Source organism: Parus major, chromosome 1 (assembly GCF_001522545.3).
Source record: "Parus major isolate Abel chromosome 1, Parus_major1.1, whole genome shotgun sequence".
Taxonomy (NCBI): Eukaryota; Metazoa; Chordata; class Aves; order Passeriformes; family Paridae; genus Parus; species Parus major.
Window position 1 is genome coordinate 75,125,093 of NC_031768.1, and position 288,358 is coordinate 75,413,450.

Below are 288,358 nucleotides of genomic sequence, written 5' to 3' on the forward strand. Positions count from 1 at the left end.
TGGAATAACTTCACTAAAATCAAAGTGGAGATTTTTTAATTGCATTGTTGCAGGAATGGATCATGAATTTTGTAATCTTTCAAGGCTTCTCTTTAAAAAGCAGCTTGAATTCACGTTTTCAGCAGCACAGTAGAAATGGAAGGGTAAACTTATTCATGATTGTATACAATTTTTTTGTATGTAAATTACATATAAAGTACATACAATACCATATTACAAAAAGTCTCCAAGTGCTCTTTCCTCATTTGTAAAACTGATCTAGCTCCATCCCCTTCCTGAAAGAATTTTCTGATCTACAGGACTCTTTCTTAGACAACTCAAACTCTTATAAACCTTTGCTCAGCTAATGCCTGAGATCTCCAGGTGCCTAAAACCACCAGATTGACTATTTGCTCTTCTGTCAGCAGCTGAGCATACCTGTGAAATTCATGCTAGACAGTAACAGCAGTGAAGCATTTAATGGAGTTTCCTGTTTAGATTGGAGTATTTTCTGCTGAGGTAAAGAGAAGAAAGCCTGTTTCCACTCCACAACTTTAGTGGTGCAGTGCAGACAGTCTCTCCTGTGTTTGCCTTCTCCTTTGGGTGATGAGCAAGGTGAGGATGCAGAAACAACTTGGAAGCCAAACCAGCTGCCACTGAGCCTCCTTTCCAGGCACTGCTGGTGACCATGAGGACTGATGGAGGTTTCCCTAGCACTGATGTCACCCATCAACTTCATTTGTTGTCTTTCTCAATATTCCCCCAGGTACTGGTACAGATGATTTCCTTCAAAATACATTTTGTAATCTTCTGCAGTATGGCCTAGCCTCTCCTTGAAGCTATATTTAGAGCCATTTATTCCATTGTGTTCTACACTTTTTCCCTGTGCCCTCCATTAATTTGACCTGAAAGGAGCCAACATAAGACACTTGTCTCTAACAGTACTTCTCAATAGCTTTGCCCTTCTCTGCACGCCAAATTGAGGCCAGCAGCCTTACAAAGTTGTTACAGCTCTAGCCTAGTTAGCTTTTTACAAATCCAGATAATTTCCTGGCAGAATAGACTATAGAAGTAGGGCCATAGAAAAGAACATGTAATTTAAGGCATGAGATCATTCAAGAAGAGCTAAATATAGCACAGTCTTGAGAAAGAAATCTTTGCAGCAAATCTGGTAGTTTTTTTCCCCTACAACCCAGCACTGAGGTTTCTTAATTTGGCAGCAGACTGTGATCTATTGTCTTTTTGTCTTTCTCTGAGCATCATGCACTGATTTCTTGGTGAATTTTTTTTATAATCTTTCTGAGGACTTGGGGAAGTGTTTTTCTCATAATCCCTCATGTTTTTTACGGGAAAAAAAAAACCGAAGTAAAAATAGCTCCATAGCTCACAGTTTTCCTTACCTGGTTGCATGGATATGTGATAGATTCATGCTGATTTATTAGTTATCTTTATCCATGTGAAATATAAAGCAGTGTCTCAGAAATATTTTAGGACTTTCATATTTTATTTTTTTGGGAGATGACCATGTTATTGGTGTGGATACCATGTGACCTCTGTGGCCTTCTGCTTTATTGGTTGACATGGCTGGGTCCTTCACAAGATCTGTATGTCATTTTTGGTGTGGGTTTTGTGTGATGTTGTTTGCTAGTTAAATGTAAGCTCTTCTACAGATTTTCTCCGCTTAATTTTATGAATGAGAACTAATTGAAATTCAACTGCCTCCTTGTTTTCAAAGCCTTTGGTAAATATTCAGGTTGTAAACTTATTTCTAAATTTTCTGTAACTATTAACAGGGTATAACATGTCCTAGCTGTTAATAAATTATTTGTTTAAGGGGCTTGATCAATGATTCCTCCAACAAATCATGATATTGATCTGTGAGTTGTAGGGTTAATTTAATTTTCTTATAAACAGACCAGAGAGTGAAAATGTTTGTGGCTGATTCCATGTCAATCTATAGAGAGGAGAAGTATAATTTTGGAGTTGTCTTGAAATGTGAGGGATGATATTGTCAAGGTTTTCTCTTCAGCTGCATACCTGAGAGCTATTGAGTAAAATGTCATGAACACAGATATAAATGTCTATTCTCATGTAAGAGCTGTATTATTTGCAGAAGAGGAAATTTGACATAACTGTCTGTGTTTCTATACTTTTATACCTTGTCTGACTTCAAAGAAACTAGAAAAAGATAGTTGGACATGTGCAATAAAAGAAAACATTATTCCGCTCTAGGAATTTTACTTGTGGTGTCAAGTAGCTCCTAGAAATCATGTATCTACTGGATACTGGCTGGTGGAAAAGGACTTGCTGGTTCAAAGTGGCTGAACATGATGCAGGGTGTGCCCAGGTGGCCAAGAAGGCCGATGGCATCCTGGCCTGGATCAGCAGTGGTGTGGCCAGCAGGAGCAGGGCAGTGACCGTCCCCCTGGACTCGGCACTGCTGAGGCCACACCTCAAATGCTGTGCTCAGTTCTGTGCCCCTCAGTGCAAGAAAGACATTGAGGGGCTGGAGCGTGTCCAGAGAAGGGCAGCGGAGCTGGGGAAGGCTCTGGGGCACAAGTGCTGTGAGGAGCAGCTGAGGGAGCTGGGGGTGTTTAGCCTGGAGAAAAGGAGCCTCAGGGGGGACCTCATCACTCTCTGGAACTGCCTGAAAGGAGGGTGCAGCCAGCTGGGTCAGTCTCTTCTGCCAGGGAACAAGTGACAGGACAAGAAGAAAAGGCCTTAAGTTGTGGTGGAGGAGCTTTAGACAGGGTATTAGGAAAAAAATTTTGTAAAAAGGGTTTTGAAGCATTGGAATACATTGCCCAAGGAAGCGGTTGAGTCATCATCCCTGGAAGTATATAAAAGATGTATAGTCAAGGTGCCAAGGCACAAGGTTTAGTAGTGAACTTGGAAGTTCTGAGTAACTGAGATATCAGTTCTGGATATCCTGATTTTAAAAGCATTTTCCAACCTGAATTATTTATATGAATATATGTTTCTGTGGAAGTGAATCAAGTTGGCCTTCTTAGGGAGAAATACCAGTCAAGTCCTACCATCACTCTACCTGCTTAAGGTCCCTGAGCACAGATTTAGCAGTGTATCCTAGTACACAGTAGATTTCTCCAAGGCAGAAGGATAACAAGACATTAGGAATCCAGTCTGTGCCAGCCGGTCCAGCCCTTCCAGCTGTTGTTCCTTCTTGGCCAGTTGGATACTAGATTGTACACAGTTTTACTCCACATAATCTACTTCAGATTTCTTAGTGTCAGTAGATTCTCTCCAGTAAATCAGTCTAAAGATATTTTAACCAGGAAGAGAAAACTGAAAATGTCTCTCTCTATTTCTGCTTTCTTAGGCATGGGTAATGGCAAGGATGATAGATTCAGAAGTGTTTAGTAAGGCAAAGACAGCTTTGGAAGCCATCCCTTCATAGAGCAGATATTAAAAGATTTGACTTGGATAACATAGTATGAATACTGAAAACCTGTAAATATGCCACCAAAAGCCTTGTGAATAACTTGCAGATAATTCACAGTATCAAATATATGTGTGAAAATTAATGGTTATTTTTTAAAAACCATGTCTCTAAAATAATATTTCATGATTAGGACGAAGTATTTTTGGTTTAAGGTTATGGAGCACATAGAAACATGTGATTTTTACAGAGGTATCAATACTATTCTCAGATTTCTGTCACATGTTTTAATGAAGAAAGACTCAACTGGAGACCATGGCTCCATCAGTTCACACCAATAAATACAAAGAAAGATATTCACAAGTTCAATCAAAACAGTATTCTCCTTTTTATGATCTCTACTGACACGGTTAATGAGGCAAATGCTCAAGAATAAGGTCATGTTAAAAAATAATGTGACACTAAGAAGATCTTGCTCCTGTAGACAAAGGACACCTGTTATCCCTTTTAATGTAACAAAGGACCCAGTCCAGTTAGGAGCCACAGATGATCTGAGGAAGAACTGGTTAGCCCCCCAACACCTGAGGTGTCTGAGAGTCCCATGTATCTAAGATTCTAGAAAGCTGTGCTAGAAGCAGTGATGTAATCCTACAGCCCATGAGCTGCTATGGGATTTAAGAAGTAATTAACCAGAAATCACATTAACTAGAACTACTAGACAATCACTGGGGAGAAACAAGGGCCTTCTTGTAGCTAGGGTAGAGCTGTGTGTAGTATGTAGGAAACCTGTTTTTATCCCTGTTCTGTCTAATTGAGTGCTTTCAACCCAGGTTTCCCCCTCCTATGCTGTCAGTATAGAATAACTTTTCAGGTATTTGAGACATATGCTGTCCAGTAACTTCTCTTATTTTTATCACATCAAGCATCGGTACTCACCAGAGCAGGAACCTGCAGGAGCATTTAAATTGTACCTCCTGCATCTGAAATCAAGTCTTTGATAGCTTCAGGGGTTTTTCAGGATCAGTTGCATGAGTGTCTAACTCTCCTCAGGGCTGACTGACCTGAAGATGAGAATACCCCAGGCTCAGTCTCCCTCTAAATGTTCATCTCAGTGTTGCAAGCCCAAAGGACCTTTAAGGTTTCGCCCTTAATTTGTCTTCTCCATTCATTCCCCACAGACTTGATGGAGTTGCTATTTCAAAGCCCCAGGGTGTTCTGAGGAACAATGGATTCTTCTATGCTTGTGAAGAGCTCAGCCACTGTAATAACAGAGATAACAGCACAGGGACCAGCAGATAGTGCATGACCTTTTACTCCAGTGGCACAGGGCACTGCAGACATGATAAAAAGCACTTCAGTTTATCTGAGGGCAAAAGAGGCTGAAACCATACCTATTGAAAATTCTAGCACACCTCCCTAACTATTTCAGAGCATCCAGTTTCATATCTGATCAGGTTAGCTTGACATGCCTTGTGGAAACCAGAGAAATACATATACTGATCAGCTACAATAAAAGTTACTTAAGAAGCTCTTAGAGTTACACTGACAAAAACATCAGCAGGAAGCTTGAAATCTCAGAAGTGGACTTTGAGGCATTACACCTGTCATGACTGTAAACTTGAGTTAGGAATTTGCAATGCTTAAAGTATGCTGGGCAAAAAAAGTTGAGTTTTTTTTTTATTTTATTTTAATGAATATAAAAATGTCCAAAGCATGGTTTTGGCACGGATCAGCCTCAGAAAAAATATAACTGTTTTTGAGTCTCTGAATAGAAGTACAGGATTCAAAAATTTAAGCTGCAGGCTATGAATATCTTTAGATAAAGATAAATGTCACATAACTTGTGCCTTACAGAGGTGAATCTACAAAACAATGATCCAAGAGAGTGACTTCATTCTTGATATTAGAGCAATAGACAGCAAAGCAACAACAATTAACCAACTTTATATTGCTTGTTTTGATATCAGTGCCTGAGACTGAAAAAAAAAGAATTCTGGGAATTGGAATGGCTCTGTTTTCATTCCTCATGTCTTTATAGTGTTTTGATGAAATGCAGATGAGTAATTTACATGTACCTCAATGTGATAAACTGTGATTAACCATGTCTTGCTGGCTTTCATTGAACAATATCCGTCTCCATCACCTCAGAAGGATGAGGCTGAGTACAAACAAGGATAATTTAGGTACCTCACAACTTTCATTGCAGCACTTTTAGGATTTCATAAACCTGCGGTGGCTCAAGAAGAAAAACATAGCTAAGGGTTAATGTTTGCTGTCCAAATGCATAACTAACCACAAAAAACAAATGGAAAATGAAAAACTAGCTTGTGACAAAGTCATTCATTGCTTCTTAGCTTATTTTATTTTAGTAATATAAATTATTGCTGGGCAATCATCTCTGAACTTACTGCCAAATGATCAAAGACCAAAGTGCCCAATGGATACCTCAGAAAGCTTATTCACAGGCTGACAGAGATGCACAGAGGCACAGTCAGGCAGAAAATTCAGAATGAGAGGAACATGTGCCTTTTAAAGGCAGTGGCATTTAATGAGCCACAAATCTAATTTGATTTCCACATTCTCCTTTTTATGTCTCATAAAGATTTCAAGCATTTTTCATAACCTTCAAATAATGCTTCCTCTGAAAGAGAAACTAGGAGAATGTCTCTGACAAACTGAAATTCACTGGAAGGTTTGTTATCACAGCATCCTGGCTTTGTTCCTATGTGCAGCTGGCCATGTCTTTACATGCTGAAATTGCAAGAGCCACCCTTGTGAGCACAGCTGCAAGTGTGTGCAGGCCAGTACCAGTCTGAGCAATACTTGATAAAGTACAGCCTGCTGGCCTCCAGAAACTGTGGAATTGCTTTGGTTATTAACTGCTTCTCACAACATATCTTCTGGGAATCCTACCTCAGTGGCATAATCCTAATAAATTTTTTATTTTATTGCCTAATAAAGGGGACTTGAAAGACCATGTGGATCTGTAATTGAAGATTCTAGGCTTAAAGAGAGAACAATTTTATAGGAGCACAAGGGACATGGTGTTTGTTATGAGAGCAGAGCCTACCCACATCATAATTTCTGCAGTGCAGATGTGGAACAAACAGATAGAGAGGAATGGCTGGAGACAGACCCCAGATCAGTGCTGAAGGAGTAGGAGCAAAAGCAAGTGAAAGGAGTCTTTTCCAAGTTTTGCCCTGTGTGAAGACAGCCTCCCTCCAGCCCCCACTAACCAGGGCCACCCTGGCTCGCCCACCCATGTGCTGCAGCCTGAACTCGGCTGTTTTGGGGCAGCACAGGCACCTCACAGACCAACAAGGGCCCCAAATGGTTCTTTTCAGCCTCAGCTCTGGCAAACTGAGCTGAGCAGTAGCTTAAAGCTGGGCCCTTTCCCACCATTGGCAGGTACACCTTCACTCCCTGACTCCAGCAGAGAGGGAAGGGTGGGATTCCCCACATTCCCTGCTGCTGGGCAGGGGCTTTGTTCCGACCTTCACCTGCCCAAGACAAATGCTTAAAATGGATAAATTTCATCATGGGCTGAAAGAACGTGGATTGCAGAGTTTGTGTGATATATTATTTTTAAAAATGCATCAAAATCAGCCCACCCTGGTTCTCTTAATTTGTAGGCTTTCACATTTAAAAGTCCTGCAAACCAGTTGAAGCTAGTTGTCAATGTTTAGTTGATTGATAAAGTATTCCTCAAAGTATTCCTCCTTCTCTCACTGAATATATAATTAAAATATACTGCACATGTTGGTGACTACTCTGAGGATGTGAGTTAATATTGTTTGTTTTTAAAAAAAATGGTTTCATTTATAATTTTTTTTAAAATAACATCACACTGTGCCATCCTATGTTTAAATAAAGAAATACGCGCACATGAGCATCAGAGAGAGGGTAGATTTATGCCCATGATCATGTATTTGAAATACATTTCTTATCAAATCATGCTTTGTTAGTTTGCACTTCTCCAAAAATACAATCTTTTCTTCATCAAAATCTGCTAACCTGCTGTTCTTATCTAAAATCAAGATGATAATATGCCACAAAGACAGACTACTCTGGAAAAGATGTAGATCAGATCACTGGTTAGAAAATTATCAAGAACTAAGTGAAGTGGAGATTTTAGGGACTGGGCATCATAGCTTGATTACAAGATTAGGAGTGGATAAAGACTAAATCCTTGAAGGAATTATTTTAGGGTCTTTTTTATCATAAACCTGAATTATTTTTTAATATACACAAGAAAAATATATGAAGGACAGGAAGAAATACTCTGAGAAGAGGAAGAAAATTTACCAGAAGAAAAATACAAACTTTGGCATGAAAAGGTCAAGCACATAAAAATTTGATGAAAATTAGGAATAAGTTGAGTAAAATAGAAGAGAATTTAGAATATTACACATATTCATTTTACTGAATCACTAGTGTGCTTTGATGACATAGAAATCAAAGGGTATTCTAGAACATATGAAAATTTGAAATTTTCAATATCTCAAAATGTGTGTGCCAGTGTAAAAGTCATAGCTGAGGAAAACTGAATCTTTATTAACTGGAAAGAAACACAAAGCTGATTTGGACAATGGAAAGTCTTTCACAAATCAGGAACTAGAAGGGATTAGTTTATTAATACAATTATTTAAGTACTGAGGGGACATGTTATTGTGTTTTACAAAATTGTTTGGAAACAAACAAAGCTAAATGGCAATATTGACACAAGAATGCATAGGTATGACTTCACAAAAAAAAAAGGTTTCAAGCTAAAAGAAGCTTTCTTATCGTAAGACTAGTGGGAATCTGGAATAACCTGCCATTTGGAGTAGTAGAGACAAAAAAGTATATACACCTAATCACCTGAATGCTATTTTAATAGATATTGTTTACTATCACCTTCACTAAGTGAAAGTACCTTTTCATCTAGAATGGCATACAGCTGCTTCTTCCCAGGACCACAGCAAGATTAATTACTGATTGTTTCCTCTTGGGTTTAGGCATTATTCATTACTGCCTTTTTCTGGCAAACATTAGCTTTATCATTTCTTCTGTGCCTCACACACTTAAAAAATGCTCTTAAGTTGTTTTCAGCCCTGCCAGCCTATTCTTCTAGTTGATGTCTTGTTCCCCTTCAAATTTTTAATTTAGAACAATCATGACTTTTTTATTGTGTCATTATATTTTATGGACTGGGTTCTCCTTTTCCTTTGCACTTGGCTGAAAGAAGGATCCCCAAACCTGTTTTGTGAATAAGTTTACTTTCTGAAAAAATAGACCAGCAAAACTGTAAAAGTGGGGTCAGGAGGAGGAACAAGCCTCCACTGAAGACTGGAACCTCTCTTACTAACATCATTTTGCATGTGGTATGCTATAAAACTACTTGTGGCTATTGGTTGCTTTCACCACGATTTTCACTCCTTCTATGCCATGGAGATGAATAAAGACAAAAAATTCTTCCCCCTTTGCCTGCCACTTTACAGCAAATCGTGATGGCTGCCTGAGCACTCAGGAAATTACTGTAATTCATCTCAAGTCAGAATAACTTTTCCAAACTGTGCTGGTATCAAAGTCACCCCTTCTCTTTCGGACCAGGTGGAGTCCTTGAGTGATGGCTTGTCTGTATTTACTGACTGTGAGAATTGCATGGTACAAGTATTAGCACTCTCTACAAGCCTGGTCTTTCTTAAAACTGTCCAAGGAAGCCTTAGGATTGAGAAGGCAGCTAAAGGGAGAAAAAATGCACTTTTGTGTGACTGTGCAAAGAAACCAGACAGGAATTAGTACTTAAATTATCACTGGCTACAACAGTTGGCTGGTTGTCCCACCTGCCCCCACCTCCCAAGGCTCTAATGGTGTTTAGAAGATCCCTGCTATTATTCCTTGCCATTTAGAGCAATGTGTCCACCTTCCTCCCTTCAAATGAGAGTAACCCAAGCCGCAAAAACAGTTCTGGGCCCAAACATGGTGCATAGGTGAGACCACAGCCTCACAATGAGTTCTGATAAAAGTCTTTTTTGAAGAACCAGAAGAATAGCATCACTCTCACACGTTTAGTGCAAGATGTCACCAGTGCTGGATTCACTTGTGCCTTCTCACTCAACGGTGCTATTCTTCATGCCTGTAGGAGCATTTGCAAAACAAGTTTGCTCAGTCTCACACATAAAGTGCCCGCTCCAACATCTCCTGGGGGTTACCCCTTTAAAAAGACTAAAGTTGTTCAGTCTGACATCATTAGAGTTTAGAGTCAAGTTACAAAATTATTCTTCTAACCCAGGAAACTTGAAATGGTGAACATGAAACAGAAAAGGCCTGAAGAAGTCCTCTTCAAGGAATCAAGCAGAACAAGATGCTGTGTCCATGTGCTGTAAAACGACTTGCCCTCAGAAAAGTAAATAATCCAGTGTTGCTTACATGACTGATTTTCCAGCAAGAATTCATTATTATCTCTGCCTAGTGAGCCGTGTGACATCAATATGGTGAGTCAAATGTGAGGTGCCCAGAAAAATGTAACCCCTTCGATTGAATAAGCCATGAAACTTGCCATTTGTTCATCTATATTTTCTGGCACATGCTGTAGCTATACCTTAAAGCCAATGATCTGTTTGAAGTTTTAAATTGTACATCCAGGTAATTTGCCATAATCCCCACTGACTGAAGTGCAGTACATTTCACAAGGAAAATATGGAACACAGTGACCTGTGAAGCTTTGTGTTGGTAGCCAGTAGATCCTCATGTCAAAACATTAGACAGAGTGGGTGTTGTTTTTTATCTCTGTATTGACAGTATTTTATTACCTCCTGCAGTTCCTTTCCCAAGCAATAACAGAGAGACAAAAATGATGAGTCTGGGCAATTTTGAAGTGGCACCCAATTGCTGTTTCTGCTACAACAGTTTTTATTAATCCTCTTTTTCATTATTTTTTCTTGTTAGAAGTTGTGTCCAAGTCACGTGCATGTGTTTGTTCTGGAGTTGGGGAAAGCACCGCACATCTATCTCCGCATAATCCTTCAAGGTTTATGAACTCCTTTGCCATGCCTTTCTCACCCCCAAACACACCCTAGACAGCAGCAATGCTGTTCAGTGTACCCACTGGTTAAGCCATGATACATCAGGGAATGAATGGAAATCAGCTGCCGCCCCCCTCCCCTTATGATCAAGTCCAGCAGAAAGAATATAATCACTGATGTGGATCTAGTCGCTAATTTATTGGTAGAGCATGTGGTGAGAGTTTTCTCATCCTCCTGGTCTCAGGTACAGCTGTGTTGTGTACATCATGCTTTAACCCTGAAGGATTAATCTCCTGCTTTGCAAAGGATGTTTGGGAAGTAAAAGCTGGCAAAGAGCAAATGTCAAATGAATTTATCTTACCTACTTACCAAAGCAAGGTCAGAGAAGGATGAGAAAGCGATTAATTTTATGGTTTCTGAAAACAGAGCTGCCACTGTAATTCATTGGTTTAATGTGTTATTTTTAATTATACAGCTATAACCACTATACTATGAAAGTAGAGGTTATAAATGCAGAGTCAGGGCACCCAAGGAGTCAAGTACCTTGATGTATTACAAGCAAAGTGCAATGCCTACATTTTGACATAAGTCTGTCAGTTTGCACAGAGCTAAGACCCATTCCTGGTCTCCTTTCCTATTCCTTTTCCAACCACATGATCTATGAAAAGCACATCATTTTGAAAATATCTTTTCATCTGAGCGCTGATATACTTTAAATGGATATTACTTACATACCGCTATTACAGCTTTATTTTTTCCCCAGTAAAAAAAGTCAGCCTTGACTCATCAGCCCCTGACTACTGACATGTACTTGTGTCTTCACTACCTTTCATGTAGCTATCATTGCTAGGCTAATGACCTTTAGGGGATCTAAATCTAATTTTTAAATGACTGCTCATTAGATGCTACTGCTCAGGTAGTTAACTGTATCAGCAACACAGGATTCATGGGGAATTCTCTTCTGGGAGGAATAACTAACTTCCAATTTTATAAAAAGATTTTTAAGCTTTTGAGCATTTAAAAAATTTGTGAAAAATGAAAAAAAACCCAAATTTATAAAGACTTGGAAGGATAAACTTAGTTTTCTGATTCTTTATATTTTTTTTCTATTTCTAGATTAGTTTCAGAACAGATAAATAACATAATTTACTTTTTATTAAAATAAAACAACCTCCAATGAAGGAAAAAATAGTCATTCATCATTTATCTCTTTAAAATTTTCCATTGTCTCTTGCAGATGCTTAAAAAATCTTTGAGATCATCCACACTGAGTTTAAGCACAAACATCCTGTTTCTGTTCATTCTACACAACGAAGATCTCTGAAAGCACTTCGTCCTTAGCTGCTGCTTATATTTATTTTGACGCCTCAGCAATTGGAAAATCAGTGTGTCATTTCACAAATAAAGCAACTTTGCGTACAGCACAACAATCTGAGACAATGCAGGTCTCTTATCTCTGACTGGGGAAATTGGGAAGTTAAGGAGGAATATCACTGCTACACTTAAGATGACAGTGCTTCAATGTAATTTAGATTTGTAGACTGTTATACCTAAGAAGTAAATGAACTTTTTCCTTGACTTCCACTGCTCTTAACCTCCAGGCTTTTGTATTTTATAACCACTTGAGCTATTCTCTTTCCCCATGGTCCTCCCTCAGCACTTTCTGGCTTCTGAACCCATCTGAATCCAGGACTTTGGGCACATCCCAAGAGAAATCAGCTTTAGATATTCATGATTAAGTCCTTTATATGAAAAACTATAAGATTTACCACCCCCAAAAATTCATTGTACATATGTTACCAAGGCATACACAACAGCAACATATATCAATAGATCCAAATGTTGAAAGGAGAAACTACACAGAAATGGATAATCATATTATCTTACTCGATAGCTACTTAGCAGCTGTCAGAATGGTTGATAGCCTGGGAATGACTACACAAGAGAGCTGATAACACCATTATGCCACTGTCTAAACAGTTACAATGCAAAAAAAATTGTGTTTCAGTGTGAGAGGTGTCTGCAACAAAACCATATATATCTCCAAGCTTTAAAAGAACTGGTTTTGGAAGGCAGAAATTTTGGGGGAAGCTGTATGTAGTGTTAGTGAGCCATCACTAGATGTCAGTCAGACTAGAAGGTCCCATAGCAGGACTTCATTCTAAAGTCCAACTCTTCTCAAAACACACAGCTGATAGCTGCCACACACGATGTATGTATGTCTTGCTATAATTTTCTAATTTATTTAGTAGTCTGCAAGAGGAAGAAGGTTTCTAAAGTATACTTTTTTATTTTTTTTTTTAATTGGTGAATTAGCTAAAGAAATAAAATAAGCCTCCTTGTTCTATCTCCCTTGTAGAAGGAATATACATTTCACATTAGAAAAAAAAAGAAAACTAATTACAGGTAATCACTTAAGAAACTCAAAGAAAAAAACAAGTTTAAATTGTATTTTTCCAATATAGCTTTATTGTGAATGCAAGAAATAAATAACACAAATGATAACAGGAGGATGTTTGAAAGCACACATTAAAGTGTCAGACCAAACTGAGGACACGTAGAAACTCCATTCTCTTGTTTTACAGATAAGATGTATAGCTCATCTGTAACCCATGATTTGTTTTCACTAAATTAAGTTTTAAAATAATTATTTTTTTTTTTTTTTATTTCCAGTAGGTGCAGGAAATCTTTTCAATGATCATAGGAAGATCATGAGGAAGATCATATAAACAATGTCCACGTGCTTCAGGGAGATCATGAAGAAGGCCATAAAACTAGGGTAGGGACTGAACAATGTAATACTATCTGATTTTTTGAAAAGAAGGTTGAGAAATAGCTTGGATCCTAGTCTATTAGTATTTTACCACAGATTATGTAGATTTTTCAACATAATTAATAGAGCATAATGAAAATCTGGTTTTACATATCAAAGACAGAAAATGCAGTCTAAAAATACAGAATAAGTCTGACGAATTAACCACCATTTAACCTTTAAAATAAGATTATATTTTCCTAGAGGACTTCTACTGGAGGAAACTCTGTGTCTAATATGTATCCACACAAGTGTGTGCACAGGCTACTTCTGAGGTATCACGATGCCTATTAAACTCTTAAAAACATGTTTTTAAGCTTTGGTCATCCATATGACACTTAAATTAGTTCTAAAGTTTGGGGGTTGGGAAAATTCCTTCTTCAGAGCTGAGATGTTGAGGTACTTTTGTTTTCCACTGTTCTTCAACTGCCATGAGCAAGGCAGAGTTTATCAGGTGTCCCCAGATCCCCCCGTGCCAGTAGCACACAGTTCTTCATCCTAGTGACTGCAATTTTACCCTGTGGAAACCCTTGCAAAAGAATATTTGCACAAAACGCAATGACTTAGAATGGTACAGGTCAGAGTAGAAGAGGCAGTACTCCCTCATGGATGTAAACTGTGTGTAGTGAAACATCTCTGTGTGTTGTACTGAACAAGTAGCATGTAGATTTGAGTAAAAAGGTTAAGAAACAGCTTATGGCATATTTTTAAGGGGCAGCATGACATTTGTAGTTAATGAAAGCCAGAACAAATAATTTTTAATCTGATGCACATTAAGAGAAAATACAAAAATAGATGAGGGTGTACTGACCCCACCACATACTGCTATTTTAGTTGAATGCACTGCCTTGAAAAAGAACTGGAAGATTTATGAAACCAGCAATACCCATACACAAGATAAATCTTAAAATAAGTAGGTATACATAATCAATAACCACTTCTTATCCTCGAAGTACAGTATTTGTGCCCTAGCTCTAGTAAAGCACATTTAGGCATCATCTACTCCTAACACATTATTATTTCCCCAAACAATTATGCTATCCTCTCTAATCAATAGTCCAGAGTCCTTGCTCTCAGTGCAAAGGAATGAACTAGAAATAAAAGGGCAAATTAGAAAGCTTTTTTAATCTTTTGTTATTATAAAGGATGAGATTTGCTTAAAGAGCTTACTTTTAAAACAGGCAAAGCATTTGTGTATGGCTGAAAAAAGCATTCAAACATTCCACTTGCAGAGTTTCATATTAACACAGGAAAAAAATCCTTGTCTAGAATCATCCAAGCACTGAATCTGCTGAACCCATCTGGCAGAAATAGCACATTTTGTAGCAAACACTGAAGAGCTGAGAAGCAATGTAACACCAGCAGGAACTGGGGATGGTGCTGTGACTAAACCACTGTCCAAAACGAGGCTGACAGAACACCATCAGAGTAATAACGTGTTTGACATAATCCCTATTGAAAAAAAGACAGGAAAGTTTAAGGCTGTCATGATCCTATTCAGACTCAGCATTACCTAGGGATGATACCAAGCTAATGGATTAACTTTATGAGCATTTTTTCTCCTGAGAGAACAGGTTATCTGCCCAGACGTAATGTGTCCATTGTAGAAACACCCAATGGGGAATTTTTCTTGGCAAACTGATTTTTGCCCATCTTACACTGACTGTTTGACTCTATCTCCACCTTTTGGGGGAGCTTAGCCATCTAATTAATCTGTAACCACCAACCTGCATATACCCGCACCATGGTATTTTGAGAGTGGAATGAACCCTGGCCAAGTGGTTCAGTTAAAGCAGAACGTGAATCTTATAACATGAGAAGACACCAAAACAGGTTTGGATAAATAGACAGTATAGAAGTTGTCTAAAGCCACTAGATTTCTGAAAGGTAAAAGAAGATGCACAGGGTGTGACTCAGGCAAGGACAGGGAAGAATTAATGAGCTGGTGAATGTATTAAACTGTCAGGCTCCAATAATTCAAGGGAAAAATAAGCAGTTACCAGCAGCAATTTGGAATTGATTGAACTGGGAGTAGACTATTCATCTGGAGGAAGAGAAATGAAATTTTACCTTCAGCAGTACCAGCAGTTTGAGTTGGGTCCTATGTAGAGCTGACAGCACCAGGCTGGTTTGAGAGCTGCTCAGCTCCTCTAATAACAAGAGTGACAAATAAACCTCCTGCTGATTTTAATACCATAGTTATAATAATGTAGGGACATTTTAATTAAGAAACCACTTAGCTTTACACAGTCTCAGCCTTTCACAACTCCATAATTTCTGTTTTCTTTCACCACCTTGACACCAGGGCAAGAATTACACCACCATTTGGGTTATCCTCATTACAGTAATTTAGAAATCTCATTAGCACAGGGACAACTGTTCCCTTTAGTTTTTCTCCCTGTGCTACACTAGCCCAGATTATTCAGTACAGTGTCCAGTGCAGCTTAACTGGACAACATAGCCCCACGTTTATAGGAATTTGTCTTTTGACCATTGGTTCCCCCCTTTGACTCTTGATACAGAGTGATAAATGACCAGCTTTGCTCACGTGTTCAGTCGCTTGCCAATCTCCCCCTCTTCTGTTCAGCTCCCACACTGAGAAAAGCTGTTAGTGATAATTCATGATGTTTTCCTGGTGATTGTTTAATGCTAACTACAAACACATGGCACTTTGCCCAGCATTTAAAATATTTTGCAGCTGAGCCACAGTCCACCGAGGGATCTTTGCCCTGCTCCTCAGAAAAAGCAGACAGAAAGACACAGAATTAATGCTCTGAACATGGGATCAGCAGGATAGCTTTGGCCTGTGATTTGCAGAAAGGATGTCCCTACGCTCCAGACAGCGTGTCCCCAGCTGATGCAGTGAACCTCACTGGGCAGAGGTTGCAGGAAATCCCAGCAGCTGCCTGGCTGCTTCTCCAGAAACACCGATATCCCACCCATGGGTGAGCTGAGCTGTCTACACCTCTTCTGTCAGCTCTCAGTCCCTGAAGGTGGGCTACTGTCCTGCAAGAAATACATGGCTTCTGCAACCTGTTGAGCACCTCTGAGTGCTCCTCACCTTTCCCTTTATCCAGCTGCTGTTTAGAAGTGCAGGTGTTCTCTCACTAACACAAAGCAACGTGGCTTTTTGTAAGGTGGTACACCCATTTTGAGATGAAATATGACAAAAAGGTTTTCTGGGTTTTCTTCTTCTATTTAATGAAACATTTCTTCAAGTTTATGGAGGGCTTCTGTTATAAACACTTCACAGGATGCTTTTTGTGCTGAAAATCCAGCAAATAATGACTATATGTCAAGTTGAAACAATCAAATCCTCCATTATGTAGCATTGGTTTCACATGGTTGAAATTAAACTGCAATCTTAGCTCACTTGTACTAATTTAACATTGATCTTAATCTACCCGCCTTGTAATTTTTATAACTATTGATGCTAGGAAGAATTAGAGAGAATAGCTTGTCCAACTGGTCTAATGAATTAATAATACAAATAAGATTGAATATAAATGATGCAACCAACAATTTAAATTTTATCAAGGCTGTAATAATGAGCCTGACAAACTTACATTTTTCGCAGTCACAAGAATGGGGCTTTTTGCAGGGCTACAACAATGTGAGTGAACAGAGTGAGATGACTTTAATGCAGTTTTAATGAACTCTTATTTATAATTCACTCATTTATTTCCTCCTGTTTGGAAACTTCTTTGATGTTGTGTAGATTATCTTTGTGTCTAAAATAATGAGCAGGTTTTGAAGCCACACACACAACTTTTTCTGGGCATCTTTTAGTATTGCCTTTTGGTAATGGGCCTATGTCCAGCCATCAGCACCAGACTCAGGAGTCTCAGTGGCTCGAGTGCTGATGCTCTTTTGGGTTAAAATTTAGGAAGGCTGCAAATAATTGTTATCTAAGGAAAAGTCTTAAAACTAAACCAGGATAGTGTAACACCAAGTATTTTTGTGATTTGAAAGAAAAAAAAAAAAGTCAATAAAAGCTGCTGAAAATTTTCCAGTACTATGATTATGAAACAGGATTATGAAACAGTAGAGAGATAGAGGGCATGGTGGAGATATACAAGTCACTGTGAAAACAGTGGATTATTCTACAAGTTTTTTCAGAACTGTGATCAAAACTATTCTGTGAAAGCTCAACCCATACTCTTATTTCCATTCAGGTCAATGGATGTCACCTCTGAAAAGTTTGAAAGAGGAATATGACTTAATAATAAAAAACCCTATTGTTCAGCAACACTCTTAAAGCCACACTTATTTCTCATCTAAGTCAACATAACTTAAATGCTTAGCTGAATGGGAACTTACACATTTGATTCTCCAATTCTCATTCTTTCACAGTAATACTTACAGGGTCAGAACAACTGAAATTATGTCAGCTCACCCTCAGCTGAATACAGCTCAGGAACAGATGTATGGGCTTGGAAAGATCTGAAACCTTGCTTGTGAGCTTCACATCTCCTGGGAAGCTGGCTGGGGTGATAGCTAAGATGGATAGAGTACCGGGCTTCCCAGAACACTTACAACATTTCCTGAAAACTAAAGATCCACATGTTTTTCCCAAGTGGACATTTGCAAAGCCCAGGGGTCACAAGTGGATTTAACACTGCAGTCTCCATTGCTGTAGAAGAACTGTTAGCGTACAGACCAATTTTGCTTTCCACTGAAATGTTATATGCTTGTCCCCACAAAACTGCTTTAAGAATTGGAGTAATGTAGATGGTAGAGTGAACTGATAGCAAATATTTAAATCAAATTTCTGGATCAGGCAGAGAAAATTTCAAGGTTATTGGGTAAAGATTTTTCCCCTGGAAAAAAGCTTTTTCTACTTTCCTTCTGAGATAGCATAGACCATTGTTAGAGACAGGATGCAGGGTTGGATGTATCTTTGACCTAGTACAATTGTTTTTGTGTCCTCATGACGTCCTTTGACTGCAGACAGAACTGAGCAGGTTCACACCAGCAGTCCCCAAATAAATGAAGGCCCCTCAACCATCTGTTGCTGGAACAGTTTCTGCTGTTTCTACAGGACTGAAGCCAACACTTGCAGCTGCTTTATAATTTTCAGTAAACTTGCTGTTGTAGTTTCATTACCCATGTCAGGTTCTCCTCGACTTCACATATTAAAAGACAAATTTGGAAATGTCCAGAAACAATAACTCAAGCACTTATCTAAACCTGAAAGCACAAACCACACGTTAAAAGTTGAAGTCAAACTAATTCACTTCCTGACATTTGTTCTTTAACTTTCATTGGTACTCATTAATAAATCATATACAGAACACAGAAGAGATTAATTCAAATCCCCTCCCTGCTAGGACTGTTCCCAGGATTTCAGTGCCCACAGTGTCATATAATCAGGAAGTCACACGTATTCCCTGTTTCCTTTTCTTTCCCTCTACCATGCAAAATCAGGAGAGTGCTAATCCTGCAGGTCACAGGGCAGACCAGAGGTGTGTGAGGTAGTCCTGAATAAACCAGCTGATGTACTGGAGGCATTCTCGCTACAGCAGCACTGAACTGTGCACAGTTTGATTTAGCTTTCTGGTTTTCAGTGGAAAGCCTGACAGAATTGTCCTCAGCAGCCAACAGAAAACACTTCACTGCTTCCTGAAAATGTCAAGTATTTGAGACAAACATTACATATACTTTGAAGACTCTGGTTCTCAGAATTTGACAAGCAGAGCTAGAGTTGTGGGTACAGCTCATGACAAAATTTCTACAGTCACACAGGAGCTGAAGATCTTCCATTGGACTTGAAAAGTGTATGGGGTTCAGTTGCTGCTTGAGCTTGTGTTGGTAGAAAGATGTAAAAGAGAATATTGATCATCAAAATAGAAAGTATTCTAACTACAGGAATTCAGTTTCATTAAAATAGTAATTCTATAAAAGGAGAAATTAATAAGTTCAATCTAAAAATAATTTGGTTTGAGACATGGTAAGTATTAATATGTGTCAGTAATCTATCCATAAAATACATTGTACACATATGTGTCAATTATTTTGTTATGCAGTAACCTCAATAAGACACAGATCAGTGTACAAGCACTTGCTTCAATTTAAATTAATTTTACACAGGGAAGAGCCACAGCAGTACACACAACATTATCATAAGCAGAAAAAGAATAAAATTGATGTTTCTAAATTTACCAACTAAGGTTAGAAGCTTTAATAAATTATGAGATTTTCAGAACTATTAGTGCCTTTTGGATTTCAGTGACTTAAATCTGCAGTCTAGGCACAGGTACTTAAAAATGGTAGCCCCTGATCTAAACAGGAACTAGCCTAAATTCTCAGAAAAGGCCTTTGAAATGGAAAGTGTTATTTTTTTTTATTCTATCTATCATTCTGAATGAAAGAGGAAATTAATGGCTGAGAAGAATATCCTTGTTTCATGAATCACTCTTCAGAAACAAAATGTAGATTCATTACGTAGTGTGTAGTATATGCTGGTATGTAATCCTGAGTGCTAAAATCCCTTACATAAACAATAGACTGCTGTAAACATTGATTCTTGAGAGTCTATCTATTTCTCTTATACCTTCGCTACAAATATAAAAAAATCTAACATAAGGACTTCCACATAGGAGCTGTGATTTTCAGATGTGCATAAAAGTTAAACTAAGACCAGTTCTTATGCAGAAATATTCAAGATGATGACGCAAATGTCCAAGTCAAGGGAAATTGTGTTTGATAGTATGATAATCAATGCATCTTCTCTCTCTGATCTCTTTTCCCACTTAAATAATTTCTTTCTGGCAATGTCATCACCATTTCTATCCCTGTCTCTATTTCTTATTCATTACTTGGTCCTGTGTAGTTAGATTATTCTGTCACCTGCCTACTGCCTTTACTACCCACTCCTTTACTACCTAGTCACTCTCCATTGTATTCCACTTCTTACTCTTCACTATGTTCTTTCCCCATCTTCTCTTTTTTTTTTAAAAAAAAAATTAATTAGTTTATTTATTTCCAGACAGTGAACTCACTTCTTTTAGTTCATTTACCACTTTGCTTTTCTGCCTCACTATTGGTTTGTTTTGGTTTTTTTTTCCTGCCTTGGTTCATATACGTTTTAAACTCAGCAGACTTGTTTACACATTGGCTATTCTTCTTCAAAATATTTCACTGGCACTTTTTCTGAAACACATGGCAAAAGTAAGGCATTACCCCCAGAAGTGTGAACAGGAGCACTCGGCCCCAGAGGTGATCATTTGTTTTCAAGGCAAAGCAAACGACTGAACCACGCAGACATACAGAAATATTTCCCTGTTCACTTGAAGAAATCAGAAAACAAGCAAAAAAGCATGGAGAAAAGAAATGTAACTGAATTATTAAAAGTGTTATCTCCTTGTCAAGAATTACCTAATTTAGATGAAAAACAATTATATCTGGATTCAGTACTTTCTGTAAGAGGAAATAAGAGTGCAATATGACTGCTCAGTGAAATGGTTCAGAGTCCATGACACTCACAGATTCTCTCTCTCCTGTGCAAACTCCCAAGCTCCTTTCATCCAAGGATTCTTCTATCTCCCCTTCCAGTTGATTCTCATCTTCCTAGACTCGCTCCAGCTGATGCAACCACTGTCTACTCCATCTGCCACAGCAGATTCATGCAGATTGAGTGTTCAGAGCAGCAGCAGCACCTTGAAGAGAGTAATAGCGTTTAAGAGGGATGGCTCAGATATGCTCACATTCTTCAAATTAAGAACACAAGTTGTGAAAGTGCTGCTAAGATTAAACATTTAAATATATCACAGTAAGGAAAATTAGCACAAGAGCTATCATTTGATTTACCTTTATGAGACTCTGTGAAACTGCCAACTGCTATGGAAATGTTATGTATTTTATTACTGTATTAGGCAAAAATTCACCAAAAAATTGCATCTTAACACCACTGGAATGCAGAGATCACAGACATTTTCAGACATACCTCATTTGTGCTCATCTTGGTGAGACATGCACAATGAAAATACTATGAATACCCTGAATATAATCTTCAGAAAATAGAAATACTGCTGCACAGCATTGCAGCATCCTCCAAAACATTCTTAAGCAGTGCCATGGCTGGGCAGCTTTGGCCTAGGCTCAGCCAAAGAGTAGTTAAGGTTAAAGTTAGTGAGAGACAGAACCCGAGGCTTCAGTGGGGGTAAGGCTGCCAAAGGCAGGGGAGGTGGGTCCAAAAGTAAAAATTTTCTGGGACATTTTTCAAGCCCAGTTTCAAATGGGTTATGGAGAAGTGCACAGTTGAGACCAGAGGCTTCTTGGTGCTGGCTGCAACTAACCCAAGGTGCTCAAGATTTGAACAAGAGGTCAGTGTTTAGGCTGTCTGTAGCCCATGCCCTTTCTCTGGAAAGCCTGCTGCAGCCCTCACCAGCAAGAGTTGTGGGCTCTGTCTCTGTGCTAAACATAGCCTTAACCTAAATCCTATCCCTAACCTAAACCCTGAGTCCTAAACACAAACCTCTGATATGTCAGTGACTGACCCTCAGTCAAATTTCTAAGAGTGATTTCTTTTTGAAGCCCCTACTTCTGGTAGCCTTTTATGGTCCTACTTCATCCATAGCCCTCCAGACATGAGCCCTAGGCTTTGGGTTTCTCCTAACTCCAACCCTGAACCAAACCCTAAACCAAACCTGGGCTTGGCTGAACTTTAGCTCAAGACCTCTTGAACTTGTTGGTTTAACAAAGTTCTAAGGGGAATTCTTTTCTTTTTCACTGCCCATCCCTTTTTCAGCCCAGCATCCCCTTTGCACTGACACTCCCTCTGGAGCCTGACACATGTTCTCTCTCTCAAACATGACAACAAATATCACCCTAAGTCTTGGACTTTGCTGATCCTTTGTCATAGCCTTCTTGACTGAGGTCTCAAAGGAGATTATCTGACATCTTTCTGTAGACCCCTCCTTCCTTTTCAGATCCCTTGAAGGTTCTGTTGCTGAACCTTGTTTGTAAACCTAACTTTTGACAACAGCAGTGTCTTAGCACCAATCCTCCAGCCACAGCCCTCATTAAGTAGTTCTTACAGGAGGAGACTTTTCACAGGTTAGAATCAGATCTGGATGAGTGTTACTGTCACAGTTGACACTGACAAATTGTAAGGCTCTAGTTGAAGTGAGATTTCAAAGGGGATGACAAAGATTGAGCTACAAGAAGAATTTTCCTCTGAAAATTCTTGAAGATTCTCATGGCTGGGAATATGGAGAAGGCTTAGCCAAGGTCAAGGCTTAGGAATACTTGTAATGTGCAAAGGTGGAAAAAAAGCAGACAGGAGTGGCAGTTCTGATGTGGGTTGAAAATCTTGGTCCACCAGGTTCCCAGTCAGGACTTGCTTCAGCCAGGTCTGTGCCCCACAGAAACAAAATCCATCAGATTCTGAATTTCAGCCAGTCAGGAATGCACACAGCGCCCCAGCTCACACTGATTTGAAAGAAATGGTCAGACATGGAGGGCTACAGACACAATTGTGGGGACAAAACAGGCTAAGGGGGAAGGGGGCTCTGACTGTGCTGACCCATGCTGGGTCTATGAGAGAGGCCACAGGTACCCATGCCAGGCAAAGACCTCCCTGAGGGACTGTGGCAAAGCACAGATACTCCTGAATCTGAATTGATTAAAAAGTCTTACAACTTCTAACCAAGAATCACAGCCAGCCTGTTTGTCTCTAAAAAGCACAGTTCCTTGATGAGAGCAATAATATGACCCATTTCTTGAGGGCAGAATTGCCACAACTTTGTTTCTCGAGAGCAAATGGTTTCAGATTCCTCATTAGGTGGCACTTGTGTTGCAAGTGTCACCATGACAACCCGAGGAAGTCAGCGTGACTGTCGCCAGGAGCAGGACACCCAGCAGGGTCCCCTCCCATCTCAGGTGCCCCCCTGGACCAGCTGCCTGGGATGCTCAGGCAGCTGCAGTGACTGTGCCTGTATGGAGGTGTCAGAACACAAGAAGAAAATCTGGATGGTGCATTTTTAGATAATTATTCAATAGCTCTGGCGGGTTTATGAGCTCTGAAGCTGACAGCAGTGTGAAATCGACCACTCGAGACGAACAATAATCTTATAAAGAAGGGCTGTGTGAAAAAAAACTGTTGCCCTTTCAAAATTGAATTTTCCCATTTGTATTTACGGACCATTATTAATATAGACAAGACTGAAATGGATTATATTAATATCTTTCAGCAAGTGGTGCGAGGGCTGGAAAATGAGTAAGTATTTGTGTGTAATTACAGCTCAGGCTGCCTGTAATATCATGAGCTGCCTGTAAGAGCAAGCAGCTGGCAGGCAGTGGAACAGGGCATTGCCAGCTGTTTCATCCCCTTATGAAATGCTCCACAACATCATTATGTTTCTTCCCAACCTCCATGGAACTTTGTACATGACACCTGTGGCAGTAAGTTAATGCAAGAATGTTGTAGTTGATAGCTTGAAATGTATCTTTTCCCATCTTTTAGCTGTGATTTCTCCCCCCAGCTTTTCTTTCTCCTAACTGTTTACCTGGTGTCAAGTTACCATGGTTACCGAAGTTTCTCTCCTCAGCCCCACGGCGAGAGGCCGGATGGAGTAAAGAGAAGACCCTGCTGGCATTTCCAGCTGCTTGAAGTTTCTTTAGCCCAGGAGACCCTTCTTTCCAACACGCAAGTTTATAACTTTGTTTTTCCTGTCCCAGAATGTCTCTAAACTATGGAAGCTGGGAGGGCATGCTTACCTTCCCTTCCCTTTCTTTCCCCCCTGTGTTGCCAGGAAACCAAGCCTCCCCTCTCTCCCCCTCTGCCCCTCTGTGGAGAATACTCCTACACCTTTGTGGGCATTTGAAGAAGTTGGTGTCTGTTATTTCTCATCTTGGTGTGTGTAACCTTGATTTGTAGAAAGTTTGTAAGATGTACTAACTGAGAAAATAATTGGTTCTTTCTCTGATGTTCCCTCCCTCTGAGAAACCCTGTTAAAAGAGATCCCCCAGACCCCAAATCCTTTGTCTCTCATCCTTTGGATTCCCCTTCACAGAAATAAACTGTGGAATGCAAACCAGAGAGAGAGTCCCCCCCGATTTCTTTACTCGCTCTATAGACTTGGATTCTTGAAGAAAATCAGTGAATCCCACAAACATATGCTGGCTTGAAACTCGAGTGAAGAGAAACCTCATCACTGAGCTAGCCGGGCCACACTCGAGAAGATCGAGTCACAAGAATATTCTGCCAAAAAGATTTTTTCCTTTCCCAGAGCTCCATCTTTAGGAGGCAATGCATGTTGCCACCCTGAGGAAGTCATCTCTTTGGATGAGTGGTACAGACAAAACCCATCTCACCATGTAATCAGCCCCTACCTGTAGAAATAGATGGAATATGAGGAACACCTCTGATAAACCCACTCCTAATATACCATGAGCCCAAGTTCCTGAGCAGTCCTCAGTGTTCCTCCATTGGGGAAAGCGGAGAAAGGACTGCAGAAAAAGAAAAATATTTTGCATTGTCTGTTAGCAGTGGCTGATGCCTGCGCCATCTCACTTTGTCTCAGATGAGGAATGTGCACTGGGACCTGTACCTTTGAGAGTTGCCAAACCAGGCAAAGACTGTTCTTCTTCAAAAGCTGATCCCAAGCCAAATTACTCTGTCATTCTATAATATTATGGTGTTATGATTCCTTCCCTTACCTTTGTACCCTTCCTCCAAATCATGCCACATGATCCCCCTCTCTCAAAGAACTGAGTATGACTAAGTCTTAAGGTGTTATGTTAACTTTGGAAAGTGACAAACCAACAGACAAGGCAGAACAAATATACTTTTAACAGTATCTGCTAAGGATGAAAATGAAAAACGAGAGTTAAAATAATTTCTGGGTGTTCTATAAGCAAAAAAATGAAATTGGTTTAGGACAAGTAATTTTATGTCCTTAGAGAGTATTTTCCCAAAACAATTCCTTACTTAAAACAATATAAATTGTAACAAAAATAATAATTTTCGACAAGAATTGTACTACTGACCTAATTCAAATCTCAGTGGTACTTAAACTATGAAGTAGTAAATTATAGAGTACACTTTTTCTGGTTTGTTGTTCTGCCCAACTGTACATTGTCAGCATTCCATCTGAAGACAAATATTTTAGTGTTATTTAGTATGTGGAATTAGGAGATGGCTCCAGATCAAATTAGGATTCTTTTTTTAAAGAATATTGCGGTAATATATATGTAAGGGAAATCAAGTTAACAAGATGACTCAGTTATATAAAATTTACAGGTACAAGAAATTAAATATACCCAGGTGCACTTGGATACATTAATCCTTATTTCAAACCTTCAGGTATATAAACTTCATTTTATATCTGAAGGAAAACAATTTAAAATAAAGTCTCAAATTATCTGAAGCTAAAGTATGGAAAGGTTCTTCTCAAAGACATTATTGATATTTGCAACATCTTCACTGGGAGGTAGTGCAAGACATAAAGCAGAGGGCTTTATTGGTGAGATTATACTGGATTATTCCAAGGCAAATAGAGGAGAAGATTAGTCAAAGGGGAAAAAAATGCAAATGGAGTAATATAGAAAATTATAACTAAATACTCTTAAGATTATATGTTTCTGCTTTATGCATACTCATGCAAATATCTTCTAGAATCCAAGGTGAAAATGAAAAATAACATGAAGAATATATCTGTAGATTTGTAGGTCAAAATCCTTGCAAATGAAGAATAAGAAATGACTCATGATCATGGTTTTAATGGTTTATTCACTGTCCATCTCCAACTATGTCTTAAAAAGCACTTGCAAGAAATGAGAAATAAATAGATCACCTGTTTACCAGAGGATTAAACAGAAGGTCAGCAAAGCTTGGTTTTCCATGAGTCTTTGGCTCCAACCTCAATGTTCCATGCCTTTGTGCACCTTCTCACACTTTGTGTGAAAGGGTCAGCTTTTAGTTTGGGGTGGATTCATCCCAGTTAACTTCAAATGGCACCAGTGGAAAAGTTTACACCTGAACATCACACCCCCAGCCTCCCCCATACTCAAAGGAGAGAAGTTGGCATCTTGGGGGGTGATTTGGTAAATCCTGTTTCACATTAGGACAAATCCTCTCATTATTAGGAGGATTAGGAGTGTTGTGCTCTAAAAATTAGTTATTACTCTCCTTATGTTTCAACAGATCAGATAAAGCTGCCTGCAATTCAAATCTGAGCAGGCTAACTCTACATGTTCTTGCAAGGTAGCTCCAGCCTCACTTCAGGATTCTAAGGCATTGTGGTTGGACAGTTAATATATAAAATTAAAATTAGGAAGTTTCCAGGCTTTCTTGTGCTTTTTCACTCTGACTTGGTCACTTGTACACTTGATCTTTTTTAAACAGAATTTGTCTTTATTCTCTGTCTTATAAAATCTTTAGCATATACTGATGACGTCTGTGAAATTACCTCCAAAAATACCTTTAAACTTTTGATGAATCATCCTAATCTTACATTTTCAGTACCTGGAAAATGCCATCAAAGAAAAGAGAGGTTAAATTTTCTAGAGTCATCTGCCAGCAACAATTATATTGACTAAATCTTAGAATCTTCTAATGGACAGGAAAAAATAAATGATCTTCAGAATTATTTGCCACTCATTGTCACTGTGAGGGAAAGTGAGCTCATCTCACAAACCCGCAGTACATGACAAAACAGAAGTCAAAATCCCTTTTAAGGATGAAAATTTTGTTAAAAGACAATAACCCTGGTAATGCTGAGATATGAGTAAGGGACTGAGATGGGAGGAAAAGGGAACCTGTGCTTGTGATCAAGCACAGGTTGATCACAATTTGATCACAGGTTGAATACAATTAAATTCCTGAGAAATAGATAAGGAGATAAATTGTAAGACTGATGGCCAGAACAACTTTTGGCCACTGAAGCTACAGTTCTATATTGGAACAGACAGACAGACAAACATATTTTCTTCCCCTTTGTCCTGTGCCTGCCTCTGTTGAATAGATAATTTACTTACAGTAATTTTGTGAACAAAAAGAGTGTCTCGTATTGCAGCTGAGCATTGTAAGATTACTGGTGGTAACAGTCAGCTGCATTTGTAGCCAAAATATGCCTTGGGAAAGTGAATATTACTGACACATAGATTTAAATATCATCATCAAAGTATTGTTATTTTGTAATATTATTTGGGAATTCAAGATGTATTCCATATCGGAAATACATACATTCTGTTATTAATTTCCTCTGAACTAATTAAAAGAGTAAAAAGAGGCCTTGATTTAAATTTCCAATCCTGACTCAAATTTGGATGATAAGCTTAAGATCTCAGTAATTGGATTTTGAAGTGAAAATGCCTTTGAGGATGGACTTCAATCTTGTATAGATTGATAGAGAATAATCAAATTTCAAAATAATACAAGTAATCAATTTTTGCTTTACCTTGACTCAGCCCAGGAAAGATTAGAGCCATCAATTTTCTTTTCATTTTTAATTGCAGACTCCCCTATAAAATATTTTAAGTCAAACCTTCTCCAGTGTTGTAGGGTTGGTAAGAAGCAATACAGCATGGAGATCAGTTTTGGACTGTAGCAAGGAAGGCATTTCCAGAAAAAAACACGACTTCAGAAGACCATGCCTGATTCCTATCTTTTCTATTAAGCACACAGTCTATCATTTTTGTCCACAGTTATCAAACATTGCCTGTAAAACTGAAATAGAAGGCATCTACATTATTAAAATTTCCAATTAAAAAGAAAATATATTTTACCCAGAATTCAGATTTTTCATTGTATCTGATTTACTCACCCTTTTTTAGCTAGAAGTAACATGAAGCAATGAACCCCATCCCTGTGTCTGCATCTGCACCAAGAAATCAAAAAATATTCCATTTTCTTCACAAATGGTCTGCAATTAAAAATGGCAGGGAAAAAAAGTGCTAGTGACTAGATAAGAGCAGCCATTTATACACCTCATTGTTTTTGCTACAGGCTGCCATGCAGAAATCAGTATGTGTATGGGCTTCATATCTGGAGATCAGCTGCATTGTTGATATATGTTTTAGATAAATGTTTTGGTTTGGGTTATGATTCCCAGTAGATGGTGTAACAAATACTGCCACTGCAGACTGCTGGAACATGTCTGTGATTTTTATTTTATTCAGCTGAATGTTTCAGAAGAGATTCAGATCTAGTTCATAGGTTTTGTTGCAAAGAGAGGATGGCAAAGCCCCAGGTTTCTGACTAGGATAAGGGCAGCTGGGCAGAAAGTAATTTAATTTGGCTAAGACTTCAGCAGCCTATAATACAAACATAAAATGCTGGAAGTCATGTAACCAGCAATCAATACTCTATGTAGCTGGACTACCCAATGAAGTATTCAGTCAAGGATCACCATCATCCTGCTGCATAAAGCTGTAACCACACTGTAGTCCTGACAAACAGCCTTGCTAGGCTCTGGAACTAGCAGTTGAAAGTGAAACCAGTGTGATTTTGAATTTGCTGCATGTTATAGGTGAACTGTTGGTGCACAGAAAAACTGACTGACAATCTGTACAGTGTCAGAAAATCCTCTGCCTCTAAGCACAGAACAGTGGGTTTTTTTTAACAGGTGGTGGAGTGGATAAAAAGAACAAGCTGGCATACTGAATAAAATCTCCCACATTCACTTTTAAAACACAGGGTTATATTGCAGGGAAATAAAAACCATGTTATGTCCATTGTTTCTGACTGCTATCAAGGCAGGTGAGTACACACTGATGTATTATTCTCCAGGTAGTACAGTATCACCGCCTACTACCTTTGTATCTTCCTATTCCAATGTGGATATGTCAAAATAATTTAAGATTGACTGTATTTTATCATTTTATTATTGTAATGCCTATTGGAATATGGAATAGATAGCACAAATAAAACAAGACTTTCCTTATTGGTTATCATACAAACTCAGAATAGACAAGGGACATTTAAAAAGCAATTTCATTCTAAAAATAAGGTCATGATTTAATCAACTTTAACTTAATGATTAATTCAGAAGGAAGTCTGATACTAATTCTTTCTGCCCAATCCTTATTATTTTGAGTAGATGCTCTTTTGGACAAAGTGATTCTTACACGATCACCATGGTAGGAAGATCAGAGCACAGCTAATTTGTGATTTTTTTTTTATATATATTTAGGAAAAACATATATTTATGAAAAAGAAAAAAGAAATTGAAAACATGAAAGAAAACTGTAATGTCATTTAATTCTTCTTCTTCTTCTTCTTCTTCTTCTTCTTCTTCTTCTTCTTCTTCTTCTTCTTCTTCTTCTTCTTCTTCTTCTTCTTCTTCTTCTTTCTTCTTCTTCTTCTTCTTTCGTCTTCTTCTTTCTTCTTTCTTCTTCTTCTTTCGTCTTCTTCTTTCTTCTTTCTTCTTCTTCTTCCTATTTAGTCTCGTGTGTTCTGTCCTGAGTGCTTCTTTGTCCCAGGTGCACTCAAATGCTTGATTTCTTGGTCTATTCTAATATGAAGAAGTAGCCAAAAGTTTGTATCAAGTAGAGTTATATCCAGCAAAGTCCACTGCAGTGGACACCTTGGATAGCCTCCCACAGGTGCCTCTCTCTTCTTCTGACACTGAACACAGTGTTAGTTTTCTCCTGGACATGAATTCTTCTTCAGGACCAGAGACCAAACTGTTTGGTGTTCAGATAATTGGAACATCCCTCTAACTTCAGTCATAAGTAACAAAAATCTCATCTTTAGGCCTCTGTCATTTCATGGTTTCATAGGTGGAGTGGATAATAACTGCATGTAATTGTTAGTAGCAATTATACTATCACTGTTAATCATAATCTGTCAGCATCAACAGTATTATGGGTCCAAAACATTGTCATAACTGAAAAGTGCAGTGGTTAGTCAGTGAAATATTCGCTGTTTCCTTAAAGCCATGGGAACAAGTTCTGTGTGATAGAACAAGTTTTATGTGAGAAGATGCATGAACAAAAAGCAAAAATGCATAACTCTGTGCTATTGTTTTTCTTTGCCACATCATTTCCTTTCTGACTCAGATGTGGCCTCTTGTCAATGCCTACCTTTTCCTGTGCTAGAGAGTTCACAGATGCCGTAGTTAAATTATCACACTAAATTCTGATTTCAAAGCAAAGGAAAGGAGAAGAGATATTATCTAAAAAGACTAATCAAATGAGATTAAAAAGGATGCTTCAGTGTACTCTAAACCCCAGAGGTCAAGAACATTTTCAGTGATACAGTGCTGTAAGAGCTCTGCTGCAGTAAAAATGTCTAAGCACAGCCCTGGGCCAGGATGGGAATTCTAGAACCATACATTAAGCTCAGCTCCATCCAGTGAATCTGAGGCATAAATGACCCTGTGGAAATCAACGCTGAATCATACAGTGTTTTTCAAGTTCTTCATTTAGCATTTGCAGAGCAGGCTAGAGATAAGTCAATGCAAAGTTGTATATCTAACACATAAATGGAATGTGGCTTCTGCAAACATCACAAGAAATCATCCCAATTCAAATCCAGGCTCACCAGCTGTTGGCTACTCTATTCAAGAACTTGGTTGCAGTTTGAAATATCAAAGGGCAAATACAAAATATGTATTTCCCTCTGATATATTCAAGATTTAAGCACTCTCTTATGATGACTGTTAATGTTGATTTCTAAATCACAAAAGGGAGAGACTTTTTACTGACATTGAAATTACATTTCTCAATGTAAGGACAGGGTTTGTGTCAGAAAACCTCCCAGAATAGACCTTCCCCTTTGTCATCATACTGATTTAGCTAAATAGCAGATTTGGAAGTAAAGAGTGCCATAGCAATAGTTATGGAGTTGATATTCTCTTGAGTTTGACAACTTCTGAATGTGTTTTTCTTCTTAGCATCTATGCTTCCTCAAATCTTCTGATGTCAATAGGAAAATTAGGTAGGAATAGACTGACATTTTGGAATGGAGATAGGCATATGAGAATTTTTAGATTCTGAGTTTATTGTTTGTTTTTATTTTGATTTATTGTTTATTCCATTTTTAATTCATGATAAAAAAAATCAAAGCTTATATAATGTTGACTGTTTGTTTTACTTTTATAAACAGAATACAACAGAATATATAAATATAAATAGTGAAATTTTCAGGAGCTGGTAAGAAGCAAAACAAAAACTGGAATGCAGGAATTCAGCATTCAAAGCTTTTATCAGGCTAACAAGTGAAAAAAATCATCAGTATAGAAAATACTACATTAACTGTTACCACAGATGTTTTTGTGAAGGGATCCTACAACTTATTTAATAGAATTACTAAAATCTGAAAAACTATATCCCAGGAACAGAGGTGTTTGATGGATGCCCATTAAACTATGACTGTGATTGAAAGAGAAGGAGATTCACTTGTTATTTTCTTCTGGCAGTATAAGGAGCATGAAATGAATCTTGAAGGATTCCCATTCAAAATGCACAGTAGTAGTTTGCAACCTGTGCCAGTGTCTTACCACACTCACAGTGAAGAATTCCTAATATCTAATCCAAATCTACTCTCTTTCAGTTTAAAGTCATTCCACCTTGTCCTATAACTACATGCCCTTGCAAAAACTCCCTCTTCAGCTTTCTTGTAGGTCCCTTTTATGTACTCTAGCACCCTATAAGGTGTCCCTGTAGCCTTCCCTTCTCTACACTGAAGAGCCGCAACTTTCTGAGCCTGTCTTTGTAGCAGAGATGTTCCAGCCTTCTGATTGTCTTTTTCACCCTCCTCTGGACTCATTCCAACAAGTCCATGTCCTTCTTATGCTAGCAGATCCAGGCTGGACACAGCCCTGCAGATGGGGTCTGAGCAGAGCAGAGCAGAGGGGCAGAATCCCCTCCCTGGCCCTGCTGCCCACGCTGCTCTGGATGCAGCCCAGGACACCTTTGGCTTTCTGGGCTGGGAGTGCACACTGACAGCTCATGGCCAGCCTCTTGCCCACCAGCACCACCAAGTCCTTCTCCTCAAAGGGTGCTCTTGATCCATTCCCTTCCAGTCCCTTATGCTTGGGACTGTCAAATAAATAGGCATGGGAGAGTTGTAAGTAGGATGTCGGAAAAGTTTTTAACACAAGCATAACTAAAGCAAAGAGGGAATTTGATGTACAAAGCACTGAATTTAATGACCTGGTAGCTTGTGATCATCAAGTGCTTGTGATCACTTCATGACCTGAAAAAGTCCCTCTGCTCCTGTGTTCTGATATTAGTGAAATATATACCAGGAATTGTAACCTACACTGTGTTGCTCAATCCTGTTCAGTCCTGAAGGTTTTAACTGTATACTTACCTGGCAGCACACATGAATTAGCTGATTCTCTTAGATGAAAAGAGAAGCTGATGATGAGAGAAAATTACTTGGTCTATTTGAAGAAAATAAAGCTGGATTCCAGACTGTCTGTAAATCTTTAATGATGCTTTTAGTAATTTCTGAAGTTTCATTTCTGAACCCATCTTGAAAAGATACTGTTTCCAGTGACTTTAATGTTCCATCTATAGGGCACGACTGTCCAATTGCTAGGTACAGCTCAATTTAAAAATGCCATTATCAATCACTTCTGGTTTCATGATGCAATTAGTTACTGCTAAGAACAAGAATTTCATAACATGGTTACAGTAAAGACTGCCACATTTTCAGAATTTCAATGTAATGGCAGTAAACTTCTCATAAATGATGTTTCAGCTGGTAACAGTAGAGCACTCTGCAGACTGAAGAACTACTCTAGTAATACGACTTTTGTGCTCATTGTTTTATTTCTTGAGCACAGATGTCAGCCTCTGTTACAGTCCCCAACAGAAAAAACATAATGAAAAAAAATTTGAGAAATCTGAAGTAGCTCTCAGAAATGCCAGCATGATCTCTACAAGGCAGGAAAAATGCTCAAAATAGAACTGTTCCTCATAACAACTGGAGAAAAATTCTAGTAATTTCCACTCCTCTAAAGTGATAAGATGGAATAGAGATGGGCTGGGTGTATTTATAAGGAATGCTTTGCAAAAGCTAATACTCTGAAATAATAAGAGGAAAGAAAACCTTTCTTGTTTCTTGCCTGTCAGGAGTACATTTTCATGTAGGTAGGTTTTAATTTGCTCAGAACCATGCATTCTCTTGATGTAGGACAAAAATGTTATTCTGGCTTACCACAGTGCCATCCAAGTCTTGCAACAGGAACATGACAAAAGAACACGGTATCTAATTCTGGCTAAAAATCCTGAAAAATAATCAGATATTTTACTACAATTTTTGGCTCAAATATTTTAACACAACTACCTCAGCTGGTAAAACCAGTAGGGTAGAACAGTATTAGAAACTGCCATGTGATGAGGAAGCATGGACTAGGAGAAGTCATTACAATTTGACTTGGGAGAATTGTACTGGAATGTTGTGTTAACGTCGTAACATGCAGCAAATCTATGGGATGACCAAAGCTGAGACTTTTGTTGTTTGGGATACCTGTGGAAGACCCTGTCTACAGACAGCTCTTGTAAGAGGGAGAGATATTCTTTGAATCCCTTAGTGACTGAAAACCTCTAAATCTGGGCTTCAGAATAAGAGTTAGAGAAGGTTGGATGCTTGGTTGGACATCCATTTGAGAGTCGCTTGACACCAACCTTGCCCTCCTGCAAAATGGAAAAGCCAAAATCATAGTTTCATGCTCTCTGTCCTGTCAAAGAAAAGCATCTTCACTCACACTCAGGAAAGGAAATAATTTTGATCAACTGTATATTTTGTAGCAAATGGTGTGCTTAAACAGTGTGTCTTTATACCAGCTGTGTCACTGTCACATCAGCCTGAATGTCCTCACAGTTCCCAAACACACTATGGGTCATCCAAAACTAAAATAACAAACAGAAATAATCCAACAAATGTAAACAAATAACAGTTATAACTTTCATCTCTGCATCTGACTCTGGTAAATGAAGTAACATATACCACAGCTTGATGCAGGACAGACATTAAGAGCAGGTAAGTAACAATAACATAATTCCCATGCTGTGTCTGAGGCTGGATCTCAAAAATAAAAATCATGTCTTAGACCCACGGGTATGTCACAGAAAGCCAGAGATGAAGGCCAAGTAGGATTCTATGTGTAAGTAAGATATATTATACATTTAAGTATAATTTCATTTCTGAAGGGACAAACTCAGCAGCAGTAATATTCCCCAGATGTCTCATTATCTGGGATAATATGGGCTGAATTTCATTGTCACATTGTATGTCTGTATAACCCCATTCCAGTAAAACTACTGAACAATCTAAAAATTTTAACTACAATTTCACGTATGTTACAAGGCCATTAAAATCTTCTCATTTCCATACAGCTCCTATTATATGCAGTTTTGCAATCAAAACAATATTTGATATTTTTTATAAAATACTTGACTTTGATTAATGAAATTGAATTTTTTCAGGGACTACCTGTCGGGTTAAAGGGAAAGGAGAGGTCAGGACCTAAAACATCACTTTCTTTTTTAAAAATTGTTTTTCAAAAATTAAAACTGAGTAATAATTTAAAAAATATATATATATGTTATGTAAAGAAATAAAATATGGCTCTCTTTAAGGCTTTGTCACTAATGTCAAGGTCAAACAAGGTACTTTTTGCTCCACTGATTCAGCGATTCACAGCCCAAGTGAGGTCACTGCTTATGCACAGAGTACAATTAAATCAAGGTTAAACAATCAGGATTCTGTAGTACAAGATAGTGTGCCAGCAGATTACACAGTACTAGGAAATTTACATTTGAAACATGCTTTATGAAGATTATTTATTCATTTTCATGAGTGTAAAAACCCTGTAATTTTATCACTATAACTAGTTCTGTTTATAGGAAACAAGTTAATAACCAAAATTTCTGCCTGAATTCGAAGAGAGGTTTTACATGTACTTCTATAAATATGGAAACAAATAAAAACTGCTTTTACACTATTTTGTGCATTGTTTACACACTCTCAAGATCACTTTTTTTGCAACAATGGAGTTGGAGTAAATTGACAAGTTACGTAAATATATTTTCTAATCAGAATTCAACCTAAAACTCAGAGGTTCCTTTGCACAGTAAGAATTTCTTATCGTAATCCTTCTATAAGCACACAGTGTGCAGTCCTTTGCATATATGCTTAAATAAAGGCAAGGCCTTATTTGAAGTATGACATTTAGAGAATGGAGTAAAATCATATCATCTGACATCAGAAAATTACTAATATGTGGCCTATTTTTTCCTAACCAAAACCAAATTGATTGCAATTCAAGGCTGATATTTCACTGAGTGTGATTGGAAGCTTTCCATCTGGATTATTTACTGAATGCTGCCAGCAAGTTAGTGTGTTTAAGCTTCCAGAGGACTACTCAGGCACAAGGTCCACAGATCAAAGGCATAGTATTCAAACAACTCATGTAGTTTCTTTCAAGTATATTTAAGGTTACTTGGTTTGGGAAAAGTCATCATGGAAAAAGGTAGTTTTGAGAAGTGACCTGGAAAAAAGGAGAAGTATCCATAAAGTACACAAGTGGGAAGTTCATAGGGAGGATGTAAAGATGTTAGAAATGTAGCTGATTTGGACAGAGTTGGCAAGACATGGGACAAGCATGTGGAAACCCAAGGCTAAACCATGAATGCAAACAGGACTTACTTCAAGAAGTCAGAAATTTACCTTTTTGAAAGATTTGTTAGAATTTCTGTAGTTTTTTTAGATGAACAAACCAAACTGAATGTATCAAAGTATTTTACAGATTAATGTCTGCATTACTGCCTGGACAAAAGGAACCTCAGGGGGGACATCATCACTCTCTACAACTGTCTGAAAGGAGGGTGCAGCCAGCTGGGGTCAGCCTCTTCTGCCAGGCCACCAGCCAGAGGACGAGAGGCCATAGCCTCAAGCTGTGCCAGTAGAGGTTCAGGTTGGACATCAGGAAGAATTTCTTCATGGAAAGGTTTGTCAGGCATTGGAACGGGCTGCCCACAAAAGTGGTGGACTCACTGTGCCTGGTTCAAGAAACAACTGGACGTGGCCCTATGGTCTAGTTGACAAGATGCTAATAGGACTTGATTATCTTGGATGGCTTATTTAACCTAAATAATTTTGTGATTCTGTGATTACCCTCCACTTGTACGTCATTTTTCTGCTTGTACAAATACACATATGTGCTTACCTAAAACTTCCTGTAGACCCTGTCAATCAATTTCTACCTCAAAAGGTCCAGTTCTAGTAGCCTGGTTATTCAGTTCAAATAGCCTTGTTAAATAATAAGCTATTTTAAATTGACTATGTGTTTTCCCCCAAAAAATTAAAATAATATTCTTTTATTTTTCTTCTTTCTTTTATTTTTATTTTTCCCCCTACTTATAAATCATACTAAAACTCTAGGATATGAACCAGAAAGAATAAGGAAAAGGAACTGGAAGTTTTTTGGACACCCTTGTAACCTGAATTTAATTGACTTGCTCTAAGATGCTCTTTTCTTTATGTAAAAAAGTCCTTTTATTTTATCCTTTGGCTTAATTCATGCTGTTTATTCACAAAACTGATCAGGACACATGATATGTTTCGTGATATGTATGTACAACTGCTGTACAACAAAACACATAAAATGACCATGTTGGTGCAGAACACTCAAAACTTTAAAACAGCAACAACAAAATATCAGTGTATTATGAATTCTTCCTAGGACCCTCTTTTATCTTGATAAATGAAAAAGAAAAATTGATAACCAATTTCAGTGTTACTTTCTCTGCTTAAACTTACAGAATATTTCCCTATCCTGCTGGCTGAAGACTGTTTTGCCACGTTCTTATTATATGTGCAATAAACAGCCTTGGTCAAGGTAATGAATGTGGGGGTGTAGATGCTAGTGTTCTATTAAAACATAAAGAAGACTATCATTAGAGGTCTAAGTAGACTATTCTTGTCACTCTTTACTGATACTGAAATATTATCTTGTAATTCAAGATATTTTTTACCACAAAACATATTTTTGTTTTCTTAACCACAAGATACTTTTTACCACAAACTCTTGCAATTGCAGAATGTGTATTCTTCTTTGGGCTGGAATGAGCAAACAGAACTGATGTTAACTGTATCTGGGTCAAAAATATCAATATATGAACTAGTCAGAGATTCAAAGATTCAAAGAGAATCTCAGCCCAGTTTTGACAATTAAACAAATCTACTTCAACACTGCTATAGTTTGGTGAGGAGTGTCCCTATTGTTAAACTGCTAGCACTCTGTTGCTAAATGAGGAAATAGAAGCTTATGAAATTGCTACAGTATTTATAACTCCTGTTACAGAGCCAGAACAAGTTAGCAAACACTGTTCTTAAAGCCCTGTTGACATTGTCAATGTTGTTTGTGCAGAAACAACCCCACAAAAGAAACAAAGCCAGCTTGGTCAGTGCTTTACCTCACTCTTCTGCCAAGCAGAACAGTACAGAAGCACAAGGAACCAAAACTTATATTCAGGCTTCTAAGCAGACAGCGGAGTACTCGTCATGGGAACAGTGTGGGTTTATATTTAATATTGTAATATTCCTGTTACCACTGATCTGTGAGCAAGGAAGAAGTCAAAAAGCAGGAAAAGACTTCTTAGAGTAATATTTGTTTCTGTACAAGCTTACCTATTTTTTTTTCTTGGTGATATGTATGTGGTGACTGTTATCAGCTTTTCCTCCATTCCTGGCAGGTGCCAGGAGCTAGGCCTTGCTTGGATCACACGACTTCTGCATGCGTTTACAAGACAGTTCCATTCATCTCAGCAGCCAGCAGCAGATGGGGTGTCTTTTTTGTGGCACTTTTTTTAATATGAGTAACAAAATATTATGTGTATTCGGACTAGATATAAAGATTTTTTTATTATTTTAATTTTTTTTTTTTTGCAATGAAGGTAATAAAATACTGGAACAGGTTACCCAGAGGAGGAAGCTCCCATCCCAGGAAATATTAGAGTTTGGATTAGATGAGATGCTGAGCAATCTGATCTAGTTGAAGATACCCCTGCTGAGGGCATGGGGGTTTAGGCTGGGTGACCTTTAAGGTTCCTTCAACCCAAATTATTCTATGATTCTGTGTTTGCAAGTAACATCCATGCTACCTACCTCTGTCTGCTTATGTTACAACACTAATACATAGAATAATATGTGGTTGCTGTTGTGAAATGGAGAAAACAGTGAATTGTGAGCAGCATGTGTAACTCATGTTTATGAATAGACACAGCCTCAAAAGGATGCATGCCAAGGGCTGACCTGGAAAGAAAAAAATATATAGAAGAGACAGAAAGCAACATACCTACTAACATTAAGTAACATAAACCTTGCAGCTTTTACTTTGGTGCCTAGTATTTCTCTTTCATCTCTCTGTTGTAAAAAGAAGAAAAAAAATAATATTCCCTGTCATTAAGAGAATCTGGAGCCCAGTGAGATTTATGATCCATTTTCTCAAACACTTCTCACATACTTTCCTTATCATTTCCTGCTCAGAATACCTGAGGTTTTGCAAATCACTGTTAGTGCCTGAAAATTCCACTGAAGTTAAGGCAGTCAGGGATAGCTGCTGAATGCTGATACAAAGGGCTGCGTGTCTGAGTGGAAAAACGCACCACCCAGAATATCAGGTAAGAGACAAAGAAGAAAAGGAAAAAAAAATTTCACCCACTCAGAAGAAGGTAGGAAAAGGAAAGAATTACAGCACCCACAGCAAACTTGCTCATAGCAGGAGTTTTCTATCTTTGGTAAGTACTAGTATTAATGCCAAAACACTCTCCAGTCCCTATTCTCCTTTCTACAAAATCCAGTCACGTTTTCACATTTTCCAGTCATGATACTGATGTTTTGGCAGACTTGTAGATGAAGGCATGACCTGGTTAACAGCACTCAGAATGCTTTGTGTCATTCTGCATCTCAAAATGGAGTGAAAATATAAGTGACCCGGACTGACTGGTATAAAAATAGGGAAGTGGGAATGGGTGATTTGATTTCTATCTGTGCAATGCTCCATTAAGAAAGCAGAATGTTTCATTGTATGCATACTGCCTACCCCACATCCACAGCAGTCAGCCTTGCTTTTACTTGCAAATATGTACCTTGAAAATGTTTATAAATTTATTTCTCATCTACTTGTCTTATTCAATCTCTGTTAGTGTTATTAGATCCAAAGGCTTTGGAAGACACAGCTGCCATCAAGAAACTCTGAAAACAGCGCCTCAAACACAGCAGTTGAACAAATACTCCATCTTTTGATTTAAGAAGTATCTCAGACATTTCAGTGAATGAAGGTTCCCCAGAAAAGTCCAGCCTCCTAAATGACCAAATACATCCTACCAAGTTCTCTAAATCAAAAACATAATGGTATCTGAACCTTTTTTTTTTCCTCCTATATGAATACGACAAAGGCATATCATTTTTCTAGTTGGTGAAAATGTACAAAGGCAGCATCCACTTTACATGTGTGTCCATATTGTGTATAAGCATACGGAGGTATCACTACAGCTTGTGCAGGTGTAATAACTACCTATCCAACTCATGCCAATAGTACTGAAGAGAAGACGGTGATGGCTGCCAAGATGACCCAAGTTAGTTTTTTCTGATTACGTTCTTCTGAGAACATCAGGACTTCACCTTAATATGATGTTTACACTGAAGAACACTAGATGAAGCCTCTTCTTTTAGAGTGTAGTACTATTTTGCAGACCCCCACATGGTCTGGCAGTGATCTAAAGAATTAAAACAGAAGGAGACAGGCCAAAGCTTTTCCAATTAATGCTGCTGACACCCAGGAGAGACAGGTGTCTATGTGTACTAAAACCCTAAGGCCTACTCCCTTGGCTCCATTACTTTCCCATCTTTTCTTCTCTGTTGACAAAGCTGTATGTAATTCCTCTGTGGGACCAGGCAAGTCTTGGGGGGCCTTATGGCCTTGGGCTTCATGATGATGGAACCAGTAGTATTTCTGAAGAGCCAGGCTGCTCCCAGAGGCAGAGAATTGCATTTGCCTGGTGTTACACCCCTGGCCATGTCCATAAATAACAAGTGAGCTGAGCATCCTGTCCTTGGATCTGATGGATGACTGTATAGTATTCCAGCTGCTGCTCACAGCACACTGCACAATATTCAAAGACTAATGATACATTTAAAAAGAAAGAAAGTAAAAGCAAAATATCAACCCTAAATAACTAATATAAATAAATATATTGAAAAATAAACACAAAATCAAAGTCATATCACAAACCCTGTGTCTTTTACTTGAATTTCCTACAACAAATGAGAGATGAGGAAAAGAACAGATATATTTGCTTTGCCACACATCAGTTTCTTTAACATTTGAACCTGTGCAATTACGGACTTACAACCAGGTCATGACACTTAGCAGATGAGAGGATATGAGTCATCTGAGACTTATGGAAAGGATGCTGAAAGCAGAAGATTTTGGTCAGATACACAAATGGAAAAAAAAATAAAAATAATGACTCCCAATCTAGCTTTCTCAGATTCGAAACCAGAAAATGTGACAGGCTCATTTTGTCTTATTAATATGTAAAACACCACCATACTCTCATAATTACATACACATGGACAGACTGCAAAACCAGCTATAGCTGATGTGAGCTGATGACTTCCACTGTTTCTACTGTGAGCATAATTTAATTTTTTTTGTTTTATGACTTTTTTCTACAGCTCTAACCACGTTATTTTTCAGGACTAACAAAATAAGGACTAAAAGCATTTAATCTGTAGGCTTTGGAAGGTCTCACAGTGTACAAGATATATATGTAAGTGAGGAATTTTGAAAGATGATGTGCATTACCTGATACTACACACTTTGGAATTTGGCATATTACTTTAATGTGTATTTTGACCAAATCTCTAGCAAGAAGAGGTCTTCATGGCTACATGGGAGCTGAGGCCCAGACAGTAGATCTCAGAACTAAGCTGTCTTATGGACACAACTGAGGTGAAGCAGTTTGCATAAAACTTAATACTGCCCTTATTTTTTCTTTACTGTCAGCAATAAAGTCTTTACAGGTAAGTTAAGATTTTATAAAGGAGAAAACACATCCAGTTCTGTAATATGTCTACCAACCTCCTATATGTGCTGTCTCAGTCTGTGAAAAAAATAGTTTTTTCTCAGTGGCTTCTGTCATGTGCCCTTGAAAGCTAAAAGCAGCTCAGCTCTCTAATGCAGAACTTGACTGAGCAAAGTGTGCAACAGCAAGATCAAGTCATCTGTACAAAGAAGAAACAAAAGAGGAAAAAAATTCTAACTATTTCCTTTAGCAAGGGAAGGGAAAGGGGAACTAAATTGCCTGTTAAGCCACAAAAGCTCTCTAATATTAGCATTAAAAAGGAAAACATTCATATAATATTTCTTCACTTTGTGAGCAATTTATAAAGATCAAATTTAAAAGGTAATAATAGTTTTAAAAGCCTGAGAATCTATTTATGAAAAAGTCTTATTATTCAGAAATAATATTCAGTTCACTGCCCAAACATCTGTTTCTCCATTGAATATTTCAATCTAATATTTAAGATACCTTTTTAGTAGATTTCTCAGAATTGTCAGTGTTAACTTTTAAAAAGAAAAATGAGGAAAAGAAAAAAGAAAAGGAGGAAAACCACCCTGGATAATTTATAGTCATAAATAATTCTGTAAACTCACAGATTCACCAATCACAATTTTATTAATTAATTTGGTGCCTAAATTCTTCCCATAATTACAGAATTTTAATTTGTTACTTTCCCGGCACTTTTCCATCCTGGAAAAGGAAAGAGGTGTGAACTTTCTTGCCACTCCTCTTTTCAGTCAAATTCTTATCATCTTTTTCTTATTCAGAAAGGCAGGAAAACCAGCTCCATTAATATTATCAGTAGGTCTCATTCTCCCAGAAAAAGAATCTTCAACATCTGGATGGCTCACAGAGTTTGGACAATAGTGAGTGCAACCACAGCTCTTGGGTTCAGCCAAATAGCCAGACACAGACAGAAGAATTTAACTGAGCAACATCCATTTTCATGTCATAAAGAGCAGGATCTTTCTGGTTTATATGGATGGATCTGTTTCCCTTTGACATCTTGAGTTCTGTCTTCCCTCCTCTCTTAGATATACCTCAACCCTTCTATAATATATTTTGACAGAAAATAGAATGCTGATTTTTTTCTAGAAAAGTAGTATATGACATGTATTATTGAAAATTTAGTTCTTATTTGATTTTTCACTTGGAAATATTTTTGAATGAAAAGAAGCACTCAGTTTTTCTTACTTTTTTGTGGATGATGGAATCAAAGGAGCAGTCATAATCTCCTATAGCCACTGACTAGTTTCAAAGACACAAAAGCAAACAAAAAATTAACATATTTACAAATATACAAATGTATATAAATGCTGCATCTTGCAGACGTGCTCAGGTGAGAATCATTGAATATAGACTCAATGAAGGAGGAACTAGACTAACTTGGGACATACAGAATGACAAATAATGAGGCTGAACCAGCAGATACTATTGGGAAAATATCAGGAACAGATTTCTACATCAGAACACTGCACCATTATTATTACATTTCCCCATGATTAAACATAACCACCTTGATAAAACTTTAACGTTAAATAATGTTTCTGTGGTTATTTTACAACTTTGCACACTGTCCTTAAATCCAAAAATCACCAGGAAGCCTAGGCATGACTTTAGTTTCTTGCACTGCATCAAAACCTGCCGTGGAATGTTTGCTAGTCCTGGTTTCTGAGTCTTACTGTGGTTCCCTCTCTGTCCACCCTGCTGTTGCTGTTTCTTGCAGCAAGAAGGGTACAGGTGAGTCATGCTACACAGTTTCATCTTGACATGACCTCAGGATGTTTTTAGAGTGCACAAAAAGCCTGGAAGATCATTCTGGGCCCCACAGGTTAGGTGTACCTTGGCTGATCAGGTGATCAATTTTTCACAATAGCATGATGCATTTCCCTCTGTCTGATAATTTGGACACTGTGGTCTGTGCTGTAGACTTGGCACAAAACGTGTCAGCTGAGGTAACACAAGTCTGATGGCATTACACAAATCTTATATAGTGAAGAGTAACAAATTCTCCATCAATGTGATGCTGTTGCACTTGGAATGTATTGCATTTTACTCATCCTAGATTATATAGCTGTATATGTGGCATAAATAATTGTATTAAATATACTCTATATACTCACACAATATAATCCCTTTAAATAAAAACGCACTTTAATTTAAACACATTTTAATTTAAATTTAGTTCAAGTGTATCATATAGGCATCTCCTTGTAGGTTCTCTGCTCCCTCAGTTAAGAACCACAGGATCACAGAATAATTTAGGAGGCTGCCTAATCCAAAGTCCTCAAGCTGTCCAGTTGAATTTTGAACACTTCTAAGGAAAAACACACTGGGTCTCAGAGAAAATATTCTGGTATTTAAAAAATACCAGAATCTAATTGGAATTTTTCAGGTTCCTCTCTTCCAAAAGGAGTCTAACTCTTTGACATCCTCTGATCAGGTAATTGTAGAAAGCAATAAGATTTACCCCTTGGATTCTCTTTTTCAGGCTGAACAGCCATGACTTGCTCAGTCTCTTCTTGTAAATTCAGTGCTCTGGCTCCCTGATTGCTGGTGACCTTCATGAGTCTCACTCCAGCATACCCATGTCTTACTTGTACTGGTGAGGCCAGACTGGGAACAGCATTCCAGATGTACTCCATGAGTGGAGATACAGGGAAGTGGAAGGGTGATTTCCTGTACCCACTGGCTGCACTCTCATACCGCCCAAGGTGATGTTGGCTTTCCTTGCTCCAGGGGCTCCATGAAGACCATGGCAGTCACAGGTTTTATTTTGTTTTGTGTAGCTTTGGGTTTGGTTTTAGTTAATCAAAGCATCTTCCTGTTTTTTATTAAATATTTATCCCTGCCCAGGTAAACTGGAACAAGAGTTGTGATGAGTCTTTTCACATGAAAAGGTCAAAGACATTTAAAAAGTTTTTCTAGTTTGTTCAGGACAGACAGACAGAGACATTTCTACTTATTGCTTCAATAGATAGATGTTTCTTATTGAATATTCCTGGTTCTGTAACTTGAGCAGGAATTTCCTCTATCTCAGTCTACACTCTCAACACTCAATATGTTATATTAAAATATTTCAGACCTGTTACCAGGGCTATTTTTTTCCCTTTTTTTGTTCTTCTTTTTCCCTTACGAGAAATAAAACATATAGGAATTTTTAGGATTAGAATAATACACTTGTACAATAATTCAAAAAGGAAGAAAAATTATTTCCATTCCAGTACGTCTATTTTTTCAACATGTATTGTGATCCCTGCCACATCATCACTTGTCTATGAGCTGTTTCCATAACCAGCAGGCTGCTTTCCCACCTCTCCTAATGAGGTAGGAATGTAAAGCTGTAACAAAGGCTTTACACTATGAAACACTTAAAATCAAAAGGCATATACAGCCACCAACCAAGGTTTGGGTGATTCTGTTCAGGTTAACTTTGAGATGATTGTCCTTGATAAGAAAGTTAAGTTTTAGTGAGATTAATTTCTTAACTTTTTAAAATGACATGTTCAGTCTAAGAAAAAACTATTGTCACTTCACAATTGTCACAGAATATTGTAAGTTCAAAACTCAAACTATAGTCTACACTGAGCCATCACTAGATTGGAAGAATAACAAGGAAAAACTTAGTCTGCTTCCTTTGTTGCATTTCCTTATTGGTATGGTAGGCTAAATTACATCTTGATGACATGCTTCTTGTCCTCATAATTCTTGCATTCTTGATTGTACAAGGCTTCAGAGTGATAAATATATAAAAATCAACTGTCAGAACTAATTAATATTTTTAATTCTTTCCTGAAAAATTACTTTTGATACTTCTGTTCAGGTGACTCCTGCACAGTCTAGATATCTACTGAGTCACTAAGTCATATCCTTAATATCAGTCATCATTTAAAAAAGATAACAACTGCTGCTTTTTTATGGGTCAGGGCAGCAGTTCTAGAATTGTGACCTGATTCTTATTTGGGTAATTGCATTCTGTTCTATTTGAAAGCTTTTAAATGTTCTGGTGAAATGGAACATTCTTCATATCCTTTCAGAGCAACTGCTAATGCTTTGGAACATTTACTGGCTGAGGCTTATACTAGAGACAGAAACCTTTCTGAGAGGTCCTGTATTAGTAACAGACATAACAGATACCATGATGAATTTATCAGTCTACAAGAGGCATCTAAATATGTCAGGATCACTTTCTGGTTTAAGATTGAACTTGCATTTATTATTTGCTTACTCAAAAACTGCTTTTGCTTTGATTTCATAATGATACCTAAAACACAGAGCTGTGGCTCCAATTCAGATTTCCTTGAGGATCAGGAGTGGTGGTTTTTGTCATATTCCTTTTCCCTATTGCTTTGTAAAAGGATGAATATAACAAGATATATGAAAAAATATACTATTTTGTAAACATTATGCATTAACCTGGAAATCACAACATTCATTTTCTTGAATACAGATAATTTCTGATAACTGTCATACAAAATTCATCAGTCTCTCATCAGGCTTTTTATTTTCCATTTCTTGTGATAGAGCACCTTCACCCAAATACACTGTTGATCATTTTTCATCACTTAAAAATCAGGACTAGAGCACTGTGTTTTGAAAGACCGGAGAAAGAGGATTAACTGAGAAAGCAAACACGCTAAAGGGATTGAACAAATACAGCTCCTGGCAGAATGTTCATGCAATAAAAGCTAGAGGTAAAAACCAAAAGAAAATCTGCCATTTCCTGATATAAGAAATATGCCATATACTGATATGAATTCAAATAAGAAAAGCTCGATATATAGTTTTAACCTGAAATGGTCTCTGTTTTGCTGGTAGATTTTAACAAACCCATTATCACTCATGTATATCACTCATATATTCTGTCTTTGGGCCAAAGAGAAAAATTTTCTCTTAGCACTGAGAGGAGTGATCGTTTGGACATCATTGGGTAGAATAAGGATATTAAAAATATTCCTTAAATCCATAGTAATAATTTGGGGGACTTTAGTCCATTAATATAATTTACTATTAATTGTATATTAACATTTATAATAGACATGTTTGTATAATATATAATTTATAAAACTATATAAAATTTTTATATCTAAATTATTTATTCTCCTCCAGTTTTTTGCTGGTGACTTCCAATAGCTCGGAACAAGTGTCCTACTCATTTATTGATTGTATTCTATTAAAAACTGGACTTACATGCTATTTCATACTGCATTTCTGTCTAATCTCTCTGTTCAGATTTCTAGGCTAACATTAGCAGATTTGTGGAAGTCTACTCGTCGGAAATATTGCAGAAGTCTAGATGTTCTGGTTTAACAGGAGCTTGGTTGAGAATAAGTTATGAAAAAGCATAGGATGAAGAGATTATGATAAAACAAAGCCAGCCAGGCTTCTGTCTCTGCAGGAGAGACTCCCACAAGTATCGAAAATGTAACCATGGCATTGGTGTTACCGCCAGATCTTCTCCTTCCCGTGCATGGCTTCACCCCTCCTGCCACCAGCTGCCACCACTTTGGTAACCTTGTTCCTACCTCACTGATCTACTTTTCCATGAGCGGTGATAGTATTTTTTTTTAATTTCATGGCATAGAGCCCCACAGTTAGCAGCACTGTATGCAATTTTTTTAGTTTGAGTTTTAGTTTTAGTTTTAGATTTCCCTAATCTAGGGGATTTTCCAGTGCATGCACTGGCCCTCCAAAGTGAAAATGTACCTATTATTTTCTAGCCTAAGGATAGCAGAAGTCAAGAGAAAATCACACCCTACAATATCCCTGTAAGATATGTTATGGTCAGAATTTCTAAGGCAGTTTATTTTGAGATTAATTTTAGAGGAGAGTGATTAACACTCTAACAGGCCTCTACCTTCCTCTAGGGTGGTATTAAGTGAACATCTTCCTGACATGAATGTCTATTTCTAGAACAAACTGCACTATGATCTTAATATCTGTCTTTTGTTTAGATGACTTTAACTTAATATCATTTTCTGTGAGAGGTTTTAAAGACACTGTTTTTTCTGTTAAATACTTAACATTGAACTGGAGCCTCTGATCAGTGACACACACCTTTAGGGATGAACACAGCACTATCAATCACCAGTAAAAACAGAACTAAAAAGACTGTTTGACAAAGGGATATTTTATCCAGAGCTTGTCAAAATCAGCACGAGAAAGTCTGTGCCCTTTACTGACATGAATAGATTTGCTTCTTTGGAGTTAGCAAAAAACACAAGGAACCATGTCTCTCTTACATCTTTCCACGTCTAGTTAAGGGACTCATCTGCAAATTGTCATTTTGAGTGAACATGAAAATATGTTGTATAACTTGAAACTTTTACTCTGCTTTAGTAATCAGCCCAGGATTTATTCAAATTTAGTTTAGTCAGCTTTCACACCTTATAGAAGATCCCATTTAATCAAAGCGGTGACATCTTATTTTTCATATTCCAGGCAAGTTTCACTATTGATTAATTTATAAATGGCATGTAATAATGTTAAATTTTAGTGATGAAATTTAATTTTCTCTGATTCATTTAAGAAATGGAGCAATCATGATCCTCCAGGGGTAGATCTTCACTTCCTGCTGTTTAACATTCCAAATCCAAATCAGTGCCTAGCAGGCTTGTGACTTAAATCTAGCTCTTTTTTTTCAATAATGAGTAATAAAATAAAATCTGGTGAGGTTTAAGTACAATGTTTTCATGACAAATCTCCACTTGTGGATTTATTGACAATACTTTTCTGCTCTTGATTCAGTCATGCTTCTTTTCCCATGAATTTGGAACAAGTTATCCGTTTTCAGTCAGTGAGATGTGAAGTACTGGATTTGTCTGACACTTTGACAGCAGTTTACTATTTAGACAAGTATCCAGACTCAAAAAATAACAGGCTTCTTAGGAAACAATGACTTGGTATTTATTACCCTCCAGTAACACACTTTAAGGGAACTTTTGAACTGGGAGAAATAAAGAATATTGGTCCCTTGACAGTTTTTAAGCTAGTTCCTTCACTGGATCTCTTTTTGCTGTGTTGATTGATAGCATTCAAGTATCTGATGCAAAATTCAGAGTCTAGTATTCCAGTTTTTTAATTCACAACATGGCTGATTCACAAACCATTGGAAATATTTCAAGTAGGTTTTGCTGTTACACAGCTTCAGGATAGAAATGAACCTTTCAAAAGGTGAAGGACTTCTGTCTTTCTTTTGCTTAATTCTTTTGCTTAATTTTAACATCACAGGGCACCTTCCTTTGCGTTTTAGCATTTCTACCCAGAATTGCCGAACAAGCGGACACCTTCACAGATAATCCTCATACATGGCATTTATTCTTCACCACGAAGTTACATTTTTCACAGAATAACAGAATGAGTCAAGTTGGAAAGGACCACAGTGGGGCATCCAACCTCCTTGCTCAAGCAGGGCCATCCTGGAGCACGTGGCACAGGATTGTATCCAGATGATTATTGATTATCTCATGAGGGAGACTTCACAACCTCTCTGGTCAAACTCCTCTAGGGCACAGTCATCTGCAGAGTACAGAAGTTCTTCCTCTTGTTCAGGTGGAACTTCAGTGCATCAGTTTCTGCCTGTTGCCTCTTGTCCTGTTGTTTGATACCACTGAAAACAGCCTGATCCATCCTCTTGGCACCCTCCCTTCAGATACTTGTATACATTGATGAGGTTCCTTCTCAAGTGTCTCTTCTTGAGGCCCAACAGGCCCAGCTCCCTCAGCCTGTCCTTGTAAGGGAGATGCTCTGGACCCCTCATCATCTTTTTCACTGTCCACTAGACCTGCTCCTGGAGCTCCATGTACTGAGGAGCCCAGACCTGGACACAGCACTCCAGATGTGCCCCACAAGGGCTGACCAGAGGGGCAGGATCACCTCCCCTCACCTGCTGGCTCTGCTCTTCCTAAGGCACCCCAGGATCCCACTGGCCTTCTCAGCCACGGGGACACTGCTGGCTCAGGGACAGCTTGTGGTTCACCAGGACCCCCAGGTCCTTCTCTGCAGAGCTGTTCCCCAGCAGGTCAGCCCCAGCCTGGGCTGGTGCCTGGGGTTATTCTTCTACAGCTGCAGGAACCTGCATTTGCCCTTGCTCTCTGCAAATTATGGAAAAATACTACATTGCCACACCTTGCCTTTAACAAGTGGTTATGAAAAACTGCTAATTCAGAGCAGGTTGTAAATATTTAAAGGCTGAAGAGTCAGTGCTGAAATTTCATGGGGCAACCAAGTTCCTGATTGACAATTAGACTGTAAACAGAAACAGGAAGAAAAGCTTGGAAATATAATAAGTTGATGGAAAATTAATCCTTGCTAAGATACCTTGAATTTACATAGGAAAGATGTCTCCTATGAAATTAAAGTTGGCAGCAAAGGCTGCACCAAAGTAAAAGAAAATTATTCCTGCTTCCACTTACAGTGTGACTCAACTTCAAGATCTCTTTTATTATATTCAGCTTTTGGACTCTGAAGAAAGTACCATAGTTATGTTCAACCCTCTTTTTTCTCTGTGTTAAAAAGCATTTTCACATAAATTTGGATCACCAAACAAGTACTTCCTAAGGTCTTATCCAGTTGTTACCTTCTTTTCTATGATTACTTAGGATGCACAATTCAATCAGGATATTAGTTTTAATACTTCTGAAGATCTACTGACTGCTTCTTTCTGAATTTCAGAGATGCTAACAGCTGTTTAATATCACTGGTTGAAGGTTCCTACTCTCCAGCCAGCAAACAAGACTTGCTGCAACATCCTGAATATTATACTGCTGGGAGTAGCATAATGTCATCTTGTTCCACCCAGCAGCACTGGGTTCAATCATCTTTATACAGCCACTTAACATGTTGATATAAAATATGTAGTTCATATATACAGAAAATTGAATATCATATTTTATGCAAAGCAGAATTTATTTCTTTTTTCTGAAGTTGGACCTGTTTTGGGTAAAAGTCCCCCAGCTAGGCCTTGAAGAAAGTATAGCATGTGCCCTTTGATACCTCAAGGTGATGCATTCATTGACAAAATACTTGAGAAAGTTTTTTAGAATGTCCTCCAGCAAGCAATAACGTTCTCTGTGAGACATAAAAGCAGAAAGCTTCTTTTCTCTTTTTTTCTTTTTTTTCACTTCTCATGCTCCTGCTTATTTGCTCAGCTACAAGTGTATTATATTTTGCATTTCAGTGAGCATTAGCCAAAACATAAACAGACACAGAACAATAAATAAAATATATGACTCCTGTAGCAGAACCAGCTACCACTTTCGTGACTGTAACTCAACACCGATCTGTTTCCTCCCTTTAGACAATTTATAAAGATAAAAGTGTCTCACAGCCCACTGCACCTCCCATATTGCTATTATCCCTGTGGGAACTTTAGCACCTGAGAGCAAAAAATTATGTAACATGCATTGTGATTAGCTTTCTCTCCCTCATCTCCTTTTACAACTCTATTGCTTACCTTCTTTGCCACATACCTTGCTGTTTGCCAATCCCTTTTGCACTTACAGTATGTTTCAATACACCCTTGCATTTAGTAAACCAATAGTTTTGATAGCTTTTAGTAAATCTGATGGTTTAGCTTAAGCTAACAAAGCACCTGATAGCAGACCACAGGGATTAATTACAGTGTGGCATGCCCTTGCTTAGAGGAAATGAAAGTATGCTTACAGCACAGTTTCTGAAACTATGATTTTAAACAATGTAGTAGAGCACATTAATACTGCACTTTAAGGATTTAGGACTCTATTCATACCTTTTCATTTAGGCATCGACACTGCACTGCCAAAAAATCATGGCTCTTTGAGTGCTTCAGATCAAAGAAGTCCTTTATGTCTTTAATAAGACAAAAAGTGACTGAAGAGCTCCAGAAAAATGGTCCCTACAGACATCTATGACTCTGACTGTAGAAGCCTAATCACCAGGTTCAGATGTGAACAGTTACCATCAAATCATATTCCTGATGCTGAGTGCTTCCATGACTTAGCTGCTACTCCTAAATCATGCTGCCACCCTAATGTAAGTGAAATTCAGCCTACTAACTGGGGGGTCTAAATTTTTAAAGAATAGGGATTCAACCATGGAAAGACATGTCTCCAAAAATTGTAACATTACAAGAATGTGCTGTTATTTGCATGACAATACTATGTTTTCATTGTCTACACTACATGCTGAAATGTGGGGCTTTTCAAGCAGCTACAGAGGTCTCTTTTTTCCTAAATAAAAATGTTACTTCTGTGATAGAAGCAAAACCCTCTAAGTCTCTCCTTATGGAAGCTGCTTTTTAGTTTTGACCATGAGTTCATAAACTGTTGGAAAGAGTCTCTGCTTCTCTCTGTTTATAAGTGAATCACATTTTTGGTTGTACTACATCCTAAATGATAATGATAGTAAAAAATTGTGACCCATTGATTAACTGGAAAGAAGAAAACCAGTATTTTTAACTTCTAGGTTCTCTTCTCCAACAGGCTCTGCAAAACAATGTTGTAGGAAAAGTCTCTATGGACTAAGACATTAATTCAGTGTAATCAATCTGTCTTTTTCTGGATTTAAACATTAGCTCACTCACTGTTTATATGGAGCAATCTTGACATACAAATGGAACACTTTGGTGTGAGTAAAGTAGCTTAGATATTTTTGAACTTTAGCCCATACTTCAAGATTTTTTAAAGAAGAAGTCATAATAGAAAAAGTCTGATTTTGATATTTGTACTGTTTGAGGAAGCTGTGTACTTGTCTTGCTTCTCACACAACACTGTCTTTTTATTTAAGCCAAAACCATTAGAAATATTTCAGAGGGTCTATCAAAAGTTTTTACTGCTTCAAAGTGTACAGTTGAATAGCTGAATGGCCAAACAAATGCTCAGGAACTACTTAAAAAATTAAGTACAAAGCTAGAGCATTACAGTGGGAGTTCTCAGTACAATTCTCTTGCTATTCTTGTTGACATTTTATACAAGAATTGTGCTGAAAAGCAAGACAGATGAGAAATTTTGTTCAGTGCAGCTTTTACTTGTCCACAGTTCTTGAACAGAGCAAGAAAATCGACAACTTATTTGAGCTCTCAGATATATTTTCACATTCAGACATAATTTTAAAAAATGCAATCAAACTCTTCAATGTTTTACTTTTGGGTTCAAAATAGGTCAAAATTGAAAATTAATGAAAAATGAAAATACAAGAATTTTCATAATGTTTGCTCTTTGAAAATTTTCTATTCAGTAAAGTATTACTGAATGTAAAAAATTGTCATTTTTAGGTCTGAATTGAAACCATCAGTTTCAATTTTAATGGCTTCCAAATTAAAAGTAGCTGTAGACACACCATATGAAACCTGTTTTTCTTTAATGTTGATTGATATAAAAACAAAGTGAAGAAATGAAAATTAAGGAATTACAAAAGTAGAGTAAAAAGAAATTGACAGGGCATACTTTGAAATGTTCTTATTGAAAAACTGGTGGTACCATAGCACTATCAGGGAAAGCTTCCAAATGATCTGAGAAAATCTAAGTGAAAAAGAAACGAATCGCAGAAAACCTTGGGCTGGAAGGGGCCTTAAAGACCACCTTAATCCTAATCCCCTCTTGAGGGCAGGGACACCTTTCACTAGATCACATTGCTCCAAGCCCCATTATTAATCTTGAACACTTCCAGGGATGGGCACAAGGGTTATGGAAAAATAATGTAAAGAAAATAGCTAGTTTCCAGTGAAAGTTCATAGAAATCATGTGAAGCCAATATAAATTCAAGTCAGTCACTGAGGTCCAATAAATGTATTAAAGATAAAGAACCCCATAATATTTTCCTTAAGCAATGACAACTCAGCACAATTACTGTTACCATTAAAATATCTGTCAGGTCATAAAAATGAAATTAGGAAGCACAGCAGAAAACCTCGACAATATTTAACTGCTAACATTTAGAAAAATAATGAAAGTAGTAAACATTTCTATTTCTGGTAAATATGTAAGTGTTTACAGTCTCTTGGCCTTGTTAGTGTAGAATTTTAATGGGCAAGTCATGAGCTGCAGTGAGTGGAAACTGCTCAGTGCTGCTTTCCTTTCAGGACCTTCTACCCAGGCCACCTGTGGCTCTTTGAGGTCTTCTTGACCTCTTCAAGTCAAGAAGCAGCAGGGGGGAAGTCACTGTAAGGAAACATGTCTTTGGAGCACGTTTTTGTAAAGATGCAGGCCATGAATGCTGTTTGCACATGGGGAAGTGGAAATGAGAAAGCAAGGCAATGACAATAAAAGGGCATGACAACCAGCTGACTAAACATGCAACATCAGGAGAAAACCAAAATGAGCATGGAAATGAACAGCACTGTAGATGAACTTCTCTCTCCTCTGAGAAAAGGCAGGGGTGGGAGAAGGGAGAAATTTTGTAGCATGAAAAACTGAAACTCATTTTGAATCACTTCAAGTTATTTTCATGTCATGTTATTACAGAACTGGATAGCACCTCTTAAATAATTCTAACATTGGTTCTACTGATAGGTTTTGTGAAAACATAACAGTTCTTTCCCATGCAACATCAACAGAGTGAAACACTGCTGTTCAAGAAAAATTCCTATACTCAGCAAGTATACTTGAAAGTGCATCATTCTGTTGAACTTCCTAAATGTTTATAGAGGGGCCCACAATAACATCTGAGTTTTAAAATGCTACTTATTATCACATTGCCACAATTCCTCTGAATAAAAGAAAAAATTAAAAAAAAAAGTTCCATTTATTCTTAAAGGAATAAAAAAGAAAAGCCCCAAAGCAGTCTATAAGCCACTAGCATTTTGACAAGAAAAATGTAGAAAATACACACACCACATTGAATAAGGGTATGTGAAACCACTGTTTCTATAAACTTGCCTTATATGATTTCATAAAACTGAAATGATTTCCAGCAGTTATGTTTCTCTCCCTGAGAAGTTGTCCTTTTCAATCTGAAGATGTTTGGAAAGTAAACCAACAAAAGCAACTATTTTGTGGTGATCACAGTTTTTTTGGAAAGAAAGCTGTTTTCTTTCCGAAAAGCATGTTACACCTACAGGGCATAACCAAACATTTAACTAACACTTTATTTATCAAAAAATATTCTTTGTGAAGTCAGGAGGACTGCTCATACACCAATTTATGCTCTGTATCTTTCAACTCAAGTTTCTTTTCTGTGGTTTCTGTATAATGAAATGTATACTAAAGGTTGCATTGATTTTCTGGTTTTCTTTTTCTTTCCTCACGTTAATAGCTGCCTTGTTGAGCTGAATGGGTTATACCCCAAAGCCAGCATTTTACACAAAATGCCAGCAATTAGCTGGTGACAGTTTCTTGGTCAGAACTAACCTGGGCTGAATTGCAACCTGCTATATGCAGGCTGGCCAGCCAATCCTTTTTAAATGTCCTCGCATTTCCCTGATAAAGTCAGTGAAAAGTAATTAAAATTTAGAAGCAACGAATGCCCCACTTTCCAAATCTTTTGCAGAAAAGACGTTGTGCTTTACGTTGGTGTAAAGGATGCTTTGATTTCCTGGAATGTCAGGTAAAGAGCTTTACAACGCCTTAGTTGCCTTGCTACTGGAAAACGGATCTTGTATCAGGAGGGGTTTTGGAACAGAGTTTAATCACGAAATATTTAACATCTGAAGGAGACAGTAAAAAACAGACAAAAGGGAGCCGTCACTTCAAATAGGTAAAGCTTGGCTTTCCTTCTGCTCTCCAAAGCAGCGACCTAACCAGAGGCTTGTGCCCTCTGCTCAGTGAAGAGCTGCGCTTCTTGGGATGGTGAAGCAAGAGGACGGAGCACCGGCACAAGAGGTGGGGGAAAGGCAAGAGAAGACAGGGACACGATCAGGGGAAGTCAAAATGCGCTGACTTAAGGCACGGGGTACCAGATGCTATGGGAAAGGGATGCGGGCACGGCGAGCGATGGGAGCGGGACAGGCGGAGCGGAGGAGGAGCCGATGGAAGTGCCGCTGGAGGAGCAGCGGTTCCCAGAGGCAGCGCGGAGCGGTGGGACCGGGAGGCGCCAGCCCTCGCCCCGCAGCGCAGACCCTCGGTAAGAGACGGGGCTGGAGGCGAGGAGGGGCGGGGAGGGAGGGGGGCGGGAGAGGAGGGAAGGAGGGGGAAGGGAAGGGGGGGGGAGGGGCGGGGAGGGAGGGACGGGCGAGGGGGCGTGGAGCGGTGGGAAGCAGTCGGGGGACGAGCGGAGCACGGTGTCAGCCTGTCCGCCGCCGCCGGAGCCCGGCAGCACCCTGCTTTCCTGCACGCCTCCCACATACGCTCCCATCGTTTCCCCCCATCCAGGCTGCACCGCCCCCGGCTCCGAGTCTCCCCCGTTCCGGCGGCGGGGAGAGCTGTCCCCAGGAGAGCAGCACCATGTGAGCAGGACCCGGGCCATCGTCACAGCGGGCACGTCCAGGATGTGAAGAGCCGTCCGGCTGCTCGCACCCCGTCGCTGCCCGGCTGCCCGCACTCTGTGGCTGCCAGAGACTCGCCGGCGTCCATCGCTGCCCCGGACCAGCATGACCGAGGTGAAAGCCAAGGAGCCCAGAGCGCCTCCGCCTGCCACAGACGGGGCGGTCCTGCTGCAGGGTCAGCCCGGCAGAGATCCCTTCCGCGAGGAAGCGGCGTCCATCGACATCTCCCTAGACGGGCTGCTTTACCCCAAGAGCAGCGACGAGGAGGAGGACGAAGAGGAGGAGGAGGAGGAGGAAGGGGAGGAGGAGGAGGAGGAAGAGCCGCAGCAGCAGCAGCATCTGGAGCAGGAGGACGGCCGGGACTCCCTCTCTTACCAGCCAGGGAGCGGCTCCCTCTCGGCCAAGGACTCCCTGGACACCGTCCTGGACACCTTCCTGGCGCCCGCGGCTCATGCCAGCTCCACCGTGCCCGCGGCACCCTGGTCCTTCTTCGAGCCGGAGGCGGCGCCCGACGGCCCGATGAGCAGCGGCCCCTCGCAGAAGTTGGCCGAAACCGCCCCGGGCCCCTCGCAGCCCCCGCCGCGGCCCGCCGTGCTCTGGCCGCCCGGCGACGCCCTGGTCCCCGCCTCAAAGCCGCGGCCGGCGGGGCCGGGGGCCGGCGCGGAGGGTCCCGCCGCGGCGCCCAAGGGCGATGCCCCCGGTGTCGGGGCGCTGCCCGGCGGGTCCCGGGCGGGGGACCCGGGGCAGGAATACCTGCACGTACCGCTGCTGCCGCTCAACTCGGCCTTCCTGGCCTCGCGCACGCGGCAGCTGCTGGACGGGGCGGAGTACGAGGGCGGCGCGGGGCCGCGCTGCTCGCCCCCCGGCCCGTACCTGCCGGCCTACGGCTTCCCGCCGCCCGACGCCAAGGACGGGCCCTTCGCCTACGGCGACGTCCAGCCCGTAATGAAGATCAAGGAGGAGGGTCTCGGTCTCGCCTCCCGCTACCCGGGCGGCAGGGCCAGCCCCGCGGCAAGCTGCCACGACTACCCGCAGGCTCCGCGGGCCGGGCAGGAGCCCTCGCTGGAGTGCGTCCTCTACAAGGCGGAGCCCACCCTGCTGGCCAGCGCCTTCGGGCCGGCGGCACCGCCCGACAGCCTGCCTTCCACCTCGGCCGCGCCGCCGGGGCTCTACCCGGCCCTGGGGCTGAACGGGCACCAGCCGCTGGGCTTCCCGGCCGCCGTGCTCAAGGAGGGCCTGCCCCAGCTCTGCCCGCCCTACCTCGGCTACGCGCGGTAAGGCGGGGGCGGCGCGGCGCTCGCTGAGGGACGGGACCGGGGGTCGCGCTGCGGGAGAGCTCCGCTCCTCATCCTCATCCTCCTCGTCCTCCTTCTCTGGAGGGGCGGGCGAGCCGAGCGGTGCGCACCTCGCGGGGATATTAAGGGGATGCTGAGGAAAGGACGAGCGAAGTTTCTCTCGGCGAGGGCCTTTTTGGGCTTTTAGGTAGTGCCCGCAGCCCCGCTGGCATTCCCTGCGCTACCCGAGCACGCCGCGGTGTCCCGGCTCCGCAGCTGGCACCTCGCGGCTTGGGGCTCCAGGGATGCTGGTTTGTTACCGCTGCGGGACTTGAGGGCCGGCCGGTGTCCGAACCACTGCCCTGCCCCGGGCAGGCCGTGCAGGTTTTCTAGCTTGTCCTCTCTCTCAGCGATACCGTATTCATCAATACCTAAATGTTTTCCAAAAATTTGTTGAAAAAAAACCCAGACCAACAAACAGCCCCCCAAAAAACCCCACCCACAAAAAGCGGTTGATTTCACGCGAAAACGGAAACTGAAACACTTGGATATTGATTTGCTAGAATGAAGTGGAGTACTGTCATGCCCAGCTGTGCATTACATAGAAATAAACGCAACAACAGGTGCATGCAATGTTACAGTTTCAATGGAAATCCTTTATTTTAGTAAATGCAGTGGTTACCTAGATTAGTCTGCCTTTTCTTGCAGACAAATAGGAACTATCCTTGATATCCCCATCAGACTTAGTTACTGCTGAGAACCATGCAGCTGAATGGGGGGTGGAAAACTGATTGTTAAAGATTTTTCTAGTTGAAATGAAATTTCCTATTTCCCATATGAAAGAACCCTTTGAAATTCAATTGACATATATCTGATTCTGTCTCTGTACAGGGAAAAGAAAATCATCACTATGACTCCAGTCACAAGAGTTGTTCTGAGGAAGATGAACATTTTAAGGGATTGTCTAGATGGTACCCTTTTTGCTAAATGGTTTAAAATATAACATTATGCTTTTTTTTTGCAATGCTTTCCTGTATTACCATAGTAGAGACAAACCATTAAGCAGAAAGGTAATCATGCTTTAGGTTTTTTCCTTCTGTATCTTGATTACTAATTTTAAAATTAAGTTTTTAATATAAAGCTTATTAATACAGGTAAGTAGTTAACTGTGCAAAACCAGATCTTTCATTTATTTTAATTCTTTTTCTTCTCAAGGCCAGATACAGAAACCAGCCAAAGTTCTCAGTTCAGTTTCGAATCACTACCCCAGAAGATTTGTCTCATTTGTGGTGATGAGGCTTCAGGTTGCCACTATGGAGTACTTACCTGTGGAAGTTGTAAAGTCTTCTTTAAAAGGGCAATGGAAGGTACTATATGATGCCATTGTTCCTAATTACCTGAAATATGTCTTCTAGACACTAGGTTTATGGTTTATTTATTGCTCATTTCTATAAATGTTATCACTGTAGTGATTTTTTCTTTTTTATCAACTCTGTTTAAATATTACAGTGGATACTGACAAAGTTCTTGCTTAACTGATTTTTCTAGTATTATTTGTTTTACTTTACTTTTTTGCTATTTAATATTTTCTGTTCATCAGTTAATCTTTCCAGGTAGGCAGAGTTAAATAAAAATTTTGTGCATTACACAACTTGTTTTAAAAAAGTATAAATGGTGTTCAAAGGAAAATATTATGGGTATCAACTAAAGATAGGCAGATAAAAAATTGTTTTGGCTTTGTTCTCTTTTTGAAGTCATGACATTTTTCTTGCTTTCAAGTTGCAGAGTTTTTGCTTCCTGGGAGTTATGGAAGTATTTAAAATTTCACTAAACTATTTCAAGTCATAATAATAACAGTGTTTGACTTGTTCCAAATAGTTGTTAGATTGCAAAGTCAAGCTGCAAGTTTAATGAAGCAGTAGCAGTACGTATGTTTATTTTTTCATTTTGGATTATATTATATACCTTATCCACTGAGATTTTGATTACAAATAAAAGAGCAGACTGTTTTATGTGGTTCAACAGATCGAGGAGTAAAACAAATTCTTCTTCTTTTTAGGCTTTGTCTCTTGTTTTGATTTTTATCTGATGCTGCCAGAACTAGGATATTCAAATTTCTGTTCCATATATTTAACAAAACCATTGTTCAAATGGATAGGATTCCTTAAAATAAAAAAAACCCTTCATCTTGTATTTTCTTCTTTTACATTGTTTTTTTCTGCTTTATAGAGTTTATCTCTCTCCAAATGAAAAGGGGAATATTAGTAAAGTAAAAGCTTAGCATAATAATATAATTAGATTTTTTATTTCACTGTGCTGTTACTTTCTACTTTAAGTATATGCTCATGTTCTTCCTTTAACATGAAATATTGCACCAGTGGTCCTGGTGGTCTAAGTGAACTATTGAACTTTTAACAAAATTTGTGCCACATTTTCTCTAATGCTATCAGGGGGTTTCCATGAGAAAACTACTAGAGATGTTTGTGTTAGGCTGCAAAACTCTTAAGTAACTTGCAGGAAAATATTTAAATTTCACTGATTGTTAGCTGGTTTCTCAGTTTGGCTTTACATTTTTTTGCTATCTTTTGCTAAATCAGCCAAATATTTTTTTAAAAAGGTCAGTGGGCTGAAGTTTTAATACTAAGTGTAGTGTAATTTATGAGTACCATATTTTAAAATAAATTTTACTTTTTGATTTCATCTCTTTTTTAATTTAGTTCCCAGTTCTCTTTGCAGTAGATGAACTTGCTCAAAAACATATATTACAGTTCAGCAGAATGATTTAAATGAAAAATGTTAAGAGAGAATGTAACAATAAAAGGAATATCTTAAAGCTGTTTTCAGATTGTTCAAAGTCTATATTTGCAGAGTCTTACCAGAGAATAAGAATAAGAATACAGACTTATTTAGGGACAAATGAGAGGTCAATGCTGTTGCATAAACAAAAGTCTTAGGTATTCCATAGAAACTTCATAATTTTAGTTTTTAAATTAATCCACAGGCTGAGAGTCTGTTGAGGAAGTGTGTTTGGGTTTTCTAGTAAGGATTTTCGAAAATATTCAAGAATGTACATCAGAAACCTCACTGTACCCAGAAAAGATACAGGTTATTTGATGTGATGAGAAGCAATGTCAGGCAATGAGCAGTGTGGCCATTGGCAAAATGAACAAATACAGTTGTACCTGATTTTGTGTAGAGAGTGCAAGACTGCAGGGGGTTCCTTAGAGATGGACCGATGGACTTCTTATTTTCACTGCCGTGTACTATAAAATTATCAGCACTGAAATAATCCAATATATTGATAGATATTTGATTTTATATGGACTTTAATTTTTTTTTATATTTTTTATTTTTATATGGACTTTTAAAAAAAAAATCGTATCAGAAATAACGGTGGAAAATTGCTCCTCTGTAAGAAGAAACAGAGTATTTGTATTTTAAATGCAATAGAAAATAGTGTTTAAAATTCACTGTCAATCATATAAATTTGAGACATATTTCTTCCATGTAATGACCCCCCTGCCCATCATTTCTCTGAGTGTAAAGGAATTATTTACCTTTTAAAATTTTTAGTTCTACTACAGAGATAGGGTTTTTTTTAATAATAATTCATACAAATACAGTGTTAAATTCTGTGAGTAAAATTTCCTGGTCAAAACTCTGCTTTTCATACATAACTGATCTTTATGAGAAATTAAAACATGATTTGAAATAGTTGACTTTTGCTATTTCATGGATTTGCTCTATCTTGAGATTTTTTTTTGTATGTTATGAGTTTTTTTACATACATAAAAAAGTACTTAATATAGTAGCATTACATTTGTTGGAAAATGTCTATTTTCTGTTTTATTTTTTTCTGTAATCTGAGATGTAGTTGCTGTTTTAAATCAAACAGCTTATGTATTTTTTGTCATTTTTTTCACAGAAATTGTGAAATTTCACAGAAATTCATACACCATTTATTTTACTTTCCCAGGTGTGAGGAAAATACTTTATTGGTTAAACACTTCCATTTTAATAAAATGTTATCCAGAAATTTAATTTTTTTTCCATATCCAATATTTTTAAAACAAAAACAGAGATTATTTACAATACCCAGCCTGAACAATCATTTAAAACTGTATATACTAATTATGATTTAATCATACATTTGAATGTAAGTACTTCATACCCATACAATTTAACAAGGAGTCGGAGTTGTGGGAGGGTCACAAAGTTTACATAAGAATGTCTCTTGGCACTGAATTGTAAGATAGGTATGACTTTGTAGATACTTTCTGTCTTTTGGGTTCTTGGTTCCCTATATGTGGCTATATGTATATTTATGAAGAAAAGGTTGGTGTTAATATAATAAACATTTTTTTTCTCTTGGCACCATCTTGAAGCAGGTTAAACAAAAATGCAAGTCCTTTCTTTGGGAACCTGTAGTATAGCAGATATGTAAAAAAGTTAGTACTGCAAGTGAGGAGGAGAGAAGGGACAAAGATATTGGGTTGTTTTTTTCCTAGTCATCATTTATTTGCATTTAGAAGTTTTCTATTGCAGCCTTGCTAATAGCTAGTAGTCTGTAGATTCTCTTAATGTACAACAAAATGACAAGGGTTTTAAAAAATGCTTTAAAGATCACCTTTGAGCATTATGAAAACAATGAAAGTTACTGCTATTTATATTCAGTAAAGAAATTTGAAATGACAAAATTGGACTCACTGTCCTGATGGGGTAATGCTGTTCCTGTCAGTGAGATGAGAGTGATGAGCATTTTGGAGATAGAAATCAAAAAAATTCAGAAATAATATGCAAAATGCTTTCAAATATGTAGAATTACTATATCTGCAAAGTAAATTGCTGTTGATGATCAGGCACTATTTAAGTGCTACCAGTATATCTCTATCATAATACCAAAACATGGAGGAGAATATTTCTAACAGGGCATGAGAAGAATGAAGATCAAGAAATGAACTTTTACTTCTCTAGGACTAAATTGCCAAACAGTCATTAGTGATGTCTTATTAAGAGTCCTTCATGTAAAACCATGCCGTGTAGATATGATAAAAATGCTTGTGGAACACCATGGTAAAATGTCTGTCTCTGAACAGGAACCCAGTGTTCAGTTTTGGGTTACACAGTCTGGAGTTACACTATTGCTAACATAAAATTTCTTGGTAGCCTGCATTATATTGCTTTCTTGTTGAAAGTGTCTCTTTTACAGTGGTTTTACTAATGAAAATTTTAAATTACCTAAATCCTGCAAAAAAATTCAAGTGCTGTTTTTCCTATAATAAAGCCTCATTTCTTATTTTTGTTCTCTGTTTATATTTGCACTTTATTTATATTATTGATATCTAAGGAAAAGTAGTTGCCTAAACCCAGAGTCTGAGACCAACATGAATACATATTACAGCAGATCGGTCAGAAGCTGACTCTTGGTTTGTTTAAATACCTGGGAATATGTTACAAACTTGACCAAATGATTGTATAACTTTTGTCTAGTTTTAATATGTGCTTTAAGGTCAGGGTAGCAACTCTGTTGCATCAGTTGCATCAGGGAACAAGCTCAAACATATTTAGCACATAACTTTTAACTGACCAAAGCTCAACTTTTCTACTCTCTGAGGCCTGAATTTGGTAAACTGGCAGAAAGTAGGATTTCCATGAGGGTTTTCACTGTCTGTATTTAGAGAGGGTCCATGGAATAATTGATGATGATCTGCACCTACACAGTAAGAAGGTTGATCACAACTTTAACCAAACTTTTTGATAAAGTTTATCTGACCTTATCAGAGTTATAAGATGTGATTCAGTTATGATGGCAGTGTGATTCACTGTGTATGTAGTGCAATATGTGCATAAGGAAGACTGCTTGTCTAAACAGTTGTGCTTTTCCATAGCTAAAGAACCTAAAATAAAGCATGCCAAGTATTTAAAAAAATGCCAACCACTAGCAGAAAATCCTCTTTGAAAACAGGCAGCAATAATACTCTAGAGACCCTTTTTAGCTGTGGGCTTGATGAAGCAGGTGTTAAAAGTTCCTTTTTCTCCTAACTCTGAAGGATTTTCTAATTTTCAATACGACTTTCCAGTCTGGATCTTGAGATCAGAATTTGGTACACATGTACTGTAAACCTGATGGTAATGAAATGTTCATGAAGTAGAAAACATGCAAACATGGAAAACATACACATGGCAAATTGAGAGATTAAAAAGGCTTTTCACTCAATATAACAGATTTGATGTTATTGAAGCTCTTTTGTTTTGCACATGGCCAAAATGTGTTAAAGTACAGTAAGCTTATTTTCAAATTCAAATGTAAAAAACTGCTTTAGTGAGGAGGAGCCTAAAATACAGATAGAAAATGTCACTTTTGTGAGTTCAAAGAATTTACATCATGAAAATGAGAAGAAAATCTGCATTGATACATAATGTTGTATCTTCATTGTACTTGTGACTTTAAAAGGATTTGTTGTCCAGCAGTTTGACAAACAGCAATGTGATGAATTGGTTTATATGAGGCACAGCAAGTGAAGTGAGCTGAGGTGTCATTTATTCTGGTGCTTTGGCTTTTTTGGTATGCTGATGCTGGGCTTCCTACTGCTCTAACTGTGACTTTACCACTGTTTTCCTAATAGACATGCTTTAGTACATAATCAGCTGCAGGAATGTCAGTTACTAAAATTTTTAGTTTAACTTTTACTTGGTGTTTTAGAAACAGCATCGTATATTATCTTAAACATCTTTTCAGGTGGTTTAGAAGCTATTTCAGGTAGTGCAAAACTGCTTGTTTTAAAGAGCACCAGCAACTGACTGCTCAGGCTTGCAATACCCTGTTCTAACTTCCTGTGTGCACAATTTGAGAAACTTGACCTGCTTAAGTTCATTTTATGGTGAATAGAGAGAAACAAGAAACTTTAGGAAGAAATTCACTGACATTTCTAATATGTAGTTGTGATGAGAATAGCAGTGCTATTTACTAGTACTACTAACAGTAACTATTTCTCAGCACTGAGGATAGAGGAGTGTCAGTGACCATGTGCACTGTCTGCATTTGGTGGTATGAATCCTACCCACATCACCAAGGTAGCTAATATAGGTCTGTAATATATAAAAGAAATATGATGTGTATAAAATATTAATTTCATATTTAAGTTTATATATATTTAAAAGGTATTATAGATATCATTAAATTATTTCACATATAAAAATTGTACTTATTTTAAGTATTAGATTATTTGTATATTATATCACAAAAGTATGTAAAGTGTAAGTATTTATAGTAAAACTGTTTTCTGTTAAAAGTAGATTTGGGTTTGATGGTGTCCCTCATCTTAAATTGTGTGTTTGTTCCACAGTATTCATGATGGACACACCAATACATCACTAGTGTTTTGATAGATGTCTACACTTTAGAATCTAATTAATCAAATAGAATCAAATAAATCTAAGGTGTTTCAATTAAGAGGCAGTAATATCTGGGGTTTTGCACATTGCTTTTTTTCTCCTGCCAATATTTCTAGGTTTTTTCCACCTTTATTGCTCATGTAGTGAATGAACCCGTCCCACTGGTTCAGTTGCAGGACAAGTCAAGGAATATAAGGAAAATATACATGAAAAAACTTATTATGGCAATATGCTATGATAATTCCACTAGAACCAGAGTGATAGGATGACTGAAATGCAAATAGAAAGAGTCTTATCTTGATAGAAGAATATAACACTCAAGAATTAAAAGGAGAACAACTGATACTTTAGTGCTATGCACCTCTGAGATAGTTGGTGTGTTTTTAAAGTAGGTTTTGTGTTCAAATCCCATGTTTTGTATTTGTAAGAAACAGACCCCCTGTTGACAAATATGCTGGGATTTCCATTATTTTACATGTTTATATCCCTGATGTAGTTAATTACTTAAAAATTGTGACCAAATACCATAAAAAGAACTGGAAATAGTGACTTGTAGAAGCTACCATATCCTCCTGAAAGAGTATTAGCTATGGAAAGCTTTTACTATTGTCAGTTCCTGTATTTAGACTCGAAGACTTTATACATTTCAAGGTGTTGCAGTGGTAAACAGTCTAGGCAAACCAACTGAAAATCAATATGAAACAGTATTCCTAATTTTGCAGTACATTATAGTTGCCATGAATTATGAGTTAATCTTGTTTCATTTTGGTTTTCTGTGGTTTTCATTTTGTTTTCTGTCTTTTTCTTGTTAGAAATGGTGGAACAGACAGGAAAATGTAAAAAAAGATTAAAAAGCAGTATTGTAACTTTTGACGCTGTCTAGAAGTGAGTGAAAACAAGATAACTACATTTAATTGTTCTGTTTTGTAGATATAATTTAAAAATAATATTCTCTTTGGCGGTTGCTCTTTGGGGGAGTGATTTTGGAAGGCAAAAAGACAATAGGGTTGCAGGATTCACAGCCAAAGATGGGAAGATTTTGAGATCAGTATGCAAGAGGAGGAAAGAGTCAGTCAAGGATGTTATAAACAATCATTTTTATTGCTTTCACTATGAAATATATTATTATGAAGAAAGAAATTCTTCATTATTTCAGTTAGATTCCAGGATGGAACATATTCACAAGTTCCTCTGCTTTCCACTCTTTGTCCTCTTTGGTCCACTGAATCCTTAATTCTTTGCTGAGGAGCAGACTTGCATCAATAGCAGGTCTTTCTTTATACTGATATAGGCTACACAACACCTACTTAAGAACTGGAAGTGAGAATTTTACTTCAGTGGCCCAAGTGGGAAATGTACATCTTTATCAAAAGATAATGAATGGTAAAGTCTGTGATGGATGTGGGTTCTGGGTAAGTAGTTAGAGTCAGAAGTCTCACTTCAGGGACTTTTTCGATTTTTAGAGAAAACACACAGAAATAAAACCAGATTTAAATGAAAAAAACAACAAACAACCCCAACAACATTATCTGAATTGTGTGGAATCTTGGAGACTAATAGCATGGGATGGCATACAGGGGCATGGAGGCTGTAGTGTAGATTCCTAGTTCTTCAAGACTTAAAAAAAACACATAATGAGAGGTAAATTCAACCCACATTCGCTGTTTTACAGTTTGAAAGTGTAAATAGAGGAGTGTTACATTTAGATCTGGGCTAAATTTGATAGAATTTTACTTCCCATTTTACTGAGGATTAACGAGGCCAGACTGTTTGCCGAGCTGTGGAAAACCTGTATTGTCAGAGCATGTTCGGGGTAAGGTTTACCCTGTATTTACTCTAATAAGTCAGGTTTTCCACAAGTTTGGGTCTAGCCTAGTCTGTTCTCTTAGCTTCCAGAAGTCAGGTTTTTGTCATGATATTGTATGTGCTACTTCCAGCATTGTTTGGATTAAAAACTTCCCAGTATAGCAATAGTCATTACAAGACTTGAAATTGTGTTTGCTGCTTACATTAGAACTTGCAGCTTTGCTAACACTAATGGATTTTGATGGAAGTTTAAAAAATACTATCCTATAAGAATCTCAAACATTTAAGTGGCAGATAAAATCATCTCTGTGTTTTCTCCATCAAGCTGGTCATGAGCCAATAAATTGAGAGTGACCCTCAACGTGCACTTTCAAAAAACAGTGAAAAGTAAACATGCATAGGAGTGTTAACAGTGGGTGAAGTTTTCTGAATATGGGCCAATTGCCAGAAAGTTCCCAGGTTCATATTTTTGTAAGAAATGTTAATAGCAACCTTAATTTCAAACTCATATTCTACCAACTAAAATACTGCTATCCTGTTTTTTTTCCTGAGTATTTTGTTTGCTTGTTTGTTTCGTTTTTTGTTTTCCTGATTATAATGACAGTTGTCATAGGAAAGATGCTGAATATCAAGCTACAAATTGAATGGTGATTTTATCGTGATGGGGGGTTTGGGTATTTCATTAGTACATGCATTTGGTATAATTGCAATGCTCAAGTATTGAAGACAATTAGTTCAAATCTAGGCAATCCTGAAGACTGAACTGTAGCAAATACATTTTCAGATACATATTTTATCATTCCAGGAAAACCTTCCAAACATCTTCATCTAACTGAATATTGCCCTGTAATTTTGAAATTAGGCAAATATCTAGCATGTGTTCATTTTTTTACACAATTTTTCTTTCAGATGGCTGCTGTCCATAAAATATTAATGTCAAGCAAATAACAGTTCCTCAGGACCCAGCTTTGCACAATGTTAGAAGTGATTTCAAATGGCAATGTACACTCAGATTTACCTATTGAGATTAAATCCACACAGATCACTTCAATTAAAAAAAATCCTTTGCTGATGAAACTGGAAAATACCAAAAATATGTGAAACTTACTTGAAATTTAAAAATGTTTTCTAAGTTCCAGCTGAATCAAAATGAGTGGAATATACTTTGGGACAGAAGGTCTTAGGGAGAGGTGGGGTAGAGATGAGTGCAATGGAAAAACTCACATGAAGGTATAAGTCAAGTGCAAGATATGACTGTAGTTTCTTAAAAGTCTTTAAAATAACAAAGTTGCTAGCAGGAAGCATCAAGATGTGCCTGAGTTTTTGTCACCATAATCCCCTGAGAGAATTGGGTTGGCAGGGTTTTGGCTTTTAAGCAAATTTTATTGTGCCTAGATTCTAGTAATATTTCATTTCTGGCAGAGTCTGTTTAATCCTGTCCAACCTGAAGCTTCAGAACATGTGAACATGGAAGTGTAGTTTACATGACTGTGATTCAATTATGATTTGTTTTGTAAATGTCAAAAATGTTCAGTCTTAGATTTCTAATAAGCAGGACAAGGTTTATATGTATTCAGACCATCTTGTGTAGACTTAGCAGATTCCCTGGAAAAGAGGTCCAGAAGAAATCTCAGGGGACCAAAGAAAACCCCAAAACAAGACAAACACAGAGAAAACTTTAACTATACTTCAGCATTCCTTTATAAATTAGCTGTGTTTTAAAACATTAGAATGCCAAAGAGCTGAGATAATACTCATGGATTTTAATTAAACTAACAGAATTCTAAATTTGTTGTTGCTAATCAAAAGACTGAATGCTTTTTGTAGCTTATAAAGACAAAGAAAGACGAGTTAAAAATGCAAGTAATCCCAGGGAAGAATTGTTCAAAGTAAGTCTTTTGCTTACTGGTCTGCTGCCAATAGCAAGACAGATTTTTATTCATTCATCTACTTTTGGTAATGTTCCCTGTATGGAGGAGTCCAGGCTTAGAATTACTGGTACAAAGTAACTGAGAATTTCTTCTGATTAGAACATTGCTAAGGACTTTTTTGTTGCCAGGCAATGTGTGAGGAAACCATTTTTGTCTACCTGTAGTTTTCTAAAAAAAAAAAAGAAAAGAAAAAGAAATTGTTATGAAAATTATTTTCCAACAATTGTGTTTCTGTCAGTAAAACCAAACAGGTTCTTTTAAAGTTATGGTTAAGAAGTAAATTATTTATCTCTAAAAATATTAGCACAGAAACAAATGCATTGTTTCACATGGTTCAGCACTAATTCTTTTCTAGATGTAGAAATCAGTGAAAATTTAAATGGTTTGGTACTGAGTTCTGTTATGTTTGGAGGTCCATATTCACAATATTCCGTTTGATCTTTTGCTTTGCTGAAAGCTAATTTAATTGAAAGGACTCTATTTCAATACGCTAATGACAGGCTCTTTCTAACAGTATCATTCAGAGTTAAACAATGAATTGAGCTAACCTAAACCACAAAGTTACAATCTCCTTCTATTTTTCCATTTTGGCTGTGTTGGCTGCACCTGGTCAGCAAGTTTAGTACAGAACTGCTTCTCCATCAGAGGTCATTTACTTTGCTTAAAAGACTTTCTTTCTGCACTACCCAAACTTCTTCATTCTGTTTGTTGTCAGAAACTCCACATCAATCCAAGCAAAATTTACTTAAGTTCTTTGCAAACAGGATGAATAACTTCAAAGAAAAGTAAGTTTTAAAGAAACAATTGGTTTGTCCTCATGCTTGATTTACTTAGGAAATATTGTTAAATTATTAAGCAGTTCGTGCTGCCTGCTAATAATTTTGGAATTTCATAAATGAGGAGTTTCGCCCTTAAACAGACCAAATAAAACATTATATTCAAATAATAACATGTTTGGTCAAAGGTTAGCATAAAATGAACGAGTTCTTTAATGGTTCAAGATTTTTGAATCTTCAGTTATTTTGAAACATTTATACACAGAAATAATTTTGTCATGTTAGAAAGCATAGTATTAATCCTGTTTTTCTCCTGCCTGCAGGTCAGCACAACTATTTATGTGCTGGAAGAAATGACTGCATCGTCGATAAAATCCGTAGGAAGAACTGCCCAGCGTGTCGCTTGAGGAAATGCTGTCAAGCTGGTATGGTTCTGGGAGGTGAGTTGTTTTTCAAGTGGATTTATAAATATAGGCAGTCAAGTACACTACCTTCAGTCTGTCGGGGTTAAACAACATTATTTTGGTACTGTAAAAGAAAAACCTCATTCAAAAGTTATTTTTGGAAGAATTACCTAATGTTTTATAATTTCTTAGAATTTTTCTTTAATGAATTTGTAAACCCTGACAAATTACCTTTCTGTAGGAATTACTGTGTACCCTTACATTCATTTTCTTGGAGGGAAGGAGAGCGGAATTGTGTTTTTGGTGTGCATTTATTAATAATTTTGGATCAGGTAATTTGATTTAGGTAAAAAATAAGCAAATTGAAATTGACACTAGAATCAGGAATCATTGCTGTCCCCTTCTAATTTCTGTTATACCCTTCATCATTGCTTTGAGTACATGTCAACAAAATTGTATCCTTCTGTTCCACCAGAGAGGGGCAGGCAGTGTTTGCACCAATACGGCAGGCTTTGCATGCTAGGTGCTGGGAAATCACATCTTTGCATTAGTTCTTCCTGTAACAGATTCACGGTTTTTTACGTACCATTACGTTAAATTGAGCACTGTGCCTTTGGAAACAGGTACAGATTTCAAGGTATAAAATCAGGTAGTCACATGGCAAGTTTTACTGTGCTTACAGGCAGGAATGATTATTACAGCTTATTTTTGCTCTCTTTTTTTTTTTTTTTTTCATATTTTGGATCAGCACAAAGCTTGAAAATATGTGGCTAAGATTATAAGAAAATGGCCATATAAAAATGATAGAAAGAATATGTTCCTAAAGGTAGTTTAAAAAAAGAAGGGGAAGGAGAAGAACCTGCTTTATTTCCAGTCTAGTCAATTTTATCCTATCAAATCCCTCTGTCTTTCTCCTCTGCTCAACCTTACATTCTTTCCCCCACATTTCAGTATTGTTTTTTATCCCTGAAGGAAGAGCTGGCACTATATACTGTGCATAATTTCATTATCCTGCTGATCAGCATTCATTGATAATTTAAAACGTATATAGTTTTCAGGCTGACAGTTTGATTGCACAGCTCTGTGTTTCCAGCTCCTTTAAGCTGAATGTGAGCTCCATGGAGCTGGAGCATTCTGCACACACACACGGCCATTGTGTCATTCTTACGTGGTCAGTCAGTGCCACCTCTCAGATAAAAAAATAAATGCAGCTGACAAGCACGTTGGTGCCTCTGGGCTGAGAGGAGAGGGACAAAAGGAGAACATGTCCTTTGGATCCTTCTCTGATTGAAGTGGTGTTTTAAAACTGGAGTAGCAGTGCAATAGGGAAACAGTATTACTACAAAGGCAGAATCTTGTTTGCCAAGTTTTGGAAGAGGAGAAAGCCAAGGTGGCAGAGGTCCTGAGCAGGCTGTGGAAAATACAGAGTAAGAATGAAGATTCAGGAAGAGGAGTTGGCAGATGTAGTGCCTGGCATTTAAAATTTGGGAGAACATGCAAGGTTTGATCAATTTTGACCTCTAAAATATATACCTGCCTAAGGCATGTGACTTAGACTAGATGATCTTTAGATCCCTTCCAATCCAAACCGTTTTATGATTCTAATGGGTGTAAATTAATACAGATAAAAATTCATTCCTGCCTGTGAATTTTGAACAACTAAGAGTTTGATGACGGTCTAGCCTGAATTTTCATTTGTGATACCCTGGGTAACACCAATAACTAAAGTCTGTGTTTCAACATCACAGGCAGCAGTTTCAACAAGCAGAAGAATGTGAGATGACTCACTATCATTGTTTAGTCCTTTTGTTTCAGCATTGTTCTGCATAGTAACAAGCTTATTGTTTCATGAAGGCTGAAATAGAATGCTTAGTTCTGAAAGAAAAGACAGATGTAGGCCAAAAATGAAGAAGACTGGGGTGGGACTATTTGTAAATAAGGATTTAAAATACAAACTGCAAATGAAATCTCAAGATAGGCTGTTAACCATAATCCTCTTTTTATGGTTATTGTTACCCTTCTTCCTTTTGCTTGTCTGCTATTTCTAACTCCTTTGTTGTATCATGTGAGCAAGATTTCCTAATCGTGACTTGATGTGCTGATCAAAACAGTATGATTCATATATGGAGTTTTACAGGGCTTAGATAATATTCCCAAAGACATCAGTGATCAAAGGGCTGGGAAGCCTGCTGTGTGAGGAAAGGCTAAACATGATGCAGGGTGTGCCCAGGTGGCCAAGAAGGCCGATGGCATCCTGGCCTGGATCAGCAGTGGTGTGGCCAGCAGGAGCAGGGCAGTGACCGTCCCCCTGGACTCGGCACTGCTGAGGCCACACCTCAAATGCTGTGCTCAGTTCTGGGCCCCTCAGTGCAAGAAAGACATTGAGGGGCTGGAGCGTGTCCAGAGAAGGGCAGCGGAGCTGGGGAAGGCTCTGGGGCACAAGTGCTGTGAGGAGCAGCTGAGGGAGCTGGGGGTGTTTAGCCTGGAGATAAGGAGCCTCAGGAGCAACCTTCTTACCCTCTACAACTCCCTGAAAGGAAGGTGTACGAAGATGGGGGTTGGCATCTTTTCTAGGGGACGACAGCTCCCTAAGATGAGAGGATGATAGGACATAGTCTCAAACTGTGCCAAGGGAATTTCCTGTGCCAAGGAAGAAATTCTTCACAGACAGAATTGCTAAATTTTGGAATGGGCTGCCCAGAGAGGTGATGGAGTCACCACCCCTGAAGGTGTTTAAAGAAAGGCTGGATGTGTCACTCAGTGCTCTAGTTGCCAAAGTGGTGATGCACCAAAGTTTGGACTCGATGGTCTTGGAGGTCTTTTCCAACCTAAATGATTCTGTGATTCTCTTACTGTGAACTGAGTTTGTTCAGCCTTGAGAAAAATAGGCCTAGGGGACACCTTATCACGTGTTCCACTATTTAAAGGGTGACTGCAAAGATGGAAATACCCTCTTTGCAAGCAGTCACATGGAAAAGACAAGGAATAATTAGTACAAGTTACTCCTAGAGAGATTCTGATTAGACAAAAGAGTAAAATATTTCACAGTGAGGAAAATAAGCCATTGGCATTATCCCCGAAGAGAACTGATGGACTCCCCACTGTTGAACACTTTTAAGATTCATCTGGACAAGGTGCTGGGTCATCTTGTCTAGACTGTGCTTTTTCCAAGGAAGATTGGATAGTCCTTGAGATTCATCTCATCCTGGAATTCTTTGATTCTCTGATGAATGTCCATACACAAATTTCCAGTTTTTGGAACAAATTACATACTTAGAGAAATCCTTGAGTATTTTAAATGAATGAGAATCAGCAATTCTTAAAATCTCTTCTTGTGTTTACAGCCTGTATAAGTCAAGACTTTTTTTGTGCGGTTTCTGATTTCTGCTGTTTAGAATTTACAGAGAGATATTTTTGTTCTTTTACCCCTGACACCTAGTTTCTTGATGCTGGCCTCGATTTAAATGAAGACCTACTATTTTGCTTAATTAACATGAGAAGCACTAAGATTTTACAGGATATTAATGATAAGATTCCAAAAAATACTATATTATTAAGTTAAACTTACTTCTTAGAGAAGTACACCTATTCAACCATATAGATAAGAATGTAATATTATATTACATGGACAATCGTTCTAGTTTTCAACCCTAAATTCAAAGCAATTTCAAACCCCTGAATATTTATAAAAGAAATTGTATATCAGTTGTAAGTAAATTATAGAATAGTAACAAATAGCATCAGTAATTTATTTCCCTATGTGGACTTTTTTCTTTCTTAATGTATAGAAGGAAAATATCAATAAAAACATGCATTTCATTGTACCATAATTGTCATTCCCTGTGAAAGTGTTAATTATCTTTGAGTTTTATAACCTCATAACCTCAGACATTAATCTACCCCTTTTCTAATCTTAAACATAATAGGATAGCAGGTAGCTGGATCAGGTCCTGGAATAAACAAGTACTCAACTCTCTTGTTTATTATGAGTGAATCTGTAATTTTCCCAGGTTGATTATCACAGATTCCTTGTTCAGCTGTATTGCTAAGCTACTGTGCTCTTCATTATATCAGTCGGCTTTCAGTCCACAGTGCAGTGATTACATGCAGAAAAAGGTGATTTAATTTACCAGGTAATATTTTCTGAGGTAGGATCAAAGGTTTTATTAAAACCAAGATGTGTTACTTCTGCTTTGCTGCTTTCTCTTTGTATACACCCCCCGAAGGTGTACATGGCTTGTTTTTCTACACAAAGAGCAAGAGCATAGTGACCTTAAAGTAAGAGCCATAGTGTTCTGTCAAGAATAATACATCATTGATGCTTTTCACCTCGTTAGGGTAAAGAGAAGGTAGTGAGATGTTAGACTTGTACTAGAAACCCAACCCTTTTAGTATAAAGTGTCTACCATCAGTAGCGTCTGATTGTCTATATGATTCTTTACACCTAGTTAAAAAATAGTAAAGTACATAATTAAGTAGTGAGGACAAAAATAATATATCTGATAGTGAGAATAAATATATTTTATATTTTTTATGTTTTCTAGGTACATGTAGAACACAAACACTATAAAGATGCTATTCATAGTAATCAAGGGTAGGGGTACAGTGAGTACTAAGAAACTGCTTGAATGGTTAGCTATCTTAAAAGAAAATTAAAATGTTACAGAAAAAGTGTGTGCTGTATAAATATGCACAGACGGGTTATAGGATTAAGAAAAGTAGTTGTCAGAGTGGATTGGTATTACTTACCCATTATGGGACTAAATGGAGACATTTATTTATCTTGCATTGCTAACTTACCTGTTTTGTAAACAGCATATGATAAACTAAGCTATTGTCAAATCTCTGTTGTTTTCCTTATGTCCTTAAGAATTTTTATTAATTTGACATGGTCTCCTTGTTGTAGATGTGAAAGTTTGCTGTGAGTTATTAATAGTCACCTCTCCAGTGGATAGGTAACAAGTGGAGTTATTTTACTGGTGACTGTTAAGCAACATAATTAGCAATAAACACATAAGAAGTTCTGCAAACCAGTGTGACATTAATTCTGATACATTTAGTCACTTGGAAACACGGGTACTTATTAACTACTAACATTTCCATGTGATAAGAATTCTGTTTGGTTTCTTTCTTTATTGTTCTCTGAACTGTAAAAGTATCTGAAGCCATTATTTGTGAAAATACCTGAAATCATTATTTATGAACTATCAAATGCATTGTTACTTCTGTTTTCCTTCCTACTTACACAATACTTAGTGGGAAACTCCCATAGTCATCTATGTATAGGTTTGTTATGATAAAAATTGGCTCTAGGTCTTTTGGAATAATAAATTGTCTATTCTTTTGTGGGCTCTTGTTTAACTTTTTTTTTCTTGGTTCAGCTGTAACATTATATGTAACTTTGTATTTGGTTCTTAACTAATAAATCTCTAATCAGAAATATTTTTATTCTTATCACAAGTGATAAAATGAGCATATGATTTTTGGCACACATGATACTAAACTAATTAAGCCTGCAGTTAAGTTAGTGGGAATATGACCCCTGAATGTCATTGCATGACAAGTGTTACTGTTTTTGCCATCTCCCCCTGTCATGTAAATCAGACCAAAAATATCAGTATGTTTATTGCATTTTTTGATCCTTTTTTCCCTAAGACAAACCTCTTTGGCAGAACTAAAGATCTAGAACACTACGGTTTTCATCATCTTTGTGGATCTATTTAAAGCAAATGTGTTCCATGTAGTCACCTCTGCGTGGATTTGCCTTTTTATTGAAACCAGTAATATGTCACTGAGTGTTATATATCTTTGAACCTCTGAAGGTTTGATTTTCTCTGTCTGTAGGGTGCACTGCTAGACTGTTTCCATGAAAGAAATTTGAAGAATTTCTACCTAAACTTGTATATTTCCATAGCCATACAACGTGTAGCTGTGCTTATTTTTGGAAGGCAGTTCAGCCATTAATTTGTTTTAGTTAGTATGGTTCATACCACTGCAGCGCAGAAATAACAATCAAAATACTGAAAAAGGGAAATTAGGCTTTAGGAAGTGAAATATTTTTTAAGCATTGATGTGGTTTTACAATATTTGTTGGTCTTTCACTCATCCCTTGGGCATCAAAATAGGATTCAGCCATGAGTCTGAAATGCTCTTAGGAAACTGGAGGAAAGAAGTTTCTGTGTGTAGTAATTACTTACTAATATTTTTGGTTTTGAATATTAGGGAGTTAAAGAAGCATTATCTTTAATTTACGTTAAATAGAAACTGAATTGTAGAGCCAGCTGGCTTAGCTGTTGGCATATGACAGAACAGTGGGAATTGAACCAGAAAACAGTTTATGAGGTTACTGTAACCTAGAATTTATGGCAATAATTTTAATGGGTGGGTGCTGTTCATCCTCTAGTGAAGGGAGTAGGATACAGAGGGAGAAGCTCTTAAGATTTTTTCCATTATTATTTTTCAATTAAATAATAATCAAAAAATAGAAAACTTATTCTGAAGACAGTTCTAGTTTCCTTGTATAGATTAAAAGTGTGATCCAACACTAGTGGAAAATAGTAATGTTGCTGGTTAATTCTTTGTAACAGATCAACAATTTTCTTTTTCAGGTCGAAAATTGAAAAAGTTTAACAAAATTAAGGTTGTGAGAACGTTAGATGTTGCACTCCAGCAGCCAGCAGCCCTTCAAGATGAAAGCCAGTCTCTAACCCAAAGGCTGTCCTTTTCTCCAAATCAAGAAATACAGTTTGTTCCCCCAATGATAAGTGTTTTACGAGGCATTGAGCCAGAGGTTGTCTATGCTGGTTATGACAATACAAAACCTGAAACACCAAGTTCCCTGCTGACCAGTCTGAATCATCTTTGTGAGAGGCAACTTCTTTGTGTAGTCAAGTGGTCTAAATTACTACCAGGTAATATCATTTCTTATATGAAGTGAATTGTAGTTAAGCAAATATTTCATGGGAGGAGCACTCTAAGGAGAATATTATTGACTACCTGTTAATTTTTACAAATTCCAAAATTATTAAGCTTTTGCTTATCAGATAATGAATTAAATATTTTAATAGGAAAGCACATTTGAAAGAATCCATCTAAGTATTTAGATTCACTCCAAGAAAGCACAGGAGCTCAGAGAATTCCTGTATGTGGTTGTTATAACAGCCTTTCTACCCCAGCCCCTCTTACTCTATTATTTATTCATTTGAAGTAAAAAGGTTGTATAACTGCTTATTCTTTATTCTTCTTATTACTAAAATGAATTTTTGAAAGCAACAAAGAAATTTTTTTATAAATAATACCAATTAGGACTAAGCAGCTCACAGACAGACTGGTAATGAGAATTAACTGTAGTTATGAGGATCCACTGCTGGATTTTAAAAAAAAATAAAAAATTTGTTTCTGTGTTTTGTATGGTGATAGAAATCATCATGGTCATCCTGGAATGTATGGAAATCAATATATTGAGCTGAAAGTCTGGAAAATACAGGTTAATGTGAGCTCAGTTTGACACTTTGCTGCTGCAGGAAGCAGTAGTCTCAGTCACTGCTCTTCTCATTGCAGTTGGCACTTACCAGACCTTTTGAGTGAATTGATTTATCTCACTAAATGAGAAGAATAGAAAGCATTTTTGTTAGCCCTCTGTGTTTTTCTGGTGTCTTCATGAGCTGAACCAGTTCATTGAGGAGGAGCATGAGTGCCAAAGCTTGTTTGAAGGTGGTAAGAGGAACATGTGAAGAACAGGAGCACTGCTTTCAGTGGCAGGAAGCTGTTCATTTCACTCAGATAATTTGTGGAAATCTTTAATTTTATCAAACAGCAAAAGTTATCAAACACAAGCACACAACTGAATACAGTTCTCTTTAGAGATAAGAAAGATACTCATATATAGATGCTTTTGTGTGACAGCAGCATCTTACGTTAAGAACACTGGTATTCAAGTTATCGACATTAAATGTGAGTTGGTTACAGTGATCACGTTACAAACTGTCATATTTTTACTGAAGGAAAAAGAGATGCATTCATATCCTCTGAAACAATAATTTTTGCTAAAATAAATTTCGGTGTGAACATTTTGAAATACTGGATGAGAACAAAAAGGCAAGAGGTTAATTATCAAGGTAAAACAGGCAGTTAATACCCAAGCATCAGAGAGCTACATCCCCAAAACTGCTTGTCTTTCTAGGTGTTCTGAATTTGATAGCTCAGATTTGTAATCTAAAAACACCTACTTAGCTGCTGTCTAAATGAGAATGATGAAGTATTTTATCTTTAATTTCATTTCCAGGTTTTCGGAATTTGCATATTGATGATCAGATAACCCTCATCCAGTATTCCTGGATGAGTCTGATGGTTTTTGCCATGGGGTGGAGATCATACAAACATGTCAGTGGTCAGATGTTGTATTTTGCACCAGATCTGATTCTAAATGAGTAAGTAGAACGCTCCTGTGTTATATGAATAACACTTTGAACTTCTTTGTGCCAGTGGGATTGTGACTCCATTAGGGCCAAGATTTCATTCATTACTTGTTCTGTTTCAAAACTAACAGCCAAGTCCTCCAACCATATCAAAGTTCAGTGACTTTGGGAGGAGTTTTGTGAGAACCCCAACAATTCTGTGTACGTGGTCAAGCAAAAGCAGTTCAAATAGTATTTTAATTATCTAAGAGAAAAAAAAGCAACAATAAATAATAATCATGTTGTCAGAAGATTTGCTTTAATTCCTCTGAATAACTCATGAGTGAATGTTTACAAAATGGAACTGAGTGTGGGTTTTTTCATTGTTTTTTTGTTTGGGTGGTTTTTGCAAACAGTTCACCTATCATCTAAAGGCTCAGTTTTGACATTTTCTGATAAAAAAGATTTTCTAATGCATTTCTTGTTAGAAAATTCCATTTGTTGTTAGAAAATTGCAAAAAAATATTCACCAAGTAGGAATTTCAGTATCAAAGAAAAATTATATGAGACTACTCTTTTCTGCTGGGGGAGGGGTCTTTTTGTCTTGGATTTTCCTTCACTATGCTGTTTAATTTAGAAAATTGTCATTTCAGTCTTTGTCAGTTTTCTAGCTCTGCAAATTAATATTGTCAGACTCGTAATTTTATGTTCTTTGGTTGTAGTACATGGGGGGTAGCCAGGAGCAGTAAAACATTATTTAATTCCTATATTTATTTTTCCGTAATACATTTTTCTCTGGTTTGTTTTTTTTTCTTAAAATACTAAAACAACTGCTATGAAGAAAACTAAAAGAAAAACAGGTGTGTAAGACATACTGTGTAATAATTTAGAGGTAGATTTGCAGTTCTAAACATCTGATTTTAAAATCTATAGATGTGCAAGATCCTCCCTGTTAAGTTCTTTATAGAAGATAGTAGAACTGACCTTATAGCTCCTGACCTTTTCTCTTCCAGATGATTGTAAATCACTGTGAAGTTGTTGCATAATGAATTCTTTCCTCTCCCTTTTTTATTAATTGTGCTGTACAAATTAAAGTACTTAGAAGTGATGAGGTTGAAAGAATTTCTAACTGGATTGTTGTCCCAGCATAGTCTGGTACATCTTATGGTTACATTTAGAAGAAACACAGAGTGAGATGGCTTTATGCAGTAATTTCATGTCTTGGAGTATCACTCCACTTCTGGACCACTGCTGGCACCTTATGAAGGAGACTTTAAGTACTTTCTTTGGGAATGGTGTTCGGATTTATGAACCCTGATTATAATACATCAGCTTCTTATTGCAACCTCAAGATCATCTATGCTGGGTGCTGACAACATATTTCTCACTTCAAAGTCATACTAGAGATGTTACAGACAAAGATATTAAAAGTAACTGATGCACTGAATCATTGCTGCAACTATTTATTGAAATAAGTTAGACTTTAGATCAGTAAAATGTAAACAACTTTGTTGTCTAAGATGATGTCTTAGCTTGTTCTTTCAGGTTCACTTTAAGCAAAGATAACTGCTGAGCACTGCCAATAAAGTTATCTGTCCTGGTCGTGCATCCTCATGACTTTAGCTAAACTGCACCAAACACTCTCTGGCTGCACTATCAAATGGATAAAGAGTTTATATGCCTGAGAGGTAACTAACCCATTCATTAGCAGGTAGAGGTGATCCCTGACATGACTCACCATGTGGCACTAATGCCAGAATCACAGGAGTGTGTGCCCAGAGGTAGAAAGAGATAATGGAAATTCCTTCTGCAGGGGCAACACACACCTTAGTTATTTCATAATTACCATGAAACCACAATCCAAAGCTTGTCACAGCCAGTCCATCATTTAGTGAACTGAGTTGTTACACTTCTCAGGAAGGACATGTTTGGTCGCATCAATTTCAAACCGAGAAAGCCAGTAGTGCTAGTTTGACAAAGATTTCTTAGTATTAACTCCCTACAAGGATTTACTTTTATTTTGCAGTGTCTGAAAATTTGAGTAAGAACAGCATTTAAACTGCTAACCCTGAAAGCTTCTATTGCTCTTAATAGATAATAAATAGGAAGAGATGCTACCAAAAAGGTAATAGAAAAAGAGATTTAAAGTAGATGTTGAAGCAAGTCCATTCATGTCTAAAAGATTAAATTTCTATGTTTATGTCATTTAAGAGCTGGTACAAGATATCAGACATTGAACAACATTGAAATAATTTTCATTCAAGATAACAGTAACACCTTAAATGACAAGAAAAAAAAACCTTCAATGCATTGAAAAAGTCTTTTTAAAATGGAAAATATCTTCTGTTTTGATTGCTGAGGTTACTGTCTGAAGTCAGGTTGGAATGCTGATCTGAACCCCCTAGCAGGCGGGGAAGCAAAATTTAATCTTCCTGTTATTGTACCGAATTCATCTGGATTGGGATGCAACCTTTTAAACAAGTTACTGGATCATCAGGTTAATGTGCAGTGAATTCAGTTTAGATTAGAAACTATGTAATGCTACCATTGCAGTAATTTCAGTTGAAAATTACTCTCCTAATAAGTATATGCATTAATATATACTCAATATAGCAAAATTGCAAAGGGAAAAGTGGTATAGAAGTGCTGAAAAAAACCCCACAGTTTTATGTATTTCCTGTGTAATTTGTTCTGGCTACTTCTGTGGGATTTTAGGAAATGTTGTATTAATGTCTCTGTTTATTCAGCATGTGAGATTTTTAATAGTTTCTTTAAAGACATAACATGCTACAAAATAATATCATTGCTCCTAGAAGTACTAGGCTAGAGTTGCTACAGATTATTTTGATACAAGTTTTCTACAGAGTTTCAGATTTATCTTCAGTTCTATGCTTTGAAATCTTTATGGAGATACAAGAATCTATGGTCTCCTAAAATAAGGTAGCATTTCACATTAATCACTAGGGTATTTTTAATTAATAAACTCCCCTTGTTTTTGGTGGTTAGCATTCATCTTTGATAGTTTGGGTATTTTTTCTGGACAGCAGTAACAGATTAAACATCCAAAATAGTAGCACATTCATTGCAATAAAAAACTAGCATAGGAGCAAAAAATCAGGAAATTGTTTATGTATATAAGCTTATCTTTAATTCTTGTAATGTGATAAACTGCTAACAAGAGCTTTCTTTCAAGGAGTTAGTACTGGAGCCATTCTTCATCTTTTTCATGTTTTTTAATTTATTTTTTTTTCCTTTTCTGGGTGTAAGACAGAGAATGAAAGAATCATCATTCTATTCCCTGTGTCTGTCCATGTGGCAACTCCCACAGGAATTTGTCAGACTTCAAGTTAGCCAAGAAGAGTTCCTATGTATGAAAGCACTGTTACTTCTCAACACAAGTAGGTTCTTTATTTCTTTGTAACTACTAAAAGAGTTTTGAACTGTGTTGTTTAACTTGACAATCACTTAGCTCTCTGGCTTAACAGATGGAAATGTCCTAGATGGAATGTTAGTATTCTAAGAACAAAATATTTTTTTTTCTAATGTTTATAAAGAACGAAGAATTTGTGATTCATTGTTGGTTTTATTGTGTATAAAGGTACTGGGAAATGTTGGATCCTTTTTGACATATGGGTATATTGAGTTACACATTTTCAAAACAACTGTGCAGTATTTCTGCCTGGAAACATCAGTTCAAGTGACTCTACACAGATTTAAAAAAAACTAACTAAACCAAAACAACTAAAAGTATTAGAATATATTTAAAAATATTTACCAAATTATCAGACCTGAGGGCTTTATCTCGACCAAGATCTTAAAGATGTTTGCTCTAAAGAATTAGGGAAGTGAACATGACAAACAATGCTTGCATTTATCCAACTTTTTATAGTTATAAATAGGTGAAGTTTAGCACAGATATAAACAAATGAAAATGTTTTTCTTTGATTTGTTTCTTTGGAAACAAAATCCATGGTCACTTAGTCATACACATCTTTTAAAGAATGCAGCTTACAGCTGCATTGCACTTTACATAGGAAATGGTGAACTTCCAGAATCTTCTCTGAAGTACTAAAATTTGCATCTGCTGAGTCCATAATTATTAGTTATGAATCCCCAGATAGAAAGTTTTAAAGTTATACAGATGCTGTTAGAAATGAGAATAAGCACTTTTGAAAAATACAGTTGAAAGAATGTAAAAGTTTGGTTCTCAACACACAGTGGAGTCAGAGGAGAGATGTGTAAATCCTGCATAACCTGCTTCTTGGTTTTACAAAGTTTAAGTAATTGATAAGGAATCAAAATTTAGTCACTCTCAATCTGCACTTGTCTGGTATTTGCATAAACCCATTCTCAGAAAAACCCCTGGTCTCAGCAGAGAAAAGTTGAAAAAGATTAAATTTAGCTCATATGAACATGGGAATTACTAAAAGAATAGTGAAATACAATTCACTCTGCAAAAGCAGTAAAGGTAATGTGGATAAAAATCCCTGTCTGATATAACTCCAGTTGCTTTGTTAGAATGTGAAAGTATTCCTATTTTAAATATTTTCCACCTTGTTTTCATCACAAATAAACTCCCTTGACTATATTCTGAAATTTCAGTTAGAGAAATTTGTGATATTTCAGCTATCTCTATTCCAGAAAGTTCATATCAAATTCAAAAAACATTATGATGGTTGGTCCAATCCCTCTCATTTCTGAGTGCATCAATCTAACAGAATTCATCCAGTTACCTTTCTTTATTATCTGCATTGCACTCAGAAGCTATTCTTTAAGATGATATGTTTATGTATATACAAGAAATTACTATTTTAAAAAAAGAAAGTATTTCTACCTGTTCTGATGAGTTTTGCTTTTTGTTCTCTCCTGCATTTATTGTCTTATAGGAAAAAACAATTTGTCTGATCTTTGGGAAAAGGAACACACCTAACAGTTGTTGCTGAGACATTTAGTAAACGTTTGGTACTGTATAATTATAATTTCACAAAAGTATTTTCAAAAAGCCATATAACCTCATTGTTGTTCTAAACAACATTGTTAATGTTTTAACCTCATTGTATTTTTTTAAGACTACTTTTATTTTAGTCATGATATTCATCTTAATCCTCTTCAAATGTGAAAGTACAGCCATTTCAGGCTTTTGTATACTAACAGTAAATCAAGTCTAATCCTTTAGTCTCTCATTGTGTCTTCGGTTCAATTTATTATTTAGATGAACTGGTTTTGACTTTTTTAGATAATTCCAAAGAAACGATAATTTGAATTAAACTGAGTGTCAGTCTCAATACATTTCTAATTCTGAATGAACCCCCAGCCTAAGTTTTAACATTATATTTGATTTTACAGTTTTTCCTTTGAGTTGGCTGAGGCTTAAATGTAGTGCTTTCCAGACTTCTGATTTAAAGGAATTTCTAAGTCTCTTTGCATAAGATTTTGGCTCAGTGTGTGCCACTGAATAAAAGCATCCTCATTCTTCAGATATGCTCAGGGGAAGGGAACAGCTTGAATAGATGAACTTATTGTCGTTAGGCAGGAATGTGACTGTGTTTTTGCAGAATTCAGAGGAAAAAGGCCGTTCATTGATGGAAGATACCTTTAAAATTAATTTGCAGGGGAAATATAAGGACTTCATTGCTGGTTTAGAGATGTGAGTCAAGGATAGCTTCCATCTAACCCTAAATTAGAGACACTTTATATGAAAACATTCCTTAGTTCCCTATAAACCTGCTGTAAGGAATGTTCAGGATAATCCAGGCTTTGAAAATTAAGGTATTCTTTTTCCATGACACTTATCACTAGCAGCCACTAACAGGTTCTTTCCTCAGTGTTCTCTCCATGTCCTCATTTTGATTCTCACACCTGACCTTTAAGAGAAGAGGGAGTTCAACCAATTTCTCCTCCTTGCTATTTTTTTTAAAAAAGCTGTTCACCTTTAAGACTCTGATCTGTTAAGTGAAAGAGATTCAAACAGGAGGCCCGAGCCCTGGCAGCTTTACTGTCTGCACTGCTTTAGTGCTCATTCCTTGACTTCTTTTTGAAGCACTCCAGCTAGATCTCTCTACCACAAATTTGCTGTGAAGACGGCAGACCCTCAGCAGTGTAAACATGAATCAGTAACGTATTTCCTCAAAGGCAGGAGAGATTCTTTTAACCCTGTTTTTTTTCCCAGCAAACACATGTAACAGAAGCTTAGGGATATTTCTAGATATAGGCAATTAGCAAAATGAACTGAACGCTCCTGGTGTATCCTTTTAACTAATTGTATCACTGTTTTTGGAGTAACTTGTGAATGGGAAGAAAAACCTGGCACATAATAATGCATTGCATTGTGCAGCATGAAATATTGTAAATTTTTCCGGTACTTTAAATTTCATTGCCTTCAGAGTAAATTGTAGCCCAACTGGTTCTTATTTATTTTTTTTAGTTCCTTTGGAAGGTCTAAGAAGTCAAAGCCAATTTGATGAGATGAGAACAAGTTACATCAGAGAACTGGTGAAGGCAATTGGTTTGCGCCAGAAAGGCGTTGTGGCCAACTCACAGCGTTTCTATCAACTTACAAAACTGATGGATTCCATGCATGATGTAAGTTTATTTGTTAATGGGTTCTGCTCTTTATGTAGAGAAGGAACTTCTTAAGGTATTTCTTAAAAGTCATTTTATGGAAAGGAGTAGTCAGCATTGCTAAACAACAGAAAAAAAACCAAAAAAAATTCCTTTATTGTGTATATTTGTATGAATAGATAGCTATATATTCAGCATCAGTATGTGTGTCATGCATATATTTTATGGTATACAATATTGAAGTATTTGTGAAACATGCTACCATTTTGTTTCATTTTCAGTGTAACATAACTGGTACAGTTGTGGGCTTTGGTAGGGGTGGTGTATATGTGTGTGTGAGCACGTGTGTACTTGTTCAGGAAAATGGCGTGAGGAATAGGCAGTTCAAGTTGCAAAGTCAGACTACTAAAAATTAGTGCTAGGCAACCAAGATTGGCTTTGCAACCTTAGTTCAACTGGTTTTATGTGTATATTTTATACCACTTTTTCAGTATCTGTCTGTGTTTGGGAATTGAGAAATCTTTGAGAATTCTGGATACCAAAGCCTGGGCACTTTTGAGCTCAATGTTGGTTGTAAGGATCTCCCAGGGAGTTCAAGGTGGACAGGATCTTTGCATCTTTGTATTCTTCAGAACTCAGCAAATCAGCATTTTATTTTAATTCAGTCTCTTCCTTTCAAATGCACACACAGAGTAAAACAATCTGTGAGGGAGAAAAAGAGGGAGAAAGAGGGAGAAAGAGGGAGAGAGGCTTGCTGCAAAGTAGCAAAGTGATGTTTAGTGCATGGAGTATCTTCATTCAGGTCCTGTTTCAGCTCAGGCTGATAAAGTGATGGGAGATACCAGGAAAAGAAAAATCATCACACTAGAGACATTGGTTGAAGTTAAAGCCTAGGGTAGCAGAAATTGTATGATATTTGACAATATAGTGGTCACTGGTCTGAAATAAAAATTGGAACCTCTCAGAGAGCCTAGAAGAGATTAATAGTCACATGTTGAGCAATTGCTTTCAAGGGATGAGAGTCTGTGGAGTTCAGTGTTTGCAGCATACACGGATATGGTCATCATGAAAATTGTGGCAAAGCTCGTAGGTAAGTAGTCAATGCTGTCTCTCAGAGCAGGGTTTAAATAGCAGGTAGTGACCAAAGCACACACTTGAATGTGAGAGTAAGATGAAACGTTGAAAGCTTGTCAAGTAGTTGTTGTTGTTGGTTGAGTATGTCATGAATGAGGGTGATACTTTGTAATATTAGTGAAGCAGTGGTTTTATTTGACATGCCATAGCTATATGTATGCTTTTTGCCATTAATAGGGTCTGACAAGTACCCTCATTACTGATTCAAGAAAGGACAGGGTAAGGTATAGAATGATGTCAGCTGATGAATGTATAAGAGATTGACAGCATGTTTATGTGGCTGCATTACTGTTAGCCTGATTGATCATGTTTGTATTTTATCAAATCCAGCTGGTGAAACAGCTCCATCTCTTCTGCTTGAACACATTTCTCCAGTCCCGTGCACTGAGTGTTGAATTCCCCGAGATGATGTCAGAGGTGATTGCTGCCCAGCTACCCAAGATTCTAGCAGGGATGGTGAAACCTCTTCTCTTTCACAAGAAGTGAAATGTCTTTTCTCTTATCACAGAGATGATACCTGGGTCATTTTTTGTTTGTGTATTTTAGTCAAGATTTTGCAATGTCAGGACTTCAGCATATTTGACATACTTGCCCTGCTGACTGCTTTATACCTGTAACATACACAAGCCATTCAAGCTTGATGTACATATTGTGAGTTCCTGATTCCTTAACTGCAAAAATCACAGCAGTCATGAGAAATGTTTTGTAAACTTGTCTAAGCTGCTTTTTAGATATGCATATGAATGACAATGAATAGACTTTCCAGATTTCTAACAACAGTTATACATTTTTCTTACACATTGCACACTCTTGAATTTCTGGTATGACACAGTGCAAAATTTTAATTTTAGTACATTGTGTGCGTGGGTACATGTGGGCATGTGCATAGTATAAGATTTTGGAGGAATTAAAATAAACATTGCCCACATTTTCTTATGGATATTTTACTTTTTATTACTGCAATGCCATCGTGAGTAACTAAAGTGCTAAGCACACAGTATACATTCAGACTCTCATCTGTGGTCATGTTGCATTGAAACTGTTAGGTCCAGCATACTGTTTTCTCCAGCACCCAGTGGAACTCTTCTTCAAAAATCAGAAAGTTTAGGAAAATTTCAGTGTGTATTACACCCGAAATAATGTGTATGCAAACACACTAAACTTTGGTTTGTGTTGTTTTTCCTTAAAAGTTCAGCACTTACTGAAGCTAAGTCACTTTGTTGTAATCTTAAATTCATCAACTCTTACATTCTGTATTTAAGAAGCTTTAAATAGAGATGTTTTCACTGGCTCCATCTCTTAATAATCTTAATGTTTTGAATTCCAATGCTGAACACTCAATCAGCCATTAGCATCAAATTATAGTGAGATTAGATGCAAAAAGAAATGGAAAATATGACTGCAAGCATTTTGATGCACATCAGACTCATTTCAGTACGATTTAATGGAGCTACATGTTTTCTATTTTAAAAGCATGGCATTATACATGGGGTAATTGTAAAAGAGAATTGGACTCAAATAGCTTTATACATTCAAGAAGAATGATGTGTTTTTACCATGAAAATGAATATTCAGCTGAAAATTTATAATGTGGTGTTATTTGTTCCTTTGATATGGTTATGAAACAACTCATGCATTTAAGGCAGTTAATTGTAGATTTATTCAAACAAAAGAGAAATAGAAAAACATTGAGAAGAATTTATGAGTCTATTAAAATATGACAAATTTTGCCAGTCATTAGAAATGATACATAAACATAGGAAATGGTGAGTCTTATTTGGGTACTTCTGGCCTTACGCTTTTGCTTTTGCCCATGACTTGCTAGATGCCCCCATTGTGTGACTGTGTCCTGCTGGTGGTGTGTAGCTTGTCTGTACAGACATATCCTTGTCACATGAACAAAGGCCCCTGGGATGCAGGCTCAGTTCCCCCAGCTAAATCAGGGTGCCCTTCATTAAAAGTGTAAGTGATGTAGCTTGTTGATAAAAATTACATCTTGGTTCTTGAAAAAACTGTGGAAATGTCTAAAAAAGGACAGGAATGTCTAAAGGTGTCCTTATTGGTGATAATTTCCTAAAGCCAATGAAGAAGAATCTATATTACAACTGGGAATAAAAGCATTTTTGAGATCCCCATATAGTAATGCAAAACCCACTAGAGCTGGTGCAAATGTGTGACCCTAGATAAAGTGGTATAGACAGACTTTTGTGTTAGTTGACTAGTTTGTCATTTCTAACTGCCCAGGAAAAGAATGTCTTTCATATTCAGTACAGTTTGACTTTTAACTGTGATCCTTAAAGCAATTATGTTTTAATAAATAGCACAAAATTCTTTATTTCTACTTCTTGAAGTTTTGTTTTCTTTATTTTGTGTTTGCATTCAGTAAATGTGATAGTAAAAAAAATTCCATTTCAACCATTCCATTTTCATGGAACAGCAGTATTTCCATGCATTCTTTTGGAACTGAAGTATTGCCACATGATTTACCACTGAGTAAGCAGACCATCTATTTTACTGTTTAGATTAAACTGATAACAGAAACTTCCCACACTAAAAATTACTCCTCATCACCCTAATTCTGAAATTAGAAGACAGAGCAGGCAGTATGTTTGCCTTAGGAATGCATGGATCTGCCTACATCTGCCTTTTACTCAATCCCTAAGTGGCTGACATGTCACCGTGTCCCATAAACATGGCAGATTAATCTGAAATGTGCTATATTTGCCTCAAAGGCATAATCAAAAAGGAAGAAAAGATACCTTTTGGGAATAGATAACAAAGATTAAAAACATTCTCAAATTGTATTTCTTAAAGACCTCTAACTCCCAGAAAAAAAACCCAAAAGTTCATGACCATGATGAATTCACTACACATGATAGAATGATTGAGTAATTGTGTCTACTATAAGAATCTGAAAGTCCTGTGATCATTATGTGATTGTCTGAAGTCCAAAAAATTTTCCAGCTATAAACCCAGATTATAAAATAGCCTTTGGTGTCCATTTTGATATTGTCATTTACTCTGGGTTACATAGACACAATGAACAGCAGAAAAGAACCTGGGGGTGCTGGTGACAGCAGCTGAACATGATCCAGCAGTGCCCAGGTGGCCAAGAAGGCCGATGGCATCCTGGCCTGGATCAGCAGTGGTGTGGCCAGCAGGAGCAGGGCAGTGACCGTCCCCCTGGACTCGGCACTGCTGAGGCCACACCTCAAATGCTGTGCTCAGTTCTGGGCCCCTCAGTGCCAGAAAGACATTGAGGGGCTGGAGCGTGTCCAGAGAAGGGCAGCGGAGCTGGGGAAGGCTCTGGGGCACAAGTGCTGTGAGGAGCAGCTGAGGGAGCTGGGGGTGTTTAGCCTGGAGAAAAGGAGCCTCAGGGGGGACCTCATCACTCTCTGGAACTGCCTGAAAGGAGGGTGCAGCTGGGCAGATGGGTGGGGATTGACCTCTTCTCCCAGGTGACAGCTGACAGGAGGAGAGGACATGACCTCAAGCTGTTCTAGAGGAAGTTCAAGTTGGGTATCAGGAAGAATTTCTCCATTGAAAGGGTGGTTAAGCGTTGCAAGGGGCTGTCCAGAGAAGAGATGAAGTCATCATCCCTGGAAGTGTTCAAGAAATGATTGGACTTACTTCTCTGGTTTAATTGACAGGGTGGAGACCAGTCAAAGCTTGGACTCAATGATCTTGGCAGGTCTTTTCCAAACGAAATGATTCTGATTCTGTGGACACCCATACATACACCTGATTTCTTCCTTCCACTGTCTACTATGACTTTTCAACCCTGCAGCAGTGTTCAGAGAGCCATTACTTGATTTTTTTTACTGAGTGCTAGGTTTTATAGTTGTTTGTGCTTCTGTCCTTTAATACGTTTTTAAAAAGCAAAGCATTTTTGACCTGAGCTTCACAAATAGGTCTAAAAAAGGTATGAAACCTGTTGTATTAATTAGAAAGCTTGCCAGTCATCTTCTACAGGCTTTTGTTTCGAGCTATCACTAAAAGTTCTTCATACACTGAATAATGCAGGCTGTGCCTGAAGCTAAGCCTCTCCTGTTCTGTACAGCTGAGGTAATTTTGACCAAAGCCCTTCATCATTACCTTCTATTGGTGCTTGAGTGAAGCAAACAAACTGACCCATGGAGTCACTGCTTTCTTTGAGCTCTGCTTGCTGTGATTCAGTTCTGCACAGGTATCATAGTTTTTAAATGTTTTGGAGGTTGAAGTGCCTGGCAGGGCAGCTCACCTGTATTTGGGGAGCTGAGACCTCCAACCCTGGCAAGCTATTCTCTTTGTCTACGAGCTGCTCCGCAGTTGTGCTCACTGTGGTCCTAGAAACACAAAAGATCAAACACTTGGTTCATGTTTTCAAAGATCTCAGCTGTATCTACAGCTGGGACCAGCCTTTAGGGATGGGGGGATGTGGGTTCCTTAATACCTAGTCCATGACAGAGGGACATGTGGTCTGAGAAGCTTTCAGTTGATTTCATAGCACTTTGGAATGGCCTGGTTATATGTGTGCATAACAAACACACATAACAATTTCTGATCTGCAGCTGTTTCCTCAGCTGCACTGCAGTTATGCTTTCTCATGCTATATGTGCAACAGTGAAAGTGAGACCTAGATTTGTATTTTCTGACAGTCAATGCTTTGTTAGTACCATTTTTTTCCTTTCTTTTCAAGTAGAGTATCTCTCTCCATTAGAGAGGTCTCTCTCCATTACCTTTATTGGGAAGGTGAGCTGCTTTCCTGTGTTGCTACCGACACTCAAATATTCATCTCAGATACCAGTGATGTGTTGGTAGCATGAACAGCAGGCACCCTGCAGGGATCCTTCCTCCCTGTCCTCTCCTCCCTGCACAAACTTAAGGCTGGTTTATCTGCAGAGCAGGAGAGGATGGGGCTGCACTCCACCCATGCAGTGCAACTCCAAGCCACATTTCTTGCCTTACATGCTGTTTGTGGCAGGATGACCTTTCTTTCCTTCCGAGAAGTCAGCTTGCAGCCACAAAACTAATATCCAAAGCCCTCCCAACTTTCCACAGCTCGGAAGCCTGTGAGCATACTGCCAGGCTGGACTGTCATCCTTGCTGGATTTATTGGTTTGTACTGCTTTGTGTCATGGTGACCTGACTTGAACAGAGATTTGCTTTTTGTTTAGTTCTCATTTTCCCTTGGAAGATGAAAAGGAAAAAAAAAAATACTTGAATATTCTAGGTATTTTTTGGTTTAAAATTTATGTGTTTTTTTCAATGAATGCTATTAATTTATAAGATTGATGTTATTTGCATAAAGAATGGTACTGCAGCTTCTCAAATGCTTGGACAGAAACATGCAGTAAAAAGTGACTGCATGGATATTAATAACTAAGGTAGAATTTATCAGTCTGTTTACCTTAAAGAGAAAATAAATAACCATCAGAAAATAGTCTTTAAGTGCTGTTGGAATTAATGCAGCAGTTGCATAACTTGAAATAAATGAGCAGTGTTGTTCCCTTGATGTATATTTTTGCTCACATTTAGAATTTTTTTTTCCCTGGATTGAGCCACAGTGCTCTGTATGAGGCAATTAAAGCATATATAGAGGACATCAAGCAGTGGTGAGCTTTCATTTAATTCCAGGATATCCTTTAAAACTGGCAACATTGCAATTTCTTACCAGTGTGGGGTGGGCTCATTATAAAAATACCATCATGAGCCTTTTAGTCATAGATCATGTTTTTCTGACCATGAAGACTAGGTTACCTTTTCACCTCTATGGGTACAATAGTTCCACCAATTTAGCATTCAGGTATATCAGTGAGGAAGTTCTCACAGTGTCATTTAAATAGTCTCACTCTATTGCATTTTCCCACACTCAATTCAAATACCTACCCTGCCAGTTCATGCCTAAAATCTCCTTTTGCTTTGTGAAGGAAGAAAAAAGAAATAAATCATTGTCAGGAAATAAGAACACTGCATCAGTGAGCCTCAAACAAGGGGCTAGATTGGATGAAAAGCCAGTAGTGACTATAAATAAGCACCTTTGACATCGCATCAGAAATAACTGGGCAGAGAAGTACAGAGACCTTTGTGTTATACAGGTGAGATTTATATGAACATCACCATAAGCTGCTCATTCCAGGGATGTACAGTTCTCTCAGAGGCCTCTTTTTCATATGCTGGATGGGAATATAGCAATGCTCTTACACTTCATACCTGTGTTGTAGAGTGATGTCCAGTCTGAGATTCTAATCTATGATATCTCCAGCTGAGAACAATGTTCTCATCGTGGTGCTGCTCAAAGAAACTGATTTATTCTGGCAGGCCTTTCTTGGCTATATGAAGCATGAATAAGGGAAGCACCAAACCAGCATGTGCATGGCAGTATGAATTCACAAAGGTGTGGATGTGACCTTACTGAGAGTATTTGAAAAAGAAACACCTGGCCACCTGCAATTAATATGTTCCCAATCATTTCTCCAGATTCCAGCAACATACCTAAGAATGAAACATGGATTTTGATGGCCCATGTAAGCTTACTCTGTTGTAGACAAAGAAAAATACACTTGACAAAAGATTTACCACTGCTAAATAGAAAAAACTCTGACATGATGCTGTCAGGACAAGCTCTCAGCCCAGCTGTGGGGCATTACACACAATGGATGAGAATATCATCCTTTGGGACTGTCATCACCTCACATCAAGCATTGGTCAGTGGAGAATGACATGGTTTTTCACTTAAAAATTTGGATGCTTTGTATCCTAAAGCTCAGCTTACAATACAGTCACACTGCACTGGCCAGTTTACTTCTTACAATTATTTTACACAATCCCACACACAGTTGCTGTTACAAGGAGTTCCTAGTGATGGCTACAGCCAACTTAGGTTTTACTGGGTAAAAACTGTACAGCAGACAGAAACTGCTCCCCTTTCTCAAGCTTCAAAATACAGGTCATGTGTCTATATTTTTATATGTGTTTACATGTGTATTTTTTGGCTGCCCACAGCAAAAAAGTTGCACAAATCTGACATTAAAAAAAAAAAAAAGGAAAAAAAAAGAAAACAAAAATGAAACTCCAAACATCTGAAATGTTGAAAATATTACTTGATGAAGTTTTTCACTTCAAGTATCCTTAAAGCCTTCCCTCAAGACAGACATTAATTTTAAGGAAAACTATACGACAGAAAAAAGCACAGCCCAAAGCTGGGCACTCCTGCAGTGCATGATCTGTTTAAGTTTCTGAATTTCTTACAGCCTCTAAATTCCAGTTCCCATATTTGTGAAACATTTATCCTCCCCTCATTCCTATAAGGAATACTTATTCCTTCAATACACCTTCTTTTCCCAATGGGTTACTTGGATGTGTAATATATTAACACTTTGTAGACTGTAATCCTCAATGGAAAAATTCTGTAGAAGGACAAATAATCCTTAACTTTGAGACATCTTTGGACTGATATTCATATTTCTCTGTATTTAACATTCAGGATCGTGATAGACATAATTTATGCTTTGTTACTATGGTTTTTGTTTTTGGAAAAAAAAAGGCTTGTATAAGATTTCTGTACTTTCCTCTTGAGAAGAAGAGCTTTCATCTCTATATTTGTATATCTGAAATAATAGCTTCAAGTATTTTTGCAAAGGTGTTGTTTAGCTACATTGTGCCATGTCCAATAAAATGGTGATGTACTTGCTTCTAGTAGTAAGAGAAGTGCCTAACTCTTCAGCTACCAGTAGAAGTACAAAAATCCACTAGCTTGAAGATAGAGCTGCAGAATGGCACTGCTGTCACTGGACACAGGGCTGCAGCTGCCAGCATGAGGCTGGTGGAGCCACTTGTGCTGCAGTCCTACAGAGCAGCTGCTGGGAGGCTGATTTTGGGGGGAGTACTTTGGCAGCTCCAGGTTAGAGATAATACACATTATTTTCTGAGTTCAAACCCATATGGCTGGGATGGGGTAGGGTAGGGGGGGCAGAACTGTTTCCCATTTTATTTAACAATTCAAACCCTCTACAAGACAGGACACAATACCTTACAAAACTTTATTTAGTTATTTATAGATATATATATTTATTCTTACATGGAAGGTCGTTACTTTAATCAAAACTGCAATGGTCAAACTGGCAGCCTATAGAAGCATCAAAATAAGTTACAATGCATTCCTGATCTGCTGGCATAAACACATACAAAGGTAAAGTTTATTAAAAAGCCTGGCCTGCAGTGCAGAAGGTCTGTGCATAGCAGCACTAGCAAGAGGTGCTGATGTGGGAGCAGAAGCCGTGGCACTCCCACAGTGCTGCTGGTCCACATCAGCAAGAATACACCTGAGACACCATTAACAGAGCAACCTACACTTTGGGTAATCATTTATTTGTAACTATTTAAAAGCCAGGGTTTCAGAATAAATTGTTCCCAGACTTCACAGAGGCGGTGGCTGCATTCATTACCGTGCCCACACCAAGATCTACCCTCTGAATTGCAAGATGCAGCACAGTGCAGGATGCATCCATCCACCATCCGTCCACCCTGGGATCCTCAATCATGGGGGAGAAGAACTTGTCACTGGTCATTGACCTGGACTGGTGCAGCTGTCCCTTGGCTGCACCAACAGGGCACATCACCTCTGGCTTTTAAGGAACTCTCTCTAGTGCTCAGGTGATCCTTTCCTCATCCTTAACATGTTCCACTTCCCACCCCATTGCCTTCTGACGTGGTGTGCAACAGGCAAGGAGTGGGACCCGCAGCCTGGTGAGAGGCACAGGCAGAATGGCTGGGAAACACCACGTGTCCTCCACCAACAGAGAGACCAGGCCTCTCCTTTCCTGTTCTGAGGAAATACTGACAAAAACCTGGAGTGCTAGTTTAAATGCCACCCCTTTCTAAGGACCTGCTGCAGTGCTAGTATGCCCTCAGAGAAGGATTAGTCATGCCAACAATGGCAATACTTTTGGACATTGTTTCCACATAATGCAGAACACCTTGAAGGTGATGTTGCAGTTTCATTTCTGAATGTCCTCGTTCTTGTGAATTGATATATTGGATGTTACCAATGCTCCACATACACGTCACAAGCAGTTTGACAGGCCTGGGACTTACCACACAGATGAATCATTCTCCTAATTAATTTAAAGCATTCCATGCAATATAAAACAACTGGGGAAGGCATTTAGTCAGTACAAAAGTACATTAATCTCTTTTAAGTGGAAATTCTATTAGCAGCTAGCACACAGAAGAAAATAATCTTTAAGTCTTTGAGACACTTGAACTTCAAGGTGTCAAAGTTAAAGAATGTGGTCCTACGTAAATATGCATTCAGTTGAGCACACCTGCATTGGTACCTTTATTTAGGCCCCAATTATTTATTTACAAAATGACGTTCCTCAGGGTTGAGTGGAATGGCTTTGTGTGTGCATATATGTATCTATATATATATATCTATATCTATATCTATGTATCTATCTATGTATCTATCTATGTATCGATGTATCTATCTCTGCTCTGTCCCAATTCAGTCTCAATGCACACCTCTTTTGCTCAAGGATAGCTTGAGGTTTTGTTCTTTTTTACAGACATAGAAGGGTATAAAGAATCAAATAAAGTCACTCATTATTTGACATAGGCTAAACCCTTTGAAGTAGAAGGTTTTGCTTTAACCTTTAGCACATAACAGTCCCCCTAAATGAGATAACTTTTTTTATTGTGACACCTCAGGCTCCATAATGGTGCAGATGCTCTTGAGCCTGACTCATCTCTGCACAGCACAGGTGAGCATCCTCTTAAACATACTAATGAATTAAGCAGTAATCACTGGCTGCTCACAGGGAAGGCAGCGCTGGTATTTTGTGATTATCTAAATGAAAGAAATAAGTGCTGTCAGAGACCCTGCCATGCAGGAATTCAGATAAAACCATCATTTGCTTTCCTGTGTGTTAGTAATGAAGGTGCTGCAACACTGGAGAAGGCACCAAGCTGAGCCAAGGCTGAGGTGATGCTCTGCGGAGATCCAGTCCTAAATCACCCCCTGTGAGCTGCACTGGGTTTGGTGTTACCACTGTTCCACTCAGATGTTCCTGCAGGGAAGGCTGACCCAGATGTGTGCCAGGGAAAGTGAAAAGTGAAGAGCTCTCTTTGTTCCTTCTACCATCAGGAGAGGCAGAAGAGATTCGCACAAATTTGTGAGAGATTCACACAAATGTCACCATGATAAACACTGTCTTGATTTTACCTCTGGATATAAGCTATCCAGCAAAGCTAATTAACTAAAACAAAGACACAATATTCACCTGAGTTTCTCATGCTGATGTACTTCCAGATATCATTATTATGATCATGCTTACATTTGGTTTCCCAGTTCATTCAGGAAATATTTCAAGGCATCATTTAAACAAAGATGAGGAAAAAAATATTAAAGCAAGGATTTGGCTGGGGCAGACTTGGTTCTGTGTTGCTCTGAGGGTAAAAATAGTTATGCTAGTTTGTTTTTTATGGTCTGAACTTCAGGGGGATAGGGAGGGAAGGGAGAAGGGCCCATCTGGAAACAAAACAATGTCACAAATCACAGCTGGAAGCCGGTGACACACTCCTATGGCATTCATTGTAGGTTTCCCAGGGAAGGTCTGAGGAGCAGGACATTGTGTGGAATGGCCATTTTTCCCACCCAAGGCAGGCAATTTTTCCTAATTACAGAAAAGAAACAGCACTTCACAGGACCAAACAAAAGCATTCCTTGACCAACAGCAACAGTAGGAAATAACAAACTTAAAATGACAATTTAAGATGAGGTTTTATGTAAGGCTATATTTGCATAGCAGCCACCCAGCACAATTTGTTTGCACCTAAATGTCTCTGAGATGTCTCCTATCTATCTGCTTCCTTTAGATTTGCCTGGAGGGTACCCCATGGCCCCCCAGTGTGGTTTATGTCTTTTCTTCTTGTGGATTTTCCCTGCTGAGAGGCATCCTGACTTTTTTGTGATAATTCAGGACTCACAGTTGTCACTGCTTTCACAGTCTCTGCTTCCAGCACTTTGTGCTCAGCCTCCCAGCTCAGGTGCACTGAAACCCTAACCCTTGTTACCTTCTTGTGAGGCCCTTGCAAACAGAATGTGCTGTATTCTAGGATCCAGTTGTATCCTGCATGCCAGTTAATTTATTTGGAGGAACACTCCATGGACTGGTCAATCTCAGGTTTCCTATCCTGCTTCTACCCGGGTTTGGGAATTGTCCTCTGAAAGGCTTCTCACGGCTCTTCCCTGTGTGCAGCTGTCTCACCTGCCTGTGCAGGGTGCCAGTGTTTCCCCAGGGCTGCCCTGAGTGTACAGAGTGCCATGAGTGCCATGAGTGCCATGAGTGCCATGGCTGGAACATGGAGATCCCCACTGAGCTTGGCTGGAGCCCATTGCTCCTGCTCCAAGCTCTGCTGTGCTGTGATGTGTTTGGCATCTCCCATACCCCACCCTGCCCCAAGCCCACCAAGGGCTGAGCCCCCACCCTCCCAGCCCCCCACCTGCTTCTGGGGATGGATCTCATGGCTGCTGTAGCCAAAGCACAGCACTGCAAACCTTGTTTTGAAAATACCCCAAATCCAGATGTGCTGCATGCTTCCCTTTGCATGTGTTTGGGGTTTTTTGTTGTTTTTTTGGTAGGAATACAAAAGCAATGACCATCAACAAAACTAAATCGCTGATTTTTTTCATTCAGATGGGACTCTAATCCCTACTAAGGGCACCCAAGAGCCATTAACAGTAATTTTAAATGAAATACACCCGTCCTGGGTCTAACTAATCAGTTCCTCAATTATACTGGCAGAAAGATGTATTCCAATTACCAAAGTACTTTCAAGTGAATTAAGACTCCTTTCTGTACCGGCTGTGGAGGTCACTCAATGTTCCCATGAATCCCTGCATGTTTACATTAAAAAAGCACACCATGATCTTTGGCAAAGGCACTTGCTCTAGGTTAGTTCAGCTTTTGAGCTTGTTGCCATAAATACAATAGAAAAGAAGCCAACCATTGCAAAAGAAGCCAAGAATATCTTTCAATACTTTGTTTCTGTATCAGCGATTAATCCAAGTGACATGGGAAAAGTTTTACAAACATGAAATAAAACTTTAAAACATGAAAATGCAGATACCTTTTTTACCATGTTTAGTAAGCAGTGTTTGTGTTAGAAAGGCTGGTTCTGAAGGAATCCATCATGCCAAACTAATGAGAAAATGTTCTGAACTGGCACCTGAACTGACGTTGCCACCTGCTCAGTTTACACCTACGCTGTTTCCTTGGGTCACTGAAGTTTCTCCTTTTTAGGCAGAAGGCTGTGGCCAGCCTGGCTCATCTCAGTACACATTCTATACCAAAGCAATTCCACACATCACTTTCTCCATAGTCAACATTGAAAAAGACAAATTTTTTCCAAACACATGAGAATCATGCCCTGTAAGGTGCTTTAATGCAACCAAATAATGAAATGTGTCTTCAGCCTTTTTGGCAAGAAGCACAGATGCCTCATCCCTTGGGAATTTTAAATTTGGAGTTAATCTGGAAATTCAACACCATTGTGTTGATTCAATGGCAATTTAAGTCTTTTTACATTTTAAATGCTCACTGAAATACCAAAATATGGCATGTCAGACAGAAGTTTCCCAGAAATACAAAAAAAAAAAAACCCTAAAAAAACCCCCCAAACAAACTTAGTTATTCCCTGATGCCAAGCAAAATGGGACACTGAAAATGAGTGATGAGAACTATTTTAGAGCTTAGTCTAGACCCCAAAGTAGTGCGCATTCACTCCTGCAGATCAGGGGATCTAAAGCCAAGAAGCCTTTATCCACATGGAAAAGAGCAGAAAACTCCAACAGAAAACACAACCATTTTATTTCATATTTTTAACATACAATCAGTAATGAGCTGTCATTTTTGATGAACTATCAAAATGCAGATATTCTCCATTTCCTCTTGTACCTACTCACAGAGAAGAGCCAAGCATTTGTGGCAGCTCCTACCACTCCTACTTTTGTGGTCTCCGGCAGGAGTGGAGGGGAATGCAGTCCCTAGTGCTGGTCCCAGAGGGAGCAGTGGCAGTGCTGATACAGGCACAGGCACAAAGAGCAGCAGGGCAGGGAAGGTGCCTCAGGGCTTCCCTTATTCCCGAAAGCCCCGCTGGCACCCGGGAGTGATGGTGACAGTTTCCACTGCTATTGTTCCACACCCCACCCCAGGGATGGCTCTCTACACCTACAGGACACAGCTCAGCTCTAACTCCTTGCTGCAGCCCCTCTACTTCTCAGGCTTTTCCAGCAGAATTAATACAGCAAGAAGGGGCTTTGCCAGCTCAACTGCATGCCTTGGTCCCAAGGGGAGCCTTGCCTTCTCCCTGGCCCCATCCTGCCCAGGACACCAGGATCACATCAAGATGCCAGACTCTTTGGTGACTGCAGGCTGCAGGTGATGTTTTGCTCAGCTCTGAAAGCAGAGTCCACATCTCTTAAATCCTCAAGCAGGCAGAGCTATTGAAATACGGGCTTCACCTCAGAGCAGTTGTTAGAAAGCATCAAAAGGGAAAGACTCTTTCTCCATCTGGTCCGTGCTGCTGAGCTTCTCAACAATCTCATTTTTACTTACAGCCGCGGTTTTGATGTTTTATTTGCCTGTCCCTGAGGTGCCCTGGGCAGAGCTGTGGGCACAGTGCCCACACAGAAGGAGGCTGCCAGGAGCTGCCCAGCCCAGGGCTGGCAGGCAGGAGCTACAGCAGCCTGAGTGTGCCCGGGGCAGGAGCTGGCAGCCTGCAGCGCTCTGCACTGTCCAAACCCAAGCACAGGGAACAGGGAAACTTTATCAGCTGCCTGGTTTGATCTTGTTTAAGAAACACGGGATTTTTAGTCTGCATCACAACAAAGCCTGATTGTTTCAGGGATATTAAAGTCTCCTGAGTTTCTGGTGAGTTCCTTCAGGTAAAAGGCAAGGCAGGCCACCTCACAGCTCCCTCTGCCTGGGGCACAGCTGTAACTCCAGCCTGAGGGCTGTAAAAACCGAGGCAAAAAGTCTTGGAGAGATGCTGGGGAGGGCATGCAAGGGGACTTGGAGAGATGCTGGGGAGGGCATGCAAGGGGACTTGCAGAGGCCACTGCACTCCCTTCTTGCCCCAGCTGGCAGTGCTGTTGGAATGGAGCTGTGGAAGGCCCTCCCATGAGCCCATCCACCTGCTGAATTCCAGAAGAAAAGACCTCATCAGCGAGATTCTGCCATACCAGGGTTCTGCTTCTTGCTACCTAACATCCAAAGCTGTCCTTTTCTTTTCCTCAAAAGCCACATCTTTGGAGACTTCCACGTAATCAGGACAGTGTATGACGGATTATTGTCTGGCATTCACATGCTCATCTACATAAAGCATCCTTAGGGGTGAAATGTTACTCTAAAATGCAGATATGGATAGAAGAACAACCAAAGTGTTATTAGTTGGAAAAAAGAAAAGGCTGAACAAGTGCCCAAATTTCAAACCAATAAAAAAACAGCTTGTGTATAAAGAATTTTATTTTGAAAGACATTTTTTCAAACTTTTGAAATACAGTGTAAAGTACAACATAGAATTATGTCTGCAAAGTCAACTTATGCATGTCATGCTGGTTATTTACATGTAGATATATACAGAGTGCAGATAATTATTGAAACCACACTACAAAATAAACAGAGAGTTCAATAAGATAATTTAGTAGGGATTTATTAAATAGATATAGTTATTGATTGTATATATTTTCCTATTAAAATACCATATAGTATCTAAAGTAACCCCTATAAACTCTAATACCTCCAAAACTGCCATAAATATGATTGAAAATTGAAACTATCCATGTGCCCTGTTCAGCTGTTCTGCCCTTTGCTCCAACAGAAACTCTTGCAGAGATAATGGTGCTGTCTTTAGTGCCAGAGCTTTGATGACAAGTCCCAATAAAACACTTGCAGAAACCTCAGATGCAAACCAGCTTTCAACTGAGGCATCCAAGGGTTGGAGCACTGTGCTCTCTACACTTAAAACAAGAATTATCCGATGGCTTATTAAATACTGCCACACACAGGACAATTAAAGAACTGATATGATCTTCAGTGACTGAATTAGTGTCTGGATACAAGCAGCTAAATAAAACAAAACAAAGCAAACTCCCAAAGCCCATGCAAAATCTTAAAAAAAGAAGAGACCTCCCAGCCACAGCCTGACTGACAGTGGACTTCAGCGTGAACAGGAGCTGGACAGGCTGCAGCAGCAGCACCATCTTCAGGGCTTTGTGACCAGCCAGAGAGAGACTAAAGCTGCCTATGGCTTTGATCTGTGGCCACTGAACAACTCATCCAGGCCTCTCTGCTGAAAGAAAGGACAATGCCAAGACAGATCATAGATTATACCATTAGCAGAATATTCTGTCTCCTTTCTGGGGGCTTCTGGCCAGCAAACCCTCACTATAAATTGCCAAAGGTCTGTCTTTGACTTAGAGTTTTGAGAATTTCCATCAGTGGAGAAGATCCATCCCAGTCTGGAGGATGTGCTCCCCAACTGGGATTTCTCTTCTTGCTGCTCAATCCAAAATTGCACAACCTTCTGACTTAGGAAAAGAAATATCAAGAACAATGTGTTTTTTAGTGACATTATTTATTCTGATGCAATCTTATTAAGTAGAAAATAGGCCAGGGGAGAAAAGTTAACAAAAAAAACCCAACAACAACCCACTAAAAACTCCAGCCAAAAAACCCAATTACTGCCACACAGTGCTTTTTTTTGTTCTTGTAATTACTGTTCTGAACTGCAGAATTTTACAGCTTTTCCCCTCCTAATGTCTTTCCTAAAGGCACACTACAATTCAATCCAATTGCAGGCAAAGAATAGAGATTAGCACCAGAAAATATATAAAAAGAAAATAAGTTACTATTACTATCATAGAATAGCGCTGTTCAGCAAATCTGTGCATCTTTTTTTTCCAGAATTAATTGTACAATGAACATTATAGGGGAGTTAGGAACATAAGTGATAACTACGGTTTAATTTAACAGTTTTGTTACATAGAACTCTAAAGCCAAAATATGGCAAGGACATTTTAATACTGAACTCATAGGAATTACACACAAAAAATGTAATCTTTATCATCATTAATAAAAAGTGTGAATATAGAATATTAATATACTTTACATATTTATCATACAATATATCACTCCTTCACACTATTAATTTGATTCATGCTGTGCTGCAACATGTATCAAAAGGTTTAACAAAGAAAAAACATGGCTAATTATATGCTGTGGGTATAGACATTATTTCCACAAGACAAACAACAACAACAACAATGTATCATCTACCTTGAGTTCTACAGTGCTATTTGGAACAAACCTGCTGCAAACCTTTGCTTGTAGAGTGAGTCTGATTTCCATAAAGAATAATAAATCACTACTATGAGCTACTTTAATTCAGATTGCCTAATTTTCTGCTAAGGCATTATCAGAATATTTTACCTCCATTTAAATGCTATATGGATTTCCGATTCTTTGCTGTTGCCAGAAAGGATTTTTGACCAGGCCTGAAAGCATCATCATTAGAGAAGCTTTGATGCTGCCCCCTCCCCCACTTCAGTGTTTGTACCCCTACTTACTCAACTTTCTGATTCACTCTACAGCTTCTTGTAGAGATCAACTCCCTCCTGAAAGGCAGGGAAGACCTGGGGCACCCAGAACCCAGCAGTGAGATCATACAGAAAGTGCTACTATGGGCTGCAGAGAGTACAAGAAACACAGAATTCCAAAAATGAAAACCCCTACTCCTGGAGAACAACTGGCTCACTGTAAGTAAGAATGGGCATAGCGTTTCTCAGATGGAAATTCCATTTTAAGCTAAATTACTTAAAAATTATTTATGGCTCGTTCAGAAGAGGGGCTTGACAAAGCTGCAGAGCATTACAGAGGAAAACACAGATTTGTTTTGTGAGCAGCAGATGAACGGAATTGTTTCTTATGAAGTTGCCTTCTCCAATCCTAATTATGCTCTAATGTGAGATGAATACATGGGAGCAGATGAAACACCTCTCCTCCACAGGGATTCCTCCAGGTCTTTCTACAACCTTTCCCTCAGCACTCACAGGCTCTGCTTGCTTAATCTGTAACTGAACTTGGCAGTTTTACAAAAATTTTAATGAACTTGGCATCTTTGACTTCTCTAGCTTGCACTCAGATCAGCTGCTTTCAAAACACAGTCCTTGAGAATTGTGAGACACACACAGGGGATGTGAAATTACCTAAGCTTCGGAGTTTTCCCCCCCACTTATTTTTAAATCAGACTAGAACAAAGCAAGTAAGAGCAAACATTTTCTACATTTTCTATTTCACAACTCCTCAAGAATTCACAACAATTAAATTGCCCTCGAGAGGTATAAGGAGTAATCAAAGGATATTCAATACAGGTTTGCTACTGACCCCATGCAACAGACAGAAACTGGAATTTTTTTCCATGATCACTACATTTTTCTGCCTGTGTGAGATGAGCTAGGTTACCAGCCTCTGCTCAGAGTTCTGCTTCCCTTTCTGCTCCTTTTTGCCTGCAGCAGCACTTTTTCTGGGAAGCAAACCTCTTGACAGCCTATAGTTTTTTGATTGTGAAATACAGCAAAAGCACAACCAAAACCATGTTGGTCTTCTCAGGGCAATGGCAGTCTCAGGCATAGCTTAGACTAAGAAAATTTGGCTTGCTTTAGAATGAAGAAAGATTCAACTGGCTGAGGAAAGACGTCCACTTCCTTTCACATCTGCTCTGGGCAAATTAGATGAGCACAGACGTGTCTGCTTTCACTGCCAGTGCCATCTGGAACAACCCTTCATCACAGTGCACTGGGCACAGTCTGGATTTAAGATGAAGTGAAACATGTTTTGAGATTAATGAAACTGTTTAGGGTGAAGAAACAACCCAGGTCACTCAGTCACTAACGCATGGGGTCTGTCCTCAGCTGCCTGCAGCCAGTCTTGATCAGACTCCCCTTATGAAAAGACCATTTTTGGAACAATGTTCCTCTCTGAGCTTCTCTCTTTCTCTGATCCTCACTCAATATTTGAATTCGTGAGGAGAAAGATCCTGCAGGATTCTGCCACCAGCCTGAAATCCAGCAATTGCTCTGAAGAATTCATGTACTACATATAAGTAAAGAATGTTCTGATGTGCTTGTGTTGGCAATGAGTCTTACTTTTCTATTTAAACAAGAAAAAGGCTATGGAAAGAAAAAAAGCAGCAGGTAAAAAATTACTGATGTTTTTAGCCCTAACAGCAGTTCTTCCTTAAACTTTCTTGAAGTAGTGTACAACTTAGAAATCAGATTGCTACTGAAGAAAAAATTGAGCCTCGACAGATTATGAAACTAAGTCTAGATAATTCTATGAAACACTGAATTCTTTTGGAAGGATTTTTGAAGAAATTCTGAGATGGAGGTTAAATGTCTCAGTTTTCAATCAGGAATGGTAAGTAGCCAAGCAAGCAGTGCATGTTTTCCCTCAAAGTGTACAAGAAAACTGCTGATTGAGAAAGTTATGATTTCTGGGGTTTTCTTTGACTTGGTTTTATTTTTGTTTTTATTTTATTTTTTCATTTCAGTCCTACCAGGAGCAATCAAAAGGTCTTTACAACACCTTTGAAAAGTAAGGATTTTTTATTCTGTGGAAGGAGACTCTTTGTCAAATATTATAGCAGGAGAAAAAACACTAAGTACTTTTATTGCTACATGGAGCTTTTAGCATTCATAGCTTATAAAATTGGCTAATTCACAGGTCATTTGTCTTGCAATGGAAAAAGAATGAGTTACAATTTATCTCAGGTTTCAAAACATACTGCTGTTTTTTACTGCTCACTTCACATGGCTACCAATCAGTCCAGATTCAGCATCTCCTTGTTTTCTACAGATGTTCTGGGACATCTGACAGAGAGAATATCTTCCAGATGACGGTTATCATTGAAATAGAAGTTGTTAACATTATCTATGCTGATACAGAAAGTAGGAAAGAAATCTAACAAGTATTTGAATGAAACATTCATTAAACATATCACATTCTGAATGAGCACTCACTGCACAGGCAGTGTATAAACTGATATTATCAGTTGCATAAATTCTATACCATATTGTAACTTAATGACTAACAGAAGTTCCAACTTCTGATTTACAGTAAAGTCATTTCTTATTTGAAATGATTAGGATCAATTTTAGAATCAAGTTTTCTAAGGGAGAATTCAGATCACAATAGAAGCAATACTTACATTATGAAAAAGTCCATGATTTTCCATATTAAAAACCACAGATTACAAGAAATGTCATAGAGTTCATTGCCTCTAAATTTCACATTTCTGTGAGCAACATCCTCGGACCTGAAAGTCTGTAGCTAAATAGCAATTTATTTTTTTTTTTTATTTTATTGCTCTAGAGTTCCTTACCCATAAAAGAAGAACAGAACAACCTTTTGCAAACAATGGAAGTTATTTAAACAGAGTACCGTCCTCAGCACAGAAACTGTTAACTGTTTCATCACATTCTGTTCCATTGGTAGGGAGCTCTGTAACCTGCAGCTGCAGCATCTGAAGGAAATCTACCACTCAGCTAAGGGGCTGATCCCATATCTGTGTCAGATAAAAATCATAGTGCTTATTATTTGTTACCATGGATACCATGAAGATATTGCTGTCCACTAAAGATTACTAGAGGAAGACAACGTAATTCTCAGGAACTAGTCCTGTTTTGCCTTCGTAAGTTGCCTTTAACCAGCCTGGTTCCACTGATGGATACACTGCAAAAAAACATATACACAACTTTTAACATTGTTAAAAATCCCATACATGCTAAATATATTTATTTAGATGCTATTTATTCAAGAGCAATTGAAAAAATCAGGGCAAAACCTGAGAGCTAAAAAGGGAATTACACCCCCATTTGTGATATGGTTCAGGTTTTTATAGGTTCTTTTTAATATATAAGTCAATGTAAAACAAATCTTACCATTGGAAAATATTGCTCCCTGTGGGAAAGACAGCTCATGACTATGCTCAGCCTTACAGGAATACATGGCTTTTGCTTGTCTGCAAGAAAAAAAATACAGGCTTGCAATAAATGAGATAGCAAGGAAAAAGGTATAAAGGAAATTAAAATCTGGGAAGTATAGGAATAAGCAGATATACAAATGCTATATTATAATAACTGGTTGCACAGCAGTTCAGAGGAGTAGAATTATAGCAGATAATAACTTCAAGCTTACTGGAGTTAACAAGCACATTATTGCAGAAAAGAGACTGACGTCCCACTTAGATATTCAAACAGGAATATAATTTGGAACTTTTAAAATGAAGTTGTCATTCAAATGAATACTGAAATGAGCACACTGTTTGAAGCAAGCCATGAATTGCCTGGAGAAAAATTCAAAAGTGATAATCAAGTCATCAAAGGTCTAAAACTTTGACCTGTGAGAAACTATTGTTAATGGGTTTACAGAGGAAAATAATACTTAGAAAGTAAACATGAGACAAAAAGGAGCAATGATTCTGTCCCAGAGAAGGAGGACAGAAAAACCTCCCAGGGTCTGGCACTATGATTCTCCAAAGTACAAAATGAGGGTTTGAACATGAAGATAAAAATTAGGAGTTCTCTTTAGATTCCTGCACTTTATCTAATACTTTTACTTGAACTTACACACTCAAAACAATTTTACATGAGCCACCAATTATTCTGAATCTCTTTAAACCCACACTACACTAAGTGAAGATGAACTTGTTGACTGTTTCATGTGATATGATGGGGAATTGCCAGCTGAGGTTTCCTTCTAGCCAGGATTTATCTCAATGACCCAATATGTGACCTGTGGAAAAGTTTAAAATTTTCTGCATACTTTTTGAAAGTGTGTATATGCAAGTGGCATGTAATCTAATATGTCTTTCTCCCAAAATAGTGAGATACGAGTTGCATGATAGATTAATTAACAGTGCCACATCATAAGCATTATCATCATTCATTTGAACTTTAAAAAGGATATGAGAGTGGATGGACATATTCTGAAGTTTTTATGTGAGAGCTTTCCAGAGACTATTTCTCCCTCTGAATAAAAAGCTTTGCTGTTGATTCTCTGACTTACGACTGGACTAAATGGCATGTTTTGCCTTCATCTTAAAGAGAACTAATGACCCCTCAAGGGTTACAATCTCAGGATGAGATTTTCAGAGGAGATTGGGAATTTTGAGTTGTATGATATCCAAGGGGCAGTTTGTTTTCAGGGCCCCGGGAACATCTCTGATTTTTAGTACTGTCATCCTGGTTACATCCCATCAGCTAACTAAAACAAGATGAGCACTGGATCCCTGTTTTTTCACTTTGCTTAAATGTTAGCTTTCCCTCTGGCTGGTGTAGACTGCTTTGAGTAAAGATTTTCCAAAAGAACTCCTTGGTGCCTCCTGCTGTGAAGAGTTTGCCATCTACACTCGACAAGACAGGTGTCTTAATTCATTACTCTATATAATCTGTACAAATTTTCACATAATAATTTACATAATGTATATACAGAGGGAGCTTAGATGACTTTGCTGAAGGTCACACATAAATGACAATTATTTAATCTCATTTTTTCCTCAAGGTCTACAGAGAGCTCTATAGATGTTCTAATTATCCTGGCCCAAATCAGTAGCACTATGACAGAACAGCCTGTTGGCATGGGTTGACCCTGGCATGACCCTTTGTTATGCAAACCCAATACACCTGTGTGGCATAAACATGGATTTTACACATATAAAACAGGAGAGTAACTGATAAAGATTGCTGCAGTTGTAATGAACACAAAGTAGTAGGCAATGAATTTACTAAAGCACAGGGATCATTTCAAATCTGAATAATTTGACTATCAAGCCAGGTGCCCATGTTAATAATGGGGCATCTCAGTAATGCTGTGACAAAAGACATTTAAGGCAATATTTAAATGTGAGGCACAATTTCTCAAGTCATTCTTGAAATATGACATGTTGTTTTTACTGCCCTTAGAAAAAGTTAAGAAATTAATGCAATTTTCTCCTGTATTCTCTAATGTCTAATAAGCTATTCTGTTTTCAACCTCCAATTTTATCTGATCCAAGTACGTTTACCTTAAAAATAAAAAAAAAGACAAGAAAACATAGACTTTGTTTTGGAATTACACAATCACAGAATTTCTAAGGTTGGAAAAGACCTCTAAAATCATCTCCTATGGAAAGAAAAAAGGTTCTCAGCACTTGACATTTACATAGACAGAGGAATACAAAAGTTTCCCAAAAGCTAATAAACGATAGGATTCTTCACCATACCCTTCTCCTGAGGCACAGCAATTACACCCCAAAGTTATCTACAAACCATCTGTGATGGCATAATGAATGACAGATTTAAGAATATTTACTCATAATTCTGGGGCAATTTTCAAACACCTGGTTTTTGCCTCCACACTTGATTTGATTATTTAGGTTCTCAGATTTGTTATTACTCACTTCAACCCTACCCATCTGGAGGCACTGCCCATGAAATGAGCTTGCAGGTTCTTGGGCATTTTGTTTGTGGTTATGAAAATGGACATTCTTACTGATGGTGTTAATGCTATTCTCCCTAAAGAAGGCCGTTAAAAATCACATGATAACATCACCATCATGTGTTAAAGTTCTTTTAGGATGACGCTAATAACCTGAGAGGAGTGTGATTCATGTTGTTTAGGGCAGAGGAAAAAGCAATTTCAGAAAATGTTACCCACATCTCCTAGAAGTCCCTTCTTTCCATGACCTTACTGGGTAGATTCCAGTTGAGAAAAATGCATTTCCATTTCCTTACTTCCTATTACAGTTGTTTTGAGCCCATAATGATAAATATACTAGCAGTCAAATCAGTGCTCATCAGATCATAAATTCTTTTCCTTGACCATGAAGAGTCAACAATACCAGAGGTTCTAATAATAATAGTAATAATAACTATTTTGAAAGATAAACCAACTTTAAAACTATACTCCTGCACTAATGACTTTTCAGTCTAGCAAGACAAAGCCAGAAGAGGAATGAATGAAGAAAAACATATGAATCTCTCTCAGATGACTCACCAGTTAATATTATCTTACAGGAAGAAGAAAGGTTTATAGAGCCCTGAGGATGGCAGACTCAAAACCAAGCCTGAGTAAAACACACATCCCTGGTCTGAGCAAGGCATTCCAGGTGTTTTAGGAAATGCAAAATATAGCATGAAAATAAAAACAGAAGAATGACTGGAAAAGAATACTTAATCATATGGCTGGGAAGGGAATATGGGTCTAGAGGGCTTCAAAACATCAGTCTGCTCCTATTGAAGTTCCAGCCTGGCACCTAGAGATCCTGCTGAAAGGCTGAGCCTTTTGCTGTCACCTACTCCTTCCCATTTTTCTAATGAAAATTCTTCTTCTAACGCAGTTTCTCACTTTGAGAAGGAGATTTGACTTTCTGTGTACCTCTAAATCAAAGGCAAGAATATGTAGAGTCAGGGATTATGTGTCAGTGTATTTCTGTAAAGAAGTTGAAATAAGCAGACCTCAGGCCTGACTGACTTATCTAACTGCAGTATTTGTGAAAACAGTAAGGAACTCCTTCACCTCCTTCAAATGTATACTAGATTAGCAACACAGGCTGGTCTCAGTGTACACAGTAGCTTAATATCACAGTGAGGGAGACTGATGAATAATAAACTTCAACTCAGGAAACAGGAAGACAGAAATCAAAGTAACTGTAATTCAAAAAAGAGACCACAGGCTGCACAGGGCATAAAATTTTGGTCTTCCCTGTCCAATCCTAACACATGTACTGTGGTCTGTCTTTCTGACTAGAAAAACCCTTTAGTGTTACAGGAGCATATACTCATGTATAAAAGGAGCAAAACCAGGTTAAATAATGCATTATAAAAGAGGACACACACACTCATTATAGACCTGTTGCATCATACAAAGTCAGAAAGCAGGGTAGCAAATGCTGTGTGGAAGATGGAATTAAGTAGGACCAGCCTACAAGGGAAGTAAAATATCAAGTGCAGAATTACCTGCTGGAATACAGAAAACAATGTGAGACTGTAAAGCCATACAGGTACTTTTGATCTGCCATCTGTACAAAAGATCACAACAGGCAACAGGTGCTTCAAGCAGGGATGAAGTTACTTACATTCTGCAATGCATAGGTAAGAAGTAGCTTAAAATTTATCTTAGCAGGGTAAATTCCCCATGTAGAGTCCAACTGTCTTGACTTGAGCATTTCTGGTATCAAACCAGGCCTTTTAAAAATAGTTTCTCTGCCTTACACTTGGCCCTGCATATATTCATTTGTTAGCAGACTTACGAACACAGGAGGCCTTTGTACTCCATGATCAAGTTATAATTACTATGATTTCTACATACTTCAGAGAAAAAAAAAAGAAAGCTATTCTACAGTTTTAAATCAGCCTTCATGTTCATAAAACGCAGCTAAGTAATAGCTGGCTCTGAATTGCAAATTGTACTCAGACTTAAGCCATACTATAAGAACAGCCAAGCTACTTCTGATTTCTTCCTCATTCTGCTTGCTAACCTCTCATTTTCCATTCTCCTTGCTCCTGTTGCTCTTCTGTCTTCTTATGAAGGCTGAAGTAGAGGAGCTATTCAGCCTTTCAGTGTTTTCGGCTTTGTTATCTGCTCTCCACATCCATTACCAAACTGCAACTTTTTCTTTTGTCAGATTTTTGATTCTTACATTCTTTTTATATACAGATTCAGGTGGCACAGGCTCTGAAGGAACAACAGGAGAGAGCTTGAAAGAAGGAAGTAATACAAAATAAGAAAAGGAACAGTGCTGAAGATGAAATGATGCAGGACTGGTGAAGCAGTCACTGCTTTCAACTTAGCACACTGGCTTAAGAACATTCCAGACCCTTCATTTACACTTTTCTTCTTTAAATTATTGCCCTGATCTTTTCAAACCCCTTTCTTCCTCTGCCACCCTCTTTTTTGTTCATCTTGTGTTTCATGTACTACACAAAACAAGATAAGCCTTGATTCCTGAAAGCTGCTTTTCTCACAAAATCAGTAGGCCTTTGCAGGAGAGCTTTTTCTTTCCCTCCCCTGCTAGATCTGCCAGAGAAAACAACCACATTCCATGGCCACACATTTCAGCATGTTGGCATCTTCCCTTACATCTGTGCTACTTTAGGCTACTACTTCTGGATCAATGGATTGACATATTTTTTTCATCCCACAACAGCTCTGGTAAGTTGTGGGTTATCGGTGAGTAAAGCAGTGATCTGTTCTGTACCTGGTTCTGTCTCAAAGAATTTGAAAAGTTGGGACAGTGAGAAGAGACACAGATGTTTTCCTACATCTATTTACTTACCTGCTTTGTCTATTAATTGTAAGGGGAGTAGTAATGTACAGAAAATACTGAGACAAACATTAGAACATTCTAAATTCATTTAATATAGAAATGAATCAAATTAATGAAATAAATGCAAACAATTGTGAAAAAAATGTCATTATTTCCTGTTGCACACTATCACGAAGAAAGGTCAGCAGTTTCTCCAGACAGACACTGAGGCATGGAAGGTGTGATGGTAAAGACAGAAAGCCTGATCAAGTTAGTCTTGAACTTTCTAAAGAAGATGTTATTCCAGACGTGCCTGTATGAACAGATTGCCATAAACCAGCAGGTTTGCTACACTGCTGAAGCCATTCCATTCAAACAGCTGTATGGAGAAAGTACAGCACCCTCATCCTAATTTAAATACTGTTAATTTTCTCTTGTATCTGTGTCCTTAAGCAGACAGCTGACCTGAGCCTCTCTCACTATTCCCCCGGGTGAAAGAACCAGACTGGCTGTTATTCACTATGAAATTCACCTTTCTTTTGAAGAAAGGATGAGCTTAATAAACCAAAAAAAATTCACATGCCACATGATGGTGTCCAAAAGACACAGAACAAAGCTTTAATGCTTCTCTTTCAATCTCTGAAGCCCGTAAAACAGAATATTAAACAGTTTGTAGCACTTACCGTCCTGAAGAAACTTGTTTAAGTGAGCCAGCACTTTCAAACAACTGCGCTCTTGCAGCAACTCTGAAAATAAATGTACCACCTTTCTTTATTACTACACACACTAGTTTCACTTTTAATCATCTATAAACATGGACACATTTTAATTTTTTTTTTTAAATTACTCACTTACATCCCTATTCACCAGACTTTTCAAGGCCATGACCTAACTGGGGCCACAGACTTCTACATGCTTCAATGCCTTGCTGAGTCACCAATGGAAACCTCAACATCTTGTGTTTAAAACTATATTCATGGATGGCCAACAGATATATTGGAAATGCTTTTACTGATAGTCTGTCACTATCATGCTGGAACTCTGAGCTGTGTGGAAGTTTGTTTAAGTACGACACAGGAGTCTGTGAAATGACTACAGAGATCTGTTCCAGATGACAAAGTGGAGAGGCTGAATGATATCCTGCAGTATTTGAAGAACTTCTTGATGCTCTGCAGATGTGGAAATCACTTGTTCATGGGGACAGAGATATTCTGGGTCAAAGTCAGACAGGAGAGATCTTCTGATAGCACTGAGAAACATTATTAACCCAAATCTCAACAGGCTAAATCACAATCTCTATTGCTTAGAATTATCTTCCTTTCAGCATTAAAGAAATAAAACTAAACCAAAACTAAACCAAAGCAAACCCCAGCTGTTAGAAACCAACTATTTATCATGCAGCAACAGAAGACACTTCAGAGCTGAAGGCTGGTTTTGTTTTCTTTTTCCTTCCTCCAATTTTGGACTTCTACAAATAAAATCTGATGATAAATCTTTCTGAGATAACAGCATAGACAGTAAATAGCATTTCTGCTCCTTGAAACATTAAATTCCAAAAGAACCAGAGACAATAATACTAATAATTTTTCTAGGAAATATTTCTACCTTGTTTCCTGTCTAATAAAGTCAACTATAGTCTTTCAACTGGCTTAAACAGACTTCATGTCATCTCCTTTATTTACAATTTTAACAAAACCAGATAAATAATTAATAGACACAGAAATATTAAAATCAAGTATTCATGCATGCTTTTTCAATTACTCATGTACATCTCTGGAATCATTCTAGAGTAGACAACACTGTAACAACACAAATCTCCAAAAGGGCCTTAATGACTTACACAGATCCTGGTCTTTGATAGCCATTACTTGATGCAGTATCTAATCTTAATCTCCTGCACATTTTGGGAGGCAAATCAGGGTTTGGTGGAGCCTTTAATGTATCTTTGGTATCTGCTGATGATAAGCTCTGTATAGATCCACTGCAGCTTTTGTTACCTAAGGAAAACACCAAATTATAGGAAACATTAAAGCTGATTTGAAGTTGTTTCACAACATGTATAACTGTGCAAAGCAAAGGTTGAGCCATTGTTGTTGAAGGTTTTTTTTCTTTTTTTTCAGTCAAAACAGGTAGAGAAACTACTTACTAAGAGTGAGAAGAAACAGCCTTTCAGGCAAAAAAGCCAGGAGAAAAGAATCAACAGAAGGAATGAGGAAATGACGTTAAAACTGCCAAGGCTAAAAAATTACATTGTAATTACATGGCTAGATAGTACAATCACTAAAAAGTGACAATAAAAGCATTTAAAGTAGCAGTTTGGATAAAAATGAAAACAATTCACAGGGAAATGGTTCTCAGGAAGTCAACTGATCAAAGAAGTGTGAAATCAGACCACAGTAATTTGTAAGAATTAACATTTCGATATCCACAAAAGCTTCATGCAGTTTAAAAAATATACTTTAGAATAAAAGACCATGATTTGCCTTAAATAATTGCCATTGTAATGTGATAAAGCAAACCTATATGTGTACAGGCTCTATAGACACAAAATAAGTCCTTTTAATAAATAAAAGCCTTGCCCACATGAGTCCTTTCAGGTGACTTATCAGTGAACTGCTGCATTGTTTCCATGGAGGTTCTGCAAGATGAAAACTGCATCTGCTTCTCTCCTTATGTCAAAGACCAACCAATGATTAATAATGCTTTAAAAGTTGTCATAATGCAGAGATCCCAAAATACAAGCACAATACCTCTATTAGTAATATTTCTAATCTATAGGATTATTCTGTATAATACATTTTAGATGAATTGTAGGAGGATAAAGAGTGATCTAAATTTGAGAAACATATCTTCCAACCTGTGTGAACTATGCAGGTTATAAGCAATGGAAATATGTCAGAAGCAGTTTGAAAACTGAAACAACATACCACAAAAATTAAAAACAAGCAAACAAACAAACCAACAAGACTAATGAATATCATGAGCTTTCAGACCCAGCTCTTGTTTTCTGCTGCATATGTAAACACTGATGTGATAAAAGACCTTGGGAATTACCTTCAGCTGATGGAATTGATCTAAGGGAAGATGCTGAAGACCTTTTCAGCCCAGACAGACTGTAGGAACTCTTTTTGGTCAGGTCTGTTGGTGGAGAGGCATTTTCTGGTCCAGTGACGGAAGTTACGCTTTGGCAGTCTGATTCCACGTCTGTTTTGGTTGCATCCTCCTTTGATGAAGATTCTGGACTTGTAGTCCACAGGCCTGAGCTTTTCTGGCCATTAGAAGAAGCAGGAGAGGCAATCCAAGGAATCCCTCCTGATTTCTCCCTTGGCTGTGAGGGTGTGCACTTGGTGGTGCTGTTCTGCTCAGAGGAGTGAGAAGACAGAGATTCGATGCTGCCCATGGGCGTGCTGTCGGGGCTACTGCTGTACGAGTCACCTTGGGAGGAGGCAGGGGAAGGGAGAGAGAGTGAACAAATAATCTGCTTTTTCTAATCCTGTGCCACTTTTAGCTCCTTTGTGCCTTACTTGTTACCAAATTCATTAATCTGTTGTTTCCTGCAGAAAGAACACAACTCTTTTTTTTTTTTATTTACAACTTGAAGACTCATCTTGCATCATATTTAGAGAGCATTAGTCCCTTGAAAGGAGCAAGATTGGCTGATGCATTTTTTGTCAGATGCATTTTCTGTAATTTTTTACCATTCCCTAAGATATGAAACTTGTATCTCTTTTCTCAAACCATATAGATTTCCTTTATTTACTGCAATATATTTGTGTCCGTGCTTCATTTAAATGATGACTTAAAGCCATCTATCACTCAGAAAATGTTACTGCCAGAAGCCTTGGCTCCCTCTTACCTGTCTCCTGTCACACCTAGAGTATTTGGTATGAAGAGTACCTCTGCTTCTACCTCAGCATTTTCAGGGCACAAGTGAGATAATAATTGTAACTTGTTTACACAAGTGCTGAGTTTTAGCTAATAAGCAAAACACAAGTGGAAATCTGTTGGATCAGACCTAGTGGCAAACTGCCACCAAACGTAGCATCATAGAAGTCATACAATCATTTAGGTTGGAAAAGACCTCTAAGATCATTGTATCCAACCTTTGACCAAACACCACCATGTCAACTAAAGCATGGCACTAAGTTAATTTCTTGAACACTTCCAGGGATGGAGACTTCACCATTTCCCTGGTAACTGTTCCATTGCTTGAAAAGCCTTTCAGTGAAGAAATCCTTCCAGATGTCCAGCCTGAACTTCCCCTGCCACATCCTGAAGAAGCATGATTTTGTCTACACTCCGCAAAATACTTGCACAAATTGTCCCTTTTTTATAGTGGTATTCATTCTTTGCAGTTACACAGTGAAAAACACCTGAAACTTGCCCAGTTTGTGCTCTGGTGAGTGTAACTGACTGCCCCTTTGTAACTTCTTACTCAGGATACCATGTCACTCACTCTGGCAATCTGTCTGCAGGGAGCTATTTTTATTTAGTATTTAAACTCTCCCTGCCAGGAAACAAGTAACATAGGTGTATGGAAAATGCAGAAGCTGTGCAAGAATATACTGAGGATAGATTTCTTAACATTACAGACTTCAGAATTACTATAGCTCCCCAAGAGCAGATGCACTTTAACTGTGGATCAACTCACTGACCCAGTCTCATATAAATCTTCTGAAGGAACAAAGGGACACAAATTTTTTAGGAAGCATGTTGCAGTAGTGGAATTCTTAATGACTTAAGCTTTTATAAAGTTTTAATACTCCTTACGGGTACAGCCAGTAAGTGAAAAAATGGATGAGAATAAATCAAGTGAAAGTTTTTAATTACATCTATATTAAAATAAGTAAGCATTCTAAAACAGCAATTAATTATAGATGTAACTCCCTGCTGTTAAACAGTAAGCCATATGATAAGTATACATATACTCAAATATTCCTGGAAGAATACTAACAATGGCCACAGCTTCATGCATGTGAAAAAAGCCAAGTGATGGTTTTGATCTCCTATCCTTGACTGAATTACATTTGTTATAGGACGAGAGAAAAGACTGCATTTACTGTTTCCAAACCTTACTAATCATCTTGCAAGCAAATGAGATGAACATCATATAATGAACTTTTGTGTTTCAAAGTAGTCTAAATTTAGATTAGAATATAAAGTCTACTTTAAATGATGTTGAAAACTGCATGCAATGCAAGACTGCCTATAGCCAAACATCCTTCCTCATCTGAGAAGTGAGGAATGCAGTTAACAGGGCTGCTGTGACTCAAGGAGGCTAAAAAGCTGATACTTATCATCACTGGAATACAGTATCTATAGGATATTATTCAGGCAAAGTTAAAAGATGACATAAGAAGCAAAACAACCAGTATGCAATGACAAACTTACTGTCAGGATCTGCTAGACATGGTGTGTATCTTCCTTTGGGTTTACGCGAACCTGTGGAGAGACAAATTGCTCTTGTTCTTCTTGAACTCGATCGGGACTGAGGCTGGGGAAGAGGGATATTGGGGTCTGGTGCAGTGTGAAATATCTGCATGATTAAAAAAATGGAAAAAATTACATTAAACAATAGAAGTACTCTTACACTTTCGGTAATAATCCATTCATTTTCCTCACCGCTAGGCTTGAAATTAACACTATCATAGTCTCATACATTACAAAAGAGTAAAGTCACAAAACAAAAGCTTTGCTTTGATCTCATTTTACAACTCAAGAACCACAATACTGAACAGTACTTTTTATCTGTATGAATTTGTTGAAATAGATTTATTTTCTAGCTCTTGTTAAGAAGGTCTTAACAGTTGAAATTGTAAAACAAATAGGTGCCTACTAATGACTCTTCTCCAAGAAGTAATATATTTAAAAAAATATCATGACAAAGTTGACTTTTATTTTCCTCTGTGTTCCAGCAAAAGTTTTTACATATCAAAGAAATATGTCACAGTCATAACTTATTAGAATCAAATTTGGATTTCAGAAAGCTTTATCTGGCCAAACAAGTCAAGTTAAATGAGGATCAACTTTATGTTTAAGGCATCTCCTGGTTCTTATCTTTTACACACCACTGCTACCATTGGTCAATTTTGCACTTCATTGCTGCAGAAAAAACACATTTTTTTACCATGCTATGTCAGAAGGCATCTCTGAAAGGATTTCTGGGCCCTTTAGCTATAGGGCGTTCCCAAAACATGAAGTGAACCATGAAAAGGCATCTTGGTGCCATTCATAGAAGTGGAAGAAAGCAAACGTACTTCCACAGTAGGAAATACTTTGGTGGACATCTTGAGATGTTCTCAAAGTACAATAAAACTACTATAACTAAACTACTGTATTAAGCACTAGTGAGTAGCATATCAATATAAAAACATGTCTGTAGACAGAGAAATAAAGCAAGAGTGACTTTGGTTGTACATAGTCTTTGTGCTGAATGAGCTCTGATTTTCTGGAGAAAAGATTCAGTGTTGGAAAAATGCAATATATATGTTTTTCAGTCAGAGCCAAGAAGGCTATCAGGATCATAGCCATTTTGGGGAGTCCCTATGAAATATAACTGATGATATCAAGCTGTACTGTCAGCAATTACTGATCAACCTGTGCAGGGAAACCTGGTATTTACTGGGAGCTGCCACTTAGCTGAGTAATGCGTAATGAAAGAAATTCAAAGCTTTTTCATTTTGTTTTGTCAGTCATGAGAGGAGATGACATAGCTCAACTAAGATCCCCAGAATAAAATTGCTTTTGACTGCTAAGTAAACGAGGTCTTGAATGTTTGTCTGAATTCTGAAATCAGGTGTGGACCTTCATAAAACGGTAGCAAGAAAGAGCTGGAGCAGCCAGGAGTGAAACTACGACCTTCTCTTTCTGTTTCTAGATTCAGGAAGCAATATTCAGAAAGCAGCTGAAGATTCAGAGCTATGCCTTCAAAGCATGGGAGATCATGTCTTGGATCTGAACTTGCACAGTCATGAAAGACTTGCTAGGAATACAGATCCATAGCAAGGAGTGAGAAGAAGCAATTATTTTTATTAATGACCTTCTACAAATTTTGGACTCTTTATTTTTAAGGACTGAATCATGGTAATGAAAATGAGATCTTAGTCCCACTTAATAACAGAACAGATAATTTCTTTCTACCTTTTCATAATGCTCTATCAGAATTTCAACGACGATATTCTGAAACTTAATGTTCATCATAGCAGCCACAGTTTCTTCTTGTGCTCTCATCAGAGTTGGTCCAAAGATAACACCAAGGTTGGACACAGTCATTAGATTTTGTTGACTGTGCAATGATACCCTTTAAATAAACACAAAGAATATGTGATTCAATTGCTCTGCTAAACTACAATTTTAACAGTAAAAACTTGCTAAGACCACTACTTTCACAAGATCCCAAGTTCATGCCTCTCTTTAAAAAACATTCTTAAAACTTCCACTTACACTATAATCAAAATACAATGTAGTAGAAGTTTTTCCATATATTTCCATTAAGGCTCCTATCATGCAGTAGTTTAATGGATGATGAGTATGTCTTCCTAGAGCAGTATTTCACTTCCTGATATACCTGACAGGGAAAGGCAACTGTATTTGGAGTTCTACACAGAGAAATTCAGAACACCTAAAGTTTAGAAGTCTTAGGGCAAGCACCATCTCTCTCCAAGGATTATACAGGTCCTTACATACTTTTGACTGGATTTATTGAAAATGCTGTGTGGTAACAGAGATCAACTATATCTTAGTTCTCATGTAAAGGAATGAAGCTTAGTTACTGAAAACACTTAATTTGCAATAGGAGCTCTTTATCAACTTGGTGAAAACACAGGATCAATGGATTCAGTGAAATTATTGTTTTTGTGTGATAGATAACATTAAGTGATCATAATGACATCTGGCTTTAAAATACATGAACCTCTTATTTCTGCATATTATCTTATCACATACCTTTTCTGCTCTTCTTTCTTCTTCTTAACATAGAATTTAAAAGCTTAGTTTTCCCAGTAATTTATCAGATAGTTAAATCTCAATCAGTAATAATCAATGCCCCATTTCTCTCCTTACACTACTAAGATGTGCCAAATAAAAACTGTGTCATCATAGATATTTTGAAACAATTGCCAGTGATTTCCCAGTCACAGCTGTCCTATTGCCTCATGTCTGAGGAATATTATGCCAAGTCAGGATTTTAAAATTACCTTAATGCTTAATTTTATTGAATCTGTTACTAAATAGAACTTATTAATGAGACCCTGGTTCACATTTTCCTCCTCACTGCCACCTGCTACAATTGTCAAGATAAGCATTTTTAGCCATTTTCTACACAATTAAAATAATTCTTGCAACTTTTAAAACTAAGAAATAGTAAAATCCATAAAACATTGCCTTTATATTTGGGCCAGGAAGATTTTAGCACCCATTTACATCAAGAAGCAGGAGAAATATGGGAAAGGGTTTTGTATAGGAGGCAGCATGATTATAAACTGCAGGAAGACAAATGCCTATCTTCTTACATATTTCTTACATTGCTCAAATAAGTTGTCTCAAAATTTTCCAAAATGTTACCTCAGACACACTGGCAGAGATCATTATTTAGAAGCCATATCATGAAAACGACTCCACTGCTAAAACATATTTTTAGCTTAATATAACTTTCTCTGAAACTGATCTTACGTTTATCTTAGATGACTAAGGGTCTTTTGGGAAGTCCACTAGTATTTTAATGAAAATGCTGAATAACTCAGCTTTAGATATGCTATAAAAAAACTTTAAAAAACCCCTCCCTTTTCAGTGTTACTCTGCTGTGTGCTGCACAGTAACAGCAGAGGTCTGTTACACAAACATAATCTTATAGCATAAGAGAGAAGGTAGTGTTTGTCTGGTGTTTGAGTTTCCTTGGTTACAAATTTGGGAGCTTGATTAATAAAAAAAATGGTGAATTTAATAACACTGTAGCCAGAAAGGGCTTTCTACAACGCATTTCAAAGGCTCAATTTCTTGCAGAAGAGAAAGAACCCAGGGCTGTAAATGGATCATTTTGATAGCCACTTTCCCCTGACCTACTCCTACTGGTGCTGAGCTACAGCACAGACACAAGCTGAGGTAATCATGCATTTCAGGTAGCTGTAGGGCATTCATTGAGATGTCATTGCTTTCTCCTCAGAATCTCTTCATTTGATGTATCACCAGCAAATCTGTGATACCCCCAGACTGCAGACTCCCAACTACTTACCACAGCAAAGCATTGTGTTGCTACATCATACCAAAAAAATGATTCATTCTTTAGAGTAGACATAATTTGACTAGGTAGGTTTAAAAACCAAAAAATGAGTTTCCCATTGAAAGTAACACCAAACTTGCATGTTTACCTAGCTACTGACTATGTATCTATGCAGTAGCACCTCTCTCCAGGGTGCTTCTCAGGATTTGCCAGTTTTGTTTGTTTCTAGTAGGATCAACATCCCACATCATCTGATCCTATTTAAATTTGCACAGTAACACAAAAGTCAAGCTAGGCAAAGACGTAAAGACCTCATGACTTAAATTAATTAAATTAAATTAAAAAAAAATTAAGAAAAAATAACATTATCCTTATTTTAAAACCCAGAACTGCAGTATTTTCACTTTTATGCAAAAGCATTTATAAATTAACTGAACAGCTAAAAGAAATACAGGGAAGGAAATATGCATTTTGAAACTGTATTTTCAATAAAAAAATGATGAAAATGGGAGGTTGAATTTTTTTTCCCCCCCAAATTTTCCCATTTTCATAAAATTAGGCACTTTACCTGCCATTTATCTCTTCCTTGAAAAATCTCCACACAATGGTAGGAATAAGATGAGGGAGGAAGATGGCTAATACACTCAAGAGACTGATTTTAAATTCAGTCTCATATTTGCTCAGAATTGCTAGCACAAACAACAGCTGGCAAATTATATGGAAATTAGAAGGGGTGAATTGAATGTTGGAAAGAAAAGTATTGAAGGCATTCAGTGTAAAACTAAGATTACATCTATATGAAATGAGAATCATGGCAAAGATGAGAAAAGCTAGAGCTGAAGAGAACAATTAAAGAAGGGAATACTACAGATATGTTTTTCTTTGGAATTGCATCTGAGATCACAGAGAATTAAGAGGCCAGGAAAAGAAGTCAAGAAAGTAATTCTTGCCTAACAGTAATTGCACTGACAAATAAGTTAGTTCCTATGCTTATTTATCTCTCTAATTTTGAAGCTTCCAGACCAGCAGCTTTTACAAAATTGTTAATCCTTCATTAAATAATTTCACTTTTTTGAGGGTTCCAAGGGAGTAGGTATTGTATTTTTTTAGTTAATTAAACAGTTTTGTGAGTAAAGTAACTTACAAAACTTTTTTCCACCTGGCTCAAGTATAGTGAAAGTCATGGTCTGCCTAATCAGGTTTTGCAATGAATGCATTTACAGCAGCTTGCTCTAATGCTAGTTCTCCAGGGACTAATGACATAATGAGCTAAAACCAATTGTTTTAGGGCTAAATTATCTCCTGTCAAAGAAATGTTCAAAGTTCTCATTTCTGTAACAGGAAGTAAAACTTCATTAGGCTCCATTGTAGAAAGCTTACTGCAGCCTGTAGCTCAAGCTGTGATCAAAAAAGCAAAACATCTGGGACGTAGTGAATTGAATGAAAACAAATGGATTCTCCTCATGTCTTCTAAATGTGTAAGTCATGTGAGCCTTATCTGAATAACCACTGTTTCACTTTTCACATTCCCTGATGACTGATAAAAACCAGCATCCTAAATCAGAAAGAATAATACATATTCAAAAGTATTGAGCAAATACCAGCAAAAACTAACCAAATATATACAGAAACTTAGAAGAATAAAAACTCTTTTTTTATTTCACAGCACATGTCAAGTGTAATTCTGTGAAGACAAAAGGTCACCAACTTAAAGAAATGCAAAATGTTTTCCATCTGACAACTAAAAATCAATGGAATATTAAAGGAGATTCAAAAGTTGGACATCTATGTAGATATCAAAACTACAAATTAAAATTCTTCAAATTAGCGCTTTCAAGTGATACTACACTTCAGACTTGCTAGAGAGAAAAATAAGATCAAGCATAAAAACTAGGAATTATCATATCATCTATCTCATTCCATCTCCTTTCTAATCTATCTCATTCCTGAAACACTCTGGGACTTTGAGACAGATCCAAACCAGAGTTTTCCATCAACCTTGGCATAGTGTTAGATGTTTCTTAAATTTAATTGGTTACAAGTCCTGTAGTAAGTAAGAACATGAATGAAAACATTGACTAGATTTATTTTATAAACATAGTTGGCCATCTCAGTGACACTTTATGATGTTTTTATTCTGTTTCTCCAGAGACCATTATTTCAGTTGAGAATAGCATTTTAGAAATCAAATGTAATTACAAGTGTCATTGTTTCAACACAGAGAACGGTTTAAGCAACACTGACAAATTTAAAGCAGAAATTATAACATCTTACAATATTACCAAAGAGAAAAATAAGAAATAATTACTTGACCAAGTGCTTAATAAGGATGTCCAGCATCTCTCTGTTCTTCTCTGGTAATTTATGCACAAGTGCATGCACTGCCTCAACTCTGTAGTTCTGATCATCTGACTCTATTAAACAGAAAACAAATTGTTGAGAAATCAGAACATGTGCTAAGAAGTGACTACAAATGACATCAGTGCCTGTATGCTAACACAAACATGCATTAAGAGGATCCAAACAAAATTAGCTTTCAAATGATGAGGAAAATTTGATTATATTTATTACACTGTGAAATCTGTATTTCAAGTAACTCGCCTAAAGCAATTACTATCAATACTGGAACCAACAAATTAATGACAGTATTGACTTGATGTGCTACTTCAGTGAAGTCTAAGATTTAATCTAATAAAATAGCTAAAATTATTTTGTGTCTTTTATTCTTATCAAGACAAGAGAAAATGGAGAAGTATCTTCGAATTCTACACTGAAGTCCTTAGAAAAATGATCTCCACTATCTTTGTATCCAATTACTGCTTTTGTGAAAAGGAGTTCACTTTTGCCCTTTCTGGTTTCTCAAGGCAAGCTAGGAAAATAAAGGTCCCTGGATGAGAGGGATGAATGTTACAAAAGAATTACCAGCCAATATAAAACAAACAAACAAACAAACAAACATCTAAATGAGGGTTCAAAACTTCATGCAGAAGGCAGTCACGCAGAACCACTAAAAAGATCAGAACAAACCACTGAACAGCTTCATCTAGTGTGACTTCTCTGTTTTGAGGGCTGGACCGCTGCATATTAGAGCAAGGAGAAAAGTAAAGATGGTGACTGAAGAGGTTAGAAGCTAGAAACAGTATTACTATCATGAAAGCATATTTTATCATTTTACTTTTTACTTACTAACAGCAACAATGAAATCTTTGTGCAGCTTGAAAGTCATCAGTGGTTCTGAAAGACACCTGGTTGTAAAAAAACAAAACCTTAAAATGTAAAAAGACTCAAAATGTAAGTTTTATGAGTGTGATTATGATAGCACCCTCAACATCTGCACTATTTTCTATTGGTCCTAGGAAATCCAATTCAGTGACGCCTGATTACAGGTAGTATACAACTCAGTCAAGTACACTGTCTGAAAATCAATTTGAGTTGAATCTGGTGTCACCATGTAAGTTAATAAGGAAAATGTTACTTCAGAACAGAGCCTCAATGCTTCCTGTCTTCCATATCCTAGGACAGGAATAAATACAGCTGCAGACACGGTATAGTGGGCTGCAGAAGCAACCTTTTGCCCAATAAACACAAAAATCTGATGAAATTTGGGACTGAAATTCTGATCTGAGAGATCTTAAAAGAGTAACCCTCTGAAAGGCAGACTGTGAGTTCCCTTACAGACACAAACACACAGCTCCTGCCTGCTTGCTGATGTCCTAATTTCACACAGTAGCTACAATGGCTTGTGTTTCTGAAGATGTATTATAAATTTCTTCAACCAAAGACAGTCTTTTCAATGAAATGTACATGAGCATTCTGCTGTAAATCCTAGGCATGTTTTCCAGGTTAACAGGGATTTCTGATGCTGCCCTTTGTTAGGTGACTTGTTTAGGAAATACAGGTTTTTAAAAGGCATAGAACACTTATCATCTGGGTTTGATTCTTTTTATTATATCTCTTTTGAACATTATGTATTGAGATGCAAAGGAGTTATCTCAGAAGTACTGTAATTTTTGATAATTCTGTCTCTTATCAGCAAAAATGACAGGAGGGATATTTTAATTGTGAAGATATTAAGAGCATAAGATAAAAACTTATGCTTTTGCTAGGATTTTCATTCAAGCATAATGTCATTAAATTTTATGGTACACAAGGGATTCACAAAGAAAAGACTGAGCACAACATGTTTTGTGGTTAACATAAATGAAAATAAAAACATGCAATTAATTAAATTTCGGGCTATATAAGGCAGGATTGTCTTAAAAAGGTCGAAGGTGTGTATTATGATACATAATCACAGGAACATTAAGCAGGATAATAAAATACTCATTTATTACCATGGCAATGGATACAAGAAACATAATATGATATTAACAAGGCAAAGATTAATGGGCCAGAAAAGGAATACTGAAACTGTGTGGGGTCCTACTTACCTGAGGTAGTTTTTTAGTCCACTTGTTATTGTTTTATTGTCCCAAATTTCCATATCAATATCCATATCAGGAGGCGATTTAGGGGCTGGTAGAAATTTGAATTAGGATTTTGTCACAGTTTGACTAACACATTAACCAGAAAAGTAGCAAAACAGAAGCTGCTAGATCAGCCATTTAGCTCAACTAAATATTTATTAGCTAGAATAACAACAAATCAGATCAATTCAAATCTTTTAATCTCTGCCAAATTATTAATTAAAAAAAATTCAGTGCTCATAGTTAGTAACCGTAAACATTATCTTAATGTTTATAATAATAATGATTAACTGTATCAAAGTGTTAAATAAGCCCAAGTCCATGGAGAATTACTAATTCATTTGTCTTAGACATGCAAAAACAAGCACCACAGAGATCAATCAGCAAGAAAAGTGAAAGACTGGAACAAGTGTTTATTAAGATGAGCATGATGTGTTATGGAACTAAGCTTTGGAGAACTTGTGGAACAAGCCAAGTGTATATCAATAAATAGAACTTTAAAGCTAGAAGAAGAAAAGCATTTTTATTAGTAATTTGCTCATGTGTAACATGCAGAATTGACTACTAATGTACACAAGAACCTACAGATGAATCACTCATTTTAACTCAATTTAGTGGCAGTAAATACACATACAAAATTGTGAATATTATGACACACTCTTCTCAGCACAGCAGCTAAGGCAAAAGGGACCACAGCATGCACACTGCACACTGACAAAAGTGCACTCCAGATACTTACAAAATATGGTATTCATCAGCTTTTGCACCTTGGAATTTACACCACCTATTCTGTACAGCCCCAGGATTGTAATACCTACATTGGGAAAACAAGTAAATGAAAATAATGAAAATAATATGGTTATTTCAATATATGCTGATGCATTCTTGATGTATGTTTTCAAAACTTCTAAATGTACCATTACATTCTTAAGTACTGCTTTATCCTGCTGCAATCTCTTGTGGGTATTAACAAATCCATTCCACTGAGTCCACACCATACTGTACACTAAGCACAATTTTACATTAACAGAACCCTTTTGCATAGAAATGACGTGTATTAGCACACAACAAAGTAATGGCTAGGAAAAGTGAAAAATAAGGTCTAAAAGCAGTCCTAAAACACGTTACACATCAAGAAGTTTATATTGCCTAGATGTCAGTGGAATTACTAAGCACCTGTGTTGGCTTAGACCATCGTCTCTTTCAAATAAGACGTGACTGACATTTGTATGAAAATAAAAATATATGCTATACACTGTTGTAACACATCTGTTGAGAATTTAAGCTGCCAGTTAAATTTGACAGGCCTTTTTTAATAGCACAGACAATAATAACAACAAATAATGTTTAAAGAGCGACATTCAAATACAGTATTAAATATTTCAGTCGTGATTATTTTATTATTTTAACTGCTTTTTAAAATCAGCAGGGCTTAAATGTCTTCCATTCTCCTCACTTCAAGCCTTAGAATTTAAAAATTGTCTACTTTTCCTTTGAAAACAATATTCCTAAATCTGATCTCAGATAACCTAGGTGTTTTGTTTTGAAACCCTCTTTTACCCTCCCTGCCCCAGAAAATAACGCAAGCTCTGAGTCAGCAGTGACTCAACAATGATAATATTGCTGGCTGAGAAACTGAATTCAAGTTGAGCTCAAAGCTGCACAGAGAGACCACATTTGGATTAGAAGAGATCTGCACACTGACAGCTCAAGAAAAGGCTGTCTCATTTTATAGGAGATGATATAGCCATAACTCTCCATTTAACACTTACTGTGAGTGGTTAGATACCACCTCATCAGCAGAGTAATTATTATTCCCTTTTATTACATTTTCACTAACAAAAATGAGTTGTTAAACATTAAATGCTGCTAAACATAAAAAAAAAAATGTACAACATTAGTGAATAAAATGATAGGAGTTATACTCTACAAAAAAACCCACAAATGTACCAGCAGAGAATGCTGATGCCACTTTTGGGTCTTCAGATTTCATACCTGAAATCAAAGCTGGGAGCTGAGACTCCCTAGAGCTGTATCACAAGTCAAGACAGTGAACACAAATAAAAGACTAAAGATGTGTGCAATTGTGTATTAAACTGTCTAATCAACAAAAAATTACAGAAAAAGTTTAAAAAACTCACTTAAATGGTATGTTAAGAATTGTTATTGGAACTGAAGACAATGATTTGGAGAGAAAAGCACCCAGATAAAATAGGAAAAGTTTAAACTAAATAATGGACGCACTTCAAAGCACAGACGTAAAACATGTAGAATTAAAAAAAAAGTCATATTTTAGAAAAAAAGACACAACCATCTAATACCTTATTTGTGGTTTAATACACACCTCTTGTTTCTACAGCATGAATACATTTCTTCACAAAGTTGAAACCTGCTTCATTTAAGAACACTATTAAAAAAAAAAGGGTCATTACTTTCCAACATCAATATACAGAATCTTCTGTTGAGCTACACTCACACACTAGTCAAGGAGGGCTAATACATGGTTATCCATAACATTATAATACTTGCTCTGTAATAGGCTCTTTGTAGACACATAGCATTCACAACCCAACTTTGTAATCATTCTGTACCATTAGAAGCTTAATATTCTACTGTCTTTCTCAGCAATCAGTAGCCTCTCTAAAGATACAGCTGAAAGCTGTCCAGGAGTCCAGGATCTACATTATGACCATCCATTGTTTTTGATACAACAATATTCTTTGTTCCTTTCATATGCTCAAAATCACTCATAAAATGGTGATGTAGGAGAACAATCCTTGTTGCTGAGTTTAATTAGTCATCTTATTTCAAGTGAATGTATTTCTCATTAATGTTGCATCTTCAACATCAAGTGCTCTAACTACCTAAATAAAGATCTTAAAATAGCATATTTGTCACCATTAAAACAAACACCATCATATAAAACAACAGATAGTGGCTAAAATTTCAGATTTTCAGTCTCAAATATACCTCCAGTGAGGATGTATATCCAAATTTTACAAATCTCTTTCTCTGAGATATATTATTTAAATTATTTTTACATATTTGTGTTAATATAATATGATAACCAATATGTTAATACAGTGTTAATACAAATAAGCACACAAATCTCATGCTATGTTTAAATATACTAACTTTGCTACTCAGTGTATGTCTAACAGGTGCATATACACCTAAAACTAAAAAAAAATGTGATGGATCAAGGCCAATTGTATGAGGTTCAACAAGGCCAAGTGCTGGGTCCTGCCCTTGGGGTCACAACAACCCCGGTCAGGACCGAGGGCAGTGGCTGGGAAGCTGCCCAGTTAAAAAAGGACCTGGGGGTGCTGGTGACAGCAGCTGAACATGATCCAGCAGTGCCCAGGTGGCCAAGAAGGCCGATGGCATCCTGGCCTGGATCAGCAGTGGTGTGGCCAGCAGGAGCAGGGCAGTGACCGTCCCCCTGGACTCGGCACTGCTGAGGCCACACCTCAAATGCTGTGCTCAGTTCTGGGCCCCTCAGTGCAAGAAAGACATTGAGGGGCTGGAGCGTGTCCAGAGAAGGGCAGTGGAGCTGGGGAAGGCTCTGGGGCACAAGTGCTGTGAGGAGCAGCTGAGGGAGCTGGGGGTGTTTAGCCTGAAGAAAAGGAGCCTCAGGGGGGACCTCATCACTCTCTGGAACTGCCTGAAAGGAGGGTGCAGCCAGCTGGGGTCAGCCTCTTCTCTTAAATAACAAGCAATAGGACAAGAGGAAACATCCTGAAGTTATGCCAGGCAAAGTATAAATATCCAAAAAAGTTATTTCACAGCAATAAAATATAAAATAATCTCTTTCTCCCACACATATATCAAGAAACTAACATTAAAAAAATCTTGCAAGATATGTATGTCAACATAAAGAGCTTACTTTCTTCTTTCTTGCTAATAATGGCTGGCAGGGTGTAGATCTGTAAGAAAAAAACAAATAAAAAAACCAAACAAACAACAACATTAGGACAATGTTTGTGCTTTAAATTCTTTATTGTTTGTGAATTGTTGAAAAATGCTGTGAACTAGACTGCTGCTAGGGAAATCCCTACCTTGCCTTTCATGATTTCTTGACATTTACTGCTCAGCATACAGACTGGTTTACAGCTCTGTGCTACCATAATGCAACTAATGCATTAGAAATCAGATTTACTGACTACAAATGGGTTAAATTTCAAAACATTTTGTGATTATAATTCCTGTACTGGTTCAGGCAAACAAGAAGCATGTAAAAACAATCACTGAGTTCATAAAACTGATCAACCATTCTTTTCCTATCAGATACAGGTCTGACATCACCCTCATTCAGTGACTACTGCAAAAGCAGACAAATAGTGTGAAGAAAACTCAGACAAACCTGTTTCTCTGTAGCTTTAAATGTTTTTCTGCTCTCTGCAATGCCTTTTGACATGGTACTAATTGTTTACTCCATGAAACTGGCCAAAAGATTTTCTTTACCATCGTAATAACAACCACTTCACATATGCTATCAGAACCATGAATCCTATTAGACAATATACTATCGTATTACTTAAAATATTATGACTTTATATATCCTAACGTAAAATAACTATATATATATATAAATGTAATAATAATAATAATATATATAAATATATATAAATAAATATATGTATATATATAAATGTCTACTTTTCTACTTTGTAGCTATCCTCACTATGTAATTGCATTTGTGTCTCACAAAGAAAAGAACTCTAATTGCTGGTATTGCAACAGAGTATCTGAAACTTACACTAGCTTCTTTATGTAATATGTGATCCAGAAAACTGTAAAATGAAAATTAGAAACAATCCTTACTGGTTCTTTTCCATCCATAGCTTCAAGCCAAAGTTTTCGGTTGGATTCAGAAAAAGCTTGTAGTGTGATGATTCCAGGTCTGTCAAAAACACACACATGCACTAAAGTTACTGGTTTTCTCAAACAGTATCCAAAGTCAGAATCCACATGCATAGTGATGTGAATATATAAAAGACAGAGAGAAGTTAGAGAGCCTCTGATAAAACAGAATAATTTTGAGTTAGGTATAAAACACATCTCTTTATTAAAAGTTTGCTAAAAGTCATAACAATTTTAGAGAACTGCTATACAAGTCATCTATTTATCATATTTTAACACAAAAATTAATTTAATATTTCTCTTTATTCCCACGATTGGAAAAAATATACTGAGTACCTATATCTTAAATACAGGAAATCTATTCTCATGTATCTGATATAATACCCAGGAGTAAGTGGAAAAAAGACTGTGGATGTAATTTTCAATAAAAAAAGAATACTACCATACATTTCTGAAAGTAATAGAGATTTAGATAATAATAGAGGTAATATGCGTATTAACAAGTATTTATAAAATATTTATAAAAATATTTATGATCTGTTTCTAAAAGAGGATAATGAGTTTTGCTACAAGTTCATAAGAATCCATGCTGTATCTGCATGCAAACACCATGCAGTAAAGACAACACATATGTTGTGTTGTGAATTTAATTAGAAAACTAGGTTTGAACAAAGAAGTACTAAGTCTTGAAAGCCTATTTGTCTGTATACAAATATATTGGTAAACATGTGTTCCTATTACAGGAATAATTATTGCCTATTGGTTGTAATTATTTTCAAATTGTTAACACAAGGGAAACAAACCTCTCAAATACTTCAATATCGAAGCAGAAACGTTTATCAATTGAATCTGTCTTTCTCCTGATGCAAGATTTTAGCTTGAACATTTCTGGTGAGCTTGTGACAAGGCCATTCTACAAAACAATGAAATGGAATTAGCACAGGCAGTATGCTTATACACCTTGGCTTCATCTTAAATTTAACTGCATGAACAGTCCAAAGAACATGTCTTAACATAGGGATTAAAATTATTTACGCACACAATTACATACAATATTTTTTCTGTATATTAAGACTACATTTAATAGTTTTCTGTCTTATATTTGTAACTTAATCATTATATCTCAGATAATTCCCTAAATTCAAATCTTAAAAATACCTGTGTATATAACTTGATTACATGCACTTAGGATGAAAATCATGTAATTCTGCCAACTCTCACTTGCAGATAAAAAGATTTCTGAAGAATAAAGCTGACTAACTCCCAGTTCTGGCCACCATGATCATGAGACCTCGCTATACTATTGGCGAGGCTGTCACAACTGGGGATTCTGAGAAATGTGAGGAAGAGCAAATGTCACTCCTGTCTTCAAAAAGAGGAAGGAAAAGGATAGAGAATCATAGGCCCATTCAGGTTGGAAAAGGTCACAACTAAACCATCTACTCATCTTTTAAATTCTCCCAGGGTTGGTGACTCAACCAAGTCCCTGGCAGACTGTTCCAATGCTTGACAACCCTTTTGGTGAAGAAATTTTTTGTAATACCTACCTCCCCTGATGCAATTTGAGACCTTACATCTTATGGGGAGCTATAGGCCAGTCTGCATCACCTTTATCCCTGGGAAGGTGACGAATAATCATGCAAAGCATTTCCAAACATATTAAGGACAGCAGTCAGCATGAATTTAATAAAGGAAAAATCATACAGGATCAACCTGATAGCCGTCTATAATGTGTTGGCTAGCTCAGTGTATGATGGAAGAACAATGAATATTGTTTATCTCAACTTTAGCCATGCTTTTGATACTACATCCTACCACATCCAAGTACAGGTGAAATATGGGTGAGATGGGGAGGTGGTGAGGTTCTGCCTGAACTGCTGAGCTCACAACAGAAGTCCCACTGCAGCCAGGCACTAGTGGTACACCCATGGGATCAATACTGCTCTGCATGAACAGCAATACTCCCAGGCACCATGACAGGATGAGGCTGACAGGACAGAGAGCAGCTTAGCAGAAAAGGAATTTCAGGTTGTGGTAGACAAGGTGACCATGAGCTAGGAATGTCATGTTGCTGCAAAGAAGGCCACCAGCCTCCTGGGATTCATCAGGCAGGGTGCTGCCTGCAAGTGGTGGAAATAAATCCTCACCCTCCATTCAGCACTGGCGAGGGACACCTGGAATGCTGTGTCCAGTGTTGGGCTCTCTAGTACAAGAGAGGCAGTGATGTGCTAGAACAAGTCCAGGTAAAGGATACCTGGTGATTAAGGTAAAGGTGATTAAGGATCTGAAACACAACTACCTGAAAGGAGGCTTTAGTGAGGTGGGGGTCAGTCTGTTCTGCCATGTCTTAAGTGAAAGAACATGAGGGAGAAGCCTTAAGTTGTGCCAGGGGAGGTTCAGGTTAGATACTAAAAATAAAATTTTCACTGCAAGAGTGGTTGGGCATTGAAATAAGTTAACCAGGTGGAGTCACCATCTCTGAAGGTGTACAAGAACAGCCTGGATGAGGCACTTGGGGATATGGTGTAGGGGTGATTATGGTGGTGCTACATTGATGGTTGGACTAGATGACTTTGAAGGTCTCTTCCAACCTTGTTGATCCTGTGATCTGTCGTATGAGGAGAAGCTGAGAGAGCTGGGACTGTTTGGACTGGAGAAGAGGGATCACATCAGTGACTGATCTACAAATGCCTCATGGGAAGGAAAGTAGACTGAGTCAGATTCTTCTCAGTAGTGCCCAGTGGAAGGGCAAGAGGTGATGGGCACAAATACAAATAAAAGTAATTCCATTTGAACTTTAAAAAAAGTTTTTTATGGTGGTTGAACACTGGAACAGGTTGCTCATATGGCTCCTTCCTTGGAGATATCTAAAACCTGACTGGACACAGACCTCACCAGCCTGTTCTTGTTGACCCTGAACTGAGTTTATATTAGAGATCTCCAGGGCCCCCTTCCAAACCTCATCCATTCTATGATTCTGTGCAAATGTGATAGATTTCATATGCATTTACAGCAACCACATCAGTTATTTAATATATGGTTTAAATATGTTTTAAAAGAAGCATTACTTATATATTTATCCATGCTATATGATACATGCACTGCCTCATCTATGAAAACAGCCTTATCTGTTTGTATTTTTTTCTTTTAGCAGTTCTTAAATGCTTAATTAAAAACATGGAATATACAGTTCACATATGTGTTCATGTCCATGTAACTCACCACTTTTCCACCAGACTTTGTTTCAGCTATACTCATTGTAAAAGTTTTTGTTCCTTTGTCGTAAGTGCAGTAATGTTTTACCCATGTAAATCCAAGGGGTCCTAGAGTAAAGAGAGATAGTATCAAAAGTAATTGTCATTTTACCACTACTGTAGTTGGAATTAGAGAAGAAAATGAAACAAAGTAGCATCCATATGCAATCTATTCCTTATTTTTAAATCTGAACATGTTGTTCACATATAATTTTCAAATATTGCAGCTTGATAAGGCTGTCCAACAAAGTTCCAGTAGACTGACTTTGGCAACTGGATGGGTAACGGCATTCTATTGTGGTAACAAGGCAGGAAAAGGGCAAGAACAGAGCTGAGGAGTTTTCTGCATAGAAAATACAGTTTTGATTTTATCAACCCAAGGGAAACACAACACAGACACAACACAGATCCTTTCTCTTAGGGAAACCTGGAAGTCTGGTATTAAACGCAGAAAAGTGGATGAAGTCAGAAAATTAGACTCCATTTTCCTTTACTTTCAGAGTTCTTGTCAAAGGTAACAAATGCTTTTGGTAGTATCACAGAAAGGCTATTCTTCCACCTGTTACCTTAAGGGAGTGGGTAATATGGCAACAGTTCAGAGAGAGATTTAATCTTACATAGCTGATCACTGACAGGAGATTTCTCTATATGCAAAAAAAAGCAAAGGAACTGTGCACTCTAAAATATATTGGTTTAGAAATGAGAGATAAAATGCTGTGTGCAAAGGCAGCACCTGCAGCAAGAAACATTGGCCTTGTATGCCTTGGAGGGAGTCCTGCTGGGGAAGAGGTGGCTGTAACAGTGGTGCACAACTGACCATGTCCACAAATTGACACGTTCACATGCTCACAATACCAAAGTATACTGTACAGTACTCAGAGATTCACTTCAATTTAGATAGTGATAGGTGATACCTTCAGCAATCCCCAAGTAAGTGAATGTGTGCCTTATCCTGGAGAGGTCACATCACACTACTTCTTAATCCTACTCCAAGTATAGGATCTCTCATGCAGATATTTTCACTGTTGGGCTGCCCAGAGCTTTGTTCAGGCACTGCTGTGAACCTTTTGGGAATCTAAACACAAAACCCTCTCAAGCTCAAGCTCAGTGGTGTTTTAAACTTGGTTCACACCAATGCAGTTTAGATATACAGGCATTTATAATGTGTTCTTTGCTGTGAGGACATGGAGTGAATTCTCCCACAATTTCCAGAATTATCTTCACATCCTAGAAGTACAGATAAGATCTCCCATATTTTCTGGAACTTCACTGTGGCAAAGAGACCAACACAAGCTCCCAGATTCTTCAATGAGAGTTACTCATGGGAAAAACATGATACTGATTTTTTCAAGCTACAGTATGTGCAGACCTATTAATTCTTAAAATGTGTTATGGTTAAGGAATGGTATTCCCCAATTTAGTGTTCCTAGCAAAAGACTCCAAACCATGCACTGCTCACTCCCTCCCCCATCCTTCTCCTCTCTCCCCTGCAGTGGGCTGGAGAGAAGAATTGGAGGCATAAAGGGTAAAGATCAGAGTTGAGATAAGAACAATTTACTGGAGACAGCAATGAAATAAGAAAAGAGGCAGCAGCAGCGGCAATATTAATAACAGAGTGTGTAAGAGGCAAATGATTCACACGTGAGCGCTCATCACGTGGAGACACCTGACCTGAGTGCTCCCTCTGCCACCTCTGGGACCCAGAAAGGATCCTTTCTCCTATCCCCAGAAAATGATAAGGTGGTATTGAGTAAGAACCTAGTCATGCCCTACTCCTGGCCACTGCAAAAATTAACCCTCTCCTGTCTAGAACCAAGACAAAAATGAAGAACCTAGACTTCAAAAAAAAAGTATTTTAATGCGTTTGTGTTTGGGGTTTTTTAAAATGTGAAGAATTAAATAAAAATGTTGAAAAAGGACCCTAGTATTTTTACTACAGATACAAAGATTTTGCCTTCTCAATGTACCCACAAAGGTGGTGGTTATATGAGAGACTGAATCAGTCATGAAAGTTGGATATCTGTCAATCCACAAACATAGCTGTGGAAATTTATGTGGTCTGTTATGCTGACTTTGAGAAAGCTCTCCTATTGCCTGTGTTCTGGTAGAAAGTAAAGTCATGAATCAAAAATTCAAATGGTTATATACCCTCAAAGTTAGCTGTTCTGCTCCTATATTTTAAGTTACTTTCACTTAGCATAACAAAATCAGTAATTTTTCAGAATAAATATTTCCTTTGCTGGCAATTCATTATCTCTTAGCATATTATAAGATGGATGAGCATTCTCAAAGCAGTTTAAGGTAAGTTAAGAAGTCAACTTTTTTCATTAGAAAATTGTATGCAGACACCTGTGTTGCAACTTTAAGCTTGTTATTCTTGGCCATCTATTTGAAAGAAAACAATTTATGGCCTAGCGTCATTTTTAAGAAAAACCTATATTTACCACCATGCATAGCAGTAATAAATATATACAGAATTTACTCTCAAGAACAGCAAACATTTAATACAGTAGCTCACAATTAGACAAGAACCCATAGGATAAGGGTTGTAGACAAGTAAACTTGCACAACAAGGAATTATACAACTAGCACCTTTCCCACTACACAATGATTACAGACCCTGTTACTCCAGAATAAAAATTTCTTTTCAGTAAGAAGATGTCAAGCTGGCCTCTCACTATTTAATGAAGCACAGCATGTGCCTGGTGCTTCACTCCTTTTCTCCCTCCCCCATTAGCACGGCTCAGTGTAATTTCCACTTAACACAGATTTCTTTTGTGTTTATTAATCAATTAAAAAATAGACTGTGTTCTTAAAACTTGCAGCACTACTGAGGATAAAACTAGCTATGGTTAGCTATGGTAAGACAGTACTTAGATGACCTTTTCTTGCATCTTTGACTTCCATTAAGCACATGTTCATTTAAGATGGCTGGGTCATTGGAGGTCTCTGGTACAGGGTGCTCCCGATGGCTGAACTGAAGGCCCTGTTCAGGCAGGGAAAGTACAGGAAACAGAAGGGAGCCAAAGCAGAGTGCTGGGAGTTTGCAGCAAGGTGCAGGTTCAGAGCTGAGCTTGCTACCAGTCAACCACTGGGGCAAACAATAGCACAGACCTTCCTTGCTGTACTTACGTTTCTCCTGCACATAGAGATAGCCTTCCATTGTCCATTGACTTGGTGGTCTGTAATCTTGGTTGGCTGATTTCATTCTTTGCATGAGTCTCTCCACTTCCTGCCTAGTGCTTTCAAAGTTATTCCGAGTCTAATATCCAGAAAAGGAAACAAACAAAACCCCACGTTATCTCATGCAAGTACTAAAATAACAATGAATGACTAATTACACATAATGCCAAGGACACTATTGGAGACCAACAAAAGCATTTGCGAGAGACATAAAAGGGGGAAAAGGAAAAAAAATGCAATAAAGAATAATACTCTTCACTGCTAGAAGCCTAGGAATAACATAGTAATGAAGAATTCAACTCAGGCACACAAATCTAAGGAAAACACAGCTGAGAATAGCACCATTCCTCTTTCTGCAGGTCAGTAACCTCAGACAGGAGGTAATTTCATATCTTTAGGTATGCTTACACAGTATTTTTCAGAGAAATATAGGCTTCCTCTTTGTACACTCTGGGATTCTCAGACAGATGCCTGGCTAAACTAGAAGCTGCTGACAGCTTAGCCCTAAACCTGAAGTAGTAAGACCAGTGAAGCACTTTAAGTACAGTGCAGAAAACACTAGTTTGGGTTAAAGCCAGGCTAATGAGTCCAGACAGCTGCAGTTTGTACACACATAGAAGAGACAAATTTTCTGTGTATCCATATCTGCAGTGATATCATAGGTGCTGCTGCTCAGAATAGTCAGGTTACTGGTACTGTCATGAACAAGGTTTGACCTGGCAAACACCACAGTTCAGTATTTAAAAAAAGGGAGGTAATAAACAGCTCACAAGAGGCAGAACTATGCCAAAAGCATGGAAGAAGTGTTTCTGTCTTAAATATCACATGTGTAACCAGACAAGTAACAAAGCAAACAACTATGGTACTAAGGTGGGTTTTTGATATTTTCTTATATCTTTAAGTATATAAATAGCTACTTCTTCTTAGTTAATTCAGTGAGGCTAGGGTTTCCTTCCACGTATCTAGCATGGGACAGCAGAAGAGAACTACTGGGAGATAGATGCCAGAGCTTTGACTAATTAAATATCAGATATTGAACACTCTGTTCCTATAGGTCAAAGAAAAGAATAAAGTTTTTTGTAATGTTCCTACAAAGTCATCTATGGACTGGAATCCCCCCTAGTCAGAAAGATACCCTCAGGACATTATACACCAGTGAATACTTCCCCTTTTTCATGGGCCATTTGTGTAGTTAGTTGCACAATGATATAAGAGTATACATGCTTAATCTTGGTCTTGAAGACAAACACTATTATTAAAGAGGGAGGTAAAATTCTAATCTGAACTTTTCAGATTACATCCTTCAGTATCAGTATCAGTTCAGACCAAATTTAAGAGAGGCCATTTTGAGACCTTCAAGAAGCACATGCCCTTGAAGGAATGTCCCCATTTTAAGAGTTTGTCTCCATCTATGAAGTTTTTAATTGCTACTTTTAAGCCAGATCTTTGAATGAAATTACAGAAACCAAATGGACACACAAAGCATGCCACTGGCTAGCTGAGACAGTTAAAATGACAACAGGTCATGTTAGAACACCGTGACCTGTTAAGAGCTGCTGGTCTGCTACTACTGTTCCTGCTCTAACATATAGGACATTTTTAAGAAGAGAAACAACAGTTCAGGTCAACTGTTCCTCAAAACCTGAACACACAGTGCAATGGAGAGGAGTACTTTTGACAGCTACAGACAGGCTGAATGAACTTCTCCCTGTCTTCAGTTTGTCTTTACCTATATAAATTATTTCACTTCAATCTGATTTTGGGTGATGCTCTGAATGACAAGTACATAGAGAACTCAGCTGGCTGTGTGAAGTTGTGGATGTAGATCTGGAGCCAGAATTTATACTGCTGTGTAACAAGAATGAGTGATGTACTTATCCCCACTATATCTTCATGTATGTTTTCTGATATATAATTTAAAAAAAGATCCTTCTGCCTAACTTCACATCTCCCTCTATCTCTGTAATCCATTTGCAACTTCAAGTCATGCTGATAAAATATTTAGAAAACATTAAATTTAACTATTTCTTAATACTAAAATTGAAAAAAATCCTTTAATAATTTTGCTTTTGTAGAGACATGCATAGAAGAAACATATGATTACTTAAAATGTCAGTTTTGGTCTGTGCAGTGAGCTCATGCTCTTCTCAGAACTTGCTGAATTAAAATAAGTAAATATCTGGACAGAAGCACATTTTTCACTCTTTCAGTGAAACTAGTGTGCAACAACACTGACCTCTTGTGTCTTTTTCTGAAAGTGTCTTAGTAGCAAACAATGTAGAAAACACGATATTTGAAAGGAAAAGTGGTTGGGATGCTCTGCAGACAGAGAGCATTTTGATCCAAAAGGAAGAAGTTAATCATCTATGAAGTTTTTTAGCCTTATTTGCTCAAGCAGAATTTTAAATGGGATCTATAAATACGAACAAGAGATGCAAAAGGGAAGATGAAGTTACAAAAAATTGTAAAGTGTGTCTTTTCTTGAAAGAATGAAATGGACTTCACTTTCTAAAAAAATTTTGTTCTGGACTTTGTTCTGGACTTCTTAGGAAATATGTTGGGCTTGTCCAATATTGACATGTTGAAGTTCACTTTTTGTTTTAAAAGCAAAGTGTGTATAGCATTTTGTACCTACTCATTTGTATGTCCTTGCAAGTGTAGTATCTGAATTACACAGTAAAACAAATATACACTTGTATACAGCACTTATATGAGTGGAAAAGTATGTTGAATAATTGCATTTTAGTTATCTTTGATAGCTATGACATATTTTGAGCCGTTTGTGCCCAAAATGTCATCTTTTATGGCTCTGGCTACCAAATCCAGACCAATCTACAGCAAAAGATCCATCTGCTCAGTTGAGTGCAACCCTCTAGACAAAAAAGAGATTCTCTCTTCTGGTGAGCCTTAATGCCCATGAGAGCTGCTCACCACAGAGGAAGGTCCCACCTGTTCTTTAACAGTATAAAGAACTGCCAGAGAATGGCTTCCCAAGTATGCTTTATTTACAGTGGGAAGTCGGCAGATAACAGGACAAACTGAATCATTCCATACCAGCTGGAATATTTTTGGTACCTCCACTTAGTACAGAAGTCAGGCGTCATTCTCAAGAAAGCTTTTATACAAGTTTAAATAAAAACTTGGCTGCTGTCCTGTTCTTCTTGTTCTTGCTCCCAAAGTTTTGATCTGGAAATCACAAATTTACTATCTAAAGTTATTTTTTGTCAGGAATCTTAATTACATTAACCTTATAAAAATAATTTTACCTATTTGCATATGAATTTGATTTCAGCTTAGTAAAACATTGCAAGATTTAGAATTTCAATAAAGTGCTATAAGTCTACTTTAATATCCTGAACTGAAATTATCAATTAAAAAAATTAAATTATGTAAATACAAATCATCCTTACATTCTGCAAATTGAACTGCAGTTGCTGCTTGTATGGTGCAAACTCCTGAGCCAGTTCATATCCTTCATGGTAAAATGTAAATAATCCTTGAAGAAACGCCAAGAGCTGAAAAGGTAAAATGAGAAGCATTATACATTTTTAACTCCTGGAACACTCTATGCTTTTACCGTCAAAGGCAAAGTTTTGCTGAGAAGGAATTAATGATAAGACCTTAAGAAAGAGAAAAGTTACACATGCTTTTGTGTCATAAAGTTGCAATTTCCATAATAATTTAATTCACTGTCCTAGTCATTTTATCCTGTATTGCAGCTAGAGTCTTTGCTGGTGTGCATTCTCCAAGTTTAAATTTCAGAGTTCAAGTGCTTTTTCTTCAATATATTTTTTCACTTTCTCCATAGTTGTTGCTTGGGCTATGACCTATTTTCCACAAATGAGACTGTAGAAAGTATGTTTTGGATAGGTTAGCACAACAGAAGAAAACCAGACTATTTCTTCCTGCTCTGAACAAAATGCAAACTCTATCTGGTATGTCTGTGATTGATTCCAACAGAACCACTGTAGCCTGCATATATCCAGTTGAAAAGTCCTTTTAAAGTTTGCTTTAAAACAATGTTCAAGTAGTAAAAGGTGCAACTAGATTTTAGCTCTTGAATTAATGCTTTCCAGTCATCTCTTAGTTTTAAAAGCCTAAAAGCCTTCTAACTTATTCTACTTTAAATTTTAAAAGCATTTTGACACTGCTATAAGTCACCCTACCTGCTGTTAAGTAACAAGCATTTAATTTCTTACCATGGACTGCTTTCTCTGTACATATAATTTAGTTTACAAAAAAAAAAAAAAACCCAGGAAAAATAAAAAAAGAGAAATTAATTTGGATTTACAATAACAGAAGTTTGAACAATAAAAAAGATTTGCCTTAGTATATTACACCATTATCATCTGGGCTAAGTAACTGGCTGTCCAGGCTGTCTTCTGACTCAGTAAAGAACCACAGGTATTCCAGAACATAATTCTTTTCCCTTTTTCAGACTTATTTCTCAGGATGGGTTGAATGATCCAATGGAAACATTTATCTCTCTTCACTGACTACTGAAGTAGTCTAGACTCAGGCAACAAAAATGCCATCATTCGTATTTAACGTGCTTGTTTTGTGTTAGCAGTACCATAGATTATTGGAAGTGGAATAGCATAAACATGTAGCTTTTACTGTGCTTATATTTCCTTTAAATTCACTTTCAGCCCTACTTGAAGAATTGCAGCTAAATTGTTCTGCCTCTTCTCTCCCATTACTCTCTATGAGATTACTGAGAGCCTGTTTACCTGCCTGCTCTTTTGCTGCATTAGTAAGTTAAAGCAGCTGGAGGTGAACAGACCATCCGTGTGCACACAAATAGAAGGTATGGCTGGGAGAAGGACTCTGCCTTGGTTTTTACTGGTACTGCAGGATCAGGTGAAACCCTGGCCTTGGGCAGAGGTGGTACTAGCCCACAGCTGCCCAGTAAGCCAGTCATAGAGCCTGAAGAACTGAGAAGATCCTTGGACATAAAAGCAAGTTTTTGTGGGGGCCTCTACAGCGGATGTGAATTCCTGAACCATATTCCACCATCAAACAATGAAGGCAATGCAGTCTCAAGTGGAGGGCTCCACATCTTGTATAAATCAATCTCAATATGATTCATCTATCCAGCTGAAATCATCACCTCAGCTAAGGACCGGACCTTGAAATTATTATCATTAAACTGATTATTCAAGTGTTTCTGAGGAAGGTCCAAATACAACAGTTTATCTTAAAAACCTCCAGTTGTGCAAATAGATAGAAAGGGTTCTATAATTTCCTGTAATTCTAGACTATAATTCTAGTTCTAAATCTGAATTCTGGAAATAACTACTTAAAGAAAAAAAAAAAAGAAAATTAATCTTCCTTTTTATGAATAAAGTACAAAGTACGCAAATTATAACTAAAGCTCTGCTTTGGCTCCAGTTATGTGAAGCCTGTTCTCACACTCTAGATTCAGTCACTCATCAGTGTCCCCAAGTACAACTCTTTCAGATGCCGCAGCACAACTACTCCTGTGCTTTCTTTGACTTGGCCCAGTCAAAAGAATGTGTAGATTAACATAATCTGCAAACAGGAGCCTGCTGCTGAAGATAGAGTAGGAGTAACACTTAGCAAAACTGCAGCCAGATCACCACACTAACACACACCGAAGTTACAACAAAGAAGTAGTGGGACAAAGTTTCAGTATGTCAGCTTATGCCTCACTTTTAAAGATCAGTTTAAAGAGCATTTCCGGAGAATAAACTGTATAAATTTCAGCTTCAATACTTGATGAAAAACATTTTATGTCAAACAAAACACTTTTACAGAATACACTGAGAAATACCAAGGAAAACATTTAACACAAGATGGCAGCAAAGCTGAATTTATCAGAAAGTAGAAATACAACAGCAGCAGCAAAAAAAGAAAAAACAACAAAAAAGCCACAAACTTAACCAGAAGAAAAAAAAAAAAAAGTCCTTGAGAAAAATCTGAATTCATTTTAGTTAAAGTACTTCTCAGGTATTCTGGCAGTTGTGCATTGCAGAGGATCTGGCCTTGAGGCTTTCCTGGTTAAACACTCTCTCAGCACTCAGAAAAACAGGAATAAAAGAAAAGTGTTATGCAAGTCCTAGATCAGCATATTTCAACTCTGTGCTAAGATATGACACTGAGGGTGGTATTCACGTCAATGTAGATGTCACTAGCAGTGGAAAAACAGGAATCACAAAATGCCCTGTGTCCAACTGGCCTGCACTGCTAAGGTACCTCCAGCATCAATTCCATTAAAACAGGTACAGCCATGGTACTGTGTGGAAGAGATTTAAAAGCCAAGGTCCTTTGCCCTAGGCTTATACTTATAATAGTGGGGTTTGCTTTTTGTTTGCATTAGAAGTAGCACTGCTGCTAGAGGCAGGCTCATAATTTTACAGCAATTAATATTAAATAGAACAAAAAAAAATAAATTAAATACAAGAATAGAAAATCAGTCCCTTTTCCTATCAAAGAAATTTTTCAGAATGTATTTTGAGGTGGTATTCACACATAAAGAGGTAGTTTATTTCATCAAACATCACAAACAGTGCTTGATGCTTCCCTATCAACAATTTTTCATTTTAGTAAGTGTCTTACAGTTACCTCGTTCTGAGTATCTAATCAGTCACCTCAGTAAAACTGAGGTCTGAACTCCACAATACAAAGCTATGCACCACACCAGAGCCATAAGGATTTCAACACAGAACTCGAAACAAAATCCAACTACTTCTTGAGACTTTATTTATTTTTATGTAGAGCTGCTGACCTCAAGACTGCTTGGTCGTTTCATTCTCACAGGAAGAAGACTGTACTTAGGTTTCGGATAGGGGAGGAATTTAACCTTTGGCCTGCAGCACATAAGCCAGAAGTCCCTGTCTCCCTGTTTTCATTTTATTTATAAGAAGATAGCACTTATTCTGCAGATTAAAGTGAACATAGTTAATAATGTAGAAAATGCAAGAAAGGGAAATGCAAATTTAACACCCACTGTGAAGTCTCATGGAAATGCATGCAATTGCAGGCAATGTTTTTCGGTTGGCTGTTCTTTTTTTCTTCTCTCTAAATAAACATTTAACTGACCACCCCTCACATTTCAGATAGTTTACTGCTTATGAAGTTTGTGCCCTGATTTCTACAAGACAAGGAAGTCCTGGCATCACCAAAGGACAAAGCAGAACTTTAGGAAGGTGTTTGCATTGTTTTAACAAGCGTAACACCCTCAGAAAGCACTGTTGGCTTGGACTAGCTTCTTTGAGATCAGATGAGAAAAGCTAGCAAGACAGATTATTGTCACTTATTTTGCTTTATTGTTTATCCAGCTGTAAATTTGAACACTAATTTGTCCTTCAGAAAAAGTTTAAATTCATTATCTTACAAAAACCTGAGGTATTTTCCCTTGGAAAAAAATCAAGATCTAGGAGGATTGCAAATAGGAATACGTCAGTTACACTAGCACACATTAGTAATCACTTTGATCAAGAAGCAGAGAACAAAGAGAAATTCAGGGCCCAAGAAACAGCTGCAAAAGTCTACTCTAAATATCATAATCTATTCACTGTATGAGTCATTAGCATCTGTACCTTAAAATCTTTCCAAGTCTCTTCCAGGAGAGAACACACTTCACTTCTACAGACTTTCCCTGTCCTAGCTGTAACCCACCTGGCAATATTTGCTAGGTTACTTCTCCCACTCTGGTTCTCCGATTGTCTTTATCCTTTGGCTTAGAGAAACTGAAGCTCTTGAAAGGATGTTCAACAGATCATCTGCTTTTCAAGTTCTATTCCCACATCATGAACTTATCCTTCTTTTGCATGGGCATCACAGTTTCCTCCTTCACTGCACTAACAGATTTATTTTGTTAAACTTTCCTTCAGTGAGTCTGTTAGCAAGATGTCAGACTGAGAGTTATTCCAAGAAGTGACACTGTGCTGATAAATGAGAGGCACAGGCAGCACATATGCTAGAATGACCCACAACTATCAGAGCTCCAGAGGAGGAATGTCCATGCAGACACACCACCAGGCATCCTCTGCCATATGCACATTCATAGAGCACACAGAGAAAAATTAATAATATGACAATTCCTTTGATACCCGATTTTAAAGATTGTTAGGTTTTGTCCGTATCTAGACCTTTCATCTAGGAACACACACTCATACTTCTAACATCACTCACATAAACATGAATTTTAGAAAGCCTATTTTGAAGTCTTTGTGGTTTTCTTGTTTGTTTAATTTGTTTTTTTGTCTTTTTTTTTAATCTCTCTTAGTACTGCTGATTTGTATTTTAACTTACTTTTCACATAAGGCATATTTTGCCTTATGGGTTTTAGCAAATGCTCTTATTTCAGCATGTTGTATGCAACAGACTACAAACAAAAATTATGAGTTTTGAAGACTCAAAATTTTATAACTGATCTTTTAATTTAAGCTCCATCTATATCCAGATTGATTATAAATAAATTCACACCCAAAGTCAGAAGACATTACCTGCAAGGCCTATCATTACTCAGTCACCAGAGTACTTCCTGTACCCTCCCCTGAAACATCATGTCATACTGGGCTGGAATGCCTACTGATCTGTGAGTGTGGAATGGATACACTTAAAAGTAATTTTTACCTATTTTAACTATATGTAGTTACATAGTACAAGGTCTTTTCAATACAGAAAGCTTCTATTACATTAAAGGAGCACAAAGTCTTCTGTACTAGGGTCAGAGCTAGGTCAAGATTGCTAGATTTTTCCAGGATGTGAGAGTTTTGCAGAAGGAGACAGAGAGACACACTCTGGATTAATCTGTGACAGGTAGAAAAATGTTCTTATTTAGGAATCCGAGCAAAGTTTTAGTCTCTAAGATTTGGCAGCTGTATGCCATAAAGATAGGATTTCTGTAAGTACTGCTTGCTGAATCCAGGTTCATTAGTTTGCATCAATGTCAAACATTCACTATACAATACACACTCATGGAAAGAAGGCATCTGAGCAGCTCTTCTTGGTGACACGGGGTGTTAGAGATGTAACTCAACCAATTTCACAGTCAAGAGTGCTGCTTCAGTAGTTACAAGGAAGCTGGGAGATGGTGTGGACAGAAAGTTACACTTGTCATGTTCCTCTTTGACAAGCAGAGCTCTGCTGTGCTCAGTGTGCCTAATGGGAAGGGACACATGGCACTGGAAGCTCTGTGTCAAGGGCTGTAGGTACTAACTACATCAGGCAACTGGCAAGCTAGGCCTGTCTGTTTGACATGAACACTAGCAATAGTGCTACTAGGCCACAGAAATATGCCAGCACATCATACCAAAGATGCTTTTGGACTGACTGCACAAGAGAGTTGGGAATGGGGGATGGAAACACAGCCCAGAAGGAAATCCCAGAGTTAAATATGGACATTGAAACACAACTTTATCTTTCTCTTTAATGGCATATCAACATATTCTTTTTTTTATGTGCAAAGTAAACTAAAGGCAAATGACACCACCAACAAAAAGATAAACTTACCTATCCTACAGAAAAATTGATTTTTCATTTTACTTCATGTGTAACTCAGAACAATGTCTGTGTATAGTGCCTACCCAAAATATTTAAATTTAAAAACTGGATCAGAATTTAAGCCATTAAATCATAGTATTAAGAAACATCGATTATGTGTTGCACAGACACAACATTACATGATGTCCCATTAAAATTTTATGCACACTTCAAGTCATCAGACATTTCACTTCACAGTAGATACTAAACTCTTACATAATCCTTCAATAAACATGGGAAGTGCCCAAGCCAAGATCTTAATGTCTATATACAAAGAACCTGCATTCAAAACTCAAAAAGGGAGCAAAAAAAATGATATTTTAAATTCAATTTTCAGCTTTAAATGCATACATTCTAAAGAAAACAAAAATTAAACTTACAGGTTCTACAAATTCGAATTTCTTTTTCTCTTGTACTTCTTGGATTTTAAAAACATATTCTAATGATGCTTCATAAAAGTTCTGATGTTCTCTGTCAATCTGTGTATCTGCCTAAAAGACAAAATTAAATACAGACAACATTAGTCTTGTTATTGCTTTAAAAACAGGTTACATCATTAAAAAACGTATCTTTCTTAAGATTAGTTTAAAAGTTTCAGAGTTCAGTTTTCTTTCTGAAAATTAGAATACCTACTTTAAAAAGCTAAACACAAGTTTAACAAGCTAACTTTACACATTTCAACTTATACCTTTTACCCCTTTTTATTTTTTTTTTCTTTTTGCACTTTAATGTTCTAGTTTTTAGGAGATCCTGGAGGGAAAGAAAGGTGGCAGCAAGTACTTGGTATATGTAAGTTCAGAAAAGGATAAGAAATGAGCAGGTTAGGAATCAAGGACAGAAAAAAAGATAATTATTTCTACTGAAATATTTAAGTATCATATGCACTGAAATTGCATCTATTTCTCAGGATCGACTATCTTCCCAAAAACATTTTCTTTCTTAAATAGGCCATCTTTAACAATGACATCTTATAACTTATTATTTTATAGTATGAGTCATATGTTCTTGGAATGTAAACATATTTAAGTCCCTAACCTCATAAATCAGATATATTTCAAGTTTTAATTTTCAAGTGACAGAACTACAAGGCAATACTTGTCAGAAATGCCTGACTAATACCACCCAACATGGAGATCCAGTATCAGAACAGTGTCTTCTGCCTAAACAGCTAAAGAATTAACTCTTATCAGCTGATAAAGAGTAATAGGCTTTTATCCTCAATTTAAACAAGCCACAGGAGAGGGAACTAACAGACAAGCAGTGCAGCACGTAGATAATGTTTAAAGAAGACATGCAGATTCTGTTTTAATACATCCTTCTTTGTAACAAATCATTTTGTCAAGCAAATCCCTTCTGGGCTGTATTAGTTAGATTTTGCTCTTTGGTCAAAATATTAGCACAGATTAACAACATGAATAAGATCACTCCACCTATTTTTTATGTATGTCAGTTAAAATATAGAAGGATACTTCTGTATATTCTCTAGTTCAATTCTGGCAATAAAAATAACAAATGTGGGGAAATTGGGAAAGCTTGATGTTGTCTTCCCTTGACGACAAACTATAAACCAGAAAACATATCATAAAAGAGATTTAGTACTTTTAACAGTACAAAAGGAAAAAGTCAGTGTTTTCCTTCAGGCAGGACTTGGTCATCAATAGCACCATATATAATTAAGATTGCTTCTCAACTCAAGGACAAGCTACTATTGTGATTTGGCTGTACTGGCTCTTAACAATATTGATCCACATCCCTAGCCCAGTATTCTAACACTACTTCAACACATGTGCCTCAAGGATATGTTTCAAATCATTCAGCGCCAGCATTTCCATCCCATGTCTATAAAAAAAATAAAAAAAAAAAAATCAGTAAATAATATAAAGCTGAAATCAAGCACTCAGAATTCCAATAATGAACTGCTCTACCTCAAAATTAACTCTGACATTTGCCATTCATATAGTGTGTCTGGCTACTGTTTTCCCTGATAGCCTGATAGTTTCATTTCACAAAAAATGATCTATCAGAAAGACAGCGCTACAAAGCTGAACAGAAGCAGTTGCCACCACTTTGGGACGTGATCCAGCTATGCCTTGCTCTCACAAATGCCATCAATAAGCACTTTAAACAGACCTCAGCTCTCTCATTTAATTGTACATAAATAATGCAACATAGTTTTAGAAATTGTCTCTTTTAGGCTTTGCCTCAGAAGTATTTAAACACCTAATTAAATCCATCCCTACTCTGAACAGCATTTAAGCAGGTTGTAGTTATAATGATACTTAAAACAATCAAGTGACATCTCAAATATGATTTAGGGTCATAATCACCACCAGTGAACAGGGATATTCCCCAAATATATATTCTGTAGAAGCTTCTGGATTTGTGTTAACACCAAAGGACTCCGATTTGTAAGAACTGCTTTGAAAGTGATCTTCAAGTTTCAAAAGCTGAAAGTATTTGCATGCTTTACTGGGACTTCAAACTGCATGTAAAAAATAAAGAGATCTGATGGATATGATTTTGAGTCTCTACCTGTATGATATATAGTTTAAGGGAGTAATATTTTCATTGATGTAGGCTATCACCTCAATATATACATACCGGAACTTCACATAAGCTGGGAGACTGATTCTGGAACAAATTTCAGAGAAATTAAATCAGAAGTTTAATAGATTTCTCACATCACTCAATTCTGTCCTTTTTCTCTTCCACTGTAGGCTTCCATAGGCAGTGAAAAAATGCTACTATAAAGTTTCTTTTTGATGCTGAAGGAAAAAAGCCAGTCACCTGTGTAAACTGGACCAGCAGTCTTGCAGGCCCTTAAAATATCCATATTTCTTTAGTTAGGTGAATATATGCAAACTACTCTCTACAAAATGTGTTTCAGCCATCAAACTTCAGATGCCAAATTAAGGTGGTCTCAATTGCACTCAAGTGAGGTATGTAAAAGAACCCAATAGATCACAAGATCTTTGCTCATCCCAGTACTCTTTAACCCACATAATGTGATGAGGTATTAAGAAACCTCATCAATTCAAGGAAACCGTATTTTTCCCATGTGACAGTCAAAAAATGGTATTTCCACCTCCCTGAATGCATGACGCTGGCTTGAGGCATGGACTTCCCATCTCCTGCTCCTGGGCACGAAAGCCCCAGCTGCCAGCACTGCTTGGTTCTTTGCTCATGCCCTGCTCTGCTGTGGGCTGCTCCAACCAACTCCATCCTGGACATACAAGCTATAAATGGGGCTCACCCAAACCACTCAACAGCTATCTTGGATTTCAGGTCACGAATGGAGCTTGGCCTCCTTTTATTTACAATATAGACCAAAAGTCTCCCAGGTTAACAACTCTGGTATGGATTTGCTATTGTACCTTCTACTTATGGTGAGTCTGTGCTGCTGATTCAGCTCATCTACAGCTGTAGAAAACTGGGGAAGACAGAAATGCCAAGTTATGCCCTTTATCCTTTACAAGGGAGGTGTCTAGAAATCAGAAAACCTCAGCCTCAGTTGAGATTTTAAGATTTTAAATCCAGATATGTCACTTAAGGACACACTGGAAAAAATTATTCTAGTTTTCCATTAGTTTATAGATGTGAGCCAAATCCATTGTTATTCTACCATAGTTTATTAGATTCACAGTTGTTACTTTGCACTTCAGTTGCTGCTTTTAGACTGTAATCATTCTCATGCCTCAAGAGTAAAATATTTTACTTATTTTATTTTGCTTCTATTCTAGAGCAAATTAGCGTTTAAGTTTACTTTTCCACAATTTGGTAAGAATTCTTTTTTTTTTTTTTTAAGCTGGGGCTTAGCCTCTAACAGAACTGCTTCTTCATCAATACATAAGATATTTGGGAAAAGTGAAAGCTCTGCCATACAAGTGGAACAATTAACCAATCCTACATAACTAATGTCTTACCTAGATTGATTATTATACAGACAGCAACAGCAATTCAGGCATATAGATTATTAGACATTATTAGAATTTTTAAATTTCTAAGCCTCATTTTATTTGAATTAAAATATTATTGGTAAACATGAAAAAACAAATTCTACAACCTGTAGTTGAGTGGTCACATCTGCAGTGAAAATTTCATTGGCAAACTAACCCTCATGATTTAAGAGCCACCACAGCTAGAGTAATCCTATAAAAATGATTTTTAACTATTTTTGTCACAATTCCCAAAGTGTCATCACTAGACTATTGCTGGGTTTATTGTAATTTGTTTCAAAGACAAGTCATATTCATTTCTACCAGCATACCAAAAAGCCCTGGAATCCTCCTTTTAAACTAGGAGTCTTCATGCTTTGGTGGTTTTTGGTTCTTGTTGTTTTTTTTTTAACAGAAAAGAATTAGCCGTACAGACTCAAAGCAGAAGTTATAGATGCAATTTCAGGTGCCACAGTCTCAGAATAAGAAGAAAAAAAGGAAAAAGAAGCAGAAAAGAGCATCGTTAAAGTGATCTCAGTTCAGTCTTCCAGATTAGAATATTTGTGAAACAGAAGTGCAATTTCATCAGTTAATATATGAAATAGCAAACTTAAAAGCAATTAATTAATTGGCTTGCCAATATTCACATATCTTATAAAACTCACACTTTTACTGTACTAATGTAATTCCATTGTTGCAACCAATAAACATTAGCTGTACTTGAAATAGATAAAGTTGCAAACATAAAATATTGCTTTTTTCAAATACATAACTTTTATTTGCGTATTATTCATCCCAGTCAAGAATTTATAGTCACAACAAGCACGATTACCAGAAACCATCAAAATTTCACATTAATAAAATACAGCATATATTGAAGAGAACCAATTTGTTATCATGACTTCTATGCAAATGTGAAATTAGGTAAGAGTGTTCAGTTCTTACATCTTGCAAATGAGATTCTTTTTTCTTGGCTGACAAATTTAAGTGCTTCTCTAGGATGGAATAATATTTCTCACTTTCCTTGTCAAACTTCTTCTTCCCATCCTGAAAAACAAAACATTCCCATGTAAAGTATTTGACTAAATATCACAACTAGCTTAAAAGAAATAACGGGTGCCAAAATATGTCTCATTATAAAACCACTTTTATTGGTTCCAGTATTTTTAGGATTCAATTCTGAATTGGACCTAAAGATGGGAGAACAGCTTAAATTATTAAAAGCAATAGTAAGCAGGATTTTTCCCATAAATAACAAATCCATACAACAGATTCTCATGGTTTCCCTTAGTAAATATACATGAGCTTTTATGTGAGTGGTGTCTTCTTAAGCAGATGCTTAAAAACAAAATAATCTTCCCCAAGTTTTCTAAGTGTACCTAACTGCCATACTGTTTCTAATAAAAGAAAACAACAAAACAACCAAAAAACCAAAACCATAAAAAACCACAAACAAACAGAACTCAAACAAACAACACTAACCCCCAAACACACAACCCCTCCCCAAAAAACCAAAATAAAACAAACAAACAAAAAACCAACGAAAAACCAACCCAAAAACCCCCACTGTGGAGGACATAGATGAGTATAAAAAATGTGATAAAGATATAGACCTATTCTTTGCATTTAAGACTAATACGCTTATTTTCCACCCACACTCCTAAAATACGAGGATGATGGAAAAGCATATGTGTGGTTGCAAAAGGAAATTGGTCCAAGTGTCTGTTTCCAATAATATTTCGATGTGTCTGAATATTTAAGCTTGTCTCATTTAAAAGTTATCCTGTCTTTTCCCTTTCCCACTCCTCTGTTTCTCCCATCATGTAGAGCCAATCCTCACATTTTTACTGTAAAACTATTTTGATACATAATACAAAAGAGAGCTACTACTTTGAGTAAATTAAGAAACATCTTATTTTCTGCAAACAAATTCAGAATTCTTACTTCAAAACTTTTATAAACCTGCTGTTCTGAAATTTACATCTGAATTTTAAGAAGAAGATAGGTTTCTCAAAAGCTTTTCCATCCTTCAAGGAGAGACAAATTTCAAGAAATAGGAGAACTGATTGAATTTGATATCCCATCAGAGCATTATTAATGATAAATCAATAACTTTTAATTATAAAATAATATATTCCCTAAATAAAAGTGACTTCTGCCAGTGATTTATATAATCTTAGTTAAGTCCTAATGATTAACAAGTTGAATGTTTTGAGAAAACAAAAAAAGTTTCAAGACAAACAGTCCTACTTACACATTTGCAAAATCTATTAATGATAGAAAAACTAATTACTGGCCATAATGAAGTAACATCAGGTAATTTTAAGAATTGTAGTGATTTCCTTCCTCACCCCTTTCTCCCTAGAAATTTTTATATACAGAAACAAATAACTAGCTTGCATTGTAGCACCACACCATTTTCCTTAGTTATATCATGGGAAAGTCAGGTCAGTCAGAGAAATAAGAAATAGGAGGAAGACTTTAATGACATGAATTAAAACTTATCAACCAGCTGTAACAACAAACCACTTACTGATTAGCTCCAGTGACTAACGCTTACAACAGTAATCATACTAGATTGTAAAACACATGATAAACTTTCTATCCTGAAAAAAGTTCAAATATATCTAGTATGAAAAATATGCACAATTTAATATTCTCACTATGTTCACAAGAGAGATATCTTCAAAAGATACCAGAAGGAAGACACTTCACCCAACAAAATATTAAATAACAATACAGAATAACTACTAATGCCTTCTATATTTAATTACAAGATAAACAGATACCAGGACAAAAAGGGAAAAAATGAAAAAGAAAAGATTGTGTTTTGTTTAGCAGGTGAAAAGAAGCTATAAGAATTATCTTCCAAAATCTTTCCCAAACACATTCTTCAAAGAGAGAAGGCAGAAGGCTGGAGTTGTGACAAATAACTTAAGTCAAGAAATCAATTTCTGTGGGACTGAAATCATAGGTCAGTTCCACTGCCACAGTTTTATTGGAGAATACTCAAGTGCCAGGTCTTCATGATGAAGCAAGAGCAACTTGTGTGTCTCAACAACACCTTTGGTCACAAACAGAAATTCTGTTCAGTTGATCATTGAATGAAAGGTGCAGTTAGTAACACACTGTTTTATCTTCTGAGACAATGATGTAATGTGCTGGACTAGAAATATGAACCAGATTAGTTTAAAATCCAAGAGACAAAGGTGTCAAAGTCATCAACTTCAGGAAATACTAGAGTTAAGGGCAAACTTGATCCTATGAAAAGTGTCGAAAGAATTACTTTTCAGGTGTTTTTTTCCCCATGTAATTGTAAAGTGGGAAAGGAGTCTGCCTGATTGCAGTATTTAAGCCTTTGGTCACAAGCTACTGGCGTTCAGTGGTGGATATCCTGTCCACTAGACCACCTACCTCAAAAGGTGACTTGACAGACTTTGACAATGAGGCCTGAGAGCTGATAGGACATACTGCACACTTGGACTTGATATTGTGCTTGCCTCTGGTGTCTCAGACATATTTGTCATACAAACAGTAAGTATTCATCTCGCCTTCTCAACTATTTGTCTCAGAACCAGGGTGATCAAGAGGTAATGAAAAACCCAAAGTCTGACTAGCCACTTGAGCTCATACTGACACTACCATAACTTTTACTAACTAGACCTGGAAAAGAGCCAGAAGTCTCAGCTTCCCAGTGAGAGTCAAAGAAAAAGGTGTGACAACAGGACTTTGCCATCTGAAATACCTACATACAGCATATTGAATACATGTTAATACCAAGAGAGGACCATTGATACACCTAATGTGGCTCCCACTGCACTGACTCCAAATCACTTTTATTTTCTGCTATGATCTATAAGAAAAATATCTCTTTATATGTAAAAAGGAAAACAAAAAAATTAAATGATCATATCTAAAAGATAAGCCTGCCCTGCCTGTCAAGAAAAAGAAAAAAAGAAGTTTAAATAAACTAATTGTGGTTTTAAGGCATATTGTATCTCATGTGAAGCTTCATAAAGATTTCCATGGCACCACCCATAAGGAAACACGGAATTTGAAGGCTCTCATGGTCTTCTGCCAGCCCTCTCCCAGACTGCACCTCTACACTGCCACAGATCTGCTCAGCCACTGCCTCTACAGTTTTTTATACCAGTTACATTAAAGAGAAAACTGGAAACTTGGAGTTTGCCTGTCACCAGGACAACTTCTGACCCAAGTGCAGCGTTGACAGAGACAGCACATCTGATAAACTTCTTCCTCCTTTTCCAGATTTTAACAAGACCTTCTTCCTTCAAAGGTAGAAGTTGACATAATAGAAAGACTAACAGAAGTCAATTGCGAATAGACATCTCTTGGCAATTTGGACTGCATTACTGTCTTTACCCAGTGATACTCCCAGGAATATGTTTACAGCAGGACAGTGTTTCTGGCATTGCTCTGATTACTCAGATATGTTTCTGGGAAAAGTATAAAAAATACTGGCCCCAACAGGTGACTGAGTATCTTTTGCTTGGAAGGTCCTCCACTGTGCCAGTAAAACCCACATATTTGGATGCATTGAACCCTCTGAAATCTGTTTACTTAATAAAAATTAACAACAAAAAAGATACACTCAGAAGCAGGTGATTCATGTTCTGGATGAGAAGAAACACTTCAGTTTATGCCAAAATAGCTCTTGTCTCACACACTCAGTCAGTGACTCACAGCACACAGGCGCATCCTAAGTGGAGTCACAAACTCAGCTTATTCCAGCTTTAGCCTGTTCTTCTGCAGCCTTCAAAACACTCTTAAACACAGCCACAGCCCAAATGAATTATCTGAATCCTGGTCCCAGCAATCTGTACCCATAAGACTGAGAAATCTATTTTTCCACAAACTACAAGGTTTTCAAAGAAAGTTTCCGTGCAAAACTGTCTCCTCAAAGTTTAGGAGACAGATGATTGCTTTTGCCTAGATTCCACATTGGATCAAACCCCAAGGAGAAGAGATGTGGTTGGATAAGAAAGCTTGTGCTGCACTGTTACCAGAACAGACTGCACCAGCCATGACACAAAGCTTAAGGCATGTGGCCATAAGGAAGATGCTAATTCCTGACCTCTTATTCCCTTCAGACTCCAGCTTTCTTCCATCCTTGCACATCTTTCCTACAAGTAAACCTCACCCTTTCTCTTTTCCCTGGAAAAAAAGTATAACCATTTCTTTCCAAATATCAGCTAGAACACATGAAAAACTCCCACCCAAAATCCATGTGAGATAACTAGGAGGGTGCAATAAAAAAAAAGCACAGAAAAAGAGAAATGACATAATATTAATCCTTGGATTGTTTTACACTGATGTATAAGTCATCAACACCTTTTGTCTAGACTAAGTCCTGCAGACCCTAAACACTGTAAATATCTCTGTATAGTTGTTTAACCATTCTCAGGTGTGTCAAGCCTTAAATCAGTTCAAAAATATTTACAGTTTGAAATGCTTCAAATTTCTAGGAACCCCATTAGGAAAGCCCTTAACCACACACCCGGCTTACAGCACTTAATGGAGCCTTACTAACTGCCAGCACTCTCTTGAGAGACTTAAGTCATATAATACTGGATGGTTTTATTCTCTCTGCTCAGATTTCCTGCATAGTTTTGTTTCAAAACTGATTAGACAACCTCCCAAAAAATCATCTTTTCTGAAATTAATTTTGCTTGAGACACATCTACTTATAGGCAAGCCAGGTATGCCAAGTTTCAAAAGATGTTCTTGCATTCCTCTTGCTTTATAAATATTTATGGCTCTGAGAAGTCCAGACATCAATTGCTGAGAAGTCCATTAAAAAGTTAACTCAAGTGAGTCAGATAGTTTTTCTCCTGTTCAGAAAGATTTTGATTGCATGCTATAACTAATCATATACCTGCTACAAATCATTAACATGATTCGCACAAATTTTACCCACTAGATGTATTTCTAGATATAAAGCAGAAATAGTTGCTATACTTTGAAATTGATTTTCCTTTTCCAGAGGAAATATCAATAAATCTGGTATTTTTATAATGGTTTACATCAACTTTGTGTGCAGTATTTAATGTCAAAATTGTTACGTGTATCTTGAGAACTATTACATAAATTATTCCTCTTTATTTTTCCAAATAAGAACCTCTGCCACCCTCCTCATTCACTTCCCATTTTTAGTTGCAATAATTTTTTTGTGTTATATTTAGCTATTAGCTACATCTTTTATCTGTCCATAAAGAAATTTTTTAACTCTTTGTTTGTTGCAAAACAATATTTTACACTTTAACACGCTAATCCTTAAAAAACCCTGCCAAAACATAATCTTTGTTGAAACCACAAAATAAACATGTTTTACAAGAAATTATTTTAAAAGGATCAAGAAAGGAAATTAAACCAGAAATTGTTGCAAAGAAACTATTTGGAAAAAAAGATGTCAATACATTGAAAAGAGGAGAATACCTTAATTAGAAAGCAAGTGAACACTGTGAAACATGGCCATGATGATTTCTTTCTTCTCCTCACCCAGAATTAGTACATATTTTTTTCAGCAATTCAAACTGAGGTGTGCAAACAGTAGAAACTGGCACAGAAATACAACAGTAAGACTTGCATATAGATCACGTCAGACACATTTGTCAGCTGAAGAACCTGAAGGCAACAGTGAACTCTGTGGAGATCAATAAAGCCACATCCCTTTTCTATCTCTTTGACAACAACTGCAAAAACGTTGATTTTTGCAACAACAGACTGGAGATGGTTCATTGCTAGAATGTTAGACTTCAAATATAGTTTTTTCAAAGCCACCTTTTTCATTATCTCCCAAACAAAAATTAAAATTGTATTTCTACAAAGTTACTGGGATTTTGTTTGGAGTAGTAAGTTTGGGGACCATGTCTTACTAAGTAGCAGGACAAACAAAAGTAGAGCTGCAGTCTAGAAAATAAACTAAATTTAGTTTTGGAAAGACTGACTTGATCTAAGATCCTATGGGCTTCTTGGAAAATGTAAAATCTCATGACTTCTCCTTTGAAGAGAAAAAAAGTAAATTCTTCCATTTTATGTTGCCTGAGGTTTTGTCAAGTATTCTCATGGAAGTAGTTGGTGAGTTACTGGGTTTTTGGTTGGTTTTAATGATATTGAAATTATTATTGGTATCTGAGATGAGAGGGTGTGTTTTGATACATGTTTGGATGGGAAGAATTTCTTTTTGGTAGAAATTTTGATTTCTTATGTGAACACTAAGGGTTCAAGATTAGGTTGAAAGAAGTCACAAGCTTTTTTCCCAGGAGAAAAAGTGAAAAGGTAATACAAAAATCCTTCCCTCCTCTTCTTCCTCCAAAACAGAATTTAATATATTGTTAGGTTATCAGATTTCCCCAAATCCATAAGGAAGTCAGAAAGGTTAATGGACATGGTTTATGTATTGTTAGCAAATAATGTGAAGTGAAGCAAATTTATATCATAGTTCATAAAGAAATCCTTGTTGATCGACATAAAATAGGGTTAATATAGCCATAAATCATGTCTTACGTTCCTCATAGCTGCTAGTGAAAACACTTCCAAATTGAAGCAGAATGCATCATGTAGAAAATTAAATGTCCAAATGACTATAAATCTTAAAACCAATTCTTTACTAAAAAGGAACAACCATATGCAAACCATGATGATCCAGAAAACAATATAGTGTAAAACACAAATAATTATAATAAAAAGAACATATTGCAACTATGAAGTATAACTAAGCAATAAACTGGGAATACAAGACTGTTTAGCAGCATTAAAACTATGAAGACAGATATTAGAAACTGGCAGTTTAAAAAATAACCTGAATTAAAATCAGGTAAGGAATACATAAAACTGAAATATATTTGAGACAACCCAAAACTAATTTAAGTTTAACTGGAGTTCACATCTGTGTAAAATACTGAATAACTTTGCAAGAGATAATTTACTTTCAGGTTCATAAACTTCTGAAGAAAATTTTCTTTTCCCTCTGTAATGCATTTAGAGAGCCAAGTATCAGGTACTTTCAAAAGTGTATCCTGGAAGAGGAGAATCCCACAGCCATTTCCTAATAATTCCCTATGTAATTCCATCAGATGTTTTCAAATTAAAAAGCAGATACTATTAAATGAGAAAATGTATTTGTAGGATGTAATTTCTCTCAAAAAAAACCCCTCTTGAAATGGAAACAAAAATATTAGAAGTTTCCAGCATTGCTGTGAAAAGACATGCAAACCTGCCAGTACTGTCAGGACACAAAGCAGGACATATTAGACTCCCTGTTATTCAGCTGCAGAGCTGTCTTGAGTTTATTTGGCATTTGCTGATTCCAGGAGTAGCTGCTCTGTGTCTGGGAATCTGCTAAATCCCTGCCCAAACAGCAGGACTGGTAAGTCTACACACGTAATCTAGTTTTATTACTTTACTGTCTATTAAAAATGAAGTATTTTTGCTGGAATAGCTTACTTAGGATATTATCAAATTACTGCTTAAATCATATGGAGAAGCCCCCTAGAACAGCAGAAACTGACTTACTTTTCTCTGCATCAGGTTTAGGATAGCTTTCTGAAGTTTAAATTATTTTATCATAACAGGAAGACTTTTGTTCCTCTACAAAAACATGTGACTTTAAAGGATTTCACAAATAAAGTTAGCCACACTCTTTAGGAACTCATGAAGAGGCCATTTCATCTGCACAGTTAGTAACATCCTTTCTTGGTGTACTTAGAGCAAAGATAGAGAAAAAAGCTGTGAAGAACAGAATGTCATTCAAATAAAGCAATTCCAGCAGACCAGCTTAAAACTTCACATACTCACTGCTTTATTTTAAAAGCTACAGATAAAAATATCTCTTTCTTAACTAGTAATTTCTTTTTTTAAACACTGTTTGGGGATCTCCCATCTATGCCAACCAATCAGCCAACATCTCTGATCTCAGCATACCAGCAGCACATCCAGCACCACTTGTGGTCCCAGGGCACATCTGACGCCATCACAACAGGACTGCAATGCTGACCTGAGGAAGAACTTGAGGCGTGTTATGTGAAATTTTTTAGATTAGTACACACAAATGGAAACTGTGCTGTTTACAGATATTTTGGGGAAAAAAAAAGAAAAAAAGAAAAAAAAGGAAACAGTCTGAGGTCAATGTCAGAAGTGATTTTGTTTTGTTTTGAAAGCATCTATTTTTAGAGTCCCTTTTACAACACTGATAAAAGAACACAAATTATCACTTTAGGGTGAAAAGTTATGCCCCCCCAGTGGCATTGTTAAGCTCACCCAGTGCTCTCAGATTACTTCTTGGGGATGCGTATTAAATCTTCTCATCAAGACAAGAATCTCAGACCACCCCTTCTTGGCAATCTCCACATGAACAAATGGCTCTGTGGTGGCTACTATAACCTGACAGGTCCCAAAATAACAAAACTGCTTTATTTGGTGGAAAGATGAAGCTCTTGATGCTCCCATATCTACCAAGACACAATAAAGTTTCAAGCAATGATGTCGACTTCTGTTACAGTACAGAAGAGATACTTCGCAGATACTATAGCCCACATCACTTTGGGATAGAGCTATTTCAGAATTTGCTTTACCAAAAGAAAAGTTGTTAAATTTGTATACTCCCAGGCCCCTGCAGAATCTGATGCATAGATAGAACAAGATACTGGATGATGGGAAACCTATGGCAATATGGCTGATCAAATGATTTTCTATTTAGAGTGGAAAAAGGCAACTCCACGATACATATGGAATAAAGACCCATAGACCCCACATCATCTGAGAAACGTACAAACAATGCTCAAACTGTAATTGTAACTGTAACTATTTCTGTGCTGTTAACTACACCATGAAACAAAGGGAAGCAATGCAGAAGGAGATCTTAGTTTTCTCTCAAACTGCTGAAAACCCTAACACGTAACAGTATAAGATTAACAGATGAATTCATAGCCATGTATAAAACCTCATGACTTAAGCATTAAAAGTTCAGTACAGCTGTGGAACTATACAAAAGCACCCAAAAGCACAATTCTTAAATAGTCCCTGCAGGATAAGAGAACACAGCTGCCTTTGTCAAAACATAATGAATTTGATTGGATAAAGGATGCTAAAACTCAGGATGGAGTCTAATTTTGAACAAGGGGTGGAAGGGCAGGAGACTAGGTGCCTTTGAGCTGATGAATGAAGATTGCTTGTGCAGGGAGCAAAATACCAAACTCCCTACTTCTTCAAGTCCTGTCCTGCTCTGCGCCTGGGCAATTGGCCACTTCCTGTATTTCTCTTACATCCTTCTTGAGACATTCAAAGTCTCATCAACAACCTTGAGACCCATTTTTCAGGTGTGGAACATGATCCTATCCACAGCCTTGCTGTGGCCAAGAGCAAGGCTAGAAAGAACATAACAGGTGAGTAGAGCTGCATTCTGCCAAATCCTCCAAATCCTTGCCCTCAAACATTCACTAAGAAGTTCAGCTCCTCTGTGAGCTGGAAATTAAGTCTGAAGGTCAATGTATTTGTTTGTACTTTTGATCACAGCTCAGGAGTCCAGTAGGATTCTAGCAGCTGTGCAGGGTCAAGATGCAACCTTCCTGAGCCCTTCCCATGACATACACTACAATAGGCTGCAGCAGATTAGCAATAAAAAACCCTTAATTTAATTAGAAGGTTTCTTCCTTCTTTATGTTCTATCGTCCTTTTCCAGTAAAAAGGCTGATACTACATAAGTTTTTATTTTTTTTTATTTTACTAGCTGTAGATTTCTAAAAAATAAATGGTTCTTTTTGTCAAGAAAGGTACACTGCATGGTCATTTAAACAATTCCACCAATTAACACATTTATTCTAAGCCTTAATTCTTAAATGTTATGGTGGAATAGTAAATTATTTTCCAATTTACTACTGGGGACTAATTTATTTATCCTTAATTTATATCTGTTTTCTTTACTATGCAAATTAGAATCTTAATAAACTGCAGAAAAAAAACACAGCTTCAGAAACCAATTTAAGCCAGTGATCCAATTAATCACACTCACTAATAACAGACAGACTGCATTTAACAGAACTTATTAAAACTGATTATGCACATAACATTAACTGTTTTCCTCACAAAACACTTGTAGTTAACAGATTGAAACACCAGTTTTTAATCACTGTGTCCATAGCCTTTTAGCTGGGAGATTTGAGTTTTAATTCTCATTTTTTAAAAGAATACACTAAAAGTGTATTTAGTTACACATTAAAAAAGCTTTTAGGATTGTTGTCCTTTTTTTGTTGTTTCTTTCTGTTAACTTCCTAAAAGTTTATCAGCTTTGAATGAAACAGTAATTGAACTGAAGCAAACTGTAACAAGAAAATAATTTTGTTTCATTTGCATAATGGCAAGAGCTGTCCCAAGAAGACCAGATGCTCATAAAAAACTCTGGGTCCAGGTGCTCAGCCAGTGTTATCTCCCAGTTTAAGGGTTTGGCTCTGCACAGAAGAAAGTAAGACTTTCTTAGATGAAATGTATGCATACTAGGCTCTTCACTACTGTTTTTGAAACTTCTCAAATATTTCACATACACAAGTGTAGAAGAAGCAGTGGCTAATCATATTACCATTACAATTATTTTGTTCATTGCAAATAAATGTCTTTTGCTGTTTGATATTTCTCTACATTTATTTGAATAAATAAGGGAAAATACATTTGATCTATTTTAAAAATAATTTTATAGTATACATTTTCTTTAAATGCAAGTTCTGATTTACTGGTTCTTGCATTTGTTAACACTAGTTTAAGTAAAATATCAGATTAGACAACATATATGGGATTATTTCTCAAATAAAAGTGTTCAAAACCTTGGAATGAAATGCATTTGTAAGCGCAATTAACAACTTTCACAATTCAGAAACTTTAAGCAAAACTTGAGGATTTATGTAAGTAAAATAAAAGCTGAAGAGAATTTGTACTTCTCTACCTACCAGAGATAGATGCTTATTAACCTCAAATACCTAAAGAGATTGCCACAAGTTATTTATCAGTACAGCAGATTTTTTTTATATGCAACTGTTTCATGAACTCAGTTCCTCATGCTCAGTTATTTCATGTTACACTTTATTCCCAATCCTCCAGTCCTCCTCCTCCACCTCAGCAACCTATGACAATACCACCAGATTTTTTCTACCTGGTCATTACCAAAAATAAAACAACAGACTGATCTCAATTTGCCCCATGGGATCTTTTAAGTGGTGACTTCTCTCTAACCAGACAGTCTCTCCCATAAACAAAAATCACTGTTCTTTTCTCATGAGCTAGTTCCTCCTTTAGTATGAGACTGAGCTTCTCATACTAAACCCCATCTAAACTACATTACAATGACTCATGTAGAGTGTTATAAAAGCCTGGCTGAAATAGAAATAGGTTTGATCCTCTCCATTTCCTTGCCTACAGAATAAGTTACCCAAAAAGGTATCAGGTGTCTGGTACTTACCATTATTGAGAAACTGTTGCATTTTAACTCGAAACATTTGACCATCAATAATCCTCTTTGCCTGTCCTCTCTGTGCTTGCTTCCCCTGGCCTCCTCCCTCCATGGTTCAGACTGACACTTAAGCACACCAAATCTAGTGGATGAAAATACCAAGCCTTGAGTGGCAGACACCATTTGTAATGAAACATCTCCTGCCTGCTACAGCAAGGTCACTCATCTTTCTCAGTTAAAGGACAACAAGTGCTAAGATCAGATCAGATATCGAGGAAACTGGCTCACCAAACGGGCATTCAGGTATTTCTACCCATCTTAGATACCTATCTAAAACTGTGCTTTGACAGCTTTCTGACAGACCTCAAAAAATGGAGTGTTTTGTTTGTTTCATGCTACTCAATTTCCAGACAATCCAAATTAAACACAGAGAGAACGTGCTACCTCCTGCATGCCTACATGTGAAGATAGATGTGAGCAAAGATGCAGGAAAATTAATCCCAGCAGTGAGTAAGGATTTGTTTCCCAAGTAGAAAGGAATTCACAACTTTGAATAAATGAATGAAATTAAATAACGATAAAAACTAATCCTCCTGGCCAAAATAAATGATTTTATGAAACAAAGAGATGGAATTGTAAGGAGGAAACAAAACTCTCCTTTTAAGTCTTAAAACCAAAATTGCTACTGTTGTCTTTGATCTGATTTAAGTTGTATTAAAGGTCAATGAACATTGGAACGAATATTGCTAAATACTGTACTCAATGGATAAAAAGAAAGAGGAAGGTTTGGCTTTACTGTCCATAACACATCACACAATGAGCTCACTAGAGTTACCAGCTGGGGCCTCGCAAACCACATTGACCAAATAAGGCAAAGGGATTCGTGCCTGGAATCCTTTCCCAGTTACCTCACCCGGCTTCTGCTCGCCTTGCTACAATAATTGGAGAGGTCATTTTTTTAAACTCAGATGGAGTAAATCAGCAGGCTGTCCAATGCAAAGCTGGGTTTGTGTAGTCTCTGGAGAGAACTCAGCTTTATTTAAACTGAGTGTGTACAGAAAAGGAGTAACTGAAATATGTGCAATAAAAACAGAAGAGCAAGTAGTATAAATCAAGAAGAGCAAGTGATGCAGATTTGTATATTGCTGGTTAGATTACAAACACTAATGCTTTATGGGGAAAGTATCTCAAATTTGTTGAGTACCTTCAGGTTTTTGAAGTGCGTGTGAAGAATTGGTCTTTAATGTTATTCTTGTGATGTTCTAAAAACACTTGAACCTTGCACCCTGAGTCCTTGTATTTAAAATATAGCTTTGTAACATCAACAGGATATATTTTATCCTCCATATTCTTTTTGATTTCTGTTACTATATTTTTGCCTAAACTCATTATAGTTTTGAAGAAAAAATTAAATATTCTCATGCTCTATATTAAAAACATCTGTAGAATATTCATCATGGTAGCAAAAATCTTGTGAACTTATTTATAAGTAAAATAAAACGGTGATTCTCATAACTTATAAAATTTTCCCCTTTTTTCCCTTGGGAGGGTAGGGTTTGCTTGTATTTATCTGCAACTAAACTTTTATCTGGTGTTTCATAAAGGAAAGAAAAAAAAGCCCAGAAATCACTTTTAAGTGCTCTCTCACATAATCTTCCCCCTAGCAAAATCTTACAGTAGTACCTAAAATAATTTCCTGTTTTGTATATTGGTAATGCAACTATCTAAAAAATATTTTTCTTCCACAAAATTTGGAACCACAGTTTAACAGGGTATTAAAATTTATAATGTCAAAGTCCAATTAGAAGACAGAACCCAACACCCAACAGCTGCTTGGATCTCTAGTTACTGCTAACACTGCCAATGCTAAAGGTGTACCAATCTCATGCTTCTATACCCAACCTCTTTAAATGTTTGTCCATAAGATATTATGATGCAAATTAATTGCAAAGTGACAGCTCTAGAAATGTGACATTACTAGCAGTTATACTGTGGAGTTTGCACCATCCACAAAATCACAAAATCAGAGAATATGCAAGTTGGAAGGGACCCAAAAAGATCATCAAGTCCAAATCGGGCCATGCACAGCACCATTCCCAAGAGTAACACCATGTACCCAAGAGTAATTTACAAAGAAGTTGAAGAGCACAGGGCAGAGGATGGAGACCTGTAGAACCCCAGCAATGACAGGTCACCAGTCTGATGCCACCCCACTCATTAAAACCCTTTGTGCTTGACCTGTGAGCCAATTCTCACCTACAGCATGATGTGGTTATTCTGCTGAATGCTGGACATTTTGTCCAGAAGGATCCTGTGACAGCATGGGAAGATTACATCAGCTGGCTTCTTTGATCAGCTGGGTAGGTTAGCTTGTCATTAATGGAAATCAGGTTTGACAATCAGGACTTTCCCCTTGTGAAGCCATGCCAGCTGTCACCAATTGTCTTCCAGGTGTTTTCCAATACCTTCCAGAATAATCTTCTCCATAACTTTACCAGGAAGTCAGACTAACAGGCCTGTGGTTTCTAGGGTGCTCCTTCTTGCACTTGTTGAAAGTTTTTGGCACAACTTTCACCAGCTTCCAGTCAGCTGGGACATCTCCAGTTTCTCTTGCAGAGAACATGTTTGCACAGAAATGTTCTGGGGTTTTGGGCAGGGATGGATGACAGAGAAACAGAAGCAAGTTTGGATTTGATATGAATACTGTTCTACACACTGTTGTAAACTAACACTACAGGATAAAAACAGGTCACACCTGCTGTGGACCTGGTAAAGGTCCACTCAATGGATATGTCTAGAAAAGACCACAAATAAAAAGTGACATTCTCAGTCTTCTGTGAAACCTGCTGCTAAAATCCAAACAACAAGAAAACATCTTTTGTTCCACTATCAGCACAGATCATCCCAGAAGAGTTCAAAGAGACAAATCTCAGTGCAAACCTTCATTAACTGCAGATAAATAACCAGCAAGATCAACTCATTCTGTATTTGTAAGAGCTCATAAATGCTCAAGGGCTGATCCCAGTGAACGAAAATAGGGGTAAGCAATCTGACCATGTTCTCCACTTTACCAATAATGGGTTTCACAAAGACCAAATTTCTACTCTGTTTCATATGGGTCTCATTATTCCTAGATCATACACTGCTATTTTGTAATTACTAGAAAAACAATACTGAGTGTAATTAAGCTCTGACTTGTTTGTGTTGATACCATTTAGTTAAAGGCCAACTGTAATTGCTTCCACTGATAAAAATCAATTCAAAGACAAATGTATCACACTTGGTTATGACGGCATTCTGAATCTCATTTCTGAGTTTGGCAGCTGAACTTCATGTGCAGTGCTAGAAAATACGTTTGTTTGACATTTTATAAAACAATGACCTGGGAGAGCTCTCTTTAGGGTATCCATGTGCCAAGTATCCTGGACTCTCCAAAACACACAGCACTGCATAATAAAGTGCATTAGACACTGGAATAAGAGTTAGGTGAGCCAGGCTTCCTCCTGAACTCATTCTGTATAGTGTAGTATGACCATAGACAAGTCAAAACAACTCTAAGAAGAGGAGCAGATGCCCATATTTTACATGGAAGAGATACAGAAAAGAAACCAGCCATTGTGATAAACCAAACAGGGAGGACTCAACCTGTCCTGTAGCGCCCTGCCTTTAATATCCTTGATGATACAAAAAAGAAAGGACTCATCTCCAATTAGATCATTATGTATGTGTTGACATCTACTGAGTGATATATTCAAAGGAAACCTGAGTGTCTGTATTACAGAGTTCTGCAGAGAGCCCTCTGAACCACCTATGGATTGTCATGCAGCAAGACAGTCAGCGGTATGGTGGGTTGAGCTTTCAAATAGGGTGCTCTGAAGAAGGATATCCCTTAAACTATGAGAATATGAAATGAAACAGTACTACAAAGAACTGGATGACACTACTAAAACCTACCGAAAACTAAAAATAATTTTGTGCTGGGATTAAATTCTGATTTGTGCAGTGTGGTAAATAAACTCCCAGCCCTGCATCTCACAGCAGCATAGGGGTGGGACAAGAGAAGAATGCAGTTGTACACAAAAACATATCAAGTGAAAGGGTAAAGAACACCCACTTCAGAGAAATCTGACCTCAAGTTCACGGTAAAAATTCTTCACAAACATCTACTGAGTTCCTGTGCGGAAGCAGTCCCATGTGTTTGCTACACATTCACAATAGCAGCACAAGAAGCATGAACCTTTGGTGCCTCTTCCCAATAGCTCTGTTCTTCTTCTGAGTTTCTGAGTACAGCACAAGCACAACCTCACCTGCAACATCAGAGAGCTTTTCCTTGTACTCATTTAACCTTACAAATGGAACGTTTCCCAGAAATTTTTATGAGCACTAATATAAGAAGCAAAATGCTTCAGAACTTATGTATTTATGCAGACAGAAGGAACTGTTACTAACCATAACCTCTAACTACCACAGCCTCCATATAGCCCAGAGACTGTGATCACAGCAGTCCCTGATAGTCACTCAAAAATTCAGGATCAGACTGAAAACAGCTCTTCTACACTAACAGTTAATTCTGATGTATTTTCCCCCAATATATCTGATTTCCTGAGCTGACTACTGAACCCTGGTATAGAGAACCTGTGCTGTCTCTCTCACACAGGTATAACACTTAACACCAAAGAACCATATAAAGTTACCAACTGCAGCACTTCCACCATGGGAAAATCCCTGGAGAAAATTAAGATGAATACTCTGGCAAATGAATGTGAACCACTGCACTGCATCAGCCATGTAAAGAGAAGTGGGAAAGCAGAGGCAGAGATCATGCTGTCTTTAACTTGATCTTCTGTCTTTAAACAATGTCCACTTGAGGGACTCATAACCGCTGTTTGAATCCTCCCTGTGGTTCTGGGTTAACCCAAGACACAGCATAATGTAAATGCAGACATCAGAAGATGAACACAATGCCAGATGGTAGGGATGTGCAACAGTAGCAAGAGCTGTGTTCTATGCATATTATCAGTCTTTAAGTTCCATTTCTAAATTGTCTCCTCCTCTGAAGTAAAGAATTTAGTATAATTCACTAACACATTAATGAGGATGGCAGCAAGTCTGTTTGAATACAAAATGCCTGTTTTCAGTCCAGCCTTCAAAACACACTGATAAACTCAAATAAACATGAAATTAAAAACAACCCCAGCCACTTACTTTTGCTGCTCCTATTTGCTCTTTTCGAAACTTCTCCAGCGGTGCTATTAGCACATCATTAGCATTCTGGATCTGCAAAGTTAAACATAAAAGATATCTTCTTAATACAGAGTATTTGCAGAAAGTGGAGTCACTCTAACTCTGCCAATGTGTAAGACTGAAAAACGAATGTCCAAAACATTCTTGTAAGAGCAGAAGGCAAGTAGTTATGTTTTCTTTACACAAAGGCTACAACACAAATGTACACTAGTTTACTATGGAACGTTTTTATGAATAACTAAAGCAATTGCAATGGAGGATGCAGTAATTTTCTCTCCAATATGTAGAAGATTTTCTGGTACTTCCATTTCTTGCATCTTGCCTAAAACAAGAATAGAAAATGAAAACTTTCAGGAACAAGTGTTGGCTGAACAAAGAAGACAAACGCATGAATACGGACAGTGACTAAAATTGTCTGTGTTTATGGAATCCGAAACTTTGACAGCTGAATCTTTTTGGCTATCCCTTTGGAGACCTAGGTACACTGAACAGAAGAAAGTGAGGCAGAGAACTCTAAAAAGATAAGTGGGAACTTAAAAAAAAATACTCTAGATTGGGTTCCTTCACTTTTCTAATTTTTAAACTGATTTGAGATGTCCTGCAGCTATTTTTATCCCTTTAACCTAAACCAGAGTTGGGAATGAAGCACAGTTTTTCCCTCATGGTCTCTGTTTATTTAGTGTAAATCCAGTCCTGGGAACTCCTTCCTGAAACCCATTCCCAGCAGTAATCACCCAAAGTAGTCTGTAGTCATTTGGGACTGGAAACACACATGCAGCAGAATACAAATGGCAGCCAAGCCATCATGCCACTCACCAAGGAAAAGTAGCATAATTTCCCCATGTGCCTTTTAGGAACAGGAAGAATAACCAATTAAATTGACTTTGCTGATGAAAATCAGAGAAACTAAAAATTGTCAGCATATCAGAAATAAAGTACAATAAAACATGTTACAATATTCTATTATACTGACTACAGGCAAAACTCTGGGTTTTCTGCAGAAATAGCTTTTTTTCTCCTCACCAGTACAGTCTTTACCAATACTTATCATTTGGGTTTTGGCAGGTTTAGTGGTCTGGGCAAAGCTAACATGTATCTAAGCCAAATATGAATGAATACAGTTCTTGAAGTTCTTCCATAATAGTAATTGATAAGTTACATTGTCAGTTGAGCATAAAAACTTCCCAAAAGGCTGTAATAAAAACCATATAGAATAAACCCATTGAAATACAAACACACTTTCTTCCCAAAACTAACATTACAATTTGAAAGACCACAGAATCACCACATCTCTTAGCAGGGCAAAGTTTTAGGAGAAGCCGAGACTCTTTGACACCCTTATGAAGTAAAGTCCAAGAAAGCAATGGCAACACTGGAATGCTCAGTGATACCATGATCAAACTGTGCTACATTTAAACACAAAAGTCAGGCACAGAGGATGAGGAGCAATGTTTTCATTGCATCCAACATCCTCCATCAGTTCCACTGGACCAGACTACAGCACTACATTACTCTCCAAGTGGATGCTTCCCAATAATATATAGATTTTTAGCAGATGTACAGCAATCTAACTGGGACTCAACACCTTTTACAAGGGAAAGTGCATGCACTTAGCAAAAGATAATTACAATCTCAAGGATCACTAAAGCAGATTACAACAGCAGTGCAAAACTTAAATGATTTGCCTACTATCAAGCAAAATTGCAGCACATATGCCTGGAAGCAGCAGCTGGAAGATTTGCTATCTTACAGAGCATGTACGTAGCTTTTATCAACAAACAGAGAAATGATTGCTGGAGTCACTGGTATGGGCATGTGGGTGCATTTTTTTTTTCACACCCCAAACTGAGTTTTTCTCTGCCCTTTAGTTTCATTGCTAAGTAAGTCACAGTTCAATTAAGGGAGACATATGTATGTTATTAAGTAGTTACTTCTGATACCAGATGACTACTAGTCCTGTTGCTAGCCATTGCCAGTTAAACTAATCCCATGTGGAGCTGTATGGCCTCTTCCCTGACTCTGTGCTACCATGGTCATACAGCCTCCATGCCACACCAGGAGGCCTCACTGCCTATATTGTCCTCTTGGCAGCATTCAAGTGACTGAAACACAACTCCTAGCCATCTCACTCAAAGCTTCTGCAAAGCAAATGAAAAGGAGAATGAATTCTGCTTCAAACACCATAGAAGAATATATACATAGGAAGCATGTGGAACTGAGAGGATTCATCTGAGAAGGGGCTTTGCTGGGCTGAAGCTCTATGTTATCACTCCCACAGTTATTCATGAAGTGGGAATGGACAGCAGGCATTGCCAGGCTTTTATCTAGATGGGGTCAGTGCCTCTGAGTAGATCTGCTAAACCACATCAACAGAACACATTGCAAGCTCACCCCTGGGCTGAAAGGTTCTACTGGCAAGAGCCCTGTTGTGACAATTCATGTCCCAGCAAAATTGGGAGCTAGGCAAGAAATAGGCTTTGGTTTTTGGGAGGGAGAATGTGGCAGCAATCCCAATCTAAGAAAATCCCAGCAGATGCATTTCAACAGCCACTATTACAGAATGCAGAATGCTCCACTGTGTAAAGACTTCCATCAATTTCCACCAGGTCGTGCCTAGCTTTTGGAAACGGAAAATTATAGAGAAAGAAGAAATCTTGCCTTACATATTCAGTTACTAATTTCCTTTCTTTGTCAATTATTATCACTGCAACTACCTTACAGTTTCATTCTTAAGAGTTAAAAATCAGTATATGCCTCCACTCCCTTTCTGAGACCCCTTTAAAGTAGCAATTCAGCACTCCCACAACCCTTTCTATAGAAATCTGATTGCTTTAGATAATCTGAGATTTTCACTGTGTGGTCCTAATAGAGTACCTTTTTTCCTGCCAAGATGATAATCCCTCTCCTATTCAGTTACTGTGCTAGGTTGAAACCAGGGACACTGGGAACAGGCAAACAATGTTAAAAAGACTGCAACGGTTTTTGTAAACAGCAATTTCAGAAATCCATGTTGTGTTTAAAATATGGATTTTACCCTTCCAAGCTTATTCAGATTAGTCACACCTTTAGAGAAGTTACACTTTCTTGATCTAACAGTTAATGAATGTTACGCAGTTCTAGTGCTCAGCATGGTTAATATGTGGCAGTAAATCAAATTATGTGATTGTTTCTCTTGTTTGGCAAAAGCAACGGTCTTTCTCCAGAAAAAGAAAAAAAAAAAAAGAATGACACAATTTTAATTTACTGACAGTTCATCAGTCTCTTTTTAATTAAGATGCTAGACAAGTATTAGCAGACATAATACAAGAATATTACTTTAACATTTGAGAGAACTACAGTAGATACAGTAATACAGTAATGAAGAAACAGATTTTTCTAAACTAAAAAACTTACTAAGATTTTTCTAAGGTTACTAAGGTTTTTAACTTTGGTATATATAATTTCACTTAGTTATAGTTAACTCTACTTGTTGATAAAAGTACCACTGAAATAAGCATCATTAAAACCACTCAGAGGTTGTAAATATATTTGAAAAAGAAGCACTTAAAAATTCAAAATACTTTTTCCAAGGCAATTTGGGCAACTTATGAGGTGGGTAATTATTTGCATAACTGCAACATTTCAATGCACTCTGACAGCCTGTGAGAAAATATGGTGAAGACACTTAAGTTGTTTTTTCTGATTCATGATCATCCACTTTTCCAACCTACCCTCCTTCTCTCCAGAAGTTAGCTGTGAAATCGAACTTATGCACCAATATTGAGATTAAACTGTGGTTTTTGCACATCACAGAGAAAGTCCACATATATACTTGAAGACTTTTTGGGCTAGAAATTTTTTCAACTTTTTTTTTAATAAAACTTTAAATCATTAGAACAAAGAACTTTAAGTGAATCATAATTATTATACAGTGTTAGAAAAGGAAGAATAAATTTCTTGCAAACATATATGAACATTTCCATTTCTAGATTTTCTTAAATTCAAATTAATTTTTTGAATGCAGTTTTCTGATTTTTCTGAATTTGGGAGAGTGAATGATATAAAGCCTGTACAGCAGCATTCTTCTTCTTTTACTTAAACTGAAAGAGGGTAGATAAAGATTTACATGGAAAGAGGGCAGGTTTAGATTACATATTGGAAAGAAATCCTTACTATGAGGGTGCAGAGACCCTGGCACAGGTTGCCCAGAGAAGTTCTGGATGCCCCATCCCTGGAAGTGTTCAAGGCCAGCTTCGATGGGGCTTTGAGCAACCTGGTCTAGAGAGTTGGATGATCTTTAAGGTCCTGTCCAACCAAGGGTATCAATAATTCTACTTTGGTAGAACTAGTGGATACAAACAGAAATTTACCTAAAAGCATTGATGTAGCTGCTATTTAATTTTCAAATACTAACAATACAGACACAGAAATCTTAAGCCCTGAATTGTTTTGTAGGCTTTTATCTTCACCTTAGTGTCTGCAGTGCTGAACTGCAGTAACAAGAACAGTGAATACCTTTTGAGCTTTGTATTTTCATTTGTAGGGATAAGAACAAGGTAGGTCACAGAAAGAACTGAGTTAACAGACTTCCCAATTGCCAGAAGACAGCAACAACTTGAGGCACATTTGCAGTAACAAAATTAGCAATTATATTAAACTTATCTGAATGACAACAAAACACTTTAACTATGAAAAACTTTTGGGTTTATGGAGTGTTTCCTGGAAAAACATTTTTTGTTTCAAAATCTGCTATGACTACTTTTTTTTTATTACTTTTCCAGAATGACCACACTTAGCACATGGTAAATAGAACTCATTTCCCTGAAATACTGAATGACTTGAAAATTCTGAAAGCTGACAAATACCAATTTTTTTCAAGTCATTATAAGACTTGTAGAAAACACAAATTAAATTCATTCAAAGTGGTCAACAAGTCTCATAGCAAATGAGTAATGCATTTCCAATTTAGAATAATATTTCTCTACTAGACAAAAAGACATAATTTAATTTAAAATCTTTCCTACAATTTCTAACGATTCCTAACATCTGATCAAAGTACCTCTTCTTTCAGTCTGAGGCCTGTATCAACAGCTCCTAATCAATGAAACTTCAAATACAACAGCTGAGACCAAATACAGACAAGCAGGCTTTTGTATAACTTATGGATCAAATTGCATGCTACAAAGAATATAAACATGCCATGATAAAACACTAGTCATGTATTTAAGTGCACAGTTTCTGTTTTAGAAGTTAAAAAATGTAAATATTACACCAAGTTAATATAGAGAATTTCAATGCCTGTAACTACTTGACCTTAGCAAGACAAATATTTTTACAGCTTTGTACAGAAAACTCTATACAGAGAAATCACATACTTAAAAACAAATAATATACTTGAAGTTTATCTTAATATATCTCACCATTTCTTTTTAAAAAAAGAAAGATTACATCAAACAATATCCAAGCTTGTGTTAATTTCCTAATAGCATCACTACCACTGCCACCTAGTTAAAGTAAAGCTGATATTAAAGGAGATTGAGAAGATGACGAAGTTTTAACTACAGATGATTAATAACATAGACTGGATACTTCCATGTACAATGTGCAATGCAGCATTCAGCTTCTTACCAAAACCCAAAGCTGTATCAAATAATATTAATACATTGCCACAAGGGGATGCTTATAAATCACATGCTAGTGAAGGCTGGGATCAAAGAATGGTTTGGGTTGGAAGGGAGCTTAAAGATCATCAGGTTCCACCCCCTGTCATGGCCAGCAATGCTTTCCACTAGATCAGGTTTTTTCACAAGTGTTTTCAATTTTCTATATTGCAAAGTTTATGTTTAAAAAACATTACTGTAGTGTTGAACCTGAAGTGATTGTTTGTTATTATAATAAAAAATGACACAATAGAATATGCACAAAGGCTGCCTTTAGCACAGAAAGGTCAGTCTCCTCATGGAGTCCTCACAAAACATTAGAGAAAGAACAGAGCTCATCTGAAGAACAACTGAAGAATTTCAGGTATTAGGTGTCCTCAGGAGCTTTTTCCTTTTTACTGATTACAGACCAAGCAGATAAAAAAGCAGCCAACCTTAAATAAAATCAGTCTTCTTGAAGAATCTGACTCAGATTTACCATCTGCTTTTAAAACATAACATTGATATTCGAAAAAGTATACACTGATATGTGGTGTAAATATACATAGAAAAATATTATATGTATATATAATATTTTAAAATTAACATTGCAAACATAATTTCAGATCACTGATATTCTGAGTTGGAAGGGAGCCACAAGGATCATCAAATCCAAATCTTAAGAGAATGGCTCATCCAGGGACTGAGCCCACAACCTTGGTGGTATCAGCACCAAGCTCTGACCAACTGAGCCAATCTTCAGCATCTTGTGTATCTTGACTTTGCAATTACTTGGCAGAGGTCTTGGTAAATGAAGGCTTCCTGATATATTTTTTCTATCAGAACATCTAATTACGTGTGAGTGGACAAACTAGATTTGAAAGCTTCATCTTCCAAGTATTTGCCATCAGATTATTTTTTTTCCTGCTTTCAGAAGGATTTACTATTCCAGAAATAGTAAATTACAGAGAAATTAAGTAAGATAGGGGTTTAATCTGAAGAACCCATAGTTCAGAGACAAATAAGGGTCTATCTTTTTATCTCTGTGTCCTCTAATGACAGCATAGTACCTTAATGTTTCAATAGTAACTCCAAGCCCCTTCCCATCAATGCTTCTTTCTATTTCCAGGCTATGGAAAACTGACAAAGTTAGACAAGTACAGATGCTAAATCAATCTCATTCAGCAGTGCTGAAACAGGTATGTAATCAAAGCTTCTCATCTGATCTAGGCTATTTTTTCTGTCAAAATCCAAATTAGTCATTGCATATCACTTCTGTTTGAGACGGAACATCATTCAGCCTCAGAAATAACCATTCTGCTGTCCATCCCCTGGCAGCATGCTCCCTCCACTACTCACACTTTCTGTCATTCACAGAATGACAGAATATTCTGTCTTCTGGTGTTAAGACACCAGATTCACCAGTTAACTCTGGAATGTGGCAGCTAATTGGTGTCTGACAGAGATAGGGCTCATACAGGGAGCTCACTGAAGCTGAGCATGGAAACCAACAGAAGAAACTGAATCATCAGAAACTAAAAGCTCCTACCGTCTGACTCTAGTCACCCAGGGCTGCTCCAGAATCATCTTATGCTACCCACTGGCAATCTTTTATAGAAGAACACCAGAAATTCCCAAGGGAACAAATCTTTAACAGAGCTATACAAGATGCAGTGTGTCATACAAATGACTTCAAGCATCTCACAATTATTTTTCTTAGTGGTTTGTTCATCTCTTCATGAACAGCTACCATAACAATTCTCAATGACTGCAAGACTGGACTCTATATATATTGCTCAGTGGGTAATAAGACATGTAAGGAAGGGTAAAAACAAACTTATATGAGAATACTTGCATCATGAATTTACAGCAGGAAGTTTCAAATGTGTCTCAATAGTTCTTGTTTTGCATAATAAATTAGTTCATTGATAACTGAACTTATCATTGCAGGCAAAATAAAGTAAAGGTTTAACAACATTTCCATAAAGGCAACAACATTTCCATACATTAAAAGTTTTTAAAGATGCAAAAATGGTGTTTGGCATATTTAGATAAAGTATATTATAAACACGCTCATTTAATATTTCTTTTTAATGCTACTTCGGTTTAATTATCTTGTTCACCTAATGTATTCATCGCCTGTTATTTCTCTGGAGGGAAAAGCTTAATATTCACTCCATCTGTTTTAAATTCCCCATTTGAGAATTTGCATTAAGCTTAATACATTTTTCTTGCCTTATGAAGAGAAAATATCATTATATTTAAACTCCCAGAACTATTGTTATTTTACAGCAGATAAGTTTTAATGTTTGTGTGCTAATCTGTTTTGGTCATAAACACAAGATTTTTGGGCATTGTCGGACCACTAATACTTGAAGCATGACTTTAAACAGCACCAAGAAGAAGATACTCAATTCCTACCATTTGTATGTGGACAGATATTGCACTTATAATCATCCTCCACTAAATGGCTCAGTTTGGCAAACCAAACGTACTTTATATTTTAAAAGCTGATGCACAAATTTTCCTGCTGAGTTAAGAAAGTGCACCAGACCTATATTATCAATCACTCCAAGTAGGAGTAAAGTCAGAGGCTACAAACATGTCCCATGCCCAGTGAAAAAACTGCCTCTGATAACATCTAGAGGCAATAAGATGTCTAATATATTTTATGGACAGCCTTAAAAATTATTTACAGCATATAATACAATGTCATCTGCCTACAGAAAGCAGATTTGTTTGAGGAGGAATATTAGATGCCTTTCAAGCACTGGGAACTGCTAAAATGAAATTGCTCAAATATCATTATGCTAATTCTGGTTTACATTTTCAAGATGCACAAAACAAAAGCTTAAGAAAAAAAATGGATTACTGAAAACAGTCACATTCTACATGTATGCTTTACCTAAAAATTCAGATTTTCTCCTTTCTCATAATTCTTTATTTTACTTCAAATCTCAAAAGACTACTATATTTAATTTTCTTTAGGTAGGTGAATGAAGAAACAAATTAAATACCTCAATTATTTGACCCAAATAAGATCAAGCTGTCATATTTGACAGGCTTTTACAAACTTAGATTACAATAGGAAAACCATGTGATGCTAAACTTAAAAAATGCCTTTAAATTTTTACTAGACATTTAAAATATATATTTTTTTAAATAAAATAATCACACTGAAAATTTACATTTATAGCATCTTTGAAAATAAGAGAGTACATAAAAAATTGCAATGCTTTTAGATGCCATGGTCCACAAATAATACCAATGTAAATGCAAAAAGCTTTCTGGAAAAGTAACATGAAGTATTCACAAGGCAATCATGAAAATGGAGAAATGAAAAACAGCAGTTGATAAGAGAAATAAAAAAGTGTGCTAGTATTTCATAATAGTGTCAAGAAATTGAGTGCCAGAGGTCAGTATCAAGACAAAAAAATCCAGCTGAATTATTAAAAGGCCTGGCTTGTTTTATAACCATTAATAAAAACACACTAGTTGCATGTTTTAAATTGAAGGAAATGAGATCTTAGATATTAAAGCATTCAGAGCAAGCAGGTAACTTGTCTGTCATCTTCCACTCACAGCATACAAAATGGCAAAGGAGTCCTGTTTGTTGAATCATTTAATAGTCCCCAGAAGAAACATCTGTGTACAAAAGGGGCCCAAACAATCGCAGAAAAGTTACTCTTTATAACGTAGTTGATGTGGTAAGAGTAAAAATTCAAATATAATATCATTAAAAAAAAATTAATTTAAAATTTTAACTTCTGCCCTTCCCCTTGGTAGCCTGAATAAAATAACAAAAGTAATTCCACAGCTCTTCTCATGTGTCAAGACTCTACTCCAAATGTCAAACTCTTTATCAAGTATTACAAGTACTGAATAAAGATGCAAATAAAGATGCTGTAAATTAGACTTCATGGGGAAATTAAGATGCAAAGAACAATACCAAGGGAATTGTCCAGACATGGGTTTAACAATGCTGCTCCTGCCCTCCCACAGTAACTTTTAACAAAATTGACTTCGTTCCTCTCACAATGTACCCTGCCAAGAAATGGATTTGAATAAAAGGTCCTCATTAGCAATAAAGTTTGGAGGGAAGTGCTGCTTGAAATTTGCTTTCCTGAAGTGCGTGCAAGGAAAAGGACTTGGCTGAATTACTATCAGTGTCTGCACAAGCCAGTCCCAGCCTGCTAGTCCTGCTGTGTCAGCTGCTGCTCCCCGCTACTTCAACAGCAACAGAGGAATAAACTTGTAGTATCCATGCATGTATCACCCTGATAGTGAAGCTCAGGATGTCATCCTTCTCTACCAACTGTGGAGCTCACAGTGACTTCAGACCTTCTCAACTCGTAGCAAGGCTCTGCAATGTGCTCTGGGAGATAATATGTGAAAACTGACAGAATTATCCAAGGAGGATTAATGCTCAAATCCTTTTTACCCTGTTAGCTTCTGACCAAAATTTAAGGTTTTGGTGATTCTTAAGTGCAGTGGTTATGTGCCGGAAAGTATCAGAATTATTCATCTCAGAAAACTCTGCTGGTATTGAGAGGATTATAACCTTTATGACAGCATAAAACATTTAAGTTTTACTACTGGCAGCACCACTAAACCAATCTGAAAACAAAGTATGTCATATCTCAAGCAACTTATGGATCAACACAATTGTAAACTAAATTCCTGTAACATTACCTTTATTAAGCAATCTTAAATTCATGTTTTCAGGCCACAGCTGCACATCTAAAATGGAGTGGCTAGATCAATTTTAAGAAACTTCCATTATAGCACAGTTCTAAACACTGAAGTTTGAACATGACAAGCTACAGTCCCAGCTCCATGATTTAGTAATCTTTAACAGCTGGAGGGTTCATAGAGTATGGACTACCCTTTTTGCAAATAACATAGCACTGTGTGCTAGAGGTAAAAAGCAGAACTCAAGATTCCTTGCATTCAAAACTCAAACCAAAACTGGGACAACTGAATTCATAATGTAAATACCAAATGTGCCTCAGCAGTGCCTACTGAAGCACTTGCCGTCACTCCTTCAGCCCAACTACAAAGAGTCAGTCTCAATAACTTGAAGGGCAAAATGTTTAAATCTGATCAATTGGGAGGAGGGACTCCAATACTGTTACATTTAATACACAGAAGACAGAGATCATTGGAAACAGAGAAAACTTAGCTAACCCGAAGGTAAAGTACATTTACAATCAGACTCTAAGATGTTTTGATCCACTAGAAAACTCCCACATTAATATAGTTTCAAAAATTCCTGTCCTAGGTATTGACAATAAAAGTCCTAAGACAATGTCATAAGAAGTGCCTCATCTTCAGTGTGTTCAGAAACTGGAAGCCCAAAGGCATCAACTGATTCTTCTTCACTCATTTCCTTGATGTGTGCATTTAAGCAGACTGACTTACTCTAATGCAATGCTATCCATTACCAAGCACATTTTCCTGAGCAGGCACTGAGCACTATGACACCCAGCAAATTCCCAAGAGGGCAGGAGCAGTGGGTAGATGCTACAGAGAACCTGGTTGTTTATGAGTATCCACACCCTCCAGGCACTGACCACTGTAAGGCAAAATGCAAGTGCAGAAACACTGTACATTAAGGCACATGCACTGCTATTTTTCATTTATGTGAAAAATTAGATCTACAGGAGTTTTTAATGGATTAGGAGGAAACAGTGGCCAGTAAGTTAAAAAGGAAAGGGGAAAGACCCAACTGACTTTTACATCTTGTAATTTATTGTAAAAGCCCGCTGGAAGATAATGTATTGGGACAAATTTGCTGCACCTTGGCTCCATTTTTCTACCTCCTCCTGTGCTTTCATTTCTTTTCAGGATATGCCAGTGCTTTGTTTTCCCTCAAAATCCTTTCACATAACAAAGACCATGCATGCCACCTACTCTTTCATTGCACAAGGACACACTTCAAAGACCTGATTTCTCTGTGTCCCATATTCCTGGTTTTTCCTCCACTGGGCAAGAGCTCAGTGGGGTTTCTCTCGCTCCTAGCACTAAGAACTTGAGCTGGATACTGTTATGTGCCCCTTCCGCCCTCTCTCACCTATAGCCTCTCCTGTCTCTTAGACTTGCTGCTTAGTTGCATCAGCAAATTTTCTACATAGATGGGAACATTTTATGAAGTGTTAAAGAATGCATGTAACTTTTTCTGATACAGGCACAATCACAAAGATGATTGAAGCTAGAGGTTTCCTCCTTTTGGAGGAAAAACCAACCTGGTAATAAATGAAAGGGAAAAAAACCCAAAATAACCAACCAACCAACCAACCAACCCCCACAAAAACAAATGAAAACAAGGGGGTTTTGCCCCCTTTTTCTCTAGCAAACCCCTGAAAATATTTAGAAGACATAAATCAGCAGTGGATATAGTCATGATAGCTAATCATCCAGTAAGAGACACCATTTTTTTTCACAGCTTATTCCATGGACTGTAACTCAGCAAAAACAGTAAAAGATAACGATACCACAAACACAACCACACTGAAGGAAAAACAGTTCAGTAGTGTACTTGCAAGTCTGGGCATTTATCTTTTTAACACTACCATTAGTACAAACAGTGCATGTGTCTTGACTAGGCTGACAGTTCAAATCATACTGAAAGAAAAAGAGCTTGAGAATGTAGTTTCAGATAGGCAGAAGAAATGTTCTCTGGTTTTACCCCCCTTGATGGCTTTCCAAACAAACCAAAAAATTTCTCAGCTTGAAAGTTTACATTACATATTATCAAGTGGGAAATGGCTACATAAACACAGGAAACAGCATAATTGGAGCACAGAACTAATTAAGAAAAAAACTGATCCAGAATTCAAAAATACCACACTTCACAACATTTTTCATACTACATTATTCTATTGAGTATTCTGGTAGATGTAGATATGTTAGGATATTACAAGTATCCTTACCTTTTTAAACAGTGACCACATGAAACATTCTTTTCCACTAAGAATGAGTAAACAAAGCAAAACCAAATCTTCTTCTATAAGGGGGAAATTTCCAATTTAAGGAGTGCAGAAGTGAAGAATCCCTGCTTTTGTGGAGAGCTGCACCACTTTTTAAACTTTTTTGTTCAATGCATTAACATTTACAGAAATTATCTGATTAAGATAAATCCTAGCAAATAAGCAAAAAGCTTTACTCTACAAAAAGCTTATTTTAAACCTTCTAAGACGTTTTTAATTTGCCTGTTAGACCTACTTAACAGTTACCCCAAATCAGTTCCGTATGTTTATTACTTTGTCTCTTTGCTTTTCCAAATCCTGATCTGTAAGTTTTGCAGCCAGGCCTGTTTCCCTCACTGTGCAGATGTCAACAAAGCTCTCCAGAGTGGAGTGAATGTTTCCTGAATAGGCCTCCTTGTGAGGTCCATTAGGATGTGAAGGGAAAGTTGGAAATCAAGAAAAGAATAAATAAACATTTAACTAATCAAAGTAAGAATTTTCTAACTTACCCTGAAAAGTAAAACCAATGTTATTTAATTAGTACAGATTATTCCTTATGGGATGTTGAGCTGCCAGGCTCATCACAACATTTATTTTGAAAAGCTTCATTTGTCAGAAATCTTGAAACTGCCTTTAAATATTCTTTCCTTAAAAAACCAGAAAGTCAAGAGTGCAGAATCCTTCTTCTGATACCAAAGCTGCACACATTAAAGCAGATAGACAAGCTGTTCTTTAGTGACAGACTTCTTAAAAGATCAAGGGTGTGATTGCCTGGATGTCATAAGCAACAACTTCTCAGTCTGAAGTAGGAACAAACACCTCAAAATTTAAAGTTTGAAACAAACAAATAAACAAAGTGGAAGTTTAGCAGTGAGATATAAAAATAAGCAAATGGCTAACCAATAAGGAAGCCAAGATGTCGGCAGGAATGTTTACTGCAGCTAGGATTTTCTTTTAAATTTTTCATACTGCATAATCTGTCAGAGAATATCAATAAATTTTTCAAATTGCCAGAAATGGTTATATTTGACATAGTGGCTCTGATTTTCTGCAAACAAATAAGCAATAAAAATGGCCAGCTACAGAACTCTTCATAGAAATTTAGGTTCCTAAATATGGAAATCAATCTATTTAGAGCCTCTCACAAAATGCTCTTGGGACAAAAGTCGTGGGTGAGGATGGTACTCTTAAATTCAACCAGAAAAGCAGATTCGTTAGATTTTGTCCAACTTCTGCCTGTTTCCCATTTTCCCCATAATCCCTACCTCAAAAAAGAGTGAGTAAGTCTTTTTGATAAATACAGCATACTCTCAGCCCATTACCATGATGGCCACCTTTGAGATAACTTACTGAAAAGTACTCAATGACAATCTGATTAACCATGCTCCAGACTAAGAGGGATGCATGGTCACTGAGCAGTACAAAATACTTACTATGTTTCTACATTGCATTTTTCAACACTTGGCCTAATCTCAGCTTTGTGCTTTAGACGTTTTCCTTGGCAAAGTCTGTTTTCCTCAGCAAAGTATTTCACAATGCAGCTCATCATGAGGAAGTTTCCCCGATGTTCAGCCTAAATTCTCTCCCAAATTCTTCCTGTCAGATGATTGTCTCTTAGCTAGATGATGTAAGCAGCATTCACACTTCCCAGACAAAGAAATAAAAGTTTCAAATCAGAGTGAGAGCTTGAGAAGGTGAACAGTTCAAACTGAAAGGGGTTTTAAGCATTGATCTACCTACTTACTCTTTTAGCAATCAAAGCAATCACTTCCATGTGAAGAAAAAATGCCTTATCTGTGGCTAAATGATGGCTATGGGGACTAAGCAACAGTGTAAGCAGTCACATAATACCTGTCTGCTGCTCTTAGTGAAGGTGAGAATTCAAGCAGCCAGGCCAAGTTGTGCAGGTTTATGTCTGGCTGCACTATTTGTGACCATTATGTGCTGCCTTCCAGTATGAAAATTAATTTGCACCTTCACAGACACTGTAAGTCTTCACAGGTCAATGCCACTAACTGCACAAGTGGGGTTAACAGGTCTACTATCTTTTACTATTAGGAATCACTTTGCATTATATTGCACAGCTGCTGTGAAATAAAACACTGAGAAAGGAGGTCTGACAGTTCAGTGCTTTGCTTCTGTGACATGTTCATAGCTTGGATACTGCCACAGTTCTTCTATGTGCTATTTGTTAACCTCTTCCGTACCAACAAAATCAATCCCCAAAAAGCATTGTTAAAAAAGAATAACAAGAAGAAGTTGGTGCTGAGGAAATTAGCTATTCAAAGAGATTAATGTAATTAGAAGTTGTATTTTACTTTAACAACTACTTCGTGAATGGATACACCCAGGCACAAAGCCAAAATCAGCTTAGCTGTTTGTAATGGTACTATGCCCAGTAACTGTTAATGTTGAAACTGGAAGTATGTATCCTTTCAGGAAACAAAAACATGCCTATGAACATTTAAGATATATTCTGAAGAAACGTAGGTTAGCCACAGATGCAAACTACTCAGAGGTAAGGGAACTTTTATAGATATAGGATACATAGTAAACCTTTCCATTTCTCCATACTATTGGCATACAAAGTTTTACTGGTAGCTGAGACACTAAAGAACCTTCAGATGTTATTTAAGGCTCAAATGTGGAACACTTATAAATTAGAAGGTTCTGACAGTTGTCAGTAGTCAAAATTCTAAATGAGTATGTTTGGAACAACACACAAAATTAAGAAAGGAACACAGGACATGGCATAACACAGGGCATGACAAGATATTTAGAGCAAAAGCTCTAGAAATACTATCAGATTCAGGTTTTTTAGCCTTTTTTTTCTTCTCTCAGGGAAATACAACTAACAAAATAAGTCAACTTAGAAAGCTCTCGTCTAGTTTGTAAACAACTCTCAATATAGTGTAATAGGCAGCTTAGGGGAGAGAAAGGGCTAGCCTGGTTTCTTTAAATTGTGACTCTACTAAAATGGAATTGTGTGTAGCCAAGTGGGCTGAGCTGCAGGAGTTACACCTCCCTGTGTTCCTGCTGGATACCCATCAGGAAAACTGAGTCAAATTTTGCCTCAGTGTGGGAATTATGGATGGTCTCTGCCTGTCAAGCAGCTTCCTCACCCCCTCGATAGTAACCCTGGTGAAGAAATGGCCTTTACCCACAGGATGGGAACGCTGGGTCCAGTGTGACAGCAGCTGGGGTAGCACTGCCAAGACTGACAGGACACCCCCAGGAGCAGGGCAGGACGGGCAGCCCTGGCTGACCCCTGTGTGCGGCCACCTCACGGCTCCGCGCTGGCCCCGGCCCAGGGCGACTCCGGTCAATGCCACACCCCACTGCAGGCATTGGCTGGCCATAGCCCACTCCGTACTGACTGTGACACTTGGACCTCAGTGAGAATTTCACATCAGCTCCATGAGATCATGTCATGGCATGTCACATGACAGCAAATTAGGCCAAAATTTTACTGATTTTGACCAAGGTGAATGGGCCACTTTCACTTAACCCAGAAAGGAAACATAAGTCAATATTGTTTGAAAAATAGCTTCCAGTAAAGAATAGCTATACAAAGAAGCAGATCTCACAATATTTTAATCCTTAAGGCTAAAAGACTCTGTGGCCCCACGCTTCAAAACTTTCCCCAGGACCATATGACCATGGCTTTCAGATTTCTACTCTAATTTCCTTTTAACAGTAGAAAAATAATCTCTTTCCTTGACCGCAACTACTTGTAATAGCACGGCTTCAACAAGTATTGCACCAAGAGGTAGACTTGTAGTCATTTATTTTGGTGGTCATGCAGTTTGCTGATCTTGAAATGCCCCTTCATCCTGTTTTTGACTTCTTCTGTCCTCTGTTACTGTGACATTGAAATGGTCTGTTGCAACGTGGTTGAAAAATAACCAGTAAATATCTTGTTTGTTTTGCTTTTAGCCAGGTCAGTTTTGTGAAGTGGGTACATAATAAACTGGCATGGCTGCCAAAAAAACAGAAAAAACAATCTGTTTCAGTCTTAGCTCAAGGCAAAAGCACTTGCTGCAGGAGATACATCCAGGAAAGCTTCTCAAAATAAGAATAACTGAAGTCTCTGCAGACATTTGAAAAGTATAATAAAGGCAACTTAAGTGTTCTGCTAATATTAACACAACATCCTAACAGAGAATACTTATGTAAAACACCTCTGTACGTAACACAGCTGTGAGCCCATGCAGATTACACAGATTGCTCAAGGGAGAATATTTTGCTTCCTTGTGAAAAGGTGGGGGCTTTGGCTGTTTGTTTGGTTTAAATAAAGGCATACTTGTTTCTACACACCCTTTGGTACATAAAGTGCTTGTGTTGTTTTCTGGTTTTAATCACATTTCCCAGGACATTAAATAAGAACATCAAATACAGCGGTTTCGTTCCAGAGATAGGACTAAATGAAGGAAAACTTAAAAAATAAGTTTGTAGGAATGAAGCACCTCTTCTCATACTTCCAGGACAATTGCAGATTAAAAATTTTGCAGTTTTTAATCTCAAATTAAAAAAAATTTAGAAAGTGGTAACATGTTAGGCAGCAGCATGTTCCAACATGATTACAAGCTAGTAATGGGTAGAGTACATATCCTCTTCTATGACCAACTCCATCCCCTCCCTCTGTAGCCAGAAAATAAATATATGAAACTTAAAGGCCACAAGGTTGGCAGGCCGAGAACTCATGTTCTTTTAAAATACTCATTTGAAAGTACAAACAGCTTGCTTTCTCTTTCCTCTGTCAACAGTCATCTGAAAAGACACTTAGTAACTGTGGTGGAAGCAAAAGAACCTAAAAACTAAAATTGCAACTATCACATTTCTGTGAAGACTAAAATGGCATTAAAATAAACTTAGTAGCCACGCTACTCACAGAATGCTTCTCAAAACTCTGGGAAGTGCTGTCATGCAATGCAATACTACAGGCAGTGAAATGCTCCCATGGAATGAGCATATGGATTGAAAACAAATTAGATTTATAAAATGACAAGTAGCAAGAGGCTTTCCAACTAACCCTTCATTCTGTACTTTTAATGAAGAGAGCATTTCATATCTCTCTCCATGATACTCTTCATAACTGGGAATAGCAAGCAAGCTCATTTTGTGAATGTTCTCACTGAGAAATGCTGCAAGGTAAAGCTTAAGAGAGACCATTTAGAAGGACAGATAGTGACAGCAGAAGGGGAAATGTCCTTAAACAGAAAGAGGGTAGGTTTAGATAAAATATAGGGAAGAAATTATTTAACTTGAGAGTGGTGAGACATTGGAATAGGTTGCCCAGAGAAACTGTGGATCTCCCACCACCAAAAGTGTTGAAAGCTGGATGGGGCTTTGAGGAATTTGGTCTAGTGGGTGGCCTCCCTCCATAGCAGGGGGGTTAAAGTATTGTCTTTAAGATCCCTTCCAACCCAAACCATTCTCTAATTGTATATACATATGGAAGCAAATACAAATATATGCACCTTCAATACAGAAAGCAGGAGAAACTGTAATTGCTAACAACCAATTACACTAATCTCCTGCAACACACATTGTTTTTTAAAAATAAATAGGTTTTCTTAATTTGCATTCTCTGCAAAAAAAAACTGAAAAGCAAATACTATACAGACACTGAATTATCAAAGTCTTCTTACTAAGGTTTGGAACACTGTTATGTAAGATGGTAAAGGAATGTACATGAATCTTATGAATCCCCTTATCTCTGCTCCCCTTTGCTGTCCTCTTGAACAATTATCCTATTCCCACTCTCCTGTCTTACTCACAGCCTCTTAGCCCCATCAAGACAGACAAGTGCTCCCTCTTTGATGCAACTAACCAGCCAAAACAACAGCAGAGATCAACAGGGGAGATCTAGATTTTCACACCTCTTACAAAGTTGTTTACTACAAGAAAATAACCTCGTCACAAATCAACTCTATGATAACTATCTTGGAAAACAGCAAAAACTGTCTCTAAGAAGAGTCAAATTGCTTTCCTCCTCAACAGTAAGGTTTAAAGGCAATAAAATTATCTAGGCCCAAGCTGAGGAGGACAGGGTGCAAAAGGTTCTGCATATGATCTGCTTCTGCACTCTGGACATTAATATCGACAGGAAACACCTCGCATTTTCAAAAGAAAAAGAAAAACATAGAGAGAAAGCTACTAAAAAATATAGAGCAAAACATGAACAGTAGGTTCTCTGTTGACTTAATGATCTGGACATATTCTGAGTTAACAGCATTGTTCTGTCACACCACAATGATTCCAGATGTACCTTTTGCAAAGTTAAAGAAAACATGAACCTGTATTTTCAGTCCCAGATAGCAGTTACAGGATGTGAGAGGGACTAGTTGCAACTGGTTTCTATTGAGATCAGTTGGACCTTCTAAAAATTATCATACTCAAATGTCTCAAGATGACTGTTTTTTCTTCATTTCCACAAAAAAAAAAAAATAATGGAAGAAATTATTTTAAATAATGAAAATTACTGGACAAATTTGAACTAGATTTAAACAAATTAGGAATGTACTAAGTGTACAATTATGGAAACTGATGCAGTGTTATCAGGAAGAGCCAGCTAATGCTCTGTACTAATAGCAACCACAATTTTATCTCCGAAGTGTCTGGCCTAGTATGTGTATCTGAGAAAAGTTCAGAAATGCATACAGATGTTATATGTTAAACTACCTTAATGATAACAGAACATGAACTGTTTATTATTTGGATTTTTTAATTTTTTTTTTTTAACTGAGCACAAATACTAAGAAACATCCACTCAACACTTGTATTTTCATACTTAAGTGGTGCAGAGAAAGACAGCAAACAGGATTCTTTCTAGCCCAAGACAGAGCAAGGGGGAAAGCTGCACTGAGAGTTCTCTCTCGACATAAACCCACCAAACGATCATGTTGCAGATTTGCTCTCTAGGAATTCCGCATGACAGAAATATGCCAATCAGTTCCTGATTTAGTATATAACAGTCACAGATAACATCTGCAGGGAAATGGAGGTACACTTCTAGTATCTTTTTCATAGCAATTATTTAAAGAAATTACTATCTTCTGGATCATAATTCTGGCCCAGAAGGTCTTCATTTTCCTTGTGTGCACTGAAGTGATGGGAAGGAAGCAATAGAAAGTTATTACAAAAGGGATTATTTTTCCAGCTGGATCACTTCTCCAATTATGTTCACCACACAGTCACACTAACACTTTTACCAGCACAACAGGGAAGATCTTTTCTCAAAAGTTTCAAGAAATACTCTACAAATATGTAATTTAAATGAATACAGAAATACTCTTCTGAGTGTTGCTGAGCGCCCCCCAAGTTGTGATGGAGAAAGAAGATGGAACACAAGGCTGACTGAGATTTGGGGCAAAGCTGGTTCTACAAACTGCTAATTAGAAAAACTTCTCCGAAGCACATTTTCTTCAGTCATTCCAGAGCTAAAACAGGAGAAAATTGGGCAACGCTACTGAGTACACTCTTGCTTTGGCAATAGTCTCCAAGTAACATTTGGCAATGTTTGTCCTGGTTTATTCTTTCAATGTTAAACTGACAACTGTATCAGAAAGGAATTAAAAATAAAAAAAAAAAGGAAGAAAAACCTGATTTAAAGGGCTGAAGTGTTAACCTATTGCTGAGGACTAGTTCAAGTGTGCTGAAAGATGTCATTTCAATTAATGAATCACAGGCCTCCAAATAACACTGATGTAATTTGTTTGAATAAAAGCTAATCAAAGACACCTCCTTGCAGTCTCTTCTCATTCTCAGCCTCTAGGTGCTAACCCTCCCTTGTTGCCTTTCTCTTATTTTTTGTATTACACATAATACTTTCTCTCCAGAAGCAAGTATTCAATAAGGCCTCCCCAAAAGGTTTATGAAGGCATGTGACTTGCTTTCAGTAATTTTCCCAATGATTTCTAAAACCCAGCCTGTCAGAGGAGAGTAACCTGATGGTTTAAAAAAACAAAATTATTTTTTTAAAAAAACACTGAAATCAGTATTTTCCTATCTTGCAGAATTTCCCTTACTGAAGACATGAATTTTTTCTGTAATTAATATAAAATACGTTATTTGCTGTACCTGGTACAAAATAGAAGGAAGAAAAGGCAAAAAAAAATAGATAAAGGTAGGTAAAAATATTTTTTATTAGAAAATTAAAAAATTCAGTACTGATTTACTGATCCTTCTTCAATAGAAGCCACAAAGAGATATTTCCAAATTAGTGATCTGATGCACAAATTCAGAAAGTCTTTCCAAATAGATTAGATAACAACACAGCCCATGCTACCTTAATGACTCAATAGGATGTACAGACACCTAAAGTAGAAGGAAAAACCTCAAACTTGCTAAACCCCAGTGCTTTTAATTAGTTTCAAACAGCAAACATGGTAGGGAGAGAGGGAGTAGGAGGAACAACAAAAATAAAGAAACAAAAAGCCAGTCATAACTTCAAAGAAGTCCTTTTATTTGTGGTGTTTTCCTTCACTTACAGTAATACGCTTCCAGTGTTCTTCCCAGGACACTCCTACCAAGGAGATTAATTTAAATGCCAAATCTTGCATGAGAGGTGAAAAACATTGAAATCAGTTACCAAGTATATGAAACCACCATCAAACACTACTTTTTTCCAATTTGAGAGAAGCACTATGCAAAACAAAATGCCAGGTATTTGTTCTGCAGTCTCAGGGTGCTGGTATACGCAATGTTATTTTTCCCTTGTATAAACTGAGAAATAAGCTGCCCCTGTGGATAGGAGACTGCTTACTCTTGTGATAGAATCTGTAACACACTTTGCATTATAGGGAAAAGGTTAATTCTGCTCAACAACACGCTGTGCCCTTCAGTATCTGATTTTATGTACCATTCCATGGATAGCTGGTTTTAACAGCTCATTTATTTTTCTTCAAGTGCAGCTTTTGAAACTGAGTATTTTGATGCTTTCCCTGGAAGCAGATAGCATCAGACCCCTTGTGTGAGGGCAAATACAGAACCACAATGAGAACATCCAGTTAATACAAAAAAAGTCTACAAAAATGAGATACTGTCTGAAGATTATTCAATATAAAAAGGCATACTTTCTAAAGAAAAATATTCATTGCACATAGTACACAACTATCCACTTCATAATTTTTATACTATCCCCTGGAGTATTTAATATTGGTCAAGAATCTCACTGATTTATCATGCCAGAGAGAAAATCTCTGGGGCCATTTATCACCTGCCAACAACCAAAAAAAAAACTTGAATAAATAGCAAGGAATGTAAGAATTAAGAGCCTGTTTCAGTCTTGGATTTAGCAGACTCTCAGAAATAACCAGGGAGCTCCAGCAAGATAACACTGACACTCAAGAGAACTCATTCAGTGCTTTAGACTCATAGGAGATCACCAGTAGCATGAACCAGTCTATCCATACTTATGCCAACACAGAATAATCCTACAAAAGGAAGTAGCATTTTATTTTACTCCTAGATTGTTTGTGTTTGTAATTAACTTTACTAACAATTTCAAATTAATAGGAAGCATAAATAAAATATGAATCTCTAAAATAAAATATATTACTTATTTAAAAGAAAGAATGCAAATTCAGTGAAAGAGGAAGGAAATTATTTTAAGTAAGTTCTCTTGATAACGATTCAAAAATTCACATGGGATTAAATTATAGCATCTCTATTGTTCCCTAATAAACAGAAGGAAATAGAGGTCATTATTCTACATCCCTGATGGCTTGCTGCTGAAGTCATTGGAAATGCAGCGGGGGTGAGTCTGACTTTTTATCCTATTTACAATACATGTGAAGCTCAAAAGTAGTGCTGTTTGGTTGGGGTTTTTTAAATGCACATTTACCAACAGCACCACTAAATTAACACCACAACAAAATGACAGATATCAAACCAAAAGCTGTATATCAAAAAAGATATCTTATGAGTTACTTTTTCCTTTATTTGCTTTTGAAGGGGAAATGTGTGGCACATGGGGTCTGGTTTTTCTCATTACTAGTCAATTTTCTAGAATCCAGAAATAAAAGACAAGGATAAAATAAATTGACTTGCAATAATCACATTATTACTGCCAGCAGTAATAATGGCTACAAAGTCTTACAAAACAGAATATTTATGTGATACACAGTTTCATTTAACTTTTTACCTCAGTGTTTTTCCCAATAACACTGTTCATAATGTATTATTTCATTAACTTCTTAATTAAAAAAAAAATTAAAAAAAAAAATAGTTCCTTCTGGTTCTTTATTCAGGAAGGGCAGAAGACTTGCTAAACACCTCTCAAACTATTTCCTTGACCATTGGAAACACTTATTTTATATATTCAGTGGACAAGCACTCCAACATTGTGTTCACCAAGACAAAAATATAATTTGATTTATGAAGAATTTAATAGGCATCAGATGAGAAATAAATTGTTTACATAAATATATACTTTTCATATTCAAGTCTGATTAATGAACTTACATGTAGGCTCATGATTTAATAAAGTAAAGTCCAAGGCAGGGAAACAAGGCCATTAATTGGCATGCAAAATTAATATCTGTAATTCCATATTCTCATACATCCTGCATTCACTGATACAATAGTGCTTTCACTATCATGTGCTACAAGAATTAAAAGGAAGTTGAAAGTAGTATGATGAAGTGTATCCAAAAATAGCCACAACATTGCATAGCTATTTTTCTCCAAGCCTTCTACAAAATGTCAGAAAGAACAAGCTTTTTTTTAATAACTTTTGCGTGTTTTCTCTTTTTATGAAGAAAATCAAATTTTTAAAGACCTGCACGCCATGTCTCAAGCTTTCCCATCAGCTGAGAATTTTGTTTAATATTGTCACTAAGATGCAAATTGGCTGACTTAAAGTGCTTCCAGCAGAGAAATCTATGTGTATGCATTATGCTCCAAACTTCCTCAGAAACAAGCAAAAGTGCTCTAAAGATTCCACAGCTAAATTACAAATTTGTCAAGCAAAAGACTTACACTAGCAATCTGTTTGGCACACTGATCCTCACAGGGACCTCTGGATTCTATGACAACATGTAGAAAACTGCAGTAAGAGACTGGGGAATGAAAAACCCACATCTTTGACAAAAGTGAAAATTTTACTCCAGTAATAATTAAAACAAATTCCACCAACAAGCAGCTCAAACTTTTTAGACCTAGAGAAATTCTAAGTTTGATACATTCTCTTATGCAAATATAACTACCACAAAACACTGTCTATCCTCAATGTTCTCTTTCTGGACAGAGAATGAGAACTGAATGAGGTTATTACAAACTGAGCAAAAAAAGCTGTATACAAATGACTTCTCACCAAGAGCAGCTTCTCCCTACATGAAGACCCTACAGGGACCCACACTGAAGCAGCCTGTTCCTGAAGGACTCAATCCTGTGGAAAGGATCAATGGTGGAAGAATGGTCATGAAGAACTGCAGCACAATGGGAAGGACTCGTTGAAGAAGTTTGTGGAGATTGTCCTCCAAGGGAGGGACCAGTACTGGAGCAAGGGAAGAGCATGAGGAGGGAGGAGATGCAGCCCTCATTCCCTGCTCTCCTGTGCCTCCCTGGCAGGGAGGAAGCAAAGAACTGGGATTAAAGTAAAGCCTCAATAGAAGGGAGGGGAAGGAGAAGTTTCTTTAAGATTTGATTTCGTTTCTGATTACCCTACTCTGATTTGATTATCATTAAATTAAACAGATTTCCCGCCAGGCTGAGTCTGGTTTTCTCATGACAGTGATTTCCAAATGATGTCTCCCTGCTTATCTCAGCCCATGAGCCGTCCCTTGTATTTTCTCTCCCCTGCCCAGATGAGGAGGGCAGTGACAGAGCAGCTTTGGTGGGCACCGCTAATCCAGCCTGGGTCAATCTACCACACTCAGCTATACAGTCCACACATTCCCATGGAAATCATATTGATATAGAACAAAACTTATCATTCCATCTTTTTACACTTAATAGTATTAATATTTTTTCCTTCTTTTAGGCTAAAGGCCTTCCTACATCTTTTACAAAAACACTATATGGCAAGATCAAATTATTTACCGAAGAGAGGCTATAAACTTCAAAAAATGAAAATGGTAGTGACTCACTTCTCTGAGGGAAAAAAAAAAGAGGGGAAAAAAAGAGAGAGAAAATAATAGGAAATTATCTGTACATATTATGAATGACTAACAATTTTGAAAAATAATACCCTCGCCTATTCATTACTTCTTTTTTCTAATAGTTAGCTCATAACAATCTTTAACTTAAACTGGAAAGTTAAATTAATTTAAAAACATTTAACTAAGGAATTAATAAGTGTTCTGCTAACCAACTTTTGAGGTGGTAAGTATAGAACAGTGACCTCACTCTTCCAGCTACCCAGGAAAGAATATTTTGCATGAAGCAAAAAAAAAAAATTATACTTTTATACATTTAAGTGATACTAGCTATGCAATGGTACCAAATAAATGTTATGACTTTGCCATTTTAAAATATTTATCTAAACAGAAATAGTGGGAGAGCAATTCTACGGCTATTTATTTCAGTATAAGACAACTTTATATAAACTTCTTTCTGAATTAGTAAATTTGTTCCAATCTGAGTCATAAAAACCTTACCTCAATGTTCTAAGCACCCATAAGAGGAAGGAAAATGAGGACAGACATATTTGGATGGTTTAGAGCTAATTAAACTTTCACTATATTTAAAAATCCCCCTACTGATGTTTATTCTTAGCTCACTCCTTTATTCATTATTGACTCCCAAGGAAGGACAAAAATAGCTTCACTGCTTACCTGGATATTTTTTATTTTTTAAATAGTTGCATAAAAATACACTTAAAACTTCTTTAACAACGCTATATTTGAATAGAAAATAGAAATATAAAAATTAAAGCAAACAGCAGATTCAAATGGCATAAGGACACCATATCAATGGACGACTCTGGCAAGTCTGATCCATAATGTATTCTTCAAGAGTTTCTCTTGGGTGATGAATTTGCTTTCTCTTCTTATCACTTATTTATCATATTCTTGGATTACTAGCATACATTCACTGGGTAACACTCAAGAGTCTTTCATTAAATATAAATACAGATCTACATCTCCAATATTAGCTTTTTGCATGAAGGGAAAGGTAGCATTCAAAGTTTATTTTGGGTCAGGGAGAAGGCAGGTAGGAAATGGGAGAGAAAACAATTTTTAAATTAATGCAAAAGTCTTTGGTTGAACAGTTTATTAAAAATTGCTGTAGTTTGTGCTAGTACATTTCTGCCTTTGCATAAGAATTCCAAATAATTCTTATGATATATTTAACCTCTACTACACACAAAAAAATTTTTAAAAAATCACTTCAGGGAGAATAGAAAAAAGTGTATTATTTTACTCAAGGAGACGTCCAGTGCCAGATTGCTGCCAGCAAACTTACCAGTCGTCTTCTCTCCTCTTCAACAGCAATCAGGAGCCGAGCAAACTCCTTTAATGACTGGGCTGAAAGGAAAACAAAGAAAAAGAACATTCTGATTAAAATGAGATTTTAAGATCAGGTGAGTCTGTTACCTGGATTGAAGCTACAGTGATAAAATATTGCTCTTACACTGCACTGTAATCATTAGCCTTAAATGAGACAGAGTGAAGCAGGCAGCAGGGCAAGAGCAAAGAAAAAGAACTGAAGTCTTAAGAGTCATATGTTTTTTAAAAATTATTTTTTAATTGAATGAAACATGGAAAGAGACGGAAACATGGAAAGATCAGTCTCAAAATAGAAAAATTATGCTTTCAGCCGCAAAATTCACTTTAGCATACTAGAAGGAGAAAGAAAATGCCAAGAAAATAATTGAGTTTCTCCCACTAAGGTGGGAGAACAAGTATTTGTAAGAACTATGAAAAATATTTGGGTATATATTTGAAACTCAACATTTTAGAAGAAATGCCAAGTGTTTAGATTTAACATCTCTTTGGCTTTATGTTTTACAAGGACAAGGTCTCAGGTGACCCAAACAGATGATTGATTTATAAGCTTTGAATTCTGTTACAACTGTGACAGCCCAAAACTGTTTTCAAACAGAAGTCAAAGGGCTGAAGCAGAGGCAATTGAAACATAATACAAGAATTAACCCCTAAAAGAGGGCAAGAAAGAGGAAAACATTCTGAAAACTCTTAAGACTTCATTCTCATGTAAGCATGTGGTACAAACCTGTCCAGAAAAATCTTTCTTTCCATTTATATTACTTTCTCAAGGGCATAGGGTTTACTCAAATTCAGCATCACAGTCCCATAGGCAACAATCCCAGACAACAATCATGTGAAGAGAGCTAAGTGTCTCTTTTACGTTCTCGTGATGCAACTAGGAGTAATTGCTACCAATGTCAGGATGCTACATTTTGTGGTTTGAAGCTCTGAACTCAGAATACAGATTGCTAAATACTACAGCTTCTCACAATAAACTTGAGGCAATCTTAATCATTTTGAAAGAGGTAAAAAACAAACATGGAAAGAAAACTCAGATTTTCTCAAAAGAACAGGATTGAAAAACTCTTTATGGTTAACCAACATATAGTGCTGAAGGTATGCTAATGGAAGTCTATGTCTTAGTTATTTTTTCATCTTAAATGTTTTTGTGTCAGTCACCAATAATATGGCTTCATCCCTTCTCAACTTCTCTAAAAGGTTTAAAGAAATAAGCACATTTTCTAGAAAATACTGAAATAGATCCTTTAAGAAAGAACTAGTATCTGGTTTGCCTTAACTCCCTTGTCTGCATTCATGAACTGCTACTTAGTTTTTGGACCATTCCCAAATAATTTCTATCCTTTATACCATCTGGACCTTGGAGAGTTCACCTCTGCATTCTCCTTTCTCTCTGTTAAGTTTTATAGCTAAAGAAGGCTTTGCTGTTTGTTCCAATTTCTTCTGCAAGAAATTACATAGCTAATTTTTTTTTTTTTCAACTATGATGTTATACTTGCATTTCTTGACCTGTAAGTTATTGCTTGCTGACAAATTCTTTTTTTCCCCATTATGAGTTTTTGGTTTAGTCCAAATACACCTGGTAAGTTAAATGTCCATCTACTTGGGCCTTGAGTTTTTTCCTTTTAAATATTTTTCCCTGAGAACACAAGCACAAGAAGATTTTGCCAGTTATGTCAAGAATTTTAGTTTGATATCCACTGAATTAACTCAATCTCTCAGTCAGCTCATAATATCCCATGGAAAAAAACCACAAAAACAAACAGATAAAGAAATAAGATGATGTACTGATCAGTTATACCTGACTAGGAATCTGTAGAGCGTTACACTCAAGAATATCTAAGTACCCAATATGAAATTCTAAAACTAAATAAACAATTAGCCAGACAGACATGGCTAAACTATGAGGATGTGGAGGGGCTGGGGAGGAGGGAGGTGGGGAAGAAGGGGAGTGTAGAAGAAACCCAAAACACAAAACCAGTATGAGAAGCTTTTGATTCATCTTTGGAATTTAAAGGCAGAACCAGAGAGTTTTTAGTTTCAAAGCTGAAACATTTGCTTAGGATTTAAATAAATTCAGGTCAGCCACAGGAAAAAAAGTGTATAAAATATGTTCTATAAGTGTGCAAATCAAGGTTTTCCTGAATATTTAACACTAATATAAAGGTACTAGTCTGTCACCTGTACTTTGCCTTGGCTAAAGACTGAGAAACTCTCAATCTTTTCCTCCCCATTGGCTCACCTTTATGGGAATTATAAAGGTCGAAGTTTCACTAAGAACAAAGAACCTACATTCTTTAGCAACACTAAGACAAATCATTCCCCTGATTTTATGAGATTTTGATTGCAGAGACACCTTCACATCAAAACTGACTACACTCACTGCCCAATACCCACACCCATCCCTACATCCAGCCATGGGATGTCCCTCCCCAGCTCAGGAGGTGCACAGGCAGAACTTGTGCATTGTGTTATTCAGAGCATAGAGAAGGATGCACACCCAGAACACAGAGTTCTGCAACACAAACATCTCTGGTAACTCCAATGCTCCTTGCAATGCCACCACATACATTGAGAAAGGCTTCACCCATGCCAGCTCTCCTACAATAGCCCTGAGTACCACAGTACTGATCTTTCATGTCGTTACACCTATTTTCCCACACAACCCCCACTCAGTGTGGCCTCATTAAAAACCAGGGTCTGTCCCTAGAGAGCTTCTGCTGTGCTGGAAGCTGCAGTGGGAGTGGCAAAGGGAAGGAGAGTCCTTGCTCCCCTTTTCCCAGTGTACCTCTTTTCCTTCTTTTTCCCCCCTTCTCCCACAGAGCCCTCTGGCTGCAGAGAGGTGACAGCTCTGCCACACCTCAGTTTGGGGCTGGGCAGACAGAAGGATGCTGAGGGCAGAGGTCACTGTAGGGGGGAGGCATCCCAGCCAATTCACCCACAGGCACTGGCCACCTTGGAGACTGGGGCAGGGGCGTCCTTCCCTTCCACAACTAATACCCTTATCAGGATCTCAGCACAATCCCTGGGCACAGGGTACACACATCTAACTCTGGATTCACAGCTCTCTATGCGAAACAAGCAGATATTTCAGCATTAATAATTTGAGGTGTTTTTGCCAACTGTCTGTCAGGACACTCAGGCATTACACAACAGCCCTACAATCTTTTCTTAGTAATGAAACAATATTTTTTTTTTAAATACACATCTTTTTAATCAGAATAGGCACAGAAGAATTAAAGTGAACTTTGTAAACACAAAGGGGGTGGGAGGAAGAAGACTCGAGCATTTTGCAAGAGGAAATGTCATGGGAATGTGCTGATAAGAAATAAATTCTGAAAACACATCAATAATGTGAAGTACAATATGCAGCCTAACATACTAAATATAAAGATATTTTTAGTTATTTTCATAAAGAATTATTGTTATTGGTGGGCCACATAAAGAAAAATAAAGTGCTAACTCAATATTTCATACTAAGTCATTAGGCAACATTAATCCCAATTAATTAAAATCCCAACAGTTTTACAGTCTTCTTTTTATTTAAGGACTACTCAAAAGGACTTGTAAGATACATTTGGTATCATGATGGAAATGATGCCTGTGAAAAGAAATGCCCAAGAAGTAAAAACAATTGAATGTATACCCAGATGTACACTTGTGGTCTCATTTATCACAATCACAACAGGTTGCCAGCGGCTTTCTCTGGAGTGTTCCCAACTCAACAACAGTGTGCTGCAAAATTTGTTCAGGAGAAAGGGCTCACATTATTTTATTTACTAAAAAAAAAAAAAAAGGTTCTCTCTTTACTTTTAATTGAAAAGTCTTTTAATTATTTTGCTTCATAAAGAAATAAATTAACAGTAACAACAGCTTAAACATTAATGGTGTAGATGAAGAAAATTCTCTTTTTTTCCAAAATTCCTATCACCTCAAAGACATGGTATAGGTCCACAAATAACTACACTCATATAATTAAAAAGGAACTGAAGTTTGATGTAGAATTGAGTGAATGAGGGAGAAGTAAGAGGATAAAAATAAATTTATGTGAATTTATAGAATTCTTTATTAAAAATATCATTCACTTACACTCTACAAATCTGATTTACTCCATTGACATCAACACAGTTGTTCATAGGAAAAAAAAAGCACATAATATATCTTATGGAGTTTTTGCTATATACTTATTTAGAGAACATTATCACCTTAAAATAGCATCTCTGTGGAAATTACTGAAGCTACTATATCAACCTTAGCTTAATATTTAAGAGTGCAGTGTCACACTGTACCACTAAATGTCACACGCAATAGATATTACATCATCTACATTTAATGAGAAAAGGCTGACAAAAAGGATGACACATATAATAATTTTGCATGACCAATACTGAACTGAAAGACAAAGACAAGTTTGGAAGGTAATGTTCAACCCAAGGCAGAAATGAAAAGCTACTGTGGAAGACAATACAACTGAATGTTCTTTTCTGTGGACTGTTCCTTTAATTTCGACTTATACATTCAGTCTTAAACGATGCATAGACAATTTTACATACTCTACACAAAACAAGAATTTATAGCATTATGAGCAGATACCACCACCATCTTCAGATATGTGAATGCCAGCACAGAAAAAGTAATACATACATGTCACATGTTCTTATGACACCTTGCCTATGAAAGGCAAAAATGAGCAAGACTGTTAGAGATTTTCTTATGTCTTCCTGGTCTGACTGAGGAACTGCCAGGACTGTGCTGTACACTGCTCTAAGTTCTCTTTGGCAGAAAGGTCAGTCAAGTACATCCTCCAAAACCAGTCATACCTAGCACAGACTTGCTATAGCAGCCCCAAATTCATGCTTGAGCACAAACTTCCACTACAGTCCAGAAGGGAGTTTTCCCTGCAAATAATACATCACTGAAACAGAATTCAAGATAGACCGATGGCCCATAAAGAAATTGTCTAAGGATTAACATTTGTTTACTAGACTTCCATGAGAAAGCAGAATAAATGTAAGATACATGAAAGCTGGGAGAAGAGATTTTCTTTTCCAAATCTAAAATTAAAGTAAATATATTATTAAAACATTGTTAATTTACAGTGGTATTTCCAGAGTTTTTAATGATTAGCATTAACTGTCTTAAGACATATTGAAAAAGTATGTGAGTTGGTAGTGATAGTGAGGTTGAGTAGAACATGAGTAGCCACAGAAGGCTTCCTTTCATACAGAAAAACAAACATTTTAGAGTAACACTGACAGGCCACAACATGTATGAAGAGACAGTGATCTGCTTTTGCAGTAATTTCTACTTAAAAAGAGTTGTGGATGCTGTGAAAGCCACAGAAGATCTGTAATGAATATCAGTAGATAACTAAACTGCGTGACTCAAAATATCACCACTATGGCAAGTTTTCACATTACAAAATGGAAGGCAGAGGAAGACTGTGTCAGAAAAAGACTCCCAAAGCATGTCTTTATCTTGGTCTTTCAATATGCTTTCATAGCATTCAAATGTTTGGTATGAATTTAATTGGAGCTTTTTTTTATACAAGAGAGGTTTCCTTTACCACTGTCACAACCTGGACTGATTTGTTAATGATCCTTTTTCCCCCCTATTTTTCCTACTGCATTAAGCTTATCAAACGTAAAAAGTGTACAATTATCTAGAGCTTTAAAGGGAATTACAGTTGAGCCCAATGGGAACAAGCTGAAGGATCAACATCTTAATCTACAAATAGAAATAATGAGTAATTTATATAAATTGTGAAAAAAACATCAAATATCCTTGAACTTTAGGCAGAGTATTGGTGTCAAAACATTTTATAACTAATGACTGGGTTGGAGCACCTTTGCAACACAGTTTAAAAACCAGTAGTGCAAGATGACTGTAACATTTTCCTACAGAAAACAGCTGTTGGTTTTATTTTTAAAACACATTTTCAGGAAAGCTGTATTTGGATAAATCTTCCCGATTATTGCTAAGGTTTTCTATTTTCTTTACCTACTGTAATTTCTTCCACTATTTCTACCCTAGTTTGTCTTCACTCACTTTCCAAATGGCAAGATTTTTGGAGAAACTTCAGCCTGGAAGACTGAGCTCTGTACCATAAGTAATATTTACTGGGAAAGCAGAAAAGATGACAAAATAGGAAAAGGAAACATCAAATCAATGTTTATCTCAGTTATTTTGTCCCCTTCTAAGTATCATTCCCAAGATAATAGAAAAAATGCAGCAACTGCTTTCTTTTGTTAAGGTTTCAGATAGTATCAGTATGTATTTATGCAAATTCCAGTTTGCAAGCTTGCATCATGTCAGATATGCTTTAACATTAAGCTGAATATTGGTGTCAAGAGATGAATTATGTTAGAAGATTCCATTGTTAAAAAAGAAGTTAGAATATCAAGATAATGGTTCATTTCTTCATGGTTTTTCAATCTCATTTTACATTTGGAAAACTATTATTGTATGTGCTGCCTTATCCTCTCTATTCGGTTTCTCTTACCTTCCTAATCTAGGTATCAGGTTTTATGGATCTGTAATAAGGACCTTATGCATTCCTGTTGTCTGTGTTTACATTTACCACAGCCTCCACAAGACCAGTAAAAAAAGCTATTTGGGCCTTCCTATAATACAATGAAATGCAATACTAGTAGTAAAAGACATAGGGTGGAACAAAAATTCAAGTGCAGAGGTTTAAAGATTACATCAACGTACCCCAGCGTGGAAATACAGTCTCAAAGTGACAATGATTTCTGCCAGAAGACAGTGGTTTAAATTTAGAATCCAAGTAATTACAAATTTCCTTGAAGACTTCGGTCGTGGGAAGGCACACTAAGGTACAGACAACCTCGTCTGCTCTGTACTGTTCTTGTGATAGAATCAAGACTTTCTTAGATCAGACAATGTGAAGCTATTTCAGACTCAATAAATGAACATTCTTACTATTTGCTCTGTAATTAGTCTACAAGGGTTTAATCCAGTGCTTTTTTTTATCAAATGCTACCATGATATTTCAGATTTTGAAGGGTCTCCCAGAGAGCACCAGTTTCAGTGGTAACTTTGTTTCCTGTGGCAATTCCCTCCTTGAACTGTGAGAAAAGGTATTTTTCCAGGGTGGTTTTTTTTTTTTTTTTTTTAATTATTGAAAATAAGTGTGCTACCTCACATAGGGAAATCCAAATTTCCCAAAAAATTAATCATAGATCAGGAAGAAAAAGACAGGTGAAAAATGTCTGTTTAAAAGCTTCTGCAAAGAAATGATGCAAATAAATAAGCAAGAAAAATTACAAAATTAAGCCTTTTATGTTATGCTTCAAGGTCTATGTATTGTTCTCCAATTATGATCACATGTTCCACTACATGCTGGCAAGCAGAAAATCCAATCAGGGCACAGCTACTCGAATGAATGTAACTAAAAGTAAAGAAACCCCAAGGGTTCTCTCTATTTCATTTGAGTTAAGGCATTGTAAACTCAAGAGTAAATTCAGTGGTAATTTTTGATCCACATCGTGATTAGGAGCATTTTGGCTCTTCACAGTATTAGGACAGAGAGCTGCAAATTCCCAGTGAAAACAAAATCAACAATAAAATTATCAGATATCCAGCAACAGTCTCTCCATCTGACCTCCCCTGGTTTATAGCATTTGATCCCTGTATATTTCCAGGTAGTGTTCCCCACAAAGTTTCAAAGCCCTTCAATTGCAGGCCCAATACCAGGCACAAGCATTTGGGTTTTGTCACACTATAAAGGTGAGACAAACCTTTTTTCTTCTGAGAAGAAGCCAGCCATTCCACAGTAAGAATGGAAACTCCTGCCTGAGCATCACACACGTATGCCTCACACTCCCCACCAATATGAGAGCCATAAAAAGCACCAAATCAAGATCTGAGCTCAACTGTAGCTCAAAGCTCTGCAAGATGCGTTTGGCAGGACAGTATAACATGTACATACCATATGAGGCAATTTTAACTCAAGTATTTTCACTCTGCAAAACTGACTGAGCAAATATAGCAAGGCATTTTCTGAAGTTTTTTTCTAAACATACGTAGAGCATTAAGTGCAGAGCCACTATTAGAAGTAAAAATCCTTTTCTCATTACAGAAACAAACTTCTGTCAGGGAAACCATCTAAATCCAGTTACAAACAGTATAATATTTGAGAATTCTTTGCTATAAAAAGTAGCTATCATGTCACAAATATTTAAACATAAAAATACAAGCCTTGTACAAAAGTTAAAACAATCCTTTGAGGCAACACATTTACACTTTCCACTCCACTACTTTTCAACAGACTACACAGAAAGCTACACGTTTACACACAAACTAAGAAGAATTGCAAGAAAGTCAGGTTATCTAGAATTCCCAGATTCACTGTCAGCACTTGTCAAACACAATACTTGAAGAGATAACCTGAAGACGTGCAATGTTACACATTTTAAATAAATCCAGTTACTTGGCTTTATATCAGTAAATTACCATGCCTTACTCATGCAGAACCTCACAATGCAAATACAAGTAGAAAATTCTAAATAGATCAAGCAAGGGCGAAACACTTCAGAGAATCCTGAAAATTTTTTTAAGTTCATAATGGCTTTCTATCCCACAGCACATTTGTAAAATCAAAACAAAACCAAAACCACACCAAAGAATAATTCCACTACCACCACTTTTAACACTTTATTAAAAATACAGCTGCAACTACCCTGTTTTAGTGTTCTACTCCATTTATAAAAGCAATACAGATTTTGAAAATACATAATTCAATTTTGAAAATTTACTTATCTTGTGTAGCATGAATTCTTCACCATGGCAGAGATGTGGTAGAAAAAGCTCATTCTAGAATCTACTAGTCAACAGCACCTCTCCTGAAATATGGCTTCTTGGAGTGCCAGCAAAAACATTTTCAATCATCTAAATAATTTCTTCCATTTTCTTAGGAACATGAGAAGGATCTCTCAGGTAGTCATGTGCTCACACAGAGCACTATATAAAACCTGTCTACAAATGACTAATTCTTTCCTTCTCTCTCCCATTTCTTCTATAATTCTATGAAGGGGTAAAGGCTTTTGGGACAAGTCACAACAAATACACCATTCCTGCCATATTCTCATAGAAAAAGAGGTAAGGGTTTAGATAAGTGATCATTAAAAACCACTGTATCTCTACACCACACTACAAAATGGGATTTTACATTATCGTAGCTGTCAAAGAGAAATCAGCCTCTCTTTCACCTGATGGAGCCGCAGGCACAGCAGTGGGGCTGAGCTCTACAGCTGTAGAACTCAGCAGGGTGTAGGGGAAAATATTCAATCCATCAAATTCTGTCTAACAGGTACAAAGTGATCTTAAAGTGCTGCTGGAGACCTACTTTGAAAAAATAGCAGCTTGAATTGGCCCCTATTGAAAACTAACAGCATACCATAGAAGTTCATTTAATTCAAGTAATCTTTACCTCAACTAAATTGACCATTAACCTTTGACTTGAACAGATCTGCCTTTGCCAGAGTTGACTGATATCCTATCACATGTCAAAGGAAGAACTGCTCTAAAAACCATGGAATATGCAGAAATATTTAAGTTCAAAGATTTGTTCTGATGCAATCAGATTACAATCCTCTATTGCACTCCCTCCCCCATCCCACTAGAAAGAGCTGTGATATAAATGTACTATGAGTAAAAATCTTTTGTTCTAAGATAAGAGCTGCTGCTTCAAGGTAGAGTTTTTTTTGAACAGTTGAATAACAAGAAAACATAGGAAACAACCACTGAGCAATATACGACATTGTTTGCAGAAATGTTAAACTGCAAAAGTAATATTCAATCATAGCATTCCATAAACAAAGGAATTAGAAGTAATTATGACTGCATTTCAGGCTTGCCAATCCCCAGTTCTTCAGAGGCACATCCATACTTTAAGTGAAGGAAAAAAACCCTGATATTTTCATCTTCCCAGCTGTATAAACCTTATTTGTGTGTGGGTCTTTATGAGTGCTGAATAGAGGAAGTAAAAGCAAAAGCAATATATTCAGAATGCTACTGAGAATCATTAATACTGTTTTTCTGATTTTTAAAGTTCTGTACACTTATTGCTTGAATAGTGAAAGAGTTTAGAAAAAATATCACCAAATAGTTCAACAGATGTTAGCTTTGCTGTAATTGCTTAATTCAATTTAGGACTACAAAGGGATCAAAAAGTTCCTGTGCTTAAAATTCTAAACTCTACTAAGCATTTTGATTTCAGAAAATACAAATCTTTTACGTTACTTGCTCAAACCTGAAGATGAATATCTCAAAGCTGCGTTGATCAAACTACTATCTGTTTTTGAAAATTAATTCCTATTTCTCAAGAGGTATGCTAACGTGGCAACTCTAAAATGTTACTCCATTCTACTAGAAGTGTATTATATACATCAATAGTACATACTTATTATTTTCAAGACAACTCTATAAAGCAACACTCTAGTCCTCAGGTTGTCTCCCCAGAGGCATTCATACTTCCACTGGGATGTCCAAATCTAGAAATAATGAAGTTAAGTGACAAAGGAGGGAAAAAGAGGTATGCTGAAGTCATGGAATGAGGACAATAAAGTAGACTACACCTTCAAGAATTCAGAAGATCGGAATGAGAGACACAAAAACTACTTCATCTTGCTCTGAAGTGAGTGGCATGGACTTGTCCATTCATCTACTCACATGCTCAGATCAAATTCTGACTCATCTTAACTCGTTAGCAGAACGTACCAGGACAACAAAGTTGTTGTTGTCCATTGCCTGCCTCACCCTCTTTCTCTGCACAGTAGGAACTCCAAGGCAAGCAGTATCTCAGACACCAGAGTCTGCAGTCCAATACAGTAAAATGAACTAACATGAATTTTAGCTTCTGTTAGTACACCAGGATGCAAACTGCAGGGACTCAACAGAGCTCCTACTGTCAGCTACTCCTGACACAGAAGAAAGGTAGGACAAACAGAAATGGCAGTAACTGCATCAGCCCTCCCCTCCAGTTCAGTTTTTTCATCTTAAGGTCAACAAAGAATGGAGCATGTGAATTCCAACAACCTTCTGATAGGTGTCCAAGAGAAAAAGAAACAACAAGGACTGTGTTGTTGATCTTATTTTACCTTTTCCTCCTGAAGAGATAAAAATGTACTGCACCATTATTTTGTTTCCTGATTTGTCAGCCGCATTTGCCCTTCCAAAGCAAGGACAAGAGGTCCGTGCTCGACAAACAGAATGCCAACCTTCACTTTCTGGGGTAGATGTTGTTTTGAAGCCTTGATAGGATCCTAGTACTAGCATAAAATCACTCATTTTTTGAAGTCAAGAAACAATAGAGTTCCGGAAACAGATGGCATATGCTTAAATTGTCAAATATGCAACAAGGATTAAAAAAAAATAATGGTAGGAACAGAATCAACAGATTTGAAACAAATACTTTAGACATTTCACACCCTGATTGTGCTGAGTTCCTCCCATAAATTGTTACCATTGAACTTCTGCAGACAAATATAATCCAAGTACCAAATAACCCTGTCCTGTGATCTTACAGGTACCTTAAGCAAAGTTGCTTTCAAAGTAATCTAGAAAGTTAAGTATTAAAATTGATTCTTTCAGCTGAAGGAAAAAGAGCTGGTAAATCTAAGCAGGTAATTACTGTGGAAAAACAGCACACAATCTTTCTATGCAAATTCACTCTCCATTGTAAATAGCTTTCTAGTCTAATTTGGGACTCAACCCTTCCCCACCCACCTAAAATAAAACCACCTTTTGTAAATACACTTGTCTCTAATGTGTTTCACAAGGTCAACAAACTCAAGCAGTAGAAAAGTTGTTGGGATGATGTCTAAACTAAAAAAAATCCACCCCCAGAACTCTGCCCTCAAGGTGGTGGCAAGATCCTGTTCTTTCTTTGCTTTGGATAAAGCAGTAGTAGACCTCAGATGCTGGAAGTCATTTTCGACTTACCTGGAAATTGGTAATTCCGTTCAGAAGCCTGGTTACAAATGGGAATTCTGTGCAAAGTAAGCTGAATATTAACCCCAAAAAGAACTTTCTTGAACATAAAAGCTTAACCTCAAGTCATTAAGGAGGTGATCTGTAAGATATCCAAGTGATTCAGACTGTAGGTGGCTCGACTGCATTTAATAAATAATTCAGGAAGAGGCAAGCAAACTCAAGAAGCCATTACATACCACAAGCAACAGTGGCTTGAAATCTTGAGTAACTTGACATCTACCTTCTCAGATTCCTGATGAATCTCTAAATCCCTCCTAACCTGGAGACTGCCAAGTCCATAGATTGATTGTCAAGATTTGTCTCTACATACTGTAGACATGCATAAAGCCCCCATGTAATTTTTTTTCTGTTTTAAACGTATTTATTTGAATAAAGCATTGTATCCACAGCATGTACCATTAAAAATAGAATTTGGTACCTCTTAAAGTCAATTAATTTTTTACACTGTTACAAAAGATGGGGGGAAAAGGAAATATCTTTTTTTTTTTTTTCCCTTTTTCTTTTGTGCAGTTTTATATACAAATTTCCCAGTACAGATCTATTTGCTGCTTTGAATACAGGATGCTTGTTCTCTGACAAGCTCTCCAAGAGGATAGAGCAAATGCTAACTGAAAAGCATTGGGCATGTGGATGGCCAGTACAAGAAAAAAGGAGACTGAACTTCTAGCATCATTGCTCAGCTAAAACAGGAAAGCAAAACACAGCAGTGGACTCTTAACAAACAGCTACTATTAGCATTCTGCATTTGTTTGCTTGGTTTTGAGCTCTTTCTTTCCAGTACATTTGAGTCAATTTTTCAAAGTTCAACTTGAGACTAACTGCTGTAAACAACATAACTGCCAGGTATGAGCTAACAGTTCTGTAGATGGTTAGTTGAGAGCAATTTAATAATCCCATGAACGACTTGAGCTGTGAGTCAGCAAAGATCACGAGCCTCAAATGCTAGTGGCAAGAGAAGAATTAAGTACCCACAGGAAAAGATACCACATTTTAGAACTTTTGACCTATTCTTTGTGACTCAATTAATAATGACTTCATAAATCATCATAATCCTATTACATTCTTAAATCATGCATCTGATGCTACCTGAAACATCTGTCATAATATAATTCTCTTCATGGAAGAAAACCCCAAACTTCAAAACCAACAGTCACAGAGTGAAAGACATATTTCACTCAGTTTTTCAGTGCACTTTCCTAAACAGCACATGCTAATAAAACACAGATACTAAAATAAAATGCCAGAATATCAGAATGTATTTATTTGTCTTAATTTTTTTTTTAAAATTCTGAAGAGCATGGTCTTATTCTGCACATATCAGATCTCACAGATATATAATTAGCCATAATACAAAATAGACACAAACTTATTAAAGGCACAAGAGAGAATTCCATTGAGTTAATAATGTTTATCATTTTCGTCTCTAGCAGCCAAAACCCAGATAAGACAAACAGAATAAAAGAGGATCAAAACAGGGAAATTCCTAGGAGAGATCCAGGTGACAAGTTGGATAATACTAGGTGGAGCTGGGAAAACCTCCTTGCAAAATTGTACCTGCAGTGTTTACTGAGAAAAAAGATAGATGATCATTAAAAACATAGTTCTTGCTGCTGTCCCATCCATATAAAGTTCTATGTTACCTATAAGGTTTGAAACACGTAAAAATCATGCATCCATTTTACACTAAACTACCACTGAGAAAGATAAATGACTGACCTCCTTTACATTCTCTGTCAATCTTAAGTATTTAATTTTTGTGCAAAATATTTACAAAGAGGGCTGAGAGCAGGGTGATATGTCTGAAAAAACCCACAGTGTTATCAAGTGTTGGTATTTCTGAGGAAAACACAGTTGTTAGATTAGGAATGCAACACCCTCCTCTCAGAGTAAGGGCAAGTCACATCAAACCTTCATTATTATGGCTTTTTAGTATTATTAATTTGTTGTCACTCTTCCTGTTACTTTTGCATTGAAAATGCCATCTTCTGCAAAACTTTTCAGTTGCACAAAACAGTTATAACTTCACTGAATCACATGCAACTGGAGCTAATAACCATGTTCTGCCATCAAATAGAACAGCCCATGCATTGCTGCAGATCACATGCTTCCACAAGCATTCCAAAACAGAGGATGAGACAAAACCAGCAATTGTTGCTAGCTTCTTTTATTTTTTAATGAGAAAAACTAGTAAAGATTGGGATCACTGTTTTCCAAACCAAATTTGCTGGCAAAAAGATTAAAAACTGAAAAGGTTTTTATAGCTTGAATCTTTGATGTTCACAGTTAAAAAACCAACCAACAACACAAGAGCCGTAGATGAACTGAGGAACAAGACAGTCTGCTTATACAAGAAAGTCAGAAAAATTCTTAACAACTCATGCATAAAATGACTCTAAACTAAGCATGGTATATCTGAAAGTGACTATGAAGATAAATCTGGCTAACTTGCAGCAACATGAAAAAAACTACCTAAAATGCATTATACAGCCACATACACAGACAAGATTTTTTGTCAAAGAACACCCCTCCCATGTAAGAATTAAATTCTAGTAAATAAAAGATAAGAAATCATCAAAATTGGAAATCAAATATAGGAATTAAAAAAACCCCAAAAAACAAGAAACCAATCCAAACAAATAAATCAGTGGATTAAATAAGAGGTGGATTATAAAATAAGTATGAAGAATATCGCCATAATTCTGTTTATGTGGAGTGCGTTATGACACACTCCACATAACTTATTCTTTTAACTATCAATTACCTTATTAACTTAACTTACTTATTAAGTTAATAATAACTTAGCTATTATAACTTACTTAACTATTAACTATTTTAATTTACTTATTTTATGTAATGGAGTAGACAAGTTATATTAAAAGAGCAATTAAAAATGCACAACTTATAGAAAATACAAATAAAACTGTTCTTATTATATCTCAGACTAAAAAAAAAAGACAAAAAAATGTTGTGCTTAGTTGCTAAAGAGAGACCCTCAACTCTAGTATTGCCTCAAAAAATGTCAATGGAGCTACCAACTCAATTCCAAATATTTTTTGCTGGTAAGAAAAAAAAAATAAAAAAAAATCATTTAATTCACTTATATTAAATGCTGAAAGAAATTAAACCTTTTTTATAAAAAAAACCCCTCAACAGATTGACAGAAGAAGTCTTGTTCAGAGGTGAATTCCCAATGCTAAGGTGTATTAGGGTAGATTTTCAAAGCTAAGCTTGAAATAGAAATATAGTACTTACAATAAGCCCCTATGCATATGGTAGGGTTTTACATATCTTATCATGCCAGAATATCACTGCAGACTGAAGTAGAACTTCTCACTGGCCTGCACAGTTGTAGACATTTTTAGTAAAAGAGGTGAAGGCAGAAGGAGGTACAGAGCAGGATTCATCTATACAAAGCTGTCTTTGATGATAAGCAAACATTTATCTTGTTGGGGCATGTTAAAGATATGGATAAATTCTAGGTCACTTCTCTAGGGAGATCAAAAATTGAGCCTTATCCTATAAAAGCACACAGTATCATTCAAGCTCTGTTAAGCTTGAATTTGATTCCTGTCAGTTTGCCTTTTACTCTTACAAGCTTCTTTGATGTCCATGACAATCCATCAGGCAATTGGTTCTTTAGAAGCTAGAAATCCCTTCTTTGAAGCTTCAAGTGAAATAAATCAGCTGTCAAGCTTCATGAACTGTGTTTTTTTCCTAAATAGTTTTAAATGCCAGTTTAATGTCCAAACAATAAAATGTCTTTTCTTTGCTACGTTTAGGTTACAAGTAAAATGAATGTTGTCTTTGTTCTCAGTCACCTGATTTTAAATGCAAAACCGTATGTCTTTATTGACCAAATCTAACTGAGATACTGAAGATTTGGTTTAAAAATATATATATATATATACAATACAATTTTAACAGCCAAAAAATAATATGTAGCATGCCAAAGAGAACATGCACACCATTTCTCTTTCCAATCAGGACACACCTGAAGAATACATGCAGTTTTATACCTGTGCAGCAGCATCTCAGTGATTTCACTCCCCAACTTCTAATTGTCAGTAACATTAAACCTCCCCTCCTACCCCCTGCCAGGAGTTAGTGGAAGACTGTAACCAAATCTTTGATGACTGTTTTCTGACTACCACAATGTTGTAGGTTGAGGATGAGGCAAACCTTGAGAGTGAAAACAAGCAGTTCAGACCTTCTGTCCAATGACTCAGCCAGGAAAAGGAAAATTTGAAGGGAGAGGAGACTTGAAAATAGATCATAATAATAGATACACTTGAAAAAGACTAAATCAGGGTTTCCTCTCTGCATTACATAGAACTTCTTCAAAAATACCAAGAAGTCCTACATTCCCTCTTGTACTGCCAAATTATTTATTTTTAGAAGCCACTGCTCTTTAAGAACCATCTTACTTCCTCTCAGATGTTTTAGGAGACACATGGGGGCCATGTGGTATGTAAGACTCATGATACTGAATTTAGCCATTCTGAAAATGGATTATAATCCAAATTTTTTACCAATGGGGGTTAAAGCACTCCAGCTGCTGTGCTACTGTGTAAAAGCATCGCTACAACTGCAGAAATGCCTTGCAGTAAAGAGTGGTTGAATTTCTGAACCCTGGAAACACTTCAAGGATTAGTCTGCTGAGGGAAGAGTATTTTGATGACACTGAAGAGGCTTACATTGAAGACAAGTTGAGCTGTTCAGTTCTGCAAATGCAGAATTTCTGTGTGTGTACAGAGACAGAACAATAAGCAGCTAGTAAATTTTACTGGCAAAAATTCAGCCAACCATATACTCAGGAATGCACAAATTGTAATGAACATACTCCTCTTTTTAGACCTTTAAATACGTCCTGTGTCTTACTAGGCACTTAGGTACTTCTTTGCAGACTGATTATAGAACATTATAGAAAACTTGTGTACCTTCTAGTAGCCCACTGAAAACTGACTGAAAGGTAAAAGCAGCAGCAGAATTTAGAGGATTCAGTTGACTCAGCTGACAAAGTATCACTGAATACTTTCTGCTGTAATAAAACAAGCTATGCCATGAAGACAAAGTTTTTTGATATGCATTTTTAAAGCCTTGCACGGTTTCTACTTATTGACATTTTTCTATTTTTGTGATGTGAACCATTAAAAAACAACTGTGAACTGCTCCACTGTATTTCTGATAACATGCTATAAGAAACAATAAAAATGTTACTACCAGCAAAGCAAAGAGAGTACTTACCAATATTAATTTCATCATCAGTTTCAGCATCACCAATACACTCAAACTGAAAATCTTGTAGAGACTGTGAAAATTTTTGTACTGCCATGGATAAATCTAGAATTCAAGAAAAAAAAATACAAATCAGAATTATTCCACTAGAACTTCACTGGAGCAAGGCATCATGCATTTCTGCATTAAGTATTTTTCTGCTTACAAAGTTTCCTTACTAGTATATTTTTGTACATTAACCTTTTTAAAATCACCAGCACATTTCAAAATCAAATACCTGAGATATCCTAGACACCTATGAAATAGGTTGATGCAAGACTTCAAACATTAATACATGTATCACATTGAAAACTAAAGAATGTTTATACATATTGAAAAAAAAAGAAATTTGTATAAGAAATTAATCTCTAGTGATAAATTGCATATGTAAGTGGACTACTCTTTAAAATATTGCAATATTAGTTTTCAGATTAAAATAAAGCTCGTGACAGTTTTTTTCCACTATCAAAATAATTACATTCTAATTGTTCTGCTATACCACAATGTACAATGTTTTAGTGCAAAACCTTGGTAAAAAGAAATGGAAGAAAAAAGAAAAACAAAAATGCTTGCCAATCAACAAGGTAATCCATGGATTATGAGCACTATTTTCACTGAATTTCACAAAGCAACCCAAATTTTCTAGCATAAATTTCATTATAATTGTAAGCGACAAAACAAATACAGAATATCTTCTTTTTTTTTTTTTTTTTTTTTTCAGATATACTAATGGCAAATGCAGAGATGAATGTGATCATGAATGGAGTTGGTCAAGACTTAAAAACACCACCAGTCCAGGTGAGCCCAGAAAAACTAACAACAATATTCCATGACCTGGATGTTGCACCTATGGTATCTGTTTTGATGCTAGGAAAATTGACAGTTAAGATTCTGCCATCTGCTAAATCTTAGGAAAATCCATGGTAAGGATAAATTATGAATGAAAGCAAAGTCATAAATTCAAAGCATCACATATCTGCCTCAATCCTTGGGGATGTTCAAAAGCTGTCTGGACACAGTCCTGGGCAACTGGCTCTGCTTGAGGAAGGCAGTTGGACTAGTTGACTTCCATGGGCCCTTTCCAGCCTCAATCATTTTGTGATTCTGTGATTTCTTTATCCTGTTACTGTAAAGCCATACTCATTCACTCAATGCTGGACACAAAATTAAGAGGGCTAACCTTCTTCCAGGCAGGAATAAAACCTAACATATTAATATACAGATCAGCCTAATATCCTAAATCAACACACAAACAACCCCCATACACACAAAGCATCATTTAAATTTGCATGATTACACTATCCTAAATGAAATAAGAATTGAAAAATGATTGATATAAAGATTTCAAACACCTCTGAACAAAAATCTACAAAATAAAATGACTGTTTTTCTTAATTTTAATTCAAGTAATTAAAGATAATTAACACTATCAAGCAAGAGATTCCCTTAATGGATTTTGCACTGCCCAAAACTTACCCAATGCCTGTTTCTTTTGTATTCTAATAGGCAGCTATAGAGTACATCAGACCAAAAAGAGATCCATTATCCTTAGACAACACAGACATGAACAGATTATTTTCTTCTATTAGTAGAGAATTCTGTATGCATACCTGATAAATAACTTCAGATGCAAAGAACTGGGTAAAGTAATGCTGTATCTTTTTGATAAAGCACATGGAAAACAGGAAAGAATGCTACCCAGAATTACTGCACCCTTACTGTACATTTCCTATGGTGCTGTTCATGAAGATTATATTATTAAGTGTATTAACAAATTGAATGCTAAACAAAAAGTGTTTCCTACTGTTTGTACAGATGAAATAAAAATAATCTTTACAAGATGAAGCACTGCATTTTATGCAAATACAGCATCTTTCATAGCTAAGTAAACGATTGTTCTACGTTTGTTAGAAAGATCTAAATTTGTTCACAGCAGTATATCTTAAGTTTAAAGGGAAGAAACACAGTTTTATTATTCACTCTTTCACCAAGTTACTGCACTGAGTCCCAGACCCTTCTACAAAACTGTTGCATAGCAATTGATGCCAAAAGGAATTACATGGCATTAAGGTAATTGAATGAAAAAGTTTCTACATTGCAAGTACACTGGAATGTAAAAAACAACTCTTGCTAATAGGAATGCAGATTTATTCCCTTTGGACAATCTAACAACTGCCATGATGAACAGCATCACCGTGAATGTGAAAGGAAATGAGGGAGCATTGGCTTTCCACTATCATTCTCCCACAGATGCAGGGTTTGGTGGAACAAATGTCAAAATAAAGGAAAATAAATGTTAAAAATACCAAAGGTGGAGTCTCCATTTCCTATCCTGAATTATTAATATATGATGCCAACCTTTCTTTCACGGTGTCAGCAAATCAGACACATTTTGAACCTGAAGGAGGTATGTTTAACCTAGTTCAGAAATAATATGGGTATGAAGAATTAAGGAGCTTATTAGATAACTTGATAAAGTCATGCAGCAAAATACCATTTGGAGATATCTGCCTCTATATGAGGCCTAAAACCTTGAGAGTATTAGACAATAACATAATAAGATTAAAGCTGTTCAATGTAGCAAAGAATATAATTAAGTTCCAAGGTCAGATGCTTCCTGTAACACACATTTACAAGTTCTGTACAAAGTTAATCTAACCTGAAAAGATAAAAAAATATTATTTTACAGAAAATTCCAGCTGACATGGACAGCTTCCTAAAGGCTGAAATAGGAGTTACTCCCTAAGACTCTGACACTGCAGTTGAATCACCAACAATGGACCAAGCGGTGCTACTTGGTTGTCTTTATCACTTTCTTAGAAGCATCATCACTTTCATTGATTATAAAATTATAAACCCAGACACAGAAAGGAACAGCTGTGCAGTAAGCACATATTTTCTAAAAGATACCAAGATTCAAAACTGAACTAAAACAAATTTAAGATCAACTGTTTCAAATCAAGAAAAGGCAAATCATGAACAAAAAAAATGAAAAGAGATAAGAGACCTCGCCCAGTTTTACAAGATGTCATTTATCACTGTATATCCCAAAGTCTTAATGTCACTGAAGAGTCCTCAGTGCATGCTGCTGCTTCCAGAAGTAAGGTAATCACCACACAAATCACCTGTGATAAGAATCTGTGGCATTATTCAGAGTTCTTACTCAGCAAGTACATTGTAAAGTCATGTCCCTCTTTTCATTGAATCCACAACTAGGACATTTACTCAGCTCAGGGCAGAAACTTTCCTTCAAGCAGAGACAACTGATCTTCTAAGTTACTAGAAAAAGCTCATCAGATTTATGGACTGGCAGTACAAGTCTATCATCCAGGAAAGGATGGCTGCTCCAAAGTCTCAATGAGCTCATAAATGTTGCTGCCCCTGCTCTTCTACAGGCACTCGAAATAATCTCTCTGGCTGCCAGCAAAAGAATGAAAATGCAATCTGACAAGTCTCATTTGCCAGAGGAGCAGTTCTGTTAATATGTACTAACATTATGTTAGAGTACTTGCCTCTACCACTTGTTCCCTGCTTTCTCCAATTCCAAAGATGGATTCAGTTCCATTCTGCAATGAGGCACATAGTCAAGAGTAGCCACCTACACCCTACATACTGTCAGTGTAAGGAGAGTTGCCTGTTTCAGTCAGGGCTGCATCAAATCAACTGGCCAATAAGAACTTTTTTTTTCTGGGGTGGACAAAGGAAGTACTAAAGAAGCTACCACACTGTGACCGGAAATAATAAGAGGATAACTACAACAAAGCTTAACCACAACAAAGTAATGTAACACCATTATTGCATACAGATACATACAATACCAACCTTCAGTATCATAATGCCAGGAGAAGAATAATAAAAGTCATCATCCATTCAGGAAAGTCACCAAGGAGTCATGAAATGCACTACTCTACTTTACTTCTCCCTTAAGTTTTATATATTTGATGAATCTACTTAACACATATTATCTAATAAAAAAATGAAGAATCATCTTCTGGCTTATTCTAGAAGGCAGGTTTATTTAAGACTCACTTTCTTTGAAAATGACAAAGAGAAGTATGTAATATGAACTGTAATGTATTAACTTATTTTAGGTATCAGGGCCTTACAGCCGAATACAGGATGGTAAGACTATGATCCAGACCCTTTGTATCACCAGAATTGTTGCTCCACTTTCTTGTTCCAGATTTTTTAAACAGATCATATAATAATTTCTCATATAGAGTCTTGAGGAGGTGGAGAGAACAACACATTGCAAAAATGTGGTGAAATGACAGATGTTATTTCCTGAAGGATGAAAATACAAGTGTATGCTTTGGCATGGTACAGCCTGTCACAAAGGGACAAAGTCCTACAGATAAGGACACTCAGAAAGATTTCCACAACTTGGTAAGCACAATGAATTTTCTTTATTAGGCTGGGAAAGTTGTCATTTGGTTGGTTTTGCCAGTCTGGTATCTGGAATAACAGCAGAAAGTACAAACTTTTCACAGGGATCAATCAGTCTCCAAAAGGTCTGGAGTACTTGCAGAGGACTTATATCCCTACCCTAGTAGCAGCCTGCAAGAAAGCGTTCTCAGCAAACACATCAAAGACAAAGTCTTTCCACTTGTTTGCTTACAAAGATGACTTCATTAGCAAATGGAGTTCCAATAACCAAAGTTCTTCCTGACTGCTGCCAATCACTCTGGGAAAGCTTGGTATCATTCACTGGGTTAATAAAGAAAAACAGCAGTTGAAACCTAGTGAGATTAAACATGCCTAAATTAACTCCTGAGCACCAGCTGGAATACAGTAAATGGGACTTCAAACAACAGACACTCTGGCTCATACAGTAACAGCAACATATCTGTCTATCTGACACAAAGCTAGTTATTATTTTGTGGCTTCAAAGACAGCGGAAGCAAAGGGGTGATGATTGACCTAGCAGGATATTAGAGGCAAACCTTCAGTCAGCTGAATTTCAGGACAGCTGAAGACTGCAAAGGAGACCATATACAGTCATGTTTGGTGTTTCAAACCTTTGGGGAAGTATGAGTCCACTACCAGATATGACTAGATGCATTGCAGTGCAGAGGCTTGATGAGATACCTCATTTGGTCATGCACTGACATACAAGTTCATTAAAACCCAAGCTAGTCAGCAAAACTCAGCACTAAGGTATTGTAATATGTGAATAAAACACAGCAGAAATTGAACAATATTGCCGGAGTACTTGATAAAACAGCATGCCAAAATGCAGAGAAACATTTATCTAGTTTGTTGACTTCTACTCAATACCTGAAACTGAGTCATTATTATGGTTATTTTTTAAATGCTTTACAAATAGATTTATTTTCTTGATTAATTTCTTAAGCAACTCTTATTCTATAAACAATTGTTCAGGCTAAGTTATCTAAACACTTGAAAAAGTAGTTTTTATATGAGAGACATTATTACTGTGAAATAGCAGCCATGAGCATGATTTGCAGTACTCTTACCACACCAAATGACAGAAGCAAGGAACCATTTAAAAATTCATAAAAGTGAAAAAAGGGCTTTCAGTATTACAAATACAAATCTGTAAAACACTGTTTATTCAAGAAAATGCTTGTGAGATACATGTCTCCTTAAATAGTTCACGACATGCTCTTCTACAGTGAAGATGAACAGGGAGCTTCCTTGGCTTTGTTATTTTATGAGGGAATGAGCTTCAAGGATGTGAGCTATATCAACAGCCAGAAATAAGCTGGGGGAACAAAAACACCCCACTGAGAAGCACTGAACTTCAACAGCTTCTGTGTTTGCTGCAGTCAATTTGATTGTAAGTAGAACATGTCACAGTGGGATATCTTTTTCCACACCATAGACTGTAAACACAGAAGCTGGCAGTACAGTTGTATTTAGGCAACATGAATGATTAAGTAGTTAAAAGCAGTGATCATACAAGACTGCATATATCACTACTGTATTTCAAATTTCTTCCTGGCTTAAGGGCTTTCTCATTAAAACTTCCAGCTTCACAGTAGTAGGTCCTAATTCAGAAAAGAGCACCAAAACGCATTTTCTTCGCAATTTTTGCCTTTCCACTCTTGATTGCTCACTATTAATTTAAAAAGAAAAATAAATGATTATCAATGGTTTTAGGTAATTACCACATTTAGAAAAGTCTTCCTACTCATAATATATGTTAGCAGGTCAGCACAAATAAGGGGACATGAAAATGTCTTACAAAGCAGCCCAAAGCAGCAATCCTGAGCCTGGGAATGTTGGCACACATGCTGGTAATGCAATTAATTCCTTCAACTGCCTATGAAAAGAATTCTGGGGTTTGCTGACAGAACAGGTAATCCCAATTTAATAAAACATCATTGCCATGACATGTCCAGATCACCTGTAGCTAGAGAGGAATTTACAGTGCATGTTAACATGCCTTCTAAATGCTGACAAAAGATCTGTATAGTCAGCTGATGCAGCTTCTGATGTTTTCATGGCTTCTTTGGTTTCATGGCGTTAAATCCTGGAGTCCTTCCTTTGCATGGAATATTTTCCCTGGTATTTCTATTTTTAGAAGTCTAATTGATGAAATTATTTACACACACTTGTTATTCTTTATTTATCAGCTGAGTTAATCTCCAGATCATATTAACTTTTCTGACAAAAGGAGAAGAGGGTTTTTTTCTTCTTATGAGTGACCACATTTTATCCAAACTTCTGCAGAAGAATTTAATTTGGCAAAACACAGGGCAGGCTGGCACAGAGTAGAGACTATCTACAAGGGCTGATGGAGCTAATGCTGGCCACTTGCCACAAGGCTTTTTAAAGAATCCACAAGAAAACACCACAAGGGAATAGAGAATCCAGTGCCCAGTGCCAGAGATTTTGCAGCTCTAGGGCCACTGCTCTGTATTGACACAGCCTTTCATTGTTTCTCTCAATACACTCTTTACCCCCTTTATTTGCCAGCTTCATCAGTGCATATTCCTTGCCAACTTGCTATTCATGGAACAATAATAAGCAACTAAAACAAACAACTCTCTACCAACTCCCTACCTCTACAATCCCACATTACTTTTTTTACCTTAGGCTCTATGCTTTGCTCTTAATTTCAGGGAAGCTAATTTCTTCCCACAATCTCCAGGGAAAGGACATCAGGAGAATATGTCAACATGTAGCCCATGCATTGCTGCATTCCTATGGGGTTACATAAGGCACTGAAATTTTTCAGTGTCATTCTCTTACTCATGAATATTTCCATGAGAAAATGCACAATTTACTTTCCCATTCTAGAAAGCACTGAGAAATCCCCTTGATCAAATGTAACAAAATCCCCACTTTCTTAACACTGTGAGGCAAGAGCTACTGAAAAGTCTGTATGTTCTATAAACTTCATAGCTATTCATACCAACACTGTTCAGTCACAACTTCCTTATGTTAAACACTTGTGCAGTACTTTCGATGTTCTCAGTGCTTCTCTACAGCTAGGAACTAAGTCTAACACAGTCTTAAGGACACTCCAAGTACACAGCATTGATGTTTAATCAGATGGGGATTTTTAGGCCACATTTCCATTACTTGATAAAAAACGTACTAAAACTTCCCTGAAAAATAACAGTTGAACCAAGTAACACTATACAGACAAAAGACAATATTGATAATATTCCATCCCTCTTTTCACTATTCCTCTCCTTACCCCCGCTCACGCTTTGTGTTTAGATGTGGAAACCTAACCTTATTCACAAAACTAGAACAGAAAGGAAATGACCTTTAGTTTAGTTTAGTATGCAAAAGTTAGGAAAAATCTATAAAATTACTAACTTGTTTTGACTTTGCCTAATTATAAATACATGAAATAATATAAAGGCACCTAAAAATGTATGCCCTATAACTCTTAATGTGGAAGGCACCATACAATACATACTGCTCATCTGTTTCTCTGAAGCTAAAGCATGTATATAGCTTCATAACTCTTTCTCATATTAAGTGATGTAATTTTGTTTTGATACTCCCACATTCTTGTACTTTATTTCTCATTACCTCATTCTTACAAAATCTTTTCTCAATATTTTAGCTTATAAGACTGTTTATAAGAGTCAATGATACTGGTGCATTTGATTATAAAGTAAACTGACTTTGCAGGGATTTACCATGGTCCAAACCTTTCAATCATTAAACCACATTGGCAGAATTACACTTTACAAGCGACTAATCACATGGTACAAGGCAGAACAGAAAATTTTCCTTTGCCACCACTGCAATTTTTTACAGTCTTTTTCCACAAATATGGCTAGAATTATTGGAAATCATTTGGTTTCCTTTTACTTCTGAAATTGTAAAGTTTGGCTGTAGGGTACAACTTAGTACTATTTCTAGCATATTATTATATTTTTCTAAATTATATTCAACCAAAACATTTCTATACAATGCCAGTTGTGCAGTTTTTGCAAACTTATTTTCATCCTGTATGCTTTTTTGCCAAGATCCACTGTAAAGACCTGAAATATTCCAACATTTCTTCTGTCTTGGAGAAACATAAATCTTAGAAAACAACCATATTTCCCTGTTTTTTTTTCTATTCTCAAATAATTGAATATCATTACAAACTCATCTGTACTCTCAGTACTTTCCCTGTCTGTCCATAGCTCTCTATCGGAAAGGTCTCAAAGATTCCTAAACTTTCATCCCTGCAAACTTGCTTTGACCCTCAACATAGTTTCTCTTGCTCCTTCTGGGGATTTTAAATGCTCTTTCATGATCTTCTACATTCTTCCCCCACCCCATGGATGTTTATTTCGCAGAACAGTGTCAGACTTTTCCAGGGAGTTGGGTCCACATTCCAATATTCTCCCCTCAGACTCTTCCAATAAAACATGGTTTATCAGGCATGCTACGTCATTTCTCTCTCCTCCTGGCACATCCCAGCCACACTGAGCAGGCAGAGAAGCACCACAAAAAAGAGAACAAAGAAACTAAGAGCAGATGCTGCCAGAGGTTCAAAAAGCAGAGAGTGATTTCCTGTCTGGCAGTTAGGGAGTTGCCAGAAAAAACATGGGAATTCCCAGATTTCTAGCGCAATGTAAGGTATTGGTGCATCAGATAATCTTTCAGTAGTACTTGAAAAGACATTTTTCTCTGTTTATTCTTAATCTTACCATGCACCCAAAGAAATTTAAAAACTACATGTGCCTATTTTCAGACAAAGAAATATATGACATAATATAATATCAGAAGATAATTAAAGCCTATGCTGCCACACATTCTTAAGGAGACAGATTTCTGAGTATCTGACCAAGATCAGTCCTGCCAGTTCAGTGCTGTGCACACATAGAATGAGATAGTGTCCCCACTATTACCCCTACCCAAATACCTATATGGAGGAAAAAATAAAAAATAAGATTACTTCTGGTATGAACAGGGTGCTCTAAGAAGCTGCTGCTATGAAACCAAGGATAAATCACTGCAGCAACTATCATGCAGACCTTCAGCTGTAAAAAATTCTGCAATATATCTTTCAATGCTTTTCTGTTCCATGATTTTTACATTAAGTAGATTCCCCTGTTCTGTGAAGAGAGCTGCTCGAAGGAGGATGGGTCCCACAGGCCTGTGCTGGATGGCGGGGGAGGGATGAAAGGAATGAAAGCAGTTATCAAGGCATTTGTAAGTAGTGAGCTCTTGGAACAACATTAGAGTTGAGGGTCATGGGAAACAGAAGCATTGCTCACCCTTCTTCCTGGCAAAGTTTTCTGTGCTTGGGCAACAAAGTAAAATGTGTTGTAAGACCAGAAGGATGAGGAGAGGGGAAAAAATTAAAATGTGTATATTTAGCTTATTTAGAAAAGAAAATACTACCACTTGGCTTTAAAGGAAATGAAACACTTTCCATATGAAATTCTTTCGGGCTCTTAAAGCTCAGGAATACAATGCTTGATTAGATTCTTTTGATCAGACAAGTAATATCACGGTCACATGTACTTCAGTACTGCACTTAACAGGGGTGGGGGGTGAGAGTTCTAACACACACACACACAAACAGATCTAGCATTTGTTTAGAGAGTCAGATATGCACTTCCACATATGGAGGGCAGAACTGAGATTCCTAATCAAGCAGGATTTTGTTCAGTGATGCTAAATGTCACTAAATGTCTTGACCAAATTTGGCCTAAAGGCAGTTTTTTTCCATTCAGTCTGCCATACAGCCAGTGCACTACTACACACTGCTTAGCTACTTTTCACTACTTAGAGAGAATGGATACTGAACACATCAGTCTTATACAGCAAACAAGCTGTATAGTCATGCTAGTTTCAACTGTCCTCTAAAATATGAAAGCAATTCACAAAATGCAGAGATAAAAGCCATGGAAGCACTTAAAAGTCTTTTAAATATACATTTTTGAGGGTTTAAATTAAATCACTTGCAGTATCATTAATTCAAAAATCTGTTACCAAAATACTTATATTCTAATAATGGGGGGGAAAGTATCAGTAAAATGAAATATGCTTCATTAACTAATGAGATACACAAATCAGTTTCACCAGGTGAGCTCCTGCTTAGACAAGTCAGAATTAAGTTTTCCCAAGGAGGTTGGGGTTAACTCCAGTTTGCATGAGACTATTTCCTTAATACTTACAGGTTTTGCACTTTACTTTCCAGAATCATTGCATCTGGACAGCGAAAATAAGAAATATGTAAAAACCAGTATTCATATGTTTCTTTCTGTGTATAAAGCTATTTCAAAGAACAGGATCCCTAAATTTTAAAAAGAAAAAAAAAAAAAAGGAGAAAGAGAGAAATATCCCACATACTCATTTTGTTGGATTTTTTACTTAACTTCTCAGAGAAAAATAAGGAATTTGAATGACTTTCAGCAGAAAACTGTCTAATTTTTTTAAGTCAACTAACTTGTAAGAAGGACTAGCCTTCTATATAGTTCATGTACCATTTTTTTCGAATTTTAATTCTCTGGAATTTTGTTCTACTTCCCTGTCACAAAAAGATTTAGGAAATCTTTATATGCAAACATCCACTTGTTATCTTCCTGCCAGAGTGATATCCTTTAATTAATAATCTTACCATCCATTACTACTAGTAGTGTTTATATTATGGCATGTGTAATGAGTTCTGAACTAACTACTATCACAAACAAATGAGAACTTGTCATTAAAACAGATATATAATAACTGGGTTGTTTTATAACTATACACTCAGGCGTGGCCAAGAAGTCTATTAAATACTAGTAATTATTTTAAACTGGGGGAAAAGAGAAACATCATTAATGCCACTCCATCAAGCCACAAGAGACCTGCACTTAAAAAACTATGCACAATTTTTTCTCACTCCTTGACACTATCTCTTGATATCAAAGGTACAGGGAATTGAGGCAAAGGTAAATAATAATCAAATGACAAGAACACCTTGTTTAAAGAAATGCACACACAGCAACCTGCCTGAAAGGGGTAACTGGGGAGCCACAAGACTTCTACAAAATGACAAGCAGTACAGAAATTATGGTTGTTTCCCAAGTGAAAACAAAAGGCTATCTAACAAAGCAAGAAGCAAGCTCAAAACATAGCTAGAAGATGCTTTTTCTTAACATTTGTAGTTAAATAATGAATCTCACTATAACCGGATACTTTGGATATTAAAAATTCATGTGGACTCAAAAAAGGACTGGACAAGTTCACAGAAGAAAAATCCGCTGAGAGCTATTAAAGACATAACTAACCCCTTGCTAAGGAAATCTTTAAGCACCAAACCACTGGAGGTAGTGGAAGCCACACTATATTCTGCCTGCTGTTTCTCTCTGTCTTAGACAGTCAGTGTCATGCGTGAGAGAAAAACAGAACCCACAGCAGAGCACTCACCCCTATCTAGAGACCGGATGTAACACCAGATAAGCTTCACGTCCAACCCTGCACAGCTGTGCTTTATGCTCTTTGTAGCAAGATTTGGACACTTATTTTGTAATTGCTTCTATGCTTCAAGACACCATTAGCTGATCAGCACCACCTGCCAGTAGGAGGTTATCACTCTCACAGATGGATACACCACCAGGGGTATCTTTAACCACCTATCCAGTCATCTGTTTGAGCAACAGGCAACAATAGGAGAAGGAGCTGAGTTTACAACTGAAAATATAAGGATTGTGAAAACGTTCTATCCTCCCTGCTGAACCACAAGGAAATATTCTCCAGTGTATGAGCAATGACAGATGGATGAAAGCTGTATCATCTTCAACTGCTCCACAGCCAAAGGATGTGGGCCATTACACCTTTAGTTATATTTCAAGGCTGTAAATTCTTCCAACAAGGATTTGTCTAGTCATTTGTACCATGAGGTAAACTAAATTAATAAATAGCTCACAAAAAGTTGATTTGGACTACCAAGCCCAAACGGCTTCAACGAAGATTGATTAATCTTAAGCACGAAGTTTAATTCCTTGCACATGTATGTTATATTCACCCTTCTCCTCCAAAATTTTCCCAACTTTATCTTAGCATGAGGGCAGTCACTATGTAGACAACTATTATGTGATTCTTTTTTTTTCCTCAGGGTTCAGTATTGCTCTTTCCTCCTCTCATAATTGCTCACTGCCTAGCATCCAAGTCCAGTAAAAAACAAAGAATTATCTCAGCCTTCAAGCAAGCCAGGCCTAGAGAAAAAAAAACAAGTCCATTTTTATGTCAAATCCAGCTCCATTACCCTATTTACAGATGGAAATGCTGAAAGCAAGACTGCCTAAGGCCACACACCCCAAACTGGTGATTAGGCAGGCCCTTGTAGTTCCCTAGCCCTTGGCCATTATTCCAGATGCCGTTCTGTCAGATCAGGAGATGTTAACCAGAGCTGCAAACAACACAACTTCTCACACTTCCCTGTCACCAAAAAATCCGCAACTTCTTTCTTCCAAGGGAGCACAATTTTGAAAAATAGTTTTCTATTAAAAGGAGTGAAGAAAATCCTAATTTTGTTAAAATAAATAATAGGAAGAAAAAAAAAAGCAGCACAACATTGTTTTGATCCATTTAACATAGCTCCTATAGATGGCCTGGCTACTTCAGCTAGAGTAGTTAGTGCTCTGTGTTTCAACTCAGCCTCCATGAAAATGAAGAACACCCGACACACAAATATACCTACCTTTTTAACAGACATTTGCTTCAGTTCAAGCATCTTAAAAATTAAAAAAAAAAGAAAACGATGAAACAAAATTGTGACAGAAGTATTAAGGTTATATAGATCAGAAAATTTTACATTGAACTTGAATATAGAATTTTTGTATATACGTTGCCATAAATTTTCAGGTGCTGCAGGATGTTATTTCTCTTTCTCAAAAAACATATAAATTTCCACCAACTAAAATTACTTCCAATGAAGATTTCAATCTAGCTTCATCATAGCTCCCTCTCAAGAATCAGAATCTGAAGGAATATTGAAGAGATAGGAAAGTATTGCTTTGCACTGAAGTTCTAGGAGAAGCCTACACAGGTTTTCACCGAGAGAAATGGGAAAAAAAATCCATCTTTAAAAATACAAAAAAACACTGAAACAGCTGATAACAAAGCTTTTGAAAAATGCCCATCCATCTTATTTTCACACACAATGGAAAAGTCAGTAACAAGTAAATGAGTCAATAATTCACTAAGAGAAGGAAGAAAATAAAAATAGAAACACTTTGAGCCTGAACCAGTTATTTTATATTATTCATAGAGGAAAATTTGGTTTGTAATCCTAGAATTATTTTTTTTTTTTATCCAAAGACTGACTGCAGAATGTCCCTGACCTCACCATAACATCATTTTCTCTCAAATATGCTGCAAGAAGTTGGATTTGGAGGACCAGTTTTGCATGGCTCCCAGTTTGTTGGCTAGATGGATTTCCATTCCATCACAGCCTCCTCTTCTCCCTTTTCTCAATGAAAAGTGGCTTAAAGGAGTTGTACACTTACTTCAAATGCCCAGCAGCACTTAACAGATGGTTTCCTTAGACTCAGTTTAATACAAGTGGGAACTTTACCATGAAAGTATACTTTTCAAAAACCATGGGAATTCTTAGCAAGCTTAAAACCAAACAAGTTCTGTAATGACACAATTCTGAAATCATCAATTCCTTTTAAAATGGAACAGGAAGTCTCTGCAAAGTAAAAAGTTTCACTCTAGAAAGCATTTGCAATTTACAATGAGTAATACGAACCAAACAGAGCACAAACATGGTGGTCTGGACTTTGGACACTGCCTCCCAAATGCAGAGCTCTTTTCTTTCTGTGAGCATGTAAAATGCTTAACTGCAATGGATGGTCTTTTCAGACCATCACAGGACTCTGAATTACTTAAGAGAATTAATTTAACATCCAAGCAAAACACCTTCTTCTCAAAACATTCATGTTAGCTTTCTTGACATATGCAAACAGAGCACATTAAAATATTGCCTGCAAGAGGAGGAAAACATGGCACTAACTAGCTGGGGAAGGGGATAAGGATGGTGTTTGTTATTTTTAATTACTCTATTTAAAATTACAACCACAAATAAGTAAATGTTCTTGCAGATATCTCTGGGTCTAACATGCAGGGCAATACATACTCTCTCCAAAGTCAATTCTATTTGGTGAATTTTGTCAATCTATACCTTGTTAAGAGAGATCATAATGACTCCTGCTGAATGTTGCAACAGCTCAACTATTAAGGATTCTGATCCTCTGGCTTCCTGAACATACAATATCATCTCTTATCAAGCCAATTATTCACAAAGACAGGCTTGCTAAATCCTTTTACAAGCACCTTCCAAAACAAAACAATACTCCTGGGATCCACTCTGCACAGACAAGCGCCCAGAACACTGATATAATTAGAGCTACCTCTATGCTACCACGCACTACTTAGTGGCCAAAGAGCTAGCAAATTTGATGTCATACCCTCAAGCTAAATATATAAATTAATCCTGTGTTTTCTGCTGTTAATTCCCATAATGACTGAAAATAAAATTTAAAAAATCATCCTGGAATATTAATTATAAACTGGGTAAAGAAAAGTAATAAAGACTGCTCTCAAAATTATGTGGGAAACAGTAACTATAAATATGGGTGAGAGAACCAACATGAAGTTTGACATAAATAGCCTCATTGAGAATTATTTTCCTATTGGATTTGGAGGTCACCAAAATATGCACACAGTTACTTAGAAATAGAACACCAAGTCAGACAAAAATGAGGACTTACAGTGCCAATTTTTCAGTAATGACACTCAAGGTACCTATTTTTTATTTTTTTTTGTGCTAATCCTTCCTCCTCCTGTTTCTAACATGAAAAATGAAACTTCCCTCAAAGAAAAACAAAATCCAATAATAACAACCCTCAAACTTTCAGTCTTAGCAAGAAAATTTAGTACAGGTTTCACCTTAAGAAGTCTCCTTGAAGTGAATTACCCAAGTGGCTAAAAGATAGCAGCTAGCAGCTCCTAACTTCACTAGTTGGTGTATAGCTTCCCAATAAATACACCTAAAAATTAATTTTATAATTCATGGCTTTCTCCTATTGCATGAAAAAACAGAACGTGTTTCTGGATGTGCATAGTAGTCAGATTCTGTTTTTTATCATCTCTCCACAGATCAGCAGTACCTCGAGGTGCTTGCACAACAGCTTTTTGAGTGAAGAGATATGTATTTCTAAAAAAATCATATTCCATTGAGAATTCAAGAGCTTTTATCTCTAGCTTCTTTATACTTCTGAAAATATCATTAGCAACTTACATAATCCTCACATTTTACAATCCAAACAAATATTTTCATTTAAAGATCAAGTTAGGGCAGTAGTAGAGCTGTAAGGAAGGTAGCAGAAGACTCTTCTTTTTGCTTCAGTTTTGCTAAGTACTGAACTCAGCAAAGTGCATATTCCAGCTGTGTAAAGTATTTATCTTGAAAGAAACACAAGAGCATGTGGGCTTTAAGCCAGAAAAATACTCAATCATCTGGAATATCACAGGATAGACCAACCAAACTGGTTTCACAACTGCCAGGGCAGGAAGGCAGCAACAAGTACTTAATGCAGTTGCCACAGCTTCTTATAACAGAATCAAATTTTTGTAGATTTTCTGTTTTAACACTTCTTTTTCCTGCCAAGTAATTCCTTTCTGAATCTCCAAGAAGTCTTACTATTTATCAGAGCCATCATAAAATCTGGAGATCAAATTGGAAAAAAGGGTGTTAACACTGAATAACATTTTGCTGCTGATACATGTACTCATAATCAGCTTTCATTTTTTCCATTCTTGAAAAGCAGCAGAAAGACGTCAGAATCTTAAATGCCAAGGAGGTAAGGTGATACAGGAAAATTACATTTAGGAAGCACACATTAATGCACATCGGAAAAAAAATAAATATATCCACATATTGATGCTATTTACATTAGATTTAATACTCCTTGAAAGATCTTGGGAATGACTGCAATAAGTTATTTTATAATATTAACTCAACAATCAGCAACAGCCACAAATATTGCGGCCTAGTAGGGAAAGAATGCCAAAAGTAGAAACTATCACTATTTGATGCATTCTTGCCTTGGATATTCCACAAAGTTTCTTGCAATCTAACTCAGAATGGGCATAGTTCCCATAAAGAACACCGGAGAACAACCAGAGGACAGATTTGGTAATTTAAAAGCAGAAACTAACTAGACTTCAACTTTTCAAAGCAGCTGGGGAACAAAACCTGAAAGAATGAAGAAAGAAAGTAAAGACCTTAAAAAAAAAACCCGCAAATCCAAATCCAGATGAACAGGGCAGGCAGTGTATACAGACAACAGTTACTATTTCTCATAGAACAAAATTGCCATTGTCAGATAAAATAACCAAGGAGCAAGCATACGACAAAGGAAACACTTAAATCGTGAAACTTCTCGCGTACTGTCACAGACTGGTGTGGAGCCTAACAGAACACCTGGATTTCAACCCAGGTAAGATAAATCCCTTTATGAAAAGGGGTTATTTGAGGACACTTGGGGAAACTTTAGCAGAAGGCTATGCAATTAAAGGTTCTCCTTATCTGATTTATAGAAGCTCAATACTTCTGTGAGGGTCACTGACTGGCCATTTATTATTGTGTTATTCAGTTATTCTGGAGGTCTGAAGGAACAGTGCATGGCTCTGCTGAGACTGCACAGATGCTGACACAAGTCTAAACCTAAGTATTCTCTGAAAATCTGAAACTTGCATTTCAGTAATAATAGGACTTAATTACTGACTACAGTAATTTGCTTTATGGGGAAACAATCGGGTTTTGCAGATGCATCTTATCAATTTATGGGGTTTTGTTTGTATAAAAAAACCCCAAACTTTCCATATACCTAAATTCTTTCAGAAGCAGAAGCAAACTTCTGAGACACCAAATTCCATGCCATAGATCTGGATCTCACTGTAAATTCTCCCTCCTAAATTTCTTTCTGAGAAGCACAAGTACAACTCTTACACTGGAATGAATGAGGAGTTACAAAAGTATAGGACTTTATATTTAAAGAGCCAACATATCTGTAAGGAAGTTTAACAAAACAGTATGACAAAAGTTCTGCTGGCAGTATGACGTACAGCAGCATAAAAAATTCTCTTGCACTGATAGTAGGGATTACGTGAACAATCTGTTTAATTTCAGAAAAAAATGAATGCCTATGCTATTTTAATAAAACATACCAACCGTTTTAAGATCCCAATCCCACATTAAAAAGTGCCTGTTTTATAAGTACCCAAATCAAACAAATTCAAATAGTAATTCAAATGCTAAAAATGGTATTTAATGCTTTTATAGATGATAACTTTTTATTTTAAATTTCAACTGAAAGGCATATGTAGAAACTGAGATGCAGGTGAAATGCCCCCACAACATTTAACAGACATTTTAATTACTCAACACCTGCTTATATACAGCAAAAAACAAAGTACTAGTTATAGAAAGATGTACAAGTTAAAGATAAATCTCCCCAAATCACAGGGTTTATTTTACTATGGGACAACTGTGACAAGAAGAAAGGCAAAAACATGGCATACAACGGGTTTAACTTTGATATCTGCCAAGAATCCAGACGTGGGATTGATATGCAGAAACTCCAACTCCCACTGGTGCAGAACCTTATAGTCTCTGCCCATCTTCACTGCATTCAGCCCCTCTTGCATATCCACAAAGGGGCAGGGGGATCAAGATTTATATTACTTAATATGCTTTAAAAAGAAGAACCTGACCAACCAACCAACTAAGAAAATATCAAGCTACTAAAACATCATCCCCCCAACCCATCCACTATAAGAGTAACACTGCTGTCCTGTGTTTTATTCTCTCTGTACAAATGCATTGTTGTTCAAGTGCCATTTTGATTTACAAAGGGACAAGAGAAGCGTTTGTCAAAATATCATGGATTCCTTTGGGAACATTAAACGTTCAAGAAAACATTGTAAAATGGACACTCATCTCAACAACACAGTACTCAGAGCTCCATAATGACTCCTCAAGAGAAGTGGCAAAAGCAGGCATGTGAGTTTTTACCATAAAACAGTCTTGAAATCCCAAGGTGCACTGACAACTCTGGCTTCTCATATTGAGCATCAGAGATGCTCTGGAGTGTCAGTGAGGAGGAGTTGTGACAGCATAATGCGTATTTCACTGACAAATTATTTGGAAGCTGTCAGAAAGCTGGTGGAGAAAAAAAAACAAACACGGGATCTGCAATGCCATTTTAGTAAATTTAAAATGATTACCATTCCCAGGGAGATTTGGGATATGATGCATTAAGAGACAAGAGTAAAACTAAATGAATGAACTAAGTAAAGAATTACATTTTGCTGTGCTGTAGCAATGCAAACAGAATAAGAATAAACACATTTTAACCTGCTGTATTTCAACTACACCTAGAAGACACTAAACAGAAAAGGTAGCACTATGCAAAGTTATCAATATTGTACAAGAACATCAAAATTGGAAGTTCTTAGGTTGTATGGAACTAAAGGAAGTCAGCAGATCCTGTGAATTTGTGGGTTTAATTTACCTAGACCAGAGACCAATGTGTCTCTTTTATTACAGCGGAAAAAGAATGGAAAAAAAAATGTACTTTTTCACTTCTCAATTAGACCTGAAAAAATAAATGCTAAACAAATTTCTTGAACATTTGGCCTTAATGTTTCCACCTTTCATCCGGCAATCTGGGGATAAACAAAAGATGGGAAAGACATCCCATCAGCTCATAACAAAATGAGCTGTGTCATACTGGCTAGGGTGCAGATGATGGCATCTTCAACCAGCCAAGCAATAGAAGCTACAGCTTAATGGGCAAGCTCAAAAATACTGTATGAGTGTATCAGGAAATCTCTCAGCATACAAAGAAGATTTGGCTATGTAAACAGGAAATGTCCTGCTGTGCCTAAACGCCTCTTCATAAAATGAAATATTTTGGATTTCTCATTTGACCTTAGGCTCCCAAACAGCATGAAGATGCAGCAGCTCAAAGCTCACATAGCAAAAAGCCAACCATTCTGACTGTATTTGTGAGAAAACTTCATTAAGTCTATTGCCAAGCTTACATTTATACCTACAAGAATCTGCTTAAACGCATCTCCACGTTCTTATGTCAGTTTCCAATTAAACCAGTCACAGTAGTAGATGAAAAAACACTGTATACACAATAACTGTGAGAATTTTAAGGTTTTTGAAGTAGTTCAGACTATCTCTATCTCAACAGGATAACAAAGCTAAGCTATTAAACCCACTTTCCTGATATTAAGGATCTTTGAATAATATTAAGTTTGCTATCTTCACATACCTGTAAGGCAGCAACTTGAACTGCATACATTTAATTAGTGTCTGTATATATGAAAAGAAACAGTATTACCATCTTAAACTATTTGGTTTGCTTTCAATGTATATTTCCACAGGCATGTAGATACACTAAAATAATAGTCTAGTGTTCAAAACTAAGAAAGGGAAAAGAAAAAAAAACAACACAAAACAACAAAACCAGACACCAAAAACATCCCCCCAAGACAGCTACTACAAGCATAGCACCTCCATTTTGAATCATATCAAATCATCAAATCATATCAGTGCTGATACCAAAGTAAGGAGTACCAGAAGGAACTGTCTGAAGCCTTACTTGCAAGTATTTTAAACGTGAAAAACATTAAACTGTAAAATGTCTTAAGGAAGTATTCTTCATGGATTTCAAAGTTTCACTCACACATGTACATTCAAGGATTGTAACTTCATGACCTGCAAGTAGACTGAAAACATTTGTTTTTCAGGCAAGAAAAAAACCCCAATGTGATCAACAAGCTCTGCTACCCTGAACAGAAGTTTCAGGATTTAATACTTCAAGTCCAACAGGTATAAGTGAACAAGACTGCAACTTAGGGGAAAAAAATCCAAACAATTTATTATTTTCCAGCAATGAAAAGTCTATTATAGTCTTAAGGAAGTATCTTACTAGCTTTACAGTTGAAGGTTTATAATCTTAATTTGTATGGCTTCTGCTAACACTTGGATCTTCATACACCTTGGTCTCTTAGAGAAACCTCCCATCAAGAATTTTATCTTTGATATAAATAAATCTTTAACTTTCAGATTATGTAATGGCAAAAAGCATGTGCTACATGGTGTTTGTGGTCTTCAAGAACTGAGGCATGTTTATATGCTCTTCAAATGTTCAAAAGGGTCTTCTTTGTGCCTTCACAATTTTTCACATTTTCCAGAAAACTAGCAGCAAGACCAGACTCAACATTCATAAATGCAAAAACTATCCACAAAACCCTTAAAGTGAGCCTGGCCAATATACTTCTGGCATCTGTCAGTCTGCAAGCCCATGTTCACATTATTAAATGTACTCATCTTCCCCTCCAGGAGCCAACTGCTTTCCACAGTCAGTGTCAGCTGCCCTGCAGGTATGGCACATTTACTGTTTCTTGACTTGCTGAAAATGTCCCCAGACACATTAAGCAAAGACAACAAAGAGTGATTTGCTGCGATTCTAACAATTTTCAACTCTCAAAAGAAAAGCATGTTTTCCAACACAGAAGTCTTACCATGTTTTTTAAAAACAGAAAGCAAGGGAGTTGCCTCTAAAACCAGAGTGAAGCACTCATCATTTTCAAGAAGAAAATATTTTGAGAAGCTACAGTGCATTCATTTCCTTGCTACTTCAGTTGAACTGACTTACATTAATAAATGTATCAAATTAAGGTAACAAGTTCTTATATCCAATCTGTACAAAAAATAACCAGTCAGTAATTCCTAGACAAAGACCTATGAGTCAAAAAAACATTCCAGCAGGTATTCGTGGTGCTTACCAAACTGCACTATTTTTCCCTAGTTTTAACCATCAGGCTTGGTCAATAACATCCTGAAACTGGGAGAGGAAAAGGAAAAGAAAAAAAACCAAACAAAAACAACAAAACAAAACAGGAGAGGGGAAAAAAGTAGTACTAGCCATATTACATTTCAGTATCTGCACATGGTTAATCAAAAATTAATATTCCCAAAGATTATTTTAACCCCACCTACTTTGTTGGAGCTTAAACCAACTCCTGTTTAACCAGATCTTATACCAATTGAAAGCAGCAATTCTTTTCCTCAGGTCTGGTTTATACCATTGGACGTCTGCTTGGTCCCTACCCTCTGGCTCTTCAAAGCACAACTCGGATGAGAAACCAACCCATTAAATGCTAAGAATGCCAAAGGCCAACTCTTGATGGCACTGACTTTTACGCAAATAACACACACCATAATATGAAATTCACAAAAGCATCTCTGAGCACACTGAGTAAACTAAAATTTTTATAATAAGCTATTACTTCTCATTAAGAAGCCATTAGTTAATTTTTCTTTTTCTGTACTAAAGCAGATTCTTTATAGAAGTATGCAAGTTAGTACCGCTTCACAGACTATCCTGAGTTGGAAGAGACCAACAAGGGTCATCAAGTCCAACTCCTGGCCCTGCACAGGACAAGCCCAAGAACCCCTGCATGTGCCTAAGAGCATTGCCCAAGCACTTCTTGAACTCTTACAGGCTTGTTACCATAATCACTCCAGTAGGGAGTCTGTTCCAGTGCACAACCACCCTCTGGCTGAAAAAAACTTTTCCTAATACCCAACATGGAGGTAAAATATTTTATAAATAATTTTTATTTATCCTAGAAGGTAAAATACTAGACAACACTTTATGAATGAAGAGATGTATTTTTATACATTCATGTTTTAGCAGTATCAGTCTCTCCAATGTTCTCATAATTTCTGCTTTTCCCCAGAATAAGGCGATTTTATCACTCCTACGATAAAGCTCAAGTCTTACTTATTTCAAGGTTTCCCAGAAGGTAAGTGACATGGCTCTGCAGCTTCCCTGTTAATGCAGACTAACTGGTAACTCACAAGAGGAGCATGGAAAGGTTTTTTGGGGTTTTTTTTTAAGTTTCATTATACTGCTTATTATTTAATGGCAGTGGTAGCTCCAGAAATAAAAAAGGTTCAAAAAGGGAATATTTTTTTTAATTGATAATCCCAGACTCAGAGTAATCCTTTTCAAAGCAGCAAGTTTTTTCTGCATGCTCCCTGCAACTTATAAGTAACTTTAGGCTTAGAGGAAAATAGAGGAAAAAAACCCCTCTATAATAGTTATGGATTTAAAGTAACAGTTTATACAAATAGTAAATTCCACAGAAGATGAGTTTTTGTGTTCTCTCTACTTCTACCTCTCTCAACTCCTCCTCTTCCTTTGTAAACAAAGGTTAAATAAGACAGAAAGGGGTGAGAAGATGGAAGGAATAGACTTAGAGGAATGTAAACTTTCTGAATAGCACAGTCCCAGTGCTCCAAAGGCCTCGACAATACTGATAATCTAGGAAGGCTTTTGAACATCAACATGTACCACCACAACATTGCAAATCTCTCTGCTCTTCCTTGTAAATATGACCTGCACTTTTAAGAACTATGGCTTTTAAGAAGAGATCTTCACATATTTACACTGACATTTGGCCACTTCTTGAAATTAATCTGATTATTACAACAGAAGATAAAAATTTACAATATAAATCCCATAGTTATCCCTTCTTGTGCACTTTCAATTAGCAAAGAAAGAACTCAACTCAAAAGGAAATGTATTTACCATGAAACCCTACCCCCGGTATTGGTTCTTTTACCAAGGATTTTGAGGTTTTTCTGTGCACGGTGGTGAGACAGTGGCAAGGGTGAGAACTTGGGGAAGAAGAACAAAGATGATTTTTATATTTGATAATTTTCTAGAAGGAACCAGGTTCTTGGCCAGGTACTTTTGTGTAGAAAGCAGCAGGAAGAGGTCATCATAAAAAAATTATATCCTTAACAGAAGTCTAATGTTAATATGTTTCTTAATGGGCTGAATGGTCAGCTGAATGACCACCTCATCTAAGATTTACTGCAAAAGAATTAAAATCCTTTGCAGCTTTTTAACAATTCATTCCCCTGTTAATTTCCTAAGTTGACCTGCCCCCATGAACAACAACAAAACAATTCTCAGTCATCAAATGCCTAGGCAGCAGCTGCCTGTTAGAAGAGGAACCAAAATGTTTCTCCTCCAAAGACAGAAGCACTGAAAGTACTTGGAGAAGAGCTTTACTGGGTTTACATGGCAAGGTAGAGGTGGAGAAGGGCTGCAGAGGTGGCTTCTGTGAGAAGACACCAGAAGATCTCATGTCAGACATGGTTCTACAGGATCGAATCACAGAATCATGGAATACCAAGCTGCAAGGGACCTCAAAAGTCATCTGGTCCAACTTCTTGGCAAAATCACAAATTGCTTCTTATTGTTACCTGCTTTATTTTTCATGATGTTTACTTTACTTAAAGGCTTTTATAGTAGAAATTTAATCCTAATGGTGATGCCTAATTTAATTTACATAATATATTTCTGAGACCAAGAAAATCTTTGTAAACAAGCACTATAACCCATATCTGGCATGCAAACCTCTCTTTAATCAACTTGCAAATCAACTAACATCAGTAGTAAAACAAACTATTATGACCAAGGCATTGCAGCACCTTGTATCCTCCTTTGAATATTGATCTAAAAGAAGATAACACTTCTTAAGACATACAGCATTTCCATATTCTTTTGCCATGTCTGAACTATATTAAGCAAAACACCAGAGCACAGTAACATGTTTAAGCTTTTGTGTCCTGTGAAATACAAGTTTGCATAATTCAGGAAAGGGAAGTGATTTAAATTGGTAACTTCCACCTTATCTGAAAAAACTACACTGTAACATAGCCTGGAGTTTATAAAGTACTGTGAAATACACCTTTCTAATGAAAGCCATTTGCACTTCACAGGGTGCCAATGGGAGGTTACATTACTGCCCAACAGTACTTCAATTCCATATTAATATGCAAGAAAGTCAAGTTATTTTTCTTCAGTTTGAATAAATACTTCATTGCTACTGCCTGTAAGATCCTGAGACTTTTTCACCTTTAATCATGCACTTGAGGAATCCATAGCACCACATAGCCAAAAGAAGACCATAAGCATTGATCTGATTTAATGATTGATGTTCTCACAGAATATGGAGAGGAAAGATAAAACTTAAGAACATTATACTAGTTTTGTTTTCCCTACTTTTAGAGCTGTTGAAAACATAAAAGTGAATTTTAAAAGGCATAGAAAAGAGCTACTAAAATGACCAAGAAACCAGAGAACCTCTTAGAAGAGAGGATGTGAACAGTTTGTTCAGTCCAGCAAAAGGATGTGATTATTCACCAAGCAAATCCAAGTAAACAACCATGCAGAAATATTGAGTGCAAGGAAAATCAGCATAAACAAGTTTGAATTTCCAGATTAAATTTATTTTTTATAAATTATCCAACTCTCAGAGTAACAAGGTTCTAGAACAGCCTTCTAGCAGAAAGGATAAAAATTGTTTTTAAAATGAAGCTTGACAAGTAGGGATTACATTATGTAATACTAGCAGGAGACTGGATTTAATAAAGTAAATCCATAGTACTGAACTTCCCTATATTCCAGATTGATTTATAATTGCAGTTTTGAGAATATAGAAAAAATAGAAAGGCAAAGATACAGCACTGGCTTACTTATTATTCAGTAGGAAGAAGGACTGTATTGTCCTCTGAATTTTTTTTTTTTTTTTTTTGAGGATGAATATGAAGTTATTTACTATTACAGGAAACTGCAAATTGCTGTAGCACTTCTGCCCACAAAAACCCAAGAGATTTGGACAAGTTCAGTGACCACAGCATCATATTTTCCATTGTAGTAAAGACAATATTCCTAAAGCAGCTGGTCTCTTATTAATAGAATTCATTTATCTTATTCATAGGAAATGAAGCACACAGTAGACAACAAACCAACTGGCCCATTAAGAAACATATTAAATTTGACCTTTTAAAGAAATCAGTTTAAAAATCCTAATTTAAAAAAAAAAAAAAAATCCACAATATTTTCTTCAAGCAGAGACATCATTTCATATGGCATTTGAAACTCAAAACTGCTCCTTTGGTAGCCTGACATAATCCAATTACCAGGTTTCTCTAAAGCATACCAGTTTCAATATTAAGGCTTAAGAACACCCATGTCAAGTCCTTCAAGGTCTTTCTTAATACAGTAATCACTACTGAGAGTAAGGAAATTCACTTACAGGTACTACTGGTTCAAAACAAAACATCATGTGATGTCCAGAAAATAATGCAGTCTGTAACCGTCTGCTACATCCTGGTATTTGTTTTCTTCACATATATTTGGCTAAAGATAATATGATACAGACTGCAGCTGCTCTAAGCACTAGAGGAAGCAATTAAAATCCTTCTCTGACCACCAACTAGCTTACTGTTGGTATCTCTGCATAAAAGGCAGAACACTGTTAGAAATGTTTTTGAAAGTTACATCCATAATCCATAGATAATGCAGACACCAGCAAAGATTGCACAGGACCTACAAATGCCTATCAGAAGTAACAGAACAGCAATGCAACAGATAACTTAAAAAAAAAACCTAATGGCAATGAGCAAGTTTCAATTCCCTTTTAGTGGGAAAAAAGAAAATATAGTCTCTCACTGTAAATAGCAGTTGTAGGACAGGGCTGAAGTAAGTATGATGACCACACGTGTGCTCCATGAAGCTGTGCTGACTATTGTGAATACTTACTTACTAAGTAAGTGCAACTCTGGAAATATCCCAGAACAACAAAGATCATATGGTCAAGTTTAGTTAGCATCTCATCTTAATGTAGGGCCATAACAAGCGAGAAATTTTTTTTTTTTTTTTTTTACTGGGAGTAGTATACTTAGAGACTAAGAAATTTAAGTTACATAAATAAAGAAGAATGACTGCTATCAAACTTCAGCAGTCAGTATTCAATGAACTCAGTCTTGCTTCACTTAGAATCTGGAAAAGACATTGCAAAGACATAATCTTACGAAAATATGTGAGACAAAGATATCTGGGAAAATGCATCTCTCTGGAAAAATACAAAGGTTTTGGTTTTGACATTAAAAAAAAAAAAATCCCCAAAGAGATAAAAAGTTCGTAAATTCTTATGCTGTAATTTTGTCCTTTTTTTTTTCCAGGGAGCTAATCCCCAAAATTTTCCTATGTATAAACAGGCTCATCACTGTATTTTTGTAATTAGGTTTAGTAGAGAAGTGAATCATCCCTGAAAACCCTGAAATATGCCAAGCAATTTAAGACAATCTTTTGTGTGTGTGAAATTCAATAAAATCCTGGTAAATAACACCTCCTTTCATCCCTTGCAAAAGACATTATTTTTGAAATAATGTCAAAAGACAGTATTTTTATCTTGTGTCTCTGTTTCTCCTTGTGTCAAGTAGTAAAATAAAACTAATGACTGCTACTAAATTACAAAATTCTAAAGATATCTGCTAAATCTTATTTATATTACATGTATATATAACACCACAGTTCTGCATTACTATCTGCATCACACTAAGACACTTGAAAAAGTATAATATTACTTAAAACAGCTGTAAACACACTGAACTTTCAACCACTTATCCCAAAACTTAGGCAGTTCTCATCTTTGAATATGTGGATTGGATAGGACTTAAGATGGAGAGGGCCTCAAAAATCAGGAGAAACAGAAGGCTTCTGCACACAGTGAGCTTTACGATCACCTGTACAAGATGAACACCGCTTTTCTGGATTGTTAAATACAATATTCATTAACTTTGTCAAGTCAGTAGATCTATTATGGAAATTAAAAGCTTACAAGTAATTCTATCATGGAATTGCCTATATAATCTATAGGACAACATCCTAGACTAGGTTGTTTTTTCAGAAGATAGCTACAAAGAAATTTCAAAGTACATGACTGGCAAAAAGTACAGAGAAAAACAGACTTGGTGTTTTAATTGGAAACAACCTAGAATGAACAAGAAGAAAAAATATCAATTCTGCCCTAGGAGTCATTCCACAACTGGACCTCACAATGTGAAACATTTAGACATATGTATTTTCAACATTGCACCTGAAAGATCTGTTAAATTAGGAGACTGAAGAAATAATAAAATCAAAAGTTACCTAATAATCAAGGTCAGTTGTAACAGGAAACCATTTTTTCTAAAAATTTTTTTACCCTCTTAATTCCTCAGTTAGCAACAAAATCCCTCTTCTAGGTGCGTTAAAAAACTATATGCTTCTACTTAGATTTGTCTGTACACAGGATTAAATCTGTCAAAAGATAAATTTTTAATATGATAGGCAAGTCTCTTACATTCATAAACTAAATCTTTCAAGAGATAGCAATGCATTTAGTACCTCAGCTGATTTGAAAAAGGAAGTGTAGTCCATTGGTACAAATCCTAATTGTAGGACAAGGCTGAAGTAGGCACAATGGCCACACAGATGGGATGCTAACACCTATCTAAACAGAAACATAAAACTTATGTTGCTCTGCGCTACTCACAGAGTCCTGTTTATTTAGAAAGACAATGAAACAGTGCAGAAAATGCTAGGGAAAAGCTGCTGAGGATTTTATATCAGTTCTAGCTTTATCAGTTCCCACTGCATTCACAAATGTCAACTGCTGCTTCATGGAGCACGCTGTTACAGCTCTGCATGCCACATTGGAAAGCAGCACTCTCCAGAATTAATGTAGCAAAACCACATTAAAATAAAGTCTGACTCATTTTGGGACCACTCCAAATAAAATGCAAAATATTTGCATACTACCTTGAGCGTATTTGTTCTACCTTCAATTTATGTGGAATCTCCCAGGTATCTATAAACATTGCATTGTTAGAGTAACTTGAATATTTAATGGTGAAAATATTACAATATTGTAACATTTGTAACACAGAAGTTTAATTTTACCTTAAAAACCATGGACATGCTGTCATTTCATATCATAAAACTTACATTTAGCAACCTATAAAATATTATTGTGTTTTCTAACTGCATTAAGTCAGTTTCATTGTCTCTTCTCTAAGCATGGCCAGGGATGACATGTTCCAAACCTCATTTCCATTGAAGCTCTACAGCACAGCTCTGATTTTTTTACCCCATCAGAACTGATCCTACAAAATAATATGTAAATAAAAATCCTAGATCACCTAAAAATAAAATTTGGTAAATAATGCCTGTTTTGTTTCCGGGCTTGTAGGTTATTAAATATTCAAAAATAAAATAATAGCGTTATCCTTGAATTCAACTACTTCACACTTTGATTCTCAAACTCATTTTAAGAAATTTGAAAAAAAGAAAAGGCGTGTATAAGTATTTTATACTTCATTGATTTTAAAGGTGAGTAGGAGCAGCTAATTAAGTCAAATTTCTGTGCTTTAGAAATATACAGTAGTATTACTCACTGTAACAGGTACACTATCCTTGCAGCATCTACAACAGTGTCTTCAGAGCATTAAGTCCAGGATGTCTAATTTGTTGAGAAAAATCCAGACATTTCCTTAGCAGCCCTAACACAGGAATTAAGGCAATATTCTATAGAATAGTCATGAAATTAAGGGATTTGAAATGAAAAAAGGACAAAGATTTCTTACTATACCAAAACAAACTTTATTTTCCTAAGGCTAAAGACACACAACATTCTAGATCTGTACACAGGGGACAATAAGCACTGTGTCAAATAGAATAACATTTAAACTAAAAGGTTTTTAAAATCAGGAGAACTTACGAATTACGTAGTCATTACTTGAGACAGAAATATTGTTCTAAATCCTGCAAGGACTCTTAAGTGTTCTCCCCAAAACCAATGGGATTACTCACTTCAGAATCAGGGTTCAAATCACTTCTCAAATATAATATTTGTTCTACTGCAATCTGTCTTTGGCAAGCATTAAATGGTTCCTAGTGGAAGGAATCTTAAAGATCATCAAGTTCCAAACTCCCTCCCATGGGCAGGAACACCTCCCACTAAACAGGTTGCTCAAGGCCCACCCAACCTGGCCTTGCACCTTTCCACGAAGTGGGCATCCACAGTTTTTCTGGGCAACCTGTTCCAGAGCCCCACCATCCTCACAGTGAAGAATTTTTTCCTAATATCCCATCTAAATCTACCCACTATATTACCCCTTGGCCTATTATTCATTGCATATCCTAAAAAGTCTGTCTCCAGCTCTTGTATGCCTCTCTTTAGCTACTGGAGAGCTGAAGGAAGTTTTCCCAGAGCCTTATCTTCTCCAGGCTTAACAGCCTCAACCTCTCAGCCTGTCTTCAGACAGCCTAAGAGGAAAGCTGTGTTTATTCATATTTGATCTGGAACCAAAAGCAGTCAGTTTTCAGTGCTAGTCCAGGTCAAAAAAGTACTCATGGTGGTATCCTAATCTGTCATTACTGTTTTATAGGACCAGGCTTGTAACAGTAAGTTTTTACTACTTAAAACAAGCTCAGACTTTCTGTTACACGGAGAAAACTTTACAGCAACAAGAAAGGCTTAAAGTACAAATAAACTTTAGACAACAGGTGAGAGATCCAAAGCGACTTAAAGACAAGAAGTAGGTGGCAAGGTTTACAGTACGGGAGGACAAACTGAGTCTAGTGACGCTCCTGGGCAATTGCTAACTTTCACTTTATGATCTTCAGAGCATGACTGCCGTTTTCACGCCCCAGAAAGCTGTCAGTGCTCAACTCACAGACCTTTAAATGCACTACACTGCTCGTGTTTATCTCTGCTCTCAGAACCTTTCAAAAATACATAAAAGTTATTCTACCACATGAAGACGCGAGAGTATGGGGGAGAAGATATAAACTCTGCCTATAAATTCACTTTATTTAATCTTGCTCTGCCCACTTATTACGAACATCTTCGTTATCTGAAGACACAACTAGCAGCCAGAGTGCCAAAAAGCGACCCCGCCGCAACACTCCACGCCTGGTCCGTACTGTACAGCTATCTACACGGCGACTTTCCGCCCCAGCCCCGACCCCGGGCTCTGTCCGCATCCCAGGCGGGACCACCTGGCCGCTCCGCGCCCCGGCGGCGCCCACGCCCCGGCGGGGAGGGCGCGGCCGAGCCCCCGGGCCGGGGCAGGGCCCGCGCCGCCCCCACTCCCCCGGGACACCCACCCGGCCCCGCCGCGGGCGAGGCGAGGCACGGCGGCGGGGAGCGAGAAAGGGAGGGAGCGGGGCAGAGAAAGCTGAGGAGGCGCCTTTCGGCGGCTGCCGGCAGGGGAGCCCGCGCCCAGCGCCCATTCAAACAAAAGAAGCCCCTTCTCCTGCCAGCCACCGCCGGTCCCGCCGCCCGACTCACTTCGCAGCGCCCCGATGAGGAGGCTTCCGTCCTTAATCAGCTCCTTGATGAACTTGTTCGTCCTCTCCAACTCGATCTCGTGACACTTGAGGCGCTCCCTGAAATCCGGGCTGTCCAAGTAGGAGTCACTGAACTCCAGCGTGGGTAGCCCCATGGCAGCGGTGGCGGCCGCAGCCCCCCGGCCGGCGGCGGAGGGAGGAACGGAGGGAGGGCCGCGCCGAGAGACGGCGCCGAGGGCAGAGGGGAGAGCGGGGCAGCGGGGAGACGAGGCTGGGCTGCCGCCTCCCTGGAGAGGCTCCGGACCCGCCGCACCGGGCCGCTGGCAGCGGAGGCGGCGCGCTCCGGCCGCTGTCACCCAGCTACATTGCTGCCCGCGGGGCACCGCGGGCTCCCAGCGCCGCCGCCGCTCCGCCGCTTCCGGCAGCGCTCGCTCTTCCTCCCTGCCCGGCGCTAACTCCAGTACGAACCTCCCCCGGCCCGGCCGAGGAATTCCTCCTCCTCCTCCTCCCGGCGCGGCATGCTCACACGCCGGGACGCGGCCGGCAGTGCCCGCCCCTCGCTCGCCGCCCCTCCGCGCTCTGCCCTCCAGCGGCGGCGCGGCCTTGGGCCGCTACGAGCCGGAGCGTCAGCTCGGCACTGCGAGGTCCGGCGCTCGCCTCCTCCTGTGCCAGGGCCTTTGGGGCGCCCGTACCAAAGTTAGGAAGGAAGACCCAGCGCCAGGGCACGGAGGCACAAGGGCACTGCAAAGGGTGCGCCTGGGGGAGGCTTGTTTGTGTCGGGGTGAAGCAGGGGAGCAGGAGCGCTGGCAGCCCGGGGGCTCCTGTCTCCGCTGGAGGAGCCGGGCCCGGGGCAGCCCGAGCGGGCCTGCGCTGGCAGGGAATCCTGCTGGCACCCAGCACGGCCCTGGCCAGCCTGCCCCGAGTGCGTGTTCGGCCTGCGGCGGGGCAGCGCCCCGAGGGACGGGCACAGACAAAGATGGGAACATCCGTGCTCTGCCGTGGAACTCGGTTGCTATGAAGGGGATACAGCTGAATCTAACCCATCCTAAAGACGAGTATCAGGAAAATGCAAGCCCGGTTTCTGCAGCAAAGTTAGGTTTTTACAAGTATGTGAGTGGGTTTATCACAGTAAACAGAAACGCTTTGGTTGATGCTTGTATGTTTATCTGGAGTGGTTTATCCAGACATACCGTATCAGTGTGTAAGCATGTATACAAATGTATGTATTGGATTTAAGAAGAGCTCTCTGTAAACACACCTTCAAGTTGGCAACAACTCAACTGGAAACAACCATCGAGGCATGGCTATGAAAGTAATTGTACTCCAAGACAGCCCACCACTTGCCGAAAATGGCATTCAAAAATGGCATGCACAAATTCCAACCAAATTATTATCTCCGTGTTTACACAGTTGAATATGAGAGTGTGGGAAGGCTCAAAGCTCCTACATGCTGTAATTCCTTGATATAATTTGTATTTTTCACACTTAACTGTTCATTGAAACTTACCTCTATGTATTCGCAATAGATTTTTTTTTTTGAATGTCAAAAATACAGAAGAGACATTGCCATTTTTACTAACACAGCCTGCAGAATCTGTTCAAGTGAAAAAATAATAATTCTCAGTTTTTACAAGGCTGAGACTTCCTCAGGACATTATCAGAGCTAGCCATCAATATTGATACCAATAGACACATTGAAGTCTCTTTTAATTCCTAGTGATCGCAAAACTCTGCTCGTTACCATGTTTCCTATTTTTCTAATAATAGGAGGAATAAACCAGAAAAGGTCTGCTTATTTCCATGCTTTTGCAGCCAGTAGCATGTAATTTCACTTGCAAACTAATAAACTTTATATAGAATCCAGTTGAACTACTGGAAGGATGTTCCAAATTGATCTTTTTTCTGACTATTAAAAACCTAATTTTCAGTCTACATATAGACACAGAATCATTTTAGGAAAGGATGTTCTCTCGTCAATATCATCTGTAACTAAAAAAATTGTCTTCTATCATGTTTATTCTTTGATGTAGTTTTAGAATGCAATAATGTCATCTCTTAACTCTTCCATACAATACCTGAAGTAAATCAAAGCTTTCTGTCATAGAATAAAATATTATTTTCCTTCTTTATTCTTGTTGTTCTTGTCTAGATCTCTAAGTTTGATTTGATCTTACTTCATCATAGTTTACTAAAATTTTATGCAAGACCTTGTTCAGTCACATTAATGACTGTTACTGAACTAAACACCTTTGATGAAGATTGCATTTGTCTGTTTCACAGCAAAATTACTACTGTGCTTCACTAAGTCTCTTAGATCTTTCTTTTTGAGTCTTCAGCTAGCAGATTCCAAAGTGAAAACAAACATTCATTGGTCCCAAAAACGTACTAAGCATTTTAGTTCAAAGTAGTTATACTGGTAATCAAGGTGACTGTATAATATTCTCATCTTAAGAAATTCCATAAGCACATTGCTGCTTTTGGTATCAAGATCATGAATGGAAATATTAATGAGACCAATATTAATAGCATTCTCCCTCCAAGTAACTTACCATTATCCATTTAAGTAGTTCCATGATTCTCAGAATAATCCATATCTTAGCCAAACAGAGAATTTCTCAGCACACAGTGTACCAAAGTTCATGTAAAAATTCCACTAGTTCACATGTACTACTGTTCCCTTTTCTCAGCAAAAACCTTTCTTTTTAAGGTAATAAATTTGTTAAGAATTGTTTTTGCTTCATAAGGCAAATGTGGCCAAATGAACACCCAATCCTGCGCTATCTTCCGTTGGCAGAGAAAAGTTTTACAGTTAACCTGTGAGCTCAATGAGCATTTATGGCTGCATCTGAAGGAAGATATGGTAAATGAGGGATCTGGCATATTTGCAGAATTCAACTAACAAAAAAAGTCATGATGGAAAGGTAAGTCCTAGGGTGTACTTTGTGTTTGAGTTAGGTGAGACCTCGTAGTTTGCTGCTTTCTAAGAACAACAAGGCATTTGAGGATAGTATGGAGGCCCAAACTTTATAGTGAGCAGGATAAAACTGTATATGGTTTGGTTTCTTTTTTCTTTTATTTCCCCTAGAAGATTGTTGCACAGTGCCCTGGTAGAAACGGTAGGTTTCATAAAAACTTGTGAGAAACTTGTGAGAAGCCTAAGCTTTCCTAAACAGCATTTTTCTTCTAAACTAATAGTATGCTAGGGGAGAGTGAACCATACTGAAATACAATTTAGACACCTAAGTAGGTAGGAGCACCAGTCCTTAAAGTAAAAGGCTCTAGTAAATTAGTTAGCCTGGTGTTACTACTAGCTGTGAAGGGATGAACAAAAAATGGGTCACCTTTTTTTTTCTGAGCCCCAGGGAGATTTGTCCTCTTTTATCAACTTCTATGTTTGTTATTCTAAGCTTATTCTAATGTCTTACATGCTAATGAGGTCAGATCAATTCCTGTGCCTTTCTTCTTCATCTTAAATGTTAACACTGAACTGTAATTTCCAGACAGTGGCCCTAGTCTGACTCTAGATACCTCAGGCCTATTTCTAGGCAGCCTGGGAAGAGGAAAGAAGAGGTGTGTCTCAGTACTGCCGACAGCAGCACCTGTTCCCTACTCGTAGTGTGAAGAGAGGGCTGCTCATGCAGTCCCCAACTGGACTATGGCTCTATCCTCCTCTGTTAGATGCTATCAGTCTAGGCAGTTAATGCAGAAAAGGACCGTGAGTGTCTCTTATCTACTGGGGAATATTTTATTATAGAGACTCTGCCAACTTCCTTGTTTTTCTTCTGTCTCAATGTACACAGTTATGGGAAAATTACTTATAGAGTCGTGTGGCATTGCTCCGTCTTCTGAAAATTGCTTTTTTCCCTTGAGAGACTGTGGGATTATAGGCAGAAAAATACAGGGACACTGATGCTTGTAAGCCCTTTTGAACTGCTCAAATATACAAGATTAACTCTGTACCTATCTAGCATAGGAAATATTAATAGAACAGAAAACCTCACTCAAGCAATTTTTTACAGAGTATTTGAATTTGTTTTAGCACTCTAAAGAGCTTGTTTTACTTAAGTTTCCCATAGGTTTCTTCTTGGGAATTGCCAAGATTCCCAGGAACTTGCTAGGATAAATTCTATTTAAAGTTTTCAGTTTCTCCTTATTTAAGATACTACATGCTAAGCTTATATTGGTGAACAGTGTTAAATTAAAAAAATAAAATAAATGAAAATTCATGAGGAAAGTAGGTTGTAAGTTTTTTATTTCCTTGCATGTATAAACTGAAAGTAATACTACTCTGTCTGGAACAGAATCTCATGTTAACTGACTGTTAAATGACATAGCTGCCAATGTGTTCTGTTTGTTTTGTTGGTTTGGGTATTTTCACTGCTAGTTAACATTGTCAGAGGAGGAGAGTAGCTAGACAAAATCATAGTTTGGCAACCACGCCTTGTAATTTAGTATGTACAGACCATGGTATCCTGAAATATTGGTCTCTGTGCACAGAGGTCAACTCACATGTGCATTCCTATCAGTGTTTCAGATTGTCATAAATAATTACAGATTGGCAAACTTTCTCGAAGAAAATGTAGTGTTTTTAAAACATGAGCTAGCTTCAAGTGGTTTGGAGTAGCTTCAAACAGTGAAGTTCAAAGCTGAAATTAAAAATCATGTTTAGTAACTCTAATGCTGTGTTTGCTTAAGCCTCCTGGGTACTTCTGGGTAGAATCTGAATATTCCCTAACAGGCTGCGGTTCTGCCTTCTGGTATGCTCAAAATAGCATTTACCTCAAGAAGTAGGTGCCTGACACCATGTGAGATGCAGACACTTGAAACAAGCAGTTCCCAGCTTCCAGATGGGATGGGTACAGCACCCATGACTGAGCAGATAAAGGCTACTCAACATTCTGTGGGAAGCAGTAGATGTGGCAGCTTAAAAATCACAGCAAGGAAACGAGGGCTGCTTTATGCATCCTAGTACCTAAAGTATTATCCTCTAGAGTAGGAAAGCTGAATATATTGAGTCTCAACGCTCACAGCGTTGTCTCTAGAAGGGGGAAACTTCAGATCACACTTTGCATTGAATTTCTTCTTGAAGCTTTTGGGAGTTCCACTCAGCATGAAAAGTCTTTGGATCACTCTCCATGTCTATAAACAGTAGAAAAATGCCTCCATTCTTTAATTTTCACTTTGGAAGCAAAACATCTGAGAGACAGTAGATGTATCATCTTAATTGAAATTTGATGCATGTATCATTTGGTGAGATTCTGTTATAGGCACCTGCCTGCATTTTTCTGAAAGTAACTTTGGTACATTATTGATTATAGCTTATGAAGTAAGTAAACAATGAGACTATGAAAATCACCATCAAGGTGAACACCAAAAAATTTAATTTCACATCATTATCCACAATTATTCTTTCACATCCAGGATCCAGTTCCCTAAGTGGATGCCTTCCTTGCTAGCCTTGTCACTTGTATCACTTTGAACATGAAAGAAGAAACGGATGTAAGCAAATTCTGGTCCTGCCCTTAGTCAGCAGACTGCAAGTTAGTGCCAGATAAGAATGGGGTGATTACATGATCTAGATGAGCAGCTAAAAGGCAGGGTATGTTCAGCTCAGCTGCTACACCTTTGCACAATTCTTGGGTCAAGGTGGATGTCTGTGGTGACTGCAGACTGTATAGATATCTTGATATAGATACCAAGAAAAGAAGGAAGCTCAGTCACTTTGGAAGATTGTGGTAGAAAGGATGCCACAGAAAGCTTAGCAAGAGAAGGAAATTGACATATCTGCTGTTTTATCATGTGAACCTCTACTGCATGGAAACTAGAGAGATGCCAATTGCAGCCATACTGTGTGGGGGAAACAAGCCTCAGGAGACAGCAACTGGTGTCTCCTGACATAAAGTCTTTGGTTCCTCCTAGGTTTTCAGGAGCCAAATCCGGTCTGAATACAGGGCAGTCAGATGACATAATTTTCACCAGCTATCGTTTAATGGTATGATTTGCAGGTATGTAAGGTCTTTAAAGGAGTGGTCATTATTAATTTCTGATTATCTTCCTACGTTACTCTATAAATTTGAAGTAGTAATGGTAACTTGCATCCTGTGCACTCAGTGGAAGAAGATACCAGTTTATCTCTGCTTTGTCTGTCTGCAAGTTATGACACAAATGTCAGTAAGACCAAGAGCTCTTGCATGCTCACATTTGTTTCCATTCAGCAGAAGACTGAAGTCCTTAGCAGTCAGCACTCTTTAGCACATAATTTGAATTTAGGTTGACTCAGCAGACAACTGTGAAGGCTTTTTATGATGTTGTCTTTTCTGGATGTATTGATATCTGCTAGTCTGTCCTAGCAGAGCAACCTGTGGGTTGCTTCATTAGCAATTGACAGTGGGCAATGGTAACGAGCAAGCTCAGCCTCTTGCTAGTACATCAATGTGCAGAAAGAGCACAGTTGAAATGCCCATCCAAAGGGCAAATCTTGCAAGCCTCTTGGCAGACATAAAGCACTGAAAGCATTTTGCCAAGTAAAAAGCTGTATTCAATTTGAAAAGATAAATCTGGACTAGGCCAAGTTAAACACAGTGATAGAAATGTTGAATGACACATGAATTACCGGTTTCTCAAAAGCAAGCCCTACCCTGAAAACTTAATTTAATTGCAGAAAATTTTACTCAGAAAGTAATAAAATTCCAGAGAAAATACTGAAAAAATGCCATTTCGAACTTAATCTTTAAGTATTTTTTTTTTTCACTAATCTAATCATGTGTTTACAGAGGTACATAAACAAGAAACTAAATTAATAATTTAATAAATTACCTGAACATTTTTCTAATTCTCTGTGTTACCTAGAGCTCTACTTTTGTGCGTGCTCAGAAGTGCCTAGGTCTTGATAGGACTAAGTAGTTCTGAGCTTTTGAGTTCTGCCTGAATCCAGAAAAAAGGTATTCTTTATGGCATATAAGGAAAGAATAATTTATGTGCCTACTCATTAAAGCCTACAAGGATATTTTCTAATCCTGTTCTTCTCTGAAAACTAGTCAAGTAATTTATGTGATAATCACTGAGTAGCAGTCCTAGGGTGAAAGACACAGGTTATGATTCTGGGTGTTTGAGTCAGATTTAGAACAGGATACATGCAGTGAAATATATTTTTCTTTTTACAGGTAGGGAAATGGAGACAGATTAATAAGGCAGGAGCAAGTTACTTCCATAAACTTGTCTGCACGAGGAAGCTTTCTAAAATACCTGTTGTAGAATAGCAGTGTCCCCTTGAGGATTTACATCAAAATTATCATCCTAGAATAAATTAGGGATAACTATCTCAGTAAATCTCAAAATACATAAAAGAAATATAGTGCAACATTAAACTTCTCAAGAATATTTTAGTTAAGCATGTTCTTATTCTTCCTTTTTATGGGAACTCTGTTTTTAGGGTTTTTGTTTTTTTTTTCCATTTACTGTGTAACTGATAACTGCTCTGATGTGGATTTTTCTCTTCATCCTCTAAAATATGTGGCTTACATTGTAATTTCCAAGATATTGAGGTGTTTACTGCCAAAAGTAGGAAAGTTCTTGTTTTAGTAAAAAACCAAATCAAATAGCAAATGAAGTCTGTTTTTCATGGCTCCATCTATAAACACACAATAGATCTTCATGTGAACAAGGGAAATATGCTCTTTCTTTGAACTCTGTTCTCTTCTCATCAGTGTTTCATTTTTTGTTTGATTCATAATGTTTTCATTACATTAAGGTAACAACAGGGTATCCCTCCTGTAGATAGTGGCATAGCTATCTGTCCTTATACTTTAATCCTCAGGGTAATTTTTTTGTTTGAGTTAAAGCCCTCCTGGTTTTGAGTTTCATAGAATATATAACCAGAAATGTATTGATAGTCACGTCAAATATTTTACAAATATATTTAAAAATAAACAAATCACGCATCTAAAAAACTATTAAAATAGGCTCTTATAGCCAACCTGGGTAATTTTTCATGTAATTGCAAAGATTCAAATAGAAGATAGTCTGCAAGTGTTGAAATTATACTTTCTATGATGTAAACCAATTCAGATTTCATTTTTTGTATTGGTAACTTAAAAAAGTGAGTATTGCCTAATGATGAACCCATATTTGGGAGAAGAGGAAGAGATTGCCCTCAGTCAATTTTGCATGTGGCCAAAATATCTATCTGATGTTTCTCAGGGCCTTGGGAAATCAAGCTGTGATTCAAATTGCTGTTTGTCTGTTTTGCTATTCAATATAGATTTGCTTCTGTGTGGTCCTTGTCTAGCACTATAATTATGCAAATGATACTGGCTGAAGACAGATTCCTTAGAATGCAGATGGTCCTACTCTGGAATTCTAAAATTAAATTAGACTTTGCCAAAAATTATACATTTTGTAGCTCTCTCCTCCTTATATTGGAAAAAGAGTATTGTGTAATATGTTTATTGTAATGCCTCTCCCCCCTCTTCCCTCCATTTCTGAAAATATAGATATTTAAGAGAGGTTCAAAGGAGACATATAGTATGAATTTCTTCTCCTAAATCATCCCTGAGAAAGAACTTCATTGCCTCTTGTTCTCAATATGATATTTTCTTAGTTTGTTCAGCGTCCTCTGTTGTTTCACCACCCTGCTGAAAAGCTTCTCCAGCTCTAACCATTGCTGTCAAAAGTATTTCTTCTTTTTGTTCTCCCTTGTACATGGAAGAACAATGTTTATCTTCTGACATTTTTACCATGTTTCCTTCATCTTGCTTAAACTCATCCTCTTCTTAAAAACTCTTCTTCTAAAAAAAAAAAATAAAAAAAATCAGAATTCTGTCCAGTTTCTTGATAGACATGAAGTTCCTAAATCAAGCACAGAATTCTCTGTGAGGACTCACAATAGATGGATTTGTAGGATTAGTTATCATTCTCATTTTTTGCATTATATTAGGAGATGTCTCTTAGGAAGGACATCACTGTATAAATCACTGTAACCCTAGGACAATTCTGTCCCCACCATCTAGCTAAATATTTCTCATTCTGTATTTTGAATTTTATTTTCTCTTTACAACATTACACATTGCTTTGTTCTTTGTTCCAAACCCAGTAAGATAAAGTTAGTTTTCTTACTGATTTGTCAAAATTATTTTTAATTCTGTTCCTTTCATCAACAGTATTTTCTATTTCATCATGACTAGTTTTGATAAATGAAAATTTGAACTTAGATTTCTTTGGGACATCTCAGCAGGACAGGGCATTACTAGGTATTTTCACTTCCTCAGCATCTTTTGTTTCTCAAAAATATGCTCACTATTCCCTTTGTCTTCCAGTTACTTCTTACTGCTAAAATTTTTTTGCCTAACTCTTTACACATTACATCTGCTCACATTTTTGCTTTTATTGGTGGGTCCTTGGTTTCTTACATTCAACCTCACTTTCATCGTATGAATGAATCGTATGATTCATTCTTCACTGGTCCAAGTTACAGAAGAGTTATCAGTACAGACATAATTGTGTCTGCTACTCCGACTGTGTGGCTTTTCCTGTTTAATAGTTTGGCTTACAGAATAACCTTTCTGTAGTCCTACCTGCACTCCTTCAAGTTCTTTCAGAAAATGTCTATTTACCATCTCCATGTTTTGTGAAATCTGCTTTTGAAAACTCTTGCCCTATCCAACTACTTTTGCAATCTTTGTTTCAGTAGAATAATAACATTTGTCCTTTGGTAATAATAATCCCTTAGAGATAATTGTTTATGCTTTCCCAAGAATCAGAACCATACCTAAAAGAAATACTGCTATGAAAGAAGAGACTTCTCTCTAAATAAACAGTTTAAACAACAGTTGTTCCTTATGATGCCTTGAGCAAATGTTTCAATAGAAGTTTTATATGTTTTATATATGTTGAGTTTATAGCAGATGAACAAGCTGAAATTGAATTAACAGGGTTATATTATTGTAAAAAGTCATATTTTCTATCAACTTCATTATGAAATAAGCTCTGGGCTGGACAGCTTTGTCCTCTTGTTTGATATGGTAATTCAAGGATGTGGTCTAGGTGGAGAGGGATAGGCAGGGAGCAGTGAGTGATCAGAGGTCTGTCTAGGAAACAACAGGAAATGCTGAAAGAATGCAATGTGTGTTTTATGCAGAGAGAATACTAAGAGTATACTAAGTGATACAAGACTTCTTCAAAGGGAAGGGGGTATTTGATTTGCATGCTCTGAGAAAAGGTATTTGGTTCAAATTACAGCATGAGAGATTTGGGTTATACAAGGAAAAATGGCTGGTGATAAGGGTATTTGAATTTTGGAATAGTTGCATTTATTCATAAAAGCTATAAATCATAACAGGAATGCCTTTTTTTCATAGAAAATTTTCTAGTTCATCCTTGACTCTAAGTAATACTAGTTTCCTGTAAAATAGAACATCTCTCAATGTTCTGTTTATGTCCTGATTTTCAGGATATGACATCTCTCTGAATCATCTGATCTGGGTCATCTCTCTGAAATGCCCTCTTTTTTCTCCTACTGATAGCTCCCACACGCGGGGAATTAACAAGATTCACTGAAAACTGAAATCATTATTGAAATCCCAACATTTGTCTTGCGAGGCTCTGAAGCCTTAGCCATTCACATTTTAATCTCTTTTCAAAGACTAAGCTTACTAAGCTTAATTAGGCTTATTGCAAGTTCACTGAAATCAAGAGAAGTTCTGAGTGTTTTCAGTGGGCTTTTAGTCTAAAGAATTTAGCTTTCTTAGACATGTCTTACTTTTTTTTTGTCATTCTAACCCCAAATACTCATTGAATAACCTGTCCTTGTCCAAAGATGCTTTAATTTGTCATTTTTTTCTGATGTCACTGGTTTACTGAAATAAAAAGTGGGGATTTCCCCCCATATATTAAGATTGTTCCAATATTTCCTTCAAGCATTTAAGTTTCTGTTGAGCCAATACCTCAAACATTTTCATTCCAGTATTTAAATTGCTGTAGATAAAGAATTTTCTTGCAACTCTGTATGGGTGGGTGGTTCCTTGCTGTGGCAGAAGGGAGCTTTTCACTGATTTCTCAAAATGAGCATTTACCCATCTGTCTTTAGAACAAACAAGTATGTTTCCACTTCCTACACCCTTGCCACTTCAAAGTGAGGTCTCACTTTGTGCTTGGAAAAATATGTTGTTGAGTTTTTCTTGATTTCTACATCTCAATCTGATGCAAAGGAAGAGGAATCCCAGATTTAGAAGAAATCCTGCTGAGCTTAGAATTGTGTTCACGGTTCATGAGAAGAGTGGTAGAATTTCATGCAGCCAAAGAATTTCACAATGGAGACTTAGTCTGTCTTTTCAAGAAAATATTTTGAAGCAATATCTATATATTTTAAAGATTGTGAAATTTTAAAGCTACAATCATATATGTAAGTGTGCTCTTTGTGGATGTATCTAGCAGTACAGATTTTAAATAATTTTAATAATTTAAATTTTTACACTGAACAGCGTCTTTGACTTTCACAATACAAATATTTTTATTGGTTCTTTTATCCTAGAATTATGTCTGGAAATTTCATGGCAGCTACTGTGTAATAAGTTCAGATGTCTTTTATGAAGATTGTACAATTTAGAGTTTCTATTTTGAAAGACTATTTTGGACTGCTGTGCCTTTATAATATCTATCATGCGGAATATTAGAAAAAAAGCAGTGACTGTCATAGGCAGCCAGGCTACCGAGACACCGCTTTGCTTTATCAGTGCCATGAGGAATTAGGGTACCATTCTGGGAGAAACCTGAGGCTGATGACTAAATGACTTGTTCATGGTCTCAGTGGAAGCCTGTGACAGAGCATGAAAATAATTCATGTCTTTTGAGCTCAGAATCAGAGTCTCGGCATTATGATCCTGATTTTCTCTTGCTCTGATCGGCATTTCAATAAAGAGAGTGATTGTGTGAACATAATTCTGTGTCAAGAGATTAGTATTACAGATAAATTGTACAATTCTCACTCATCTGCTTAAATAAACTGATTTAATCCCCTTTTAATGGAGAAGAGGTTCTATTTCATAAAAAAAAAATGATTGCTTGAAGCCAATTTAAAGAACTATAATCATACAGTATTGTGATAACAGAAACATGGAAAACCAGTTTGTGGGATAAGTGAAACAGTAGTGCCCATAATGAAACAACATCCTCCAGGGAACAGCAGAATCTTCCAACTATATAATTTAGGTATTTTCAAAGCAAGGCTCCCCTTATGACTTCAGATGGCTGAGGCAGAGAGACAAAACAGAGTCTAAACAGAGCCAGAGATGGACATATGCCAAAGGAACAGTATTTCTCATCCAAAGATCAAGAGGAAACATGCCAATCTGCAGTGCTTTTGGCCAAAGACTGTTTTCCTCACTTAATCTAAAGAGAAGGCCTGCCTAGGGTTCTTACAGTGGTGCCCTGAATCTGGTCTCTGGTGCTATGTGATGTGGAACAGAAAATGTTGACTGGGAACTTTGTAAGCAGATGTAGGTCACATTGTCTACTTATTAAACAAGAAAGTCATTAAAAAAAAAAAGGTAGGTTACTTCCTGATGGAAAATTTTCTTCCTCTCCCATTAACAGCTGTTTTTATTATATTTATCCATTTTTTATTATACTTACACATCCTTGCCTGGGGTGATCTCTGTCATGTCATGGATTTTGTTAGGATTCACTCTGGATAGGAGGCTTAAGTGTGACAGGAGAAGAATGCTGAATCAGCAGTGTCTTTGCACACTTGCTTTCAAGCTATTACCTTTCTCTTCATATCTTACTTCTTCTCTACTATTAACTTAATTTCACAGCTGGGTCTTTAACTTTGGTGGATATTCTTATTCCAGGTTGATTTGGGCTACAAGAGTGGCTTAATTTACATTTAGAACATTTGGAATTATGGTATCTACTTTTACTTTGGAGTAAACAACATAGACTTCTGTTTCCGAATGTCTTTATATCACTTGCCTGTAATCTTTTTATTCTCATTTCTCCAATTTAACAATTGCTGTAAACTGTTTCAGTCAAGGGTTGTCTCCTTGTTGCAAAATATGCGTGGGATGTCTGTTACAAGAGACTGGTTGTAAAAACTACAACAATAAAAGCAACAATCTTGGATCTAGCTCATCTCCTTTATCATATATTTACAAAACAACTCCTGGAGCTGCTTTGATCATGCTAGTGTTCATCCCATGAAGGATAAATTTTGCTCAGATTCCAACCGCAATTAGCATTTAAAATGTAAAAATGCCTACTTGTGTAGCATTTTCTATAAAAATTCTGAAGAGTAGATGGGCACAAATGTCCCTAAATAATTTTTCTAAAGTCTGCGTACTGAAAAAATCCCCTCACACATTCCTGGGTTAAAGTGAACAACTGAGCAATTTAAGTAGTTCTTCTATATGAAGTTTACAGGCAGTTCTTCAGACTGCTTCATGCATCACATATTAAAAGCAAACAAGAAAAAAAAAGCTGCAGTGGCCCTGAAGGCAACATACAGAACACAATGGAGCATAGGTCAAACTCAAGTCTCCTTGTGCGGGATGTCGACAGCTGAGTGTGTGTGCTGTGGGGTCATAACACAGGTTTAGGAAGATGTGGGAATTGCACTGGGGAGAGAGGAGGTTAAAAGTTTAAGGCTCTTTTAAGCTGAGAAGGGCTTAAAAGTCTGGGTACCTTTATTTTTCAGAAAATACTCTGTCAGTCTGGATTGACATTGCCATAGAAATGAAAAAAAAAAAATAAACCCAAACTATAGTTTATTTTCTTTAATGAAGGTATTTGTTTTAGTGTGTTGGTACAGCACTTGTTTTGGTCTGTAGCTGTCCCACAACTCCAGAGTGCAATACACAAATCTATAGTTTCTAAGTGAAATGCACTTCAGTGAGTGGTTCAGTGCTCTTCCCTGCTCACAGCTGCATGATTCTGCCCTTTCCTTTGCCCTTGCCTTTGTCTGACCTCAGGGCATCAGACATACCAGAGCAGAAGTAACCCTGCAAAAATGTTAACAGTGCCAGGAAATGCCATAAATTAAATGAAGTTGTGCTACTCTATTGCACCAGCTTAATGGAACTATCAACCTCTGTTGTTGGAAAGCATGTGACTGATTCTTCCATGAGGGTTAACACAAAAGCAGCTACAGGCCTGTGCTGCCACGTGCTCTTGTTTTGGATGGGATAGAATTATTTTTCTTCACAATGGCAGGGAAGAACCACAGTTGACTAGGGTTAAACCACAACACCATGCCGATCATTAATCTGGATCTGTGTAGAAACCAATCTAGAGAGATGTGGAAAATTTAATTGAAAGAAACTTCACTGGTTATTAAGCAAAAGACTTGCAGATCATGTTACTGGATTTGTGCATCAGAATATTGGGTTTAGTGTCATGTAGTTTAGGACTGTAGGGAACTTCACTAGTAAAATGTGTGTGCTTCTTGCATTAAGAATCATTTAAGCTTTTGGTTCAGGTTTCCTAAACTGTCTTCTATATGCATCTCAATTTTTATCCTGCTACTTGCAACTTCTGGAAACTAGGCTATGGTAGTGAGCTCTTCTTTCATGGTCAAATCATAGACTCAATAAGGTTGAACAAAAATCTGTGAGATCATTGAGTCCAATCATTTACCTGGCACAACAGTGTTGACCACTAGACCATATCCCCAAATGCCAAATCCATGTGCCTTGTGAACAATTGTAGGGATGGTGATTCCACCACTTTCCTTGGGAAGTGTTGTCTTTGCAGTGACTGAAATAATTTCCTCTCATTTTTAGGAAGTTTTAAAAAAGCTTACTTTAAATGTCTTTATGGTTTTATTGTTCGTAATTCATATTATGCATCCTAAACCCATGTGATTTACGTCAGATTCTATATTGCTTTTTGCTATGCAAAAAAGCCCAGCAAAATAACAAACAAAACCACAAGCAAACAAACAATAAAACAAAATGGAAAATATGATTAATGTACACCAAGGATAGATTACATCTATCCTTGTAGTAAAGCTACAAGTAAAGGTAGTTTAGACTTATATTAAGTGAAAAATATTAGTTTAGTAAAACCTGGAGGCTGCTTTTGAAGAGTCATGTGCTTTTAAAAGTCTGGGAAGTTTGCTTCTTCTTTTGTCATAAACATCAGGCATAACTCAAAAGAACTGTCATGCCTGGAACTAGTTGAAGTGCCATTGCTGTTTTGACAGTTATCTATGAAATTCAGGGGGCAAACAATTCTGTTAAATTAGATTCAGTGTTTCAGCTAAACCCTTTCTTACTGTGGTTGGCATTTTCTCAGCTTCCTTAAATCAAATGAGATAGTCCTACAAGTGAACCAGTTTGATCAGCATGTATCAAACCACTAATTGCCAACAGAAAAATGTAGCAGGTGAATACAGACAACAGTTCATACGACATGGAAGGAAATTTTTTGACACAAGGAAATATAAAAGATGACCCTTGGCCAAGATAAATGAGGGACATGACTTCTTCTACTGCTGTCTTAAGGAACCTTGTTCATTTGAGCCTTATACATATCAGCTGCAATGATATGTTATTTCTATTGGAATGAACACAAAACCATAACATATGAAGCTGCTTAGCTACAGCTAAATTCATGTTTGTTTTTTATATTTCTAGATTTTTGTTGTAGAGGTTTTTGTTTGCTTTGGGTACTTTATTTCAGTAATAAATCTTCAGATTCTGTTTCTGATGCATTCTGGTTGATTTCTTTTTATATTGAACCCCAAGAAATTTCATATTAATTACTTTGAACATGTATTCTTGTCTTATTCAAAGAAAGTCTGTGATAAATAAATAATAGTTTATATCGAGAAGAAAATTCTCTGAGTGCTGGTAAGCATTTTCTGGTCTTTACAATAAGAAATTACAGTATTTGTTAGATTTTTTTAATGGACATTTGTAAATGGTTTTGGAATATTTCAAAAGCTACATTAATATAGTCATACAGTCATATCTTAATCATTAGTCATTATCTTAATAATGTCATATTTTCTTGGGATGTGAATCCATGGAAGTTGATACCATCTATCAGAAAAATATTTTTCTGATGTTTTTCTCATTTTCTGAAAAATTTCTCATTTTCTTATTTTCTGAAAAATGTCAGATGATTTAGGAAAAATAGGCCACCAAAACAAAGAAAAAAGTTTTCTTACTGTATGGTTCTTCTGATATTTACCATGGAAAACTGAAAACTTAGAACCATAAAATCAAAGCACATGGTGAATCAAATCCTGTGTCTAGCAACATCTCTTTCAGATGTCTTCACTAACATTTTTGTATTTCTAGAAAATAGGGGATGTGGGATAGCAAATAAGCCTTACGCAGATTTACATTTCATGGGTTTCCATTCTGAAGGCTCTGCTGATTCAGCTACCAAACCTGTAATATGCTACAGTAATTGTATATGAAATTGTTGCTGTGCTGGCATGATTTTGCTACTCTTGGTTTATAGGCTTAACACTTTCTGTTTTCTTTGGTATCTCAATGCTATATTTAATATAACGCATTCCTACACTATATAGAGAAACAGATTCCTTCCTTTTTTCTCTGCATTTGTGCAGACCTGAAGTACCACTGCCAGTTTGGTGACACTCTTAGTCCTTGAACCTCTGTATTCAGCGTCTCCATAGGCTATTTGCTTGATATTTTCTTTAAACTGAGGCTGCCTGCTTTTGACTCTCCTTTCTTCCCACCTCATGTTGGAAATTTTATATCTTTGATCATCAAACAGACAGTCTTATCTGCTTGCTATCTTATGAGGTAAACAGTCTTGGGCCTTAGCACTTACATAGGAGGCTGCCAAGAAGTCTGGCTCATTTAAGAAATGCAAGTCTTTTTAGATTGTTTACTTATGATGTATGATATTCAGACTTACTAGTTTTAATTTTTCAATTTATGTATTTCCCCACAACAAACAAGGAGTGGATGTTCCTCTTTTGCTTTACAACTTTTTCGCTGTGGTATTGTAGACAAAATGTTGGTAGATCAAAATAATATGGTTTAAATTTCCTCATGAAATAGGTGGTGACTTCATTCTCTGAAAGTGTTAGAATTTAGAACCTTGTGGTAAGCAACCTTTATAATTTATTTCTTAGAAATAAAATCTCATTGATTTATCTGAATGCACCCTCTTAGGGTACACAAATTTTGCACCTTATTATTGACATCGTGGATAATTTTAAGCTTTCCCCTTGTGTTGTGTTTTGTTTTGTTAGATACATTGTACATAAAAATTAAGTATCTTCTGCAGTCCAGTTTCCAATAGATTTCAATGCACAACTGTACTAAAGTGCCCTGACAGCTCTCCAAAGTCCAGAGTTCATCCCACATCTCCCAACACTCCCTGCAGGGTCAGGCAGCCGTATGCCTTGCTGAATCTAATACCTCCAGCTCCAATTATTTTTGCTACAATGGCTGCTTTCCCTCTTTCTTATATATAGTTAAAGCAAGAGCTTGGTGTACAACTTCCTCACATCCCCTGACCTTTGAGCTGATGGGATGATGTACCTCTGCTCTCACACCAAAGCACTCTGAAGGCTGCTATGAAGTCCAAGTCCTGCCACAGTCTGTAATTACAAAGCCAGGAAGGATGACTCTGACTAACAGTAGGTAGTCTCTGAAGAGACCTGGTATGTTATTAGAGCTGTGAGCTATGAGACTTTTGGAACAAAATGCAGATGTGATCTAAAGGGCAGTAACTCAACTTTTCCATCCAGATGTAGGTAAAGAAAGTGGTATCGTTTGGAAGCTGTGCTGGATTTCTCACAGGAAATGATGGTCTGATTTCCCTGAGAACATGCACTGTGTGTAGATATCTGTGCTGTCCCTGTACTTTGGTACACACAGGTTTGATAAAATCTCTGTCTAGGACTAGAGCCTTGTGAGGATCCAAATTTCCAAGGAAGGCAGATGCTGGCTGGCAGAACTGGTGCATTCTGGTAACAAAGCATTTACACTAGCAATAGTGGCAAATCTATCCTGAAATGCATCAGGTGAGTTTGGTAGGACTTGATGACCTCAGCATCCTTCTGGCCCCACAGCCTGAAAAACAAATTGCAACCCTTTGGATGCCTGTGCAGTAATTAAAGACTCAGCAATTGGGTAGGTGGCAATCTATATCAAGGACACAAAGTGCCTACTTGCTTTACTCTCATGTTTCAGTCCTTCTCCCTCTCTATGGAAAAATGCTGGAGAAAAAGAAGTAAGAAAACGGGACTTTGATTAAATTCTTGTATGCATTCCTGTTTTAGACTGCTATAGCCAGGATACAGATTACTGTGAATGCCCTTGAAAAACATGCTCTATCCATTACCTGGAGAGAATTAGACATCCAACTTAGAATAGTTGTCGCCATTTCAAGAAGTTTCTTTAAGTTGTGCCCATGACAGACCTTGAACTCTTTATACGTCTTTATTCATCCCCGTAGAAATTGTTTTGACTGATTTTTTCATGGTGATTCATGAATCCCAGTCTCCTTTCTGAAGTTGTTTGGCTGAAAATTAAGCAGTGAAATTCCAGTTCATTAGCCTGGATATGATTTTCTGAAAACCCTCTATTCTTCTATCTTTACCCTGTCCTCCTCAAAAATGCTACTGTTCCCTCTCAGTTTAGAAAAAACTTCTCTTCCCCTCAACACACACAGGCAGACACACACATTCACTTTCCCAGAAGAGCATTATGCCATTAAGTCCTCTGCCTGTATAGTTTTGAACTCCTGACTTTATGGCAGTTACTCAGAACCTCTCAATCTCGTATTCCTCAGGTTTAACAAAGCAGGCATCTGTTATTCTTTTACTAAGCATGGGATAAAGGTCAGCTCTAAATGCCTCATCATGTTTTCTAACTACTGACGTGAAACACTAGTGCACAATTCCAGTTGGCAAGATCTGTCAGCAGATAAGAGGATATAAATCAGTGCATATTGCCATTATTCCCCTATCATACCATTGCCTAAAGCCTGAGTGGGAGGAAGTCAAGGTATCAGTATTAGCTACTGTTTTCCACAATGGAAGACTTGGATAAGCTCATCAATTTAGTTCTTTTATTTTTATATTTTTTATATTTTAATTTGTAAGTCAGAAATGTATTTGGTGCATACACTGAAGAGACTGGACTTAAGTAACCGGTCATTATGTCTTCAAATGTTCCTGGTCATAGTTGTTCCTGTCATGTTCCTTAGTTCTTTATTTTTCCATGATACAAATGGCAGTTCCTTGAGAGCTGTAATATACTTTAGCTGTCCTGACCAGCCCCACCTGGGACCTTCACCCACAGCTGCAGCCCATTGGCCAGGGCTCATCTTAAGCTCATGCCTGGGGAACCTTTCTCCTGTGAGCTGTGTTGTAGGTTGTGATCTTGTCTCCTGGGTGGATTCAAACCTATGCTTAATGTCGACTGTCTTCCTTTGATGTGCTGCTTTCTGGATAGACTTCAGTTCTACCTCTTAGGTTTGTCTCCACCCTGCTCCTTCTGGTTCTCTGGATGGGTTGTGCTGAGTGTGGGGCTGCTATGCAGACACTGCAGGACTATGCCCTGCTTGATGAGGACACTGTCTCTACTGCACTAGTATTTGGCTCTTGCTCACCCTCCCTCATTGGGCAGCATCTTCCTGCTGCTCCTTGCTAGAGAGGGCTGGCCACAGTGGTGATCCCTCCCTGACATTAACACCAGCAGAGCTGAAGGAGGAACAGCCAAGTCTGGGCAGAAGAGTGAGACACTCCTCAGTGGCAGGCAGGAATTAAGCTGCATAGGATATGAGCTGAGCTTACACCTGGGAGATCTTTCACCATCCACAACCACTTTTCTAGGGTTTAACTTCAGAAAGCCAGTATTCTTTCCAGTGCTTTGGATTTTGTCACTTGAAATGACTAAGAGCTCCTGGGCTCTTTAGGGTATGGTATAAGCATAGCTTTGAAAATGTTGGCAAATATTTATGTGGAGTTTGGAGGTGACCCTAAGTGGATTCATCATTTAATCAGATCAGTGGGAGAAAAGCCTGATGGAATTTTTTGGTGTGTTTGTGGGATGTCCCCCCCTTTTTTAACCTCTCCCCTGAAGTTAGACATGTATGCCTTTGAGAAGCCATTTTTGAATTTTTTTTTTTTTTCTGTCGTTATTGTAATTTTCTTTTCATTAGATCGTTATCACTCTGCTCATTTGACTGGGAATTTCCCCCAGGAGTGTGCCTTGCCAAAAGTGGTATTATTTTATGACAGATTTACATGAGAGCAGGTTTTTCAGGTTCTTGGTGGTAAACTGTTTGGAAATATGTAGATGGGAAAACTGCACTTTTCTGTAAAAAAACCTCATCAAGGTCACAAACTTTTCTTGTTTTGTACAGCTTCTTTCAGCCCCCCCAAATAATTGCCAGTCAGCAGTGCAACCAAGGATTGTAGCCAGCACATAGTCCTTATGGTTCCAGAGTCTTTCACCCTTTTAATATCAGCACTGCACATCTGATATGAAATAATTGTTCAACTTACTGCTGTGATTGAAACTTGAAATGTTTTGTCATTTCCAAACAATAGATGGGGAGTGTGGGGGGAAATCCAGCAGTTTTATTGTAACTAAAAAGGTTTGCAATCTGAATTCTGTACTTCCCCAAAGCAATACTTTGCGTGTGAGAATTTGTTTTTAATAAGTACCAGAGATTAAACTGTGAATGGTTCTGAATACATGCTTCTGACAGGGAGGGTTGATATGCAGGAATAGGTGTCAGTCTCAGAGATGCAGTTCATATCACAACTTACACATTTTAAGAAGGCTAAAAAGATGCAATGGATTCCCTCTTCCACGTCCAAACCTTGTCCAATAGCCTAGTAGACAATATTTTTGGACACTGAGAGCACATGTTTCACATTAGTACTATGTCCCTCCTCTGTCATCAGCCTGAGCTTGTGGAAACTGCAGTGGCAGCTCTGTCATTTGGCCTTACAAACTGAAACTCTGTAACCTTAGGAAGATGTAAATTAGGGCATGGCTGTGGCTGACTCTGCTGAGGCTGTAGCCTGAGACTGCAGCCAGGTTGTATGAAGTTTTATGAGCACCATGAGTAGAGCTCTCAGTTGAAATTGAGGCATGTAACTGAATATCCATGGTGGAACTGAGCAGGTACTTAGGCAAACAGATTTGAGCATGCGTTATTTGAAACCATCCAGTCAGGCTGTACTTTTAGCACTTTTTCCAATTTGTGCTAACTTGTAGGAACTTGGCAATTCAACATTATAATATTAAATTCAGATTTTCAGGCGATTTCAAAGGACCACATCTGAAAGTTAAGTTTTATTGAAGAACTGTGTTATAAACTTATGATGTGGCTTTAATCAGCCAATACTTAAAGGTAGTTTTAACCTGGTACTTAAATTGTGAGTTTATTTATATAAGGTAATTAATCATGTAATTAAATAATATTTCTGCAATAAGAATTTTGCTATCTAAAATGAAATTTTTCAACCATTGACTTCTGTGCAGCTTGTTCTCCCTGCTTTGTAAATGTATTTTACATAAAGTTTTAATGTGCCCGTACGTTTAACTGTCTAAATGTCAGTTTTACAGTACTTCAGTGTATGCAATATAAACAAGTGCAAGTTTGAAAACATAGCTCTTAATAAAATAAATGTCACATGTGGCAGCTTATTTAAATATTAGTGATCTGATATTTGTGTGGAAAACACTGCAGTTTATACTCAAATATTTATTAATCTTCTCAAACTTGTGCTTCTGCAACGTGAGCAAACTGCTGAGATAGAAATTTCGGTCTCTTCATTTGTATTCACATAGCTCAGTCCTAAAATGCCCTCTGCTGGGCACTGGCAGCAGCCAGGGAAGCAAGAGCATTTAAGGTTGGGAAAACTGGTATCATATGACTTACATCACTCAGCAGAGCATCTAAATTTTGAAGGAATGTCTTGCTAAAGTTAAAGCTTAAGACTGTGCAATATGGAACAATTTAAAAGGGAAAAAATTAACTACTTCTAGTTAGACTTAAAATCAAATACTCTAGTTAGATATGTTTCTAAAGAAAAAATAGTCTTGTACTCGGATTAAACCACTTTTCGTTGCCATCATCTCTTTTTTTCTCCAATTCTGGGCACAAGCAGAATTATGTTACTGAAACTAATAGGTGTTTGGGGGAAAAAAGATAAAATCTAGCATATTGGTATTCTAAAATTGTGGAGCCAAGAGAAGCCACATTTATTACATAAAATTGGAGCTAAGGGAGAGTAGAGATTTTCATCACTGGTGTTCCCTGATTGTCAGAGCTTCTTTCCCCTACCCAGTGTGATGATTATGCATAAGTAGGAGGGGAAGATCTCAGTTGTTTTCTCTTGTTAAACATAATCTGATGGACAAACAGCTGCAGAGAGTAAAAGAGAGTAATGTGATCAGGTCACTTAATTGTGGCTCTGGAATATACCTATAGGGATGGTACCCTTCTTAGTAAAAGGTAAACTAGGAGTTATCCTGCTTGGGGTTTATCTTTGCAATGACAGCTGTAAAGTATTTTGATTGAATGTAAATCCTCATGATGTTATTGATCTGGTAGTCTGATAATATCAGCTTGTCAATAATATGTTTTTTGATAACCTTGCCCAGTGCTGTCAGTATAAGAAACAAACCTCCACACACTACTGCTTTGTATTTCCTCAATGTACTAATCAAAATCTTTGTGTTTTGTATAAGTTGGTGTGTGGAATATCGTTGAACTGTTTAACAAGATTCTACAAGAAATACTGTTTTTGTTTGTATTGTTTTTCTTTAAGATGAAATAACTTATCTCAAATATCTTCAGATACAAGTCCTGGACTACTGTATACTTGCTTGAAACCTAGGTTTTTTTCCTTTTTCTGAAGACTAAATATATTTTTTTAATGGGGCAAAAAGCAACCAAGATTTTGGCATGTGGCAGAGTTGTAATTTGGAGCTATTAATTCTTTATGATTAATATGAAATATGTTAGAAATTCTGTATGTATTACATCCATGTTTTCTTTTTTCAAAAAATTAACTGACTCACAGAGTTTTACTTCTTGGCTTCTGACTCTTATCAGGGTCAGAAACATTTTTTTTTGTCCAGATGGACATGGATTAGTAATAAAGGCATTTTAATTAAATGGAGTTAGAATTGTAGTGTACTACACTTTGTTAGTTTAACTGCACTTGTGCAACATATGTTGATAATCTATCTGAAAATTTCAATTTATTTCACGTAAAAATGGTCACAATAAAGTGCCAGAGTTTAACTGAAAAATAACAGCACAACTGAGCAGAGAGTGCTGTCTAAGTTATACTCATTAAGCAAGCCAGACCCACAGATGTACTAGGGCTTTTGTGAAACTAGCAGGAGTTTCCTGTCCAAAGTACTTGCCTTGCCTTTTCCTAAATTTTGAAATTTGTGTTAAAAATATGGTTGTCTTGTCACCATGTTACACAATACCATTTGTTATCTTGTTTGTTACAACATGCTACTTCATGTTAGGAAAAAACAAAAATAATTATTTTTATACAGCAAGCAAGGAGGAAAATTAAATCTCTCTCCATAGCTGAAATAGAACAACCTGCAGGGAAGAAAGATGCAAAGGCACATGTCAAATTTATGTGACAGGAACAGTTTCTAAATGCCTTAAGGTTGTTTTTGATATTTTTTTTCTCCTTTTAGTATTTTTATACCAGCCCTCAGTCTACCCTATACCTCATAATGGCTGTTTTTCTTCTGATAAGAAAATAAGAACTGGCAAATTTATGATAGGTAATATCTGGCATTTCGAAAGGACGATAGTGAATTCTGTTGTCTTGTAAACAATAATTAGAAAAAAAACCCAACAAAACCTCATAGCCATTCTGAATAAGGAATATAGTTCTTGGCCTGATGTCTGAGTATTAAAAAACATCTGATATTGTGATATTTGCAGTAATATTACAGTAGCTGCCAGGATGTCTTTTGTTCATCTTTAATCATTGCCAGTTAAAATTTAGGTAGGACAGTGGGGATAAAAGACAAAGCTAAGAACACCTTCCCCTCACCCTTCCCTTCTCCCAAGCTTCAACTTTACTCCACTTGCAATATTTCCACCCCCTCCCCTCTGAGCAGGATGGAAATGGGAAATGGGGTTGTGTGCTGTTCCTAATGCTTCATTGCTGCTGCTGCTCATTCCTCCTCAATCTTCCTCTGCTGCAGCACTGGGGTCAGTCCCATAGGATGCAGTCTTTCATGAGTTCTTCAGCCTGGGGTACTGCACATAGACTGGAGTTCTGCAAGAGCTGCTCCATCATGACTCCTCTCTCTGGGGTGCAGTTCTTCACAAGTGACTGCTTCAATACGGGTCCAGCATGAGCCACAGCTCCTGCCTGAAAAACTGCTCCTGTGTGAGCTTCTCATCACAGGCTGCAGCTTTCTTCAGGTGCATCCATGGTCACTGCCCTGGGGTTTTCCTGGGGCTGCAGGTGGATCTCTGCTCCGTCTTGGACCTCCCTGGGCTACTAGGCCACAGCTGCCTCACCATGAGCTGCACCATGGACTGCAGGGGGATCCCAGGTCCAGCACCTCCTGCCTTCTCCTTCACTGACCTTGGTACCTGCAGGGTGTTCCTCTCACAGTATCTCACTCCTGTTATTCCAGCTCCTGCACAGCAGTTTTCACCCTTTCTTAAATATGTTGTCACAGAGATGCCACCAACATCACTGGGAGGATGTTGTGCTGGCTGGAACTGGCTCTGTCAGACATTTGGGTATCTCCTGATGTCTTTTCACAGATGGCACCCCTGTAGTTCCTCCACTACCAAAACCTTTCCACAAACCCAGTGCATCTTATGTCTTCTCTAAATGAAGGGGAATACTGAAATTCCTTCTGAATGTTTATACAGAGACATGTCATGTTACTTTTTAATGTGTATTGTTTTAAGAAAGTTCTATTTTATCCTCAGAAATACCCTTTCAAATGAAGATAATGGTGCCTGTTTTAATTGAAAGCATATACATCGCATAAATAAGACTAAGAATGTTTTTTTTGTGTAGCTGAAAATTGATTTTACCACTTTACCTCCTGCATTAAAATTACATTTTTTCATATCTCTTCTCATATATATATAATTTTTATTTTTTTTAATTTATTTTTTTCAAAGTTGAGTTTTCACTTGAAATGGTAAATGTTTTGTAACCTCCCTTAACTAGAATGCCAATCCAGGCAAACAGAGGAACTACTCTGTGCTTGCATACCCATTTTCCCTGTTCAATTGACTTTAGAACCTTTTCTGTATTTTAATAACAGATTTTGCTAAAATACTGTCAATATGTCATCAGGAGATGTTTTACAGAGAAGACATGCCTTTCTGTGATGCATAAAATCCCTGTGATGGCCATAGCCTCTTGTGCCGCACAGCAAAAGCTCCAACCCATAGCTGTTGTGATCTTTCGCTCTCTTTATTTTTAACTTTAAATGAAAGCTCTCATGTTAGTGTCTACCACATGGACTTATTTAGCAAGTCCCTTTCCTTTTTTAAAAAAAAGTTCTGTTAATATTTTTAACAACTTTCTTTGCATGTTTGAACTTTAAAAAACAAGGATTGTAAAGATAGGAAATCCTCGTTATTTCAGTAGTGTTTGTCTCTGGAAAGGGAAACACTTTTTTTTTTTTTTAATGGATTTCTTCTATTCCTGGTAGCTGATTTATTTTCTGAATGTTCTTTAGTTTTTTCATATAACTTATATATTTTTGTTTTATACATTGGAATCCTGCCTCATCTCTATATGACACATCTAATAAAATGCCTTTGTCACTGCTTACTTCTTTTTCTTTTAGAATTGGTTCTCTTCCCTTGGATATACATTCTCCAGTGGAAGCCTAAAAGCAAAGGATAGTTCTTCCATTACATCTATCTTATGCCAGTTGAAGACCTAGAAATCTAATTTTCTACTTGATTTATAAGTTGTGCAGCTAGTAGTGAATTTATGGGCATTACTGCTTTTAGACAATGTATTCTTGGATTCATCTTACAAAGTTCACATTTTCAGAAATAGTGCCCTTTTTTCCCAAATCCTTCATGCTGCAAAGAAAGTTAACACTTCCTTTCCACAGGAAGATCTTTAGGGAGAAATTCATCTTGTGGTCTCAGTGCAAGTACAAGGGATCAATACTTTGATATGTTGTTTTACTTTTTTATGTTTCTGCACTTTTCCTTTCAATTCTTATGCCTGAGGAAAGACCTTACATATGAAAGATCTCTGACTTATTTTTTCCACAGGTCTATTATTATTACTGAGTTTTTCTTCCTTAAAATTAGCTTTTTATTTTTTTCTGTGATGAAGCCAAGATTTTGTTTGCTTTCCTAATTTCTGACCTCATTTTTATATACCAATTTGCTAATAAAATGCTGGGATTAATGCTGACCATTTGCAATCCTTTCTTTAGTGTATGGGGAGACTAGAGCTGATGTTTTCGTTTCTCCAGTGCTAGAATATCTGACATAAAGGTGTCAGTAGATTAGTGGATATTTCACTGTCAGTTGAAGAAGAGTATCTCTCTTACCTATTTTTTTTTCTTTTTCTGTTCCTTTTTTACCCCAGAAACTGCAACTTATTGATTCCAAAACTTTAGAACACAAATCAGCCATACAGGACTTTCTTTCAATATAAATTCTCTAGATAAATCCCAGTGGAACTGGAGCAAATGAAAGAATTTGCTGATTAGCTGTTAATGAGTGATAGATGTTCTCTGCCAGCATATATATCCTCTGCTTTGATACTTTAAGGAGCTCATTGGAACAAATTCAAATTATAAACTATGTCACTGCTGAATAGTACTTTTAATGTAGCAAAGCTTGTTTCCAGGTAATTATTTTCCTGTGACAATGTACCTGGGTCTTATAAAGATTAGAATTTTTTGTTAGAAGTGAAAATTTTGTAATATTAAGAAAAAAGAAGAAGTGGAGGTGTCCATTAAAAATGTTATGGCACAATAATATTTTCTCTTTTCATTTGAAATTTCTTTATTTCTTGAATTATATCCATTAATAATAATAAAATATTTTCATTTTCCTGGTAGATAATTAATTTACCAGATTAAAGTCAGGAAATTTCATGGAGAGCTATAATTGATATTATTTTATTATTTTCATTTTATTTCCTCATTTTCTCTTTGAAATATACTCTTGCATAGCATAATCTCTGCAACCCAGTTTGAAATAAGAATTTATCAGGTCTCTCTCCTATATAATCAAAAGAACTGGCAGGATAATTGCTACTATAGTGATCAAGAATCACGGAAATACAGGCTGAGAACAAGCTTGCTTCTCAGTATAAAATAAAATTTGTGCATCTCAGACATATTTGGAAACATTTTCAACACATTGAAACTAAAACAGTTTACAAAAAACAAAAAGGGTTTCCCTCTGGGGCTTCTAGCAGTGGTCTAATCAGGATTCTGCATATTGGGCAAAGCTGGATAGATGTGGAAGTGGAAAGTTCTTCTGGCGCTAATGTCCTCCGAGACACAGAGCAAATTGTCTTTTAAAAAATGTAAATTAAAATGTATAGTATGCTTTTATCTACCTCCTCTTTGTGGGCAGAATTAGTAATTTCAAATCATTTTGCCTTATTTCAAATGGTAATTATTGTAGAGATGGTCAATACTGTGCACTTTATCAGCTATGGAAGAACCCAAATTAAACAAAGTAGTTTTTTTAAAGTGTTTATTAGAGTGTTTTTTTAAAAGCATGTATCAATTCACACTGAAACATAAGCACATGCACTGGCTTAATTCCTGGTTGACCCACCTTTCTGCAATTTCCAGTTCTTCCAGCACATGAGGAAAGTGAGGAAGTTTTGCTCAGAGACTTTGTGTATACCAGGAACATGTTGATCAACATAGCTAATAATCAGGCACCAAATAAAACCTATTTTATCACTACTGACACTAATTTCCCAGTCCAAGGTTCATATTTTCCCTTTCCCAATGAGTCTTTGCAGAGCTTTTTCAATCTAACAGTATATAAGCTAATAAATTGCAAATTTTTCTTTCTTAGCCTCATGGTTTGCTCTGAGCAACAGGGCAGTCAAATAAACAGGCCAAGCACTGAAAAACTGACAGACTTGAAATTCATAAGAGCATGTATAAGTGGTCCTCTAAAACCACTTTGAAAGCATCATTAATCATGCTGGGCACTGAGCCAGTATAAGCAGCTAGTTACAATCGTATTATTCCTTTTAACAGGAAAGATGAACTTTCCTTGTCTTTCCTCTGCATGGTTCTTTGCACTTAAAGTACATCCAGCCTCAGCTAGAAGTACACCTTAGCAGGTTAGAAAAGGGAGACAGCAGGAGGCTTACTTCAGTTATTCCACCCTCCCTTTCGTGATCTTTGCTTTGTAACAGTTTTCTTTCATAAGGAACATATCCCCTGTTTCAATTGTAAAACTAATGGCGAGTTTTTCTTCTGCCAAGGGATACTCCACACACTATGCAAACAGGCAAAAGAGGAAACAAAGCAGATCTTTAGGATGTGTATTCCTCAACCACCGGTTACTGAAAGGACACACTGCCTCTAACAAAAATAAATTTAGAAGCATTTCTGTAGACCACTTTCACTGTGTTCTATTGTTCTTTAAAGATCTCAACAAGCAAAATTGCACTGAACACTTACAAAATAGAACTGCCAATAGAAACTATTTGTGGGGTCTTGTTCCTCCTTTGCTCCTTGTCTGGGGAGGATGACAAGTGTTTTCTCCACCTATAAATTATTGCACTCACTAATTATGCTAATTAGGACTAATTATGCTAGTTAGGTCCTTTGAAGATGAAAAATGCAATTCTTTGATTTTATGGATGTAGCTTTCAAATTTATGGATGTGGGTTTAGAGGCCTTCCCTTCTCAAGGATTTGCACATGACAATAATCAGGAAGTTTATATGCTGTCCTTTACTTGAATGCTTTTTTTGTGATATTTTCATTCAAAGTAAACTTTGAAGACTTGTATTTGAGTCCATTCATTTAAATAAACATGGGGCTAAACTTGCAGTTTTAGGAGGACTAGGTATGTCTTAGTTCTGGGTCTTACTCTTACACTTTTATTTCATTCTTAAAATACAGACAAGAAAAAATTGTATTGAATTCTGGTCTTGATCCCCTCAATTTAATGCAATTTTCATTTATTTCAAGGTGAAATTTTACAATGGACATTTTATTAGAAAATGAGGCATCTGTATTAATTTTAGCCTTCGCATTAGCAAAGTAAGTTTCTCATATGGAGATGAGGAAGTGTATCTTTAAGTCAAGATAAATGGTTTGTACCTGGAGATGCTAGCCCACCATAGCCCCAGTGAGAAAGCCAGTGATGCTGTGTAAGGTATCAATAAAAAAGGTATTTATCAGAGTCAGCACTACAAGGAGAGAAGAGTGTAGGTAATCTTTACGTCCCTTGAGGCAGAGTAGCCACTGAATGGCTCTTCAGCCGCTGTGCAGCACAGAGTGCAGACCCCATCCATAGAACACACCCTCCCCTTTGGATCCTGTGAGCTACTCCTTGATTTCTCACATGGAAGGAGCTCAGTCATAATTTCTGCTCTCAGACAGGAGAGATGTTTGTGTGGGGCTTGCAGCTGTGCAGTTGGATGAAAGCAAGGCCAGCCAGGGAGTGGAATTGCCGGCATGAAGTAGGAGCTGCCACAGGCTCCTCTGTTAGAACCAGCTGGTTCTGTTTGTCCTGCAGCCAAGTTCTGAGCAGCACTGGCCTGAGGGCTGTGCTGGTCCTGCACGTGTGTGATAGCTCTTTCCATGTGCAGTGGTGGAACAGAGCCACTGCACCACTCCCTAATGGTATTAGGTAAGTTAGATTGTGGAATTGAGTATGTATGTGTTGGTACCGCTAAACTTCAAGAGACCTTTCCTTTCCTCTGTTTCAGGGACAATAGGAGAAAATAAGTTCCCAAGAGGAAACCCCAGAGAAACTGCTTGAATTCCTTATTAAGTCCACAAGCAAATTGTTGAGTAAATAAACCTAAGTGTTCTTAAATCATCTATTCAAATACAGAGTGATTTGTAAAGTTAAAGACTGCTAATAAATTGGTATTGCAGAGCTGGTAAAACACATCATATATCACCAATTCTGGTACAGCTCCTGTGACATGAATGCAATTACATTATTTTACATTTCAAAAGCAAAAGAGAAAGAACAAGTCAGAGGGAACAGCTGAAATGCAGGGGGAAAAATGTACTTAGAGCTGCTTATTGCATTTTCATTTTTTCCTGGCTTTTAAGATTGCAGCACTGGTGGGGGGGCGGTCCTTGCTTGCCCTCCAATAGCAAAACATCAGAAGTAAAATTGTGATAATTCATGAAAAACAGTGTATATGAACATATAATCTAGAGTTAATGGGACATTTAGTAAATAAGCAGTAGAATGCAAAAGTATCATTTTCATAAACATGTCCTATTTCAGAAAGAGTGTGGCTGAACACTGCAAAGATGCACTTCAGTTTGTGAAGTAAATTCCACTAATTGTTTCTTCTCTAATAAAAACACATACAGTCTTTGTAGCTGTCTATTTAAAATCACAGTATGATGAGAACCTCTCACCAGGATTTGTAATACTCTGAGGTTCCCTCTAAATTTTATTCTTGGTATTCTCATCAAAATTGGCATGGGCACAAGATATTGGTCTTTATTGTATAACAATAACTCATATCATGTTCTCTATCTCCATTATTTTACTCGTGCAGAAGCAAGAGGTCAGTGCAGGGCATTAATGCTTTGTTATTTTCCATACTACTCACTGCAAGTAAATGTCATCAATTTGTGACATATATTCTGCATAGAGTTCTGTACTGTGCTGTATAAACCCAAAGACAAAACCAAGGCCACTGGTAAGTAGTCCAAATGTTTCTCTACATTTGATGTGGAAAGAGTGAATGATTTCTTTTTTCTCTCCTTTGAGCTTCATATAGTAAATAAATAATTATTTTTCCTTTTTATTTCTGAAGTACTCTTAATATATTTGAATACTGATTAATAAAAAAGAATCTTTCTGAAAGCTCTATATACTGAAAATAGGACTGGATAGTTATTTGATTTTTTTCCTCCCATAGGAAATTGGTGTATTGTAGTGATGCTAGATTACAGTGTAAGAAAACATACACAAATGCAACAATTGTGCATGTCTTACAGAGATTTTGCTGGGTAGAAGAGAGGAGTAATGAAACTTTCATAACTAATATTAATTATTTTGCTGAACATTTTCTAGCAGGCATAAAGCTAAAATGTAGTTGAAAACAGAGTGGCACAAGAGCAGGTGTTAAAACGTGGTAGTTTCTGTGCTTATACTTGGCTTTATGGGAAGAAAGAACTGATAACGTTCAAGATTGAATACAAAATAAAGGAATGAAAAAGGCATAAGCTGAAAATATATTTAGATTTTAAATTTGTGCAGTCTGAAGGTTTTATTCAATTAGACTTGATCTGTATTTCTATATTTGTGTTGAGACAGCTTCAAATACCTGTTAATCCAGCCTATAATATTTAGAGGGCTTTAGCGCTAGCAGTGCAGAGATCCACCTCAGCCAGCCTTAAATATGTGAAAGATTATGTTTAAGTCTGTACTTGTCACCCTAGTTGCTTTTGAAGTCAGTGAAAACTAATAGATGCTTTCAGAGAATGTCTCATGTAGTCTTTGGAGACCAGAGAGAAGTGACTTATGCTGTGGTGTCAATCACCCTCTGGAAGTGTCTGTTTCTTCCAGTGGCCTACAGAAGGAACCTGCCAAGACTAGTTGAGATTTAAACCTTGATGTCAAAATGAATGGATCTCTTTCCACATTACCTGTCACTGCTTGAGCATGATGTTGATGCTTTCTGTGTAGTTTGCACTCTGTTAAGAAACAGAGCTTGACTTTTTAATAGATACAGAAGGAGAAGGAAATAATGACTGCCCTTAGTTTAACAAACTCGTGCTAACTAAAAAATCAATTCAGTCATATTAAATTCTGGATTAGCAATGCTGGAAAAGTTAAAGTCATGGTGAACTTAATGAGGAGAAAAATGCAAGGAGAAAAATCTGTGTATCCTATTAACTAATTTCGCAACAACATACAAATTGTACAAATTGAATTTTTCCCAGAGCACCAGAAGTAACATGGGCAGAAGGAAAACTGTAATGTCCTTGAAAGATTTTTGTGGTCAATGCTGTTCAAGTCAATCTGCCTGAAATTTCCAATACTTCAGTATTATCCAACACCTGTCACAGAAGATGATTTGTTTCAGCTGTTTTCAACCTTCTCATGTTTTTGTTTTCTTTGAATTTTAGAATGAGGTGAAGTTTTCTAGGAAAGTTCTTATTTTTTTACATTTATATGCACAAATTTTCTCAAGTATTTTGTTTTAGTGGTTTTTAAGTAACTGTTTGTTCTTCTGGAAGATTTTAGATAGTAGCCACAATTTCCATGAATAATCTACTATTTTTATTTCTGAAAATGTTTGTCCCTTTATCTGTCTTGACAAAAGTCACCCATTGCTTGCCTTAATATTATTGGATTTTTTTTCAGTATAAGTCTGTAGGCAATAGTGAAATTAACCTTTGATCTCAACTTTGTGTCATCTCTTACTGTATAACCTTATACAACTACCATGTATATATAGTTTCATGTAACTTGTTTAACATCTGGCTCAGAGCAATTACTATTAATTGACATTTTGTCTATCAGCAATTTTTTCTGCTTTAGAAGTCATAATTAATGCTACTTGCTTTCAGTGCTAATCCTCTGGCCTCCTTGAATATTGTATGACTGTTTTTATTCTTAAATAGCTTTTTGTCTGCTCCTGGCCACAGACATGTGCTTATTACAGCATTCACATTCATCCAACTCTTTTAGGAGCAACATTGTCTTGTTGCAGTTACAGTTGCTGTTCCAAAAATTGACTTTCACAGTTAGTTACACCTTAATAAAGAGATTTTTAGAGCCCTGGCATTCCAATCAGTAATGCTTGCCAAGAAGAGTACATTGCTTGCAATGAATTCTTTTTAAGGAGTACCTTGTTACATTTCTGTAACTTCTTTTTTTTATTATTATTTTTCTTTTTTTCTTTTTTTTTTTCTCATATGGGCTATAGTGCAATTCTGCTTTGGAGAATCCCTGCCCTTGAGCTGCTGGCCATGTTGCTTTTGATGCCCAGAATATGGTTGGCTTTGTGGGCTGTTGGCTTGAGTCAGGCTGGAGGATATGTTGCTCTTCCCTCATTCACAAATGCTGTAACCCCATTGTAAAAGGACAGCAGATTTGTCAGACACACTATGACCATAAAGCAGTCATGCTGGCTATCACCAATCCACCTTATTTTCCATGTGCCATTGAATAGTTTCCAGGAAGATCTGCTTCATGACCTTGCTGGGAGCAATGGTGAGACTGACTGACCTGTAATTCCCTGGGTCTTTTGTTTTTTTCCCTTTTCAAAAATGGGGATTGTGTTTCCCCTTTTCCAGTCAGTGAGAACTTTGCTAAACTGCCCTGACTTCTCAAATGTGATTGAAGGTGGCTTGGCCACATCCTCTGCCAGTTATCTCAAGACCTGCAGATTCATCTCATCATGTGCCATGGACTTGTGCACCTTGAGGTTCCTTAGATGTTCTCAGACCTGAGCTACTCCTACAACAGGTGTTTCTTGACTCTCCCAGCGCCTGCCTTTGCCTTCTACCACCTGGGCAGTGTGGCTGGAGCACTTGGTGGTGGAGACTGAGGCAGACAAGTCATTGAGCACCTCACCCTTCCCCATGTCCTTGGTAATTAGGGCTGACATTTTCCCTTTGATTTCATGTATCACCAATGTATATAATAGATAACATTTTGTTATGTATGCTAAATATAAAAGATCCTATTTTGTGCAACTTTAATATCCCACTTCGCCTGCTAGAGCTGTATTCTAAGCATGGCAACCTGAAACAGGCCTCTCTTTAAATATGAGCTATTTGGATTTATAGAATGAGATGCACCTGCCTGCAAGCTCATGTATCTATCACTTGATCCAACACAAAGCTCACACTCCTTCCAGTAATAATCCTGCTTCTCTAATTCTCACATTGCATTGGGAACCTCAAATATTAAGGTTCTGATTTGAGCTGCAGGGCCTAGAATGGAAGAGTGCACCTTAATTAATTTCATTTGATTTACTGATTTGTTATAATATCTGAATGGGAGTAAAATCATACTCTGTCAGTTGGAGAATAATGTAAAATGTGGGTTCAATAAAGGCTTTTTCCTCTCGGCCACCAGCATTTTAGAAATCCCATTTCACAAGGATTTTCTATTTTACTTGTTTCTCTTTCAGATTAGACAATCCAAATGGTGAAACAGAAATGAAAATGTCAACATTTTACAAGACGGAGTCCTTCTGAGATACACAGGTTTATATTTTGTGGTGCTAAAGGGTTCATACTAGCTAGGTAGTTTTATTGCTCTGGTCTTGTGGACAAATAAATCAATAAGGAGGGTACTTATAAAATCCCTTCAAAGTAAGTAAGATCATGAAATGCTGGATACCTGTTTTTGGCATTTTATTTATTTCATTATAAATTTTTAATGGTTTTTGTTAGTTTAAGTTATTTTGAAAAATATCCATTGCACTCATCTTCCTGTTTGTTATTTTAGGTTAATGGTCTGATTATATGGAGAATGGAAATAAGCACTACCTATTTAATTTTTTTTTTAAGAAGAAATATGACGTGAAAAGACTAAGTATGTAGCATTCGTATTTGAACACAAAAATAGGTAAAAGTAGAAAAGATTGTGGGGAAGAGAGTGCTCCATCTACTTTATAATAAATTATATCCTTCCTGAAAAACTTTGCTATCTGCAGCAATTGGATGGCTTAATCACTTCTGATCTAGGGGCATCTACTGACATGATTAATTTAACTGTGTGCTAGCAGTGCTAGAAAACACACCATGAATAAGTATATACATTCTGACTGGTGTTGACTTAGGATGTTTACTCTTTTAATTCATTTGTGGTTTGTTTTCCTTATTCTATTTTGCATAATATTAAGTACTATAATTACTTGCTGAAGTAGATAGCTGAACTTTAAGGAATCTAACATATGCAGTATCTAATGTGTGTAACTGTCTTGAAGACATAATTATCTAGAGATGGAAAAATGGATTGCCTTTAAATTTAGAAAGAATAATAGTATGTGTGCTTTCCAAACAAATGTTCTTGTTTACAAAAAGGTAGGACAGTGCAGAGTGAAGAACCATAACTTGATGTGTTGCAAATGTGCTGTCTCTAGGTAGGCTTCTCAAATCTACCTGTGCTGGAAGAGTGTTGAAAAGATTCTCTGTCCTGTGTCTCGTGTTTCCAATTGATTCATACTGGATGTCAAGAAGACAAGTCTGAGGTTACAGTACCAGTCCTCATGACAAGACAAATTAGAAAGACAGCTCTCATCAGAGATCATTGACAAGATACAAGGTCTTCATCAGGGACACAGCTTGCAAGTTTACAGGGTTTTGAGAGCGTTTCTTAAATACTGAACTGATCTGAATCCTTTTTTTTTCTGTTCAGCAGACTCTAATACCATTGAAGAAAAAAATTTTAGTAACTAAATTTCCAAGACATAAGACAGTAGTCCCCAATAGTCACATTTCTTGGAAGGAATTCTAATTACCACTAAAAAAACCCATAGATTTAATTTACATCATTGGTGTTTTAAGAGAAAAATATTAATTGTAGGTGAAATGTGAAAAATTCATGCAAAATCCCCAACTACTAATTTGCAATTAAAGAACTCTACTAATCACTGCCAACAACTGAACAACAAGCCTATTTGATCTGCGGAAAATAAGCCTTCAAAATATTTTTCTTTTCAAAAAGGTCTTCTTCCTCAAAGGCAGATAAGCTTAGTTATCTCTGAGCAAAGCCTACAGACAGAATGGGTTCCTAAAACTTGCTATGAATATACTGTTGTATGGTTGAAGAAACAGTTCTATCACATTTAACATTATAATATTCAAAGACAAGGCTGAGGATTGTCAATATTACTAAGGTCTGATTTACCCCTGATTAATGTAAGTATCCTGAGATGGAATAAATCAGAAAATTCATTGAAATAGTTGTTCAGTACCTGATCTTCCTCCTTTAAATTTTGCCATTATTCTACAACCTAATTATTTTGTAGTTTGTGTCCTAGTGGATGGAATGATTTCATGGTTGCTTGCCTGGATGTTATTCATACAGCAGTCCAGAATCAGTCTGTTATTTTGATTAAGTTAGCAAAATCTGTAAAGAGCAAATCCTTGTTCTCAATCTGCAGTCATGTTCCATTAAAGGTTAAGGGAATCAGAACCCATGCAAAGATTACTATCAAGGTATTTACTCTCACAATGAAAATACCTGCAGTGCACAGAGGCACAACAATGCAGAAATAGAACTGACCTTTTTATTAGCATTGTCAAGGGTAACGTTTCAAAACACTCACAGCAGGAACCTAAAGGATCATGATTGCATTGTAGGGGAATTCAAATATTATGGTCCAATTCCCTACAACATGAAGATAGTCTTTATAGAATGAATCACTTTTTCCCCTTCTAAACTCTACCCTTTTCCCTAGTAGCCAGCTTCTGAACTCTAAAAATTAATTTATCCTTTGCAGAAAATATTTATTTCCTGCCTTTCCAATACTAATCAGAATGAGTAGTTTACCCCAAGTCAGGCTTAGTTACCATTATTTTTGTAAGTTTAATTAGATAACAATCACTTTTTTTTCCCAAACGTTACAGCTTTCAAGCATCCTTTAAACCATGGTTTAGATATTGCTTCAGGGTCAGTTCTAATGGCACAAACATCAGATTAGCCAAATATCTTTGCCATATACTTTAGATTTATGTGTTCCAGGAAGAATGCCAGTGTGTGTGCCAGATCTATTTGCAAGCATGTGTTTCCTTGTATTTGAAGTAAACGTGCTTTTTGACTGGCTTATAAACAATTGCTTTCAAAAATCTGAATACATTCACTATTCTAAGATTATATAGATTTTTAATTATAGTCCTACTTCTTGGTTCTTGCATGTATAGAATAATAGAATCCATGAAGAAACTATAAAAGTCAATCTGACTGCCTTCTAGATAGGACTGGTTGTTTGAACCTCTCTTTCTTCCATTAGGAAAGGAGAGCAGTAACAGTTAAAGAGACAATATTCCCAGAACAGTTACAAACTCTTTCCACCAGCTCTACATCCCTCTCTTTCTTTAGACTTAATTGGATCAAAACTGGTAGTCCTTTTAAAAAAAAATTGTCCAGGAATTTGATTAGCAAATGGGTTCTGTTTCCAAAGGGTTGCATTTTTTTTTGTTATCCCAGAGAAAGAAAGAATTTACATGATGCAGAGAAATTTCTGGAGAACAGATATGTGGCCTAGAGAGGTAATCCAGGGGAAACAAGGTGTAAACATCTGCCTTAAGATCCTGCTTCTGCTACATGTTCAGGTGCAACCCATCTCTTCTTCCCCTAAATTTGATCTCCACTGTTTTAGAAACTGTTTTCTACATTTTGAGATGAAGCTGAATTTATATTATGGATAAATGGCACTCATGATTTTGTTTGGGTTGAGAACTGAGATCTCTTGTGAGTAATAATTGATTGCATATAGGTGTGTGAGGCATGGCCTTATCATTATAATTTCTGTGAACTGTGTGCTACCTAGTAATGGAGGTGAGAGTGGTTTATTTTAAAATGATTGCTGAAAATATTTTATAGAATTTGGATAAACGCAATCCATCTTGTACTCTACCAAAAATTTTATATATAGATAAAATCCATGTTTTAATAACATTGTGTTTACAAATGCTGTAAATTTTCTGATTTTTTTTTTGTTTTTAATTAGGATATTATATACTAAGCCAAATGTTTTCTAAGTGTCTGTTGTGTTCTATAAAACCACATTTATGAATCACCCTTGTAATCACACCTATGAATGAAATCAGTTTTGTTTTGTGAGTACCTTCTTCCAGGAAATCTTGATGATTTGCATTAGAGACATCTTTGATCTTCAATGACTTCTAAATCTGACTTCCATCAAGTTGCTAGGCTTGGAAGAAGATCTTGTCTTTTGTTATTTTGGTTATCCTGTTCACCTTCTTCAATTAGCAGTTTCTTTATTATCATCAGAGATTTTATTTTTAAACATGCCAAGAATTCATTGGTTTAATAAAATACAGTATTTTCAGTACCTTCCAGACATCTGCTTGAACAACTATGATGGATATTAAGACAAATAACAGAAAACAGATGATTAAAAAGTGATTATTGCTAATGTATGTATTTAACAATATTCTAGGGTTGAATCTGAATGTTCTTTATGTGTTATTATTTACTATTTTATTATCTTCAAGATGACTCATACAGTGGTTGGGTTGAAATGGACATTTCAAGATCATCTAGTTCCAGCCCTCTCCCATCCTGGAAAGGGACATTTTTCACTAAATGAGAATGTTCAGAGCTCTATCCAACCCAGCCTTGAACACTTCCAGGGATGGGGCAGCCACAAATTCTCTGGGCAACCTGTCCCAGTGCCTCACAGTGCCTCATGAATCTTTAGGTCACATTTAAACCACCCTCTTTCACTTAAAACCATTGCCTTCAGTGACATTTTCTTGTCACTTCTGGCCTTGGTAAAAAATCTCTTTCCAGTTGTCTTGCAGTCCCTTTAGGTAATGAAAGGCCACAGTAAAGTCTCCCTGGAGTCTTCTCTTCTCCAAGCTGACAAAAACAACTCTCTGAGCCTGTCTTTATGGGAGAGGTGCTCCAGCTCTCTGATCATCTTCATGTCCCTTCTGTGTATGCTCTCCAGCAGGTCCATGCCCTTCTTGTACTGGGGGGCTGAGAGCAGCGCTCAGATGGGATCTTATGAGGGGAGACCAAGCAGAGCAGAATCACCTCCCTTGACCTCATGTCTTTTGATGCAGCCTGGGATGTGGTTTGCTGAATTTCTGTACTGTAGGAGCAGATTGCTGGTTTATGTCCAATTTTTCACCCACCAAAAGCCTCCAGTCCTTCTCTGCAGGGCTGCTCTCAATCCGTTCGTTCTCCAGACTGTTGATATTGGGGCTTGCCCCCAGCCATGGATGGGACCTTGCAGCCTTGCTGCATTTCACGAGTTCCTCACAGGCCCACCTCTCAAGTCTGTCCCTCTGGAAGGCATCCCTTCCCTCCTGTGTGCTGACCACACCACACAAACTTTCTGAGAGTGCAGTCAAATGTAAAAATGGATATACACTATAATTAGAATTTCACATTAAAAAAGAACTTTAAATTTTTTTTCTTTCCACAAACCACACCTTTATGTTTGGTTTTTTTTGGTTTTTTTTCCTCTTAATATGTTTTAATTTGCTGTAATTCATGTTTTCATAATTGGGTCACTTTGTGAAACGTCTTCAGAAAAGCAATAGTTACCTAAATATTTTTCTCAAAGTATCATGGAGTGTTATTTTAAACCTGCTCAGTTAATGTTTTAACCTCGTGAGTTTAATCCATTAATCAGGCATATTACAATGGCCAACATTATTTCCTTATTAGACTTTATGCAAATCAAGCCCAAAGTATAAAATTAAAGTTGCATGAATCCTTGATTTTATTTCTGATCAATCACTCAAGCTGATTACAGTTCCGGTGTTATATAAGGCCTGCCATTTTCTAGACTAGGGGAAAAATCTGATTTTTGAATCTATAAATTCAAGTTTGAATGAATAGTACTCTTCATCAGGAAGTAAATACTGGCGAAGTGTAAATGTAAAATGTAAAAGTGTAAATTATCTGGTTTGATTTTACATAGCTTGAAAACATGCCATGTCCTCTTCTCCCTTTAGACTGGGTGATTTGTGCCTGTGTTATGTGATGGCATTATTCAGCAGACTAAATGCAACGTCAAATTGTTAGGGAAATACAAACCACCCCTAAAGTACTAGAGTAAAAGCTAAGTTTTATCTTGGATTTACTTTTACCTCATCTGAATGATTTTATTTTACTTTATAATGAGATTTATTCTGCTCTTATTTTTCAAATGAATAGTAGAATATCATAAAATGTCTGTTATCACAATAAAAATGCAAATTTGTGAGTGTGATAAGAGATGTATGGTAATCATTTTTGCTACAGTAACAGAAGTTTGAATTTTAGGATTCATTATTTTTCAAGGTTTTTGGGTGATACCATGATTTAATGGCAAGTTTTGGTTAAATAGTTTCATTGATTTAATAAGTATGAGGTAAGACGTACCAAGTTGACATCTTTTGTACTTAGCTGACATTTTGTATTCATGGATGAAAGATGGAACTTTTTAAGTGTCCATAGATGAATGGCAGAGAAAGAGAATAAGAAACTGTAATAATTTCTTTTGCTTTGTTCTTAATCTGACAAGTAACACCTCCTGACACCTTCCTCAAGGATGCACTTGAAGCAAAGAAAGTTCTCATTATACCGTGTGCTGTACATTAAAAAAAAACATTGGCCAAATCCCTTTATAGCCACACTTTGTTGTATGTAAAGGAAACAAACCAATTTTAATTGCATTAATTAGCATGTCTTTATTCCTATTGTATTTTATGTGTCTAATGGATTGCCATATTTATCACTTCATTAAATGGGTGAGATTGCATAAAATAGAAAGGGAACCTCAGTGATTGATTCAGACATTCAGGGCTGAACTGGCTTCTGCTAGATTTTACAGCGTTGGCTTGAATCTATCTCTGGCAGCTGAGGACTACGCCCAGTCAATATTTTCAAGGCTTTACTGAGTTAGAAGAGAATTTACATACATTCCTCAGTTTTCCTGACATCCTGCTTTTAATTTGGCATCACTGCAGAAGATATTTATGATGGAAAACTTTTAGAAAGAATGGGATTACTTTTTTCCAAAGTGAGGATGCAGTGTGTCCTCAGAAAGCACGGCTACTCTTTGGGAGGGGCCTTAGCCTGTTGCTGGGGGCAGCCCAGTGCCCTGAACAGACCTCAGTCCATGGCACAGTCTGTCTGAAGCCCTGTTTGCTCTTGGGAGCTTGGTCAAATGTCATACCCTTGTATTTCTGCCCAGCAGCCCAGTCTGCTGCTTTGCATGATCGGACTTTCCGGATGAACCCCAGACCATATTTACTCTTGATCGTGTAAAGCGCACTCCATTGGTGAAGAAACATTTTATTGTCACTACATGTGACAGGTCAGATCTTGTGGGACTGTGTGCTGCTCACTGAGAGCACAGCCCTGACCCTTGGCTTTCCTTCAGGCAGCAACCCTGATATTGCTTCTCCTCAGCACCACCATGGACACAATCCCTCTCTGGAGGGCTGACATCCGACACTGTGGCATAGTGCTTATGCCAATCAGCACTTTTAACTGGGCTCTGCTAGTCTACAGCATTAGAGAAACATCATAAAGAACAAAAAGAAAATTTATAGTCCACGAAAATATAGTGTCCTTCAGAGCTGAGATTCAAAACAGAACAGAAATTGGGTGGTTATCTTTGAGATTTGATTATTGATTATTTGATTTCTACAGAATTGATTCCTTCTATCCTTATATAGCAGGTACAAAAGAGTCCAGAATATGAAGACTTGAAAGCACCTTACTCAATGTCACATCATATTAAAGTGAGATGGAAATACTATAGGATTTGTTAAAGCTGTGCTTTATCTGCTGGGCCATGTTTTTTCCCTTGGAAATGCATTGGGAAAATAGTATAACAATAGTGTGAGAAACAAGAAAATGAAGTTATTCTGCTAAAATGCTACTTGCAAAGCATTTGAAATTCATTAGTGACAGAATCTGGTTTAAAAGCAGCAGTTTCTGTTTTACCTGCAGCACTTGCACAGTCACTGATTGTCTGCCTGGATAATAAAAGTAGTGTTAATTGTACCAATTAAGAAGTGAGAATGTCAGTTATTGCTCTTTCTTGCTTTCCAGGTCAGAGCAGATGCAATAGGAAAATACATATCCAACAATCTAAAGACAGTTTAACCTAAAATAGTTCTTTTGCAATTTAGGCATTTAATTAAAAGCTTTAAAGTTTAATTAAAAAGTTAAATCATTTGTCTATTTCTGCGGAAAAAGAAAATCAACAAATCCCACAGTGCTTATGTGTTTGGATCAATTATATAACATAAAACACAGTGAGATAAGCACTATTTTCTGGTCTGAAGTTATAGCATTTTTCATGCATAACACATAAAAATGTATTCATGATACTAGAAACAAATAGATATATGGTTCTATTAAGCACAGTGTGAAAGTAAGTTTTAATCTAAAAAGATGCTTTTTTTTTTTTTTTATGATGGCATTAAAGCAAAAAGCATTTTTCACCATAGTGAAAATAATGAAGAATAAAAGCTTAGTCACTTCTATTATATTTTAAACTTTCAAAACAAAAACCTGTTGCATTTAGATACTGATAATATACACTCAGACAAATACCAGAGAAAAATACTGAAGAATGAGTAATCAGTGGGAATTTTTAAATCAGTATCTGATGTCAGATTCTAAAAAATATTGACTAGTAGGATTTAAAATTCAGAAACATGTGATTTAATCTCATAATTTAAGACTACAATTTCCAAAGGGCTGGCAAATAGAGTAACAGACTTGTGAATAACTCAGAAATTCAGAAATGCTCAGAACAAGCACAGTTGGGAGTAGAAGTAAATAAACTATGGCTACAAGTAACTATATGTCTACTCAACTACTTTAAAAACTGAGGAAGCTGCCAGATATTATTAAAAATATTTCTGTTCTTAGGTCATATTAATAAGAACAAAAGGTCTTAGGAAAAAACTTTCTTTTTTATTTGTCAGTAGGGAAATGTTAAATTTTATAGTCACCTTTTCTCTGGAGTTATCTCCCAGACATGGATTCTGGTTTCTGAAATTCATAATAACTTTAGGGAAAAAAAACCAAACTCAAGGAGATTGATGGAAGAGTGGAACAGGTTACCCATCAAGAGCCTGAGCTCAATGATGCCACCTGGTCATGGGGAATGACCAGGAGAATGACTGCTTAACCTGAGCAGTGTAGATAAAACAACTGATAGAATGCTTAGTCATTGAGACTGTGTGTGTGCTAGGGAGGCAACGTGGGCATGTCTGACCCAGGGGTAGCCCCTCCTGCAATCCTCACTGCCATCAGGCTGTATGCTCCTGGGCTTGGCTGCCCTCATGCCATACTCCATTTCAATCAGTACATAGCCTCACTTGCACCTTTTAAAAACATTAATTCCACTTCCTGGCACACAACCTTCACATAATTTCAGAGACTTTGAATTGACATGCTCCCACCCAGTTATCCGCCATAAAAATGTCTTCTTTGAAGACTTGTCTTCTCTGAACCCACAAAGGGTTCAGAGGGGACCTGGAAACAAATGTGATATATCTGGACTGTGCCACTGGCTTGTCAGAGATCAATCCCTGACAGTCTTTTCCGTCTGATTTTGGTTATTTTCCTAGTCTTTTCTACATGATATTAGAAGGTACTTCATCCACTCCTTCAGCTTCTTGATTTACATGTTTTCTGGGTGCCCAGCTGTTGTACTTTAGGGCTATTTGACCACAAACATTGCTACAAATAGACAGCTGTTCCAGGAGCATCTTGAACTCAGTTTAATGTATTATTTAATGTATTTAATAGATAAGTAATGTGATAAAAATCTGAAATCAGAATCTTCTCCATTGCCTGTGCTCAATACTACATATAGAGTAATACCTTTTGCCTTCATCAAATGACATGATGAAAATGTAGATTTTTTCATATAAACTCTAGTATTAAGAAGTGTAGAAGCACTTGAATTTTTTTTCCCACAAGGCTTTAATTATCTATGGTAATATATCAAGGTAGTATAAATACACAAATTATTCAAGAACAATTCATTAAATAGTCATAAGGTTGGGAGAAAAAAAGTTCTGTATGGAAGTCTGTGCCAAAATAATGCATTTACATAAGTGGCCTAAATTAGGACTGCTAAAAACAATGTAAAAGATGTCATATCCAAATTTTAAAATATAAATTGTTAACCACTATAGCATTTAGAAATGTAATTTTGAGAACATAAGAAATAAATGCCTTCTACTTTTGTTGGAGAGCAGCACAAGTATTTTTCCATAGTATTTTTATTTTGTTTGTATTGCTCAGGCTCAGTGTAGAGGAAACAACATATAAAATGCATTGAGCGTGCATACCTCAACTTGTGAAACTTATTAGACTGTACTTTAAAAGAATGATAGTCCTATACAAGTGGAAATAAAGGCTGGAGTAATCATTACTGATGATGACTTTTATATGCAAAAGAATAGAATCTACTCAGATATTGTTGACTATGAAATGCCATGAATAGACTATGAAATGTAGATGCTATGACAATAGTTCTCTTGTCTGAAGGTAGTTGTAAAGATCTGAAACAAGTATTACTATGTGTGAGCTATAAGAATGGGATTGGATTTATAGAGCAGTTCAAGAGTGCATACATTTTATAGATGTTACAAACATGTATGAGGTAAAAATGAATCACCTGTTTAATTTTATCTACTGTCAGCATTAAGATTAAATTTTTATTTTAAAATATTCATCTTCCCTGTAAATCTGTAACTAAATGACTGAAGTTATTTTTTTATATATATCTAGTCCTATTTTCTCCGCCTTTTTAAAGCAGGTTAATTATATTCATGAACCTTTGTTGCATTACTCACTTGGAAGACCTTGATTATGCATTATACATCAGAGTTTCATAACTAAACATCCAGGGTATGCACTGTACTCAAACATGAGATGACATCATTAAGTCTTAAATCTCTAAAATATATGTAAATCATAACAAAAGATTTTTCTTAGTTAGAAATAACTTAACATTGAGGCTGACTTTGATTCTGTTCTATTACATATGTCAAAAATTATTTTGCATAAAGAGTGCTCAAGGAAGAGCTGATAATGAAAACAGTATACAGATTGTCTTTCTAGGACTAAAATTTAAGAGAATGTTTCTCAGATTATCACCTAAAAATAGCCCAAGCAAAATATATTTGGACACAATAATGTGGTATTTTCTATGGGATTAACCCTTTCTTTGAATGCACAGCAGTTTGGAGATTCTGGTACAGACTAATTTAGTCTAGGGAAGTTTCTGCTATATAATGGCTAGATAAAAAATGACCACACCTAGGTCTCTGTGTTGGAAAGAGGATTCCAGTTTTCCTGTTCCATATAATAGTTTATTGACTGGTCTGGCTATATGTTGAGTGCTGAGGGAGTGGGGGGAGAAGCTTGGTGTCTGATAAGCACCTTACTGAACTTGTGGCTAATTCATCAGACAAAACACTTTCTTTAATGTCATCATCTGTGTGAAATTTCTGGTGTTTCATCACCTCTGGTGATCTGATGTTCTTATGCTCAGACAATAGTACGAATATATTTCTCCTCCAAACACAGTGCCTTGAACAGGTGCACTAAAAAAAGTCAGAAATATTTGGATATTGGCACCTTAAGTTATTTATTCCAGGGTTGGCCCTAGAGTATTTTACCTACTATTCAGTAGTATGTTGATTGCTCCAAAGTCAAAAATGTGCTCACTGAACTTCAACAATGGGAATTCAAGATCAGCTTAGTAATGGGTGTTCCTTTATTTGATGTTAATTGCAAACAGTTAATATAAAACTGTTGTACTAGTGCTGTCATACTGGGGGATTACGTGCTTAGTAGCCCAGATTAAAACACTCCAAATCCAAGACATATCTCATCTGTTTACAATTTTTTTCTCTTCATTATTGTCTTCTGTCCTGTCTTTACTGCTTGCCTTTAGGAAATGATTACTTTACCTGTATACTAACTACCTCCAAATTCCAAAATTACCTTTGAATTTAATTGTCATAAATTCACTCATGGTGAAATCACGACTGGATATTTCCATGTCTGCAGAGCTACAGGTGTTCTGTGTGGACCTTCATTAGTTCTTGATGGTAAAGGAAGTTCTGCTTGGTGGCCTTTTGTTTGTTTGTGATCAAATTGCTCAGGTGTATCTTTGTTTCCACTGCACAATTGTTGCAGCTGGACTGCTTTCCTGTCATTTCCTAGGAATGCTATTGTCATTGCCTGCACCTGGGCCTTAGGCTTTTCACAGATGAAAGCAGATGTTGAACTTGTTCTAGAAGTAGATGGCAAATAGAGAGAAATACCTAAGGCAGACTGGATTACCTCCTACAGGTTTTCAGAAAAAAACTTTAAATTTTATGCATTAATATTGAAGCTGTTCTTGGTAGACTGAAATGCCCTACTGGGGAAAAGCTATTAAAATTTTAATTTGGAAGAGTTCTTAAGTTAGAATAAAAGCCATACAAATGATCTTTTTCTAACCAAATCAAATATTTTAAGTAAGTATTGGCATATAATAGAGTATACATATCTTCCTACTAAAGCATAAATAAGAAATAACTTCCTTTTGGAAAGAAAAGCTCCAGAGTTTCCATGCATCTAATGAATTGCATTTTGTTGTTGCTGGTATTTTCTTTTTTTCTGCATTGTGACTCACAGTTAGAATAAATATATATTTTGCATGCTGTGTTCTTGATTGCACACTTGTTTTTCTGATAATAGGTGCTATAGTAGGATAATAGTGGTAATGTACCTACACTCACGCATTCTGTGTAGGGCAATTAACTATCTACACTGATGGGCTGTTGAATTGGTGTTCTACATGACTGCTGCATAATCTTGCAAGCTAGCATAACCTTGGCTCAGGTTAACAGTTACAAAGCAATCTTCTTAGCCATCGGGTCTTAACTATGTGTTTGGGCATCTGGCACAAACAGTAAAATGGGTTGTGTTATTAAGAGCTGGGACAGCATGAAAGAAAAAATACAGTGGGTTTTGGAGAATGATAGGACAGACTGTGTGAAGTCCTTCTGTGCGTCCAGCACTTAGGATGTCTTTAGGAGGTCACAAAGGTAGACAAAACACAGCAGCATGGGTAAGAGCAGAGGAGAGAAACATGCCTTTCTCCTTCCTTAAATCAGTGTTCCCAGTAATTGGCCATGCCTTTGTCCTTGCTTATTCTATTGTTCCCAGTAACTGGCATATCTCTAATATTTCATAAGATAAAAGAGATGATTAAATTACATGCACTGAAGAGAGATTTCTCAATTTCATAGAGAATAGAACTAGCAACACGAAGGTCATAGCTTTGGTTCCCACATGGGCGGCTCAATGAAGAGTTGGGACTCAATGATCCTTGTAGGTCCCTTCCCTCCGAATATTCCATGATCTTGGGTGCAAGCATGCATTCAAATAAAGAAATTTTGCCATTTGTATGCAGTTCTTGCCTTTGTCATAGACTCATAGAATGGTTTGGGTTGAAAGGAATCTTTAAGTTCCTTCCTTGCTGCCATGGGAAGGAATGCCGCTGATTAGATTGGTTAGCTCAGGAATCCATAAAACCTGGCCTTGAACAATATCTTGTCATTACAAGATAACACAATCTGCAAAGTTTGGGTGTTCTTATCTTTTGTACTAGTGTCACTATTTTCAAAGTCAGCAATATTTTCTTTTCATTTATTACAATCACAGAAATTTCTCTTATAATCCA

The 288,358-nt window shown here is 37.2% G+C and overlaps 2 protein-coding genes across 3 annotated transcripts; one reads left to right on the forward strand and one right to left on the reverse strand.

Annotated features, from left to right (window-relative positions):
- Positions 1 to 55,400: 55,400 nt before the first annotated feature.
- Positions 55,401 to 87,649, forward strand: PGR (progesterone receptor). The gene is made up of 8 exons (XM_033515989.1): positions 55,401 to 56,896; positions 58,112 to 58,263; positions 69,128 to 69,244; positions 75,817 to 76,119; positions 77,493 to 77,637; positions 80,872 to 81,002; positions 84,029 to 84,186; positions 85,630 to 87,649. Exons 1-8 carry the CDS (start codon positions 55,728 to 55,730, stop codon positions 85,783 to 85,785), a joined length of 2,331 nt encoding a protein of 776 aa, XP_033371880.1. The 5' UTR covers positions 55,401 to 55,727; the 3' UTR covers positions 85,786 to 87,649.
- A 12,139-nt stretch (positions 87,650 to 99,788) lies between these two features.
- Positions 99,789 to 241,153, reverse strand: ARHGAP42 (Rho GTPase activating protein 42). 2 transcript variants are annotated; one of them, XM_015632268.3, is made up of 24 exons: positions 240,777 to 241,153; positions 210,051 to 210,146; positions 192,751 to 192,812; positions 166,716 to 166,787; positions 149,999 to 150,100; positions 145,499 to 145,609; positions 139,019 to 139,123; positions 135,558 to 135,687; positions 132,394 to 132,494; positions 129,975 to 130,084; positions 129,133 to 129,211; positions 128,195 to 128,234; positions 126,653 to 126,715; positions 125,048 to 125,122; positions 124,273 to 124,357; positions 123,029 to 123,087; positions 122,151 to 122,256; positions 117,766 to 117,925; positions 116,017 to 116,161; positions 113,680 to 114,060; positions 112,466 to 112,622; positions 111,309 to 111,371; positions 105,281 to 105,360; positions 99,789 to 105,071 (listed from the first exon to the last, which is right to left on the reverse strand). In XM_015632268.3, the coding sequence occupies exons 1-24, from the start codon at positions 240,928 to 240,930 to the stop codon at positions 104,983 to 104,985; spliced, it is 2,625 nt and encodes an 874-aa protein (XP_015487754.1). In that variant the 5' UTR covers positions 240,931 to 241,153; the 3' UTR covers positions 99,789 to 104,982. The 2 variants fall into 2 exon arrangements, with proteins under 2 accessions (XP_015487754.1, XP_033371882.1); XM_033515991.1 differs by lacking the exons at positions 166,716 to 166,787; positions 192,751 to 192,812; positions 210,051 to 210,146; positions 240,777 to 241,153 and adding an exon at positions 161,520 to 161,624.
- Positions 241,154 to 288,358: the final 47,205 nt, after the last annotated feature.

Coding starts and splice junctions, on each gene's coding strand:
- PGR (XM_033515989.1), top strand. CDS start 55,728: ATGACCGAGGTGAAAGCCAAGGAGCCCAGAGCGCCTCCGCCTGCCACA. Junction 77,638..80,871: donor CCAGATCTGATTCTAAATGA/GTAAGTAGAACG, acceptor TCTGGGTGTAAG/ACAGAGAATGAAAGAATCAT. Junction 84,187..85,629: donor TGATGGATTCCATGCATGAT/GTAAGTTTATTT, acceptor TATCAAATCCAG/CTGGTGAAACAGCTCCATCT.
- ARHGAP42 (XM_015632268.3), bottom strand. CDS start 240,930: ATGGGGCTACCCACGCTGGAGTTCAGTGACTCCTACTTGGACAGCCCG. Junction 210,147..240,776: donor CCTCATCGGGGCGCTGCGAA/GTGAGTCGGGCG, acceptor CTTGAATTCTAG/ATTTATCCATGGCAGTACAA. Junction 135,688..139,018: donor TGCAGTTCAATTTGCAGAAT/GTAAGGATGATT, acceptor TCTGGATATTAG/ACTCGGAATAACTTTGAAAG.